Below are 283,671 nucleotides of genomic sequence, written 5' to 3'. Positions count from 1 at the left end.
AACTATCAGAGGCTGTGAGCGTGGCTCCTGGTGGGAGCAGCTGAGCACCACCCACACAGCATCCTGCAGAGACAGAATATGATACGCCGAAGAACACTGTGGCTTGCTTGCATCACACATCTTCAGGCTGCCATCCAGATGGTGGGTGCCTCCTGCCTGCGTCACTGGAAGTTTCGAGAGTGGTAGGTGCCCACGTCAAAGGATGTTGGCCAAAACAGGTTGGGGTGCGTGGGTTGGGGCGGATGTCAAGTTAGCCTAGAGCAGAATCTGGGAAAGCCCCAGGCGATAGCCATCCTTACCAGTTACCCTTGGGGCCCTTTGACTTTTAGTGGTAGAACCCTTAAATTACTAAGCTTTAAATGTCACACACCTTGTAAATCCTACCCTACAGACAGAGGGTGTGTAAAACACATTTGTTTAAAAGAGGATAGGGCTTTGGTTGGACTGAAGTTTGGCAGGCCACAGAGCTGGTGAAGAGGGCATATGTAATTATTGGGGTCCTCCACCCAGAATGTGGCCACACTGGCCAGGATGGTGAGCAGTGACTCTGCAAAGTGGTGGGATAGAGAAGGAGGGAACCAAGATGACTCTGGGTGGAGTCCTGCAGGGCGGGGCTCTGAGTGCTCCAGCCTGACCTGGCCCTCCCCTGCCCAGACCCCTAGCAAGACTCCCCATTGCCCCAAGATTGCCCTTGGAATAAATCAGGGCCCCTCAGTGACCTTTTCACACTCTAGCCTCAATCCACTTCTGACTCCAGACTCTAGTGGGCCTTAGCCTTCTTATGGTTAGGTATTTGCATGTTCCTGCTGCACCCAGGATTGTTCCTTTACGAATCCGTCTCTCCCCCATTCCACGACATTCAGGCCTCAATGATGCCAGTACTTCCCTCTTTTGTTTAAACTCCTTAGGTGTCTGGTTCTGATTATTAGGGACTAATAAATGTTGTATTAAAAAATAGTATCCCAGGAACCACCTCTGGTGCCATGTAAGCTTATCTACTGGCCTCGCTGCAAAGATTCATAAATAAATCTTGAAAGAGATCAACCAGTGACCCAAAATCCTTGGGACACCTGTGCATGTCTGAGAGACCCAGGGCACCCAGAGTGGTGTGGGCCCCAGGTTGGCCGGCTGGAACAGACCTCCGGCAGCCACTGGCTCCCACACTGCAAAACTGCTGCCACACCTCTGGCCAGATTCCACTGTCTGTCCAAACCCAGCCTCCCCCAAAAATTAACCTGCTGAAAATTCAGTTTATTTTACGCTTTTTTTTTTTTGCTTTTTGGGTCACACCTGGCGATGCACAGGGCTTACTCCTGGCTCTGCACTCAGGAATTACCCCTGGCCATGCTCAGGGGACCATATGGGATGCTGGGATTTGAACCCAGGTCGGCCACGTGCAAAGCAAATACCCTACCCACTGTGCTATCACTCCAGTCCCTGAAAATTCAGTTTAGCAGGTCTTTGTGACTGAAACCTCCAGGCTTTGTTGGAGTCGGGATGAGCTACTTTCCCACACCTCCCTCTACTTCTGGAAGCCCCAGCAGTCACATCTGTACCCCAAAGCCACGACCCAGTTAAAAATTTAACTCCAGCTGTACCATCCAGTTAAAAATTCTGGACTTCCTGGGGCTGGAGTGATAGCACAGTGGGTAGGGCGCTTGCCTTGCACTCGGCCGACCCAGATTTAATTCCCAGCATCCCATATGGTTCCCTGAGCACCGCCAGGAGTAATTCCTGGGTGCAAAGCCAGGAGTAACCCCTGCGCATAGCCAGGTGTGACCCAAAAAGAAAAAAAATTCTGGACTTCCTGTAGCACGGTCGCCTTCATAGTCAGGCAACTTTACCAAACTCTACAACACTGAAAATCCAGTAGTAGCACTCCAGAATGGGAGGTATGTAACATAGAAGGCAATCTCTGTTCACCAAACAGAAGCACAGAATTACTAGAATGACTGTAACAATATTTCAGTAATCCCTCCATGGTGAGACACAACAATTTACATTAATTTTCTTCTAAGGACATATTTTTTTTGTCATTCTGTTTGAAATTTATTGATAACAAGCTGTGAGTTTCCAAGAAAAGGTGTGAGCATGCATGACAGGAGTGTTTGGTGGCCAAGAGCCATTTCCAGTCAAACAAAGGACCAGGAAATGGTCTATTTCTCTCTCCTCCCCAGCATAGTCTGATCTCTCTTCTCACAGAGCAATATAAGATTAGTAGTGCGTAATGCAATTGTAGTCATCGTTTTGGCTGTAGTCTCAGTCATAATAGTTCCATCATCCTAGTCTCCTTGTAGACCTCAAAGTCCTCTACTTCATTATCTCCTTCTAGTCTCGTCATAGTCTCATAGTCCTCTACTTCCAGTCATCTAGTCATCTAGTCTTCCTTCTAGTTCCAAAGTCCCAAAGTCTCCAAAGTCTGTTTTTGTCCTCCTTCTAGTCTTCGACTTTCTAGTCCTCCACGTCTAGTCCTCAAAGACCTCAAAATCCCAAAGTCCCCGTTCTCCTCCTCTAGTCTTCCATGACTAGTCCCGACTTTCTAGTTTTCAGCATCTAGTCACCTCTTACCCCTTACAGTATAATTAGATAGAAATTATGAAGGGTGGGGATACACAAAAGTGGGGTTGAACATCATCATAACAACAAAGAGATGTAAAGGCATTCCTTTAGGAGATTAATGTAAGGAAAAAAATCTCATTCAGCACTCCAGGTTATTAGGAGATCTGCTCAAGGTGGGATTCCATAGAGGGTATATTACTTTCTCCTTTCCTCAACTAGTAATCCACTTAAACAATCATAGTAAATTTACTTCTTATATTTCTAACAATGTCATTTTGTATGAACACAATAAGAGATATATTAAACTTAAAGGTTGGCTCTTCCTGGGGACATCTCACTATATATTCCAGACCATAGTCCTCAGGCCAGTTTAATCTTTCCTAACCCCAGCAGGGTTCTTATTCAGTTACTTCTTTTTGGGTCATGACAGAGTTTGTCCATGACCATGCTCTTAACTTATAGTTAAGTGTTATGGCACTTGGCCTAGCCCATTTCTATGCCAGGGTAGCTCACAACTTGACCTGGGTCTACCTAGACCCTTGTCAGGACCCTGCTCTTGGGGTGCTAGGAACTAAGGACAACTGAGATTTGTCAAGTAAATATGGATGCCCAGAAGTAAATATTATTTTGTAGTCAATTAACTCCTATGTTACAAAGCATAGCATGAACTGTCTTTCTGTGTCTATACGAAAAGGACATTGTTAAATAAACCATGTGAATGACATAAAGGGAAGAAAAAGGCAATATAGGATTATTAGTGCTTGATGGAACTGGGTGTGCCTCAGGGGCACTGTTGTGGGAGTGACTCAATAAACCTTAAGCTCTCTGAAGAAGGAGCAAGGACAACCCAAAGTTATTCTAACAACAAGCAATATGAAATAAATTGCATTTATTTTATAATTTAAAAAATTGTATAATTTTAAGACTGCTATGAGAGGTGTGGCTGGCTCTCTCCTCTCATAGCCAAGGTGGCAGGGGGGAGGGGCATCAGCGGAAGATAGGGGAAGTGGCCCAGTGGTCCTCAGTGGGGGGTTGTGTGAACTGCATGTCAATGAGGGGACCCCGCGCCATGAGACTAGGGGGCACACCAGGAGGACGGGAGGGGGCACAGGAATGAACAAGGTCAGAAGGGAGTCACTCACTTATAAATAAGTCACACGCCAACTAAATAGAAGGTATATCTATTGGCAGTTTCTTCCCAAAGGTGTCTTCAAACAGAAACAGGAAGTAAATCCATGTACTCTGGTGGAGGAGAGAGCCTGTCTCAGCTCTCTGAGCAGGACCGTCCATAGGAACCTTAGACCAACCCAACTCCCCCTGCCCAGAAACACACGTGAACATACATAGACACTCAGACACACATGCACACACATAAACACAGATACTGAGACACACACAAACAAACACATACAAGCTTCCACACAAAGACGCTTACACATAAACATACACAGATACAGAGACACATACAAGCACACACAGAGAGACACATACACACATACAGATACACAGAGGCATCATCAAAATCTATGCAGTGGCAGTGGCAGAAAGAAAAGAGGGTGACAGGGCAGAGAAGTCAGCAGGGGCCGTGTCCCCAGGCCAGGGGACAGGGCCCAGGAGAAGCGGCTCTGCCCTCCTCCCTGGAGGACTTCCTCCTGCACCTGGTAGATGAGCCCGACTCCAGCACGATTATTCTGATCTGGCCCTTCTCACTCTGCCGTCTCCCAGAGAGAAAAGAATAAACACTGTGAATGCATTTTGCACTGTTCACCAGGTTGGCTCTGGAACATACATATGGACTCATTTACCCTCACAGCAGCCCAGACGCAGCGAGTGCGATTCGGTCCATCTTAGACATGAGACAACAGCACAGAGAGGTTCAGAACCTTCCAGGTTCACACAGAGACTCAGAAGTGGGGCCAGGATCTCCTCTTCCTCTCCCCTTCCTCTTCAGGGCCAGAATGCCCCTGCGTGTGCCTGACCATCTTTCACTCCGCATCAGTCCCCGGCTAGCAAAGAGTAGTGGTTTCACGCTGCCAGACTAGCCACTAAGAGGCCATTCCCAGACCCCCACGTCAGTTCCCTGTAGTACCTGAGCCCTGGGGGGCTCTCACCACTGGCTTTACTTCCACACGCCATGGGACATGACTTCTGCCTTGCTGCTTCCTGCTGTCCAGCAGCCTGGAATGCCCCTGCTCCAGCTGTCTGGAGGGCACTCCCGGTTCCTGCAGCCACGACAGGCAGCCGGGCATCCACGGGAAAGTGCCAGGGATGTCTCTATGTCCAGCATGAAGAAGTTCTTTCCTTCTTCTCTCTTCCTCTCTCTCTTCCTCTCTCTCTCTCTCTCTTTCTTTCTTTCTTTCTTTCTTTCTTTCTTTCTTTCTTTCTTTCTTTCTTTCTTTCTTTCTTCCATCCTCCCTCCCTCCCTCCCTCCCTCCCTCCCTCCCTCCCTTCCTTCCTCCCTCCCTTCCTTCCTTCCTTCCTTCCTTCCTTCCTTCCTTCCTTCCTTCCTTCCTTCCTTCCTTCCTTCCTTCCTTCCTTCTTTTCTTTTTTGCCTCTGCACTCAAAGATCACTCCTGGCAGGGATTGGGGGACCATATTGGGTGCAGGGGATTGAACCCACGTCAGCTTCATGTAGGGCAAGTGCTCTACCTACTATACCATCTCTCCAGTCCCAGGAAGAGATTTCCTGACTTGGTGGGAGTAAATACGCACATGAGAATGTGTCTGTTATTCCAAACACTGCTATAGAACACTGCTCGGGGTGCCCAGACGCAGCGCCCAGCCTATCTAGCCCCCTCGCTCTGTTCAACCTGCAAAGCCCCTCCCCATGCTGGAGGCTCCTTCTTCTTGCCTGTACAGATGCAGAGGTGAGGCTCAGAGGCATGGGTAGTGTCAGGTTTGGGCCTAATCTTCACTGCTCACACCCAGAACCTCTAAGTTCTGCTTAAAACCTAGAAATGTTCAAGAATATTACATTGCATGGACACCAGAGCAAGTGGCAAGTGATGTAGATGATATTATCTCATACTAATAGCTTCAAGTATGTTATCTAATACATGCACAGAAAAATAGTCAATACTTCAGTGTGCTTGGGGTTCATTTTTAGTCCTTTAAGGAATATAAAAGGGACGGAGGAGTATTGTTTGCTCCCAGGTTCTTCACAGCTAATAATACCATACCTTTCTCCTGATTTCATTTTATGTTGTTTCTGAATGATAGCTGGATCTGGGGTTATTTTTAAGTCCCTTTTTTTGTTTGTCTACTATTCGTCTTGTGCTGTTATATGAGACACCCACCTTTCTGCTTGTTCTAAATGAACTAGCTCTATTCAGTCACACACCTCCACAACTTTTCCTACCCTCTCTGGGGGAACAAAAGTAACACAGTCCCTATCCTGCCTGCCTCGGAGTCTCTACCACTCTGCCTCTGTGTGACCCCCAAGAAACCTCCCAATTTCTCTGAGCTGTGGCTTTGCCATCTGGAAAAGGGGCCTGGCCATGGCACACATAATCAGGCCATGAGAAAGATTCAAGAATATGATGGATTCTATGGGCCAGAGAAACAGCAGGGGTTACAGCACTTATCTTGTATGCGCCTGAACCAGTTTGATCTCTACAGCATGTGGTCCTCAGAGACTGCTGGGAGCACAGAGCTGGGAGTAGCCCCTGATCATGCTAGCTGTGGACCAACCTCTCTCCCAACCCCACCAAATAAATAATATGCTGTTTCAATGGGATATATTGTTTTCACTTTGTAAAAGTTGGAAACTATTAACATATCTCTATAGGTATGCACACATACAGACCAATTTTTGTACACCCGTGGGCGGGCTACACACAACAAGTTAAAAGTACATCTCTTGGGTTTCTTGCTTTTCTATTCCTTAGAAAATTGGGGGAACAAAAGGTGATTGGAGAAGAAAGGAGCATGTTTCCCTCACGACCACTCTGTGCAGTGGAGAGTGGACCCTGGCCAGACAGGAGAACCAGAACTTGAATCCAGCCCCACCCTGGCCAAGCCCAATGCTTCAACCTTCAACCTCTGGGCCATGTGTGGAAGGGTTGGAGCCGAGAATGACCCAGTGGATCAGAACATTCCAGAATGGAAATTGCTAAATGAGTGACGAAGTGTGAGGGATGTGAGGGATGAAGAAAGGGAGGGAGGAAGGAAAGAACAAACAAATGAATCTGGCTATAAGGTGGACAGGAAGGGAGAGTAACTGAGGGATGATAGGGCCACCTGAATGAGGGGAAAATGAGGCTTTGGGGAGGTAAATAACTGGGCCAAGGTCACTCTGCAGTCATTGTCATGATTTGAATCAAGGTCTGTTGGTTCCAAAGTAAATGAGCTGCTGATATCATTAACAACCAAAAAAAGTGATGTCCCCCAGAAGTTGCTTTGCAGGGAAAGGAAAGGACAAAGGCTCCGAGGTTGAGTCTGGCTGCCTTGAACGTGCAACTGAGCCGCAGGAATTTGGAGGTTGGATGGGTGAGATGTCCTTGATTTCTGGCATTCTCTGGCCCTCGGGGCTGTTGGCTCTGACTGCAGATCAAAAGACATGAAAACTGCTGTCCCCATGTGACCGGACACCCTGTTTTATTTCTAACGCAGGAAAGCCAAGTCCTCACAGTCCCTGCGGCTCCTGCAGCCTCTAATGGACTCATTGTCTGCCTTGCTTTGTGGTGCCCTGTTCAGGCCACCCTGCTTTGGCCCGCTGAGTGGCCTCTTTCAAAGGTGAGCGGACCTTTCTCTGCCTTTGACAATCGGTGCATTGACAGGCAGACATGCCCCCCTTTACCAGCAGGCCACTCTGTGACCCCGGGGAGCCCACAGCCAGTGAGTCGGGTACAGGCAAGTATCTGCACACTGGGACCCGGAGGCACACCTAGGCTAGAGACAGGGCTGGAGTGAGGAGAGAGCTGCAGGCGGGGGAGACCCTGCCTGGCCACTCTCCAGGCAGAAACTGCATCCCCTGGGCTGGGGAGACAGCTCCCAGGGCTAGGGTGCACTGCCGGCATGCGTGAGAACCCCAGTGCTGCCAGGATGGCCTGGTGGTCCCCCTCTGCGGGCTTGAGAGGCACCACGTTCCGGGGCTCAAGCATAGGCCTGAGCCTGAGCAGCAGGACGGAACATTGCCCTGGTGCGGCCCCCGGGCTCCCCAACACTGGGAGAGGATCCCCCCATTTCAGCACCTACAAACAAAAAACTGCAGCTCTATGAAAGATGCTCAGTCCTCAGTAAAGTGTGCAAGAAGACTAATTTTACCTTTCTTAAATGCTACATTAATGTGATGAAGGTCTTGAGAAGTTTGCGGTAAGAAAATGTGAGAAACTTTTAGCTGAGAATTTCCTTGTTTTTCTTTCCCTCTCTCCATCCCACCCTCCTTTCATACCTTCCACATTTCTCTGTGTGTGTGTGTGTGTATGTCTGTCTGTCTGTCTCCTCCTTCTATCAATCTTGCTCACTCCCCATATCCACAGGAGACACCCCAAGTATAGAGAATCCAGCAATGAACCAGAGAGTCACCTAACAATGAGGGACCCTTCCTGTGGACACACCCCGGTGGCCTCTGCTGGCAGCTGACTGGCTGGTGAGTGGTTTTTGACCCATTGCAGAAACGGCGCCGGCAAGCTTGAGTGAGGTCAAAGCCTACAGCTTCCAGCTGGTTCTTAGAATCCTCACTCTGAGAATAGCCTCTCTTGGAAACCAAGGAACATTCATTTCCTTTCTCTTCCATTCTTAACAGTCTTGACAGGTGTGCAGATTTCCCCTACACCAACCAATTCTCAGCGGTTACGACCTGGAAGTCCTATAGTTGAACTCAGCTCTGGTACTGACTTTGCTTCTCAGTGTCTGTAGACGCACAGGTGAGGGGCTCAGTCCCTGACGATCACCCCACGCCCAGACCTCAAGCTCCTCATAGTCACCTGCATGAGCCAACTACAAATCAGAGGTTCCCTTTACCTACACCAGTGTCATTTGCTAGAATGGTTCACAAAACTCAAGGGAATCCTGACTACCATGTGCAGTACTGTATTGTGAAGCATCTCACAAAGGACACTGATGAAGGCCAGATGAAGACATACAAGGTGTGAGGAAGGGGTACGGGGCCCCCAAGACCCATCCAGCTGTGCCCAGCACCTCTGCATGCTCATCAGCCTACACACTTTCCAAACCCTTCCAGTTAGAGTTTGGATCGCGGTTACATTATGTAGACAGGACAAATTAAACCATGAGCTACCAGCAGTCAAGTCAGGACCCAGCTCCTCTCCCCAGATGCCCCAGTTTAGAGGCTGAAGGGGACTTAGAATTCCTCTAATCACATTGTTCCCTGGCAATCAGCCCTATCCTTTGGGGCTTTCCCAAAGTCACCTCATTAATATGAACTCAGGGTTGGTGCTTTATGCACATACTTCTATTACTCTTATCACTCAAGAGATTACAAACTAGACTTTTGGATCTTTGCTCATGAGTCAGGGATGAAGATTAAAATACATGTCTCTGGGACTGGAGAGATAATGCAACAGGCTGAAGCACATACTTGATGTACAAGAGGACCATGCTGAACTCCTGGCAACACATGGTCCCCCAAGCAACACCAGAAATGACCCCCAAACCCTGAGCTGGGAGTAGCTCCTGAGCACCATTTGGTGTGGCCCAAAAGCAAACAACACACACACACACACACACACACACACACACACACAAACAGAGCCTATCTCTTCTCATACCATGATATCATAGAAACCCCCTGCCATGCACCATGGGGTAGGGATGGTAACAGGAAACACTTCATTTTTCAGCTCAGCCCAATGTAAAGCTAGCACCAGGCCCTCAGCTATGTGTATGCCACTGAGTGTCCCCGTCCAGGTTAGAACCCCTGGTTCTCACAGCAGCAGCAGCACCTCTTGGGGCAGAAGAATCACCAGCTAAGCCCAGGCAAGGCCGAGGGACTGAGCGATCATAGTCTACAACTGCCTGGGGCCCAAGGCGGTGGCTCAGTGCAGAGCCCAGGCCACACGAGCGAGCCCCCGACTTCCATCCCTGATACACACCTGCCAACTGTTTTAAACCATTACGCTGGGGGAGGGTTTGTCTATCGTGGAGACATAATTTGTTGATCCATGTCAGATTCTACCAGCTGTGGGTCCTGCCTTGGGAAAGTCCCATAAATGGAAATTCAAACACACTGGGGCACAGGGTGTGACAAGTCTGGGGTGTTGGAAAGAGCAACCAGGAAATGAGATACTTGGGTTCTGATTCTTCTCCCATGAGACTGTGTTCTTTTCCCATTGGACCTAACTCTTTGGGATACAAAGGTTCTCTTGGTATGGTGTGGTGTGGTGTGTGTGTATGTGTGTGTGGGGGGTATGTGTTGGGTTGTGTGTGTATGGGCGGGTGCTGGTTCCATGGTTCCCAGTTCTAACTCTGCCACCCTTGGCTCACTGGGCTCCTTGCTGATCTTGAGTCAGCCTTCGAATTCCTGTCCGGTGACCCACCCTGGAAAGACCCAATGTAGAATTCCAGGGGGCTCCTTGACAATACCACTCAATTGCCCAGGTCAGTAAAATGTCCAGGCTGGCAGCTCAGATAGAGAAGGGATCACTAAGTCAATGATGGTTGGAGGGATCCCTCGGGATGGGAGATGTGTGCTGAAAGTAGATAGAGGACCAAACATGATGGCCTCCCCATCTGTATTGCAAACCATAATGCCCAAAAGTAGAAAGAGAGTAAGAGGGAAACTGTCTGCCATAGAGGCAGGGGTAAGGTTGGGATGGGTGGGGAAGGGATACAGGGGACATAGATGATAGAAAATGAACACTGGTAGAGGGATAGGTGTTTGATCACTGTATGACTGAAACTCAAACATGAAACTTTGTTACTGCAGCTCATGGTGATTCAATTAAAAAAAAAAATTCTCAGCCTGGGATCTTTGGGGCTAGACCAATTTGTCTGCATATTTCAGCTCTCTAACTTCCCTATCTTAACCCTGATAGAAATCTCTTAACCTCTCTGGGCCTCGGTTTCCTCCAATAACAGAGAGAACATTTCTCATGGGAGTAATTGTGTGGACCTAATGAGATGGATCCCCTAAGACACAGCCCTGGACCAGCCACTGCTGTGCTTTCCTGGCATTTTCTGCCTCACACATTTGTGTCCCTGGAACATATTTCTTTTGACTCTTGACTCTTGGAGAAAACACAGAAGCAGAGCACAGAGCAAAAGAGAATCATCGAAGCCAGAAGCAGGGGAAAGAAAGAGCACAAAGCGAGTGAGAATCAGGGTCAGAGTCAGAGTCAGAAGTGAGAGTGAGTGGGGCTCCAGACACTGAAGCAGAAAGGCTCCAGAGAGAGAGATCAGAAGAAGAAAGATTAGGGGCTGGAGCATAGCACAGAGGGTAGGGCGTTTGCCTTGCACGCGGCCGACCCAGGTTCGATTCCCAGCATCCCATATGGTCCCCCGAGCACCGCCAGGGGTGATTTCTGAGTGCAGAGCCAGGAATAACCCCTGAGCATCGTCGGGTGTGACCCAAAAAGAAAAAAAAAAGAGAGATTAGAAGAGACCAGAGGAGAGATGACAGAGACAGAGTCAGAGATAGAGACAGACAGAAGAGAGCACAGCAGCACACACAGAAGCAGAGCACAAGGAGGAGCCATCCTGATCCCCTCCATACACAGCGGCTCGAGAGCACTGAATGCAAGCCGCGCGCGAGAGTCACCCCAAGAGCCCGAGAACACACACACATCACATCACCCTTTCTGCGCGTGCGCGTTTGTATTTTTTACAGTTCTCACTCATCTGAGATGATATAACATTGTCATTTTCATTTCTCTTTTTGGCATCTTCAAGTTCTAAGATGATTTTTGCATGCTAGCACAGCGGGTAAGGCATTTGCCTTGCACGCAGCTGACCCGGGTTTGATTCCTCCACCCCTCTCGGAAAGCCCGGCAAGCTACAGAGAGTATCTCACCCACACGGCAGAGCCTGGCAAGCTACCCATGACGTATTGGATATGCCAAAAACAGTAACAACAAGTCTCACAATGGAGACATTACTGGTGCCCGCTCGCGCAAATCGATGAGCAACAGGATGACAATGCTATAGTGCTTATCTCCTAACCTAACTATATTCTCTTTCTTTGTCTATATCTCTGTGTCTCTGTCTGTTTCTCGCAATTTTGATCTGTCCCTCTGTCTCTGTCTATCTCTGTCTCTCTTTCTCTCTGTGTCTCTTTCTGTCTTTGTCTCTGTCTCTGTCTCTCTCTTTCAAAAGGCTTCAGGCTTCCGGCCCAATACAGGTTAAAATCCAAACCACAAGAATTAGCACCGATGCGGAGAGCAGAGAGCACCCCGGCCACCACTGTCCTCATTCCTTCCACTGGTCGTGGGGTCTGACCCCATCACCTTGCTCTGCTTAGCCTCTGCTTCCTCATCAGCAAAGTGAGGCAACTGTCCCCCTCTGCCTCCTGCAGGGACCAGATGAGGATTGGCTGGAATCCTGTGTGTAAAACTCTATAAACCACCCTATGTTGGCCACATGGAAGGGACACAGTGTCCCAGGTCAGACCTGCAAAGAGAAAGAATTCATTCTCTTTCTGGCTATGTGACGTTGGGCATAAGACTGTCCTTTCTGAGCCTCAGTATCCCCAATGCAAAGCAACGTGGAGTAATCAGACCTGCCGATATGATCTAGCCTTTGTATTTTCCTTAAACAATTTGAGTCTGGGTCCCGAAGACTCCCCCAGCGGCTTATACTGCTTACTTGCAGTTAGTCACCCATTAGTCCCCATTGCTGTCACGTGTGCTGAGTCTGATCCTGGCATCTCCGAAGTCGGAGCCCAGCTGAGGTGACAACAGTGATCCCCCACACTACTGCAAGCAATTCCCCACCTCCCTGCACCCAGGTGTGTGTGAGCCACACAATTAAAGGGACACAACCCCCATCCCCCATGCACTTCACAGCTAAATTGAAAAACAAACCAAAAAAAATTAAGCATCAGGGTCAGGAAGTGCAACCCTGAGCACTGCAGTGATCCCCCAGCCCCCGCCCCTGCCCAGGGAGTACCACTAGAATATGCTCAGATGCCACAGCTAAAGAAACATGAAGCCCATCCAGCACGTGGGCAAGTGCAGAACCAAAGGAGCTGAACCTCGGTGAGCACGGGGGCCACGCAAGAGCTGCAGCACCGGCTTTGTGATCCCAGCAAGCCCTGTGACTGCAGTGCATGTGGACCAGAGCCAGGCCCCCTCATCACAAGGGCAACTAGGAAGGGAGGGATGTGAAGAAATTCTGGCTGATTTTGTTTGTTCCTATAGGAGCCAAACCTGGCAGTGCTAGGTCCAAAACCAGGGCCAGCAGTGCTCAGCCTGGGATACTGAGGGGGGCCCAAAGCTGGCAAGCAGGCCAGGACCCTCAATGCTTAACAATGCCCCGTGCCGAAGACGGATCTCAGGTCTTGCCCATGCCAGACTTAGGCTCGGCCACTTGGGCTCTTTCCCTGACCTGAAACTGCTTTTCTAAAAACCCTGAGGACCTCACACTAGATCAACTTCCGGGTTATCTCTGAAAACTTAGAAGACATGGTGGCAGGTTCCTGTTCTTCCATGGCAGGAGCTGAATGGTGGCTGTGCCCTTCAGGGACAGGGCTGTGTGCGCCCCCATGCTCCCTGCCTGGTCTCAAGCCCCTCTAGTGGTATCAGTGTCACCCACCAAGCCCTAAAAGCCACCCACATTTATTAGCCCTGGAAGAGGAGTTCACCCGCTGGACCAGCGTCCGAAGGACCTCACCAACAGTGAGACTGATGGTCAGCTTCCTGGTAGCCCGCTCGGCTGCCACAGCCCTGGGAATGCAGTGTCCACTCTAGGCAAACATTTGGTTCCTACCCTCTCTGGCTGCCTGGTGACCTCAGTTACCCCTCAGCCGGGAGCCCCATGTCCACTGTGGCTTGCACAATGCAACAGAAACCAGGACCTTGTTTTACGCTGGTGGGTCTCACGAAACCTCTAGGAATTCTGAAAGCTTCTTTCTGACCAGTTTCAACCTGGAAACCCTGGACTCTCCCCTCTTTTTTACTCCAAACAGCACAGAACTTCACATGTGGTTAGCAAATTTCCCTCACCCGATAGTAACAAACAACATGGACTTTCGTGTTATAGAAATTTAAATTGAAACCTAAACACCATGGTTTGGCAGCTATGACTGCAGCTGCATTAGCCATAGTTCTTCAGAGAAACAGCGCCAGTGGATAGCATATGAATGGAAAGAAGGAAGGAAGGATGGACAGAAGGAAGGAGGAAGGAAGGGAGGAAGGAAGGGAGGAAGGAAGGAAGGGAGGGAGGGAGGGAGGGAGGAAGGAAGGAAGGAAGGAAGGAAGGAAGGAAGGAAGGAAGGAAGGAAGGAAGGAAGGAAGGAAGGAAGGAAGGATGCATACATGGATAGATGGATCTAAAGGGCAGATTATTGATTAATAATGAATAGATAGGTAGATGAAGTATAGATATACAACAGATAGGCAAATGGATATATGTATGTATGATAGATGAAGAGATAGGTAGATGATGAATAGGTAGATAAATAGATAGCAGTTAGATAGATGTATAGGCAGGCAGTAGGTGGATAGATAAATGGATCTGTAGATGGATGGGTGATAGATGAATACATGGATAGTTGGATAAAAGAGAGGAGGAAGAATGGCAACTTAGATGGATAGAGATGGAAGAAAGAAAAGGAAGAAGAAAGAGTAGATTTTAGATAGTTAGATGATAGATGGATAGATGGATGATAGCTAGATAGCTGGATAGGAGCAGAGACTTACTGTAGGAATTGACTCACCTGATTCTAGCTGAGAACCCCTGCAAGCTGCCTTCTGCAAGCTGGAGACCCTAGGGAGGGAAGGCCGGTAATGAGATTGGGTCTGAGTTCAAAGACCCAAGTAGCAGAGCTGCATACAACAACAGGAGAAAATAGCTGCCCAGCTCACCTGGGGAGCAAGCTTGCCCTTTCTCTGCCATTTGTCCAATCTGGACTCTCCACAGATGGGATAATTTGGCCTGTTTAAGGCCCTTTTCTGTCTGTCATTCAAATGCTAATAATCTCTTGTGGAAACTCCCTCGGCCTCACGGAGAAATACTGTTTTACCAGCTCTCTTGGAATACCCTAGTCCAGGATGTTGACCTAAAAATATTAGCCCCAGCAGAAGCCTAAAGTCCTTGACTTCTCTGAGCCCAGATTCCTGGAATGTGCAATGTGTGCAGTGCTCCTCTGCCCTCTTCAGAGGGAGGGCTGCTGACAGCATCAACAGGCCACTCTGGACAGCTTTGGGCCAGCCACATAACGAAGGCCAGGGAGAGGTGGCGTTGGTAACATCAACCCCATCCCAGAAGGACATTACGGCCAGCCATATCCCAACAAGAGGGGCCACTTTCCTCCAATTCCATTGTGTAACCAAGAAGGAATCACTGTGCGTGTAAGAATCTGGCTCTGATCACCGCTTGAGTATATCTATGTGTGAGAGGGGGAGAGGCGATTGGGTTTCTATCCCGCCAAAACTTCTCCTAGACCTGCTGGTATCTCATAATCCAGCTCAGTCCTGCCTCTCCCCACAGAGGGATAACAGATCCCACAAGCTTAAGTGCTCTGTCCTACAAGACTGTTCCCCACACACACCACTTCTGACGCCACTCACGAGTCCAGAGTGTCCCCTGGCTTCTGATGACCAACCATAGAATGGAGGTGCCCACAGCCCCATCTTGCTTTCAGTTAATTTGCCAGAGCAGATTACAGATTCAGAGGAGCCTTTTTCACTACCAGGTTTCCCATTTACTCTAAGAGGCTGTAGCCCTGGCGTGGTCGGAGGGAAGACATACAGAGGGTGAAGTTGGGGAAAGGAATACTGAGCCCCAGGGTCTCCCCCAACAAGCCATGTTTCCCTATTTCCACTTGTTCAGACCAAACCCTGTTACTCTGAGTCTCTGTGGAGGCACAACATCAAAACATTCACCTTTGATGGTGACTTCAACCTCCAGCCCCTTCTTGCCCTTGTCCCCTCCCTGGAGATCAGGGCTTGCAAGTGGAGATGTCAATCCACTAATCCAGTGGTTTCCGACCTCTATTCACCTGTGGCCAGCACCAGTCCTTGAATTGATGATTGAAAACCACTACTCTACTGTATATGCCAAGACCCAAAACTTTCAACACTATTGTAAACACATAACATAAACTGTACTTCATGTTTGAAAAAATTCCCTCCTCAAAAAGGTCATTAAGAAATTCACACACCCACACATACACATCCACACATCCACACACACGCACATGCGCGCATACACAGAAAGCCACTACTCCAGTCACCTGGGTGGTTCTTCTGGCAAACTGCCCCCCACCTTAGGTGAGATCCAAAAGTCACCTCATTATCATACCAAAAGACTCCTTTGTCCTTTCAACACTTCAGAAACTCCAAGTGTCTTCAGAGCTCTATGCCAAAAAAATAAATGAGATAAAGACCATTTTCCTTTTCTATAATTATAAATCACATTAGCACAGTGTGCCCTGTGTTGAACAAGAACTACAATGAAGGGACAAAATACAGTGCAACCCTCTCATCCCTGTGCGTTTTTTGCCCACAGAGAATCCATTGTTTCTTTTTGTGATGGTACCCAGAGGTTTTTTTTGGGGGGGGGGTGTTGAATAGCTCTCCTGGTGCTGTTCTATGTGATTTGTGGGGATTGAAGTGATCAACCTGGAAGTGGGTGTGGACGGTAGCTCCGACTACTTCACTAGTTCAGTAGGCTGAGCTAGGAAGAGGCTCTGGGGGTTGTGCTACACTTTGGGGAAAGAGGAAATCTCCTTTCAACTGGAGAAGTTAAAACATTCAAGCCAGTAGCTGCCGGTGGGCAATCTGATGTCAAAGAGGAAAAATCCTCCAGAGTGAAGCCAGGACCACGAAAAGGAAGGAGAGCTGGTGGGAGCACGGAGAGTTCCTGAGGATGACATCTGAGAGCAGGGTCAGTCCTGACTGAAGCTGTAAACAGATACACGCATCCAGAAATCCCTTGCTCTGCTTACGCCCGCTGGACATGTGTTCCTGCCACATCGAATGAACGAGTTCTGAATATCACAATCCAGAAATAAAGTCTGCTGCGAACAGAAAGGCTGAGTGACAAAACGCACAAACTAGCCAACTCGGGTTCTATCTCTAGCACCCTGGGAGCCCCTCCAGGAGGGATCCCCGCAGCACTGCCAGCATGACCCAAAAATCAAAACAAACTAGCTGGGCTGAGTGAAGGAAAGAATGGGTGTGGGTCTGGGAGACTGCCCACTCTTGGTGTCTGCTTAGAAGCTAGTGTCCCCATTCCTAAAAGGCTGCTTGGTGGCTCCAGGGTTCAGAAGGAGCCAGTGGCTGGCCCCTTGCTAGGGAGCATTTGGCAATCGGAGAGAATGGCCCAGCCTCTCAGAAAAGTCACTTAGCCTTTGGGTGAGCCCAAATCTCCTCTGTGAAATGGACATAAAAGGGTCTCATCTCCGAGGCCATGATGGGTCGATGACATCATCCCGTAAAACACAGACCTGGCACCTGAGATTATTTGACAGGTCACAACAGTGACGATGCTTATCATTATTCTTCTTACTTGGGGGAGGGGCCTCCCAAGCAGAGCTCAGGGGTCCCGGGGACCACTCCCAGAAATACTTGCCCAGTGTTTGAACAACTCAAAACTAGGGCCAGAAGCTACAGTGCTGCTTGAGCCCTCGGGGGCTAGGCCATCATTGCCACCACCGTGTCCTGGGCCTGCAGACAGTCTCAGCCATTCCCAGGGGGCCCTGTGGCACTGGGGTTTGAACCAGGTCAACAAGGCAAGGATGCTCTCCTAGCCCCAGTGCCATCTCCCTGGCCCAAGGGATGATCACTAGTGCTTTTTTAGGTAGAGCTGGTTGCTATGTCCAAGAAAGCCCTTTTCCTTGGTAGCAGGTTTGCCAATAAGTGCCGTGCACTTGGTCTCCTCGGAAGAAGCTTTATCAAGCTCTGGGATAGCGAAGTCCTTAAGGAGGTGATACAAAATGCAAGTTCACATCTGAGGACCTTGGTCTAAAGGCGAATGGAAGGTCCTGGGAATCTGCATCAGGGTCCCAGGCTGCAAGATGATTCTGAAGCATGGGACCCTTGAAGAAGCACTCCTCTGCCATCTCATTTAAAGGGAAAACTGGGGTCCAGAGTGAGGCCTGGGTTGACTCAGAGACTTTGCATCACTGGCAGAGCCAGGCGAGACCCAGAACTTGTGGTATATGGACTGACACTGCCCCACCCAGCTTCACAGGGCTTCCTGCTCTGTAGCCCCAAGCTGCCCAGCCTTCGGCCAGCGCTTTCCACATCAGGTTCTCTGACCACCAGCTGCCTTCTCTCAGCAGGGAGCAGGTTTACTGTTGTTCAGACCATCACCAAGTGGGTGCTCAGCGCAAAGTGCTCTGGGGGCCATACTGGCTATCACAGGACCACCGCACAGAAGAGACCCTTCAGCAAGAATGGTGACGTGACTCTGGGGAGCGGTGGCACGAGACTCATCTCCCACAACCCACACTCTCCTCGACCACCTGCCACGGGTGCTCGGTAGGTGTTGAGGTGGAGCAGGAATGGAGCAGGGAGCCCAGCTTTCCATTCTAAGTTTATCTTTGTGACGAGGGCGTCTGATGGTGACAAAACAGCATCCTGTGCCCTTAATAGCTATGGGGGTGGGGGGCATGGAGGCCAAGGGAGGGCTGGTGGGGTAGAAGGTGGGTGGGAGGCTCCAAAGGAAATCCCTTCTGCATTGCCTGGGGGGTCAACACCCCAGTGCTCCCTGTCTCCGTGTCTCAGTGCCCAAGGGTTTCATTGATTCTCTGTCTGTGGGCTCATTGGATGCCTGCACTGAGCACCTGTGGAAGGCCTCCAGGGCCAAGAGAAGAGACTGGGGGAGCTGGGGGAGCCAGGGACCCTCATAATTGCAAGATTCAGGGTCTTCCCAGACCAGGACATCCCTTCCAACCCCACCCACAGCCAAGGACTCTGGTTTCTAGAATCCGTCTGAATCCTATTTCCCAGCAATGTTCAATTGAATGGGGAAGTCCACTTGAAAGTTCAGGCTCATCAAATGGGACAAGCCAGGGCCAAACAGTCCTGGGGGGTGGGGGTGGGGGGTGCGGGGGATAGGAGGGGAGACGCTGTGAGCGTGGTTCATCTGTTATTGATTGGGGAGGCTGTGAGCTGTGCCTCCAAAGTCTCCTATAAAATGAGCTTGGAGGAGAATTTCCTGGACCCCTGGGTAAGTGGATAAAGATGTTCTAGGAGTCCGGGTGATGCTGGTGGGGAAGCCCAAACCCGTGCCCAGTTGCTTTTCCTCTTTGTTGCTTAATGAAGACCAGAGAGTGGTCGACTCCCTCTCCCCGTCCAGAGGCAGCTCCTTTCTCCCTCTGGGTTAATTTCCCAATGGCAGCAGGGCCTTGCTCAGCCTGAGCCCATTGCAAAGCTTTTCTTCTTCTTGGTGGGCTGCTGAAGGGGGCTTCTTCCTCTGGTCCTCCCAAGGACAGGCTCTTGTCCCTGCAACTCATATCAGGAGGGTAAAAGATTCCAGGGGGAGCGGAGGACATTTAGGAAGCTGGTTCAGCTGTTAGAGGTGCCCAGTGTCCAGAGATATATCCAACTCTGAATTCTACCTTTTAGAGGACCTTACTGTTTGCAATCATTGTGATCTGAAACCAAGGATTTTGCCTTTTGGAGTCTCCCCTTCCTCATCTCAAGGAGTCCAGGAAGATGCTTATTTGTATCCACGCACCTCGCATGGTGCCCAGCACTCAACAAGCCCTCCAGAAGAAGAACTGAAGGTTCTCCCTTCCCCTGACTTTGGCATAAGGACTCTGCTATCTCGGGCCAGTCCCAGAGATACCCAGAGATGTGGCATCGCTCCTCCCTTGCACCTGAGTGCCCCTTACTCCTCCTGGACCATGGGCTTTTGGCTCATGGGTAGGAGGCTGAGGACAGGCCACTGGATTCAGAGTGCTTGAATTGGGGTGGGGAACATGGGCTGGGGTCTTCAAGTGAGGAGACCTCAGCCTGAGCCAGGGTGTGGCTGGAGAGGTCAGTTCTTTGCCTCCACATTTTTGGGGCAAAGAAAAGATGCTGGAACTTCCACTTCCAGATCTGTACATGCATCCAAGCTCCCTCAGCTGCCACAGCTCCAAGGAAGGAGCACCTGACTTGTGGGCTCTGCCTACGGTGACCTGTGTCGCCAGGACCCCTTTGTACCTTCTACCTAGGAAGGTGAGTTGTCGCCTCCCATGTCTTACTCTCTCATTAATCAGCTTAAATCAATTCAGGGCCTAGAGAACCAGAACGAGATCAAAGTTACCTGAATCAGCATGAACACTGAACAGACCCAAGCTGACACAGTAAAAACTGAGTTAAAAATTAAAGTTGGAGAACTGAGCTGAAAATTAAACCACCACCCTCAAAATCTGCAGTCTGTTTTGGGGATGTGGTTGAGCGGTAGCACATCTGCCAGGATGCGTGAGGTCAAGGGTTCAGACCTTGGCATCATCCCACATTGAGGACAATCCCAGCTCTGCCAATGTGGCACCACCAAGAGTGGAGTGCCACAATCAAGTGTGCAATCACTGCCGGCACAGCACAACCTGCAGCTAAGTGTATGACTCTTGGCATTTGACAACAAAGGGAAGGTGGGAAAGGCACCCTGAACCTGGCCAGGTTGCTATTCAAAGAAAAATCTCAGCATTCTTCCAGAGACAGGAGGGCTCCCAAATTGGCATAACAAAGTGTTTACAGTGTCCAGGGCACAATAGAAAATTATTCAACATACAAGCATCTCTGAAAGTGTGAAAGTATTACTTTATAAAGGGTTGGGGCTAGAGTGATAGCACAGCGGGTAGGGCATTTGCCTTACACGAGGCCGATCCGGGTTCGATTCCCAGCATCCCATACGGTCCCCCGAGCACCACCAGGGGTGCTTCCTGAGTGCAGAACCAGGAGTGACCCCTGTGCATCGCTGGGTGTGACCCAAAAAGCAAAAGGAAAAAAAAAGGGGCATCGATAAAAGTCTAGAGCTGTCTGCATACTTACCGGTGAGATTGGAGGCATTCTTCTCTTAGTTGTATCTTGAAACATGAAATGAAATAGTTCCTATACCTAATATAATGTAAAACTTTTTACATTACACATGTAAAAGTTCTAGAAGAAAACATAGCAGGAAATCTCTGTGGTCAAAGATTTATTGGATTCAGCACTTAAAACACTACCCATCAAGTAAGAAAGGGAACAAATTGGACTTTATCAAAATTAAGAACTTATGCTTTTAGAAAGACTATTTCTTAAAAATGAAAGATAAGGCACAGACTGAGAGAAATTATTTGCAAATCACATATCTGCTAAGAGACTGGCATCTGGAATATATAAAGAACTCTCAAAAACAATAAGAAAACAAGAAACCAGCATAAAATATGGATAAAACATCTTGGCAGATGTTTCACCAATGAAGGTCTATGGGTGGGGCTGGAATTCAGGGAGATCACTCAAGTGTTAGAGCTTGTGCAAACGCCCTGGGGTCAAGCTCCAGGATCACATGCCCTCACCCCACTACACACCCATCTGGGTGTAGCGCTAGTGGCGCCTGACCTCTTGGAGTGCTTCTGGGAGTAACATCTATATTTTAAAACACACATGGATGGGAATTGAACATGTGAAAAATGTTCAAATTAATTATCTGAGAACCATTCATTAAAAATCACAATGAGATGCCATTCACACCAGTTAGAGTGGCTGGATTAGAAAGTCTGACCATATCAAATACTGGTGAAGAAGAATGAAAAAAGTCCGTAATTGCTTTGGAAAATAGTTTGGCAGTCTTCAGTTTGCTAAGCATATACCTGCCACATGATCCCAGCCGTTCCAGTTCTGGTACTTATCTAAGAAAAAAAGAAGTGTGCATGCCTCAAACTCATCTGTGAATGTTTCTAGCAGCTTTGCTTGTAATTGCTATAAACTTGGGCCAGCCCAGATGTTCAGGAACAGAAGAATGGATAAATGTATCATGATATAGCCACATAAAAGATAACATCTCACCTATGAAAAGGGACAAGCCTCCGATGCATGCAACTACAGAAGATGAGTCTTGAAACAAAGAAGCTGACTGAACGACAAAACCAGAATATCTACTGGGTAATTCTATTGATATAAAACTCCTGGAATGCAGCTATGTATCGTCACAGATGCAAAGAATTGATGAGAATGTTCCTATTGTCATGATGGGTTCATGACCATGCACATGTGCCAGAACTGGCCAAATAGAACTTGAAAGATGTATAGGTCCCTGTGCTTCCCACTGACCTTAGTAGAATCAGGGTGAGAAAGCGTTCATCCTGCACTGCACTAACGGCCAGTCATTCCAGCACCTGCACCACCCAGGCCTGTCACCCCAGAAGCTCTTCTGGGTACCATGTCATTCCCACCATGACTAGCAACTCCCGCCAGCCACCAGCTGAGAGCAAACAGGTGTAAGGCACGGACATGCAGCGTAACCATGTGAGTAATGGGTATACTGTAGAGGGTGGGGTTAGTTCTCATTCACCCTGTCCTCCTCAGAATCCGGGTGAGTGACAGGCTCAGGTGGAGCCTGACGGGACCTTTGTTCACATTCTGCATTATATATATATATATATATATATATATATATATATATATATATATAATATACGTATGTATATACATATATACACACATAGATATGTATATATGTAAACTTTTTATCTGTCACTGTCACTGTCATCCTGTTGCTCATCGATTTGTTCGAGCGGGCACCAGTAACGTCTCTCATTGGGAGACTTATTGTTACTGTTTTTGGCATATCCAATACACCATGGGTAGCTTGCCAGGCTCTGCCGTGTGGGTGCGATACTCTCAGTAGCTTGCCGGGCTCTCCGAGAGGGGCGGCAAAATCGAACACGGGTCAGCCATGTGAAAGGTGAATGCCCTACTGATGTGCTATCACTCCAGCTTTTTATATATAAGTAATTTTTAAAAATTTATTTATTTTTTAATTGAATTACAATTTGCATTCTTTTTTGCTTTTTGGGTCACACCCAGCGATGCTCAGGGGTTACTCCTGGCTTTGCACTCAGGAATTACTCCTGGCGGTGCTTGGGGGACCATATGGGATGCCGGGGATCGAACCCGGGTCGGCCGCGTGCAAGGCAAATGCCCTACCCGCTGTGCTATCGCTCCGGCCCCACAATTTGCATTCTTAATGGCGCCTTCAACTGAAAAAAGTCAGACTGGCTTCCTGGTTCTAAAAAATTTTTGCTCCCCTTCCCTGAGAGGTAGAGTGCCACGGTCCTTATGATAGAAAACCTGCAAGGCAGCATGCCAGGGGCAGGAGGAGGGCAGCGGTCACAGCAGCTAACTAGATTATGGTGTCATTGTACTGTGGAATATTACTCAGCAGTGAAAAGGAACCAGCTTCTGAACTCATCGGAGATGCTCAAAAGCATTGTGCTAAGTGATAGGTGCCAGAAACAGAAGGTCACATGCTGTGGGAGTCCATGCATGAGAACCTCTAGTCAAGGCAAATCTATGCACTTGAGAAATAAAGGGATTAAAGGTTTGCCTGTGGCTGGGTGGAAGAGAAGAAAAACTGCAAAGGGAAAAAAGGAAGTGTGGAGGGTGTCAGAACTCTTCTCTGCTTTAGCTGTGGTGGCAATTACATAATTGTGGACCCCCGTCAGAAATGACCGCCTTGAGTCAAGGATATGGGCAAAGTGGTACATCACATGCCCAACATTTTGAAGGCTCTGGGTTTGATCCCTGACACTGCAGCATCTTCCAAACACCTGGTGTACCTCTGAGCACTGCCATGACTGAGTCCCAAACTATTTGACTTTACTGCCCAGCTGGAGGACCTCCTAGTTCCACAGGGTATAGCCCCCTACAAAATATGATTGCTTCTGCCCTTAAAATTGATGTGTTTTATTTCATGGATATAACCTGTTTATTGATCATATGGAATGCTTTACTATAGCTGACTTTATTTTTAGGGTCCCAGAGATAATGCAGACAGAGGTTATGGCACATGCCTAGCATGCATCCAACTTGGGCTCAATTCCTGACACCCCGTGGTCCTCCAAGCATTGTTGGGGGAAGACACAGAGGCTGTGGGCACCACTGAGTGTGATTCTGGAGGCCTCCAGCACTGTCTGGACACCCCAGGAGTCTGGCATCACAGGCCCCAACAAGCATTGCATCCTTGGGTCTTTGCATTGAACTGATCAACTGTATTGGCCCAGAATTGCCAGTAGGGCCCTTGGACCTCCAGAGTACCATTTGGGAGGCTCCTTCCAAAAAATTATTTGAGGACCAGATAACAAGTAAGTACAGGATAAGCACTTGCCTTGCATGCAACTGACCTAGTCCAATCCCCAGCACTGTAGGGACTGATCTCTAAGCTCAGAGTCAGAAGTAAACTTTGAACACCTCTGGGTATGGCCAAAAAATATAAAAATCTGTATTAGTCACCAGTTTTATTAAAATAGCAGCTTCAGTGCCTATCTAAATTGATATCTGATTTTCTGTTCCATGTTCCCTGTGTACTATAAATCAAATTTAAAATCTGTACTATGCCAGAGGCTGGAGAGGTAGCACAGCGGGTAGGGCATTTGCTTTGCATGCAGCTGACCTGGGTTCAATTCCTCCGCCCCTCTCAGAGAGCCCGGAAAGCTACTGAGAGTATCTCACCCACAGGGTAGAACCTGGCAAGCTACCCATGGTATTCGATATGCCAAAAACAGCAACAACAAGTCTCACAATAGAGACTTTACTGGTGCCCGCTCGAGCAAATCAATGAGCAATGGGATGACAGTGACAGTGACAGGGACTGTGGCCAGAGAAATAAGACAGTGGGTAGGACTCTTGTCTTGCATGCGTCTGACTCTGGTTTGATTCTCGGCATCCCACATGGTCTCCTGAGCACCACCAGGAATGATTCCCAAACGCAGAGCCAGGGGTAAGCCCTGAGCATCAGGCTAGGTATGACCCAAGAAACAAACCAACAAACAAAACCAAAACAACAACAATAAAATCTGCACTGTTCTCTCCCTTTCCTTCTGGATGAACTCAGTTATTGCAGATTCAGCATTAGCCTCACAGGTCCAAGTGGCCCTGGACCAACCTAGGACTGGGGTCCGGTCTCTGGTGCTAGGGCTCAGGTGCCCTCCAACTTTCCCTTTCATACTTGTGTGTGGCTGGTGATTTCTTGCTTCCTCCCCCGACCCCCCCAAGCCTGGTGTGTGAGGCTGGGCCCCGCACTCCGTGCAGCCACAGCGACGCTGGTTGAATGACCCCCTTCAGCTCTTTCGATGTCTGTGAATGGGTGACAGAGTGGGGTGTGACTTGGTCCCGTGTGCGTGGAGGGGCAGGTAGTGAGGAGAAGCCGAGTGGCATAGAGAGAACATCCCATGAGCAAGCTGAACCCTGATGGGCAGAGGAATTTAGCACAGAGAAGAGGCAAGTTAGGGATTCTTCTATGGCAACTATGTTCCCCAAACAACACTCAAAGTGAAAAACAATAAAAGAAAAAAGCTCCAAAGAAATTCTTTTTTGACAAAACCTTGTTCTTGGATTTGAGACCAGTCCCAACCCAGGTTCAGAACCGATGCAGCTCTCACGTGTCCACCCCTCCAGGCCCTGCCCGGAGTCTCCCCTGGTCAGTGCAGATTCGGTCTTGGGAGAGCCCAGTGGGCACAGACGCAGGCCGACTGCTCAGGGTCCCGCCTACTGCTGCCCATGTGACCCTAAGACCCCGGAGGGGGAGGTAGGGTCCCCGGGGGAAGGAGACGAGTATGCTGGTGCTTAGTTTGGTGTTGGAATTATGTCTGTGAGAAACCATTGTACTATAAGCCATAACAAATTAATTTAAAAATTTTTAATTTTTATAATCCAAAAGCACCAGTGTCCACTCCCAGTAGGGGGCCTGCCCGCTAAGCTCCAGTGGGAAAGGAGGGATGAAGCCCTGGACAAGCAGACCAGCAAGCCCTGAGGTCCCGCCTGTGTCCACCTCGGAGGAGGCAGACAAGAGTCACATCTCCAGCCACCATGCAGCGTCCCAAGATCCGCCAACCACAGAGCACATCCCATCCTTGGGCACTCAGCAATGCTGGCTGCCTTTCTTTGATCAGCATGTGGTACCTGCCCTGTGCTAGCAGAGGCCCCAAACTCCCATGAACATGCCCTCCCTGAACCCAGAGCAACCCATGTGAGGAAACCGAGGCAGAAAAATTTGCAGGGCCCTGCTGCAGGCACAGAGCGGGGTGGGGGAGACAGACACGTCAACGGTGGCTTCGTGCTCTGAGCTCCCGCCTTCCCACGGGGCTGCCAAACATGGGCGTCTGCGGACCTGCACTCCCCCACCCACCCAGCACTGAGCGAGCTCCTACCAGGCAGCAGAGGGCCTGTGGCAGGTCGGGGCGGCTGCAGGCCACCCTCCACTGACGCTTTGCAAACCAGCTATGCGCCACGCGGCACCCTCCGTCCTAGGAGTTCGCTGGACTCTAACAGCAAACTGAACGTGCAAGAATTGGAAAGAGGGGTGAACTTGGGGCCTGCGAGCTTGGATCCCCCCGCCCACCCCACCCCCCACCCACACGCACACACACACCCGGGAAGGGAATGTTTGGGAATGTTTTGACATGCTCATCCGTATTCAGGTATGTTATGTGTCCCAAGGGGCTTATGTGGAAAGAGTGGAACTGAGATAAGGCGGTAATAGCCTCCAAAAGAATGAAGTCTTCGTGGTGGAATTTCAGGCATCCACAAAGGAGATCGTTTGGGGGGTGGATGGCCCCTCCCCCCGTCACACTCCATCATTGATTGTCTTCTTGAGGGGCCTGGGAAGAGGACAGTCGGTAGGAGATGCCAAGAGCACTGCTGGGGCTGAGTCACTGCGGGTCTCACGGGAACCTGAAGGGGGCGCAAGAGAGCATGTTCATTCTGCAGACGAGCTGTGTTGGGGGAAGTGAGGGGGGTGGTGGGTTTTGTGGAAGCAGAGCGAGGTCTTGGATCCCCCAAAGCCCTCAAAGGAAGAAGCAGTAGCACCCCCGTGGTTACTGACTTGGGAGGGGCAGGTGGGAAGTGCTGAAGTCCGGGGTTAGGTATGGAGGACGCTGGCAGGGACAGGATCTGCACCACCTCTCACTGTCCAGGGCCACCTTTGGGGCCCTGTCCCTGGGCTCTGCAGCACATGGCAAGTAGCAGGACTAGAAGTGCCCCCTTACCCAGACAGGGCTCCTGTCCTGGAGAAAATGGCACCTTGTCTCACTGACCCTCACCAGCTCCCCCAGCAGGGGGCGCCTTCCTGTCCGAGGGGAGGCCTGAGCCCCAGAGAGCACTGCAGGAGCCGGGGCTGCTTCCGGGAGCCAGTGGGGAGAACCACAGCACAGAGACACCCCCAAGTCCTGGCTGCCCCTCCTGTCCTGCCGGGCCAGGACCTTGGCTCAGTGGCGGCCACCCACGTCACTCCATGGTTTAAACCATCATGTGTGGAACTAAAGTGCTAAGAACCCTCCTTGAGTCAGGATCTTTATGTACAACCTGGAACAGTCGCTTAACCTCCCCCACCACGCACACACACACACACTCACACACATTCACTCACACACATTCACTCACACTCACACACACTCACACACATTCACTCACACACATTCATTCACATACATTCACTCACACATTCACTCACTCACACATTCGCACACAAACGCATACCATACATACACACACTCACATACACACAAACACACAAACTCACACATGCAAACACATTCATTCATTCACACATTCATACACAAACACACACTCACACACAAACACACCATACTTACATACATACACACATCACATACACACACTCACATATACACATACAGACACACAAACACACAAACTCACACACGCAAGCACATTCATTCACTCACACATTCAAACACAAACACACACTCACACACAAACACACCATACTTACATACATACACACATCACATACACACACTCACATATACACATACAGACACACAAACACACAAACTCACACACGCAAACACATTCATTCACTCACACATTCATACACAAACACACACTCACACACAAACACACCATACTTACATACATACACACATCACATACACACACTCACATATACACATACAGACACACACAGACACACAAACTCACATACACATTCACACACACACTCGCACACACTCAGAGTGGACTCTACCCTCTCTAGCCGCAGCCCTCTCATAGCCTACTTCCTGGATCCCCACCCCACCCCTCCCCCAGTCCTCAGTGAGCTTCCCTGGGGCTCAGCGGCACCCACGGAATGACGCCCGCCATCAGCATTGTTCCATTTAGAGTCTCAGGCACATGGTCACTCCCCACCTTCCCGGCCCCTGCCCCCGCCTGAGCACCTCATGAAGACATGAGAACCCCAGGGGCAGTCTCTGCTGTCTGTTGTCAGGTAGTTCTCAGGCTGTGGGGGGGGAGGCCCCAAGGGGTCATTGTCACCAACTGCCTCACCAACCTAAGAGGAAACTGAAGCACAGTGAGGGTGGAAAACTCACCCCCAGTTCTACGAGGCCTGCTGTGACCTGACTGCCTTCTGTCATCCCAACCTCACCTCCTCTGTGTGGCTCCCCTGTCCCTCATTTCTTACAAACTCTCTGCACCTCCTCACACTTGCCAGACACACTCCTGCCCCAGGACATTTACACTTGCTCTTTGCTCATATTGTCTCAGGACTCAGACATCCTCTTAATTTACATCACTTTAAAATATCCTCTCCTGGGGCTGGAGATATGATAGTACAGGGTTTAGATATTTGCTTTACATGTGGGCAACCCTGGCTCAATCCCTGACATACACATGGTTCCCCTGGAACTTTCAGGAGTCATTCCTTAGCACAGAACCAGACGTGCATCCAAAACAAAACAAAAAAAAAAAAGAAGAGAAGAAGAAGAAGAGGAAAGAAAGAAACAGAATATTCCCCTCCTTAGAGAGCCCATCACTGTCTCATTTAAAACGGTGTCTGTCCTGCACCACCTCTCCACTCTATCTCCTCGCCCAGCTATATTGTTCTTCTGCACCAGCTCTCATTCCTCTGAATCAGTTTCTGACGTTAACACACACATTGACATCCTCTCCGGAATGTAAGTTCTCTCAGGTCAGGCCAGCTCTTCCTTAAGCTCAGCGTCCATGGTGCACGGTGTGGTCCCTGGCCGGTGGCCGGGGCTCAGCCTCTATTTGTCCAACAAATGCACAGTAGTTTCGTCTGGGCTGTGTTCTTCACACAGGTGGGTTTGACGGATGGTCCAAGCACTCACAGAGAAAGCCTTGCTGGTCCAACCATCGTGGTTGGGTCGGTGGCTGGTCCCACATCCTTGCTTGGATTCTGCCCTCATGCCCTCTGACATGCACTATTTATAGGCTGTGGCTAACCAGGCTTTTTCCCAAATGAGGATTAAAAAATCTTCAACGGGTGACATCTGTACCTTGGTGTTGGACCTTGACTCCTGTTGAGAAGTAGGAGGGGTGTCCGGGAGGTAGAGAAGGTTAGCGGTGCCCACGAGCCCCGTGATGGAACCAGCCTGATGGGATGAGAAGGAAACCTGAAGGAGTCTCCAGGAAGACGAGACAGCGAGAAGGCAGGCAGCTGCCTGCAAGCCAAAGAGGGGGCCCTCCCCTGAGCCCACATCTGCAGGCACCTGGAGCTCTCCAAATGCTGAGAAAGGAGTCAGGGGTCTCAGCGCCCCACCCTTGGGGGCTGGTTAGAGAGGCACTGAGGATGCCAGCAGGGGAGTGGCGGGAGGGACGCTCACAGGACAGCCTGGCCAGGGAGGTCTGGTGTTTCCTGTGAGATGACTCTCGGCTGGGAGAGGCCACAAGGTGAAGGGGGGCAGAAGACCTGGAGGGCAGCCCTGTCAAAATGGGCAAGAAGAGATCCAGCCAGATGCATGCTGTCCCTCCTCGAAGTTCCTGACATTCGGTCTAGAACACAGGGACAGGTTTACATCAGAACTGTTTCTCCTGACTTTATTTGTATTAGTGAAAAGTCAGCAATAGCATCATTTCCAAGAAGAGGATGTGCATTGAATCTTGGAGAACTGTTTCATAGACTCGCAGAGGGCAGAATTCTCAGCCACGCTGGGGACAGGGGGTTGGAGGGGCAGGCATTGGCGGGGCATGGGGAGGGGGGCAGCTCCTGTGCAGCACTGACTTTTTTTTTCTTTTTGGGTCATACCCAGCGATACACAGGGGTTACTCCTGGCTCTGGGCTCAGAAATTACTTCTGGTGGTGCTTGGGGGACCATATGGGATGCTGGAAATTGAACTTGGGTTGGCCGCATGCAAGGCAAACGCCCTACCCGCTGTACTATCACTCCAGCCCCAGCACTGACTCTTTAAAAGCCCACATTAATGCTTCCCACTCCCCTCAGTTGAGAGACACAACTGACACACCCTCTCTGCCCTGCCCCCCCTCCCCTCCCCCCACCATACACACCAGGGGACAAGTTGGACAAGAACTGCTCTATCCATTCAAAGAAAATTATATTTTGCAATACCACTGAAATGTTTGCGCCATTGTGCCTGGTTTAAAATGGGGAAAGATGTTTTCTACTATATTCATTCATAAAAATGGAAAAAAGTTTTGAAAGAAACATACCAAGATATCACAATGATCTCTGGGTGATAAAATGCCGAGAGCTTTTTCTCTCGTTTTCTCTAACAATTTGTCCATGCATTTCTTCAAGGGATCTCCACTGAGTGTCCCACACGGGCAGGCACTGTTTTAGGGCCTGACAATCAGGCAAAGATAGACACAGGCGTTGTCCAAAGTGCTGTGTTCATCCAGTTAAGTTCTGGGGTGCAAGTAGACAGGAAGCCTGGACTAGTCTGAGATGGTGATGGGAACCTCAAAGACTGTAGCACATAGTCCCCATGAGGGTCATGAATGAAGACCCCTCAAGGGGCCTTAAACAGGGAAGCTAAATTATCCAATGTTCTTTTAAAATTATTATCAAAAATAGATTCTGGAAATACAACTTTGTCTTATAAAGAATTGAAAGAGCACTGGCCCAGGGACCTGACCCAAATGAGCAAGTGTCCCTGCAGGTCCGAGGCCCTGGGGGACAGTGTCCAGCACCATAGGACCTTCCCAAACTCCAGACTATGGGGAGTGAAATTCAAAATACAAGGGAGAATATAAAAAGCACTCTGAGAGGGGCTGGAACGATAGCACAGTGGTAGGGAGTTTGCCTTGCATTCGGGTGACCTGGGTTTCCAATCCCAGCATCCCGTATGGTCCCCTGAGCACCACCAGGAGTAATTCCTGAGTGCAGAGCCAGGAGTAACCCCTGTGTATTGCCAGGTGTGACCCAAAAAGAAAAAAAAATGCACTCCAAGGGCTGGAGCGATAGCACAGCAGTAGAGCGTTTGCCTTGCACGTAGCCGACCCTAGTTCAATTCCCAGCATTCCATATGGTCTCAAGCACCACCAGGAGTAATTCCTGAGTGCAAAGCCCGGAGTAACCCCTGAGCATCGCCGGGTGTGACCCAAAAAGACTAAATAAATAAATAGAAAAAAAAATCACTCTGAATACAAACAGCTAGAGAACAGCTACACGAACATTCCAGAGAACACCATTTCAATATCTGCTCTCTCTCTCTCTCTTACTCTCCCTCCCTCACACTCTGTCTCCTGTTATAAATGTATGAAAGCATTTTATGCAAGTGGATTCATTCAAACCGTTCGTGCTGGTTTGTAACCGACTCTTTTCCTGCCCTTTGTAATTTTATGCTCATTGTAAACTTTCCACAGTGGGCATATAGTACTTTTATAATCCGGAACATTAAAAAAAAAAAAAGCCAAAGACCACAAGAAATAAAGTGAAGCCCGCAAGTAGAGGCTGAGGGACGCTGGCTGAGCCAGGAGATCGTGAAGAAAGGCCCTGGGGTTTGGCAGGCCACGAGCCTGCCTGAGCTGACGACATGATGCGGTTTCTAATTTCAGTCCTGCTCCTGTTATCAGACAATTCCCCCGGTCCTGCTCCGAGAGGCAGCGGGCGATGGAGCAGGCTGTGTGGGGGCTCGGCTCGGCCAAGTCAGACCGTGCCCTCTCCTGGAGCCTGGGCGGCACCTGCTTCGCCCGGAACACAGGGACACGAATGGTTGATAAGCATCAACAAGCACGTACTCTTGGGGCTGGGCATGTGGCAAGGTGGCAGAGCACTTGCCTTGCGCGGAGGAGGTCCTGGGTTCAATTCCCATTATCAAGGAAGAGGGGAGAGCTGGTGTTCATGATAAGCACTTTATGCTGTGCCGAACGCTATTCTAAGACTTAATGTGCCATGACTCATTTAATCCTCTTAGTTACCCAGTGGCAAGGAGACCAGGATTATTCGGATCTTACAGATGAAGGAACTTAAACCCAGAGAGGTTAAGTAACTTGCCTGAAGTCTCACAGCATAGGAAAGCTTTATAAGACGTGCAAGAGGAGCGGGTTATGGGTCTGCCTTCAAAGAGCTGATCGTCAAGAAATGCAAATTCATGGGGCTGGAGACATAGCTCAAAGGACCGGGCTGCTCGCAGCCCTGAGTTTGGTCCCCAGCACCCACAGTGTCTCCTGGTGACTGCAGCACTGCCAGGCCAGGTGCACTAGCGGGCCGAGTGTGGCCGAGAGTGACCCACCCCCACCCCAACCCCCAGCGTTCTGCGGAGGTTCCGCCAAGTTCACCACGACTGCACATTCGGTTTGTTCACCACTCAGCGCTGCAGAGGTCACCGCTCTCGGCCGCGCCTTGGCAGGTGTCCATTCATTTGGTCACTCCTCAGCTTTGGTTTGAGCTGAGTGCCAGGCGCTGTGCTTGGAAAATGGTGGCAGGCAGGGCAGGGCCACACAGTCGCTGTGATCGAGTACGAGAGGAGCCAGGCAGGTCATCTGAGGCCATCTGAGGTAGGAGAAAGTCCTGGGAAGAAAAACAAAGCCAAGTGAGCGTCGGTCTCCATAGGTGCGGGAGTCTGAGCGGAAGGTCAGCAGAGGTCATCTCGGGAAGTGGGTCAGGGGTGTCCCGAAACAAGAGAGGGAGCAGACGTGAGACTACTGACTGGAGTAGTGCAAAGGTCCTGGGGCATCAGCAAGTGGAGGGAGGTAAGCCCAGCCTAATGTGCCCAGGTCAGCCCAAGGGAATGTGAGAGGAGTTGGGTCTCACAAACGTATGGGAAGCATCTGTTGCCAGGAAGGAGGGCTGTGTTCCGGCTGGTCTGGGGAGCACTGGAGAGCTTCTAGCAAGGGGATGACCCGTCTGCTCTCCACTTGTAAAAGGTCACTGGCCTCAGGGTGGGGCCAGCAAGGAAGGGGAGGCCAGGAGACAGCATGAGCTTAGTTCAGCCACAGAGCAACTGGGACCGCACCCTCCCATCCCAGAGACCAGGGGCAGGAGTCCAAGCTCACGGTTCAATCGGTACTGACCCCCACGTGGACTGACCAGATGCAGGATTCAAGGGAGAGAGGGGGGTCAGGATGGCTGGAGGTGGCTGGGGGAGAGTAACCAGGGCAGGACGGAGGGGCGGGTTCTGGGGGCATCTGGTTAGAGAAGCGGAGCAAGTTCTGCAGCAGGAGACAGGGGGAGGAGCCGAGCTCCAGGGAAACCGCTCCGGGCCCCTGGGAGAAACACCATCATGCAGCCGGGTGAGCCTATGGGGGACAGCAGGACGCGCTGGGCAGCTCCAGGGACACGCAGCCCGGAGAGCAGAGAGGATGGCCAGGGACAGAGGACAAGTCCGCAGAGACACCTGAGTGGGACCAGGCTGACCGAGGAGGGAGGAAAGAGCTTTTGACAAGGCTGCGGAGTGATGTGGGAGAGAAAAGGGAGACTGCAGTCGCCCCCTTGGGTACCAGGGCCACCCCTTGGGAGCCGTCTCCTCTCCAGCAACCCACGCGAACCTCCCACTGCCCAACTCCAGTGAAAAGGGAACAAAAAGGAACTCAAAGGAATGAAAAGGAGCATCCTTTAAAAGCTCCGAAGTAGTCTGGAGAGAGAGCATAGGGAGTTAAGACACTTGCTTTGTGTGTGGCTAACCCCTGATTCAATCCCCCCGGCATCCCATACGGTCCCCGAGCCCTGCCAGGAGTGATCCCTGAGCCCAGAGCCAGGAGTAAGCCCTGAGCACAGCTGGGTGTTGCCAAACAACCCGAAAGAGCCCAAAGGCAGGCCAATCAGAGGGGAGTCCCCTAAATATGCCACCCTCACCCTCAGGGAGATGCTGATTGCTGTGCGGAGCTGGTGGGGCAGGTAAGTTGGCTCTGGGGCAAGAGAGTGGCAGATGGCTCCCTGGAGATGAGAAAGCAGAGCGGTAGCCAGACAGCGGCCAGGACCAGTTGGCGTGTTCTTGGGCAGAGCCTGGTGATCTGCATCCCTCTGCCACTGGGCTGGACCCCGCCCTCCTGCTGGATGGACAGACGGCAGCGTGGCATGGGGGAGGGGGCTCCCACCCCCAGCCGGTGCCCAGGGCAGCCCAGGGCTGTCATATTCTGCTTTGAATTAGACTCAGGCCTCTGCAGAACCTCCAGCTCATTAGTGGTTTTGTCGCCCAGCCTGGCGCCTGCAAGATGGTTACATTTTATTGTTTCCTTGCTTTTTCTTTTCTTTCTTACTTCTGTCTCTCCTTCTCCTGTTCTTTATTGTTTCAAGTTTCTACTTCATGCCACAAACATGCGAAAGCTCTGGGGGTGCCGTTCAGACAACTCCAGTCACCACCAGCCGCTCTGGTGCCTGGGATGCTCAGCGCCCCCTCACCCCCCAACCAGGGCATGGCTGGCAACGGCTTCCCTGATGCCCCGCCCACCAGGCCATCCATCTCACACTTGAACTTCTCGGGGAGTGTGGGTCTGCACATTTCCGGAGAGTGCCATTTCGGGATCTCGCTGCCTCTGTTCCCTGCCTGCTTGGGTGCTGTGGAATCTGTCTCCTACCGCTGATGTCAGGCTGAAGGGAGAGTAAGTCTAAAGGGCTGGTCCCAGAGGGACCACTAGGGCTGCCTTGTTTGGTTATTGACCCCCACCCAGTGGTGTTCAGGGCTTATTCTGGCCCAGAGGGCCCCACGGGGGGGCTGGGATCAAATCCGGGTCAGCCGTGTGCAAGGTCAGTGCTGCCCACTCTGATTTCAGACCAGGAGTTCAGAACCCAGATTCTTTTCTCATGGGTGGGAAGGGGACCTCCCAAACAACGCTCAGGGCTGGGTCCAGGTACCACTCCCAGTAAAACACGGCCGGCATTTGGATGATCAGCTGTTCTTGTGTTTTGACGACTGTTTTCTACTTTTCTTCCTTCCCAGTTATCCTGACCTTCAGGTACCTTGAGAGCAAGCAGGCTGGGGAGGGAACAAGCTGCATCTCAGCTCCACTGCTACTGATCTTGGACCCAGAATTAACCTCGCAAGCCTCTGTGTCCCTTCTTTAAAATGGAGTGGGGTGGCGGGGGGCGGGGTATGGGGATTAGTCTTTATTTCCTAACACTGTTTCCGTGATTAAAGGTGTTGATTCATTTAAAACATTTGGCACAGGTAAGCGCTCAGTGACTGGACTGCTCTGTCTACTTTGATGCATTTTATTGACGGAATGTTACTTATTAGTCAAGTATGGATCATTGCCAGGAAGTATGTGCTGGGCTGGAAACTAGAGAAGCAAGGCCCATCACGACAGGCAGATTTCTCTCTTTACAATGCTCCGGGTCCAGCAGGGCGGGAAACCAGCAAAGAGGTTATATACACTGTGATAACACAGGGCACGAAGAAATAGAATGTAACCTTGTCAGTCATAAGCAATCAGAGAAGACTTTCTGAAGGAGGTGTCAACACAGGTAGAACTGGAGGAATAAGCAGGCATTAGACAGTATGGAGGGGCTGGGTATTCCTGGAAGAGAAAGCAGGGTGTTTGAAGGCTCAGAGGCCATCAACACCAGGACGCTCTCAGAGAAATGCAGCCAGAGCGGACAGTGATGAGTGTGAGGGATAAGACAGCTGATGAGGCTGTGGAGGGGGCAGGGGAGAGATAAAAGGACCTTCCAAAGCTCCAGACACTGGGCTAAGGAGCTTGAAAGTGTTTCTGAAGCTGATCGGAACCTTATTTTTAGCCCCGACCTCCTTGTCTACAAAGCTGGGGTATCTCACAGTGCTGTTAGGATGAACTGCAAAGGATGGCGGTTCTGTGCTTTGTAGGGGATCAGCCACAGAGCAGAAGCCCCACGCCTGGAGCCATGATCAATGATCTGGCAGGGCCGTGACCAGGGAGGTGGCCACGCCAGCAGGAACTCCCAGGGCCAACAGAGCTTGATGGGTTTGGGCTCTAGGGGCCGGGGAACGGCTCAGAGGGCTGGAGCATATGTCTTGCATGCATAAGGCCCCAAGTTTTATCCCCAGCACTGCATGGCGCCCTCACACCCCCGGGGGGGGGGGCGCCTGCTGTGTATCATCGCTCCAACACAAGCATCACTGCATCACTGGGCCTGACCAGTGAACATCTGGCCCAGCTGGCCGTGTTTTACTGGGAGTGGTACCTGGACCCAGCCCTGAGCATTGCTTGGGAGGACCCCTTCCCTCCCATAAGAAAGGAATCTGGGTTCTGAACTCCTGGTGTAGGGCCCCTGTCCTGGATCTGCCCCCCAAGAGGGAATAGCAGGGCCAGACAAACAGAGTGGGCAGCGCTGACCTTGCACAGGGCTGGCCCTGATTCGATCACCACCCCCCACCCCCCATAGGGTCCTCTGAGCCAGGATTAAGCTCTGAGCACCACTGGGTGTGGTTCAATAACCAACAAAAAGAAAAAGAATAGACATGCACTGCATCTTTCTGGACTTCAATTTCCTTGTCAGTGAAATGGGGTCATTTCTCCCATGGTATTGTAAGGATGGAGAATTCCTGCATGTGACCCAGTAGTGGCTGGATGACCACAAACACTCAACAAAATGAAAATGCGGGCAACAATCAGTGCCCACTCCTAACTCTCCTCTGTAGCCTCAGCCTGCCTGTCCAGCTTCAACCTGATTGCACATGAGCCTTTGTGAATGAGCTGTTTACCGGCTGCCAGATTTTAGTTTTCAAGATGTGGAATAAATCAACTTTGGATTCCACTGCTCTTTCAAGTTGGGTGAGCAGCGCCAGCTCCCACGGGTTCCCACGGGGTTCCGAGGCGGCCAGGAAGACGGCTGCCTCCTGGGAGCCTCTCACTGGCAGGAAATAGTGTCCCCCAGTAACCAGGAGCCCTGCAGCCCACAGTGGGTGGGGCAGCACCCCCTTTCCATGCCCCCCTCCATGCCAGTGTCTTTGCCCTCACTGTGTTCTCTGGTGTGGCCGCCGCTGCAGACCTCTGCACAGGAAGCTCCCAGTTCTCAGGGCTTCAAAGAACCACAGCCTGTCCTCCGAGTCTCTGGGGAGCCGCCCTCCAGGGTGGACACGCCCATGTTCCTGCTGAACTGCCATGTCCTGCAGGCAATGAAGCTGGACCACAAAGCATCTGCCACAGATCTAGGGGCTCCTATGCACCCCAGTCCACTGAGAATATTCTTCCCTCTGGGAGATGGCAGCTGGGGCTCCCAGTCACGGGGAGAGAAAGGGAAGCGTCACCCCAGGCTCAGCTCCCAGCCCCTCACCACACCCGTCCCCCACCCCAGAGGGGTTATGTGTAGACCACCTTTGAGCATCTGTTTCCCCTCTGGGAGGTGGGGGCACAAATGTGTGCCCCGTCTTCCCTGCAGGACAGCTGGGAGGACTGCATGAGATTCTTTGTGATCAACCTCAAAGATCCACAGGCTGCAAGTCCCCAGCATCACGTCTGACACAGGTAGCAGAGGTGTCCACTTGGAGAGACAAAGGCACAGATGGCTTTCGTGCCTAGGGCGGAAACTGCCAGTTCTTCCCCAATCTGCCACCTGAGGCCCCCACTCCATTGTCTCTGTTTGGTTGGAAGTGCCCAAGATGGAGGGGGAGGGGAGCTGGGAGAAGTGGAAGAGAGAGAGGGAGATAATGACTCAGAGAGAGAATGCTACAGATAGGGAGGGAGGAGGCAGAGAGCCGGACTCAAGACTGTGACGGGTTTAAAAATGCCCCCAAGCCAAAGCCCAAAGTGGGAGATGGCTCAAAGGACTGGCGCGTGTGCTCCTTCTGCATACAGGAGGGCTGGGTTCCATTCTCAGTGCTGCACAGCCCTAGAGCACTGCTGGGAATGACCCTCACGTATTGAGCCAGGAGTAGCCCCCATGTACTATGGATATGTCCCCCCCACCCCCAATCTCCCCCCTCACACAAAGGAGCGAAGACAGCAGAAGAAAAAGTCAAAGCTGGAGGCTGTGGGGAAGACTAGGATGGAGGCGGGACCAGCAGATGCAGGAGGCAGGAAGCCTGGGTGGAGGGCGGAGTGGCCCAGGCTCCCAGATACCACCTGAAGTCCACAGAGAGGAGAGTGGCCCCAGAGGGGGAGTGACGTGACTCCTGCCGCCAAAGGACTCCAGCTTGACCTGAGGAGAGAGCCTGTGCTCTGACGCGGCAGAGAATGCCCAGTTGGTTCTAGATGCCAGGGCCTCCCTCCACTCCCCACCCATGCCTAGTTGGCACCATCTAGCATGGACTCACCGTGGAGACAGTGAACTCTGGACGCAGACTGGTGACCTTGGCATGTAGAAACTTAAAAGGCCAGGCTGTCCAATCCACCCTGTCGTCTCCCACTCTGTGATGCTTACTCAGACCCAGGGGGAGGGGACTGCCCCAGTGACAGAGGGGACAGCTCTGACCGGAAGCATCTCTGAGCTGCCAGGCTCTGCAAGAGAATAGCTAATGGGCTGCAAGTACGTGGGGTGGGGTAGATCTCAAAGCTGTCAGGGGGGTAAGGGGGAGGCAGTGGGGGTGAGGGGAGGTGGGACTGGAAAGGAGTCATGGGGTAGGAGGGAGGCTGAGGAGGGAAGGAGATAGGATGGGGTGGACAGAGTTAGCTGGGGAGGAAGCAGCTGGGGGAAGAACGTCCCCCCACTGCCCAAGGCAATGTGCATGCTCCAGATGTGTCCCAGCCCCGGCAAAGCTGGCACACAGTCCAAATTTCATAAATATTTGTTGAAGTTGTTGAAAGAAGGGTTTCCAGACCTCGAGGCCAGGGAACGCCATCTGGAGATCCTTCTGCCCTGGACCAGAGCAGACCCAGGGCGAGCTGCGGCCAAGGTTAGAACCAGGGCAAGCGGAGTCAAGGGCAGGGGTGAGGGTCTGCGTGAGGGATGGGTCTGCGTCCAGCCTGCAGCCTCAGTGGGTCTGAGGTCACGCCTGGGCGTGGCTGAGCTCCTGTGGGGCTTGGGGGAGGGCTGGCGTCTGGTTGGGATGCTGAAGGGCTGGCCTGAGGGAGGCTGCGGATGGTGCTTGCAGCTGGTGCTGATGCTGTAAGGTCTGGAGCTTTGGAGATGGATGCTGACAGGGCTGGGAATGGGATTTAGATCTGAGGTTGGGGCTAAGACTCTTCTGGGCCTGTCGAAGGAGCTAGGCTTGGACCCTTCTTCCTTCTGTCACCTGAGACCCCCTGCCTTCCACTGTCAATCCCAGATGTAGTGGGTCCTGCCCAGAAGGCAAATGCTACCTCCTGACCTGGCACTGGGACCCACGGGGCAGAGGCAGGGAGATGCCTGCCAAGAGCCAGGCAGGCCCCAGCTTCAGCTCAGACGGCTTCACAGCTCCGCTCGCCGCCTTCTCAGCATCACAGTACCAGGAGAGGCTGTTCTGAGGCAGCAGCCAGTACTCATTAGTGTTGAGGCCTTTCGGGGCCTCTGATTTATAGGGGGATGGAGCAGATTTCCTCCCACGGTTGCCCCAGTCCCTGAACTGGTGTGCTAATGGTCTCAGTCCAGGGCTTGGCAGTTAGGCACTGACAGAGCCAAGGGCAGAGGTCAGAGCTCTATCAACTGCAGGCCAATGATGTCATCTTCTGGAAGCCCAGTTTTTATATCTCCAGGACTGTGTGGACAAACTCTCCCCCACAGAGCCATTGAGAGAATTTGGGGTTCAGCGAAACTTTTTTATTTTTAGAGGTGGACAGATTGAACTTTGAACTCAGGCAGACCTGGATTTCGATTTTTGAGGGGGGCGTGCTGGGGGTCACACCCAGTGATGCACAGGGGTTACTCCTGGCTTTGCACTCAGGAATTACTCCTGGCAGTACTCGGGGGACGATATGGGATCTTGGGGATCGAACTCAGGTTGGCTGCATGCAAGGCAAATACCCTACTCGCTGTGCTATCACTCCAGACCCCTGGATTTATATCCTGACTTTGCCATTCCTTATCTTTGAGCCTCTAGACAAGTTATTTTACCTTTTCAAGCCTCAGTTTCCTCATCCATAAAGTGGGCATAAGGTCAGGGTGAACAGCCGCAAGCAACAGAGCCTGACTCTCAGGAACACAAAAGAGAACTTACTGAAAGGATATAGGGGCCCCACGAAATCTACAGGAAGCTGCAAAGCCAGGCCCAGAGGACCGGTAGGGAACAAGGCTTGGGGAGGGGCCAGCAGCCCTGGAGCTCAGTGGCCTGCTCTCCCGCATGCCAGGCCTTCATCACGGGCTCAGCCTGAATGCTAAGGTCACTCCCTGCACATCCCTTGGCTCTCTGAGGTGATGGTGGGGGACCTCCCTCTGGCCTGTGTTCACTGTGGAGACCCCAGGAGACCTCGGGGTGCTAGTGAGGAGAGGGGCGGGGGCCAGCAGCAAAGGTTCCTGACGGGGGTCTTGCAGGGAATATGACAACAGCCCCGAACCCCATTCTGGGGCATGGAGTGAGGCTACTTACCCAGCAGCCTCTCTGAGAGTGGTCCCTGCACAAATTATGGTAATGTGGGCAGAACTGGGGCTTTGGGACACGACTCCTGAGCCACCGTCTTCTCCTCAGGCAGCCTAACAGGAGGGACAGAGCCTTGCCCAGTGCTCAGATCCTGCCACTGGTTAGCAATATTGTAGAAGGCTGGGGCGGGGTGGGGGGGCAGAGGAGACCTGGGGCCACACCGGACCATGCTCAGGGCTTACGAGATCTGTGGATCTTACACCACGGACCACTCCTGGCGGCACTCAGGGGACCATTTGTGGGCCCAGGGATTGAACCGGGGTTGGTCACGTGCAAGGCCATTGCTTTAACCCCTGCACTGTCTCTCCAAATGAATACAGTCTTTTTAAAAATATTTTTTCATTGCCCGTCAGCTGGAAGTTCTCGGAGAGCCGTGCCATGCTGGGGATTGAACTCAGGGTCCTGCCCAGGGGTTCCACCCTCTGAACCTCTCCCCTAACCCGGCAACACGGTTGTGGCCGTCTTCTCCCTCTCTGATGCCCCAGCTTTCACAGCTGAAAATAGTGCCTCTGGGGCTAAGAGATAGCACTGAGGGAGGGGCGTTTGTTTGCCTTGCAAGCTGCTGACCCAGGTTCTATCCCCACAACCCTATAAGAGCCCCCGAGCCTCACCAGGAATAATTCTTCAGCACAAATCCAGGAGTAGGCCCTGAGCCCCACTGGGTGTGGCCCAAGAAAACAGAAAACAGAAAGCAAAAGCAAACAATGTCCTTGACTCCTGCCCTGGCGGTCTCACCAAAAATTCAGAAGAGCGTATGTGATAGATAGCACAGGGGAATACTGTTTTTAAACGTTTGTCATGTTTTCTAATAGCGTTTTAGTCTCCCTTATTAACTGACAGCATAAAGTTCACCCAGTTAAAATACTCAATGCGTTGGTTATTATTTTCACAAGATTGCATGGGATTACTATCTGACTCGAGAACATTTCATCACCCTCCAAAAGCAACTCCGCACGCAGTAGCTCTCACACTCCTCCCTCTGCTCCTCGACCATAATTTCTGGCGGTGATGAGTACAGTTCCTGTCTCTGTGGACTTGCCGATTCTGGACATTTCTTAGAAACGGAATCAGGCAAGAGATGTGATCCTTTATATTTGGCTTTCCACGGCCTTTTCAAGGCTCATCTTTGTGATAGTCTGTGTCAAAACTTGACACCTTTCCATGACTGAGTGCCAGTCTGAGGAAAAGTATATCATCTTTTGTTTGCCCATTTACACAGGACTCATTTTGGTTAACACAGTTGTGAGGCTGCAGCCTCAGATCTCCTCTGAGGGAGGGAGGAAGCGTTTCTGTGGGGCCATGGAAGCAGCCCGAGCAGATCAGTCCCTGACCTTAGCCAACCTCAGAGTGCCCCCAAACAGTCCCAACTCTCCCTGAGCTCTGAGCGTGCATGGTCCTCGGGCACAGAGTCTGAGCTGGCTCTATTCTGCCTTAACCTCCAGCTCTCTGCAGACAGTGGTGAGGATTTCCCGCAGGCCAGGCAGGGGATGGAGTGGTGATAAATCACCTAACAAATACTTAGATGGGAAAATGGATGGATAAAGATATCCCAGCAGATGAATAAAGATATCCCGAATATTGTCTGGAAAAAGATAGACACTTGTGAATAGACAAGGCCAGATGGATTGATGAGTGGATTGGTGGGTAGAATTGACTCCACATTCTTTTTTTTTTTTTCTTTTTTGGTCACACCCGGCAATGCACAGGGGTTACTCCTGACTGTACACTCTGGAATTACTCCTGGTAGTGCTCAGGGGACCATATGGGATGCTGGGAATCGAACCCGGGTTGGCTGCATGCAAGGCAAATGCCCTACCCACTGTGCTATTGCTCCAGCCCCTTGACTCCACATTCTTGCCAAGACCTGCTTTAGGTGGGACTGGGATCAACATTTTAGCCAGAGAGAAACTCCAGCCCAAGGCATCCTTGAACCTGTTATTTAGGTACCGATATCAGCAGTGAGAAGGAAAAGAATCTCATCTGCTTGACACACAATAGACGTGACTATGGTGGAGTAAATGGATGAATGAATTAATGAGTGACCGAATGAATAAACCTAACTGCCACCCATTTGGGGGAGGGGGCTCGAAAAATGATACTTATTTATAAAAAGAGACAAGACACCTTAGTCATCCAGCAGCCCAGGGGCAGAGTGCAGCGTGGAATCTAGGCCAACCGGAAGGCCAGCATTCCCTGTACCCCCGCCCCCCGCCCCAGCAGGCGCTCCGGGTGCCCCGCTCTCTGGGGCACTTCTCATGTCAACCAGATGAGCCACTTCCAGGCCCTGGAGTTTGTGTTCTTCTACCTGCCATGAGGAGGTCACTGGACAGATCACATGTCTGCCTGGTGTTTGTTTGGGCGTGGGGTGTGAATGTGTGTGTGCACGCGTGCTGTGTGTGCATACTCAAGAGTGAAAAGACAAATATGTCTTGTCAGCGGGCTTCACCTTCCTGTTGTCCAGCTGTAACCTGTCAGGTGTGGGGAACCCTCCAGATAAGCTGGTTTTGACACACCACAGATGCCTTTCTACCTCCCACGGAGGTTATGACAGCCCCAAGTGACAGGGATGGTGACATTCAACATCTGGGGACAGCTTCGAGGAATTCACGAGTTAGCCAGGCGCGTGTCACATGCTGGGTGAGTGATAGCTGCCTGTATCGAACAGTCGTCATCATCCTCAGGGGCCCAGGCATTCCTAAGAAGCTCCACACTTCTCTGGAGCATGGGACAGGGAGTCGGGAGGTCTGGTTCTACTCTCCGTTTTGCCAGGCACTGCCCTTGTGACTCTGATGTCCAAGTCACCCTGGCCTCAGTATTCTCATCTGCATAATAGAGAAGATCACGCCCTCCTCACAGGGCCGCTGCAGAGATAAGAGAAACAGGCTGTGAGGGCACTCTGCATGATGTGGACTAAGGAAGGGGCAGCCAAAACCAGTGGACCAGATGTGGCCCACCACTTGCTTTTGTAAATAAAGTTTTATTGGAACACAGACCTGTGTGTGTCTCGCCCAAGGTTGTTTTTGCAGTGTGATGACAGACCTAAGCACTAGTTCTAATAGAGCCTTTAAGGCCTGCCAAGTTGAAACATTTATCATCTATAGAAAAACTTGTCTGACTCCTGCCTTTGAACAACTGCTGTCGAGTCTTGGTGGTATAGACTCCCGCTCCCACCCCAACAACACTCCACACTTCCCCCAACTTCCAACTCAGCAGATAAGGAATGAAACCAGAATATCTCCTTTTCCTTTTGACAAGTGGTTGTGGCAAGGGAGCTCCCCCGCCCCCCCATCCCTCCCCCCCTCCCCCCACCCCTGGCTTAGATGTTGAACCAGGTGAGAGTAACCAGTCCAGGGAAACAAATCCCAGCTCCTCTGTTTTCCATGTGACTGTGGGCAGGGGACTGAACCTCTCTGAGTCGCAGCAAACTCACCTACAAAGTGGGGACAATACCCATCCTTAGGGCGAGTGGAAGGATGAATGAGGATCTCCACAAAGTGCTGGCGCACAGGAGCAGGCAGCTCGCCTTCCTTCTGTCGCCCTAAGCATCCTCCCCCAGCCCCTGGACCGGCGCTGCCCCCTCTCTCTGCCCAGCCCCCAGCAGCTTCTCTTCCCCCAGCAGCTAGAAAGAGGCCGTGCGGGCGGGGCGGCCTGTTTCCGACCCTGAGGCTGCTGCCAGCTCCCTGTTGACACATTTACTCTCATAATATTTGCTTTCCACGGGCATTCTTTGCCCAGGGCCGACGGCAGACGGGGACAATCGACTCCCCAGCAGAGCTTTCAGGGGGCGAAGGCAGCGCTCCTCGTCCCCTCCTCTGTCCCATCCCTCCTGGCCTGGCCTGGCCTGAGTTCTCTAAGTGAACCATACTCTGGGCAGCAGATGACTTAGCAAAATGCACTGGCAGGAGGTCCCACGAGCCGGCGTCTCCTGGTCCTAACCTGTCCCAGACCTTGGGTGACCTTGGGCAGATCTGGTCCTCTCCTGAGACCCCCGTGGCTTCTCTGCCAGCGAGCCCTGCTGGCCTAGTCCCAGGACTCTGTGACTGCCAAATTCCCAGGACCCTCAGACTGGAAGATTCTGGAGTTTGCTGGACTGTTTCCTGTGTCCTGCGCACTGTAGTGGGTGGAAGGGTGGAGAGACGGCAACAGAGATTGAGCGGAGAAAGCCACACTTCTTTTTTTTCTTTTTAATTTAATTTATTTTATTTTCTGTTGTTAGTGAATCACCGTGAGATAAAGTTACAGACTTACAAGTTTTCATGCTTACATTTCAGTCATACAATGATCGAGTACTCATCCCTCCACCAGTGCCCATTTTCCACTACCAATGGTCCCAGCATCCTTCCCACCACCCCCACCCTGTCCCCTTCACCCCACTCTGTGGCAGGGCATTCCCATTTGTTCGCTCTCTCTTTTTGGGTGTTGTGGTTTGTTACAGAGCTATTAAGTAGGCATCTTGTTCGGTCTATAGTCTATTTTCAGTCCGTATCTCCCATCCCTAGTGGGCCCGCCTAGCACCCTTTGCTTGGTGATCCCTTCTCTATCAGAGCTGCTTCTTCACCTAGAAGCCACACTTCTAAGGGCACTAGCAGGTGGGGCGCTTGCCTTGCAACGCAGCCAACCCAGGTCCAGTCCTTGGCATCCCATATGGTCCCCTGAGCCCCACCAGGAGTGGTCCCTGAGTGCAGAGCCATGAGTCAGCCCTGAGCACTGTTGACTGTGCCTGCCCCCCCAAAATAATTAAAAATGAAAGAAAGCTACACTTATTTTTATCTAAGAGGCTTGACACGTCTGAAGTTGTGTCCCTGTCTGTTTGTAGGGCTGGGGATGTTTATAGGATGGCACAGAGTTGCTGGCTTTGGAATAAAGTATCCAGCTGGGATCGGAAATGGGAACAACAATCCAAATCACAAAAATGACAGCCGTTCTCCTACCGCAGTCAGTCCTCTGCACCCCAATCACTGAGGGGAGCCTGAGGATAGGCTATAGTTCGAGTCCCAGCCTCTCGCCTGCCCGGGCACAGTCGGGAGCCTTGGGCAGGTGCTGGGGGGGGCCGTCCACAGTCACTCCCCGGGGTGGAGAGAGGGAAAGTGGCAAAGTCACTCGAGGAAGCCCCAGGGCCCACTAACATGTACTTGCACCTCCAGGACGTCCTGTCTGGGGGTGAGTCGCTGGGTGGGGGGCCCACACCCCCCAGAGGGCCCCCTAAAGGACTCTCACTGGAGCCTCTGCTGGGAAACTTCAGGCAGCAGCCCCAAAGCCCTCCTGCCCTGCGGGGGACACAGAGGGGGCGTGTGGTGGTGGAGGCAGGTCCTGTGGAGCAGACAGGCCCGTGCTTCGGTTCCATTAAGGCCACCCCGTGGCCTCAGCCTCTCCCCTTGCGAGGTCCGGAATGTGTCAGCTGTGGAATCGAGGTGACAGTGCTCTGGGCCCCAGGGGCCCAGACCGACTGGAAGGAGTCTGAGTTCTGGGTCCGGAGTTCCCAGCGGCCCTTCCCCGAGGTCCTACCCCTCCCTGGAACTGAGTTTCTGGGGGAGGGGCGCAGCGCTGGCTCCAAAGGCAAGGGTGCAGGCCCGGTTCAGGCCCCAGCACTGCCCGCTGTCCCGAGCACCACTGCAACACCCCAACACCCCAGGCCCCTGAGCACTGCTTGGGAGAATCCCCTTCCCCTCTATCCCCCTCCCCCTACCCAGAAAAGGTCGCTGACAGCGTCCCGGAGGAAAGTAACTGCAAAGGCGGCTTTGCCCTGCTGCTGGGACGGGCTGGACTCTCTTCGCTGAGCTGTTCTTGCCACCGGCCCCTAAGCAGACTCCGAGTGCCCATTTCACAGCTGCTGAAATGGAGGATCCAGGAGGGGAAGCTGCGGACACCAGCTCCGAAGTCAGATGCACAGGAGCGGTCCGTGCTCTGGGCTCTGGCACAGCGGCCACCGCTCGGGGCTCAGGGCTCAGGGTTCAGGGCTCAGGGTTCAGGGCCCGCTGACCCGGTGCAAACTCGCCTCGCGCAGTCTGTGCCCGGCTCCGGCTCCGCCAGAACCGTGGGGGCGCAGCGCCCTCCAGTGGCCGGCGCGCCGCGGCCGGGGAAACCGGCCGTCAGCAGGCCCGCAGAGCGCCGGGGCCCCGGGTTCCTGGACGCCCCCATCTGCCCAACGTTCTTAGACACATCCTGTCATTCGAGGAAAAACTGGAAGCACCGGCTGAATGAACGCGCTCTGCTCAGAGCTGGGGGAGCTGGAGGGGTCCGGAGCTGCTGGGGTCCCCCTGCCTCTCCTTCAAACCCAGCAGCAGACCGGGACAGGCTTCAGGGGGACAGGGGACAGAGAGACCCTGGTGGAGGGAAGGTGACAGTGGTGGGAGATGGCTGTTGGAATGTGAATACCTGTAACAAATCATCCTGAACAAATTTGTAAATAAAGTGTGTGTGTGTGGGGGGGGATTTTAAAAATCAAACAATCCCTAACAACTGAAAAATAAATGAGCCCAACAGCAAGGTCAGGGGAGCAGGACCCCCACCCTCCCCCTGCCCACCTGCCATTTCCCTCCTGCATCCCCTGGATACCGCCAGTAGGAGGGTGGAAAAGGTAACGGGCCGGTGCCCCTTCCCGTCCCCTGGCAAGTGAGGACAACAACCCTGTCAGTGCCCGGAGGGACGGGGAGGCGTGTGGGGTGCAGAGGCTGGGTGCACCCCTCCAGGAAGGCAGTGCTGGCCTCTGACATCCTAACGCTTGTGAAGTGTTTGTCACATCCGGGGTCCCTGACTCAGCTCACTTCTGAGGGTCACGAGGGCCCTGGGCATGTGTCACCTCCTTCCCCTGCTCCTCACTAGGGCCCACAGGGGCCAGGCAAGCTGGGCTGGGGAGTGGACACTTCCCCTTGCCTTGCCACCACTGTGCTCCGGCCCAGAGTGGGGGCTGGGAGTTGTGGGAGGGGCTGAAGCCCCCAAGGGCAAGAGGGTGAGGGTGTGACCAAGTATCTTCGCAGGCTCCTGAATGGCCAGCACTAATAGTTGGGCACACTGTCAGGCTCCAGGTTTGTGACGAAACCTTGAAAATTGTTCCTCAGTTTTCCCTTGGAGGAAGGTTCAAGCCACCCCCCCTCCTGCTGCTCTTCCCAAACAGTGCTCTCTTGACATATCTGAACCTCAGTTTCCTGATCTGCAAAGTGGGGGTGAAGGTCAGAGTTGTGCTGAGCTGTAGACTTTGGAACACGGGGTCCAGCCAGGACCACAGTGCTTTCACCTGCTTTCTGAACAACAGTCAAATGCACTCTCTTCTCTCCCAACCCCGGTTCTGCACTCACGGGTCCTACGCAAGACACCACTTTCCCTGCCGGCTGTTTCTCTGCAGCCTTTGGGGGCAGCACTTTCAGTTGTAAGGCAAGTTGTGACAAGCTCCTCCTGACAGCTTTCTCCTCACCACCTCCCTCCACAGCCCCTCCCTCCCTCATGTCACCCTCCCCAGTGGCACTCCCAGCACCAAAAACCACCACCCTACGCAGTGGCATACAGCCACCAGCAGTGCCCAGAGCTGCCCTTGCCCCAAAAGCAATGGGTCTCCTGGGAACACCAGGCCTCCCCTGGCCTCCATGCAGCCCCTGGCTGTCCCTCTGGAGTGGAGCTGTCCTTCCTCTGGGCCCCCAATCTCAGGACAGCCCCCCACACTTGCCTTGACATGCACACTTGATCTGTGGGTCCCCGACACTCACAGTTCTGTTACCTGCTCCTGGAGTGACCATTCACAGAACGATCAGCCCTGCTCAGACGCCCTCACTGAATGCAAGTGGCTCTTTGGGTGACTTTTCGAGAAGCCCTAGAGGAAAGCTTCATGGCATCTATGTTTACATCTCTAGTGTGATGCATGGGATCCTGCCCATTGTCAAAGTGTCTTTCGACAATAGCCCCAACCCCACTCCCAACATTTTTTTTTTGCTGTTATTGTGATAACTGGGGGGTCACATGCTCGAGTTGTGGTGCTGGTGCACACCTGGATGTGTGCTGAGGACCCCTTCTGTCTCAGCATCTGGGGTCCCAGACAACAGAGCTGCAGTCACAGGACTCTGCACACGTGGACAGTGTCAGGGTTCAATTCATGGCCCCACACTTGCACTACAGCTGCTTTCACCCTGAGTCATTCCCCTGAGCCTATACATGCTTATGAATTTTCATGGTCACACCTAGTGTACTGAGGTGTGAGCTTGCTCTGGGCAGCATTCAAAGGAATACAGCATGTGGTGCCAGGGCTCAAATCCTCCCACATGAAAAGCATGACTCTGTTCCAGTGATCTGTCTCTCAGGCCCCTGATAGATGCTTTCCAATTGCTGATATGTGGATGGATAGATGGATGGATGGATGGATGGATGGATGGATGGATGGATGGATGGATGGATGGATGGATGGATGGATGGATGAGTGAGCAGATGGACAGATGTATGGATGGGTAGGTGGATGAATGGACAAATGGATGAATGGATGGGTTGGTGGGTGAATGGATTGGATGGATGGATGGATGGATGGATGGATGGATGGATGGATGGATGGATGGATGGATGGATGGATGGATGGATGATGGATGGATGATGGATGGATGGATGGATGATGGATGGATGATGGATGGATAGATGGATGGGTGGATGGATGGGTGGGTGGATGGATAGATGTGTGGATGGGTGGGTGGATGGATGGGTGGATGGATAGATGTGTGGATGGGTGGGTGGATGAATGAATGAATGGATGGGTGGGCAGGTGGATGGATGGATGAATGGATGAAAGGGTGAGTGGATGGATGGGTGGGTAGTTGAATTAATGGATGGGAGTGTGTGTGGGTGGGTAGATAGTTGGATGTGTGGGTAGATGGTGGATAAATGGATGGATGGGTGGGTGGGTGGGTGGGTGGGTGGAGGGATAATGGATGGGAGTGTGGGTGAATGGATGGGTGGTTGGGTAGGTGAATGTATTAATGGATGGACTGCACCAGTGGGTGGGAGACTGGCTGGCTGGAAAGGTGGACGGGTGGATGGGTGGCAGGACAAATGTCATTGGAGAGGAGAAGCAATTGGTGGAAGGACAAACGTCATTGGAGAAGAGAAGCAATTGGTGGAAGCTGTCCTTTACCTGGTGATCAGGGAGAGACTGAAGTATGCAGCACATTAGACAGAGCAAAGTCATTTCCTCCCAGCCCTGGACAGATTCGCTTTCCATCCCCTTTTTACGGTGGGGGGATCACTTCAGAGAGCTGAAAACACTTGCCTGAGCCCCAGAGTGGTGACATTGGTGGCAGCCACTTTTCAAACTCATGTATGTGTGGCCACAGCCTCTGTGCCACCCATCTCTCCACCTGGCATGGCCAGAGAACTGGGGCTCTGAGCATCAGCTGGCACCCAAGAGAGAACATAGCATTAATCTAAAGTTTGTTCACGTTGTCAGATGCCTTGGGCTTACCTCATGGGGAAAGTGTGCCACAGCACCAGGTGGGGGATGTCAGCCCCTCTTGATCATCCCCACCTAAATCTATGAGTGAGAAAAAGAGCAGGGACCACGGAGCGTATGTGGGCTTGTTACTGCCACTGGAGCCCCCTTCCTCCCTCCAGCTGGGGGCGGGGGCACTCCACTGCTCAGAAGGTTGGGCTGCAGGGCTGCACCCAAACTGGAAGCCCTGGGCAAATCAGCTTTTGGGGGACAGAGCTGTCTCTGGGCATTCATGTTTCAGAGTCAGGGTGCTGGGATGGCCAGGCCGTGTCACCATGGTGACTGTGAGTAACATCCCTAATCCCATAGATGCTGGGTATGGATAAGCTGTCCAGTGAATGGCAGTGCCATGGCCCTGGCTAGATTTCAGAGCACTTCTGCAGATGCAGCCTTAAAGTCCTTTCGAATATGCAAGGCTGAGTTTGTATCTCAGCCTTATAAGCAAATTCAGTTCCACAAATGTTGTCATAGAGGGGTTACCCACTCACCCCGAGAGTGGGTACTTTCCCTAAACTCCCACCCAGGATTTTCTTTTTTTTGGGGGGGGAGGGTGGGGGGCGGGCACACCCAGTGATGCTCCTGGTGTTACTCCTGGCTCTGCACTCAGGAATCACTCCTGGAGATGCTTGGGAGACCATATGGGGTGCGGGGGAACAAATCCAGGTCAACTGCATGCAGGGCAAGCTCCCTACCCACTGTACGATCTCTCCGGTCCCACTTTTCAAACTCTTGATCCCACAGTGTAGCTCATGCACCTACAGCCTCTCCAAGAAACTCCACATTCAGTGCTCAGTAGCCTATGAACATGGATGGAGAGAGGAAGATGGCATCGGGTGCCAGGAGAATCGAGCAGGACCCTGAGGGAACCAGGAACAAGAGCCTGGAGGCTGGAGCCGCAGAGACAGTTCAGGACTCTCCGGAGTCACACACATGGCTGGCACTCCAGCTGTGGGCACAAGATGGCGCCCTTGGATGGGGAACCAGCAGGGAGCTCCAGGAAAAGCTGGAGTGGCTGTGGCAGAGGGCATGTGCCCTGCCAGCCTGGTGGGGAGGGGCAGCTCTGCCCTGGCTGGTGTTTTAGAGAGACCCTTATGCCTCTTCTACAGAAACCCTGGGTCCAGGCACTCAATGCACAGATAATGCAGTGCATGGTTAATCGGGGGTTTGGTTTTCAACGGTGTCCAAACAGGAGAGGATGAGGGTTTGAGCTGCTGTCCACTGCCTCCCGCTCAAGAAATGCAAAGCACTGGGTCCAGATAGGAAGGCCAGACAACACAAAGCACAGCCACCAACAATGCCCTGCTGTCCTGTACATGGCCACAGTGAGCACCGGGTTCTCTCTGGGGGAACCAAACACATTCCAAAAGACCCCTCGCCTGGGCAAGGCAGCAAGTTCTGTGGGTGACTGTCTATGAGGTTAAGTAGCCACACCAGACTCAGAGTGAGAGCGCAGGATTTAGGCACTTGTCGTGAACATGGCCCATTTGAGTTTGATTCCCAAGCTCCACATATGATTCCCTGAGCCCCGCCAGGAGTGATCCCTGAGCACAGAGCCAGGAATAAGCCCTGAGTATTGCTGTATGTGGGAAAGAAAGAAAGAAAGAAAGAAAGAAAGAAAGAAAGAAAGAAAGAAAGAAAGAAAGAAAGAAAGAAAGAAAGAAAGAAAGAAAGAAAGAAAGAAAGAAAGAAAGAAAGAAAGAAAGAAAGAAAGAAGAAAGAAAGAAAGAAGAAAGAAGAAAGAAAGAAAGAAGGAAGGAAGGAAGGAAGGAAGGAAGGAAGGAAGGAAGGAAGGAAGGAAGGAAGGAAGGAAGGAAAGAAAGAAAGAAAGAAAGAAGAGAGAGAGAGAAGAGAGGGGAAGGAAGGAAGAGTAAGGAAGGAGGAAGGAAGGGAGGGAGGGAGAAAATGAGGGAGGGAGGGAGGAAGTGAGGGAGGAAGGAAGAGAGGGAGGAAGAAAGAGAGGGAAAGAGAGAGGGAAGGAGGGACGGAGGGAGGAAGGATGGAGAGAGGGAGGAAGGAAGGAAGGAAGGAAGGAAGGAAGGAAGGAAGGAAGGAAGGAAGGAAGGAAGGAAGGAAGGAAGGGAGGGAGGGAGGGAGGGAGGGAGGAAGGAAGGAAGGAAGGGAGGAAGGAAGGAAGGAAGGAAGGAAGGAAGGGAGGAAGGAAGGAAGGGAGGAAGGAAGGAAGGAAGGAAGGAAGGAAGGGAGGGAGGGAGGGAGGGAGGGAGGAAGGAAGGAAGGAAGGGAGGAAGGAAGGAAGGAAGGAAGGAAGGAAGGAAGGGAGGAAGGAAGGAAGGGAGGAAGGAAGGAAGGAAGGGAGGAAGGAAGGAAGGAAGGAAGGAAGGAAGGAAGGAAGGAAGGAAGGAAGGAAGGAAGAGAGGAAGGAAGGGAGGGAGGAAGGAAGGAAGGAAGGAAGGAAGGAAGGAAGGAAGGAAGGAAGGAAGGAAGGAAGGAAGGAAGGAAGGAAGGAAGGAAGGAAGGAAGGAAGGAAGGAAGTCAGTTTGCACCAGAGATTGAACTGGAGTCAGCTATATACAGATCAAGCACCACTGCTTGCCTGAAGTGCCAGACCACACCTGACTCGGGGCCCTTTAAGAGGAGACTGCCTGAAGATGGCCTGAGCTGGGCCTTTGTGCTGCCGTGACTGTGTATTCATCCATCCAGCTTTGGCTCCTGGACGTGGGATGGAGGGGGGCAGGCCTCTTATTATACCCTGAGAGTCTCCGGAATAGAAACTGGGGTGCTGGCTGAAGCCAGTTTTTTCGCTAATGTCCACCTGCTCCATCTTGAGAGGCCGAACGCAGAATTCTAATTGCGGCCGGGCTAGAGAGACGGGCTGTTCTGCCCTTTGAAGCCAATGGGCCACAGCCCCCGGGTTGGAGCGTCTCCTCCAAGGGCTGGTGCTCGCTTGGATCTGCCTCTGAATGTCATTACCACCAAGGTCACTGGCAGCGCTATGTCTCTGGGAAGCTGAGGGTATTTGCTGGTTATTGGATGATATTTCTTCCGGGGTCCTGGGGGAGCCTCACTTGTGTGCCTGCCAGGAAGACGGAACTGCCTGCTTAGCTGAAACTGTTGACGTGGTCTCAGCCCAGCCGCCCGCTGCACGGCAGGTGCACTGCCCCATCTCCCCAAGACAGGCCCTCGTGCTCCCCCACAGCAGATGGAGAGGGAGGTGCTCGAGGGATCCTGGGTCTTCAGTGGGATCTTCGAGAGGCCTCCTGAAGCCCCAACATCATTCTCACGGGCTGGAGACTCCACCTAGCCTGTAAGAATGGAAGTCTCAGCCACATGCTGTGAATGATGCCTAATCAGCCATCTGGTCATATCCAGACGCAGGGGACTTTGTCCCTCATCCCTTTGGTATCAAGTCCTCTCCTCGTCCTTTCTCCACTGGCCCGGCCCTCCAGATCTTCCTGAGCAAGGCCACTGCCATCTCCATGCTGGGCACATATTAGCCTCCAGCTAAGCTCTTAGCCCAACAGCCTGCACTGGGCTCACCGTGAGCGCTCTGCCCCTCAGTAGCGGGAGGGATCTTTCCAAACTTAGGGTATGATCTCTCTGCTCCAAGCCCTCCCAGTCACTGCTTCCTCACACCTTCATTCATGCATTTGTTCACTCAGTCACTCCAATAAATCACGTTCGGCGACCTGTCACCTCATGGGGATGAAGTTCCAGCACGCATAGCATTGACCACCCCCAGCCCAAGTCTCTGGAGATACACAAACACACAAGAAATGTCAGATAGTGCTCAGAGCTCGAGGGAAAGCAGGAGAGGATACAGAGTAGAGGGAACCATTGCTGCCTGTCAAGTGGGCAGAAGCCTCTTCTGAAAGGTTGAAGAGAGACTTCGATGAAGCACAGGCCAAACCAGGCAAAGCTGTAGAGTCTGAGAGGAGAGCAAGTGCTAATGCTCACTTCACGGCATATCGGGGTTATTCAGAAAACCTCACACTAGCAGGGCAGAAACCGTGGGCATGACTGTAGACAAGGAGAAATACCGAATCGAATAGAACACGCAGAACAGATGCACTCCCCTGTCTGCAGATTAGTGTCACCACCGACGGAGAGCACAGAGGTCTACTTGATAAACTATTTGGGGGAAAACTGAGTATCCATGTGTAATAAAATGTCTATTATTCCCCCAACCGCCAACCCACAGAATCCAAGTAGACTAGAACTCCATGTGAAAGGCTTCTGTAGAAAAATTTCTAGATCATGTAAGAAAATATTCTCATGACTTCATGCTAGAAACACACTTCAATGCCCAGCCTACCTTGCAACTGTGTGAACCCGGAGCTGTTTTGTAGCTTCTCCAATCCTTGGTTTCCTTCTCTGGAAAATGAGCCAGCATTCCCTAGCTCTGGTTTTTGCCCAGTTTAAACATAGCCAATAGGGTAATATACACAAAGCTCAAGGCAGAATAAGGAAAATTTCCCTTCCACTTCCCTGCTAGCCAGGACTCACTTTTTATACCCACACCCTCTCTCTAAAGGTTTGCCCAGGACCAGGGAGTCAGTTAGAGGGGTTTGCATTGGGAACCTTCCCTTCTCCATGCCTCTTTTATAAAAGGGGTGTGTGTGTGTGTGTGTGTGTGTGTGTGTGTGTGTGTGTGTGTGTGTGTCCGTGTCCGTGACAGCACTCAAAGATGGCCTGTGGTTTCCCAGGCCCTCCAAAGTGAAGTCTGCAGAGAGCCAGCAGAAGGCAAGAACACTTAGGAAGAGATCAAGTGGGACTGCCCAGGGCAAATCAGAGCTATATGAGATGTGTCCTTGCCAAGGCCAGCTTGAAAAGTGCCCTCACTTGAGTGAAGAACATCATAGTTAATGGAAAACAATATCCCACAGGAGGTAATACAACATTCTCCAAGTATATAAAACTCAACCGAGCAGGACCCAGGAGATGGCTGAGCACGTGCTTTGCATGCAGGAGGCCCAGGCTTGTGGCCTGGCCTTGGGAGCACCACCAGAAGTAACCCCTCAAAAGCTGGGAGTTGCCCATAGTACCACCATTTGTGACCCCCAAAAACCAAAAATCTTAAGCTGACAGCGAGCCCAGACTTCCTTAGAAAAGACATGCTGAAACATTTGTTTCAGCCACAGATTGAACTGACTTTGTCCCTCCTTTCTCATCTCTTAAATGGAGATTCTGAGTCCAGATAGATAGTTCTGGAGTCTAGACACTCACCTTGCACACAGCCAACTGCTGTTTAATCCCTGAGATCTCATTCCCAAGTACCACCACTAGTGATCATTTAGCACAGAGCCAAGAGTAAGCCCTGAGCACAGCTGGGTGTGACCCAAAATATGCCCCACCCTCATCCCAACTATAATAAGTTAAGATAAAATAGAGGTTCCTCACTGCCATCTGTTCATCATGTTGGTTAAGGATGAAATGAAGTTGGGGCTGGAGTGATAGCACAGTGGGTAGGGCGTTTGCCTTGCACGCGGCCGACCCGGGTTCAAATCCCAGCATCCCATATGGTCCCCTGAGCACCGCCAGGGGTGATTCCTGAGTACATGAGCCAGGAGTGACCCCTGTGCATTGCTGGGTGTGACCCAAAAAGCAAAAAAAAAAAAAACAAGGACGAAATGAAGTCATGTGTATAAAGGGCTTGAGCATGTCAGCTCGAGTCAATACATCCCCACCATCACCACCCTAACCAGATCGCAGGCCCTTTGTGGCAGACGGACCATGTGTTCATGCACACACGAGTCAGCACATAACTCTGAAGGCTCGTCGACTACCCAAAACCAGTTCATGACTCCTCCCTGTGGACCGAGCCAGACACTCTCATCTTGGTTCCACGGGAGCAGCTCCACTTCCACCTATTCACAAAGCTGCATGCTGGACTTCCAGATGTGAGTTCCTCTAGACAAGAAAGGGGTCCATCCTTTCAAATGTGAGAAGTGTTCAACTCCCCCCTCTTATTTTGCAGATGAAGACCTGGAAGGACAGAGGTGGGAAGACCCTTCAGTAAATAAGGCAGCAGAGGCAGGTCTGGAGCCCAGATTTCTTGTCTCCCAAGGTCTTGTGACCCTGTCGCAGAGAGAGGGGTGGAGGGAAATTAGTGGAGTCTTCCAAGGGTGAAATGGTCACCTCAGAGAAGGCCAGGCTCAGTGACAAGAGTGGGAACTGGGAGACTGGACTGGGTTGGAGTCCTAAATTCTCCTCCTCCACTCACCCTCCTCCTCTCTTCCTCTTCCTCTTTTCCGCCTTCTTCTCCTCCTTCTCCTGATGCTTCTTGGCCAATCATACAGGCAGTTCAATGCAAAGGCCAGAGAATGCAGTGCTGCTTGGACCCTGCAGTATTGGACATCCCCTGAGCCGCCTGTGGGATGCTCAGAAGCTTCAGGGATTGTACCTGGAGATGCTTGGGGGACCGTGTGATATTGGGGGTGGAACTGGGACCGGCCATATGCATATGCCTTTGGCCCTGTCCTGTATCTCAGGTCCCCCAGTGTAATTGTCTTAACTTCTCTATCAAGATTTCTATCTCTAAAATGATGTAAAAAAATTAAGCTTTCTCAATGGCCTGTTTTCATGGAGGGGCAGTGCGGAGTGTGCAGACAATGAGCTGGTTGTTTATTAGCATGCTTGATATCTCATTCAAATATGTCTGAAAGCCCCCAGAGCCCTGTGTGCTTGTGCATCTTCTGGATAGAAACCTTGATAATGGAATGATGTATCCATGGGAAGTATAATTAACTGCGAATCCCAGTACCTCCGCAACAAATTTATTTTTTTTTAAGAAAAGAATGAAAGAAACCTTGAGTGATAAGACAGTTGCTAGCCAAATCTGTTGAGGACAAAGGTGCGTTTGGTGTGAAATGAATTCTAAGGACTCCAGGAACAGGTGGGAGCTGAGAGGGGGATCTAACACTTGTTAGCTCTGCCCTGTGTGCCACGCCGTGGCACTCTCTCTTCAGCTGGAACAATTTAATCCTGTTGTTCTATTCATTGCACACAAACTGCTTGCTTCTGGGGAAGAAATTTTGAGATGCTCTGATGGTGTCAACTTCATGGGATTATTGTGAGGTTTGAAAAAGATAATGGAGGTTATGAGATTCACTCTGTGCTGGGTCTGGACCAAACTTTTAATAACGCTTGTGAGTTTCGGAAATGGAAAGTGAGTGTCATCCCTGAAAGCAAACAAGAATGATGAGGCCTGGTCTATCAGAGAGGCCAGGCCTCATTAGCCAGAATTCCCCAGTACCATGCACTGTGCCTGATAAATAGAAGCTTGATAAATATTGGATGAATACATTTATATAGAGAGGGTGTAAAGATGAACAGCCAAGAGGAGAAATGCTTATTGGTTCACTACATGCAATATCAGAACCGAATAGGAATGTGATGGGCTTTCACTGCGCTCTCCAGAAGAATTCCCTCTCTGTAGTCAATGTGCGTTTTGTAAGCGCTTTCATGCTACAAAGCACTCACCCGATGTGGGGACAGAGCAGCGAAGGAAGGCGAGCAGATCTCCCTTCTCACGGAGCTCACATTCTAGCACGAGAAACCAAATAGATGAGTCAACATATAATAGGATGTAATAACAAGGCCTTGAAGAAAGAAGTTAAGCAGAATGGGGAATCGAGGGAGTAATGGAGAATCCGTTCCAAACGGTTTTGAAAACCTCTTCGAAAAATGACATCTGAACACACATGTGAGTGAAGCCATGTGGATATCTAAGGGAAGAGATTTCCACACTTGGAAACAGTTGAAAAGAGAACAAATGCATTTCATCTAGGATTGGGGCCTCATTTTCAATCGACTGAAACAAAATAAGGACTCTTTGCAGTACTTTGGCAGAAAGTTGAGCAGAAATATGCTCTACATGAAAGGCAAACCTTTAGTTAATCTGTTTTTGTTGTTATTGCGATCTTAAGTGCCTCTTTTATCACAGATGGCTCAAAACCTGCGGGGAAAGAGATGCTTTGGAAACACAATTCCAAATGAAAAACAAAACAATAACCAAAAATATTCCCAGCAAAGATAATAGCCTCACAAGAAATAACTTGAAATTGTGAGTGCGCTGCTTGATGAGATTAAACAGTTGGAGGCAAATGATGCGAGCCCCAAAGAGGAAAATATTCATATGAATCATTACACAAATCCCATGCGGTAGCACATCAGACTCTAGGACTTTCTGTTTGGGGAACAGTCATCTATTCATTCAAGAAACATTAGGCGTACCCAGTTATTTGCAAATCTGGGTGTTTGTGGCTTGAAAGAGGAGTTGAGTGCAGATCTGTGCTTAAGGAGTTTTGACCTTGCGCCAGATTGGCACATGCTTATTATTTCTTTCATTTTATTTTTAGTTTAATTTTGTTCTGCTGATCTTCCATTTTGAGTATATTGCCTCTGGTTCTCTGCCCCTTGATATGCACTGATGAAGGAATTTATATTTAAATGAATATGAACAACTTACACAAATAATTTCTGGCATTATAATAAGTATGTATTTATACATAAAGATATAGATGAGCAGTATGTGGCTATATATTCTGCTTCTAGAGGGCTATTCATGTTGATTGATTTAGAGATCGTTCTTTTAACTTTTGAATTATCATTTATATATTTTAGGTTTCCTTTAATAAATCTTTATTGAACATCTAAAGTTATTTCCAACTCTGCTATTATAAACAAATTAAAAAACATCATTGAACACATATCTGTGTCTGTAAGCAAGAATTTCTCTGAATTTTATACATAACAGAATTTGCAGTACAGTGCATTTTATCCATTTCCCTAAAGGCCTTCAGGTTGTCCTCCTAAATACCTTTCCTGTTTTCCCTACCCCTAGAGTTCATAAAAGCTACTTTCCCACTCCCCCATTTTGGCAGTTTGATGCTGTCCCCTATTTTTATCAATGGAGAGCTAAAGCAGCATCCATTTCTTCCTTTATTTTGAACTTCTCTGGTGATTAATAAGGTTAAACACTTCTTCATATATTTAATAACCATTCTGGTTTTTGGTTTGCTCTGCTGTAACTTGTTGGTCTTTATAATTTCCTTTATAGATTTTACATAGAATTCTCCCTCTCCTTTTATTCCTTTAATTTTCTGTGCACTTCACAGATCAAGCAGACCCTTATGTTGAAAGTAAATATACCCCATCTACCAATTACCAGTTAACTCTGTCGATGGTATTTTTTATTGTGTCCTCATCTCAATAACTGTTTTCTTTTACGTTCTTAACTAAAAACTAGTGATTAACGCTCGTTATACACTGAAAATAAAGCTTCCTGGCACAAAGATGACATTTCCTAGCACGCCTTGCTGGTGTGGTCATATGTCAAAGTTCCCACCAATAGGATACAGGAGAAAGCATTATGGGAAATTTGCAGGAGATGTTCTTTACGAGAAAGAGCTCCCTTCTTCCTTCTCTAATCCTCCTCACTGGCTGGAGTATTGGGCCAGGAGATGAGAGCCAGGTAGGAAACACAGTGGTATGAGTGGTTGCCGGATGCCAGTCTGGCATGTCTGGGATGCAATGCTCTCAGGGTTAAACTTAAACCCAGCCAGGAAGAAAACATCTTTCATTCTGAAGTAGTCAAATGCATCTATTTTCTTCTTTAAGAAATTCTTACCGATCTCAGTGTCACAACATTTGCCTTCATTTTTCTTCTAATAGTTTTATAGCTGAGCTTCTTCACATTCGGCCTTTAATCCATCTTAAGCCATTTCAATCTTTTTTAAAAGTATAAGAGGCATATCCTCCTTTCTCTACATTATGAGTCAATTCTTCCAACACTTATTAATAATTTATTCTTTGCTCATTAAATTGTGGCGCTGCCATTATATCCCAGGCTCCCAGAACTGCATTTAACATTAGTGGTACTGGGAAATATACAAATATACTTATTTGGTTCTCATATGAATATGAAATATATGGTTTTAAAAATTAAATATTATGTCTGCTATAGGCTTTTCATCAGGAACTTTCATTAGGTTCAGAAAGCTATTTTAATCATGAATAGGGTTTTTTCCTATATCTATTAAAATAACTGAATTTTTCAATCAAACACCTTCATAGATTTATCTGATAATAAATCATCTGTACATCCATAAACTAAATCCTACATGGGGTTTTTTTAATTAGAAATTTTACATCTATAATTATAAGTAAAACTGGCTTATAATTATCTTTTCTCATACTGCTCATGTATGGTTATAATATTAAGGTTTAACTAGCTTCGTAAATTGGTTGGGCAGCTTTCCTCCCCTCTTCTTTTAGAAAACTTGAATCACATAGGAACTAGGCAATCTCTGAAAGTTTGGTTGAATTTACTGACATCATCTCACACTGTGTTTATTTAATTGATGGGGTGAGGCAGTAGGGAATCATGGAGGTCTTATTGATTTTTTTTTTTAATAGAGGATTACACTTCATAGAGAGTCCGATGTTTCTTGAGTGAATAAGTATTTTATTCTAATGTATTTCCTCATTTGCAAATGTGGGCATGACAAGCTTTTACAAAAACTTCTATTGGCTTAGGTTATACGGTCGTTCGAAACAATAAGAGGCACCATAGACTCCTCCCCAGTAATTGGTCCCTTATTCCTCCCCTTGTCTCCATTCACTCTGTGCTTTAGCAGAGAATAGCCCATCTAGTCCTGGAAGGGAATGTGGAGAATAACCTGCATTTGAACTAAACTATCACCTTTTCCTAGTTACTGATTAGCTTAGCCTCGAGAGTATGTGATGCACGGGGCCAGATGAGCTTGTGGGAAATGATGAAGGGCTTTGGGGAGCGATACTTTTTCCTTGAACATATTGAGAAGCACAGAAAGAGATTTTGTCTATGCATATAGTTGTGTGGTAATGTGGAGCTTAGACTTGCGATGTCCAGGCAATGACGAGTTATTCTTCGGATGAATCTAATGCACGAAGGATGGAGAAGTTAAAATGGAGAAAACTTGACTTTGATGACTTAATGAAGATTCTTGAATTAATGTATGGTTGGCTTCTAGTTATATAAGATTTAAAAATTTTCTTCTAATTTCCTCTATTACTTGCAGCCCCCTGATACAGTAAAACTTTTATAGTTTTTAGTTTTAATGACTTTAAAATTAAATCATAGTTCTACTGTAATTATGCTCATTTATTCCTGTTTTTAAAAGTTGGGAGGCCCTTCCCCATTGGTGCTCGGATGGTCCAAGGACTGCACTGGTGATTCTCTGCCTACAGCCCATTGGTTCAATGCAAGGGCCCCAAGATGCAATGCTCTGGTATTGGGAGTTCCCAGGCTACCCTCGAAGTCCCTCCGGGACCTGGAAGGCTGCACAGTGATGCCCAAGGGACCATGTGGTGCTGGGAATTGAGCTTGGGTCTGGCTCATGCTAGGTATGTGCTCTAACCACTGCACTATCTCCTGGCCCTAATTATTTCTTTATATTATACACATATATTTTTAGTTTGTGCTATCTTTACCAGGAGTTTATAGATTATCTTAGTAGGGCATTCGCCTTTCATGCGACCGACCCATGTTCGATTCCTCTGCCCCTCTCGGAGAGCCAGGCAAGCTACCAGGAGTATCGAATCTGCACAGCAGAGCCTGGCAAGCTACCCGTGGCGTATTGGATATGCCAAAAACAGTAACAATAAGTCTCCCAATGAGAGACGTTACTGGTGCCCACTCGAACAAATTGATGAGCAACGGGATGACAGTGACAATAGTTTTCTTCAAAAAATAAACTAGATTTGTTCATTTCTTCCTTCCTCCCCACTCCGTTTTATTTAGATAGCCCACATATATACATACGCAAACACACACACACACACATGCATATCCATATTCTTTCTTTAGGGAGATTTACTCTTAAGTTTTCTTTAATTTAAAATTTTTTAATTTAAATTTTAAAATGTAATTAGACTTTCAAATTAAATTTAATGTTTAATTTAAAAGCTTTCATATAGACATCGTGATTTGCAATACTGTTAATGATAGAGTTTCAGGCATACAACATTTTAACTCCAATCGCATCATCAGAGTCGGCTTCCCTCCACCTATATCCCAAAGTTTTCTCCCACCACCTCATAAATGTAATTCTTTGTTGGGGGCAGGTTTGGAGCACACCCAGCTGTGCTAAGGATTTACTCCTAGATCTATGCTCAGAGCTCAGTCTTGGCAATGCCTGGGGGACCATACATGAGACCAAACCCAGATCGGCCACATTGCAATGCAAGCAACTTACCCATTATACTATCTCTCCAGCCCAGATTTGTTTAATTTTGAGCTGAGCTTGTAGATGAATGTATATGTGTGTGTGTGTGTTAATACTCATTTTTAAGTTTTCAAGTATCCTCTCCTTGTCTGTTTGCTTTTTCTTTTTTCATTTTTTGGGTGACAACCTGCAGTGTTCAGGGGTCACTCCTGGCCTGTCTCTGAACTCAGGAATCACTCTTGACAGGTTCAGGGGACCATATGGGATGCGGGGATTGAACCTGGGTTGGTTGCATGCAAGGCAAGTGCCCTATCTACTGTACTATCTCTCTGGCCTCATCATACCCAGGGTTTTGTTGTTGTTTTTAACCATTTCTGAGAGGTAAATGCTAATATCTTCAACTACCATTGTAAATTCATATACTTTGTAAATATATCATTAGTTTATATATTTTTCAAAAAAATATACTAAAATATAGTTTAGTATATTTTTCAGTTATATTCTTAGGTGCATGTATGTTGATAATTGTTACAGCTCCTTAGTACAGAATCCTTTTTAAACTAATCTATATGATTCTTTTTATTTATATCAGTTTTTTGTTTTGTTTTGTTTTGTTTTATTTTGCTTTGCTTTGCTTTGCTTTTTAGGTCACACCCAGTGATGCTCAGAGGTTATTCCTGGCTCTTCACTCAGGAATTACTCCTGGTGGTGCTTGGGGAGACCATATGGGATACCAGGGATATAACCCAAGTTTGCCGAGTGCAAGGCAAACACCCTACCCGCTTACTGTCGCTCCGGCCCCTTTATTCATGTGAATGCTTTACAGTCTTACCTTTCTTTGTATCTGCAAGGTTTGAATTTTCCATTTTATTCTTTTAATATGTCAAGAACTATGTTTCGAGGACTCAACTCAAAGTAATATTTAAAGGTCTACAATGAAAGGTTTTGGTCCCACCTAGTTTCCATCTATCCTGAGCCAATCGTCAGATGATCACATTTCAGCTCTAAATGAACTCTTTAAGCTACTTTGTGATACTGGAGCCGACCTTGTGATCATTTCTCCTTTGGTATGTGTCATGAGCATGCAGGAAACCCAGTGGTAGACACCCTCTACTATCATGAACCACAGCTACCTGCTCTCCCAAGAGTTCTGGGGAGTTTGGAGACATCTCTGCTTCGTGGGTTAAGGGACTTCACCATGTTTACTCCTTCCTTGGGTACTATCCCTCAGCTTTACAGCTAGCAACTTCAACCTATGTCTTTACATCCAATGTGGTAGCCATTACCAAAAAAGATGGTCTATATATATATATTTTTGCTTTTTGGGTCACACCTGGCGATGCACAGGGGTTACTCCTGGCTCTGCACTCAGGAATTACCCCTGACCGTGCTCAGGGGACCATATGGGATGCTGGGATTTGAACCCGGGTCGGCCGCGTGCAAGGCAAACGCCCTACCCACTGTGCTATCTCTCCAGCCCCAAAGATGGTCTATATTTAAACATTGTTTGTGTTCATACTAGCCTATTATTTGTGGTGCTATTGACTAAGAGTGCCTGGGGTACCCATTAGGTCCATACTCCTTGTGGTATGCCCCCCATCCTCTCATACCCTTTTCTACCCTGAGCCTATGCTATGGCTAAACACTACCTTTATGGTCTTTATGATGACTGCGAGCCACACTTCAACAACAACCATCAGTGAACATTGAAGATCAAAGTTTGTTGGGGCCAGAGTGATAGTGTAGCGGATACGGCATTTGCCTTGCACATAGCCGACCCACATTTAATTCCCGGCATTCCATAAGATCCCCAGAGCACCAACAGGAGTAATTTCTGAGTGCAGAGCCAAGAGTAACCCCTGAACATCACCAAGTGTGACCCCATCCCCTGCAAGAAAAGAGCCAAAGTTTATTATTCACTCAGTTCTGGAGGAAACACTATCCACGAGGACTGCACAGCAATGCCGAGAGGAAAGACAAGAGAGCATGAATGAGAGTGTCCACCTGGGGTCTCACCTAGGGTTTCACAAGCTTACTCACTGGTGAACTTAAAACACAAGAGCAGGAATAAAAACTCAGGAAGAGAAAATCAGGATTACTCAAATAGTTTCCCAGGTCAGTCTTCCTAAAATGGGGATGTATGGAGGTGTACAAAGAGGATGTATTTAAAAGGATGGAAGGAGACGCCTGGCTCTTCGTTTAGTCCATTGTGTAGCCAGTGAAGTGTTTATTCCATGTCTTTAGGCTGGATGCCTCCGAATCAAAAATTAATGACAGATACTGACACTAAAAATATATGTATATTAAATTAAGGATTCAGTTCCTCCATTACACTTGCTGCCTATCCATGATATAATAGCCACATATGGCTAATGGACCATACAGATATAGAATACGTCCCTCACCACAGAACATTTTATTGAGCAGCTTTCCTTTAGCAGGCAGCCCAGTCCTCTGAGGAGCTAATCTCCTTTGCTCATGTATAATTCTTTGTATTGTACTTGCCAAGAATGTACCAGTCAATAATGCACTAGTTGTATTACCAGTTAATAATGATATATGTTAATGTTTCCTGCTTAGCTGTTTCCCCTGTTTTTCTCTTTTGATTAGCCCCTAACTGATACACACTCCATTTCTTCATTTGTCGCTTTCAAATGCTTTTACGAAGCAGATATAAAATACATGTTCTTATTTCCAGTTTTCCTCCCCCTGCCCCACTTGTTTACATAAAAATAGAAAGCTGTGTCTACAGGGCAGAGGACTGACAAAGCACAGCAGCAGGTCAAGTTCAGCCCAACTGGCAGCATCCGTTTAAGGATTGCCCGAGACTGCTTTCCTGCTGCAAAGTCAAGTCAGCAAATCATGACACTGCAACAGAGATTTAAGAAACATAAGGCTGAAAATTTTACCATCTACCCTTCACAGAAAGGCTTGTTGATTATTATTTACCTTTATGTTTTTTACATATACATATTAATATGCACTAGAGTTCTTTCCTCCCAAGTGTATCAGGACTTCCTCATCTTTCAGATGCGTGCTACTCCATTGAATGGATATATCACAATATACTTATCTAGTCCTTTGTGTTGGACTGGAGCAATAGCACAGTGGGTAGGGTGTTTGCCTTGCATGTGGCCGACCCGGATTCGATTCCTCCATCCCTCTGGGAGAGCCCGGCAAGCTACCGAGTATCCCACCCACATGGCAGAGCCTGACAAGCTACCCATGGCATATTCGATATGCCAAAAACAGTAACAACAAGTCTCACAATGGAGACACTACTGGTCGAGCAAATAGATGAACAATGGGATAACAGTGCTACAGTGCTACAGTCCTTTGTGTTAAATCCCATTTCATTTCCATGTTAATTATTTCAGTGAATAACCTTGTGTATACACATTTTGTACACATGCAGGTATATGCCCAGGAATGAAATCGTTCTCCGCTTCCCTTCCCTTGTCTCTGTCGGTGTGTTGGTGTCCTCCCTGATTGCAGTGACTGGGGGTTGCAAACATGCTTAGTGGTGGCACTAGCAGCATTTGGATCATGTTTTCGAGAGTTGCCCAGTAGGTTGCACCACATGCACACTCACCACAGCACTCCCCCTTTTGTGTGGTGCTTATGTACACGGTCACTCGTGGCTCACATCGCTTCTGCAGTGATGTTCACACAGCTTTTTAGTAATCATTGGAGGTCTTACCCTTTAGTTCCAGTGCTTGCACCCACTTGGCTGTGATGCAGTCAGAGATGCTTTATGATGCTGGAGACAACAGAGCTGCCAGGATAATGCTTAGCGTAGTCAGAAAGCCCAGGGGTCCAGTTCACAACCTCACATCTGCAAAACAGTGTCTTAGCCACTGTGCTCTCTCCTGACCTTGGAAGTAAAACTATTCAATAAAGGGAAACTTCATGTTAAAATTTTGATAAATATTATTTATTTATATAGGTAATGAACTGGTTTACAGTCCAATCTGCTTACTGCCACATTATCGAGTATCAAGAATTTTCTTTAATTTAATAGATAAATTATATAACTATATAGTTTTAATTTGCATGGCTCAAATATGAGATTAGAATGTTTTGGTAAATTTATGAACTGATTTTCATGGGTTTTTAAAAAAAATTTTTTGTTTGAGACACCATGATTTACAATGCTGCCAGTGATGTGGTTTCATGCAAACAATGTTCCAACACTGCACCAGAGTATTTGCTTCCCTCCACTATTACCTTCGTGTCTTTTTATGTGTGTATAAACTACACTTTATGTCTATATTTGTTCATATTTCTAAGACTTCCAAAGACTTTTTTTAGTACATGCTTATGAATTTCTAGAAGGCTTTTGTGTACTGAGGAAATTAATCCTCATTTATATGCATGGAAAAATATTTTTCCAGATTGTCACTTGCATTCAGACTTTCTTTATGTTTTGTAACATGGTTACATTGATTAATCTTTCCTTTTTCCTTATTTGTATCTTGGGTCAGTTAGAAAAAAATCTCCCACCTCAAGGTTATAAGAAACTTTTCCATTTCCTCCTAGTTCTTTAAAGTCCACACATTTTTAGCTTTAAATATTTGATCTATTTATAGCTTATTCTAACATAGGATGTGAGGTACAGAGAAAATTTCTTTTTCAAATGAGTATCTGGTTATCCCTTCAAACTATTCATTGTAAAGTTTATCTTTCCTCTCATATCTTTATCATACACTAAATTTTTAATATTAGTTTAGACCATTGCTGAATTTATATCATTGTATTCATTTGCTTATCAACTAATGTGTTAATCAGTCACTATTTGAATTGTTGGAGTTTTAGAATAGAGCTCAATATCTGGTAGGGCTGGTTTTCTATATTCTTTGTTGTTTATTTTTCCATCTGAGCTTTAATCAACTTCTCTAGTTACAGGGAAAAACACCTGTTGGAGTTTTTACTGAAAGGAAACATTTAATTATATTCAGTCTTTTTGCGATTTAAAAAAATCCTTAAGAATCCATCACAGACATTTTAAATTTACAAAATGGTATTTTATCTTTTGTTGCTATTGCACATATAATCTTGGCAGGGGTGAGATGTTGTGCCACATCTGGTTTTGCTCAGGGCTTGCTTCTCCTCTGTGCTCAGGGATCCTGTCGGTACTTGGGGGAACCATATGTGGAGCCAGAGATCAAAGTGGAGTGAGTCACCTATAAGGCAAGCACCTCTACCCATGTATCATCTCTCTGGCCCAGGGGCTGGAGTGATAGCACAGCGGGTAGGGCGTTTACCTTGCACGCGGCCAACCCGGGTTCGAATCCCAGCATCCCATATGGTCCTTTGAGCACGGCCAGAGGTAATTCCTGAGTGCAGAGCCAGGAGTAACCCCTGTGCATTCCCAGGTGTGACCCAAAAAGCAAAAAAAATACATCTCTCTGGCCCCCCACATATATATAGTCTTTTCCATGATCACGTACACATAGTTAATGTCATTTATACATAGGTATGTCAGTCAATATAAAACCAAGCTCCCAGAAGCACGCAGCAACATCTTATAGCCTACTTCTCCCTCTGGGAGAACCTGGCAAGCTACTGAGAGTTTCCTGCCCACATGGAAGAGCCTCGCAAACTCCCCATAGTGTATTCATATGCCAAAACCAGTAACAATGCTGAGTCTCATTCCCCTGACCCTGAAAGAGCCTCCAATGGGGCATCGTTGGGAAGGATGAGTAAAGAGAGGCTTCTAAAATCCCAGGGCTAGGACGAATGGAGACATTATTGAGACCGCTCGAGAAATTTGATGATCAATGGGATGATGATGATGATGATGATGATGATGATGATGATGATGGTGATGATGGTGATGATGATGTCAATCAAGGTTCTTTCCAGGAAGAATATTGGGGGTGGCCCCCAAGCAAAAACAAAGTAAAGAATACCAAAAGTGGTCACAATGGGAGGATGTTAGTTGACAAGGAAAGGCTATTCGGATTCCAGTCCAAAAAAGGGAGAAAGTATAATTATTTATTAATTATTTTGAGCTGTGTTCAAGAGGCCTAGGGACCACTTCTGACAGTTCTCAGCCAGCTGGGCTGTGGTTGCATATGGTGCTGTGTAGGCTCTTTGCTTCCGGGGACCACCACAGCCTCACCCAGAATGCTCAGGGCCCTCCGGGCTTACTCTTGGCTTCTGAGGTGCCCAAGAGTGCTGGGGAAGGGACTTGGGTCGGAGCCTGCCTTCCGTGTGTGCCTTAACCCTTGCACTAACTCCCTAACCTGTGAATGGTGTATTTAGATGTAAAATCAACAGGGCTTAGTGACTGGTTGAGGGGAGCAACCGAAGCTTCAAGGGCGTCTTCCAGGCTCTCACACTGAGCAATGCGGCAGAGGATGGCAGGTGAGCTGTCCTCTCTGAGCTGTCCTCTCTGAGCTGGGAGCTGGCAGGGAGAAGCTGCTTGGTTGAAAAAGCATAGCTTCTGTGGATTTTCCATCATTCTAAATGTTTGTAGGAAACCAAGGCAAGAGATTCATTCACAATCTAAGACGATGGTAGAGCCAGAAGCTCCAGGCTCCCAGATGCCTGCTGCAGCCAGGTCATACTTCTCTCCATCTTTGGCCATCCAAGATGGATAAGCAGGCAGCCAACCTTTCTGAGTCCGTCTGGCAAATTCCAACAGCTTCCTCGTCCGAGACTCTCTGGGCTCCGCTGAGCAAGATCTGAAGACCAAGCTTCATTTGGATGAGAAAAATAATAGTGAAGTTCTAACATGTAGAGAGCCAGGAAAAAGAATGCTGAGGCCCGGATACCTACTCTAACAAATAAAAGGCATATGTCAAGCCTCTAGCAAACCTCACTTCTACAAATAACACCACTGCCTGGGGGAACAGCAGAGACATTTGACCGACCAGCAGCTGTGCAGAGGTGCTATTTAAAGACTCCATTTTTTTGCAGCCCAAGGATGCTGGGCTTAGGGTTTGATTGGAAGGTGGAGAGAAGACAGCAAAGATGAAGGAAATAACTAGATCTGGGGACAAATATTACCAGGTGGTTGGCTGCTGATATGAACCTGAATGTTAGATGAGCTTGTTTTAATAAAATTATGTTTATCCTTCTCTTTCTGAGTAAATTAAATGTGTTAATTCATAGAAAGCATTTGGAACGACATTCAGCAAAAAGAGCAGACTAGAGGGAAACTTATCATTATTGTGATTATCTCACCATCTATCCTGCCTATGTACCCAGAGAATGAAACATGCTCTTCTATAATGATACGGTACTGCAAAGTGGTAGGATTTATAGTGATTCTGTTTTTAACTCCTCTTTCTATTTTTCCGTAATCCTTTAATTCTTTATAATGAGCCCAAGATTTTGTTAAAACCACATATAATTATTTGGGGGGGAGAATGTGAAGGCTCTGAAATGAGACTTCGAAGTTTGATCCCCCACTCTGTTGTGTAGTGGCTCCTGACCTTCAACATATTATTTACCTTTGCTGAATTGGTTTTTTTCTGTACTAAAGTGGTTTTTGAGAATGAAGTGAGATAATTTTGTCAGGTGAACTTTTACTTATCTTATGTTAAAAATTAAAAGTCATTACTTAGGTAACACAATGTATCTAGTGTTAAAGTTCCTGGTGATTTGCTGTACAAAGTTATTACATACCACAACCACCAACATGCCCAAGACCCTCAACCATTGTTCCTATGTCACTTGAGCCCAGTCTAATTTCTAGTTTCGTGCCCTGCTCCTATCCCCAACTTGGTAGTCTGAGCTTTGTTTAATCTGTTCCCTTGTTTTGTCTCTCTAGAGTATATCTATTTTATATACATACATATGTATATAGAGAGTGTATATGTATGAGTCTATATTGAGTATATACTGATACTCAATTGTCATGAGTATATAAATGAATATATGTACTCATTTGCTTATAAATGAGTACATAAATGAATATATGTACTCATTTATTTATGAGTACATATATTCATTTATTTATGTACTCATTTATTTATGAGTACATATATTCATTTATGTACTCATGACAATTGAGTACATATATTCATTTATACGTCAGATGAGTAAAATCTTTCCGCATTTGTCCTTCTCATTCTGGTTTGTCTTCATGCCCTCCATCAAGTTGCAGCAAACATTATGATTTCATTTTTTTTTCTCGTAACTGCCTTGTATTCCATTGTGTATATATACTAAAACTTCTTTATCGACTCATTTTGTTGTTGGACATTTGTGCCATTTTCATATGTTGACTGTTGTCCTAAGCACTGTAATGAATATAGTTGTGCATGTATCATTTTTAGCATATGTTTTTATGTTTTGAGCCCCCAAAGAAGAGGAATTGAAGTGGAATTTCTGGGTCAAGCAGAATCTTACTTTTTGAGGAATCCCCAGACTGTTTTCTATAGAGACTAAGGCAGATGACAGTGCCAGAAACAAAAACAATGAAGTTTGTTTTTTCACTGCATCCCTGTGAACACTGTTTGTTTCTGTTGTGGTTTTGTTGTTGTTAGATGATATTCTCAATGGTGTAAGATGATTTCATTGTTTCTTTGATTTGCATTTCCCTGATAAAAAGTGACAATAAGAAAAGTAGGCATTTCTCATATGTCTACTGGCTGTCCATATGTCTCCTTTGGGGAAGTGTTCATTCATCTCCTCTCCCCAGTTTTTGATGTTCTATTGGTTTTCTTGGTTGTTGAGCTTTGTATGTACTTTGTATATCATGGACATTTGCCCTTTATCTGATTATTGTGCACAATATTTTTCCCATTCTGTAGGGTGTCTTTTAATTGACTCTAAATTTATTTTGCCATAGTAAAACTTTTAAATTTGACTTTGTCCAAGCTGTTTGTTTTTCTTATTGATTTATTTGCCAGTGGAGTCAAATAATTGAAGACCTTCCTGAGGTCCATATCCTGGAGAGTCATGCCTCTGTTCACCTCAATGTATTTTATAGATTCTGGTATAAACTCAAGGTCTTTAATCCACCTCAGATTCACTTTTGTGAGTGGTTATGCTGAGATGCAGTTTAGTTCTTTTTTTCCTTCCTTTTTCCTTTTATGTAAATAGTTATACTGAAACACAGTTTTGTTTTCCTTTTTTTTTGCATGTGGCTATCCAGTTTTCCCAACACCATTTCTTAAAGAGGCTTTTCTTGATCCACTTCATACACCCAACTTCTTTGTCAGAGATTAACTTTCCATAAATCTGAGGACTTATCAGTGGGTTCTTAATTCTATACCATTAGCCTGAGAGTATCTTCTGTCTAGTACTAAACAGTTTGGCTTACTATAGTTTTATAGCATAATTTAGAGTCAGAAAATGTAATGCATCTCATTTTCTCCTCTCAAAATAGTCTTGGCTATTCAGGAAATTCTATGTCTTCATAAAAATTTTAATTTAGTTTGTGTTTTTGTGCTGCACCGGTTATGTTCAGGTCTGCTCCTAGCTCTGCACTCAAGGATCACTCCTGACAGGACTCAGGAGACCAGACGCATATCAAAGATCAACCCAGATCCACCTGTGTAAGATAAGTATCCTACCCACTGCACTATCACTCCAACCCCACTATTCAAATTTAAATACAATTTGTTCTAAGTCTTTGAAAACTGTCATCAGAATATAAAAGGAAACTGTAGACTCTGTATAATGCTTTCAGTAGGATGGTCATTTTGGCCATCTTGAGGTATGTTAATTTCAATCAGTGACCTTGTAATATTTTAATATTTTTTCATTTTATCGTATATTCTTCTATTTCTTTTAATAGTGAGTTACAGGTCTTTTTTTAAACATATATAAGTCTTTCTTATATGTTGCTAGGTTGATTACTAGGTATTCGATATTTGAGGACACTATTTTTAAATTTCTTTCTCTTCTAGTTTATTATTTATAAATAGAATGTAACAGATGTTTGTATTGACTTTGTAGACTGTTACTTTACTGCATTGGTTTATTCTTTTAATAAACTTAAATTTAAAAATTCTAAGAATTTTTAGTGGAATCTTAGGGTTTTCTATAAAAATCATGCTACCTGCTACCAATGATATCTTTACTTCTTTTCCAATTTGGATCCCTTTGATTTCTTTTTTTGCCTAATTTCTATGGCAGGACTTCCAAACTATATTAAGTATTAGTGGAGAAAGTTGACATTATTGCCTGTGCCTATCTCATAAGGAGACTTTAAGCTTTTTGCGACTGAGTATAATGTAAATGTGAGTGTACTGTAAACTGGCTGTTACAATCTAGAGGTATGTTTCTTCTATACCTATTTTGTTGAAGGTTTTTATCATAGCCAGCTATTGAAACTTGTCAACAATTTTCTCAGCATCTAGTGACATGATCATATTATTTCTGTATTTCTTTTTGTTAACAAGTGTGTTAAATTAATAGATATTCACATATCAAACCATCCTTGAATCACTGAAATGAATCCCACTTGATCATGTATATGATCCATTTGATATATTGTTTGATTCAGTATGATAAAACTTTGTTGAAGGACTTTTTATTGATATTCATCAAAAATACCAGTCTGTAATTTTATCTTTTGATTGTATATGTCTGCTCTGTAGTCTTATATTAATGTTGACCTTCTGAAGGACTCCTGCTTTTTCAATAATTTGGAAGAGGTTGAGGAGTACAGGTAGTAAGTCTTCTTTGAAGGTTTGGTAGAACTAACTAGTAAATCCACCTAGACTAGAGATTTTTATTCTTGGGGATATTTTAAATTACTGCTTGAATTTGAATTTCCTTACTCATGATTTTTCTGCTCAGGTTTGCTACTTCCTCCTTGAGAAAGTGCATAATTCTAGAACTCATTCATTTTTATGTTCTTTAGCTTAGTGGCATATAATTGTTCATAGTAACCTCTTGTGATATTTTGTATTTCCACGGTGTCTATTGTGAGTCTTTTAAAAAGATATACGTTATATCCCATTAACATATATTTTCTCTTTTTTTCCCTGGTTAATCTATAAGTTTTCCTAATATTGTTTATTTTTTTAAGGAAAACAATGACAAAAACAAAACAGCTCTGTTTCATTTACTCTTTGTAACTCTTTCCTGATTTTCATGTCATTGATTTTGTTCTAAAGTTTTATTATTTTTTTCTTTCTACCAACTTAAGGATTTACTTGTTCTTTTTATAGTTTCTCACGCTGTGAAGTTAGGCTATTGATTTGAATCTTTTTTTCTTCCCTGTATTGCTATGAGCTCCCCTCTTAGTACTGTTTGGCTGTATCCCATAGGTTCTGATAACATACATTTTCATTTTTGTTCATTTTGAAGAGTATTTTTTAAAATTTATTTTTATTAAGTGCCATTATTTACATAACTTCTCATAATAAAGTTGTTTCAGGCTTACATATTCCAACACAAGCAAAATCTTCCCTCTAACAATGCCCCCTGGCTCCCTACCACCCCCTAAACTGCCCCTTTGGCATGCTCATAAAAAATTTATTTCAGGACCTGAGCAATAGTACAGCAGGTAGGGTGTTTGCCTTGCACGTGCCCAACCTGGGTTCGATGCCCGGCATCCCAAATGATCCCCTGAGCACCTCCAATAGTAATTCCTAAGTGCAGAGCCTGAAGTAACCCCTAAACATGACAATCCCCCCCAAAATGTATTTAATATAGCTTGCTCCAACAAAACTTAAAGGAATGAAAAATGGAATTATCATAAAAATAAACAAAAATTAATTTGTTACGATTGATTGCTATATGACTTTAATATATCAAATTAAAGAAATTAAAATCATGTAATGTAATATAATAACTATTCCAATTCACAGAAATAAGTTTTTTTAAACTCTGGCATCTTAAAGAACTTGCATTAGATTTTATTTTATTTTTTTTCCTTTTTTTTGCGGGGGGTCACACTTGGTGATGCACAGGGGTTATTCCTGGCTCTGCACTCAGGAATTACTCCTGGTGGTCATTACTCCTGGTGGTCCTCCCGTAGGGGACCATATGGGATGCTGGGAATCGAACCCGGGTCAGCCGTGTGCAAGGCAAACACCCTACCTGCTGTGCTATCACTCCAGCCCCAGATTTTACTTTTGTATTGGATCTTATTGTTGTAATTATCATGTTTTTTCCTGTCATTAATAAAACTTCCTTTAATTTTGTGCTAATATAGTTTATAGTTTGCATGAAGTAGGTAAAACCTGCAAATGTAAAATTAATTAGAATAAAGAGAGTTAAGAACATCTAAGGGAGAAAATCGGAATAGGCCTATAAACGTACCTAATATTTTATCCTACGAAAGGAAATGTTGGGTTTATATTAGAAAATGTTATAGATTCTACTAAGTATCTGCATTAATAAATAAAAGTTTGACATAAAAATCCCTGTGGGTTTAAAAAACTGTTTAGACATAGAACTTTTCCTATAAGACGTTAATTTACTATTGGAAATGTGTGAAATCCCTTAGCAATATAGGAAAAAAATATACCATTTTTACCGTAGTAGAGGATAACAAGCACCAGGAATACATGCCATATTCAGTGCCAAGTGCTAAAGAGTTTGTCTTGCCGTTTCTGTTTGTTTTTATGGGCCACACCTGGCAATGCTCAGGGGTTACTGCTGTCTCTGCACTCAGGAACCATTCCTGGGGGCTTGGGAATCAAACCCTGGTTGGCCCTGTGCAAGGCAAGTGCCCTACCCACTGTACAATTGCTCTGGCCCTGTTTTGTCCTTTAAAGAAGTTCCTTTAATGCTTCTGGCAAGATGGTTTCAAAGGCTATGAATTCCCTAAGCTGCTGCCTGTCATGAAGCTCTGTATCATTCTTTGAAATCTAAATGATAATCTTGCTGGATAGAGTAATCTTGGTGATGTGTTCTTTTCACTGGGTTTTTGTACTATGTACCGCCATTTTCTCTGGCTCAGAGAATCTTTTTATTATAGGTGTGCTGAGATTCTTGTGGGGTTTCCTTTGTATGTAAGCTACTTTTTGATGATGCTACTTTCAACATTCTCTATCTTTGGATTTTGTCATTCTGAGTACAATGTGTTTTGGAGTTTTTCTGTTTGACTCTATTTTAGCTGGGAGCCTTTGGACCTCTTTACAGTTCTGTATTCCTTACCTCTGGGAAGTTCTTTTCTATTATTTCTTTAACTATTGTTTCTACATTAGATTTGCCTTCCTGTTCTTCACGGACACTAATGCTTCTTATATTGCTCCTCTTTAACTCATCTCATAATTCTGTGGTATGTTGTTCATTTCTTTTCAGTTTTTATTCATCTGTAATTTTCTAGAAGTTTCCTCCATTTCATATTTCAGTGCACATCTTTCTCTCAGTTGCTATTATTTTGCTGCTCAGAATTTCTATTGGAATGTATGTGTGTATACACACATATATACACGTATGCATAACACTGTAGCACTGTCATCCTGTTGTTCATCGATTTGTTCAATCGGGCACCAGTAACATCCCCTTTGTGATACTTGTTGTTAATGGTTTTGGCGTATTGAATACGCCACGGGGAGCTTGCCAGGCTCTGCCATGCAAGCGGGATACTCTTGGTAGCTTGCTGGGCTCTCCGAGAGGGACAGAGGAAACAAACCCGGTCGGCCACGTGCAAGGCAAACACCCTACCCACTGTGCTACTGCTCCAGTCTACACATATGCATAAATATACTTCACTATCACTATCACTATCACTATCACTATCACTATCACTATCACTATCACTATCATCCTGTTGATCGTCTATTTGCTCGAGCAGGCCCAGTAATGTCTCCATTTGTCCCAGCCCTGAGATTTTAGCAGCCTCTCTTTACTCATCCTTCCCAAGGATGCTGCAGTAGAGGCTCTTTCAGGGTCAGGAGACCAAGACCCATCATTGTTACTGTATTTGGCACATGAATACACCATGGAGAGCTTGCCAGGCTCTCCCATGCAGGCAGGAAGCTCTCAGTAGCTTGCCAGGCTTTTTGAGGAATAGAAGGATACAATCGAACCCAGGTAGGCCGAGTGCAAGGCAAACACCCTACCCGCTGTGCTACCGCTCAGTCCATTCTCACCACGGAGTCATTAAAGTCATTGAGGATTTACTGAGCTGATTGGTGTTGGCTGAGACTTCTGTGTTAATATTTTTTGCTCATTGGACTCATTTTAACATGTCTTTTACATGTCTTCCTCATTGGGTTTGCAATGGTCCTGCTGTGCTGAGGGTGAACTTTTGTAATTATACCATCCTGGGACTCTGCGGATTTAGGCTAGAAATTGTTCTTTTCCTTCCCTGCCCATCTTCATGCAGTGATAGAAGCATAAGCTGTGTAAAAATTTTATAAGGATCTGTTTAGTGGTCTCATATGTGGCTGTTTGCTGCAGAAGCTGTGGATTGAGCTGGTTGAAATGGCAGAGGTTAGGTCTGGGGGCTGGAGAGTCGTCTCACCTGTTAGGGTATGGCAGCGAGCAGAACTTTTCGAGGAATGTTTTGAACTCTTCTTTGATTTCCATATAATAAATATATATATATGTCTTTTTGTTATTTAATGGTATGTTGTTGATTTTCCAAATGCTGGAGCTTTTCCTAACTTTCTTTTCAGGATTAAGTTCCAATTTCCTGGTGTTATGCTCTAAAAAGACACTCGATATAATATTTATTCTCATGGATTTTTGTACTCTCATATGTCCCAGAACATGTTGTATCCTTGGGAACAACCTATGTACACTAGAGATGAGGGCATTTTTGTGTCTTTAGAGGTAGAATGTTCTGTATATGTTTATTAACCCTCGTTCCCCCAATTCCTAAATGATAAAGGCTCGGTATGGCACCTGGAAAGGGAGTAGAGGTAAGATAAAAGATGAATACAGTTCTAACAAAAGTGGTGGGACCAGATTTTATTCATCTCTGCTCTTGGCATGTGGTAGTCATTCTAGAAATAGATGGTGGCAAGAGTCATCTCAGGCATCAGCCTGGAAGTATTCTCTGTCAATGTTGAAAACAGATCGAAAAGTCCTCAAGGAGCTTCCCTCAAGGCCAAGAATTGGGTATTTCTGCTGAATAGGGAGCATAATAGATTTTTCTAAGCCCCCTGAAGTTTTCCATATATAGAAAGTCCTTAGCAGGCTCAGCTAGTATTTTTTCACACTCCTCCCACCTTCCTGCCCCATATTATGCTCAACCAGCCATTGTTCTCCATTTTCCTATGCTGATTCTTCCTAAACTGTAGGTAAGTCAATCACACACAGATTTCCACAAATACAAAACCTTGAGTTCAAAATTACAAAGAAACTGTGGTCATTGATTGTTTTGTGTGTGTGTGTGTGTGTGTGTGTAATTCTTTGTTGAAAACAATCCTTCATAAGGAAAACCTATGCTATAGTTTCTAAATGCGCTAGAGAATATGAAGCCTTCTAAAAATTAAATATAGAAAACTAACCAAAACCCTCCCCTCAGATTTTTGTAACAATGTTTCAAGGAATTTAGTGTATGTGGTAGCCAAATTCTGATGCTTTCTCCATCTAGTTCCTATAGAATGCTACATCTGTTAAGATGGAATAGGAAGATTATATAGGAACTACTGACTTATTACTATTATTTAAGACTAAATTTTCAAGCCATGCATATTCACATACAGTGTGTTGGAAAACTTACTTTTATTTGTTTCTGGACTAATACCTCTCATTGCTCAGGGTTGCTTGTTTAGAGGTTACTACTAGCAGTGCTTAGGGATGGAATCATTCTATTGATATATCTTTCCATCCCAGGAAAACATACTTAATTTTTTTAAATTAGGGCAGGAGTGATAATACAGCAAGAAGGATGCTTTCCTAGCATGTGGCTGTCTTGGAGTCAATCCCTGGCACCCCATATTGTCTCTTGAGTCCTACTAGGAGTGATCCCTGAGTGCAGAGTCAAAACGGGAGAAAAATTGTTTTTTATTAGATTGGTCAGGGATAAGGCTCAATGGTAAAAATCAAGCATGCTTGGGATCCTGGTTTAGATTTCCACTGCCCTACCCCATCCAACCACAGTCCCATACATCAGACACAACCCACAGCACACAGCAACCAAGCACATTCCATGACTGAACACGTAACACCTGCAATAAAGAAGGAAAAATAATGAATCCTGTAACTATTTCTTGAGCACCAACTGTGTACTAAGCACTATTATGGATGGTTGATCATTGTCTAAACTCTGGCTACCTTATACTGTAGGAATCCCCACCTAAGGGGATAGTGGAATGTGACTAGGAGACCCGGTAGGTGTAGATGTGACACTAGTCACTACAAAAGTGACACTCAGCTACCATAAATCTGACCCCGAATGCGGCAGTGACAAGTGTGCATGTGAAGGTGACTAATTGATGGGGTAGTAAGAGGGGCAGCTGTGCACCTTGGGGTGGCCTGCTGAATACTGACTCTGTGGCAGTGAAACTAGTTGACAGCGACAGTGAAAACTGAAAGGGTGACAGCTGACCACACAGTCGAAGCACTTACTTTGTCCAAAACTGCTTGGACCGTGTGGTCATTGGCAGAGGTAGGGTGCCGGGTATCGACAATAAAGTCGATGGACAGGATGACAGCACATGCCGATAGCCCGGTCCACTGGCTGTGAGTATAAACACGGATGCGGTTGGAGTCGGCGTGACAATGACAGATCTCCGAATGACTGAATATTTATACAGCGCATGTTAACAGCGGGTAACTCGACATTGTACCGAGACAACTGGATTTGGCGGCATGACTGGCAGTGACAGAAAAATTAGCGGCGCGTCAATGATAAGAGTGACAACGTGCCTTTCAGTAGGCCAGCGCTGTTGTGACTTAATTAGTCTGATACTGTCTGTATCTGACTCCCCTGCTCGGCAGTGAGAGGCGGGTAAGAGGAGCCGCAACGCTCCCAACGTGCAACCGAGTGTGATGGAAACGGAGCCGACAGAAAAGCTACGTTCCCCTCCCTAGTCCCCAGCCCCGTTAACTCCTAAAATTGGGAGCGGAGAGGCGGGATCGAAATGCCTTGTTTGGGGGAGGCCCCGGCGCCCCGGTGTGTCTTAACTTGAGCACCGAATGAGAGTAAGTCTGGAGACACGGCTCAGAGTCCCCGCCTTGCACGAGATCGTGCTTTGGAAAAAGTGCAGAGAAGACCTTTAGGTCTACTTCTCCGCCATTCTTTGAAATAAGATCCTGACGCTAGCCCAGCTCCTGCTAGAGCCCCCCCGGAGCCCGCCGAAGGGGTTCTGCACCGGAGCAGGGGAGGAGGGGAAGGGCGAGGGTCAGGGGTCAGAGCCCCGAGAAACGAGCCGAGGCTCAGGAGCGCCGCCATTGGCCAGAACGCGCACGTGACCACGGCACCGCCCCCGGCACGTGACCGGCGCCCCGCGCCGCCGGGCCGCCCCCTCCCGCGGTAGAGTGCTTCTGCGCTGGTCTCAAGATGGCCGCCTCCTGGCGTCCCCGGCGCTGTTGAATGGAGAAAGCTTTATTGTTCCCTTCGGGCAGGAGTGTTCGTGTCCTCCATGGCGCTGTCAATAAAGAACGGCAGTTTGAATCGGTGCTGAACAGGTAACCATAGAAACGGGGCTGGGACTCCGCGTGGAGACCCCTTTTGCAGCCGAGGCCCGAGAGTTCTCCGAGACGACGAGCTTGCGGCGCAGAGAGACCCTCGCCCTCCCTTCCCCCCCCCCCCCGTCCCTTCCGCGCGGCGCCCTCGGGGGGCCCCGCCGGATCCCCGCGTCCCCTCCCCGCCGCGGGGTGCGGACTGCGGGGCCTCGGCCGCGCCCCCCGCCCCCCGAACTGGCCGGGTGGTGCACATTTTAACCGAGGGGGATAGAGGTCGGGGGTGCTGCGGCGCGACCGTCATTCGTTTGCTTGGTGAATCCGTGCCGTGGGATCCGCTCGCGGCGTCCACCGTCCAAGTTTTATTTGAACGCGGCCAAGTTCCCTTCTGCAGGTGTCTGTGGTCGCGTTCCCGCCCGGGGCCAACGCTGCGGGCTTGCGACAGAGGTCTCAGGGCTTGTGCTCCCTTTGACTCGCGGAGCTGAACATGTTTTCACCCTGGCGCCGTGCCCAGCAGGTGTGCCAGCCCCTGCCCCGGTCGCAGGTGGCCCTTGAGTTGACAAAACATCCTGGCTTTCCTGGGCGCTTCTGGCGGTGCAGACTGATTGTATTATTCTGAGCGGGACTCGCTTTCCCCACTTGGGAGTTAACAGTTCCCCGCCACCAGCTCCTCCGAAGAGCCCGGTGCGTGCTTTAGGTTCGTGCACGGGACCTCGGCGCCAGGGAACCTGGATGTGTTGCATCCTTTTCCCCGCTCCTGTACCGGAGTGTACAGGGGTCCTGGGTCTGTGGAACAAGAGCCCCCTGCCCAGTGACCCGCGTCATCCTGTTGGCAGCATGTTCTTTGCAAATCTCTAAACGGGAACCGCTGTTTCTTCCTAGCGGGGTTTAACGGAGGTTTCATTACAACCTCAGAGTGCAGCTTTCATCCACTGCGCTAAATCAGGGACGATTCTATCATTTTCTCACTTTCGGCTCTTTCTTCTGTGGCAATATTTCCTGAACCTGTCCATCTTTGGCTAATTGTTAGCTCTGGTTTCTGCAAACTTCGTTCTTGCACGCGTGTATGCACCCGGCACCCGGTATCTCTCTGCCCGCCCGTGTACCATACATAGGTCTGATTCAGATCCCTGGATGTACCGTGCTGAACACCTGCAATACGAAATCCACCTTTCCACTGCATTTTAATTCTAGTGATGTGGACAGATGGTGTACAGGTAAACAATACAAGTCTCAGGTACAGGTGTTCCTGCTGCATGGAAATAAATTGGTAGTTAATATTTTAAATTGGTGGTTAATATTTATGGACACATTCCTGTGTGCGAAGGACTCTACTATGCGCTTTATTCCATTCTCATTTAGAATCATCACTCCAATGGCAGTGTTAATATTCACATTTTGTTATTTATTTATTTGATTCTGGTTTCCCAAGTAGTGCTCAGGGGGCCCCTCCCAGGGTGCTTGGGATTACCTGGGTCATCCCCGCGGTGCTGGGCTGCTAGTCAGGGACTCCAGGGCTACACCGGGAATGCAGTACCCTGCTGGACCTTGTAGAAGGCATGTGCCCTAATACCAGCCCCCCAGCCTCAGTCCCCCCATCTCTCAGGCCCTACTGGGTCCTTCTGTTGTTTGTTTCTGGGCCACACCCATGTTCAGAGGTTACTCCCGGCTCTGTGCTCAGGGATTACTCCCTGGGTGCTAGGAATGGAAACTGGGTTGACTGCGTGCAAGGAAAGTGCCTACCTACTGTACTGTCACTCCGGTCCCCAATAGTCTCATTTTAAAAACGAGGAAATAACCTCCGAGAGGAAAGATGTCCAAAGCGTTGGGGCTGGGATCTGAAACCGCTGGTGATGCTCACCGCCCTGTGCTGTTCCATCTATTATCCTCTTTTTTTTTTTTTTTTATCAGGGTGGGAAATTTCAGGGGCTGGGACCACACCTCACCTATTTCTGTGGCAACTGCTTGCCAGTGCCCATAACCTATCTGTTAAATATTTAAAATTCTAGGCCTTTTGTAGAGCAAATACTTGAGTGCCTGCTAGGCACCAAGCACGATGCTATATTTGCGAGATGGACCTAAACTCAAGGGTCAGAGACAATATGGAAATAGGCAAGTTATTCTAAATTGCTGTAGCAATGGCTAAAAAGGAAAAAACAAACAGGGTATCCCTGGCAGAGCCCCTTTTTTATTGGGATAGCTGGGGAAAGGCCTCTCTGGAGAAAGGTGCCGCTTGTAACTGCTGACACTTGTTGGATGACATGGAGCCCACCCACCCGTGAGGAACTGGGTGGGGGGAGGGGACTTAGTTAGTGAATGAAGTCCCAACCCTGAGCCCAGCCTGCTGCTCCTACTGTTGCATGCTCTGGGAGGTGGAACACTGAGTTACGTGCCATAAGGACGTTCAGACCTCCTCAAAGGGCATTGTGTGGATTAAATAAGAGAAACTGTAATAATAGATTTTGTGGTTTTTTCCCTTCCTGTTACACATTCATGGAAACTCTTAAGTATTGAATAATAAAAAATTTAGACAAAATTGTAGAATATATACAAGTGACTCTTTTGAGGGAAAGATGAGCAAATTTAAAGAAAAAAGAAGTTAAGAGAGGAACTTTTCTGATTTGAATTTTATTTTATTTTTAACCAACTTATGCAACTGTATATGAAGAGAATTTTTTGTTGTTTCAGTGTTTTAAGTTTGAAACCATTTGCGTTGTGTTCATCCACTGGCATATTCTAAGGTATTCTCAGAAAATGGTGGCAGTTAAATCATTCACGTGCAAATGATTTTGGGTTTCCTCTCAAAAGTTTTCAAAATGGTGTTGCATGTTTTAAGTAGATCATTGCCTGCTTTTAAGCAAGTAGCAAAGTTTTTGAATAAAGAGTAAGTTGATGTTTGGGCTCATGAACTTGAAAAATTACAGACAGTAATAAATCAAGCGAACTGTGTCAAGTTTTGCATTACACTGTATCCAGCAACCATATTGCACATGTCATCAGAAGATGGAGCCCAGCCCAGCAAATGGAGCAGGAGCTGGACAGAGAGTGGCATGTTAATGCAATGTTAAACAACAGCCCTGAATTAAATGGCTATTTTAGGTTTGGGTGGGACCTTCACTTTAAAGTATTGCCATTTTACTCTGTGATTTGGGTCTGCTGGGTTCCAGGAAAGAGGAGGTGGTAACACTAGCTTTGAAGGATAATATAAAACCTGCAGGAAGAGCCAGGGCATACCAATTTGTTTTCCAATCTATTTTATTTCAGTTCAAAGCATCATTGCAGACAGGCAGCACAGGAAAACGAACCACACTTTGGCAATATTCAGCTGCGTCTGAAGATTGAGAAAGACCGAGCATAACCAAAGTGTGGCTTGTTTTCTTGGACTATCTGTCTGCAAAGATGCTTTGAACTGAAATAAAATAGATTGAAAAACAAATTGCTCTGCCCTGTTGCCTCATACTGAGTATTTACATTGCCCTTCTCCAGGGCTGTCTGTGCCAGCACCCTGGGGGAAGCCAGTGACCCCTCAGCCTCTTTCAACTCTTCAAGAGAGTGAGCGCTTTGATTTCCACAAGGAAATTGAATTGGGAGATATGGTTTTCGGGATCTCCAATAGCCTGCCTCCAAAGCCATCATCTTGATAATGTGGAGGAAGCAAGCTGTAACTACATGGGGGAGAGAATTAAATATTAAGGGCATTTACATTCAAAGATGAGATTGTCACTGTCTTTAAGTCACACCGAGGGTGCGGGTGCGAGGGTGAGGGTGCGGGTGCGAGGGTGCGTTGTTTTCCTTTGCAGAAAGCATGCGGTATTCAGATTCTTGCAGCCACCCAGGGAGGGAAGGGCCAGGAAAGGAAGCTAGCTTTCCTTACATTCCCCTAACGCTGGGGGAATGTCATCCTCAAAAGCATGACAATAGGCATTACCTTTCCTTGTGTGAGATAAATACACTAGAGCCAATGATTGGCTTAAATGGGAATTGTTCATCTGGGATACAGGGTTCAGTTGTAAGGGATTCACAGAGCCTTTAAATTGGTCAGCAATTTTGTATTTAAAAAAAAAGTTTCATTTTCAGGGAAGAGAGCTCATTACTTTAATCAGATCTCACAAGAGTCTGTTGGTGGTGGGATGCATTGGCACAGAGGGGCACGGGTGAGGAAGGGTGCAGATAGTAGCCACAGTATAAAGAGCGTGAGTGCTCTTTTGTTTGACCCACTGGACCTTGCAGGTAAGGCCCCCGGAGGGTTTTAGAACTGATTAAAGTCTGCCGTAAGTTCCCACATGGCATAGACACTTAGGTTCTACCAGCCCTATGAGGCAGCTGCCAGGCTGTGTAGTGTGGAAACTTGTCACTGAGAGCATTTAAGGAGCCTAGATCTTGGAGTGAGGGTTGCCCAGATCTGTCGTCTATTCTTATGTGTAGGGAAAAAAAAAAAAAATGAAGGGACAAATAGTGATGTAAAGAAATGTCGTGGAAAGGGAAGGGAGAGAAAGAAACATGTTCAAGGGAGAATGTGGGCTTCCCCAGCGAGAAGAGAGTCCCCCAAAGAGAGCACACAACCAAATTGGGATGTGGGTGACTCCAGAATGTACCAATGCGCTGCTTGCTTTTACAGAGTTGGTTTGAGGGTGTTTCCGGATTGCCCCAGGTAAGGCCTGGCACAGGGAAAGGATTTTGAATTTTTGCCTGGTGGGCTTTCATATTCTTATTAGCCCTTTTTTGGCTGCTCCAGCTCCTCTCCTGAGGGGTCTGCTGTTCTCTGGGCTGGCATCACTGCGTCTCCTCAATCATCAGTGGCTGCCTGTCCAAAAGGACTTCGATCTCACATTAGGGCTAGCCACAGAGCAACTCCTTTTTTTCCCCAGCTTATGTCTTGGTTTTATTACTTCACAAAACTCATTGCCAAGGGCCCCCTAGCTGGCGCTCAAAAGGAGCAGAGGCAACAGTGAAATAACACACATTAGAAAGCAGCCGTGAGAATCCCCTTGAAACCAGCACTTTGTACTCACTGGGGCCGTGACCTCAAAGCTTTGAAAGTATCTTTCAGGCTTTGTTTCCTGCCCGAACTGGTCAAGCATAGCTGCACGTTAGTGTAAAACAGCAATATCTACCCAATGAGAGGCTTGAGAGATGCCTTCGAGATGGTGGCTTGTCCTTATTTCACTGGAAACTGCTGAAATGGGGGCTTTCCAGCAACAAGGGCCATCCGCCGTCTTGTTAGTAGATGGCATGCTTGTTTCCTCTGAAGAGCAGAGGAAGCCTAATAACCCTTTGTTGCCAGGCGTCAGCTTCTTGCAGATGGAGACGATGGCTCCGATTTAGTGATGCCGGATAAAAAGGAGAGGAGGAAAGGGGGGATGGATTCAAAGAGGCAGAAACTGGAGCAAAGGGAGAGGTGACGCTGCCTTATCTCAGAACTGTCTCCTACCAGGACCTCTGAACAAGGCGATTCATAGGTGTAATTCTGCTTTTATTAGTACGCAAAAGGAAATGAAAGGAAAGAGATACTTTTTAGAGCGTTGTCTTAGGGTATCTTGTGAAACTCGGACCTCAGTAGAACCCTGCTATAGAACAGAAGTGTTTGTAGTTTTTAAGTTCGTTGCTTGTGAACATTAGAGATTGTCCATCTGGCTGATTCCTAGAGGCTTTTGGCTAAATGACCTCTGCTGTAGGCCTTAGGGTTTGGTTCTGGGCCAAACGTGGAAGGGTACGGAAGATGAGAAACAAAAGACTGGGTCAGGATGACAGGACAGTGGTTAGGGGGCTATGTGCCTTGCACGCAGCCAACTCGGGCTCAATCCCTGGCAGCACCACCATATATGGTCTTCTGAGCACAGAGCCAGGAGTATGCCTTGATGACAGCTGAGTATACCCCTCGCCCCACCAAAACAAAGCCAAAAACAAAGGATTGTAAGCATAAATGATAGCTTTTGAGGTTGCAAATATTGATCACTTGAATGATTTTTTAAAAAAATATAAAAGCAAAAATAAACAATGTATGGTTCTGTTTACACTGTTGAGGCAATATTTGCCAGCGATCTGATGCACTAGTTTGTTCAATTTTCTAGGACAAAGGCCTGACCACTGGGTCTTCCTTCTAATGCAGTAGTTCCCTGTCCCCACCTGAATGACTGTCAGGGGCACGGGTAGACTCTGTGGATGGTACCACAGAGACGTCAGTCACAGTAAACAATGAGATTTCTCCCCCACCCCCACCCCTGGCCCTGGTCCTCACTCCCCGTGTTCTTACCCCTTTCCTGATCTGTTTCCTCCCTTCCACACCTCCACCACCAATGGTTCCAGGCCCCATGATGTCCCTTTCTCCTTTTTTAGTCAAAACTACCATCATCTCTTGTCATGGATCACTGCCACAGCCTGGAGCTGGTCAGCCGGCTTCCAGCTCTGCTTTTTTCCTATCTGTTTTGTACACTGTTGCCAGTGATTGTTATAAAGCACAAAGCAAACATGCTGAAACAAGGCTTGACATTAGACAAGGACTGCTGTCCTTGCCCCAAAACTTAGAGATAAGGAAGGACAGTTGTCCTTGGTTAGCCCTCCCCTCCAAAGCACAGCCCTTAATTTGTTTGGGTTTGCAGATAAGACTGCATGTCTCAGGGGGCCATCCCATAAGGGGACTTTATTGCTCATTTCTGGATCCACTGGCATGGAACCCAACCTTCTCAAAAAGGTGCTTCCCTGGTGTCTTTCTCTAATAAAAGCCCCTTCTTGCAGCTGTGAAGACAAGATGGTTGCCCCTCATCTTTTGGGAGAGGACTTTGTGTCACACCTAGCTGTGTGCAGGACATATTCTTTTTTTTTTTTTTTTTGGTTTTTGGGTCACACCCGGCGATGCACAGGGGTTACTCCTGGCTCTTCACTCAGGAATTACCCCTGGCGGTGCTCAGGGGACCATATGGGATGCTGGGATTAGAACCGGGGTCGGCCGCGTGCAAGGCAAACGCCCTACCCGCTGTGCTATCGCTCCAGCCCCAGGACATATTCTTGGCTCCACTCAGAAATCACTTCTGGTAATGCTCACTGGGACATAGGTGGTGCCATGATCAAACTGAGGTTGGCCATGTGCAAGGCAAGCGCCTTAACTCCTGTACCTGAGATGGTTGTTAAGATTTTTTTTTTTCCTTCTGACACAGTGTCTCTCACGTAGCCGCAGAACTGAACCTTTCTGGTTAGTCTCACTCTCTTATTTGAAATGCCTAGATGGCAGCTGAGCGCTAGCTCCCTGGGCTGAGTAGGGGCTCTGCATGCAGAAGGCTCAGGTTGGAGCTGTGGCACTGTGTGGTCCCCTGAGCACTACTGGGGGGTATCCCCAAAACAAAATTTGGTGGATGGTTTGTTCCTTGTTCCAACAGAGTACAGTTCCTTGACTTGGCAGGTGAAGCCTTCCTTGAGTTGACATCTCTGTAGCTCTCCATCCTTATCTGTTCATCCTCTCTCCACCTCCCTCTCACTCTGCCCGAGCGATAGTCAGCACCATTCAGGGGTCCTCTGACTTCCTCATCCCGGAACTAGCAGCCCTCACGCTGGGACTTGTAGGCTCACCGTGGCAGTGGATTTTTCTGGCCCTGTAAGTAACTAAGCAGGCCATTATCGGCAGATCTCTTTTGTCCACCTCACACATGCACCAGAGATGGAGAGTCAGACACTGCCCCCAACTCACTAGGTGTAGTGTTTTTTTCTCTGTGGTTTGCCACCTGCTTGGAAACTTGGCAAAGAGTCCCACTTGTCTTAAACTTTAAGAGTTGCTTCTAAGAATCGAATCTTATTTCTTAATCATGTAAATCATCTACTTGGTTCCCAAATCAAGACTCTTATGAAATATGTTCAGAGCAGTTTTGATTCCTGCCCTGACCCCACTCTTTGACTCTTGCTAACTAAGTACGCTGTTCAAGTTTTGGGAGTTTGGCAGTCTATTAGGTCAGAAAGAATATTTCATTGTTTTTCTCCTTTTGTGAAATGAAGGCTCTCTGCCTAATGTCTACAGTAAAGGTTGCAAAATTATTTTTACCAATTTTTCAAATACCTGACTTTGCATATGCTGTTTTCATTGTCCAAAAGTAACTTATCTAGTCATCTCATTTAGTCTTACAATATTGCTTAGGTTTTGAGTCATAATGAGGAAGTTTCCCTCAACTTATGAGGAATTCTTTAATGTTTTCTTCCAATACATTTGATTTTTTTTTAATTTGTTTTTTTGTGCATGCTGCACACACCCAGCAGTGCTTGGGGGCTACTTGGTGCTAGGGATCAAACCCACAGCTCCTGTCTGCATGTCCTCCTGCCCATTGAGCTCTCTTGCTGGACCCTGCTTTTAATAGAAAAACAAACAAACAACAACAACAACAAAACCCTCTTTGGTCCTTTTGGAATTAAGAAGGATCCAGTTTTGTCATTTTCCCCAGTGGTCAACCACTCTGGGCAGTCCCAATACTCCTTATTCAAAGCACTTATCTTTCTCTGGGATTTGAGTTGTTTCTTTATTGGATAATAAACTCGAATGTGCTTTCTGTTTCTCACTGACTTTTCTATTTTGTTCCCTTGACTTTATTCTCAATTCATCTGCCATTATGAAACCAGCTTATTTTGGAGGCTTTATCATTTGTTTTATTATCTGGAAGGGTGGGTTTTATCATTGCTTCTTTCCCCTGGTTTTCCTGGTTGTTTTTGGTTGTTTACTCTGTCATAGAAACTTTGATGTATCTTGCTTTAGGAGAAAACAATTTGATGGTCTTTCTATTGAGGTGATGTTGGTTTGTGAGTTGGTTTAGGAAGACTGGGTCTTTGTGATGTTGTGTCTCTTAGCCAAGTTTAGTCTTGTCTGTCCGCCAGCTCAAGGCTATTTTGATGATTATTGAGGAGTGTTTATGTTTTTCCTGGTAGAACTTTTATGTGCTTCTTGTTCAGTTTATTAGCCTTCCGTTTTTAAAAAAAATTTTATTTTATTGAATCACCGTGACAAAAAGTTGCAAATCTTTCAGGTTTAAGTCTCAGTCATATAATGATCAAACCCCCATCCCTTTACCAGTGCACCTGTTCCCCCACGAAGAACTCCAATATACCCCCCTCCCATACCCAGCCCCCCTCCTGAGTGGCTAATGATCTTCACTTTGTTCTCTCTATACTTTGAATACATTCAATATTTCAACAGAGAACTCGCTATTATTATTTGGAATTTTCCCCCAACAATCAAACCTGCTGAAAAGGCATCATATGATAATTTGTTTTCCATTGCTGAGAATGAAGATTATATGAGCTTGCACGGCTGCAACAGTGGCCGTGCAGTTTTAGATTTCTGTTATTTTAGCTCAGTTCTCAGTCTAGATGCATTCCTATCAGAAGCCAAAATGGGTTAGTAGACCTCCCAGATCATAGTCTTTAAGGAGCAGAGGGGCCATGCGTGCACGGCTGCTTCGGATCTTATCTGGGCGGAGAGCGTACCGGTAACACCCCCACCCCATCCATCCCATGATCTCCTGTGCGCCACGTCACTGCAAACTCATACTTCTGGGTTGTGAGTTCTAGAAGATGGCAGACGCCATGTGGGCGCCGCTGCCACTGCTGCCATCTCCCCCGAAGAAAGAAAGGGTTGAGAGAGAAAATCCTTCCCCCTCCCCAGGCGGCATGGGGTTGTAGCTCAGTTCACAGTCTAGATGCATTTCTATAAGAAGCCGATGGGTGCCAAAATGGGTTAGTAGACCTCACGGATCATAGTCTTTAAGGAGCAGAGGGCCGTGTCATGCACGGTTGCTCTGGATCTCATCTGGGCTTAGCCTTCCATTCTTAATTTTGACCCAAAAAATGTAATAATTTATTTTAGGATACCTCTAGAACTTCTCAGAGAAGTTGCACATACCCACATGCCCACAAGCTCAAAACTTTCTGTATAAATCTTTTGCCTAGTTTCAGATGGTACATTCACACCAGCCAGTGCCCCTCCTGCTGTTGTATCCCCTCACACCCATTCTGTCACCTGTGTTCTCCCCGCCTTCTGTCAGTACCTGGCTCTATGTTCTGTGTGTGTGGACCATCAGTGCAGGTATGTGGAAAGGTTGTATGACTCTGCAGTGGTGGGAGAGCAAGAGCCCAGCGAGCTCAATACTTGGAAAGATCCTTTGTCCTTGTGCCCAGGCTGAGGTAGTCCTGGGCCTGCATCCTTTTGTTCTCGGATGCAGGGTATTTTGTCCTACTCCTTACCCCTCCCAGAGCCCTATAAAAAATAGCATCTTGATAACAACGACTATTGACTGGACAGCCACAAAATACCAGCCTGATACTTAGTGTTTCACATCATTATTTCTCACACTTCTCATAGTGGTCAAGCACTCAGACTGTGATACGATGGAAATTTACACAATTACGATGGAAATTTCGAACAGATACATGAGAATAGCACCATGAGCCGCCCCTGTACCTGTTCATTCCACTTGAGACATCAGAATCGGAAAGTTTAAGTAGTTCAAGTGTGCAAAGCTCTAGGTTTGGAAGCCAATTTTTAATTTTGTTATTAAGGGATTTCAAAATGTGAACTATCTCTGACCGGGGCAGAGAAGAAGAAAAGGGCGAGACACGCCTCTTTGGCCCTCACTAGTTCCCTTCTCATGCACGATTCCTGCTGTGTCTCTCCTTTCTGGTGTTGACAGATAGTAGCCCCTCGGGTCCCTCCCTCTTCATGGCTCCCGTGAGGTGCTCTGCTCACACTTGTCTTCTCTTCGACCACTTTCGTCAATATGTTCTGATATTAATGGATCAATGCGTTCTGATACTAATGGGTCAACGTGTTCTGATATTAATGATTTTCAGTGGCTTGCTGCTAAGCAGTGCCAAGTCCCAGGCTCTTAGCGTGGGGATGTTCCAGATGTCGTGAAACATTGACACTTTGAAATCTCCTTTGGGTGTGGGACTCGTAACTTGCATGTTGTCCGGCAGTCCTTAAGTTTGACCGCTGCTAGGCACGGCATGCTCAGCTAACGGGGACTCTGCTGTCAGCTGCCCTCCATTTTAGTCAGATTTACAGCAGAGGGAGATTTTCTCGGGTCAGAGGCCAAAGCAGCAGAATAATTGGCCCCCTGAGTTCTGGACTTTTTTTTTTCCCCAGGCAGCAAAATGTTAAGGATGAAATTTTCCATGTCTTTCTTTGAACATTTTTGAGCAAATACTATGGAATCCCATAGGCTCTTTCCTGAAGTTAAAGCAATAGAGAAGTTCTGCTCCTTTGCTTTTTGCTTTTTTTTTTTTTTTTTTGGTTAACTCCTTAAGTTAGTCCTCTTGTCATACTCCCTAGTGATGCACTAGAGAAAGATTGAGATGAAAATAAGTCCCACTCCTTCAAAGACAAAAGAAAAAGCTTACAGCACTCAGAACAGAGGAGAGGGGGATTCATCTATAAAATGTACACAGAGGTGTTCTGAAGGTTGGGGCGCCGAGTAGTGTAATAGAACAATACAGCAGGAAGGTGGGGGTCCGTAGTCTTCTGTGCTTCTACGGCTTAACTGCACAGGTATAAGAAGGATTTTAAGCAGAAAGTGGTCTCTTCTTCCCAGCTGTGGCATAAGCTCCTTAGGAGCAGGGATTATGCCGTTTCTTCCCTGCATAGTGCCAGGCTCAGTTCAGGGCATTTGGCTAAGCTCAGTACAGATCTGCCGGGTGGAGACGCACACAGTGCCCGCTGATGAGTCTGAAATGGGGTCTTAGAGACGCGCGGTGCAGTATGGGCTCCTCCTGCCCCAGCTGTGCTCATACCAGCTGCCTGGCCTTGGGCGAGCCTCGGGGAAGGCTTGAGGAATGTGTGCCTCAAATAGCACAGAATAAGTAGGCTCGAAATAAATGTCTCCGGCGCTCACTCAATAGCTACTTTATTAACTCCGTGTCTTTGCGCTGCTTCTGAGCAGAGAAGGTGCCAGAAGGGTGGAAGAAAAGACTGGGATCAAGAGCTAGACTGCTTTGTAAATTCTCGAGCTCGGGCAGTGACCACTGGTCATGGTTCCGGCTCTGGAGTCTAGCGGCATGGGCTCATTGACTGACTCGGCCACTCACCGGCTTTGTGATTTGGGGCCATCATTTCATCTCTCTGGGTCTCCACTTTCTCAGTTGAAAGTAGAGTTAATAATAGTAACCCCCTTGTACCTTTCGCCAAATTATATAAGGCCACCCATGCAAAGTGGTTGGCATAGTGCCTGGGAGGGGATAAATCTCAAGCATTCACCCTGTTGTTAGGTATCCGCCTGAACTTCCCCTTTCTGAGTGTCTCCCACGTTGCATTCCACTTAGAATCCATATCTAGGACACGGGCTACAGAAAGAGCCTTGTTCCTCTCCAGTGAATCGGAAGATCTGAAAGCCCTTGACTTCTCAGACTCAGTTTCCTCTTGTGAAAAAAACATCAGGGGTGGAGGGGAGGATTGGGTTGAATGATTTTTTGAAAGTTGTGATATCTGCTAATTTCTCTTGAGTTCAAGGCTTTGTGTGGAGTCTCTCAGGTTACAGCCCTACACTGCCTTGATAGGCCTGACCTTCCCCATCTTTCCTCCCTTTCTTAACAGATTCCTGTCTGGACCAGCTGTGTGAAGCTAGGTTGGTGGTTATCTTAGAATTTTTTTTTTTTTTTGATGGAGGTCATAGCCAGCAATGCTCAGGGCTTACTCCTGGCTCTGTGCTCAGGAATTACTCCTGACGGTGCTTGGGGGACCGTATGGGATGCCAGGGATCGAATGCAGGTCAGTTGCATGCAAGACAGATGCCCTACCTGCTGTACTATTGCTCTGGCTCCTGAAATTCTTTTTGTGAGCTACATGATCTTTGACATGTAGAGAAGATACATATGTAAATATAGAAGTTAAGATAAACAAGTTTTTAATATGAAACACTTTGCTGAACCTCATCTCAGGAGTACCTTAAAAAGAGTTTCACTAAAAGTGGAGAGAATCTGGAGAAAGAAATTAGTTGAATGCAGTGGTGAATTCAAGTGAATTCAAGAATAGAATACAGTCAGGTACTAGCACTGTACTGTAGCACTGTTGTCCCATTGTTCATTGATTTGCTCGAGCGGGCACCAGTAATGTCTTCATTGTGAGACTTATTGTTACTGTTTTTGGCATATTGAATATGCCATGGGTAGCTTGCCAGACTCTGCCGTGCAGGTGAGATACTCTTGGTAGCTTGCTAGGCTCTCTGAGAGGGATGGAGAAATCAAACCTGGGTCGGCCGCATGCAAGGCAAACGCCCTACCTGCTGTGCTATCACTGTGTTGAAATAGTCTTTCTAGGGGACCTCAGTCTTTTGTGTCTCTGCCTTCTTGAGACGCTAGTGGTGGGTGGTGGTAGCAAAGATAAAAGCAGCAGTGGCCAGCAACTCATTCATTTTTTGTGCACTCATTGTGTCCCCAGCATCTCATGCTAGTGTGTTAACGTGTTCATCTTCCACCAACTCAAAGGAGAAATTGTTTTCTGCAGATGAGGAAACTGCACCCCAAATTAGGCACCTTGTCCAAGAACACATGGCCTTCACAGCCAGGTAGCCCGGCTCCAGCCAGCTGGAACCACTGAGCTGCACTGCTGCACTGACAGCCGCAGGCGCTGTCCCGAGGACATGTGCCCTTAGCACTCTTGGGTCTGGAAGGACACACTCTTCTCCTCCCGGGCCGGGGACTTGACTTCAGGCTCACCCTGCAGATAGATTATCTCCTGTCCACCTGCTGGAGCACGCCCAGGGCGTCTGTATGTGCCTGTGCTCAGGGCTTCATACACATGTGCTCTACCACTGCCCCAGCCCCTAAATGTTGAATGAGTGACTAATAATACACAGGACTTGATACTTGCTTTGAAGCCAGACAAATCTATCAGGGCTTCTGTTTTTAAAATTTCTGATGATCAAAATAATTCATGTTTACTATAGAAAAATTGAAAATGTACAAAGAGGAAAGTAAGTCCCCACCCCTAATAAGGACACTATGTAGGAGAACTACTGTTAAAGCATCTTGTTATATTTTTCTGTGTTATTTTTGAAATGGAAATGTGTATCTGCATATACATATTTTGAAATCAAATTGAAATTATATATAGTTACATGCTTTTTTTTCTTTTAGCATACTGAGAGCACTTCTCCACATTATTAAAAGTTTTCAAGAGCCTAATTAAAAAAAATTATTCAGATATAACCCACATACCATGCAATTTACTGTTTCAAAATATATAATTTTAAAGTCTGTGTAACCATCATTACTTTCTAATTCTAGAACATTTTCATTTCTCCATCTTACCCTTTACCTTATCCTCCACCAGCCTCTTTCAGCCTCTGATAATCAAGAATCCACTCCTGTGAATTTGCTCATTTCAAGAGTCTCCCATGTTGGAGCATCTACCACTGTTGTATTTCTTATGGTTGGATAATATTCCATTGACTTGACAATATCTGCTCCCACCCTGTGCATTGTGCCTTTGATATACAAAAGTTTTAAAATTTGTTCTTTGGTTACTGAACCTTAAGTGTTATATGATAATATTATTCCATAATGTGACAATATACTCTGTGTTCTTAAAAACTTCACAGTACACCTGCCTTTCCTAAATTTTTACTGCCAATGCTGTTGCTCCTAACACAGTATATATGAAAACTTTTATGTTCAAATATTTTATTAATCCATGCTTTTTGTTCATTTCTAAAAGTAGATCTAAAGACATAAACATTAAAAGAACACCTCCTAAGCTATGATCACAGATTATAACTGATATTAAATATTTTGTTAAAACATGTGTATGTAAATTATAATTTCTCTCACTTCCCAACTTCTTGTGTCTTTGACCAAGGACATTTTTAAGCTCTGAATGAGAAAAATTACTGGAATCCTTTCTTGAAATATTTTGCCAGTTTATACTTTCATCCCATTGTGTGGATAACTTATTACTCTTTCCTGTATTATTAATGAAGTAATGTTTTGCTATCAAAACATCTGGTATTTATCACACATTACTTAACCAACTCAGTTGTATTATCTGATTTGGTTTCACACCCAAACTGTGAAGAGTCCAGTGATGGGAGTGACTCACACCAGGGCCTCTGGGTAGGCGTTCAGATGGCTTCACACAGAAATAAACCACATCACAGCCCCTGGTCTAAATCACTGCTTTCTCATTAAATATTATCCTTGCAGAAGAGAAACGTATAATCATTGCAAAATGTTCCCAGTGTGATCCAGAACTAGTGTTTTCATTTACATAGCGAAACTATTTTCGAGGGTGAACATTCTAATTTGTTCTTAATATTTTCTTTATTTTGTGAATTACCTGTTTTTCCTTGGCCATATAAAAATGTTAATGTTTTCCCGGGGGTTGGAGTGATAGTACAGTGAGTAGGGTTCTTGCCTTGCAAGGGGCCAGCTTGGATTTGACCCCTGGCATCCCATATGATACCACCAAGAATGATCCTTGAGCACAGAGCCAGGCGTAGGCCCTGAGCACCACTGAGTGTGCCTCCCTCCCTTCCTCCCTCCTTTCCTCCCTCCCTCCCTCCTCCCTCCCTCCAAAAAGAATCAGCTACTGCTGCCTCCCAGAACCACAAGAGAGGGTGGTGCTGCAGTTCCTACTGATGGCCACTTTCCCCAGCCATAAGGCCAAAAAACCTTAAGTGCAACTGTCCTAAGTTGAGGACCACATATCAAAAGAGAGACCGGGGTCACAGGGTCATCCAGGAACCTGGTTATGGAAAGGACACGGGGCCTATAATTTGGTCTTGGCCAGAGAGTGAATGTTGATCCACAGGCTTTAACTGTCCAGCCTGGGGCCAGCATGTACTTTGAGACAAGGAATGTTGCACCAGGCTTCCACTGAACACTAGTAACTGTGTTGTCTGTAATTCCTCGAAGATCTCATACTTCACCTCTGCCACTTAGTTTTCTCAGATAATTGCAAGGAGGCAGATTTCACTTGGTGAATGAATGACTTGACTTTTCAGCTTAATTTTCTCTCTTCCATGTGTGGGCAGTGTCATCCAACCCCCCACCCCAAAGTCTGACGAAGTGGAAGATTTTTCCAGGATAGGGTTGGTATCCACAAGGCCGACCTCCAAATTGGACCTTTTGGTAAATTAAATTTAAGCCATTGGGGGAAGTCTCCTGGCAGCCAGCCAGGCAGCCTGTTCCAAGAACATTCCTTCCCAGATCTGCATCTCCACCTCTCCGCAGAGACCAGCAGAACAAATGGGGAGCCTCGAGGGCGGGTGCTCAGACCAGACCTGGGAGGCTTTCCTCTCGGTGCCAGGGGAAGGCTGAGAGAGCCACAAGCCTAGGGATGCTTTCAAGAGTGAGAGTACGAACAGGGAACAGGCAGACCAGCATTGAGCTCTGCTCACACTAATTAGCTGTGTGTCTTAGACAGTGTGATGGGCATTAGTCGGAACATTAGTTAGACATTAGGTTCCTCATCTCTAAGTTAGGGATAATAATGACGTTTACCTTTTAGGAGTGTTAAGGGAATTGAATGGGAAAGAATATGGATGTTGCTAACGTTACTGCCATCCTGGAGCAGCTGATGGCCTTACCAACAGCATTTGAGAGACTCAAGGTATGAAGGGCAGGGAGCGGTGGATTGCCTGTTCTCCGCCATTCTCTCCCTTTGTCTTCTCTCTCGGGGCGGGGATTCCTACGCATGGCTGTCGGGATGGCTGAACACACACAGTGGACACTGGACAGAGGGGCTTGACGGCAGTTGATTAGTCACAGAGGAGGATGTGGTTTGCCCTGTAGGATTGGACGGCAGTCTGGATCAGTGATTATAGGCAGGGATGGGGGGGTGGGGTGGGAGAGAGAGGGGGGGTGTGGGGGTGTGGGATGCAGAGGCAGCCTTGCACTATCAGGAGGGAATCTTGGTTGGCTGGCTTTTCAGGGCTGGCAGGGAACCTGGTCTCTTTGTTAAGGATCTCTGTTTGGCCAGGGCACCTTGTCCAGTGGAGCAGGGTGGCTTTATTCCCAGAGCTAATCTGGAAGCTATTTTCATGAGTAGAGACAAAGGCAAGTGCAGGAGGGAAGGATTTGAGGAGGCCCTGTGACTTTTGAGAGGTGAAAGGCTGTTTCAAACATTTGGTAAATGCATAAAGAACAGGCCGTAATAGTGCTCAGCTACTTGGGGGCTTCCTTGAACCTACAGGGTCTCTCACCTGGAGCTTGCTAGAAAAGCAGGGAAGGCCCATCCCAGATCTTCTGGATCCGAATCTTTTCTTTGACACAAGCCTCAGGTGACTGACTATTCCCCATGGTATAAACAGTGAGGAATCATCCTAGTGGATAGAAGTGCATGAGTTTCAGACTGAGGCTGACTAAAATCTCAGTCCCCATACTGATTTATTGTGTGATTATAAACCTGTTTCTTAACCTCCCCATAATTTTATTATTGTTATTATTATTATCATCATCATCATTTTGTAAATCGAATTTAACTGTTTTTGCTGGTAATTAAAGGAGCAGAGGTGTTTTTTTTTTGTGTGTGTGTGTGTGTGTGTGTGTGTGTGTGTGTCCTTAGAAACAAACCAGGGAACTTAATTATTAGTAGCTGTTATTGGTTGTTTGATAAATGGTATTTTGTAGAATTAGGAGGGTTCTGTAAAAAGAGAGCAGGCCATCATTAGAACTCACTGTGAGGGGACATGAATTGGTAATTGGGAAACATATGGTCTCCTGAGTGTATAGGGCAGTGGATGTGGTCGGCTCACTAGCCAGTTCCCTCAGGGTGAGACTGTAAGCACACTTGTTTGGGAACCAAGAGTTGACAGGTGTACTTCCTAATGACTGCTGAACCCCTGGAAAAGAGAATAACTTACTGGAGTGGTCGCTAAGCTTTGGACTCTTGTGAAGGGTTTGCATTATAGAGGAAAGAACCATTGACAGTTGAGGCCTAGACTCAAGGTATGCACCCTGCTAGCTCTGTGGCCCTTCTCAAGGCACTCACCATCTCTGACGCCTTCGTCTGCATCTGTAAAATGAGGGTGAGTGAGATGATCAGGGGCAAGTCTGTTTACATAGCACGGTAGCACCTTAGTGTCATCCCAGCCTCGGAGACTGTTGGACAGCTACCCCAGTCCCCAGTAGCAACTTCTACGTGTCAGTCTGGTGCTGTAGAATATCCAGTACTGCTGTTGTTTGTTAATCTTTTGCCACCAGAATCTTCCAGTGACCTGAAGGAACCTTAAGAAAGCACATGGGCCATAGAGATGTAGCTGTATCTCAGGGATTGGGATGGAAGTAGATTTAGCATTTGGGATAGGTTGATAATTATAGTGATGATAATAACATAATTTGAAACAGTAATTGGAGACAATAATGGCAGTAGGTATGAAAGATACTATCATGAAATGAACACTCTACTGTTAAATGAGAGGGGAAAAAAATCCTTCCTATAAGCATCCATTGCTGCTTTTCAGTCTTTCGGAGTAAAAGACCAAATGACAGCTGCTTTTGAACTTGAGAAATCTGGGCCTGCTAAAAGCTATAGTCACCCTTTTCTAACCTCACCAATCCTCCTTGAGTTCTCAGAAATAATTGCTAGTGATTCTCTTTTAACTTAGCTGATTCCTTAGATACCTTACATTTTAAATAATCTTTTGGTGTGGAACAAATGCCCCATTTCTTGTCTCTGAATGTGTGATCTTTGCTCTAATTATGTTAGAGTGCCTGTTATTTCACCTGACTCTGGTTGTTTGTGAGATACTAAATAGCCATGGGGTTAAAGCTGACTCAGATCAAAGAGCAACTAAGCCTCTCAGGACCTCAGTTTCCTCCCTTAAAAAAGGAAAGAGATTGGGCTAAGGTCATCTGGTCATGCGACAAGAGTACGTGACAGATAAAGTAATGAACTTCTGTTTGCTGAAAGCAATGAATAGGACTCTTCAAGGTCCCTCCCAGCTGTCTATTTCCAGCAGAGCCAGGCATTAAGACTGAAGTAAAGATTTTATTCAGGAGATGGGACTATGGGTAGCACCAGAAATACGAAAGTACTCGGTGCTGCCCCGGTTGCATTGAACCAGCCCTTAGAGAGCTGTCTCAGACCCTGAGCTAGATGTGCCCAAAGGAAAGCATAGAATCGTGAGGGGAACCAGAACAGAGGGCCTTTGATCGAATACTAGGATGGTTTTCCTCTTTGGGCCACTGGAGTACAGAAGCCCAGGCAGAGGTAGGTCCAAGTTTCTCGCCACAGAACTCCAGGTGTGTATTGGTAGACATTTCATGTAGGATACTTTTCTTTTTCCCACTGCTAGCCACTTTTCCTTACTAGCTCATCCCTCCCACCACTGGAAAAACTGTTGTCATGGTGCTATTCTCTTGCAGACCCGCCTCCTCAAAGGGGTCGATTCTGTTTACCTTCTGACCTCCCTCACGTCGGCAGCCTTGCCCTCCATCTTTTATCGTTACGTCGCCTGATCACTGTGTCCTCACAGTGGTGGCAGCCACGTGTTGGATGCCTTTCCAGAGCCTGGTGCAGCCCCTTCCCTTTCCTCGTCCCTCACGGGGACCGATCTGGTTTTTTCCCTCCTGTGCTTTTCTTCATTTCTCTCTTACCCCTTATGAATTAGACCTTTTCAAGAGTTTTGATCATACCGTTGTTGAATTTGCTTTTTTTGGGTAAATTCCCAGGAGAATGGGATCTTGTTTTCTATTTCACTTGGCACCCACCCAGTACCTCACAGTGTGCTGAGTAAATAACGTGCAGTTGACCCATAAATAGTTGCCGGTTGACACATCTGCATTGCTGGTTGTAGACTTGTGGGAAAAGAATCAGTTGGGGAATGGTTGGTGCAGTTCCCAAGGCCCAGAAAAGGACCTCCTGGCCCTCAGGAGTGGCAGCAGAGGACTGTGTGTGAGTGCCTTGCTGATGACATTGCCAACAGTTGTAGGTTTCAGAACATCTACTTTAATTAATCAGTGTATAGCGAGACTATCCCAAGTGTTGTATTCCTTCTTGTTCATTAAAGGGAGCCCATGTTTCAACTATGGCTTAGTATTCTCTCTCTCTCTCTCTCTCTCTTTCCGCGCCCCCTCTCTCCCTCTCCTCTCCCTCACTCCCTTGCCTTCTCCTTCTCCCTTTCCTATGTGTTTCATTGTAACAGTCCTCAAACTTTCGAATTCTTTTAGGAAGTAGACAGAATAAAAATTTAAATAAATAAATAAATATTCTTTGTGCTCCTTTTAGAAAGCTGGCCTAGTTTCCACTTTGTGTTGAATTCCCATTTGTGTTTTGGGTCATTATGCAGCACTTGGTTCAGCCAATTAAGTTTTTTCTTTCTATCTTTATTCTGTATCAGTATAGTCTTTTCTTGAGGCTTTAATATTGTTCCTTTGAGAAGCATCCATCTTTCTGGTACTCTTTTGTTGCTTAAATGTTCTTCCCTTGGGATCTTTGACAATTTTCCCAAGCCTTGCAATTTTAGTAAATGCTTAATAACATAATTTAGGTTGCCTCTATACAGGAATCTACAGGACTTCACTTAGAGATTCTAACGCGCAGTGCTACACTATAGTTTCTTTAGTCTGAAAGCACATTTTCACGGCATCATGTCCAGTGTTACACTCTCTCCTCTGTTTGACTTCCTTGCACAGGGAATTGGGGGGAAACAAAATATATGTTAGAGGCTTTTACTTTTAGTTGTGAGATCAGCAAACTATCATTTAGCCTCATTCAAGAGTATATTTCAGCAGCCCTCAAAATTATATATTGGATTTATTTAATAACAGTATTCTGTACCTGAAAATGATCTACAAAGATTATGCCGTTTAATTGTTTGCAGATAGATGTTTAAGCTGTCATGTCAGATGACTTGTTTGAACACTAATGAGGATGATTCATAGCCTCTTTCAGTAACAACAATAAGGACTAATACATGTAATATTTACTACTTGCTAAGCACTGTTTTCAATGTAAGCATACCCACACACTGATTCTCTTAGAAGTATTGTGTAGTGTGTGTGTGTGTGTGTGTGTGTGTGTGTGTGTGTGTAAATAAAAAACAAACCCAGTCTTTACAAAGCTGAGATTACCGAGCAGTGGGGGAAGTTAGTGCAGAGAGAAGGAGGATGTGAACTAGAAGTAATGTGGCAGAACTGGTGAAGGGTCCTGGGCATTTTGGTGGTGAGGAAGGTGTGGTGACTGTGTATATCCAAGCCCTAAATGCTAACACTATTGTAACCATGTTACTTAAAATATAATAAAAATTTTTAAAATATATATATATAAAGTAAAACATTTAAATCCTGTAGTCTCTGGTTAGTATGCCTCTTTATTGCGGTAACTAATGCATCTGGCCTTATTTCTACCATCTTGCTTTCTATGAACTGCATGTTTTTTTTCACCTTCCTTTTTCCCTTTTCCCATTGCAATTAGATGAATCATACCTTCTTTATTATTGTGTGTGCACACGTGCTGGGGATAGATCCATGGCCTCATGCAGCAGAGCATGTGCTCGACGGCGGAGCTGCATCTCTAGCCTCGTTATTGTTTTCTGTACTTATTATTTGCAAATATTAATTTAGTTTCTATTCCCTGATGTACACCCCTCTTGGTTTACATACTTCACTTAACAAAAGCTAAAGTTAATCATATATTTTGTCACACTCTTGAGTATTGGCATACCCTAACTCCCGCCTTCACTCATCTTCCATGTCATTGATTTTTAATTTCAGAGAGACAGAGGAGTTTTCAGAATATACACCGCAGAACCAGGCTGAGCTTGGGTCTCCTCTCCGCCCACATTTGTGACCCTGGGTAAGTTACATAACTTCGCTGTGCCACAGTTTGCTTACCTGTGAAGTGAGGTTGATAAAAAATGCGTTCATAGGATTGTTTGACAATGAGTTGACATAGGATTGTCAACTCATTGTCAAACATGAGTTGACACATGCAAAGCTTATAGTGCCTGGCACGTAGTAACATTCAGTAAGTTGTGGCTATTATAGTTGTCGTTATTCTACCTTGCTTTTAATTTTTTTCCTGTACCCATTTGCAAACAAGTCATTTCAGCATACCAAAACATTTATTAATCTCATGCATGTGTGTGGTGGTGGGCATGGGAGGGGTGACCAACGGTACTCAGGGCTTACTCCTAGTGGTAGCCCTCTGGCCCCTCTTGATTTCTTTTTTGTTGAGGTATAATTAACATACAGTGCAATATTAGAAATTCTATTTGAAGAATGTTTTTTAAAGTATTTACTTTTGAAACACCACTCCAGATTAGATTTAGATTGTGTCCAGTCTCCATAAAGTTCCTTGTACATATTTCTGTTTAACCTGCACATCCAGAGTCTGGTTCTTCCCGCTTGTATATTAGTTTTGTGTGTTTATAGAAAATTACTATTCCTGTCAACTGTTTCATTTATTATATATTTATGTAGTATGCATACATTTGTGCCTGTTTATTTTGGCTCCGCACTCAGGAATCACTCCTGGTGGGGTTTGGGGGACCAGATGCGATGCTGGGGATCAAACCCAGGTCGGCCACATGCACGGCAAATGTCCCCTCCCCTCCCCTGCCGCCCCCTATGTGCTAGTGTGCTAGCCCCTTGTGCCTGGTTTTGATGTCACTTTTTTAAGATTTATCTATGTAGTTGCATGTTTCATTTTTAATTATAAGAAATCCCTACACAGTTCTCCCATGTTGTTCTGATCACTCCACATCCTCATGACAACTAGTGTTATCAGTCTTTCTAAATTTAATGATTTTGCTTTGTTTTGGTCTTTTGGGCCACACACAGCAGTGCTCAGGACTTACTCCTGGCTCTGTGCTCAGGGATTATTCCTTGCAGGGTTTGTGGGGGGACCCTATATGGGGCCAGTGACTGAGCCCCGGATTGGCCACGTGCAAGGCAGGCGCCCTGCCTGCTGTGCTGTCTGTCACTCCAGCCCCAAGTGTAACAACTTCAAGTTTTTTCTGATGGACATATTTAGCTATTTCTTTGCTTGCTTCTTGCTGGTCCCCCCCCCCCCCAATCTTACATTCTATTCCTTCTCTCTGAATCAATTTCCTTCTCATGATTAATATTTTTGTGACGGTCTCTGCGTCTTTTGTTTGAAGATTAACCCGGAAATAGATATCGTTGTTTATTATGTTCCCTAGTATCTGAGACCTGCTGTCCCATTTTTTTCCCAAGCCTTCTTGTTATTAATCAGAAGTCTCTATCAACCCAATTGTCATTTTCCTGGGAGTGATGTTTATTTTATTAGTTTGTTTACAATTTTTTTTCTTTCTTTGTTGACACTTTGAGGTTTTAATTTACAGACTCATGTTTATCTATAATGCTAGGTAATTTTTAGAAAATTTACCTTGAATCTGCTTCTCCCACATGATCAGTTTTCTCTGTTGGGAGAGCCTGTTAGAGCAGCTTCCTCATTCTCTCTTCCATGCTTTTAGCCTCTGTCTAGGAGTTCTCTGTGTTGCTATTCTTGTTTTCACTCTGCCATCTTCTCTGGAACTTTCCCAGCTTTCTCTTTGTAGCACTAATTTTCTCTTTACCTGTATCTATCTTATTATCATGAGTTTGAATTTACATTACAAATTCATTACAAATGTATGAATTTACATTAGGTAATACATCCTGGTGGGTCTTTTAAATTTTGGCTTTTGTCTTTTGGCATGGTGTAGGGAGCCTTTTTATCTGTGACATTCTAGGTTTTATCTTTCTGGGGGTTTTTTTGTTTGTTTGTTTTTTGGTGGTTTTTTTTTTTTTTCTTTGCTTTTTGGGTCACACCTGGCGATGCACAGGGCTTACTCCTGGCTCTGCACTCAGGAATTATCCCTGGCGGTGCTCAGGGGACTATATGGGATGCTGGGAATCGAACCTGGGTCGGTCACGTGCAAGGCAAATGCCCTACCTTCTGTGCTATCACTCCAGCCCCGGTTTTATCTTTCTGGCCAGCTCCTCTTGCTTTTCCTTATTTTCATTTTTTACTGCCAGCCCCTTCCCCCAGTTCCTTCCCTGTCATAGATACTCACTCCAATGTCTTAAATGTATTTGTTTAATGATCTTCCTAACATAAGTCAGTACTTTTGGTTATGTGTCCTTATATATATCTGATCTCATCCTGGTTTTTATGTTTCTACTTAACATTGGGTTTTTAAGATCTACCCATGTTAATGTCTATATAACTAATAACTTCTCTTCAAAGCAGTGTGTTCTGTAGTACCCTGCCACACCTTTCCTTACATTCTTTTAGTGGTGGGCATCTGAATGACCTCTCTTATCTCCCTGCTACCAAGAATAGTGCCCTAGAGATCTTTCTAGTTATGTTTCTACTTATGGACCTAAGTGAGAATTTTTCTAGCATATGCGCTCAGGAGGCAGAGTCTCCTGCCCCCACGCCTGGCTGTCTTCACCAGGGCCCCTTGGTGGGGCTGCATTGAGTTTCTCTCCCCACCCTGAGCGGAGCCCCAGCAGCCAGAGACCTCCGGGACCCAGCCACAGCCATGCTCAAGGCCACTCTCCACACGTTCAGATGAACCTCACTCATGAAGGAACAGGCAGAGGAACCCAGGTGTGCGGGACTGGGGCTGAGATCTCCAAGCCTGCTGGAATCGGGACTGGGCCTTCTCCACCCAGATCCCCCATTTTCCAGTAGCTTGGCAGCCACACCCACAAACTGCCCCCAGCGCCATGTAATCCCCTCAACAGCCAAGATCCAGAGACTATAAAACAAAACCCCCGGACCTCATGTAGCCTAGTTCTCCCTCTCAGAGAACCTGGCAAGGTACTGAGAGCATCCTGCCCGCATGGCAGAGCCTGGTAAGCTCTCCATGGTATATTCGATATGCTGAATACAGTAACAATGATGGATCTCATTCCCCTTACCCTGAAAGAGCCTCCAATGCAGCACTGCTGGGAAGAACGAGTAAGGAGAGGCTGCTAAAATCTCAGGGCTAGGATGATTGGAGACGTTACTGGCACCTACTCAAGCAAATCGATGATCAATGGGATGACAGTGATACAGTGATGTGCTCAGGAGAATAATTCCTAAATTATAGGGGATTATATGCACACAACATTTTAATATTACCTGAGTGTTCTTCTAGAAAAGCAAAATCAGTTTCTGTACCCACCCATGATGCCCTCGATTCAAATCTACGTTCTGCCATATTACTGTTGAGACCTAGGAGAAATTATTTTACCTATTTAAGTCTTAATCTCTCTCTCTCTTTTTCTTTCTCTTGCTCTCTCATTTTCTCTCTGTCTCTCTCTCTCTCTCCATTAGTAAAAGGGATAATAACGGCACCTAGTGACCATTATTGCCACCTGTGAGCCAATTAACTTAGCTTCTCCTTCAAATTGCTGATTATATCGTTTGCCCTTTTCCCCTTTTGAAATTCAGATTCTTTTCCCCATAAGATTTGCAGAAGTTTCTTACATATTCTGATATCAAATCCGTGTTGCCTCTTAACTTTGCTAATATTACCACGACCATTTTGTCTGCTAATCATGTCTATAAGGTTTCTTTGACAAGAACCTTTCATATCTGTGTAGACAAGAACTTTTCATATCTGTGTAGACAAGCTCATTCCTTTTTGGTTTGTGGTTTTGGTTTTAGGGGCATCGTTTAAGAAGTTTCCCTACTTCTGCTTCAAACATGCCCTCTGACATTGCTACTGTCAGCTTATATAGATTTGCCTTTCACTTTCAGGTCTTCCTCATATGCTTTGTAACAGTGAACTCTTTATATGTTTTACTTCCCCCCCCCACCCCATGTGACATTCTGTGCCTTGGGTTATGAAAATATTATAGTTTCTGCTATATGTCAAGGAGTAGTTATGTTAATTGCTCAGCTCAGGATTGCCTAGTATGGCCTGGAAATTTGGACCCTATACCTCTATACAGCATAGGACTACATTTTAGATTTCTTGTGGCTGCCTTTTACCCTTCTGCAGACTCAGATAATTAGCAGCTTTCATTGCAGTTTTAGGCAGCATATCAAGGAAGGATGGTGTTTGAGGCTCCGGGCTTTGTGAAAGGGTCTCTGTTCCAACTCCCCCACCTTCTACCTGCCTCAAGCTATCTCTCCCGCCTCCATAAGAGCATTAATGGTTCTTCTCCAAGCCCAGGGCCTATACTGGAGTTTGAAACCCCTCTGGGCTCCCACGGTCTCAACTCCCTCTTACAAGAGGTTCTGGCTTTGATTTTGACATCTTTCATTTTAGGTACCTGGGGAGTCCCCTCCCCCCAACACACACACACACACACACACACACACACACACACACACACCACTCCCTCACCCCACAGAGGGACTATATATTTTAAAAGCATTTTTATTATATTTTATCCAGCATACTTTTCCTCTGTGTAGTCGGGGGGTGGGGGGGAAGACCCGTTTACACCAGCTTGTTCAGTGTGTCTTTGTGGAAAAGTCTGTTCTTTAATTTCACTTCCTATTGATCTCAGTATAATTTCGACTTTTAACATCACCGGTTTGAATTCATTAAGTAGCCCTTGATTACCCTTGAACATTTTATGCCTCAGTGTGCCAGTGTTTGGCCCGAAGGTAGGGTGGTATTCAGTCCCTGGGGCTTCTTACTCTAATCTGAGGAAACATGGTTCTTTCTGCAGAAATGTGACCCCATAGCTACATTTTAAGCAAGTGTCAGTTTGTCCTGACAATAATGATCCTAGTCATTAGCTTCTTTTAAGATGGTTTTTAGGGTCACTTGATGGATTGAACACACATGATTTGTATACAAGCTGGGGTTTGATCTCTGGCACCACGTGGTACCCAGGAGCAGCCCCTGAGCACTGCTAGGTAGGGCCTAGAAACACCCCCAAAAGAGAATGTTTTTAAAGATCTCACATAGCCAGATAGGCCTTTTGATTCACTGCAATTTACTAAACTTATGTTTTAGGTGAAACCTCATGGTTCCTTGATTTCATTTCGTCTTCAGAAAAATCACATCAACTCCTGTTGAATAGCATTTTGTGTTATTTGAAAATTGAATTCTTGTTCTGATTTTTTCCCTTCATTTTAAAATAAACTGAATTACAAAATTTTAGAATTATCCTCTGCTTTTTTAAAAATCTGGTAGGATTTCCCCCTGTTTTCTACAAGTACCAGAAAATACAGATCCCAGTCCTTTTCCTTCTGCTACTTCTGATATAGCAATTTTCAAAGCCTTAGCAGTATGGCATTTTTTTAAATACAGATTTTTTTTCTTAAGTGTAGGATTTTTTAAAAAATTTATTTATTTTTAATTAGAGAATCACCATGAGGGTACAGTTACAGATTTATACACTTTTGTGCTTATACTTCCCTCATACAAAGTTCGGGAACCCATCCCTTCACCAGTGCCCATTCTCCACCACCCGTAAACCCAGCGTCCCTCCCACCCTCCCCAATCCCATCTCCCCCCCACCCCACCCTGCCACTGTGGCAGGGCATTCCCTTCTGTTCTCTCTCTCTAATTAGCTGTTGTGGTTTGCAATAAAGGTGTTGAGTGGCCGCTGTGCTCAGTCTCTAGCCCTCATTCAGCCCGCAACTCCCTTCCCCCACATGGCCTTCGACTACAATGTAGTTGGTGATCGCTTCTCTGAGTTGCCCTTTCCCCAGAACGTGAGGCCAGCCTCGAAGCCATGGAGTCAACCTCCTGGTACTTATTTAAGTGTAGGATTTTTTTTAAAAATGAATTTATTTATGGAATTACCTCGAGAGCAGTTACAAAGCTTTCGGGTTTAAGTCTCAGTCATACAATGATGAAACACCCGTCCCTTCACCATTGCACATTTTCCACCACCAAAACCCCAGTATATCAGTATATCCCCCATCCCACCTGTGTGGCAGATGATTTCCACATTGCTCTCTCTCTACTTTGATTACATTCAATATTTTGACACCAGAACCACCATCATTATTTGGGATTTTACCCCAACACTCAGATCTGCCAAAAAGGCAACATTAGACAATTTGTTTTCTATTGCTGATTATGAATAGCGTATGATGTCGCATGACCACACCATTTTGGAATTGTGAAATTTTAGTAATTAAATCTGGAGGGATTTCTGCCAAAAGCCGCTGGGTTCCGAGATTTGTTTCTGAGTCTCTGGGATCATGACATAAGCAGCCTGATCAGTAGCCAGAGGGGCCGTTCGTGGGTGGCAACTTGGGGTGCCGTTGGGATGGGGGAGGAAAGGGCCGGCTCCACCCCCATCCCGTGAGGCTCCGAGTGTCTTTGTCACTGCTGACCCATATCTGACTGTCCATTGGCCTCTGGACGATGGCGGCCACTGAGCTGCCAGGGGGAATAGGCGATGGGACGGCACCTTTCGGGGGTGGCCTAATGCGAGGTGTGGATGCATTTCTGCCAAAAGCTGTTGGGTTCCAAGATTTGTTTCTGAGTCTCTGGGATCATGGCCTCAGTGTAACATTTTTTATAATACAGATATTAAGACTTAAACAGAGCAGAGGTAGGGCTCAATGTCCTTAAATATGTATTTTGAGCAAACTGAAAAAAAATCACATGAATTCATAGATGCCCTGCTATGTTAGATATTATGGGAAAGCTTGGGGGTCATTATAACTGAACATTTGACATTCATTTTAGGAATCCTTTTTTTTTCCCCCCCAGTTTTTTGGCCATGCCCAGTGGTGCATGAAGTCCGCTTCCGGTTCTATGCCCCAGGGTCCCTCCCAGCAGCGTTTGGAGAATAGTGAGGTACCAGGCATCAAACCCAGGCCTCCCGCATGCTTTGCATGTAGTCAGCGCATTGGGCTGTCTCTCCAGCCACTCACTTTTTGAAAAAAATTCTAAAAAAGCAATGAAACTGTTTTAGAGCAGTTTCAGGTTTACAGCAAAGTTGAAAGTGGGAGATCCGGTGTAACAGGCCATCAGCCAGCACAGCCTCCCTCTTGCCTTCCCACACCTCAGTGATACATTTGTTGCAACCAGCGAGGCTACAGTGACACCGTTTTTTCACCCAAAGCTTTCATTAGGATACATTTTTGGTTTGAAATAGTCTTTGGATTTTTGCAACAGTACAATAGCCTCAATTCATCATTGTAACATCAGACAAAGTAGTTTCCCTGCCCTGAAAACTCTCTACTTCACCCATTCAGCCCTCCCCCTTTTGGTTGTCTCTGTAACCTTGCCTTTCCACCCATGGTACTATAAGTTTCATATAGCTTCATGTAGCTTTCTTGGATTAGTTTAGTAGCTTTTTAGTAGCTTTCTTGGATTAGTTTCTTTCATTTAGATTTCCTCCTTTTCGTGATTTGGCAATGTATTTTGTGACGTATGTGTGAGTAATTATTCACATGTCACAGTTTAATCATTCACCTATTGAAGGATGTATCTTGGTGTGGGAACTTTTGGCAATTATGGATAAAGCTGCTTTAAACATGATATGGGTATGTAAAGTTTTGTAAGAAACTGCCCAGCTGTCTTCCAGAATGAGTGTCATTTGCATTTCTGCCAACAGCAAGAGTTCCTATTTGTTTCATATCCTTATCAGCATTTGCTGTGGTCAGTATTTTAGATGTTGGCCATTCTAATAAGTGTGTGGTAATATCTCATATAGCTTTAATTTGTAATTTTCTTATGAAATTGCGATGTTAACACTTATTTATCTATATATTTTTTGTGGGATATCTATTAAGATTTTTGGCACATTTTTTAATCAGGCTGTTTGATATTTCACTATTGAGTTTTAAGAATTCTTTATGTAACTTGAATAATAGTACTTTATCCTATGTCTTTTGGAAAAATTTTCTTCCAGACTGTGACTTATCTTCTCATTTTCTTGCCAGTATCTTTTACAGAGCACAAGTTTTTTTAATTTTAATGAAGTCAGCTTATCTTTTTATTTCCTTTTTTTTCAGGGATCATGCCTTTTTTACTATATCTAAATTGTCCCTCTCCCCAAGTTCTAAATTTTCTCCTCTGATATTTTGTAGGAGGTGTATAGTTCCTTGCTTTACATTCATGTCTGTGAGTCATTCTAAGTTAATTTTGCAAACACTGAGGTGTCTGTGTCGACTTCGGTGGTGGAACAAGCAGAGTGCTGCAGAAGCCTCGGGGTCCCAGCTGGCACTTCTCAGCCTGCACGTGGATGGTTTGATGCCAGCACCCAAGGATGCATTGCCTTGTAGGTCCTGTGGTTTCAGAGATTGCCAGTGTTTGGGGGCCCCCAGGACTGTACCTGGAAATATTTAGGGACCATGTGGTGCCGGGGATCAAACCAGGGCTGGCTGCACGCAAAGCATAAGCCTTCACCCCCTACTATCTCTCTGGTCCCTTTGTCCTGACCTTTTTGTTTGTCATTTGCATATTGATGTCCTTCTGTTCCAGCACCATATGTTGAAAGTGCTGCCTTTGTTCTGCTGTGCTATCCTGGCTTCTTTGTCAAAGATAATATTCACTTCATTTGTGTGGGTCTGTTCATCTTTTCTCTCATCAATCCCACACCGTCTAGGTTATTGTAGCTTTGTAGTAACTGTTCATTCAAGTTTATCAGAGCATCAGGTTCTATTTTTTAAGTTTTTTAGGTACCTCCATACATTTTTCTGTAGTTGCTTCGCCATTTTACATCCCACCAACAGAACATAGGGTTCTCTTTTTTGCACATCCTTACTGACACTATTTTAGTAATAGCTGTTCTAATAGGTTTGAGGTAATAGCTCCTCCAGGTTTTAATTTTCATTTTCCTGACTGTTAGTGATAGTGAGTCTTCATATATCTGTTGGCCATCTATATTGTCTTCTTTGAAAAAATATCTATTCAGATTCCCTGCCTATTTTTGAATCAGATTGAATTTGTTGCTATTGCTATGTGATTTCTTTCTGTTTGTTTATCCCCCTATTTAGACATATGAATTGCATATTTCCCCCATTTATTAGATTCCTTTTTCACTTCATTAATTTTTCTCTTAGTTATGTAAAAGCATTTTTGTTTGATAGAGATTTGGGGGGTTTGAGTGATTTTTTTTTTCCTCTGTCACCTTAGCTTTAGGTATTATGTCCAAAAAATTCATCTCCAGGTATGATGTCAATGAGCTTATCAGCAGCCTATGTTTTCTAGGAGTTCTGTGGTTTCAGAACTCATATTCAAGTATTATGTTTAATGTCTATTCTGTATATGTTTGTTTTGGGGACCACACCTAGTGGTGCCCAGAGGCTATTCCTGGCTTTGTGTAGGGACTTGCTCCTGGCAATGCTTTCTGGACCACATGGTGCTGGGGCTGAAACCCAGACCTCTCTTGCTGAGTATGTACTCAATCCACTGAGCTCTCTCCACCCAAGTTAATTTTTCTGTGTGTTATTAGGTAATGGTTCATTTTCATTCTTTGCAAGTGGCAGTCTGGTTTTTCCAGTGCTGTTTATTGAAGAGACTGTTCTATTTCCACTTTATGCTCATAACTCTTTTGTTGTCAATGGAATGTCCATATATGTGGGTTGCATCTCTGGTCTCTCGATTCTGTTCCATGCATTTGTTTTTATGCCAGTACCACACTGTTTTGATAACTGAAGCTCTGAAATGATGTTGGAAGTCAGAAAGTGTCAGGAAGTGTGATGCTTCCTGCTTTGTTCTTTTTCAGAATTGTCTTCACAAACTTCAAGTTTGTTTACTTCTGTAAAAAATTGTCATGGAATTTTGATAGGGCTTTATGTAAATTGCTTTGGGTGTGGGACAATATTCATCCTCCCAGTCCTTACCCCAGTTGGTTAGACTTTGCTAAGACCCCCGTAGGTTATATCCTGGAAAATAGCTTCTCCTAAGGGCAGGCCTTGTTGTGAACAAAATATTCCGGCATATTTTAAAGTAGTTTATTTCTTCTCTCCTGCCAGAAGCTGGAAGAATATTTATTTACTGGTAGAATTTCTGGAAGTAAACTCACAAAATTGTGGCTTGGTCCGTCCCTGTGGACCGCTCTCAGACTTGTCCACACTGTGCCTCTAGCAGTTCATCAGTTTCTGTTGTATTTCCTGTTTCTCTGCAGGTTTCTCGATAGTAAATTTCACCTGCTCCTGTATATCTTTGTCTGTCCTGTGTCTTTCTCCTCTATCTCTGTCTCTGTCCACCTTCCACCTGTTTCTTCAGTTTGGGGTCATGCAGAGACCTTAATGTCTCTCGTTCATGTACATAAGAAGAGGTGTTGATTTTCCCATTTATTCAGTTAATTTTTTGAGAGGGGCTGCAATTGAGAGACCCTGCCTGGCAGTGCTCAGGGGCTACTCCTGGCTCAGTGCACAGGGTCACTGCAGGGAGGGTCCAGGGAACAGGAGGCGCCGGGGATTGACCCAAGGCTCCCGCACACAGAGCAGGCACGCCAGCCCTGTGCTATCTCTCTCAGGTCCTCTGAACTCTTTGTAATCCCATCTCCTAATCCTCCCTCCAGTTTTTAATATTTTCTTCTCTGTGTGCCTCCTTTTGGCGTCTCTGCTTGGAGAACATTTTCCTCCACTATCACCTCAGCAGTATTTGCTCATTTCATACAGATAGGACAACTGTTAGCTGCTCCTCAAAGCCGACCTGTAGGTTCAGGACATTGCCAAACAGGGTTTTCATATGCAAATTTCCATCTTAACGTTTCTCCCTATTCATTTATTCATTCCACCAACTGACTGGCAATGTTTGTGACAGGCAGAATTCTAAGCACTGAGCTCCAACCTAGGGTTTTCTTTTTTAAGTCCCTTCCTGAGTAGAGCTTCCATTCTAGTGAGGGTAAATATAGTCGCAACAAGTAGAAATGTCACCTTTCAGTGGGTGTTAAATGCTATGATGAAGAATAAAATGGAATTTTTTTTTTCTTTTTGGGTCACACCCGGCGATGCACAGGGGTTACTCCTGGCTCTGCACTTAGGAATCACCCCTGGTGGTGCTCAGGGGACTATATGGGATGCTGGGAATCAAACCCGGGTCGACCATGTGCAAGGCAAACGCCCTACCCGCTGTGCTATCGCTCCAACCCCAAATAAAATGGATTTTTAAAAGGAAGAGGGACGGAGGTTCTGAAGCTGGAGAGGAAGTAGCCAGTGCAGACACAGTCAGGGAAGGGCTCTGACACTGCAGCGGGCACAGAACAGGGGCCAGGCACCCGGAGACCAGTCCTAAGGAGCACAGAATGCGTGCCTGGTGTACTGTAGGATCAGACCGGAAGGTGGTGTGCTGGGAGAGAGTGGGTGAGGGCAGTGGCCCCTGAGGCTGGAGCTAGCAGCAGCCAGGTCAGGAAGGAGTCAGGGCCCTTTTTAAGAACTTTGCTGTTGGCGTCTACTCTGAGAGTAGAAACCCTGGTGGCCTCTGTGCAGAGATCTGGCGGGCTGCTGTCTCCTATTAGGGAGGCAGCTCAGAGGAATAGTGTGCGTGCCTTGATCCCTAGCGCCGCATGACCATGGTGAGTGGTCCTGGTGTCCCCTGGCACCATGGGGCTGAGCAGCACAGCAGCTTACAAGGCCCGAGCACCAAACTCATGAATTGGAACGTCCTAGGAATGAACCCCCAGCACCCCCAACACGGCAGGGAGGCTCCAGAACAAGACGCAGGAAGGGCCCTTGACTCCTGGGATAGGGTAGGGGGTAGTGCGGGGGGGTGGGGGGGAGGTGTTAGGAGGGAGCAGTTAGGAGGGAGCCGTGCAGGGCAGTGTCCTCCCTGCTCTGAGATCCACAGGCGGGTTGCAGACATGCTCAGTGGCTGCTTCCTTTCCTTGGTGCTCAGCCTCAAAGAGCTTTCGACCCTCCTGTAAAGGGGGCGGACTTATTCTCTAACCCTTCCCGTTCCCCTCCTCTTTGTTGGCGCGGGTGCTGTTGTCGCCATAGTTGCATGCGTGTTGCTGTGGTGCTCGCCGGGGACATTTCTCAGGTCAACGGTGCTCACACACTCGGCCACACTGCTCGCTGAGGTTCACTGGCCTCGCGCTTGGCGAGGGGTCAGGGGGCCAAGGAGGCTGTCACTCGAGACACACCAGTCACAGTGCTGATGCTTGCTGGAGTTCTGCGGCGCTTACATCTGCTCGCCCGGGGTCACGCTTCTTGGCCAGAGCAACTGTGCATCTCTTCAGTCGCGTTGCTCAGTGGGGTGGTCACCCCTCTCTTGTGGTACTCATACATGCCTGGCTGCAGCACAGATGGAAATTGCCCACTGTTCCAGGAACTGGAGACAGCAGAACTGCCGGGCACAAACAGTAGAGTTGCTCTGATTGTGCTTAGCGCACGTGGCCACCAAGATTTGTACTCAAGACCAAACACTTGCAAGGCAGGTGCTGTAAGTCACTGTACTATTATTCCTCTGGGCCAGGGTGCAGTATCCTTTCTGTTTAGTTGCTGTAAGGCTCAAGTGAGAACTTCCAGAGGAAGCCCTAAGCTTGGCCCCATCCGTGTAATCAAACACGTGGTAGTTTCATAATGATCGTCATTATTAATTTAGGATGCCTGGCACAGCACCCTTCCTTAGTGAGTGGCATTTGTCAGGTGACTGAGTGAACTGCCCTTTTGTTTGTTGGTTTGCTTTGGTATTTCAGTCAAGGCGTTTCCCTGGTGCCTGTGGAATAGTAACACGCTATTTCTCTTGTTTCCCTTGCATCCAGTGCTCTGGAAGGAGAGAAGGAAAGAGGTCCTCAGGGCAGAGCGGAATGCAATGGAGCTCCCCAATTACAGTCGGCAGCTGCTGCAGCAGCTGTACACCCTGTGCAAGGAGCAGCAGTTCTGTGACTGCACCATCTCCATTGGCACCATCTACTTCCGGGCCCACAAGCTGGTCCTGGCGGCTGCCAGCCTCCTCTTCAAAACGCTGCTGGACAATACCGACACCATCTCCATCGATGCCTCGGTGGTGAGCCCAGAGGAGTTTGCCCTCCTGCTGGAAATGATGTACACCGGCAAACTCCCAGTGGGCAAGCACAACTTCTCCAAAATCATCTCTTTGGCTGACAGCCTGCAGATGTTTGATGTGGCTGTTAGTTGTAAAAACCTCCTGACCAGCCTGGTGAACTGCTCCGTACAGGGGCAGGTGGTGCGGGATGACCCTGTGCCATCCTCAGACTCGTTCCAGAAAGAGACAGAGAGACCGGAAGGAGAGAGCCTCTGCTCGGAGGGCGCTGGAGAGCCTCGTGCGTCTCTGGAGCTCTGCCCTCCTCCACCGGCCCCGGGGTCAGCAGGGCCTCAGGAAGCAGGGCCTCCGGCTGCGCAGGAGATGAGCGTGGATCCTGCCACCACCCAGGAGCTCCAGGGCAACGTGGACACCCCAGTGGAGGCTCCTCCGACCACTGGCCTTTGTCCCGCCTCCCCCGTTGCAGCAACGTGTAAGGAGGCAAAGGAGGCAAGGCTGGCACCAGGTACCCATCATTGGATGGTTGGTTGTCACCTGTCCCCTTGGCACTTAGGAGATTTAATGCTCTTTATGAATTTTTTTTCTTTTTTTTTTGGCCTCACAGATAAATCTGCCCAAGTCTACTTTAGATAGCACAGCAAAACACAGTGTAGCATCAGCCGGGCATTCCTCCAGAAGCTTCCGTGGCACTGGGTTGCTGGAAGGCCAAGGATGTGTGAAAGAGCAGAAAGGCAGTGTTGCAAGAATGAGGCCCCATGTTCAATAGCTACTCATTCTTCTAGCCAGGATGAGGCTGGTCCCCAAGACTAGACTGTTGAGACACTGTATAGTCATTACTGGCCACCGATGTGGTAGATGGCAGTTAAATGCAGGATATGACCTGCAGCTTCTTGAGCAGCTTGAACTTTAAAAAAGAAAATCTCTTCACGGGATGAATCACTGTTTTTGTTGTTTTGTTTATGTTCAGAGCATGAGGGGAAACAGTACCCACTGACTTTTCTTCTGGAAAATGCAACTGTCTTCTCAGATGCACTCTCTGTCACTCAGGACGTCTTGAAAAAACTGGACTGTTCTGAAATCAAAGGTGCCCAGAAGGAGGTAGGTGCCTGGGTTTGATGTGTTGGCTAGTTTCGTGTGCCCAGGGTACCATGTCAGCTTCCCGTATTGGGAAGAGAGAGGAAAATGAAAAATACCCCAGGCTCTCAGGTTTTTTTTTTTTTCAGACTTTAATTTTGTTTTATGTTTGACATTTATTCCCTAAAGGGCAGTTTTGTAGAAACACTTGCATTGCAAGATACTTTCAAAAGGAAGTTATGTGTTGATCCCAGGTAAATCCAAACTTACAGGCAGTTTTCTATTCAGGGTAATCGACCGTGCCATACCTTTCTGATTCATCAGGGATCAAATGATTTGGAAAGCTCCAGATCAATTAAATAATAACAACCACAACATATACTCAGAACAGGGGGCAAAGGCTAATACAAACTTGCTGAGTAAACTTCAGCTGGTGATTGGCTTCACCGTGGTTGTCTTCAGACGTAAGAGCAAGGGTGAGCACTGATTGAGCACGCCTCGTGCAAGGCTTCTTCTCAGTGCTATCCATTTGACCCTCATACACGTCAAGGTGAAAACTCGTTCCCTAGTCTTTAGCCCCGTTTTCTGGGTGAGAAAGTGCTCCAAGAGTACCTTAGCCCAGGGCACAGAGCTCATCTACTCCAAATAAGATTTCAAATGCCAGCATCCTGACTGTAGGGCTAGTGTTAAGCATGTGAGTTATGCTACATCCCAATTAGATAAACCTGGCACACGGGTGCCCTGTATGCCTCAGTGTTTAGGAGTCGCCTGACACACAGCTGCCTGAGGGTTTCTGTGGCCTTTTCTTTTTCCCCCTCTCTGAGTGAGACACAGCCCCACCCATGGGCTCCCTCCAGCCCGGGCCTCACACCTGACTCTGCAGAGCTGATGCCAGGGCCACGTTAGGACCCTTCTTGCTTTCCCCTTCCTCCGTGCTCCGAGAGCCTGCTGGCCTACTGTGCGCCCGCCTGCCGCCTGGCTCTTCCGGTCTGAGGTGGAGCGCGTGCTGCTCTCCCATGTTGCTCAAGGCAGTCCGGTGTCTGTTAGTCGCTGTTAACCCAAGCAGTGAAGGCCTCCTGAAATGGAAACGAACATTTCCCTTGCTCCTAGCAAGATACTTTTATAGAAGACAAATTCAGGGTCAAATACTTTTTTTTTTGGATGGGCTCTGCTGTGAGAGGACGCTGGGGCTGGAAGGCAGGGCCTCATGCTGGCAAGGCATCACACTGCCCCTTCAGCTACCTCCCGCGCCCCCGTTCTTAAGTCAGTCATAGTTCATTGCAGTTGCCTGTACAGTACTTTTTTCTTTTGGGTTTTGGACCATGCCTGGCTCTGCTCGGTGCCTGCTCCTGGCTCTGTGTTCAGAATCATTCCTGGGAGTCCTTACGGGATCATATGTTGTGCTGGGGACCAAACCCCAGCAGACCAGTTACCTCCTGTGCTACCTCTTGGCCCCATAATAATTTTCTTCCTGCTGACTCTTAGGGAGGTTTCGGGTTGACCCTCAGCACCACATGGCCTCTGAGCACCACTGGGAGTGACCCCCAGCCAAGAAGGAAATCTGTGGAATGCTAAGTCCTCACTTAACTGTTGTCATTGAGAGTTTCTTGAAAACTGTGACAAAATGAAGATTGGATAGCAGAAGCCACTTTGCCATAGACTAAATGATTGAAATAAGCATCAAGTTCCCACAGCACTTTGCTGGTCATTGAAACATCACACAGCTGGGGCCAGAGCAATAGACTAGCAGGTGGGCGTTTGCCTTGCACATGGCCGACCCATATTCAATCCCTGGCATCCCATATGGTCCCCCAGGCACCACCAGGAGTAATTCCTGAGTGCAGAGCTAGGGGTAACCCCTGAGCATCTCTGGGTGTGGCCCAAAAAGCAAATACATAAGTAAATAAAAGAAACATAGCTTCTCAGTAAAAACACCCCTCCACAGCATCGCTACTATGAAACAATTTGTATTCATTCATTCCCTTCCTAACCCACCTCTTCCGTTCAGTGTTGCACGTGCCCTAGTCTACCCTCGCAGCTCGGGTGCGAGGCGGGAGCTGGCTCTGAGCAGGACACCTGTCAGTACAGGCCATGCCTAGACAACCAGGCTCACTCGGACCAGGTCAGCATGGGCCTAGGCAGTGGAACCTTGTGTCCACGGATTTGGGATGAGGGAGGAAGCAGGAGTACCCCGAGCAAACCCTTTCAGACCTCGGGAGAATAGGCAGACTCCGCAGAGAGTGCCCCTGGCCGAGGCTAGGGTTTGCTTTGGTCCTTGATGATAAAACAACCCCGTGTTCCTCACAGGCCTGCCACACTCTTTACACAGACATTGTGTTTTCCCGTTTCTGCAAGTCGATGTTCTCTTAGCTGCTTGATCTGCTGTTTCTGTGGCTAGCTAGTTATCTTGATGGCCAGTTAGACACGCCTCTTCACTTTCTCTTGGCACTTCTTTTCTGCCCGACTGTTGTTTCAGCAGCATTCGTTGCCTAGATCAGCAAAGTTATCAGTGGCACCTCTGTACTTCCTTGAACCATGTTTTCGGCATTTCTTTGTTTTTTATATCCTGGCTCTTAAAAATGTCTGGCATATAACTGGTGCTCAAGAAAATATTGCTGGGCATGGTTTCACTCAGCGTTTATTTTCCTTGATTCTTATCCTAATCTTCTGACAGCAGTAACATTACTAATACTTGCAAAGAACACGGATTCGCTGTTGGTGATCATTATAGGCTTATGTTATTTCTTCCTGTTTTAGAGGTCATAGTAAGAGCACTACAAATTACCTGGTGACTGTATTTAAAACTGATTCTCTTATATTCCATAATAAATCTTTTCAGCTCTAGACCATAAAGGGGAAAGCGATACTTTAAGAATGTAAGATTCCGTTAAATAAAATCAGCTTGAGAAATACTGTGGTGTACTTCAGTCCTACACTACTCTCTCCCTTTCTCTCTACTTTCTTTTAGACAGATTTCATTGAGGTATGATTGACATGAACTGTACATACTTAAAATGCACAGTCTGATAAGTTTTGAAACTTAGAATTGTCACCACATTAAAGATGGTGAACTCACCCATCCATCATTTCTAACTTTTTTCATGTCCCTTGGGAATCCCTTCATCATGCCCTATTCCGTCCCCTACCCCTAGTTAATACTGATAGGATTCCTGTCTCTGCAGATCAATTTGCACTTTCTAGGGCCTTCCAGAAATGGAGTCACAAGTGTATTCTTTTTGGTTTGGTTCTTTCATTCAGCCTGATTCTTTTGAAGTTCACACTCATTGTTGCATGATCATTCCTCGTTGTTGCCGCTAAGCAGTGTGCTGTTGTATGATATATAATACATTTATTTAGCGTGAGCAATGTAATCTCTGTAAGTGTTTATGTCTGCATCTGAAAATTGGGAATGTGATCACCCACATTATAGGATCATTGTAAATCTTAATTTGATTTACACAAAGCTCCACAATAAGAAGGGCCAAAAAGATAGTACAGTGTGTAGGACACTTGACTTGCACATGTCAGACCTGGGTTCGATCCCCAACACCCTGGTATCCTCCAAGCCTTGCCAGCAGTGATCCCTGAGCACAGAGCCAGGAGTAGGCCCGGAACACGGACAGATGGGGCCCCAAAACCAAACAAACAAAAAATGCTCGGGTACAATGCCAGGTACATAGAAGGAGCTCAATATGTGTAACTGCTATTATTTACACATTGGCTCATTGTCTGTAGACTTGGCCTTAAAACTCCATTTCCTCTTACCGGTTTCTTGTAGCCCAGTGTCATGATCATTTACCCAAACGTGAATGGTTTGCTGTTAACATTAGGTTTAGTTTGCAAGTCCCACATTCATATAGTGCCCTATTGGCATAGCTTTCTGCACGTGCAGCTCTTGTGTCCAGTACGAAACCATCAGTTTCTAGAGCAGCTTAGTGTACATTCAAGGTGCCTGTTAAAAACTTATACCTCCAGCCACATGGTTACAGATCTGTTTTAGATTATGCTAGAGCTTGGGCGTCTCCATCTTTAACTAGATCCCCATTGACTTCTCTTTTGGTATCTATGGCTCATAGTTGAAAAATCATTGCCGGAGAAGTAAGTTGTTTACAGAGTTAGTGTCTGATGGGCAGATATCTCAGCGTGTGTGCTGACAGCTCTCAGTGTTTGGAAGGACCACCGAATATCCGTATTTCTAAGTGTTAGTCTGCTTACCCCTTGATTCTGCAAATACTTGCTGAGCAACTGGTTTGTGCCAGGCACTGAGATGGTGAATAGGAAAATAAAAGTAAATATAACTGGGTCCATGTCCTTTTGGAAAGTTGTGAATGCGAAGGAATTCTGCCACGTGCGTAATTATTAAGGGGAAGTGTGCACAGCAGGCCCTAAAGTATAGCAGCTGTTAGAGTCCACATGGCAAGTACATTTAAGAACTCTTCGCGTGGAATCTTCTTCTCCCTTTCAGCTACAGTTGTAAAGTCTTCGATTTTTATTGTTTCTAATGCTTATTTATTTGTTTCTTTTTTATTTATAGCAACCCAAAAGTTTTGAATGTGTTTTTTCAGTTGGTGGTGATTGTGATTTGGTTAATCATGACATAGCTTGAGGCAGCATTGAAAATAATCTACTCTGGGCCAGAGAAATAGTACTTAGAGTGGACCCAGGTTCCATCCCCAGCACCACATTTATGGTACCCTGAGCCCTGTCAGGAGTGATCCCTGAGCATAGAGGCAGGAGTAAGCCCTGAGCACCTGCAGGGTTAGCCCCAAAAATCAACAAACAAAAATAGTCTACCCTTCGATGTCTCATTTTCAGATTTGTGAGGGATGTTCTGGCTGAGTTGGACCAGCCTGTTCCTTTTCTGAATCACAGATGTGGGGTGCACAGTGGGCCTGGGTTACAGAGGACACCATGACTCAGTATCCTAGTGAGTATTTTATTTTTTTAAGCTAAAAGATGAAAGTTGACAAAGCCATTCCATCGAGCGACGTGAGGAGAGACTGGGTGGCTGGAATTGTGTGAAAGGAAAACCAAAATAGGTTAAGGAGAACTCTCTGGCTGCTGGGATGGGAGTGTGTCCTGCTTGCCTGTCACTGAGTAATGCCCCCTCCCCATAGAAAGGGAAACTGCCCAGGAGGCCTCCTGGTCAAACCTTTGTTTCAGGGTCGGCTTCTGCTTGTTTCCCCCCAGCTTTGATGCTAGAACAGTCTTTACCCAAAGTCAGTGAGAGTTGTCCCGGGTGGGGTGGGGGGGAGGGCCTGGAATGGTCTGGGGAAACAGTGGTAGCCACCAGTGCAACTGGGGGCGGGATGGGGGCCACTTTCTGTTAGTTCGTGCTAGGAAGGTGGGTTTCCAGGGCCACTGAGTACTTCTGTTCTGTAAAGGGGGCGGTTGCCAAGTGAGTCTGGAATCCTCTCTGTTCAGCCCTGACTTCATCCAGTCCATATTCCTGCTCTTAATGATATGTCTAACAAGCAAGTCCTTGACTAGAATAAGGAGGTCATTTTTTTCCTTTTACTGTTAATTATCCAGTCCATTTTTTTTTTCACCTAAAGTTCTAAAAATGCCCCTAACATTGGAGTGTCAGTGCTGTTTTCTCCCCTTTTTGAACTTTATTTCAAGGGTAAATAAGACTCTTCTCTGTGAATCTAATGTTTTCAATTGTGTGATGTCTTGAAGGTTTGTCAAGAAATACAGCACTAGGGAACTGTGTTTGCTGAGAGTCTAGGTACTCTTCTAGAGAAGTGATTTCATAGGATTCGCTTTATAGGTTTATGAGAGACGAAAACAAGTTTTTCCAAATCTCTGCTGCTTCCCATGAAGTCTAAGATAGGCATCTGTAGATAGAAGAGCCAGTGGTTTTATGGCAGGGGAATTTCACTTAAACATTCTCTTACCTTGTTTTTGGGTTTTGTGCCTCACCACAGTGATGCTGAGGCGACACACAGCCTGGTGGTGCCAGGAGCAAACCAGGCTTTTTCTTTTGTTGGTCCTGGGGCCACATCTGGTGGTGCTCAGGGCTCACTCCTGGCTCTGTGCTGAGGGATTACTCCCAGTGCTCAGGGATCACTCTCAGCTGGGCTTGCGGGACTGTGGGGTGGCGTCAGGGGTCAAATCTGAGTTGGCTGCATGAAGGACAACAACTGTACCCCCTGTTGTCCCCGACCTAGGGTTCTTGAATGCAACGCGTACACTCTAGGCCTTTCAGCCATCTCCCTGACCTACAGTTAAACATTTATTAAGTGCCCACTGTGTACCAGTTTGTACTAGTCCTGGAGACCAAGAGATACAGATTACCTATAACCAGTGTTCAAAGCTGGTTTTGGAAAATCTAGTTTCCACTGATTGGGTTACACTTGAACTGTGGGAAGTGGAGCTGGTGCAGCAGGTTAAGCTGATCTGCGTATTTAAATGTCACCTCCAGCAAGTTGTTGCACCTCTCAGGCCTCAGCTCAGCTCGCATGGCAATGCCTCGGAGGGCGGACAGGAGGAGCAAAGCAGGCCGCATGCACACGGCAGTGTCTGGGACAGTCCTGAGCTCTGTGTCATCCTTGTCATCATCTTGCTCTCTGCACAGAGTGGAGGCGTGAGCAAGCAAAAACAGATAGAACCCCAGACAGCTCTGAAGGCAGTAGGCAAACACACAGGAGAATAAATTCACTCAAAAGATCTGAGTATGAGGGAAGGACGCAAAGGGCATTTTACATGTAATAAAGAGAGAAAGGAACGGTCCCATCTTTAAATATATTCACCTATATTTTATTTGGAGGTCTCAAAAAAATATATATAGGAGACTTCCAAGCCTGCTCGGATCGGGACTGGGCCTCTTCTGCCCTAATATCCTATTTTCCAGTAGCTAGGCTGTCACACCCAGGGACTGCCCCAGTGCCGTGTAATCCCACCAACGGCCAACATCCAGTGACTATAAAACCAAACTCCCGGAAGACATCTTATAGCCTACTTCTCCTTCTGGGAGAACCTGGCAAGCTACTGAGAGTTTCCTGCCCACATGGGAGAGCCTTGCAAACTCCCCATGGTGTATTCATATGCCAAAACCAGTAACAATGCTGGGTCTCATTCCCCTGACCCTGAAAGAGCCTCCAATGCGGCATCGTTGGGAAGGATGAGTAAAGAGAGGCTTCTAAAATCTCAGGGCTAGGACAAATGGAGACGTTACTGAGACCGCTTGAGAAATTTGATGATCAACGGGATGATGATGATGATGATGATGATGATGATGATGATGATGATGATATTTTATTTACTGAGAAAAGTACTGTGATTACTTGTTCAACCATGACGTGGTAGTTTATTGGAGGAGCCTTAACTCAAAGAAGCAAAGACATTCCTAATGGGTGGTTCAAGAACAGAATTCTGTTTGGGTTCATCTCTTCCAGTTCTGATACACGGCAGCAGTCAGACTCCAGCATGCCCACCTCTGGGCCACCCTTCCTTCTGCTACCTGATTTCAGGAAGAGCCCCCTGCCACGTGGTGCCCCAGGCAGCTGAGAGGACTGGTGGGGGCAGTAGTTCCAGTACTGGCGCCAGTGCCATTGCCTGGGAGGTGCTGGGAGAAGGAGCAGAGATCAAGGCTCCCGGCCTGCGGAGCAGCCTACCCCGGCTTCTCTTCCCAGATGGTCACCGTAGCATCACTGCTGAGCAATGAAGTTAACAAATGTTTTAATTTCACTGCTGAGCAGTTCTGCAGAGAGGATAATGAGAAACGCATCAGATGCCACCATTGATGAAAGCTCCTCTTCCCCACCGGCTCTGATGATAATGCCAGACAAATTGGATACGGCGAGAGGTAGATTGGGGCTATTCGGAGAGTTTCCTTCAGGTGAACAAAAAGCAGCCAAGGATAGTATGGGAGAGCCATGTAGGAGAGGAAGGAGGAAAGAAGCTCGTCTGCTCAGCCGGCATAGCAAGAATGGGTCTCGAGTAGTTTACTGCTGTGTAGCAATTCATTCTAAACTTGACCAGCTCCAAAGACACCCGCATTACCTGCAGGCATGGAGTGGCAGCAGCGGGGACATGTGGCTCCACCGAGCTCCCGGGGCAGGTGGGCTTCTCAGCTCACTCGCGTGGCTCTGACAGGCTTCAGGAGGTCCCTTTCCAAGCACACTCACTGAGGGCTGGCCAAAGCATCAGTTCCTTGCCAAGAGGGCAGTTTGGAGGGTGTTTCAAAATGTAGCAGCTTGCATCTGGCCCAGAGCGAAAAGAGTGAGAGAAGCGGGCACAGTCACGTGGAAGCCACAGCAGCACCCACAGAAGTGACAGCCCATCCCTTGGGCCCTGTTCTCATCCTTCGAAGCAAGCGCTAGGTCCAGCCCAAAGGCACAGATACTTAGAGGCAGAATATTGGAGGCCAGTGTAGAGGCTGCCCATCAAGGCACTCACTTTTGTTGGAGCTTTTGTTGGAGGCTGACTCGGGAAGGCAGAGGGGTTGTGTAATGGTGACGAAAGGGGGCGCGCTTTCACCTGGTATCTGATAGGCTCTTGGACGGTCCTCACTCCAGTACAGTCTTACTGGGGTTACAGTTGTCTTCTCTAAATTTCTTTTTTGGAGATACTCAAAATATAGGAACTTTAAAAAAAATTAATTTAGCTTTCTACAGCCCTTCTGTCATCAGGAAGCAAACTAAATCAAAGAAGATATGCAAGGTCTAATGCATTTAAAATTCCTCTTTGGGCAGGTGGTGGAGAGATAGTCCAGCAGTAGGGTACTTGGCTGCCTTGCATGCGGCTAACTTGGGTTCTATCCCTGGCACCCTGTTTGTTCCCCCGAACCATACCTGGAGTGATCCCTGAACACAGAGCCAGGAGTAAGCCCCAAGGGCCAATGAGTGTGGGCCCCCCCTTTTTTTAAATTTCTGTTTAGAACCAGAGATATAGTACCTTGCCTTTTATGCAATTGGCCCATTTCCATCCTCGGCATCACATAAGTTTCCCTGAACACCACCAGGAGTGATCCCTGAGCACAGAGCCAGGAGTAAGCCCTGAGCACCACCAGGTGTGGCCTAAAAATAAAAATAAAGCAAAACAAAAAATCCTGTTTATCTGGGAGGAGAGGAAAAAGATAAAAATGTGTCTAATCAATCTTTTTTTCCTTTCCTGTGTTGTTGCTGCTAGTAGGGTCACATACTGGTAGCTCATATCCTTTTGTGAACATATAATTTTAATATATACTTATTACCATACCATACTTGAGCATTATATCTAAGAAATCTGTGCCACTTCTAAGGCTGCAAAGATTTTCTCTGCTATTTTATTCTAGAAGTTTTACAGTTTTAGCTCTTAAACTTGTAAGTCTCAGTGTCTGTTCTGAGTTCATGTTTTGGCGTGGTATGAGATAAGCATCTGGTTAACTTGGGGGCGGTTGACCATCTAGTTGTCCAAGCACCTTTATTGAAAAAGGTGCTTTTAATTAACTCTTTTAATTCAAAAGTGCCTTGATACTCTAGTACAAAAAAGATTTCTTTCTGGAGTCTCTGTTTCATTTATTGATTTGTATGTTTTTTCTTAAACTGGAGCGATAGCACAGTGGGTAGGGCGTTTGCCTTGCACACAGCCGACTGGATTCAATTCTTTGCCCCTCTTAGAGAACCCGGCAAGCTACCGAGAGTATCCCGCTCACACTGCAGAGCCTGGCAAGCTACCTGTGGTGTATTCGATATGCCAAAAACAGTAACAACAAGTCTCACAATGGAGATGTTACTGGTGCCCACTCGAGCAAATCGATGAACAATGGGATGACAATGCTACAGTGCTACCATAATTTACAGTGACTTCCTAGCTGAAATTTGTAAGTGTAGACATTTGTGAGAACCCTTCATGGAGCACGCGCGCACATATATGTAGAGCCTTAAAGTTTTGAAGTGTTGATAATAAAAAACAGATATATTAGGGCCTAGAGCAATAGTACAGGGGATAAGGTGCTTGTTTTGCATATGGTTGACCCCAGTTAGATCCCCAGCCCATACACGATCCCTTGAACACTGCCAGAAGTGATTCCTGTGCACAGAACCAGGAGGAAGCCCTGAGCACACCAGATGTGGCCCCAAACATAAAAACTATAAATATTGGTTGTAGCTTTGCCAGTGATAATATAAAGTTTGTGTGTATGTGTATATATGTGGGTGTGTGTATACATAGACAGATAGATAGATATAATAGAAATATTAATCCTTCCAGCTAGTTGGCTTTCCTTCTGTTTATTTATGGGAGAAATTGTAAACGTCCAACCAAAGAAAGGGGTGTCAGTGTTGGGGAGGGAGCTCAGTAGTAGAGTGCCTGCCTTGTGCATGCAAGAACCTGGGTTGCATCCCCAGAACCACCAGGTAAAAGAAAATGTTAATTTAACTTTGCCTCAAGGGTTGCTAGTGAGTAGTATTCTAGGTTTATTAATGTCAGGATGACGAGTTTGGGGTTAGCTGTGTCATGCTGGGGATCTTTGAAGGGTTTGACACAAAAGGTAAAAAACTGGGTCTAGATTCAAACAATATAGCCAGGAGCTTAAGGGTTATTTTCATAAAAGTTACTGGAGGAGAGGGGATGTTATAGGGCTTAGGGTGATGGCCCGACTCATTTTGATCCCTGGCATGAGATGGCCCATGCAAGCATCTCTGGATTTATCCCCGGTGACATGAGCACCACAGGACCTGAGCAGCAGCTTGTCCTTGGTTTTTGTGTTGAACCTTAAGCCTGGTTGGCTGGAAAATGCTGGGAGTAGTTCCTGGGCCCCCTGAGCACTGCTTGGGAGACTGCTCAAAGTTGCGGGGGGCGGGGATGTATTTCTTTTTTAGGTTATAGGGAAAGTTACATATTAGAGCTTTTCAAAAGGGAAGAAAATTAAGAATTGAGAGCAGGGGCTGGAGCAATAGCACAGTAGGTAGGGCATTTGCCTTACACGCGACTAACCTGGGTTCGATTCCCAGCATCCCATATGGTCCCCTGAGCATGGCCAGGGGTGGTTCCTGAGTGCAGAGCCAGGAGTAACCCCTGTGCATTGCCAGGTGTGACCCCAAAAGAAAGCAAAAAAAAAAAAAGAATTGAGAGCAGTCTTAGATATTGCTTAGGTGGTGGTTTTTGAAAGGAAAACCAACGAGGAAGGCTAAAAAGGGGGTCAGAAAGACAAGTTTTTGCCCAGAGCCCTTCCGTGTTCTGAAGTCAGAGAAGATCGTGATCCAGCTCAGAGGTAATGGCCAGTGCTGCTAGGGGGCGGGGGGAGGGTCAGGTGAGGAGGTACCAAGTTGTAGGGGCCGTAGCTGCTAACGCCAGGAAACCTGGGGTCCTTGTGGTGGACTAATTTCTCTGGGGCTGCTTTTGTTCCACAGGGCATAATGGCGTGTCTTGAGGGCAAAGACGGACATTCCACTTTCCAGAGACTTCTGGATCAAGTGCAAGATGAGAGCCTGGATGCTGAGGCCCTAGTGTCCCTGCTGAGGCTGTACCAGGACTCTAATCCTGCAGTGAAGAAGGCATTTTCAGACAGAAAACCAGAAAACGTAGCAGTGCAGTCCAAAGGTAGGAAAAGTTCTCCCTCTCTCTCCAACCCCGAATGACTGATTCTGTTTGGGTAGGTGCCCTTGAGTCTGCCTCAGGGATGCATTTCTGCTCTAGCTTCGTTACTGGTAAGTGGTTTTCAGTAAGTCCTTCAGGTAACTGTAGCAGCTGCCTGTCAGAGAGACAGGCTCGAAACGGAGGGCCCTGTTTCTAGCCCCGGGCTCACTGGTCTGCACCTGGAGGATGGAGAATGCCATCTGTGTCCCCCGCCCTCCAGAAAGCCACATGTCCCGGTCACTCCCCCCACTGCTGGCACAGCCAGGCAGGCTGCGGATGCTCTTGTCTGGGTCAGGTACAAAGCAGTGGCCTTGCCAACCGGAAGTTAACCTCGAGCTGGCTCTGCAGTTTTGGGTTTCGACAGATAAATGAAACATTTTCCTTTCATAGAGTTTAAACAGAATAATAAAGTGTTTTCCTCCCCGAGAAGAGATTCTGCGTTCAGGGGCTCAGAATAGGCTGAGAATCACTTTACAATTCTGTTAGATCTCTCTCTTTCTCTCCACAAACCCTCTTCCTGTCCTGCTCTTCAAACCAACTCGTTTCCCTCGCGTGTCTCTGACTCGTTTTCCCCCAGGGGGCACCGAGGAGGGGAAGACCTTGTCGGCCCTGTTACTCCTGCACAAAGAGGACCTGATCCAGTGTGTGACGCAGCTGAGGCCGATTGTGGAGTGCCTGGAAACCGCCAAGGAGGGCTTCCTGACCGCCACTGAGAAGCAGGTAACTGTTGAGCACCTCTTGCTCCTTTCTGAACCCACAGCACTTAAACAAACAAACAAGAAAACAGCTCTGCGTGGCACATGCTGCTTTTTCCCAGAAGTGTCGATTCTTGTTTTGTGCTGTTTGCTCCCCTTGCTGCAGCTTGTGGGACCCTTTTCGCCGGGCAGCTATACCTGTGAAGTACGGGTGTGTGGACTGGCGGGCTGGTGAACATACAGTGGTCCAGCTCCGACCCAATGAGATTTTCCCATCAAACAGTTTCCCCATATCTAAGAATGTTGTCATGTTTCTAATTAGGCCACCTGTCCCCTTTCCAAAATGGACATGCTTTTAGCTGCAGAAAAATCAAGAAACACACCAGTAGAAAAGTATTGGATCTCCTGTCATCCTATCATCCCACCCTACAGGTGGATCGCTGCTGACAGTTTGGAGTGTGGACTCCTCTTTGTCCAGTCCAGATCATTCTGGGAGGGGGTGATTCAGTGCATACAATTTGCTAATGTTACTTTCCTCTTTAACGTATATGTATACGTGCGCGCGTACACACACACACACACACACACACACACATTTATATATAGTGGCTGTATTTCCATATCCAAATTATTCTTATCGGATGACATAACTATAGTTCAGTCACTCTGTATTGAGTATTCATTGCTATTACAAATGATACAGCAGAGAACATCCTTTTAACCTATAGTTTAACTGCTAACATTTATAGTTTTGATGTACAAAGTTCCTTCACTCTGGACAGAGAGATAGCACAGTGGGTAAGGCGCTTGCCTTGCATGCAGCCAACCTAGATTCAATCCCCGGCATCCCATATGGTTCTCTGAGCATCACCAGGAGTGTTTCTTGAGTACAGAGCCAGGAGTAACCTCTGAACATTATAAGATGTGGCCCAAAAACAAAAAACAACCAAAACAGTCCAGTTGCTGCCCCTTCACACCACTACAGTGACCCAAATCCTCTACCACGGTCCTCGTGTCACTTCTGAACTGACTCTTCCTTTCCTTTCCCTTCTCTGCAGCTCAGTATCTCACTTTTGTAATTCAAAGCCAAGGACTTTCATTGTTTGATACTGTCTGTTCCTCAGTTTTGTATCAGAAACCATTTTTGTACACAAATCTTTGCATCTTTTCAATCTTTTTTTCTTTTGAATAATTGCTAGGAAGTGAGGTAATGTAACAGAGTATGAAATGTCTCAGGTGTTTGATATATAATATATAGAGCCAAGTCGCCCTTCAGGAAGGTTGTACCAATTTACTCTCCCACCAGCTCACTGCTAAAATCCTCATAAAAGTGCTGGCATGACTTCTCCAGTCCACTAGATAACTGTATTTGTTGGTGTTATTGATTTCAACTTTGTGCTAAAAATATTTTTATATCTAGGAAGGAAGGAATAGAGCCAGCACACTTTGGGGCATCAATTCTTAAAACTGTGGGACGTGGCTTACATGTTTGGGAGTGAAAATGTGTAGAAACCACTCAGGTGTAGTAGCGAGTGCTGATTTTGGTGATCCTATCCCTTTGGTTTTCTTTAATCTTAGAATTGTCTTTCTGCAAATTAGCTCCAAGTTTTTTTTTTTTTTTCCTGTATCTAGAGTCACACCTAGTGGCAGAGAGTCACTTCTGGAAGCTTCCCCAGGGACTGTGCAGTGCTTGGTATCAAACCTGGGCTTCTTGCAGGCAGAGCATGTGCCCAGCCTGTTCTGCTCTTTGGCCACTGCTTTTAAGATTTTTTTTTTAATTTTTTAATTCCTTTCAACTTACAGAGAAGAGATAGAAGGTAAAATCAAATCAAATCACTGTTTTTCTCCTTAGAGTTCGGAGTCAGTATAATTTCAGGTAATTGGTTCGAGTAAGTTACTTATAGAAGTATCTGATCCACTATTTAGTGATTTCATCCAATTACCCACTCAGCCTTTCCTTATTTTCTAGATCAAATGTGTCCTTTGACCTGCTTCATTATATTGGTAAAACAGCATTTATAAGTAGAGCCCAAACTCGGCCCCATTCTCTGCAGCAAGACAGACCACACCGTCATTTTCTTCTGTCGCTTTCAGTTTACTTGACAGAGAGGACTGAAGCAGAAGAACTTAAATTAGTTATAAATCACACACGGGAAAAAAGACCTTCTTTGGATTGGGGTGTCAGCAGTGCTTCATTAAGCCACTCCTCATGAAAATGAAAGCGCAGTGATAAAGCTGGGCTGTGGGGTGGATGTGGATGCAGAACCGCCAAGTTTGGACCTTGTCTGGAACAGGCACTCGGGCGTTTTATTTTAATTTTTGCTTCTTGCACTGAAATCCCATCAGATGCCCTGGCTGTGTGTTTCTAGGGATACAGCTTCATATGTCTTCACAGCGAGTGTTTGCATACCACACCTGGGCAGTGCCCTCCCCTTCAGGGTCCACTGCACCTCTTTGGTCTGAGACCATGGGTTCATTTCATCTGGTTTCTGCCCATGCTATTATTCCGTGTGTTTTTGTTAGGATAGGGTGGGGTCTGAGGGTGGGGAGGGCACCCCAGCACTGCTCAGGGCTTACTCCAGGGGCTGCATTCAGGGATCACCCTGGCGGTGCTTAGAGCTGGGGCTTGAAGTGCAGCTGGCCGTGTTTAAGGCAAGCCCTTACCCCCAGTCCTGTCTCCCCAGCCCTACCCTCATTTTAAAGACACTTTAGGTTCAGCATTTCCTCTAAAGCTACCGCTCTTTGGAATGCAGACTTGGAATTTAACAAAACACACTCTATTGATCACTGTACATACTGCTTCCTGAATGTGTCGATAATTACAGTCAGTTGGTAAAGGTTGCTATGGTTCTAGGCTCTAAAAGAGTTTTATAGAATTCTTGTCTAAGGACTGAAATTTTATTTATTTATTTATTTATTTTTATTGACTCACCGTTAGATGCACAGTTACAAAGTTGTTCATGATTAAGTTTTAGCCATACAGTGTTCCAACCCATGCCTTTACCAGGACTGAAATTTTTATATTATTTATTTATTTATTTATTTATTGCTTTTTGGGTCACACCTGTCGATGCACAGGAGTTACTCCTGGCTCTGCACTCAGGAATTACTCCTGGCGGTGCTCAGGGGACCATATGGGATGCTGGGAATCGAACCCGGGTCGACCACGTGCAAGGCAAACACCCTACCCGCTGTATTGTCGCTCAAGCCCCAATTTTTTTTTTTTAGAAAAGGGAAATAACATTAAAAGAATTATGTAACTTGTACTTGCTCTTCAGACCCGTATTTTCTCTTAAGCACGTGTCTTGCTTGACTGTTTCAGCTCTGGAGAAACCTGTGTTCTCTGTCGAGAACACGTACTTCTCTCTCTCTCTCTCTCTCCCCTTGTTTCTTTCTAAGTAAGTTTCAGTAAAAACGATCTTGCTTCACCAGGATTTTTAAAAAGAGCTAACTTACCCAAGGACACACGGCTTCTAGAATTGGGGTTCAAACTGGATCTGAGTGACCTTAAAGCCTGTGCCCAAACTCTGGATCGTATTTGCCTCATTGTGGATCAGGCCACTGCCTGGGAATTAAGATGTGCTGCTGAAATCAGAATGGTTTTTAGACATAAGCTGGGGAAAATTTAAATTGCAATTCACGTCGTAGAACTCTTGATATATATTAGACCTTAAGCAAAGAGAGTAGCTGTACTCTCTACTCTCTACTGACCAGGAATAGGACAGCTTGATTTATAATATATACATTCCTTTCACATCTATAATATAGATATTCTTTTCATCTATATAAAACTAATTTGGTTTTATAGCTAAATTCATTATTTTCAATTGGGAGTTAATTTGCTGATGGTGTCCTCTGGCACACCACCGTGACTGATCTCACTGCCCCTCCCGAGAGCTGGCGTCATCCCAGAAGGAAGCTCAGAAGCTGCGAATCGATAGATTACACATATTGCAATAATCCTCTACATTATCAGTTCCTGAAGTTCTGCATAGTGAGTTACAGTCCCTGAGGGAATTGCTCCCATTATGCTGGGACAGTATCTGTAAAACAGCTCCAATTATCCCCCAGAACAGGGGAGGGGAACTGGGAAATGATCCCTGGGACTGATGCGAGTGTCGTGGAGGATGGCACACTACTAGCAGCGAGAAGCAGTCAGTAGTCTGCAAGAAAAGTCACACAGAAATGCACGTCATTTGTTTACTTCAGAGGCTACTTGACTAATGTATAAATTATCTGGGTATTTAAATGGCTGTGCACATAGAATGAAAGGAAGCAAAGATACTAAAATTGTTCTGAATGGGCTGGAGTGATAGCACAGCAGATAGGGCGTTTGCCTTGCACATGGCTAACCCAGGTTCAATTCCCAGCATCCCATCTGGTCCCCTGAGCACCGCCAGGAGTAATTCCTGAGTGCAAAGCCAGGAGTAACAGGGGTTACCCTGTGCATCACCAGGTGTGACCCAAAAAGCAAAAAATAAAATAAAAATAAATAAAATTGTTCTGAATGACAGCCTGTACCATTGTTGTATAGTTTTTTTTTTTGCACAGGAGTTGAAAACCACTGTATTAATCGATTGCAGGTCTGTTTCTCCATCTTTGTGTCTGAACAAACTAAATCTGCCGGGCCAGGGGGATGTCAGTGCCAGCTCTGTCATTTAGGCCTGGCGGCAGGATACGTACGAAGGGTGTTTACAGAACTATTTATTTGGGCTTTTGGAAACAATATCATGAAGGAACTATGAAAGGAAGTAGCGCCGGAGCCCAGCAGAGGCATTCACGGGGACCATCTGTGCTGTCGCACCATCTAGTCAGGTTTCCCAGGGCTGGGTCAAACGCTTTCAGCACTCTCATAACTGGTGTGTGGTGATTGCTTGCCACTGCAGGTGATTCTGAATTGCTGCGAGGGCAGAACACCCAAGGAGACCATAGAAAATTTGTTGCACAGAATGTCTGAAGACAAGACCCTGACTGCTGAGAGTTTGGTAAAGCTCCTTCAAGCTGTGAAGATGGCATTCCCAAAGTTGGGCCTTCTGCTGGAAAATTTGCAGAAATTCGCCACTTTGCCGAGCAGCACCGCAGGTATTAGTTACTTGTTGGCCCTCTGGACCACTGCTACAGAAGCTTAAAACTTAAAGCAGCCTTTCGGCTCCATGCTGGGGGCGGGGGTGAGGTAATGTTCTCAAATGCCACTGCAAAAAGGGAGCTCATGGCCACAGAGCAGTGATCTCAAGGTTCCCGTTGCTAAGGTCTTTGGTCCAACATTGTGTCTTCGCCCTCAGGCTCCCCAGGGAGGCTCCTATGACTCGGCGGCTTGTGAATGTGTGGCTTCTCCTGGGCTGTCAATGCCGAAAGAGAAAAGAGGCTCACAAAGTTCACAGTTTTGGCAGATACGAACAGAAACTCAGACTTGATTTTGCGACCATTCCCCACATGAGTACGCTTCAGTTCCGTGCCCCAGAATGAACACTCCCTTATGTCCGTTCTCCTTGGGAAATGAGTCCATGTCCCTCTTCTTAGAGAAACAGCAGGACTTTAGCCAATTCCACCCTATACCAGGGCCTTCCGAACTGAGATGGCATTCGGAAAAAGGGCACTTGAGAAACCAGTGAACTTTTTTCTAACTGTTAATCACAATGTTTTCTTACACAAAAAATGAATTAGTAAAACAATGAGACAACCTACACCCTGCCACTCATAATGTCAATATTGACATATTTTATACATAACTCTTATGACGTTAAGATACTCTACCATGTTTTACTGTTATTTTCTCTGAGTATAACAACATTCTCCCCCCATATTAAAACCGAACAAAACAAAAAGCATCATCCTGTGTCTGGCAGGCTCTGTGGGTTTCCAGCATAAGCTGTAGGTGACGTTTACTTCTGGCTCTGCTATGGGAACACATGTAGCATGGTGAGAAGACTCTCCAGACTTACCTGGGTTTGCGTCCTCACTCGCTTTGTGGCTGTCAACCCTGAGCAGGCGGCCAAGTCCTGTTGCACCCCAGTTTGTCCTCTGTGGGATAGGGGTAAGAACGGTGCCTGTCGCATCCCCGAGTATGACTGCTGTGAGATTTCCACTGCACCTAGCACATTATGGGCACTCGGGAATTATCAATTATCAACATTGTCATCACAAATCCTGCAGTGACAGATGTCTTTAGAATAGGGATCTCTTTGTGTTCAGTTAAAGATAGGATCCTGGAAGTAGAGTCACCCGAGCAAAGCGAAGATTTCAGGTTTAAATCCTGCAAGATGAAGAGAAATGCTGGAGAGTTTTGACTCCTCCTTACAAATAGCATGTTCAAAGAGAGCAAGGGCCCGGGGATGGAGAATCTCCAGGGGTCGAATTCAGTTCCCATGCCACAGAGTCCCTGAGGCTCCTCTGCACTGCCAGGTGTCAACCTAGCTATAAGGTGACAGATTGACCTAGTGGCCACCTAAACAGAAGGGTGGGCCCGTCACACCCATGGCCTGGATGCATGCTTGTATTTTGGGGCATCCCCAGCAGCCTGCACCTCAGGGTTGACAGCGCCCCTGTTCATCCACCTCTCACAGGGCAGCCTTCTACTTACCCCCGTGTCGGGCTGCTACAGGCTTCCTCCGCCGTGTGCTAGTGGTCTTGTGACCCCAAACACGCTGAGTGAGGAAGCATAGACAAAAGGAGTTCCGAACATGTGTGTAGGAGACCACAGAATGAGCCGTTTCCCCTCTCAGAGGTGGCAGAGGCTCTGGGCTGGGACTGCGGTAGGCTCTGCCATTCCGACTGTTACCGCCTGTCACTGTCCTTACAGCGCACACCAGCCCCGAGGACTATGGGACCGAGCTCCTGAGACGGTACCAGGAAAACCTCTCTGAGATTTTCACGGACAGCCAGATGCTACTCAACAGGATCTCACAGGCGAAGAATTTAACCCCTGGGGAGAAGGAGGTCAGAGGCCAAAGGGAAAGAGGGGGAAGGAGGGAGAAGGAAAGGAGGGGAACCCTGGGGGTAAGCCGCCATCTCCATTTCCTATCAACAGGCACAGGGGCCAGTCAAGGGGGCCGGTCCTCCAGGGGCCAGTGAGGTGGAGGGTAGTTGTGCTTCCCGCCTTAGTGAGGGGGGTGGCGGCGGGGGCGTGCCGAAGGAAGACGGCAGAGCTCCATCGGGGTGCGAGATACTTAGGGCACCCAGCTGTGGCCCCCTGACGGCGTGCCCGGCCACCCTTGCAGGTCATGGAGGCACTGGTGAGGCGTGACCCCGGCTCAGGGGCCTTCAGTGCTCTGGTGTCCGAGGCTGCGGAGAAGCAGACCCTACCCGCGACCGCCGTGTGGCAGCTGCTGCTGGCCACTCAGGAGCCCGCGCCCTGCCCGTGGGGCCTGCTCCTGGAGGAAATCCAGAGGGAGCCCGGCGCCAAGGCTTTCTTCCGGGCAGGTAGGAGACCCGGCCTCCACCGTGGCACGGCGCGCACCAGACACCCAGCACCTTTGCCTGCCTTGCCAGAGCTCCGCAGTGGGAGTCAGTCATCCCTATCCCCATGGTTTTGGCCCCTCAGCCAGGGACACAGGAGTTTGTAGTCCTGGTTCTAAACGACTGTGGGGGGCGGGTGGGGTAGGGGGCAATCATTCTGCTCTCATCCCTGCCACCTGCCACCTTCCTCGCTCCCAGCCCCAGGTGGGAGACAGAGCAAGGTGTATTCTGATTGTGAAGAGCGGAGCTGAGAATCAGACCAGGGGAAAAAGGTACCCGTGCGGTACTTAGTTTTACTAAAGAGCTTTCCAGCACAATCCCCCCCTCCCCACTTTCTTTCAGTGATGACCCCCGAAAGCGCTGCCTTAGAAATCATCCTGAGGCACCGCGCGCTGATCCTGGCGGCTCTCCGGGAAAGGGCCGAGCTGAAGCAGAGCACCCCCGAGGAGGAGCGGCTGGTGCAGGCGGTGACTGAGGTGTGGGGGGAGCCGTGTGGGGAGGGTTTCACCCAGCACTCCCTGGGGCCTGTGTGGACTCCAAAGGGAAGAATCAGCCCTGCAGACTGAGCTGAGCCCCCGCTGAGCCAACACATTGTAACCAGTTTGTTCCTTTTAATCCTCCCACCTGTGTGTGGCAGGTGAGAGCGGGAGGGAGCACTGAGCGTTTTTTGCAGATAAGGGAAGCGGCTCCCTCCCCGGGAGAGGGGTCGCTCCGTGAGAGATGTAAGGGAACAGGGGTCCCTTGTGGGGGATGCTCCCCCTGATGGGAGAGGAGGCCAGGATTTCTAGGCAGATTCTGATTGGCTTGGAGTGACCCCGTTTGTCCAGACCTAGGCAGATGGATCTCAGAGGGACTGTGGTGATACGGGTCCCCCCAGCGTGTTCTAAGGAGGAAGTTCTTTCAGAGGGAGAAAAGCAAACCGCCTTCTCGCATACGCTATTCTGGTTTCTAGGAACAGCCAAGATAAACATAGCTAGAACAAAGCCTTTGCCCATATGGGGTGGCAAACACTGCCAACTCATTTACTGGGAGGCTTCTCGCAGTGTGGCCGGCATCCCAGAAAAGGCAGGTGGGGACTGGGAGGCGAGCCACCGGGCGTCCAGCTCAGGGTGCCGTGTGTCTGCGGGGGGCGGGAGTGTAGGGGGGCAGGGGCAGCGTGGAGGAATGGGGCATCCGATCACACGTCCACACCTTCACCTGCTTTTGGTACAGGGAGTCTGGGAGGTATGCAGGAGGGCGGGTTTCTCAGGGGCCCACAGGCGCACCCCATTTTTGTTCCCCCCCAACCCTGGGGACTCTCGATGGTGGAGGGATGGGGCAAAACCCATTTCCGAGGTCTTCCCAGGGGTGGCCTCACCCCTGCACCATACCAGGTACTTCAGAGACTGCGCTTCTGCGGTTCCTCGGGGTTAGCCTCACTAATTAGTCTCCTGCCTGCTTCCAGGAACATCAGGTTTATTTAGCTCGCCTTGAAAAGAGCAGAAATAAAATGTCTTCCAAAACCAGGATCCCACTTGGCCATCTGTGGATGGTGGAGCTTTATTTTCTCGGTGTACTGACTTTCTGCCGGTGACTCGGACATTCTGAGAGAGGACAGCTTTGAAATAAAACTCGTGGCCTCTTTCAAGCCCCTATTTGAACCTAATTTAAAAAAGCTGCCTTTCTTTATGAAAGAAAATGTTTAAAAGGACACATCTAAGTATCTAAAAATGTGAAGTCACTGATCGTGTGGAATTACTTCCAGACATGGAGACAATTATATATTATAAAAAGTTATCTTGATCTTCCAGACAGATACACCAACAGCCGAGTCCCGGCGCTCCGTAAGCTTTGAATACCGAGATCTAGAAAAGTTCTTTGAGAGGCTCCTTGTGTCTGAGAAGGTCCTTCTTTGAGAAGATGTTGAATGGGTTTTTGTTTGTATTTGCATTCTCATCCCCGTTTCTTCGCTTTTACCCATTTGTCTTGACAATGCCCCCTGTAGTTTTTGTTCTGTTAATTTTCCTGTTTGGGGGAAGCGGGACCCTTGCTAGTTTCCACGTGATATGCAGTGGTAGAGGGAGCAGTGCCTTCTTGAAATTAGCAGTTTTCCTCTTTGAAGTAGAAAACGGTGGAGAAAAATCCGCTGACAGGAACTGCAAACCGTTGTCTCCTGGTGCTCATTTAGATCCTGAGCAGTTCCTCAGAGACAGCCGGCCCTGATGCTTCCCAGAGAGCAGAGCCGAGCAGCGCCTCGGAGAAAGCCGTCTCCGCCATTGAAATGTGTCACCTCCTGTGCATCACCCACCCGTCTGTCCCAGGCCTGCAGCCTGTCCTGCAGGAGTTGGCATCCACTGGTAAGGAGGGGGGCGGTGGCTGGGGGACATTGCCGGGCAAGGCGCCGCACTGTTGCCTTTCTCAAGGGGGGAGTAGAACCGTTCGGAGAAGACTTGATCCAGTGTTCCCAGTGCCTCAGAAGGTCAGAGGCATCCAGGTAAAATGCTGCTGATTGTATCTCAGGACCGTGAGGGCAGGTGATAGTACCACAGGGTTTCATGAGGGTCCCCAGGAATCCCCGGTCTCTCCGAGAAGGAACGTCAGGAAGTAAAGTGGAGCCCTGCAGCCTCTCTCCCGCGCAGGTTTCCTGACCCAGGAGAACGGGGAGCAGCGGTGGAAGGTCAGGACTAGATTTCGCCCCGACGCCAACAACAAAGTGGATGGAAAGGCAGCCGGGCCCGCCGACGCGGCCTGCCAGGCCGGGAGCCAGAATGCCCAGGCGGAGCCCGCTTGCTCGCCAGGACAGCAGGAGAAGGACACGTCTGCCTCCCCCGACGCTGCCAAGAAGAGCTTCATCTGCAAGGCCTGTGACAAAAGCTTCCACTTCTACTGCCGCCTCAAGGTGCACATGAAGCGCTGCCGGGCGGCCAAGAGCAAGCAGGTCCAGTGTGGGGAGTGCAGGGAGACCAAGGAGTCTAAGAAGGAGCTGGAGAAGCACCAGCTGGAGGCCCATGGCACAGGCGGGGAGCCGGAAGCGCCCAAGAAGAAGAAGAAGAGGCTCCCGGTGACCTGTGACCTCTGCGGCAGGGAGTTTGCTCATGCCTCAGGTGCGTTCCGGAAGGCTCCGGAGCCGGGGAGGGTGGGCTGGGGGCGAGCAGGCCTCCCCTTAGCTGTGTGCAGGAACGCTGGGGGCGGCCTTAGAGAACGCAGCTGGTTCCTGCCACGGCAGGCAGTGTGTGGAGAAGAGCGTGAGCTTCAGAACCATCTCGCTGAGCTTTCAGTTCCTCCGCCGTTAAGTGGGTGCCCTGAGACCACCCGCGTGCTTTTCTGGCTAGTTGTGAAGATTTAAGATGACTGAGCGGAACCCTCGCACGGTGCCTTCCCTGCTCCGTGGACTGTGGTGGTGGTTCGCAGTCATAGCCAGCTGCGGAGCACCTGAGGCTGGGTTGCCACGTATCACTTGTTCCTTGATTATAAACAGGAGCCCCGGAACACCGGGAGGTGTATAGTCAGGATTGTTTTCTCTTGTCCCAAATGTCAGCCAAGCCCGAGGGAACATAAAAATGAATTGTCTCTTGCTCTTTCTTGCTCTTTCTGAGCGGCTGGGTTCTAGTTAAGAGAGAAGTACCTGGTATCAGTGCAGAGGGGATTGGCGGGTCGGGGGGGGGAGGGGCGGAAAAGGGAGTCCCAGGATGCTTTATGCTTTATCCCCTCCCTCCTCTCTCCCACCCCTCCCCTCTCCCACCCCTCCCCACACACACCCTCTCCTACTCTCTCCCCGCCCTAGGCATGCAGTATCATAAACTGACAGAGCACTTTGACGAGAAGCCTTTCTCCTGTGAAGAATGTGGCGCCAAGTTTGCAGCTAACTCAACCCTGAAGAACCACCTCCGCCTTCACACCGGGGACCGGCCCTTCATGTGCAAGCACTGCCTCATGACCTTCACCCAGGCCTCGGCTCTGGCCTACCACACGAAGAAAAAGCACTCGGAAGGTAAGGCGGGCCGAGGGCTTTGTCCCAGCAGGCTCCTGCCATGCCAGCTGCCCACACCACACATACCCGTAGAGAGAAATCCAAGTGGGGAGAGGTAGCATTGATTCAAAAGGGAATCAAAGCCCAGAACACCCGGACGCACTGATGACCCCGCACAGGCCCGGCACGAGATTATGGGAGGAGAGTTTCTACAGGGAGCCCGGGCGCAGCCTGACCACGGTGTCTCTGTAGAAGGTACAGAAAGCCAGGCCCTCCTTGGGCTTCGCTGTCAGGCTTAAGAATGAGAAGAGGGGCCGGAAAGATAGTACAGTGGGCAGGGCACTTGTCTTACATGCTGCCTTCCCAGATTTGATCCCCGTCTCCCCACGTAGCCCCCCCTCGAGTATTGCCAGGAGTGATCCCTGAACACAGAGCCAGGAGTAAGCCCTGAGCATCGCCAGGTGTGCCCCACCCCCCCGAACAAAAGAACTAGAAGAGCTTGTGCAGAGAACCTGCTGGGCTTGGCAGGTGCTGGGTGACCACACTGGTCTCGTCTCACCCACGGAGCTGCTGGTCTAGAGCAGAGGAGGGCCATCAGGGCAGGCCCCAGTGTCCTGCCCGATGGGATGGAGCATCAGCCCAGTGGGAGGGGAGGAGACCTGCATCAGGGAAGGCTGCTCGGAGGAGTCTCCATCTCCTCTGGGGAGTCCTCTTTAAGGACAGCCCCTCGTTTCACCTGGCTAGTGTGGTATCCTTCTTACTGGACCCCACCCCTTCCGCTGTTCCATGTACTCAGCCCCGGGATCCAACTGCTCTGTTTACATGTCAGCGTTGTGGGGGCCCCTCTGTGTCGGAAGCCCCGCCGTGGCTCCACGTCTCTCTGTGGACACTCACTGAGCTCCCCGGGCTGCCTGTCGGGAGCTGGGGGACACAGAGCGTGTCCTCACTGGCGCCAGGCGTCCAGACTTGGGCTCTCCCTGCCTTTCCGTGCAGTCTGGCCGTTAGATCCTCATGACATACATGAGAACATAGAGGGGGGAAAGCGACGGGTGTCACGCTTCCGTGAGGTGCTGGGAGGAGGCTCCCGTCTCAGCTCTGCACTGTGTGGGCTGTGCCTCTGGGCCCAGGAGACCCCTGCTTCCTGGGAGTGGGGTCGGTGCTGGCTAGCAGATGAGTAACCCCGGGGGACTGAGAGCATCAGCGCCTGCTGACCCCGCGGCATGTGACCAGCTGTGTTTGTGAGGTGCCGTTGGAGTGCACGGCTCCCAGCTCCTGCCCAGTACTTCACTCGAGCTGTCATTGAATATTCCTTCTCCCTCTCCCTCTCCCTCTCCCTCTCCCTCTCCCTCTCCCTCTCCCCCTCCCCCTCCCCCTCCCCCTCCCCCTCCCCCTCCCCCTCCCCCTCCCCCTCCCCCTCCCCCTCCCTCTCCCTCTCTGCCTGCCTTGGGGTGTGACTTTGTTCCTGGCTGTTTCCAGGGAAGATGTATGCGTGCCAGTACTGCGACGCTGTGTTTGCCCAGTCCATTGAGCTCTCCCGCCACGTGAGGACACACACCGGAGACAAGCCCTACGTCTGCAGGGACTGTGGCAAGGGCTTCCGGCAAGCCAATGGCCTCTCCATCCATCTGCACACCTTCCACAGTAGGTGCTGAGATTGTGGAGGTTGGGTCCTGGGTGCCAGGCCTGGCCCCGACAGTCCTCAGAGGCTCTGTCACCTGCCGGGACTGTGGCATGACCAGTCCTTTCCCTCTCCCACTTTCATGCAAGACCCTGAGTTCCTGGGTTTTGTTTCTGGAAAAAAGTCCCCATTTGAACAGGCTCGATTGTGGGATGCCATTTCTCTGCCCAGGCTGTTCCCTTGTCTTCCTGTTTAGTCGGCTTGGTTCAGCTTGGCCTGTAGAGATACATTAAGGTGACAAGGGAGAACTTCTGTAGCAGACGGGCCCTGGAGCATTCCCGTCAGTCCTCTGAGCACCTCTTCCTTCCCCTTACCCTCTGCCTCTCTCCCGCATAGAGTCACACCTGCCTCCCCCTTCAGAGCAGCCCGACGCTTTCAGAGTTTCCGTACCCCAGCCTCGGTGGTCCCCGCCACAGTCCCCTCACAACTTCTGCCCCCACATCCCTTTGCAAATGCCCTTTAACAGGGACTGCCCCCTCCTCCCTCCTCTCCCTGGGGGAATGCCGACACAGGCAGGTGACAACCCTGCGCTCCTGTCACCATTGCATCCTCCAGAGGTGCCGGGGAGGCACCTGCCACTGGGTGCTGCCTCTGACCCTCTTGCTGCAGCAGGACCATGCTCAGCGCCCCCACAGGGTCCTGGGCTGCGCCCTACCCTGTGCTGGCACCAAAGAGAGTTCATTAGCTTCCTGCATCTCTCACACCCCCTCTGTAAACCAGGGGAAAGGGTGCTCCCCGCCGGGCTGCTGGGAGAGGAGAGGGGCTGCTCCTAGGAAGCATGACGCTCCCAGCCCAGCCTGCAGAAAAGGCCCACATCAGGCCAGGTACTCTGGTGGCAAGGGCAACATGGCCTCTCTCCCATCAAAGCCTGCACCCCCATCCCCCAACGCCCCCTGTTCTTATGTGTAGTTGCCTCACAACCACAGGCTCTGTGTCCACAGTCAGTCTATCCAGGGACTTAGCCACAGCCCCTCTGCGCTGTGTTTGTAGCTGGACACCGGGCAGTCTAGGGAAGAATTAAAAGGCCACCCACCCCTCTCCCCCGAGGAATTCGTATGACTGCCCAGACTGCAGTGGGCTGCCCCCCGGCCCCAGAGCCACAGTATGATGGCCTCTCCATCTCTTTTAAGTGGCTTTCTGCGTTTAGTCTCCCCTTCCCGGTGACAGTGCGTGGCAGAACGGAGAGGACCCAGAATGCTTTGCGTGTCTCAGCCATGTCTTCGGCAACAGGCCCTACTTGCATTGCCTGTTCCCCGCCTGTTTCATGCAGCCACATCATTGCTCAGAGAGAGCAGCTTCAAAGTGTCTTAAATGACAGCGTAAAACTGAGATTGCAGGAGCTCATGTCCACAGGGAAACCAGTTAATGATACCAAGTGCTGCTTCATGTCAGAATTCTGGAATTAATCGGAATCACTGCACGCGTAAGACTGGCTTGCGAGCTGGCCCTTTCTTATGAGCAAAGGATTTTTATTATTAAAATATTTTGCTTTCAGAGAAAGACTGATGCTTCCTGCCACGGGGATGGCAAATGTATTCATGATCTGTGTTTGTTCTTATTTTTTGAGGCCTCACTAAAGAGTTGGCATGTCCAATTAAGGATGTCGCTCAGAGCTTGGCCTTAGGATTCAAGCTGAGATCTGTGACCCTTGTTCTCTCATTTCCCACCTATGCCACCGGACACCCAAAATCTTGATTTCCCTGACCCGTAAGCTAGGACTGAGGGTGGGAGCTAGTCACAGGGATCCTGGAAGTATTCGTGAGCTAATATTTGCAAGGCAGTTAGAGTGTGCTGGCCACGTGGTCCTCGCCAAATATCACCGATGTTTTTATTGAAATGTTCTCACTGTGGAGTCTCGCCTGGGGTGCAGTCATTCTGCTGAGAGCAGAGGGCGTATAAATGATCTGGGAGGGTGTTGGAGATCTTCACAGAGAATCAGAAGCCCCCGCCACTCGGAGGGGAAGGGCAGTGGCTGTATTCCCTGGGAAGCCGGGATGGGCCTGGACTCGGGGGCTGTGCTAAGAGGTGACAGGGCCTTTATCTTGGTGCTGCAGAGGTGGCTGGTCCTGCAGCCAAGGGCGGGGGTGTGAGCTTCCTGCCCACATGTGTGAGACCCCGCTGGCCCGGTCCCGCGTCTCACCCCCGGCACCCCTGCCCCTTCCTCTCGCGGCACCAGATATAGAAGACCCCTATGACTGTAAGAAGTGCAGGATGAGCTTCCCCACGCTGCAGGACCACCGCAAGCACATCCACGAGGTGCATTCCAAGGAGTACCACCCCTGCCTGACGTGCGGGAAGATCTTCAGCGCCCCCTCCATGCTGGAGCGGCACATGGTCACCCACGTCGGGGGGAAGCCCTTCAGCTGCGGGATCTGTAACAAGGCCTACCAGGTGAGCCGCCGCCTGCCCCGCCCCCGATGTGACACGACAGTGTGATTCCCACAAAGGGTACCGACTCGTGATGACTCCTCATGGGTCTGGAGCAGCGTCCAGGGGGGCACGGGAACAGTCCACAGGTCAGGGGTACCCCCAGGTGCAATGCCGGGAAGTTCACTGCAAGTGCTTGTTCATTTAAAGGTAGATTTCTAAGAGGGCCCAGTGGGTTTGGGACCATGGTGGGGCTTCTGCAGGCATGGAGCGTCTGTGGGTGCCCCTGTCACCAGCCACGTGCAGTGCTCAGAGTCCAGAGGACCCACTGCCCTGTGCACCCGGGGACCAGGGCTTGGCCACACTGCTGGATTCGCCTTGTTTGGGGGTTGCCTCTTAAATGCCAAGGTAGGACTCTGCTGCTTCACCTGAGAATTCAGTATGTGCTTAGAGTGAAGCCCCAGGTGGAGGGAAAAGGCAGCCGCCACCACATGAGAACCACAGAGCCACAGAGCGAACCCGCCCCCTGCCGGCTGCTGTAGACGTGGCCCCGTGGCGACAAGCACAGCCTCCAGCATCACCAGCAGAGCGCTGAGCCCGGCACAGTGACTGGGCATCGCAGAGCTGCGTCTCAGGCTCGGGGAAGTCACAGGACAGTCAGGGGTGTCCCCACACTGCTCTGGAGCCCGGGAAGGAGGGACATTTGGTCACGCTGGGTCCCGCAGAAGCAGGCGCTGGCTTCTCTGCAGTGCCTGGGCCTCCGGGGAGAGGGACAGACAGGAGGGCCGGGATGTGCCTCCTGGTCTGCTGTTGACGGCCTCATGGCTCTGTGCAAGGCAGTGTCACTCATCTTACAGACCGGACAGCTGTCCGTCTGTGTCACCTGTGTGCCCACACACTCACTGTGAGGACAGAGAGGCCCCTGCCTGGGGGATCATTGCAGCAGTGGGGGCCTGGGTCCCTTCCCCTGCCCAACAGCATCGGGGGTGGGCAGGAGATCCAGGCCCTGAGCCTCCCCTGGGATGTTTCCCCCTCTCGTGAGCACTCTGTAGCTGGCTGGAACTTTCTGGGACTAACACTTGCCCGGCCCCCTGCAGCAATTGTCTGGCCTGTGGTACCACAATCGGACCCACCATCCTGACGTCTTTGCGGCTCAGAACCACCGCTCCTCCCGGTTTTCCTCGCTGCAGTGCAGCTCCTGCGACAAGACCTTCTCCAACACCATGGAGCACAAGCGGCACATCAAAACAGAGCATGCAGGTGCCGCCAGGGTGCCGCCCCGGGGAGCTGACAAGAGGCTTGGTGATGCAGCAGCCATGCCTCTTGCCCACTTCCTGCCCGAGTCAGGGGCTGAGGGGAACCCTAAGGATGCCACTCGGCTCCTCTCCAGCTGAGGGTCTCGAGCCTGGAGGCCTGGAGCAGTGCCCCCTCCTCTCAGGCCCCTGGGAATGCTCCATCTGAGCCCACAGGCAGGCTGGAGACTGGGGGGCCTCCCCGGCCAGGGTGGGCACCTGCCTTGGCACTAACAGCCTCGTGAGCTTGGCAGGGGCGGCTTTCCTCCTTGAGAAAAGGAGCAGCCCACTCCCGCCACAGGCAGCGCCCGCCAGTGGGCGGCCAGCGAGTGTCCCCTGAGTGCGGGCGCTCGGCCAGGCTGTGGGGTTTCCTCACCGGGTCCTCACAATACCCCTGCATGTGTCCAGGTCTCGGGGACCAGGGCAGGGGCTCCTCACCATCAGGGTGGGAGGTCCTAAGCCCGTCGAGTGTTAACCACCGCTGTGCCGCCCTTCCCCCCTCGCCCTGCCTCCCCGCGTGCTGTGCAGATGTGAAGTTCCACGAGTGTGACCAGTGCAAGGAGCTCTTCCCCACGCCCGCCCTGCTGCAGGTCCACATCAAGTGCCAGCACTCAGGTCAGTGCCCTCTCCACCCACGGCCCCTGTGAGACAGGGCCAGTTCGGGTAGCCCCTCGCAGGCTGGCCGAGACCCGGGTCTGTCGGCCCATGGATGGTACCGCAAGGCCGAGCGCCACGGGCTGCCCCTTCGCCGTGGCGCCTGCAGTACATCAGACTGAAAGTGCCTCCAGTTCCGATGCGCGTTTTTAATGAGCCATTAAAAAAGAAAAACTGCTGGCAATTAAACCCTGCTTTCCTATCATTTAGAATTTATAGGTTATACTAAGTGCGGCGTTGGTCTTAATTTGACATAGATTTTTATGCTCTCTTGTGTCCGTACATAAAAAGGAGAACATAAATAAATGGATTAGGTTGCGGATCCGGCCTCTCAGCTTTGGTCAGACTGCCCGTGTGCCTCCTCTCCCCTGGGGTGGGGCCCGGAGCCACGCAGGAAGAGCACCGGCCTCATCTCTCGCACCCTAGATACAGCCAGCCTGCTCCGGGCATGAGGCTAGCTGTCCAGCCAGTCCTCAGCGCCTGGAACTTCACCTCCCAGCAGGGACCCAGGCTGAGGCCCTTGTCCCTTGGGAGGGACCTCCTAGGGTGCCTGTCCCTCACAGAGAAATTGGGGTTCTGGGCCTGACTCTGCAGGGACCCATCACATCTGCCCAGTCCTCCCCCTCACACCACTGCCCCAGTCCCTGGCCATCATAGAAGTCACGGCCCAAACTTCTTAGCCATGGACCCAGGGCTGAGTAGTGCCAGCATCGCCCTCTGTGGGGGACAGGGGGTGGACTTGGTGACACGGAGTGGCCTGACATGGATGCTAAGAGCCGTGGCTTCCAGAACTCTGCCCATCGTTCTGTTCTGGTGCACGGCAGTGCTTGCCACTGAGCCAGCCCCGCCCCCAACCCTTTTTCTCTTTCTTTTCTTTTTTTTTTTTTTGGTAACTGAATGGTTCCCCTAAGGATGAACCCCAAGCTACAGCTGAAGCCAGAGCTTCAAGGGCCACAAAACCCATCTGCCTCTGTGCTCCGCTGTGCTTCTAGGGCCTCCTCTTGGCCCCGCCACCCACCGCCGCCCCTCCCCTCATGTCCCCCCTACAGGCTCCCAGCATTTCCGCTGCCTGTACTGTGGGGCCACCTTCCGCTTCCCCGGGGCGCTACAGCACCACGTGACCACGGAGCACTTCAAGCAGTCAGAGAGCACCTTCCCCTGTGAGCTCTGCGGGGAGCTGTTCACCGCCCAGGCCCAGCTGCACGCACACCTGGACTCCGAGCACCCCAGGGCCGCAGGCACGGAGGCGCCGGCCACCGCCCCCCAGATGGTGCAGGTGACTCTGGGGGCTGTGGACGGGAGGGCGGGTGCCCCCCGCAGGGTACCCAGGGCCACGGGGGAGGCGCTGTCACACAGCCAGCCTTTCTCTCTGGGGCTTCACTGGGCCCACGAGGAGCCCGTCCAGACCAGGGCCTCTTGTTTGGGTCGCTAATGAGAGCAGGAAGTGCAGGTACCTGGGCGAGAGCCTGGAGGAAGGAGTTCCAGAAGTGGTCCAGGGAGCTGGCACAGTGCACCCAGTGCACGCCTGGCCGAGGCCTGCTCAGGCTGACTCCTGTGAGCACCCCAGGAGTGACACCGCAGCACCAAGCCAGGAGTAGTCGGGACTGGCCCAACATGCCCTGCCCGGGGTCTCTCCTCCCACCTTGCACGCTTGTGCCAGCTCCGGGAAGCACCGAGGAACGTGCAGGCCTCCGGGAAAGGAGAAGGGCGACCCTCCCAGGCGCCAAGGCTGTCAGCTCCTGCCCCCATCTCCAGGCAGGTGGGCAGGGACAAAGGGAAACTCAGTTCTTTCAGTCAGCCACAGCCGGGGGCGGGGCTGACGAGGAAGGACTTGCCTCCCTGCCCAGTCCCATAGAGCCACCAAGAGGAGCCCGGTTCTCCCCAGCCAGAGCTGCCCAGCTCTTATTCTCTTGTCAGAATTCTTGGGAATGCAGCGTTTGAGGGGAACAGTAAACAGGCTCCACTGCCAAAAGGAAGGGGGAGAGAAACAGTTGGGGAACTGCTGGCAGTGACGACGATGGGCCCCTGTCCCCGCCCACTCCGGCCGGCCGGCTCTCAGCAGATTTAGGCAGCACCTGGGTGAGAGCCCCAGGCAGTGCCCTGGACCTGGGCGGGCAGTCTCGGACCCCGGAGGCAGGTATAGAAAGGGGGTGTGGCCTGTGAAGATAAGGACCGGGTGCTGGCCGGGCAGGCCAAAGAAGGGCGCCGACACAAGTCACATTCCACCGAGGGATAGTTCAGGGGTATATGGTACACGGCAGAGCCGGGTTTGATCCCCGTGGCCCATAAGGTCCCCTGAGCACTGCCATGGAGTTCCTGAGCTCTGCCAGGTGTGAACCCAAAACAAAACAAACACAGAAATCACAGTCCCCCCCCCGCCTCATCTTCATCTGCGGCCGCGTGGGCTCCCGTAGATCCCCGAGGACTCGGCCTGACGTGCCACCGTGGCGAGGCGGAGGCTGTCGGTAACTGGCTCCGGGTCCGTGTGCCAAGCGGGAGACCCGCCGCCCTCAGTAGCATTCCTTTCACATGGCACTTGCCTCCAGAGTGTCATCTCGGCGACAGGGAAACCCAGTGAGAGGAACGGAGCCAGCGTTCTCCGGCGCATAATCACAGAGCCCGGCGCCCCGGCCGGCCGGCGCGCTGGGCTCGATGATAGCAATTTGGCGCCCAGAGTTATTTAAATTGTTCGCCTGCCTCCTCTTTTGCATCGCTGCCGCGTGAGACTCGCCTCTTCCCATTAGGCACATGTAATTGCTCTCCTCAGGTGAAAACATAAAGATCATCATTACGGCCGAGCCGGGCGCCGCGGAGCTGCCCCCGCAGCCTCACCCACTCTCCCTTTCAGGTGGTCCAGAGCGCGGAGCCGGAGGCCCCCGCGGAGCAGGTGATCACGCTGGAGGAGACCCAGCTGGCCGGCTCGCAGGTGTTTGTCACCTTGCCAGACTCGCAGGCGCCTCAGAGCAGCTCCGAGCTGGTGGCCGTGACCGTGGAGGAGCTGCTGGACGGCACCGTGACCCTGATCTGTGGGGAGGCCAAGTGAGCGGCCCCACGGCCGGTGGACTCGGATGCATGCAGTGGGGAGGAAAGTGCCTCCGCCTGCCCTCGGCACCCCCGCCCAGGCTGCCTTTTAGCCCAGCGACAACCAAAATGGCCTCACCCGGAAACTCAGGAAGCATCGTTTTCCTCTGAGTTCTTGGCGCTGTCAGCCTGCCTCCCTCTGCCTGGCTGCCGTGGCCTCAACAACGCTGACCACCCCCAGGGAATAGCCCAACCAGCAGGAGGTGGAGCAGGGGGCACAGGGGGATGGTGAGCCCCCCCAACGCACGCGCGCGAGCGCGCACGCGCGCACACACACACACACACACACACACACACACGGCTGAAAGCTGTCAGTGCCTTCTGGCTGTTTAAATAAGAGAAAGATGAGAAAAGCACCCTCAGACCATCCAGGGACCCCGACCTTCAGCCTGTGGCCCTTTCCTCACTGCCCTCCCTCTCCCATCTGCCTGGGGTCCCCCACATCACCCAGGACAGCCCCAAGTCCTTGCTGCACCCCCACCTTGTCAGGAGGGCCAGCCCTTCCCTTAAAGACGCAGCTCTAGGGGGGTTCTGTGGAGAGAGCTGGTGTAAGTCACTCCACTGAGGGCATTCTCCCCAGGGCTCTGCCCCTCAGGGGTCTCTCTGCCGCCTTCCCCATCCGGGATTGGCGGGCGGGGCCAGGGAGCTGTCGTCCCTGCCTGCCTGCCTGGGCAGCCTGCTGGGGCCCTACAGGTCAGTGGCCCTTTGGAGTCTGGATTTCACAAGGATTTTATCTTCGGTTCCCAAAATATCATCTTGTAATTAATGGTTTGTGAGATCCATTATGAAGTGCAATTAGATGGATTCAGTGCGGCCACTGGGAGGGACTGACAGGCATTTTTGATTCCTTGATGCCCCCCGAGGTCAGCGTGAGCCTCGGCCCCCTGCGCGGGCTTGCTGAGGATGCGCCCTTCCTTCCTCTCACATGTCAGGCACAGGGGCGGTGAGTCAATTGGAGTCATGGCCTGGACCACACAGTGCTGGAAGGGCAGCAGGTGGGGCCTTAACAGTGCCCAGTATCCTCTGGCCGGGCCTCGGGCAGCTTCCTACCACCAGCCAGCCCCCGTCTCCAGCCCCCCAGTTCCTCCTTTGCCCGTCGTGCCCTTCGTTCTGGTTGGCGACTGCCCAAGCTGACCCCATCTGGGCCTGACCGCCAGAGAGATCTTCAAAGGAACGTTGGTCTCAGAAGCCAAGGACTGGCCAGAAGATGGTGCTCAAACCCTGACGACTTCGTCTCCGTGGGCAGCCCTCACTCCTCCGGCCCGGGCCTCCTCGTCCTCTCACAGTGCGTCCTGTCCCGGGAGCTGTCAGCCCAGGAGAATCCTGGACCTGCAAGTGACTGACAGCCCTGGGCTGTCCCCATGGCCCCAGACAGAGCCCAGGCAGAGAGTGGAGTGGCCTGTGCTGCAGTGGCCACAGGGGCAGCCGTGGCCACCGCTGGAACTCCAGCCCCAGAGCAAACTAAGAGACCCAAATTGCAAAGGGCCTGAGGGGAAGGGGATCTCTCCTGGCAGTTTCCTGACTAGGACGGAGAGGGCTGGGTGCGCGCCTGCTTGCCTGCTGCAGGCCTGGGCTCTGGCCCCAGTATTGCATGGTCTCCTGAGCACTGCCAGGTGTGACCCCCGACCACCACCAAACCAAAAAAAAAACAAAAATCTGACTAGAGAACAGCTCTTAAGTGCTCAGTCCCAGGTTCAACTTCCTCCGGAGCCGCGGGAGTCTTCCTCAGGCTTCTGACAGACCCTGGGCCATGGGGCGCACAGCGGCCGCCATGCAGCTGTGCCCCCACCCCTGGGGCTCTAATGGCGGGTGGAGGCGGCCACCCCGGTGCCAACCGCTGCACCGACAGCGGCTTTCTTGGCTGCTCCCCACCCCGGTGGGTGCAGGCGGAACTTTCCTAGCTCTGCCTGGCCGCCTTGCCTTTGCCCCCACTTCTGCCATCCTCTTCTCGGTGCACGCCACCGGCTCTCCTGGGTGTTCTCAGCCCCGTTGCCATGAGCATGACTTGGGCCCCAGGACTTGTTCACCGGAACCCTCAGTCGTCTCCTGTCCAGAGCTCTGGGTGCAGCTGGGGCAGTAGGGGGCTGGTCAGGCAGATTTCCTGTCCGTCTCAGCTTGTAGGCATGATGGGGGCACCCTTGAACCAGTATGTCCCCAACCCTAGTCCCCAGGAGACAGAGCCCAAGTCAGCAAGTGGGACCTGAGCGCCGCAACGGAAGTGGACACGTGTGTTCTGCCCAGCTGTCCCTCACTGTCCCCAGCGCCGTTCAGCCCTGCCACTCAGGACCTGCCAAGGAAACAGCTCTTTCCTCACGGACCCCAGAAACAATTAGCCTCACCCCCAAGGAAGAAACCACAGCAGGGGCTGAGGCTTGAAAGGGGCCTGATCAGAGGGGCTAGGGGGACCCCAGAGACCTGCACCGGGCTTCAGATCTGAGAGATGAGACAGGGCCCTCGAGTTTCTCAGCCAGTGTTGATACAGGAGGGTGGTGCCTTTAAGACATGCGTGTGCCTGAGCTGTGTGGATGGGCTGAGGGGTGGCAGAAACTGCTGGCCACCCATGGAATGGGGGCGCATGGCATTTTTATTAAGTTGGGCGTGGGGGGGGCGAGAGAGCGTGTTCAGTGGGCTGAGCACGTGCTTTGCCAGCAGGAGGCCCAGGTGTGATCCCTGACACTGTGTGTCCCCCAAGCACTGTGGAGTGTGTCCCCCCACCCCCCGAATGAATGAATTGGGGTGTAGAGTGAAGTGCTGAGACACTTGGATCAGTTGCCCTGGCCCTGTTCTGAGTCCAGAGCATCCCAAGGGGACTTGGCGAGACAGCAGGACAGGCAGTGGTGAGGGGTGCAGGAGGAGAGCTGAGGCGGGGTTGGTCTGGTCTGGTTGCCATAGAGAGCGGTGGGGCTGGGCGTACTCAGACCAGAAGCACGGAAGCACAACCCAAACACAAACCTGTGCATACGTGTGTGTGTGTGCGTGTGTGTGTGTGTGTGTGCGTGTGTGTGCGTGTGTGTGTGCGCGCGCGTGTGTGTGTGTGTGTGTGTGTGTGTGTGTGTGGACTTGGGGGCTGAGGGGGGGATGGCCCGCTGCGAGGCTGGGGCTGGGGCTTGGTGTGTGTGCGGGGCCCTGGTTCTGCGCTCCACCCCACCGGCAGAAACTGGTAGCCCTTGTGACCTTAACGCACTCCCTGATCACGGCCACCACACCTGCTGCCACCTGCCGTTGGGACAGCTCGCCAGCCCGTGGGGCCGTGGACGTTGGACTACAAACCACTCTCCGGGCTCGGTGTGCACTGCTCCCTATAAATAAAACATGGACTTGGGAAACTCAAGACTGCACGCGTTTTGCTCGGGCCATGATGATGCGTGCCTGTGTGTCCTTTGTCCCAGGCGGCTGTGGGACAGGCCAGGGCTGGGCGGCCAGCTCTCCAGGGCCGCTGTGCCTGCAGCCACATCAGCGCAGGTGAGGCCAGCTGGCATTCTTCTCTGGCCTGCGGGTGGGGTGTGGGGCTCGATATCCCGGTGTGGGGGGGGCACAGGCTCCCTTCCCCTCTTACTGTTGAGGTGCTGGCTCTGAGCTCCCTCCGCCAGTTCCCCTCTACCAGTGAGGGGAGGGAGTGTGTTTGCCCCACCCCCACGGAATGGGAGTGCAAATTAAAAGCCTGGATTGAGTGGATTTGGTGTTGATGTTTTAGCTGCCAGGAGCAAAGTCCCGTGCACGCAGGTCGGCCATCCCCTGCCGTGCCTGGCACCGAGGGGGCTCTCCATTCCCGCAGCCGCCTGTCTCTCCTTCCCCTCGGAGTTCTTAGGGATTCTCAGAACACCCACCACTTTTCATTTATCTCCTGAATCCCCACTGCCCCCAAAGCATGAAGTGCTGAGCAGATAACTGTAAAATAAGCAGAATCCTTTCCCGGTGAACAGCTGAAAATGTCACGTTGCTGGCAGCCGACAAGGAAAACAGGAGAGGCAGCCCCAGATAGGATGTTTGTTTCCGCAGCACCGCGCCCCAGGTAGGGCTCCAGGCTGTGGCTCAGGGAGGACGTGCGGGAGTCACTAGTTCAATTCCCAGCAGCACCGCCCTGCCAAGCAAGTGCAAAAATCCCAGGGGCGCTGATGTGTGGGATCCCCAGCATCTCCGGGACTCTGCAACCCAGTGCATGGCCGCTCCCCACCCTCCACCCCTGCATCTCCATGCTGAAGGGAAAGAAGGGGAGAGAGAGAACACCGTGTGCGAGAGAAGAGCCTGCAGCCCGGAAACCGGGGAAAGCAGGCGGGGACCAGACTGGGGGGCTCTCGGCTACCTCCTGGGGCAATTCCTGCAGTAGCACCAATGGGCAGTTGAGCTGGAGCTGTGTGTCGGCTTGAGAACCTATGTCCAGGCAGCGAGGGCCCGTTGTCACCGGGGATTGGAGTCCCGCCACGCAGGTGGCGTGTGTACGGAGGTGGCGTGCTGGAGCGGGGCTGGAAATGGGCAGAGCAGGTGCCCAGGGGCCTGGCTGTCGGACAGGCAGGAGAACTGGCCGTGGAGGGGCTGAGCTGCAGGGGGAGGGCGACTCTAGAGCCTGCCAGCCCGCCAGGGTGTCTGACCTGGGGCTGCTCATTCCTAGCAGTGGCTGCCTGCCCGTGAAGTGCTGGCCAAGGGAAGGGCTGCGTGAGTGACATCTGTGCATGTTTATGGCCCTTTCAGGAAGCCTGGAGCCAGAAAGCCGAGGCGGAGAGAAGATAACCTGATGTGGCCTAAGACGAGGGATTTAGCTTCTGGACATGGGCGCATCTGTCCCAGAGTTGGGAGGATGGTGACAAGGTGGGGGGGCCCACCCAGGAGGGAGCCAGGGGCTCACGTGCCCCTTGACACAGCAGCAGAGGCGGGGTCAGGCGGGACCCTCTCCCAGGAGAGCAGAGGAGACAGCCAAATAGGGAGGATGATCGATCTGCTCCCACTCATGCCTCCTCCTGCCCTCCGTAGCCCACGCCGGGGCTGAGTTTAGAGTGAAAGCAGAACAGAAGCTCTCTCTGGGCTTATCTTGAGGGAGGAGGGCTCCCCAATAGCTGGGGTGGCTTCCCTCGCACACGGACCTGGGCAGAGGAGAGATGCTTCCAGGAAATGTCCTTCGGGCTTTTCCTGGTGCCATCGCCCAGTGTGACGCCGTGTCCAGCTCCCAACTGCTGAGACACGTCTCTGCCGCACGCCTGCCCCGGGGCAGCTGGTTGGTGCTTGGAAGGTGCTGCCCACGCTCGCCCTTGGGGCCACGCGAGAGCCAGCTTCTGCACCTCATGGCTGCTGTGAGGCTGTTCCCCGGCCCCCTGTGGGCTGGCCTGTCAGAACCCCCTTCCTTTGTCCTCCAAGGAGGCGTCCGCGGCAGGCCAAGGGCAGCTCCGGGCCCGGCACTCCCGGCTGCTCTCACGCGGGTCCTGCCGCTCCTCACGGGCTCCCCCAGCACGGGCCAGAAACAGCTGATCAAATAGGCCCAGACAAGGTCAGCCCAGGGACCCACAGCCCCCTCCAGGGGACATTTCACAGGCCCATCATAAGAGTGTCTGATAAGAACAGGCAGGGGTTGTGGAGGGGGCTGCGGGGCCGGCCCAGAAGCAAACAACTTCTCTTTCCCGTGGAGGTGAAAGACTCCGTGCTCCATGCAGGGGCCAACCAATGCCAGCCAGAGCCACGTGTGAGCCCAGGGACCAGGACGGCTGATGGCGTGAGCACCAGCCTTCGAGAGATGTCAGGTGTGTAAGAGCACTGTGGGCTGGGAGCCCAGGAAGAGCCATGTCACGGGATGACTGCAGAGCCTCCTTGCTAAACGGTGACCCTTCAAGGACAAGACCTGTGCATGAGCCTCTGCACATACACACACACACACACACACACATGCATGCCTGTGTGTGCACACAGATGCAGGCACATGCACAGGTTGGATTGCACGGGTCTCCTGGACTCTGAAGGTTCTGGAACCCCTGAGAGCAGCGTGGTCCCTGAAGGGTGCTGTAGGGGGAGGGGATGTACGCGCCATCCTTTGAAATGGTGTATAGTGCCAGCACCCGGGGCACTCACCTGGTTGGCCGGGCAAAGATTTGTGTATGAGAAGCCAGAGCTCCACACAGCCTGAGGCAGCCCAGCCAGGCTGAGACTGCTCTGATCTGCTGGAAATGTGCTCCTTAGTCACCAGAAGCAGGTCCTTTGCCTTGCTTGGGAACGAGATTGTTAGTGGCCATTGCTATCACGTTTGAGGGTGGCAGGGAAAGGTGACACTTTGCAGTGTTCAGGGTTATTCCCAGCAGTGCTCTCGGGACCAGATGTGGCACCAGGGATTTGAACCGTAGTCAGCAGGGTGCAAGACCAGCACCTTAATCCCTGTACTATCTCTCCAGCCCTGCCGTCACTTTGGGGGGGCCCTGTCACCCCTCTGCTTCACCGGTTCTCAAGTCAGGCTCTCCTTGAGATGTAAGTTGGCTTCAGAGCCTGCCTGAGTGCCCACTGGCCTAAGCCTGGTGCCAGGCACATGTGAGGGGCTAGGAAGCTTCCAGAACATGGCAACCAGGGTTCAATACCCAACATCCCATACGGTCCTCTGAGCACTGCCAGAAGAAATTCCTGAGTACGGAGCCAGGTGTAACCCCTGAGCATCTCCGGGTGTGGCCATAAAACAAAAAAAAAAAGAAAAAGAAATGCGGGGCTGGTTTCTTGGCCCGACCTGTTCTGGAAAGCGTCCAGCTTTCCCCTCCCACCAGTCCTGAGGAGACTAGATTTCCTAAAGGATAAAACATTTCCTCGAACAGCAGGCATCTTACCAGTAAGAACTGGATCAGAAAAGAACGTGAAGTGCATGAAGTGCCGTGACCCCCGGTTCCATTTCAACTACGGGCTCACGTGCCTACTCTGACCCTTGCCACTCCCTTCTCTGCGGTCCCTGCATTTCCAAGCCTTTGCCATGGCTTTCTCACTGGACTCTGGCGGCAGTGCTCCCAGGCTGGAGGGGCATGCCTCACTGTTTTGCAAATGGAAAACTAGAAACATTCCGGGGAAAGGGGGAGCAGAACCCCAACATCAGGGTCCAAGGGGTGGGGAGCAGAGCAGCTGGACCCAGCATGGCCTCTGCTTTGCAAAGCAAAGAACCACGAGGGCTGCTGGGCGAGGCCTCACACCAGGGACGGCTACGTGCTCCTGTTCTGTCCTGCCCGGGGTCGACGGCCCTGTGCGTGTCAGCCCCCAGGCAGGCGGCACATCCATATCCCGGTGCCTGAATGAGCACCGAGCAGTAAGAGTCTCCAGCAAGATGGAAGCAGTCTTGTCCTTGCTCTCATCAGGGAGCCCCTGGCCAGACATGGCTCTGAGCTCCTGAAACGTGGCTGGCGTGAGTGGGAAACAGAACTGAAGAGTTTCCCCTGACCTAGCCACATGGGGCGTGGGACAGCATGGGACTAAGAGAGGCTCTGGGGGAGGGTTGGACAGGAAGGGACCGAGCCCAAATTCAAACCCAGGTGTGCTCAGCCTCCAAGCCCGTGACTGTTCTGCCAGCTCCCAGTGCCAACACGGGGCTCATTCAGGCGCTCTGGGCTTAGGAGAACTGTCCATGGTCCAGGCACCTCCACTGGCCTCTTCTGCGTCCCCATCCAAAGCCTTCATGGTTCTCGTCCCCCTAGTGGTGGAGCCCAGCATCCACTACAGCGCTGCTGCCCTCAGTCCATTCTACAGATGAGTAGAGCAAGCTCCGGGGCGGCGAAGTTTGTCCAAGTTCACCCAGCTTTTGCAGGAAGGACCAATTACACAGCGCCCCTTCCTCACTCCTGGCCCTCCAGCTCCCCCGCCCCCGATGACGCAGTCTGGCGCCTCCTGCCCCCTCCCTCCACCCCTCAAGTCTGTGGGCCACATGGAGGGGGGCGGTTCGTGGGCACTCAGGGGAGCCTCTGGCCCTGGTGCCTGTGGCTCTCCGAGTCGCTGTGGAGAGCTAGCACTGTCTCATTAAACATGCTTTGTGGGAAGCACAGCGCAGTCGTAATTGCCAGATTTGTTTCTCTTGGAACTAGATTTGGGGCAACACGCCAGCATGTTTATAATGGAAGCTGTGGGGAAAGGAGCTGTGTGGCCGCTCACGAGCTGGGTGACGTGCGAGCGGGATCCCCGCGCCCCCCTCAGACCTGGCAGCAGGGATGCAGGCTGACCTCCTATGGTGCCTGTCCCTCACAGAGAAATTGGGTTTCTGGGCCTGACTGCCACACCCCTGCTCCTGGCCTCAGGTCCCACACCGGTCACAGGGCCACCCACCTGGTACGGTGGGACCGAGCCCAGCACGGGCTGCCCCGTGGCCAGGGTGCCCCAGAGGCCCAGTTGACTCACAATGCCCAGGGGTCCCTCAAAACCCTGCCCTCCGGGATGAGCACTGGAGGACTCTCCGGGCTCCACGCAGAGGGAAATGCACCCCTTGAGGCTGAGCTGGGCCAGAGCAGGCCTCGGGGGGCTGTGGCCTCCCTATGACAGGGCTGGAGCCTTGGACTGTGCCCCCTCCGTGCAGCTGGAAGGAACGGGGAGGGGCAAGGACACTGCTGGGGAGGGGGAAAGAGGCTGCCTCAGGAGGAGCCCGGGCCCACAGACGGTCGGGCTGCCGAGGGCAGCCCTGGGTCAGCTCTCAGCCCTGCCACTGCCCGTGCTCAGTTCTCTTTCCCTCAGCGCTGAGATGGGCGAATGCACGTGCATGCCACCTCGGGCTGTCAGAATAGCAACGCAGCGCAGAGACACCGGGGTATTATTAATAACCACGTATCGTGGAGTATGGAGCTATTAGTAATAAAATAACTGCCAACCCGTTTTTAATGGAAGGCCTTTGTGCAATGGCAGATGGAAAAGGGGCACCACAGAGGCTGTGCCGGCTTCCCTGGTCCCTCTCAAGCCCTCATCCCTGCAGACCACAGCTGTCCTGCACACTGTCCATGCACCAGCCATTATAACTGAGACCATCGCCCAGTGGTCTTCGGCCTTTCTACCCCTGTGAAAGGCACCGGTCCAGGGCCCTGAGGCTGAGAACATGGTGCTAGACAGTGCTGGGCACAACGCTAGCCCCTGAGTGGGCAAGGAGTGGTGGGGAGTTCAGGGCTGTGCCGCATTTTAGCTGGGGTAGCCAGGCCAGGCCGGGCTTACGTGGCTTGAGTTGAGACTAGACAGCCCTGAGAGAGATGAGCATATTCCCTGCAGAGAGAACAGCCAGGGCCGGAGCCCTGTGTGAGGAACACGGAGCAGAAAGGAAGCAGGTAGAGTGGAGCGGTGCAAGCAAGAGGAAGGGTAGTGGAAGGTAAACTTGGAGAACCCAGGGGCCAGAGCGATAGTACAGCAGATAGGGAGGTTGCCCTGCACACAGCCAACCCGAGCACCCCACAGGGTGATCCCGGAGCACAGATCCAGGAGCAAACCCAACTCTGGGTTGGCCAACGCTGCACAGTGGCCCCCAAAACAACACAAAACAAAATTGGAGAATTCGGTGCTGCACGGGCCCTCTGGGTTATTGCAAGGACGGGGCCAAGAGAGGGTCGACAACGTGTGCCACGGCTCTGTGTGGAGGATAAATATAGGGCGAAGGCGAGTGCTGAGTGGTAATGCAGGGCCCATGGCGGCATCTCATCACAGCAGGATTTTCAGCAAAAAAAAAAGAAGAAGAAGAAGAAAATGAGGCTAGAACTAAAATCTAAACCCCCAGAGTGGCTCGCTGGTTGGCAGAACTGGGGAAATGATGGTCTGGCCTCAGGGGGTAGGAGCCAATCAGCCCCTGAAAGGGAAGCTCACAGGATGTGCTGATGACTGGACATGGGGTCAGGGGAAAAAGAGAACCGAGGAGTGTCCCCAGGACTTGGGGGCTGAAAGTGGGGAAGAAGGCAGGTCTGGGCAGAGGGAAGGAGCTCGCCCTGGCGCTCTGAGGGTCGGAAGAGCCAGGTTAACGCCCAGGCAGGGTTGCTCTGGAGCAGGCCGTGGACGCAAGATCACCAGCCCAGAATCCTGGTCTTGTTTACTGAGGCCCAGCTGGCACCCCCAGAGCCCCCCGGAGATCTGGCCGCTGCTCAGGGCTCACCTTCTCCCGGGACGGTACTGGGCCAACACGGCGAACTCACTCAGACATGGAGGGAGATTGAGTGAGACACAGCACCCCACCCCAGCAGACTCAGAGCCTGCTTTCAATTCCCTAAACGCCCCCTGCCCACAGACCTCCTGGGCTTCTTGATGCCTCCACTGGGGATCCCTTGACCCCTCACAGACCTCAGGCAATGGGGCTGTCACTTGTTGCTTGCAGCAGCCCCAGGACTCGACTCACTCATGGCCTCACCCTGGTGCCGGCTGCTTTGAAGCCGTAGAGCCATTTTTGATCAGTGACTTGATTTTTTGTTTTTGGTGGGAGCAACTACTCCCACCTGTGCTCATGGCTGCATAGGGGGCCCACCTGGACCCAGGGACTCACACATGCAAACATGCATTCTGCCACATTCTTGGGATCACATCTGCAGCGCATCGACCAACCTTGAGGGCTCCATCCACAAAGACCTCCCCAAGCCTCTCTGAGACCAACTGGCCCTTGTCCCCCTTTAAGCTGTCCCCCCACAAGCCAGGCAGAGCTGGGAGAAGGATTCAAGTCAGCTTCCTGTCCCCAATCACACCCTCCTGACCAGTAAATGGGCACTGACATCGATTTCACCATCTCCGTGTTCCACCCAGCAGCAATTAATGGTGGGGAAGCAATTAAGTGAACCTTGCAAGACTGATTTGCAGCCTGTAGTGCTAGGGTTAAGACTTGCATTCTCAAGAGGGGGGGATAATTGGCTATCGGAGGGTGAAAACTTCTGGCTCCTATGCACAGCAGCGCAGATGCATGGACAGCACACACACAGAGTGACAGTATGTCCGTGGTATTAGACTTGTGTGGGGCTAGAGATGAGAGGAGGTGATGCTTCAAAGACCCCTTGGGAGTAGCCGTAACGCTGCAATAAGGGACAGAGCCGGGTGGGGGCCAGGAGCCACACCCTCACAGAGGGCTCGGGCCTGGAGCTGGGGACACAGGCCGGAAAGCAGAGCATGATACTCACAGACACACCCGCCCTGCCAGGTTAGGGGTTAGGAGCAGCTGGCTTCTGGAAGGTTCCAGAGGTACCAAGCAGAGCTGTGGCAGGTGAACAGACCTGGGTGAGGTCCCCTCCCAGCCTCCCGCCCCGTGTCCAGGGGTTGTGTGAGCAGAAACCTGCAGAATGTCTGCGAGTGCCAGGGAGGCTGAGGATTCCCGTCTTTCGTGTCGTCTACGGGACACAGCATCCCCATGCAAGAAGGTTCCAGGTGAGAGCTTCATCCCTCAGCTTGAGATGCTGTTCTCGCTGCCAGAAGCTGTTAGACCAGGCGCTGCCACTCCAGGATCCCGGGCCCAGCCGTGTTCCTGGCCAGGTGCCTCCTCCTCAGGATCAACTTGCCCATTCCTGAAATAAAAAGTGAGAAATTTCCTCTCCCGCCTCCTGCACAGAAGGGCTACTTTGGGGCAGCACCTCCAGGCCATCGTCATGGGCTATAGACTTGACACACACATACACATACACATACTTGCACACGTACAGGCGCGCGCATGCACACAGACACATACATATAGGGACCCGTGTACACATGCACACTCACACACACACGTGGTGAGATGGCTTTCCAGAGACTGAGGCGCAGAAAAGCAGGGACTTGACCAGGGTCCAGGGAGTGAGGGGGAGGGGAGGGCCGGGATTGGAACCCAGTGGTTGAAAGCAGGCAGGCAGGGGAAGAGACCCTAGCGGATGTGGGACTGGGGAGGCAGCTGCCCCGCGCCCTCCTGCTCGGCGCCCCCGTGGGTGGCCCTGGACCGTCTCCCTCTGCGGGGGACCCGCTTACAAGCAGAGATGTGCTGAGGAGATGGCTCGGGAGGCCCTGGGGGCCCTGAGCCGGGAAGGGGAGGCCCGAGGGGCCCCGGAGCTGTCTTCGCAGAACTCTCAACTGTCAGCGGATCTGCTGAGGACTCCGCTCCGCCACATCGTGGCCTGGCTCCAAGCCTCCCCCCACGGCGCCTGAGCCGCAGTCCTGGCGGCTCGAGCAGCCAGACAGGGCCCTCGGAGATGTGACCCCTGCCAGCCCCCAGCCCCATCACTCACGGCTCCCGCCTCACATGTCACTCTGCAGGTCCGCCGGCTGCCGGAGTGCTCCCACCCTCTCCTCGTCCCGCTGCCTGCCTGCCTGCCTGCTCCCAGCCTCGGTGGGCTGGCCCCGGCCCGGACCCCACCCGAGCTCCCCGAACCCGGCCTGCCTGTGCTTACAGATGCCTGCAGCTGAGACTCTGCTCCCCAGGGCCTTCTCCTGGGCCTGGTCTTGGTTAACTCTGGCTGTGTTGGCCTCGCCAGCATGGATGGGGCCAGGCCGCTCTGGGTTTGGGGATGCAGCCACCCTGGCCGGCCCAGTCTCGTGAGGGGATGTTACCCCCATTATACAGGTAAGGAGATGGAGACCTGGAAAAGGAAAGGCCAGGATACCCCCGCTTCCCAGCCAAGAGAAGGAGATGGTTTGGAGCCCTGAAGCCCATTGTCAGGACCTCTCGGCTGGGCAGGGCGGGCAGGCCTGTGAGATAGAACCCAGGCTCTGAGGTTCTGATGGTATGAAGAGTCAGCTGTCTTGGCCCGGATTCCCTGGCCTCACCATGGGAGCAGCCCTGGGCCTCTGCTGTACCGTCCCCTCTGTGCTTTCTCCTGAGCTGAGCAGGGTCTCCTCTGCAGATGCCGCTGCAGTCAGTCTGCCCCCCCCTCACACCCTCCAGGAAAGGCTGCGGGTGGGGGTGGGGGTGGGGACTGGCCTCTGTGTCCCAGCACCGTGGCTCAGCCTGACAGGTGTCCAGGTAGTGCTTCTGAGTGGCGTGTCCCTGCCAGGGGCTCACGCCTCACGGCTCACCACGCCCAGCAGGGATGAAGGTCAGACGCAGACCCCGCTGGAGGGAGTGGGGTCCAAGTGAGCTCTTGTCACTGGCTCAGGGTCCCTGGCAAGTCTTCAGAGCAGATGACCCTGCATGTGGGACTCGGAGCTGAGGCCGGCAAGGTTGCCCTCCAGCCTGGGCTGCAGAAAGCTCTGGCCTGTGTCCCACTGGCCTCTGCGGGCCCCTCCGGAAGCACCGCAGCCTGCCCCCCAGCCCCATCCTAGTGAGGGCCCCTGGCCTGCGGTCAGAGTCCTTCCTTGTGGGGACCCTCCTCGCTCCCGATAGGAGCGTCTCAACCAACCCCACCTTGCAGAGTTCGAGAGTCTGGCCCTGGGCCTCCCTCCGCAGCCTCCAGACGGTGGCCCAGGAGGACCACAGCTTAGTGCCTACCCGCCAGCTGTGTCCCCAAGAGTGAGCTTGATGAAACCCCCAGACTGTCCCAGACGTGGTGGCAGGTGCCTCCAGGCTGTGTGACCTGCAGTCCTCGCCCCAGGCCTGTCTCCCACCCGCACCCACAGCTACTAAGACTCACAGAGCTGCATGAGCCACGCCAGAGGCGAAGGGAGGGCGGGAAGGGGCAGCAGCATGCTCCTCCAGGCCCAGTCCCACCCCGGCACCTGGGCCCCGGGCACCGCCAGGAGGAGCTCTGATGGCTCCCAAGCACCAGGGCTTGTCCCTGAAAAAAGGGCGGTCAAAAGAAGCAGGTGAAATTTATACATTTTATTGAACCCAATAGAGTTATCTTGCTTTTAATATGTGATCAATATTAAATAATTCATAGTTTACATTTTTCTATATAGCCATCTTAATTCAAACGACCTACATTTCAGGGGTGGGGAGTGGCTCCCCTTGGACTGTGCTGTGCCCACATCTCCCCCCTGTCCCGCCCCTGCCTTTATTTTTATGGCCCCAGGGACCCGGGGCTGTCTCGTCTCTCCCAGCCCCTCCCCTCCTGGCCCAGTGCCACAGGGCCCTGCGCAGAGGCGGCTGGAGACCAGTGTGGCCTTGAAGGCCCAGCCGGCCTCCTCCCACCCTGCTGGGCTTGGAGGACTCAGCCTTCTCTGTGTGCACACTCCCTGCTCAGATGCACAAGCTGGCTGGGACTACAGGCCAGGGTTCAGCTCACTGACCCTCCGGGACCGTGAGAGGCTCTGCTCCTGCCTGGGGCCTGGGAGGAAACGGGCAGCAGAGGTCTCTGCTGTGCTCCTCGGACCCACTCACCATCCCTCCCTTGCCTCGTGTGTGTGTGTGTGTGTGTGTGTGTGTGTGTGCGTGTGTACGTGTGTATATGTATGAGTATATATATATGTGTATGTATGCATTTGTGTATGTGTGTACGTTGGGTGTATACATATTTGTGTATGTGTGTATATGTAAATGTATGCATTCTATATATGTATGTGTATGTGCTTGCATGTCTATGTGTAGTACGCAAGTTGAGTACGTGTGTGCATGCATGCACTCTGTGTGTATGTACATGTGTATTTATGCATGTGTGTACATATGTGTGTATATGAGTATGTAGGTATGTGTATGAGTACATGTGAATGTGTATATGTGTGAGTATGTATATGTGTATATGTGTGTATTAATGAGTACATTGTGTATAAGGATTATATGTATTGTATATATGTGTGTATGTGTTGGGATGCATTTGTGTGTATGTATGTGAGTATTGCAAGTGTGTGTATGTATGTGTGTGAGTGTATATGTATGTGTGACTGTGTGCATAGGGTATGTACACATGGGGATGTATGTGTGTGAGTGTGTGTACCGTGCATACATGTGTACATACAAATAAATCCTTTCTGCACAGCTTCTGTGTTGGGCGTTTGTGTTCCTGTTTGCCGACTGCCTTGCTGGTAGGCATGGAGGCTGTGGGACGGGTTCAGAGGGGTCCCTGTGGGTGGCTGATGGGGACTTCACCTGATTCCCCGGGGACAGCTGCACCAGCTAAGGCCCAGATGGAGGCCTGTTCTCCCCCCAACCCAACCCAGTGCCCGAGTCAAGCCCCTCCCCGCCTCTGGAGCCTGCCTGACCTGTGCCCCCAGCCCCATGCTCACTGTCCTGGCCCTGACGGGTGCTGGGGGTCTCCCACTCGCCCTCCCAGCATCCTCTGCCTGTCTCTCTGCACCCTCCCCCCACCCTACATCCCGCTGTCTGCACCCGAGTCCTCTTTGTGACTCTTTGTGGCTCCTGCCTGCCTGCCTGTCCCCTCTAGCCTTCTCCCTCAGCCTGGCCTCTGGCCCATCAGTCTGTGTACGTGTCAGTCTGTCTTGCTCTCTTTTCCACCTTCTCTAGTCCTTTTCCTTTGAGGGTCTCCTTACCTCCCCCTTCCTCTGCTGTTCCCTGCGCCCCGCCTCTCCCCGACCGCTACCCTCACCACTTTCTCTCATCTCTTTCCCAGGCTCCTTCTCTGTCTCTGCCAGCCTCCGTCTCTGCTGTGTCCCCTCCCTCTGCCTGTCACTGGTTTGTGCCTCCCCCGCCCTCCCCCTGGCTTCAATGGGGCCCGAGCCTCGCCGCCTCCCGCCTTTCCTCCCTGGGAAGGCAGCGGTGGTGGCGGCAGAGTCCCCCCTGGATGACAGCCGAGCCCAAGCATCCCTCGGAGCTGTCACCGAGGAAATCACACACCAGCGCCTGAAATTCAAATTAGAGTTTTGCTGAAGCTGCTAAAACTCATCAAACACTATCTTTGAAGTCCCTCGGCGAGCTGGTCATTGCTCTTAAAGGGGCCCCTGTTGGAAGCGAGATGGTGGGCGGAGGGTTGAGGTAGAGAGACCCTCCCCAGACCATGATGGAGATCCCCCGGCTACCACCCCAGTGACCCCATGTCCCAGGGGCGCCCCACTTCTCCAGGTCCTGGACCCTGGACCTGGCCAGCAGCCTGTGTCCCTGAAGCAGCGGCCTGAACGTGACCCCACGCACTCAGCTGGGGATCCCCTCTCCGCTCCCTGGCTGGCACCCAGGTCTGTGCTCATCCTCCAGGCTGTCTCTCTCTGTGAACATGAAACTGCCTGGGCATGGGAGCAAGAGTTGAAGAAGTCGGAACATGCATCGCACCAGCTCCACGGATGCTCGTTGCTGCTGCGATACCAGGCACGAAGGAGCATGGCAGCCTGTGATGGGCTTGGTTCTGAGGACCCCAGATCACTCATCCTCCTCAGCACCTCCCCCCCGCAGGAAACCCTTCCCCCCATCACCAACCCTCTTGGCAGATGAGAAAAGGTGCAGAGGGGAAGTGGCTGGCTCGCTCCTCTTCCCCGTCTCTCCTCATGCACCCCCCACAGCTCTCAGGGTCCCCAGACCCGGCTCTGGGCTGTGCCCTGAGCCTGCCCCGTGCCAGCTGCCTATACTCTCCTTTTCCCGGCCACCTCCCTCTGCCCTGCCAGTATCTCTGACAGAGGAGTTTGAGACGAGAACCTGTGCCTGCTTCTCTCTCTGCCTGGAGTCTTGGCCCTTTGGCCTTTCTAACCTGGCCTGTGTCCCCTTCCCGGCCACCAGCCAGGCGAGGCACCTTGGCTTGTTTGTTTGGGCACCACACTTGGCTGTACTCAGGGGTTACTCCTGGCTCTGCACTTAAGAATTACTCCTGGCGGTGCTCAGGGGACCGTATGGGATGCCGGGGATCGCACCCAGGTCAGCCACATGCAGGGCAAATGCCCTTCCCGCTGTGTCATCTCTCCGGCCCTCGGGCCAGGCACCTTTCTACCCAGGAACTGGAACAGTCCTTGGACTTGCTTCCCCTCACTGATGACACCCCCTCCACCCCACAAAGGCTAACTTGCTGCATTGGGGTGGGGGCAGGAGGGCAGGGGGGCCAGGGGCGTGCGAGAAGGGCCCTCCGTGTCTGGGGGTGGTGTGCTGGGCTGGGCTGGCACATGGAAGGATGCCCACTGCCACGGGGCTGTGCCCAGTGGTTGGAAGCTGCACCTGCGGCACGAGCAGGTGTCCTGGGCTCTCGTGTGGAGCCAGGGGGGTGCTGGCATCCAGGGGGGCCACAGCAGCATGCTCACGTTAGGCCAGTGCGTGCCAGGCGCTGCCTTGTGCGTGTCGGGGAGGGGGAGAGGCGGCAGCCCTGGCAGGGTGAGGGGACCATGTGGGGCTCGGGACTGAACCGGGGTGTGGGGGGGCAGGGTCCTGCATACAAGGCCTGTGCTCCAGCAACCCACCCAGGCTCTGCCTCGGAGAAGGTTCCAGAACATCGGGTCACTGTGTCAGCTCAGCGCCAGGGCGTGTTTCAAGCACACACATGGCCGGAGGGCACACCAGGCAGGTGTGGGGAGACAGGGGCGCTTCCGGAAGGCGAGTGGGGCTGTGGTTCAGAGCTTACCGGGAAGAGGGTAGGGCAAGGGAGGGAGGACTGTCCGCCAAGGGCCGGCGAAGGGCAGCCGGAGCGAGCACTTACTGCTCTGGTGCAGAGTCCCAGGCAGAAGCTGGCACCCATGAGTTCAGGCTGACGGTCCTCCCCGGTGACCCACCTGTGCCCCGCTGCAGACACAGCTGCCCCCCACCCCGAGGCCACCCAGAGTCCCCGCAGCAGCCGGCTGCAGGGACCATGGGAGGGGAGCCCTCCCCTCATAGACACGTGACTCACCCCCTCATCCCAGAATGTGGTGACAACCGGGCAAACCAGGAGATCGACACATGGCATGGGGAGGTCCTGGTGACAGAGGACTCAGCGGTCCGGCCAGCACTTATGGCTCAGGCTGTCCATCTGGGGCTCTTAGCTGCCCTCGTGGGTCTCTGATGAAGTTGGAGATGCCGCTGAAGGCCACGGAACAGCGCCGGGCTCCGGTGCGCCTGGCCCAGGCTGTTTAGAGCCGGCGTGTGAAGGGCGGATATTAAGTAGCATCTGACCCACATCAAAGCCGATTGGGAAAGATGAAGGGGCTGAGAGAAGCGATGTATAAACCAAGTGCCACTGAAGGGGGGAGGCCACCAGGCATGCAGATGTGGCGGGCTTGCCACCCCCACCCCAGCCTGGCTCTCTGCATCCTTAGGCGGGGGGCGGGGGCTGCCAGAGCCTTCTTCCAGAGCCCCCACCCCTTCGGCATGTCCCCTGTGCCGGTGTGCGAGCCGGCGTCTGCACGTGTGTGCGGCCTGCCCGTGCACGTGTGACAAGCAGGAGCTGCTGACAAGTGCCCCAGGTGTATTTCGGGGGCCGCTAAAGCTCCGTGTTTAATGGCTGGAGCCACAGTGGTCACGGCTGTCACCAAGGATTTCACGGGCTCGTTTACATCTTTAGCTTCCTCCTTGGGAGATGGCTTCATTCTTCCCAGCCCCCAGCCCCGCAGCCGCTGGGGGGTGAGGAGGGGGTGGGGCCGGGGGTTCAAATCTCTGATGGGGGCGGAGACTGGTGGGCCAGAGCAGGGTCCAAGGATCCCAGCCACAGCACCGTGCCCAGGCGAGCAGAGCCGGAGGCAGAGGCAGGCAAGACCTGGTTTTGCAAGCAGCATGGATTAGGATGGGGACAAGCAGGAGGTGAGATTGGAGCTGAAAGGTCAGGAGCTCTAGGAAGGGACAGGGGAGGGGAGAGGAGGGGAGGGAAGGGGAGGGGAAGGGAAAGGAGAAGAGGGGAAGAAGAGAAGGGGAGAGGAGAGGGAGGAGGAGGGTAGTGAAGAGAAGGGAGGGGAGAGAGAGGGGAGGGGAGAAGAGGGGGAGGAGAGGGGAGAAGAGAGGGAGAGGGGAGGGGAGAGAAAGGGTAGGGGAGAGAGAGGGGGGAGAGAGAGACAGGGAAGGGGAGAATGAGAGGGGAGGGGAGAGAGAGGGGAAGGGAGGGGAGAGGGAGAGAGGAGGGGAGAGAGGGGGAGGGGAGGGAAGGGAAGAGAGAGGGGAGAGAGAGGGAAGAGAGAGGGGAGAGAGAGGGGAGAGGAGGGGAGAGGGAGAGGGGAAGGGAGGGGAGAAGAGGGAGAGGGGAGGGGAAAGAGAGGGGAGGGGAGGGAAGAGAGGGGGGAGGGGAGAGAGAGGGGGAGGGGAGAGGGGAGAGTGAGAGGGGAGGAGAGAATGAGAGGGGAGGAGAGAATGAGAGGGGAGGAGAGAATGAGAGGGGAGGAGAGAATGAGAGGGGAGGAGAGAATGAGAGGGGAGGAGAGAATGAGAGGGGAGGAGAGAATGAGAGAGGGGAAGGGAATGGGGGAAAGGGTAGAGTAGGGCAGAGAGCAGCCCCTCCGTGCCCCATGCAGAGCTGAAGCTGCCCAGCCTGCCTAGGGCCCTGGCAGGAAGGGGAGGGGGTCCCTGGCATGTGTGGGAGCCAACACTCATGCACAGCCCCTAGCAGCTACACCGCAAGCCTGAGAGGTGATTTTCAACCTTCCCCACCCCTGGAGGCCTCTGTCCCCCTCCACCTCCCCCGCACCCCATCACAGACAGCGGTTTTGCGTACAGCACGGGTCTGTGGACGTATCAGTGGGAGTGCAGGTATTGAGTCGGGACCCTTGGGCTCTGGGTTCCAATCCCCCACTTCCCTGGTGAGGAGGTGGCATGTGACACAGCCTCCCCTCGGAGTCCACACTTCCCCCTCAGCCCCAGACCCACAGTGGGGTGGGCCTGTGGCGGTGCTGGACAAACAACCCGTTTACTCGAGTCTGGGCCCAGATGGGCTGAGGCACCGTAGGACCAGAACCCAGCATGGTCCTGCCCTGAGCCAGCAGTGAGCTGCTAGGGTGATGAGGATGGGTGGGGAGGTGGGGGCGGTAAGTGCCGAGGTGGGTGTGGGGGCACCGGCTGACCCAAGCTGGAGACCCCAGAGAAATAGAAGTCGGTGGTCGGCAGCGTGTCGACGTGGCAGGCAGTCTCCAGGGAAGACTCGGGTCTGACCGTGGGCCCAGCGCGGGGAGGACCAACCACGCCGCCCCGGACGCTCAAGTCCGGCCAAGCCAGGCCCTGTGCTAGGCCAAGGAGCGGGGGGCCTCCGTCCCAGGACTCGGCATCCCCACAGGAGCCTTCTGCTTCGGGAGCGTCCCCAGAAGCTGGCTGGAGGTGGGCTGTGGCCAGAAAAGAGGGAAGGGCTGGGCAAAAGAGGGGGGCATGGGGCGGAATGGGGGTCCGAAGGGTCTGGCTGCGAGGAGAGAGCACAGAGGTCACCACCGCCGAGCAGGCGGTCTCAGGTGCCCGGCTAGGCTGTCTCCACCTTGTCAGCACAGCCGCCACAACCCGGGGCTGTCACCAGCAGCCTCAGGAAACATCCCGGTGGAGGGCCCGTCCCCACCTCCTCCCCTGGACATCCCCCCCCCCCCAGCCTGCCGCAGCCCTCTGGAGCTGAGGAGGGTGGGCGGGGGGCTGGGAAGCCTTGCTCATCGCTTCCCCCTCACTGGCCTCCGCCAGCAAGTGACCTTGGGCCACCGATCGGCCTGGACAACATTCAGTAGCTCGGGCCCGCCGCCCTGAGCGCTCACCCGCTCTTCCCTCGCATGCCAGAGAGGAATGTGGGGTCGGGGGGATGCCACGCTCTGCCTCTGTCTCCTCCCAGGACACACACGGGGGTGCTGCCTGCTAAAGGGGCCTGCACCGGGGGAGAGGCAGGAGTCCATGGCAGTTCAGGGGCTCCAGGTGAGCTGACGACTGACCCCCAGGGAACCCCTGCAGTCTTGGCAGGGGGCTTCTGGGCGGGGCACTGAGAGATGGCCTCGTCCAGCTGCCTGGTCCCCTCAGTGGTCTACCCTCCCCCTGCTCACCCCGTCCCCAGGGTGAGCAGAAGCTCCTGGTGTCTTCCCAGGCACCCCCCCCCCGCCTCTCATCCCACACCCCTCCCCACCTCTCTGTGGTTCAGGCTGCTCCCCTTGAGAGGGCCTTGCCTTGCCTCGGGCCCAAGGCTCAGAGAAGGGACCCGCAGTGTGGCCACACCCTGCCTTGACACCATCACGCACAGCTCTCGGCTCTCGGTCCTCTGGATGCTCCCATCGCCCACCAGAGCTCCCAGCCACTGCCACCACACGCCCTGTCCCAGCTCTCTCACACCACTGTCCCGGAGGGCGTGGGGAACAGCTCAGGGGCCACACACCCCGTCAGAGCTCAGCCCGCAGCCCCTGCTGCAGTGCTCTGGGGTTCCAGGAAACGGCTGGGTGGGCCGAAGGAAGGGAGGGGCTGCCTCGCCTTTGCCCAAAGGACAGGCGTGAACGGACCCTGGGGCGGGGTGGGGGGACTGGCCCGAGTGGAGCCTTGGGCTGGGCCCCCTCCGTTTGCAGCAGCGATGGAGGCTGCTCGGTGGCCAGCCCAGCCCAGCCCAGCCCTCCCGGGGTCCGCGCTGAGTGGTGAGGACAACAGTGCCATGGGGCAGGGGGCTGGTGCTGGCTCCGCTCCAGGACTCAGACCTTTCGGTGGGGCCGCAGCCAAGCTGGCTCCCTCCTGGCGGCCGCGGCAGCACCGTGAGAATCCGACAGAGCTTCAGAGCCGCTCAGCATTTCCGTGCACTCAGCACTGGGTCGTACCCAGCCTCCCTCCTGGCTCTATTCCCTGGCTCCGCAGAGGTGAGGTGCGAGCACCACCCACTCCCCACCCCCACCCCGCACTCACATACACCGCCCCCGAGCCGCTGTCTCCTGCGCACCCTCTCGCTGCACACTTACTCTCACACACTCACACGCTCACCCTCACACACTCACATGGACCCTCACACACTCTCACACACCCCTCCCCACACACAAGCCCACACTCTTTTTTTTTATTTTGGGCCACACCTGGCGATGCACAGGGGTTACTCCTGGCTCTGCACTCAGGAATTACTCCTGGCGCTGCTCAGGGGACCATATGGGATGCTGGGAATCGAACCCAGGTCGGCCGAGTGCAAGGCCAACACCCTACCCGCTGTGCTATTGTTCCAGCCCCAAGCCCAAACTCTCTTACACACACTCACATGCACTCTCAGACACTCGCACACACACTATCACACCACTCACACCCACTCTCACACATTAACACTCACTTACCCACTTGTTCACACACATGCATTCACACACTCTCAATCTCACACATGCACACACACACAACTCTCTCTCTCTCTTTCTCTCCTCTCCATTCTATCTTCCTCTTTTCCCTTTAATCTCTGTCTCTCCTGCTCCCCCTCTTTCATTCTCTCTCTCCTGCTCCCCCTCTCATTCTGTCTGTCTCTCCCTTCTCTGTGTATCTGTCTGTCTCTCTCTCCTGTTCTTCATTCTCTGTCTGTCTGTCTCTCTCCAAGCACAGAGCTGCTCCCATCTGTCAGAATGCTGATGTGGGCTCATCTCCTCCCGACAAGGCAGAATGATGATAAGGTTATTTTTTAATATCAGGGATATTAATGCTCCTCTTTCTGATAATGAGCCACCGCCAGCTCCCTGCGGGTGGTCTGGGGGCGGGGCAGGGAGAGGCAAGCAGGGGGTAGAAGATGGACCTACTGTGTGCCGGGCCTTTCTCAGCCTGAAGGCAGGTGGGGAGCTAAGATGCAGAGAAGCGAAGTGACCTCCCCGCCCCCCAAGCCACAGAGCACACAGGAAGGGCACCCAGGATTTGAGCAAATCTGGAGACGATGCCCATCTGTGCCTGGGAGCCTCATGGGCCTATGCTGGCAGGGAGAGCCCTTGGTTGCACCCCATGTCCGGCACCCTAAACTGAGTGGACCCCTCTGCCCTGGTTCCCCACAGTGGCCCCTCTCCTTGGGGTCATGAGCTCCTCTGGCCCCACCCACCAGCCCATCCCTCGGTGCTGACCAAACCCCAAGTCCTGGACTTCCCCTGCCCCCCTTCTCCAGCGCGCCCCCCGCCCCGCCACTGAGAACACAGCCCCGGCACCCGCAGAGCTGACTTGGGATCCAAGTGCCCCAAAGAGCAGCAGCATCTCAGACAAATCCTGCGGCCCTCCACCCGCGTCTCCTCCTCTGTGAAACGGAGATAATAATAGCATTGACTTCCAAGGGCTGCTATTAAGATTAATAAGAGCAGTGACGCTGCGCCGTCTTCCCGAATCGTCGAGCCGGGAGAGGCCCTCCCCCACCAGCGGGTCCAGGAGGAAAGTGATTTGCCTCCAGTCACACAGGCCAGGCGTGGGCACACTTTGAGTTCCCAGGCTGGGCCAAGAGGGAGTCCGGGCCAAAGAGGGTGTGGGCTGGGAGCGGCGAGGTCTGCTGCAGGGCAGGTGGCCAGCCAGGGCCCAGGCGGGCATGGAGGACCCGCTTGTGCATGGAGCCGGGTGTCAGGATCTTTCTGAGAGAGCTGGGCTGCGGCTGGGGTCCGAGGGGGCCTTTTGAGGAAGGACAGAGAGGGTGCAGGAGGTGGGGACTGCTGAGGTGAGAGCTGTGAGTGGCAGGAAGCCACGTTCAAGAAAGTGCAGTATGGGGGCGGGGTTCAGAACTCCAGGACTCCTGATGGTTCTAACCAGGAGAGGGAATGCAGGTGGTCTTCCTGGCTGCAGAGGCCAGAGCATGGCCACACGCTGCCCTGGTGACAGTGAATGTGTCGTGCAGGCACAGGAGGGATGGAGAGATGGAGAGAGATGCTGAGGAGCGGGTGGAATCATGGTCCATTGTTGTTTTTTTTTTCTTTTTGGGTCACACCTGGCAATGCACAGGGGTTACTCCTGGCTCTGCACTCAGGAATTACTCCTGGCGCTGCTCAGGGGACCATATGGGATGCTGGGAATCGAACCTGAGTTGGCTGCGTGCAAGGCAAATGCCCTACCTGCTGTGCTATTGCCCCACCCCCGGAATCTAGGTCTGTTCTGGGGGTAGAAGCTAAGACTTGGGATGTGCCGAGGGAGCAGGAGGCCCCGGGACTATGTGAAGTTCTGGAATGCATCGCCAGGTCCATGGCAGGAGAGGTAGGTGGGGGTAGAAGGTGGGCAGTGAATCCTCATTGCCCTGGGGCTGCTGGGGTGCTGGGGTGCAGGGGTGCAGTGAAGCCCTTGGGAGGAGGAGAGACTGGGCGGGAAAGAAATGGAGACGGCGAGAACCTTGACTTCACAGAAGAGCTGGCGGGGGGGGGGGGACTCGAGAGGGAGCGCAGGTAGGCGGCACGGGACCGGGGGGTGAAGGGAAGGCTCGGGGTTTGTTTTTCTAAGACAGGAAAGACTTGAGCAAGAAGGATGGAGCCTCGACCTCCGAGGCCCACCCCGAAGGCTCCTCTCCCACTCCGTGCTGCTGCTTGCCCGGGGGTTCGAGCCGTGGAGGTGATTGATTATATGTAAACAGGAGGAAGCAATTAATGTGTGCATGCCCGGCCATTAATAAGCCTCTTATGTATTTATAACAACACCTCCTTTACCCTCCAACCTGGAGCACACAGCCCGAGAAGAGGCAGGAATTCGCCGAGGAGACCCGAGCAGGCCCGGGCCCGGGCGCCGGACCCTTGCTCCCTGCTGCCACGGCACCTCCCTGCACCCTGCGTGTCCACAGGCGCGCACTTCTCAGAAGAGGCTAAGCAAGCCATTCTCGGGCTCCTTTAAGCTGCCCTTTCTTCCAGACACGTATGATCCCCGACACGTATGATCAAGCCATTTTGGAGGTATTTGGAAGCCATCAGAGGCAGGAGCATGGTGGAGAGTGAGAAGACATGGAGTCCCCCCTAACGCTGAGACACCTGGGGTCACTGAGGCTAAAGGGCCCCCAGGGCCCCCTGGAGCACAGCACCTTTGCGTCCCCGGTGTGGACACGGAGGCCTCTCCAGGTTTCTCCACATCACCACCGACGAGTCTTTGTTCAAAGCGATGACGCTGAGCCAGAGGGAAAGGGCTAAATTACATTCAGTATTTTCTGCTTAAAGAAGACGTAAAAAAAAAATAGTTTAAATTGTAAATTTCAAGTTTTGGTGCCTCACATTTTCTGAAATATTCCCTTCTGTGGAAAGGGATTTTGTAATTGCCTGTTTAATGACCAGTTTCCCCTCAGCGTGGAGCTCTGTGAAAACAAGGCGCGTCTGGGCGGCCCCACCAGCTCACTCCCAGCCCCGCACGGGCGCCACAGGAGGGGCCCGATCCAGAGTTGTTGAATTAGTGAATTGAGGAATAAATCGCTGCTCCACGCCAGGCGGCATTCACTCACAATTACGGCACAGCGTTCAGTTTCGCCTGCTTCTTGTTACGTGTTGAAAGTGGCTGCTGGACAGACACGGAGTGACGCGCGTGGGGCTGTGTGACAGGTTGGCCGTAGTTTGGACTCCTTCCCCACGGTCCGGCCGAGTCCTCTGTGAAGCCTGCTGCCTCCTTGCTTCCCCTCCAGTCTGGAAGCGCTTTGTCACTGGAGCTTGTCCTTCTTGCAAGCCCCGGGTACTGAGAGGATCTCCACAGGCTCCACCCTCCCTCCAGAGGAGAGGTTTAGATGCAGGTGGTGAAGATGGGATCCCTCCAGTGCCCTCCCAGAGGGACCCGGGTGCAGGCACGAGCAGGCAAGAGAGGGGTCCTCTGCAAGAGTCAAGGCTGAGAGCCGGGTGGGGGCTGGGGCAACTCAAGGCTGGGGGTAGGTAACCTCGAGCCACCCCCCCCACACACTCGAGCACTCCCGTCTCCTGCCTGAACATCTCCTCTTCCTGTGTTGGAGCAGCTCCCCGCCCCCCAACCCGGTACAGACCATCTCTTGGGGCGCATCGCTGCTCAGCCCCAACCCCTCCTCCCCTTCCTCCCCGAGCGCTTCCCACACAGGCTTGCAGCTAGGAACGCACACGTCTCCCCGCAGCTCTTTGAGCTGGCAGCGCCTTGTTCTGAGTTGGGGAGACTGAGGCTCCTAAAGGAGATGTGAGAAGAAATCCTCCCAGGAGGTTCGCCTCTCACTGGGGGCCGAGGTGACCTTCCCTCCGACACCCCATCCCACTGCCAGAGGGAAAGAGCTGGGGCAGGGCGGGGCCCCTGAGCTTCCTCGCCTGCCCCCACCTTGCCTGTAGAACAAGGGCCCGGCGTGCCAATGTGCCGCTGGCAGAGGGGGAAGGTGAGGGTCACCCCCAGAGGGCCGGAGAAGCCTGCAGTGCGGCTGGTGCGGCTGCCCGGCATCCAGAGACCCAGTGACCTCTAACCCAGAAGTGCCTTCAGTGATGGCATCTTCAAGTATTTGGCCAGCGGGGTGCAGGCTTTTGGACCTTCTGGGGGAGACTCTCCGAGCACCTCCTGTGGACCAGAGTGACCCAGCTGGGGCCTTGCCATGGCCCTTACCCCCCAGGGACTCTGGCTGCAGTCAGAGAGAGGAGCAAATAAAGCACGACCATCACAGCACAGACCTTCCTGCTCCCCAAGTCTCTGCTCAGGAGTCCCCCACTGGGGACAGTGACTAAGGGCCCTGGACAGGGGCTGTGTGAGAGAAGGAACAGAGTGGCCCCTGGTGAGGGCTGAGCACGAAGCGGGGAACTCTTCCTCTGTCTCCCTCCCCCAGGCCTGCCACCACGCAGCCGCCAGGAGCGGGGGCCAGATACCCTGTCTCGCCCAAAGTCCTTCTCTAAGCGAGATGCCCCTTCTCTGGTGACTTCCTCCTCCCCTTGGCAGGATGGCAAGTTGGCCCGCGTAAGCCCGGGACAGGTGCTGAGTAGAATGGGAGAGGAGGTTCTGAAGAGAGGACAGAGGAGTTTGAGACGAGAACCTGTGCCTGCTTGGCAGGCCCTTTTAGGCCCCCTCACCTCCAGACTTTGCCCACCCCCCCCAAAATGGGGAGATGCCAAACTTGGATTGCTCTATCTCGACGTGAGGGTTCAGAGCTCCAGTCCCCCTCCCAAGCTGACTCCCACCCACAAGTATTTCTGGAAGGCCCAGCAGGCTTTGAGGACGTCCACTGGTGCCCAAAGGCATTCTGACGACGTTGTTCTGCCCCTGCCTTGCCCGCCCTCCAACGGGCCCAGGGACAAGGTGCCAGCCAGGAGCTTTAATCAGAGAAACACTGAGAGATAACCCCGAGGTCAGAGGGTGGTGGCCACTTCAATACAGAGGTCTGTCCCCATGGCGGGCTGATGAACCTGCTTGCATGAGCTGCCAACTGGAACTCTCCGGAGACACCACATAAAAATTCCGGATACATAACTTCACTTGAAAACGCAGAAAATTGGGCTGACATCCCCAAGGCGGCGTTGGCTGGAGCTGGGGAAGCTTCCGCTCACAGGCATCCGCTGGAGGCTGCCTGCCTGCCTCATGTGGACATCTGAGTTTGCCACTTTGGATCTCATCCCATCTGCAGCTCCCCCTGCCCCCCTGCCCCGCCACCCCTCCCCAGCCCTGTCACAGCCTCCCTGGGCCATCTCTAACCAGCAGTTGCTTGAATGCCTCGGGTAACTAGGGGCTCGCTCCAGCCTCGAGACAGTGCATCCCAGCAGTTTGAAAGCTTTCTAAATGGGATGATCTCTCCTCTCTCCCCCGCCCCACTGGTCCCCCCAGTTTTTCTAACAAAGCAAGCTGTGCTGGAAAAAGAAATGGGTTTTGGAGTCCAGTGGCTCTGGAGCTAACCCCCCTGAGCATTTAATGACAGTCTTTCTGCTCTGTGTTTTCCTCCGAGGCTCCTCCCCTGCAGGGCTAGGAGCAGTTTAAACTACAGCAAGTTTATGAAGCGCCCAAATCAGGGCCTGGCACCCGGCACACACTCCCTAAGTCGCTCTTCTTATTGGATCCAACTCCTCTGCAGTGGCCACAGGAGTTGGCTGGGAGTGCAGGTGGGGGCTGTTGAGCGGGTTTGTGTCCTTCGGGGACTTGCCTGCCAGGGCCATGGACTCTGGAGGACCAGCCCTCAGTAAGCCTGGGTCACCAGGTACTCACAGAGGACTTGAGGATGTCCGGTGAGAAGGGGGTCTGCCTCTCTTGGGCCTCGCCCACTGCCTACAGCCTGCCTGCCTAGAAGGGGCCATCCCCCTCCTGCCAATGCAACTGGAGGTGGGGGAGGTCAAGACCGGAAAGAAGCCGGGAATCTCCCAGCCGGGAAGCAGCAGCAGCGCGCTGGCAGAAGCTGGGAGATTCCCTTGGGTTCTCCAGTGGAATTTTTACTGCCACCTCAGGGCAGACACTGCATCTCTCTTCTACAATCATGGAAGTTGGGGTCCAGAGAGGTTAAGAAATTTACCCAAGTCACACAGCCAGCTCTCAAAGTCTCCTCTGGCTGGTCACTCTCAGGCCCCTCGAAACTCAAGGTGTCCCAATCGCTGGAGTGAAAGAGGGGAGATGATTATTACCTAAAAGTGCATATTGAGTTTGCCTCTGCGCCTCTGTCCCCTGCAAAATGCGCAAAATGTTCCGTGAACGCGTCTGGGCATGTCGCCCGCCACGCGGGGCACTCCGATCCGAGGGCCTGGCGGGGGCAGAGCGTGCGGGTGCACCTGGCCGCCCTCCCCCCCCCCCCCCCGGTGTGTCCGTGCGTCCCGGGGTCGCAAGGCCGTCCGGGGTCGCAGGGCCGTCCGGACTCGGGCTCCGTCCGCAGTGGCTGGGGGTCCACGTGCGGGCGCGGGGCACCGGGCGCGGGGCGCGGGGCGCGGGGCGCGCGCCGCCCCCCGAGGTGCGGGCGGGCGAGTGCGAGCGTGCGCACGTGCGCGGCGGGGTCCGGGTCGGGCGTCCGCGGGGCGGGCTGCGCCCCCCAGCCCCGGCCTCGGTGCTGATTGGCTCGGCGCCGTGACGGGCCGGCCCCCGCCCGGGGCGGCGGCGGCGGCGGCGGCGGGCGCGGGTGCCCGCGTGTGCGCTGTGTGCCGGCGTGTGCGCCGGGGTGTGCGCCCGCCGCCGGCTGTGCGGGAGAAGCAGCGAGCGAGCAGCGCGCCGACGCGCGGGCCGCCGCGGCCGAGCCGGAGGGTGCGCGGCGCCCCCGCCCGCCCGGCCGGGCCATGGCCCCCGCCCGGGGCCGCCTGCCCCCCGCGCTCTGGGTCGTCACGGCCGCGGCGGCGGCGGCCACCTGCGTGTCCGCGGCGCGCGGCGAAGGTGAGCGGCGGCGGCGGCGGCGGCGCGGGGCGGGGGCGGCGAGGGGCCGGGGGCGCGGCGCGCTGCCAGCGGCTCAACTTCCTTCCTCGACCCTGAGCGCCCACGGCCTGGGCGGGCAGGGGGTGGCACCCGCGCGGGGAGAGAACGGCTGGGTCAAGGGACGGAGCGGTGGCGAGAGAGACAGGACTGGGGACCGAGGTTTGACGATGAGGGATGGAGGGAGGCTCGGAGACCGGGTGATGGGACCCAGGGATGCAGAGCTGGGGACCGAGAACTGAGAATCGGATCCCGAGACACTCGGAACAGGGGCCGAGGGAAGATGGATCGAGGCGAGAGGGGCAGAGATGTGACATGGGGACAGGCCAGGGGACGGGGAGCACGGAGGACAAGGAGAGTGGCACTGAGGGGCACAGAGGTGGGGGAATGAATGAGGTTAAGGGCTGGGGGAGGGGGGAGGAGGTGCACTGGATGGCGTTGCGAGACAGGGACCCAGAGCTGAGAAAGGACAGATGGGGAAGGGGCTCCGGAGGGCCGTGGGGGACGAGCACATGGGGGAGGCGTTTTGGTGCAGGACAGGAGGCCTGGGAGGAAGAGCCAGTGAGAGGGTTGAGGGGGCCCAGCGGGACTGAGGCAAGCAAGGCCCTGAGAACAGAGTCTTGTCCAGGGGCAGTGCCAGGTGGTCCCGTCACCCAGGGGACCAGGAGGAGGCGGGAGAGCAGGAGGGTGGGGGAGTGGGAGCGGGTGGTCATAACCGAAAGGGGCTGGAACTTGGACTTTCTGGTGGTGGGAAGGGACAAGGAAAGCTGGGAGGCGGGCGCTGGTCAGGTCCCCCACCCCCAGGGCCTCATGCCTGTACGCGCCCCTACAGCGCACCCCTGCACACCCAGACACATCCCTACACATCCCTGCATACCCCTACACATTCCTGCACACCCCTACACATTCTACATCCCCCTACATAACCCTGCGCACCCCTACAGCACAACCCCCCACACACCTGCATACCCATACAGCACACCCCTGCACGCCCCACCCATCCTACAGCAACCCTACACACTCCTGCACACCACTACACATCCCTGTACACCCCTGCACATTCCTACACACCCTACAGCACACCCCTACATACCCCTGCACACCCCTACAGCATACCCCTACACACCCTACAGTACACCCCTACATACTTCTATAGCACAGTCCCCTACACACCTGCATACCCATACAGCACACCCTACACACACCCCTATACACCCCTACATATTCTTACATATCCTAAAGCACAACCCTACACACCCCTGCACACCCCTATGACATACCCCTACACACCCTACAGTATACCTGTACACATCCCTACAGCGCACCCCATATCACACCCTCACACCCCTACACCACACCCCTACACACCTCTCTACATACCACTATAGCCTACCCCTACACACCCTACTTTAACACCTCTACACACACCCCTACACACCCCTCCATATACCCCTACAAACACCTTAACACACACCTACATAATACTCTTATACATAACTCCCCCCACACACACACCTGCACACATACTACCCCCACAAACAGCTACACACACACACACACACACACACACACACACACAGACACCAGCTCCTGTCCAGGATTCTGTCCTGGGTTCTGCTCTGGGCCTCCACCCTGGCGCCCCTCTGCTCCTACACTCCACCCGGGGAGGCCCAGCTGTGTGCTCGTGCAGTCCCATTGCTGATGACCTGTGTTTGGAGCCACCACCTCCCCACCTCCTCCTGCGGGCAAACTGGCAGAGACTAGAAGCTCCAGAGCCGTGTTCCACGCTTTGCACTAGACCCCAGAGAAACCCACCCCTCGCACGAGCAGCTCACAGGGACACAGCACACCGTCTGCACACTTGGCATTCACACACGTAGAACAGGCCCTGAAGAGACTCACATGCGTGACAGCCCCCCACAGCTCGATGCACAGAAATGCACCAGTCACACATGCACACTCGTGTCCCCGCCAATGCAGGCACGTGAGAGCCCTGCATCTCCCCCGGCAGACTCCACAGACTTGCATTCGTGCCCGCAGATGGGAATGTGCACAGAATAAAGGCACCGGGGGTACACTTGGCCCCTGGCGAGATCAGGGCCATGCAGGAGCAGAGCTGTGGGGCAGTGGGCAGGGGGGGATGTGCAGGGCGAGAAGGCAGGTGAGACTCGAGAGGCCCGGAGGGAAAGGAACGGGGTGGGGGGGGGGTTGCTCCCAGAGCTGTGATCTGAGAAGGCAGTTTCCCCAGGACGGGGTGGGCGTAGGAAGCCATTCAGTAGCAGGATTGGGGGGGCCCATATGGAGGCTCTGGGTCTAGGGTACTGTACCCCAGCTCCCTGTTTCGACTCAACTCTCCAGGAAGACAGCTGCAGCCTCCAGTGTTGCAGACAAACCCCCAAGCCACGTGGGGAAGGACCTGGACAGTCTTGCGCAGAGAGGACAGACCATCAGTCTGGGCAAGAGGACAGGTCTGGGGAGGACTCCTTGGGAGGCAGGCAGAGAGTAGCTGCCCCGGGCAGAGGGAGCACTCTCCAAGAGCCAGAGCCCAGGGCTGTCTGCTCAGGGCAGCAGGGTCCCCTTGCACAGGCTGTGTGGCAGGACGGGGATTCCCCGGGGGTGGGACAGTCCCTCTCAGCCTCACCTCTGGGCTGGTGCCACGAGGACCAACTAGTCAGGGAGGGGCTTTGTCCCCAGCTGGTCCTGTGAAGGTGACAGCGCCTCACACAGGGTCCTGGGCTGGGCCGGGGGAGGACCCTGCAGCCACAGATGCCCCCCGAGCCCCACTGTGTTTGAGGCCCGGTATCTGCCACTTTGGGGTGAGCTTCGAGGCATCTATATCCTTGCTGACATCTCCTGGCCACCCTGAATTCTCCAGCCTCACCACCATGCGCTGCGTCCTCAGGGAATGTAAATCAATTTAAGTATTAGTCTCAGCGAAATGGAATGGGGGAAGGTGACGGTGCTGGAGAAAAAAAAAAAAGAAATCGCATAATGCCTTCCCAAGTCGAACAGGAAAGGCTTAGGAATTATCTGTGCTTCTCCGAGCTGGAAAGGGGCCCATTTGATCCCACAGAACAGCTCAGGCAGGTAGGCCAGGAGAGGGCCCCCAGACATTTTGCTGATGAGGAAACTGAGGCTCGGCTGGGGAAGGTAGCTGCTTCCTGGAAGGCCCTGAGAGAGAGCCCAGCCCTGGGGAAGTCCCAAGGCGGCTGGAATTCTCCGTAGCTCTCATGGACCCTGCCAAGGATCTGGTGAGTCCCTCGAGAGGCTGTGCCTGCCCAACGGGAAGTGGACTTGAAGTCCGAAAAGAGGGAACAGAGGGCAGAGGGCCAGGGAGGGGTAGAGAAGAGTCTGGAAGGAATTGAAACAAACAGCCCCGGAATCCTATAGCTCTTCCTGAATCCAATAGAATCGACTTTTGACTTATCTTTGGATTATCTGAGCCCCCTGGCTGGCTGATCAGAAATCCGAGGCAGATGTGGTGGGGGCCCCCTAGGAGAGGGCAGGGCCTGGGAAGTGGACGCTGCCCTTCCCCCTCTGCCAAGTCAGGGCAGTGGGCGGTGCTGGGGGGCGTCCTTGGGCATTCCTTGGGGTTGCCCCTGGGCTGAATTATAAAGGACGGAAGCTGTGAGATCCACGGCTAGGAGGTGGGCTGGGTGGGGTGAGGGAGCTCCTTGGGACCCCACCCCTCACCCTCTCCCCCAACCAGGCCCCCGCTGGTCTGGGGGTGGGGGGACTGCAGTGCGGGCCCCTCCCCCCGCCAGCGGGAGGAGAGAGCTGCCTGACCCAGTTTCTCTCCGTTGCTGAGAGGAAGGAGGCAGGCGGCAAGGCTTCTCTGCCCGTGCCCCTGGCGTGGGGCCGGCTCCAGGAGGGGAGAGCCCCGTGCGGACACGGGCCCCACGTCCTGCTCCCTCCTGGCCCCGGGGACCGGGAGAGCAGTTCCGAGGCTCCCCACCCCTGGTTCTGCAAGCCTCTCTCCAGCTGGCCCCCGGGGCCCTCTGTAACGGGGTGGGGGTGTGAGCTGAGGAAGAAAATCAGCCGAGAGCTTCCCCACTCCAGCATTTCCTGAGGACACTCGTCCCCGTCTCCGAGGGGCAGGCTCCGGGGCTGTGTGGTGACAGAAGGAGCAACCCAGCACCCCCCTCCCACCCCCCGCTAGAGAGCCCGGAGCCCTCGGTGGCCAGCCCAGGCCCCTCCTGTAGCTAAGCTGCAGGCCCAGGGGCACAGAGGCTGGGTGTGGGAGCGGGGGCTTCTCGCCAGAGACAGTGCAGTGACAGCTGGCACTCGAGAGCTAAGAGCTTCTCCTTCCCTGCCTTACTGCATCGCTCAAAAGCAGGTAGCCCAGAGAGGTGGAAGGACTGAGCAGAGGACACACAGCTTAGAGACGCCGCGGGGAGACGGATGTCTCCCTGTGGGTGTCCCTTGAGCACCACCCTGCGTGCAGGCAGGTCCGTGACGCATGGGGAGAGACCTGGTGTTATTCCCCTTAGACAGGGGAGGAAACGGAGGCTCAGCAGAAATCACTAAGTAACGGAGGCCCATCGGGGCATCTGGCCCCACGGGGGACTCGGGGTCCTCTTAGAGGGGCTGGCTGGGGACTGCCCGGCCTCTGGCCAGCCTTCCCACCCCTTCCCCAGCGTGGGCACTGCCCAGAGACGCAGCTTGTTGGGCTTGGGCTCTGGTGCTGGTGGCATTGTCTGGGACTCTGCGTGCGTGCGTGGGAGCTCGGGGCTGCACCCTGGGGAGGGGCGAGGGTCGGGGCTCTGGGCTTCCTGGGCTTCCCGGGTTCAGTGCTGCCATGCTGACTTGGAGCAGATAGCTCCCGTCCCCAGGAGGGCCACACCCCCCGCTCTGCACACGGCGGGTGCTCATGGGGGACCCACCAGCCGCAGGAGCCTGCTGGGGAGCCAGGGCAGGCCCCTGGAGAGAGGGGCAGCCTCACAGCCCCCTCAGCCACACAGCCTGGTGGCACAGGAGCCACGAGAGATCCCCTTCGCAGGGAGCCGACCCACTGAGCGTCAGGACACGTGGCCGGGCTGTGGCCCTGACCCAGGCCTCCTGACCTCCGGCCCATCTCCGGGCCACCCCAGTGTCACAGGCCACCCCAGTGTCACAGCCCCCCTGTCGGCTGGAACAGCCGGCTTCTGGGAACTCAGCAGGAAGGGGGACGTGGGCTGAGGTGGTGGAGGGACATTTCAGCGAGGACCTGGGCGGCGTCTTGGAGGACACGCAGCCCGGAGCCCGTAGGCTGGGCTCAGAGCCGACCCGCGTGGACGAGCGCAGCGGTGGGACCGGGACAGCAGAGCTGGCTCCCACAGCCTCTTGTCTCCTGTCTTGCAGTGAACCTGCTGGACACGTCCACCATCCACGGGGACTGGGGCTGGCTCACGTATCCGGCTCATGGGGTAAGTGGCGACCAGTGGGGCCAGCATTGCCCCCCTGTGAGCAAAGACAGGCTATAGCTCCCACCTTATTGGGGAGCTGGAAAGGTGGCAGAGGCCCAGAGAGGTGAAGGGACTCACTCAGGGATGCACAGCACTTAGAGACTGAGCGGATGTTTTCTTGGCAGTCTGGCACATGCAGGTGCTGGGGCCAGTCTCTCCATGCCAGCATCCCAGATATATATGGGATTCTCCTGTCTTGTACCCCAGGCCGCTCCTGAGGGCCACAACCATGCCCAGTGTCGAGGAAGAGCACTGGGACCCTCCTCAGCGTTTCCTCCCCACCCTCGTGGCTGCCCTGCCTCCCGAGTTGCCGTCCAGGCCCTGGAGGTGCTCCACTTTCTTCCTTCCCTCAGAAACGCCTGCTGGCCTGCCTGCCCCTGGTGGACGAGCCCAGGCCAGCCCTGGGAGCTGCCTATCAGGTCGCTGTGGCCATGTACTTGCAGGTGGTACTTCTGCCCTCCTAAGAGATGGGCCTGCCAGCCCCCAGTACCCAGGGCACAGCTGCCCAGCCGGGTGCCCTGTAGCCAAGCCCCAGGGGTCTGCAGCAGGTATGTGAGCCTCTGGGGGTGGCTCTGCCCTGCAGGAGCCAGCGTAGGTGGCAGTTCACGTCTCTCCCAGTTGCCCGTGTGTGGGGAGGGAGGGTGGCAGTTGCCAGGAGGGGAGAGCAGAGGTCATGACCAGTGCAGGGAGATGCAGGGCCTCCCTTATCACAGAGTTTTATCATCCCTCACAGACATGAGCAGAATCCCATGCATGTACACACACTCGTGCACACGTGCATGTACACACGTGCATACGTGCATGCATACACTCATGCACACATGCATGTACACACTCATGCACACATGCATGTACACACATTCGTGCACACACTCGTGCACACATGCATATACACACTCATGCACACGTGCATGTACACACCTCCACCATGGCACAAGCATGCTGCACCCACACAGCCGCTCTCCAGCACACACAGGCTTCCTTGGCTCTGGGGCAGAGCCATAGTATGCTAGTGACAGAGGTGACTCCGTGTCCCTTTACTTGGTGGGGCAGGGTTTGGGCCACATCCAGTGATGCTTGGGGGGCACCTTTTCTGTACTAAGGGGACACTCCTGGGGGTGCTCAGGAGACCCTCTGTGGGGCCAGGGATCGCGCCAGGAACAAGCTGGGATGGGCTGAGCACGGCGATCACCTTCTTGCCTGTGCAATCTCTCTGGCCCAGGGCTGGGGTTTTCATTGACACTTGGTGGCCACTGATGGGAGCCAGAGTCCACTCTGTTCTCAGTGTGGGTATCTCTGCTCTTACCCACTGCCCGAGAGCACACACACACATGCATGGACACACGCATGCACACTCACATGCATGTGCATGTACACATACACATGTGTGCATACACACATACACATACGCTGGGCTTCAGGGGGCTTCAGAGCAGGCCCTGGGGGGCCTTGGCCACAGAATCCTGCAGGCCGAGCAGGCCAGCCCAGGGATGTCATGGCCGGACTCTGGACCAGGCTCTCCCTCCCCCGGCTGTGTCTCCCCAGGAAGGCTGGCACTGTCCTGGAGTGCCGGGGGTGGAAGGGTTTGGCTGTGCGCGCTCCGGTGCTGACTATCTGGGGCCGGTCCATGGGGACGTCCAGGCTGTGGGCACTCACTCACCAAGATGGAGCGTCCCGGCGTCCTGTCCTGTGAGCCCCTGGGGCTTCAGACTCGTGTTCTAGGGCAAGAGGGGTGATGCATGTTTCTGAGCAGGTGCAGAACGTGGCCTGTGCTGGGGAGTCGTGCTGGTCCTGGCGGGCCTTGTGGGCAGGGCTGTGCTCAGCCCAGGGTCACCGGCGTCCCCTGGTGAGCAGTGACAGTGTTCACAAAAGGCTTCCCAGTCTTCTCCGCTATCTCATTTCACCCCCATGTCCCTAGTCCTGGCGGCGGGCAGCCCCTGACGTCTGCCCCAGGGCCACCAAGGGTGAGGGCTTAGCTTGTGTGACATCAGTCTGGTTGCAGGTGGCGGATGAAGCTGGGCTCGCCCTGGACTCTGCTCATGTTGCCTTGTGTGTGGCCCCACATACTCTGCGTCCTCGTGGGAGCAGTGTTGTGCCATCTGTGGAGCCAGGGACCCCCACCCACCTCCGCGGGGCTGGGAAAGGGGCTTGGCTGGAGAGGAAGGTGGGCAAGATGAGTTCCCTCGCTCCCGAGCACTGGGCCTTGAGCCTGGGCCAGGCAGCCAGGGGAACATGCCAATAAGGCATCCAGGGGCCTGGGGAGGCACCTGGGAGCCTCGGGGTTAATGAGCTGTGGAGGCAACCTGTCTGCCCAGGGCAGTGGGGAAGCTGGGGCTGTGGAGGGGGTCCTGGTGTCTGTTAAACAACAGGGGAGGCCACCCCCAGGGCCTCCAGCCTGATCAAAGGCATCAGAGGGTCTCGCATTAGCCGCCTGAGTTAGCGAAGCCTCCTGATTGGCTAAGTCACGCGCCCGCCCCCTGCATCCCCCACCTGGCCTCCAGCATGCCGGAGACCTCAGAGCCTGCTCCCTGCAGTTGTCACCGGGGTAGGGTCCCCAGAAGGACAGTCGTGCCACAGCAGCTGGTGTCTCTGAGAAGTTAAAGGCCGCCGTCAGGGCCCAGATCCCCGGCCTGAGTGGACGCGCCCCTCCCTCCCCGGGCTGGCCACGTTCCCACTCCTCTGCAGCATCCGGAGGACACGTGGGCTCCCAGACCCCCACCCAGGTTCAGATAGGACCTGCCGACCCTGTCCCACAGGGCCGTTTGGCCACCTGGAGTCCAGGGGGAGGCCTGTGTGGCAGCCTGCTGTGGGGTCAGGGAGGAGAGCGTCCAGGTGACAGGCACGTGGGGGGGCGGCCTGGGCAAAGCAGGGCTGATTCTACCCCCGCACCAGCTTCCGGCGGCCGCCCCTCCCTGGCAGGGCCAGGCCAAGCCACTGGGCTGCTGGGGCGGCTGCAGCCGGCTTAGATTGAGCTGATTAATTTATCCGGGTCCCTGGCAGGAAACAGACAGGGAGCAGCTGGCTGATTCTTTGGTGCTCCATTAATTGTGACAATGACTTTAACCCCAGATGTGATGCAGCACTGCCCGGAGGCCTGGCTGCAGCGTGGGGTGCGGGGCGGGGGGGGGGGGACCTTCTTCTCAGACCACGGGTGCTGCCACTCTCTGGCCATCTCCTCCAGAGGCCCCTGGGCACAGGCTGGGGCGATGTTGCCAGTTCAGCCTTATGCCCGTCCATGCCAGGTCCAAGCTAAGCCCCTCCGCAGACTTCTCCTGTCCCGTCTCCCTGCATATCTCTGCACCCTGCTTTACAGAAGCAAAGCCGAGGGGCAGGACCACACAGCGGGCGGGAAAGAGGCCAGACGGTTGAGCTGCTGTCGGGGAGGGGGGACTTGAGGTATCTGTGGTCCCCACTGGGGTCAGCTCGGAAGCCCAGAGAAGCAGAGCCCAAGGCATGACCGGCCTCTGCGCCTGTAGGCCGTGGGATCTCTAGCCAGGTCAGCTCTTCACAGAGGCCCAGGGAGAAGGTCTGGGCATTGCAGGCCTGGCGGGGCTGGGATGGGCCCCTGGAGCCCTCCTCCCGCTGTCATACACCCCTCGCCTGGAAGGGCCCCCAAGAGCCCATGGGACTCGGCTTCGCCATCTAGTGGCGGGCAGCAGGTGAGGGGCTGAGGCCCAGAGGCCTTGTCACGGTCGCTTGCCGGGTGGGTTACAGAGGGAGTCGCGCCCGGTGGTCTCTTGGCTCTTTCCTGCACATGGGACAGGAAGGGGTCTGGCTGCTTGGTGCTTGTTGAGCCGAAGTAGACCCCAGGTCCGGGCCTTTTCCCTCCACTCCTGTGACACACCCCTGCTTCGGCCACCTGGCTGTGCCATGGTTCCATCCTTTTTCACAGGGGTAAAGCTTGGCAGTGGCGTGTCTCTGCCGGGGCGGTGTGTGCCGCTCAGTGGCAGCCCCGCTTCCGTTCGCATGTTTTCCCAAGCAGGGACCTTCACCCCCATGCACACTGCCCACACCCCTGGCGGAGGCCAGCCTACTTTCCTGTTCTTGATGAAGCTGACTGTGTGTGTGTGTGTGTGTGTGTGTGTGTGTGTGTGTGTGTGTGTGTTTCATGTTTTCATTATTGGGCACGATGCCCAGCGGGGCACATGGGACCATGTGCATTGGTGAGGGGGATCGAGCCCTCCCTGGACCTTGAACACGCAAGGCACATGCTCTGCCACTGAACCCTGACTGCATACCTCAGTGGAACTACCAGCATTTTCCCTTTGTGTCTGTCTTATTTTGTTTCTGTATAATGTTGGTTTGAACTCATCATAACATCTCTTGGAATTAAATTCCTCCTTTTTTTTTTTTTTTTTTTGTGGTGCCTGGGATGGAACACAGGTCTCATGCAGCAAGCCATGTGCCCAGAGACTGAGCTGCATACTCAGTCCTCTTCATTTTTTTGTTTTGGTGTGGATAACCCTCCCAGTCAGTGCTCAGACAGACTGGGGTCCCTCCTAATTATTCTTGGCTAACCTGGCAGGCAGTTCAGTGCAAAGGCAGGCCATCCCAGTGGTGTTCAGGGGTCCCCAGAGCTGCACCTGGCAATGCTTAGGGGACCATGTGTTGCCAGGGCTCATGTCAAAATCAGTTGCATGCAAGACCACTGCCTTAAGCCCTGTATCATTCTGCCTCCACCTTGATTCCTTTTTGTTTGTTTGGGAACCCTACCAAGCTGTGCTCAGGGCTTACTCCTAGTTCTGCGTTCAGGGATCACTCCTGGCAGGCTTGGGGAATCACATGGGATGTGGGGATAGAAACCCTGTCAGTCACGTACAAGGTAAGCACTGTGCTATCTCTCCAGTCCCCGTTTTCATCCCCTTTTAAGGCCAGATAATGTCCCTTCAGTTCCCTGGGGGTCCTATGTCTTGTTAATCCATTCACCCCTTGGGGGAAGTCTATCTGCCCTCCCTGCTGTGAGCAAGGGCTGCAGAAATCTGGTTGAGTCTGTCTTCGGTTCTCTGGGACTGGTCCCCGGAAGTGGAATTGCTGGACCAGATGGTAATTCTATGTATAATCTCAGAGGAGCCACCAAACTGCCTTCCACCGTGATTGCACCATTTTCCTTTCTCACCAGCAGCATATGCGGTTCCAGTCCCTGTACCTTCTCGCCAACACTTCTTATTTTGGGTTGACTTTGACGATCGCCAGCCTAGTGGATGCAAGGTGGTCTGGTTGTGGTTTCGACGTGCACGTCCCTCCTGACTCGGCCTTGAGCCTGTTTCCATGTTCTTTTCGGCCGTCTGTAGACCTAAGGAAACTGCCCGCTCGAGTCCTTATCCTTCAACAGGGCTGTTGAGTTCTAGTCGCAGAATGTAATCAATTTTTTGTCATTACGATTCACTTCTCATCAGAGAGATGATTTGCCGATATGTTTCTTCCCTTCTGCAGGGTATCTGTTTGTCCTGTCAGTGGGTCTGGCTGCTTTTGAGTCTCCCATGCCTGGCTAGCGGCCCTGTCTCCTGCTGCTCCCTGAGGGCAACCCTGGGGCCCCGCTGGGGGAGGATAGAGGGAACATCGGGAACACAGGCCAGGGGAGTCCCTCTGTCAGCCCGGGGGCGCCCGCCAAGGTGTCGGAGGTCACTTCCAGCTGGGATCAACCTCGCCCTCACTGGCTTCGGAGAGGGAAAGTTGCCGAGGTGGGGGCGGGGGATTGGCTCACAGCCTTCCCGGTGCAGCCCCCCACTCCAGTGATGGACAGAGCAAACAGGGTCCGAACTTGGTTACTTTGGAATCATTCCAGTGCGGGATCCGTCCCTCTCTCACTGTGTGACCTCAGATATGCAGCTCGGATGGTCCATGCCTGAGAGTTTGGCAGATGCCCCTTCTCCAGGAGCATCTGGCAGGAGCCGGGGGCCGCTGGAGGCTGGGGCATGCCCGTGGCGGGTGGGGAGGGCAGGGGGCAGCGTGGGGGCGGGTGCTGACCCTTGTCAGGGCTGTGCTCTGTCTGCCGCAGTGGGACTCCATCAACGAGGTGGACGAGTCCTTCCGGCCCATCCACACCTACCAGGTGTGCAACGTCATGAGCCCCAACCAGAACAACTGGCTGCGCACCAGCTGGGTGCCCCGGGACGGCGCGCGGCGCGTCTACGCGGAGATCAAGTTCACCCTGCGTGACTGTAACAGCATGCCCGGCGTGCTGGGCACCTGCAAGGAGACCTTCAACCTCTACTACCTGGAGTCCGACCGCGACCTGGGCGCCAGCACCCAGGAGAGCCAGTTCCGCAAGATCGACACCATTGCAGCCGACGAGAGCTTCACGGGCGCCGACCTGGGCGTGCGGCGCCTCAAGCTCAACACGGAGGTCCGCGGCGTGGGCCCCCTCAGCAAGCGCGGCTTCTACCTGGCCTTCCAGGACATCGGCGCCTGCCTCGCCATCCTGTCCCTCCGCATCTACTACAAGAAGTGCCCCACCATGGTGCGGAACCTGGCGGCCTTCTCGGAGGCGGTGACGGGCGCCGACTCCTCCTCGCTGGTGGAGGTGCGGGGCCAGTGCGTGAGGCACTCGGAGGAGCGGGACACGCCCAAGATGTACTGCAGCGCCGAGGGCGAGTGGCTGGTGCCCATTGGCAAGTGCGTGTGCAGCGCGGGCTACGAGGAGCGGCGGGATGCCTGTGTGGGTGAGTGTGCCCGGGCCGGGTGGTGGGCGTTGGCGGGGGAGGGGAGAGGGAGAGGGGGCAGAGGCAGGTACACAGCCCTGAGAGACAGCTGCGCCGCCCCCACTGTGCCTGGTGTGTGTGCGTGGGAGGGCGGGTGGGGCCCTCGGTCAGGGCGCCTCGGCGGGGACCCCAGGGCTGCATGCTCAGCGTCCTCAGGCGTTAAGACATTTCATGCCCACGGAGGCTCTGTGATTAGCCCCCTGGGTTTCACTGGTTTGGGGGCCACACCTGATGGTGCACAGATGGTACTCCCAGCGCACTCTGGGGGTCGTGCCCCCTGTGATTCCGAGGGAACCCAACCCAGGCTTCCTGCACGCAAAGTTTGCACTTCTACCCTTTGAGCTATCTCCCCAGCCCTGTCCTGGCTTTATTGAGGAGGGACTTGTGGCACAAAGAGGCAAAGCAACTTGCCTAAGATCACACAGCTAGAGAAGCAGGGCTGGGATTTCAAGCCAGCCAGGAGCCACCTCTATGGTCTGTGCTCAAGATTGCCAAACTCATGACCAAGGCAGTCGGTAGAGGTGGCCCCAGGGCCCTGGGTGAGGAGCGTAGAACAGGCCGTGAGGGCACACCGGCAGGAGCCGGCAGTGGACACTGTCTGGGCCCTGATGTCGCTCGGGCACCTCTGCCTGCATTCAGGGCACCTTATCCCGGGGTCTGTGGGTGAGGACAGCTGCGTGGACAGGCTTGAGAAGCTGGCACATGCCCCTGCTCACGCCAGCGAGCTGACACACAGCCCAGAGTCCTGCCTGGGTGCATGTGTGGTCAGCAGACACACGCACCCGTGGGCGCCCTGCCTCCAGGCCTCCCCGGGGAAGTGGACAGACAGACTTGTCCTGCCTGTTTCTGGTCTCCGCCTGGCTGCCCTTCCCACCCCCGCCCCTCCCACTGGGGCAAGCACATGGCAGGGCAGCCACGGGACGGGCACAGGACATGCACTGGGCCTGGCGCCCCTGTGCCCGCTGATGTGCTGCCAGGTGGCCTCCATAAAGGTGGGGACAGTATGTGCCACTCTGAGTATTGCCCTACCCTTCCCGCAGTCCTGCGCCCCTGAAGCCAGGGGAGAGGGGCCTCAGGCCCTCGGCGCTGTCCCTCTTTTGGGACCTACAGGAAGGAGCAGACAACAGCCGTTGATCTGGTGTGGTGCCGGGCAGTCGTCTGCATTGCCACTCCAGCCCCTGGCCTTTGTGCCCACTCTGAGACTCTCTGGGGTGCGTAAGGAAGGGCTGGTGGGCAGTGATTAGGGCATACGCTTGACAAGTGCCTGGCAAGGGTTCGATTCCCAGCACTACACGGTCCCCTGAGCATTGTCGGCTGCAGCCCTGGAGGCCCCCAGTGAGGCAGCCTGAGCAGCCCCATGGCTTCAGGCCCTCACATTGAACCACTGGCCCAGTGGGACGCCCCCCAGGCCTTTTGAGCACCACCAGGGAGGCCCCCCAAAAGGACTAGATATGTGCCTTGCATGTGGCAGCCCTGGCTTAGACCTCTAGCACCACTGTGAAGTGCTGCTATGTGGAGATGAAATTCTTAAAAGAAACCTTTTTGCACTCCGTCTTCACCTCCTGGACCTCTGCCTTCCCCAGTCGCCCCCAAACCCCGGAGCCCCTCTGTGACAGCAGCCTGTCTCGGGCGTGCTTCCACTCCCTGTGCCTTTGTTGGCCTGGCTCTGAGGCCACCAGCATCCCCTGAGTGCCCTCACAGACAACCTATACTTGGCAATACCCCACCAGAGGCCGTGGACAGCTGGCAGGGGTCTCCACTCACCTTCGTGCGTCTGTTCCTCGGACAGCAAGGCAGGTCACCCTCTTTACAGATGGGAAAACTGAGGCTCGGGAAAGCATGTCACCACCCTCATGGGTCTCACGGTAGTGAGAGAAGTGCTGAGTCTGACTTCGAGTCCAGCTGTGAACTTTCAGCCCATCCCTGGCCTTCTGCCCTCCTGCTTTCCCTGGCCCTGGGCCTCCAACAGACCCTGGTTTTATTGGGAAATGAAAAGTCCTTCTGGGGCCATCTTTTGACTGTTTGCCAGGCCCTTTGCTCAGTGCCGCTCACAAACTCGTGCACCAGAGATGTCAGTCTAGGGTCCCTGCCTCGCCGGCCAGTGACCGTCCATGCTAGACCCTGTATCCTCAGACGACAGGTGAAGTGCTGAGGTCTTACTGCTGAAGTAAAGGTGAGACCAGGTTGGCACAACCTGACCGGCTCCCTTTGCCCCCCCCCCCCCGAGTCCCACCTCTCCTCACTTAGTGGGGGACACTCTAGCCCTGACCTCATGCCAGCTCTGGACTTCACCGGGGATGCAACAGCGTGCCCAGCCAGTGTTGCTCTGTGGGTGGACAGCGTCCTGCAAGGAAGCGTGTTGGGAGGCAGGACTCGGGGGACCCCATGGGCCTGCGCAGAGGCTTTCAGAGCCCAGCAAGGCCAAGGCCTTCGTTGCTTCCCCCTCCCGGGGCTGCAGATTCTTTCATGACAGCCACAGGAGTGTTCCACTCCAGGGAGGGACCGGCCATGTGTTTCGGATTCTCCGTTTGAAGAATAACACAGCATCATCATGCCAGTTGCAGGATAATTACAGGTTTTATCTTTAAAAGCATTAATTCCTAGTCTCTGAGGGCGGGCAGGTCTGGAGACCAAATGCCAGTTGGAAGTGGCTCGAGGAAAGGTTGATAGGGCCTTGGTGGTGAGCTGCCAGTGACACTGGTGAGCTCATGTGGGAAGAGGCACTGGAGACCCTGCTCCGGCCCAGCCAGCACGCTCCTGGGGCCGGCCCTGCCCCTGCAGCGGGGTAGGAACCAGCAGGAGCTGGGGATTGTGAGTGTGTGTGAGTGTGTATATGTGTGAGTCTGTTTATACATGTGTGTGTATATCATCACAGTCATCACTGTCATCCCCTTGCTCATCAATTTGCTTGAGCAGGCACCAGTAACATTTCCATTGTGAGACTTGTTGTTACTGTTTTTGACATCGAATATGCCACGAGTAGCTTGCCAGGCTCTGCCATGCAGGCAGGATACTCTAGGTAGCTTGCCAGGCTCTCCGAGAGGGACGGAGGAATCGAACCCGGGTGGGTCTCGTGCAAGGCAAATGCCCTACCCACTGCACTATTGCTCCAGCCCCCAAAATCTACCATAAAGGCAAAAAAGGTACCTAGCAAGTAAGAAGTGTTTGTATTATCATATGTAATATATAACAAGGAGTTAATAATAAAAATGTAGAATTTTTACATTTATCACCAAAAGAAGTGAGAAACCTAACAAAAAATGAGTGAAAGACTAAATACATACCACAAGGCCCAGCCATAAGAAAAAAATGCACCACATCAAAATATTAGGGAACTACAAATCAAACCACAATGAGATCATCACCTCACACTACTAAGAATGGCCTCTGTCAAAAAAAAAATGGGATCAGTATTGGTTGGGGTTGTGTAGGAAAATGCATTTAGGCATACTAATGGTGGAATGCCTTTCTATAGAAAATGGTCTGGGGAGTCCTATTAAAAAATGGAAATTCCATATGATTCAGCAGCAGCACTGCTAGGGATGTATTTGAAGGTTTTAAAAACAATGAAAAAGAAGGGGTTTGCAAGAGCCCTACAGCAGGGAGGGCACTTGCCTTGCACATGGCTGACCCAGATTTGATCCCTGGCATCCCATATGGTCCCCCTATTCTGCCAGGAGTAATCCTCGAGCACATTGATGAACAGGATGACAGTGCTACATACACACACACACACACACACACACACATATATATACATATATATATGCATGTGGGTATATGTGTGTGGGTGGATGCATATCTGTGAGTGTGTGTTCATGTATGAGTATATATATATGTGTGTGTGTATGTGCGTATGTGTGTGAATATGTGATTGTATGTGTGTGAGTGTAAGGGTGTGTGACTATGAGCATGAGAATACATGTGTAAGTATGTGAGTATATGAGTGTGTGTATGTGTGTATGCATGTGACAGGGCAATGTGTATGAATAGATGTGTATATGTGAATGTGAATGTGTGTATGAGTATATGTGTGTAATTGTATGTGAGTGTGTTTATGATTGGGAACATATATGTGTATATATTTGTGAGTGTATGTGTGTGAGAGTGTGTGTGTATATGAGTGTGAGTGTGTGGTGCCTTTACTAGACTTCTTCTGGTGTCCTCTCGAAACTATATCTCCCACCCCAACCTGAATAGGAAGAGGTTTGAGGGACCCCAGAACCTTCCCTGTTGAGGGGTTCTCTGTGGGCCCACCCTTGAGAGGAAGGGCTGAGTAAGTAGCCCAGAGTGCCCCCTCTTTCCAGAGAAAAGAGAGGGGGGACCCAGCATGTGAGACCCACCACAGGCCCAGCCTCCAGCTCACCACACAAGTTGGTTGCAAGGTAGCTGGAAAGTTTTGGAGGTGGGCAGGAAGCCCAAGAAGAGGCAGGAGGGCCGACTCAGCCCTCAGAGGCAGGGGGAAGCCGCCCTGGGTCCTCACAGCCCCAGCGTGTCTAGCCTGCAGGGGTGAGGAGGGTAGAGAGGTAGGTTGAACCTGAAGCCTCCCCATGGCTCCCCCACCAGAAAGCAGCCATGGCCCTGTCCTCCACACCAGGCTGTACCCCACATTCCCGAGCTGGGGGGACTCAGCCTCCCCCAGGGGCGTGGCAACCCCAGTCAGCCCTTGCCGGGTTTCTGTGGCTGGTCATCATCTGCTATAAACACTGGCGGCTCCCTGCAGAGGGGCGCGGGAACCACGCAGCCCTCTGCCTACCTGACTGTGTTTAAAATCTGATTTAGAATTAATTTCCTGTGCTCGTCCGCCGCGGACACCTTATTTGTCAAATCTCAAGCTCTTGGTGGGGAGAGGAGGGAGGTGGCCGGAGCTGCGGGCAGCTGTCGGCCTGACAGGTGTCCCGCTCAAGGCGCCCTCGGCCAGGGTGGGAGCGCCCTCCTGGCCCAGCGCCCACCGCCACCGGCACACCAGGCTCCGGATGCGCCCTGGGTGGACAGCAAGGGCCGGACCCCGGCCCAGAATGGCTCCATCTGTCTCGGCCATTAATTCCCAGCTCTGCCTCCAGGTCTCTGGGCTCCCTGAGGCCTAGTGATTAGTATTCTTATTAAAGATTATTTTATTCTCGCTGCTTGGATTAATCTGGCCTTGACCATGAGAGCCATATGGGTATTAGTGGAGCGTGTAAGAACTGCTCCCCCGTGAGGCGCAGAATGCCCGAGCCAGAGCAACGCTTAGCCCTGGAAGGGTTTTGGGGGTGGGGGGGCAAAGACCTGGCCCTGGAGGCTCTGCCACCTGAGTTCCGTCATGGTTGACCGGGAAGTCCAGGCCTTCGAGCTCTCCAGAGTCTGTCTCAGCTGTGTTTGCACCAGCCTCCTAGCTCGGCCCCACACCCTGTGCCCGCAGGAATCCATCTGTGTCTGCTGGCATAATCTTTGCAGCCAGCCCCGGGTCCCATTTCATTTCATTCATTTATTTATTTGGGGATTTGGGAGTCATACCCCCCAGCGATACTGTTGGCTCTGCATTCAGGGATCACTCCTGGCAGTGCTCGGGGGTCCATATGGGATGTTGGAAGTCAGTTGAACCTGGGTCAGCTGCGCACAAGGCACGTGCCCTACCCACTGTACTATCTCTCCAGCTCCCATTCCCATCTTATAGATGAGGAAACAGGTTCAGTGCCCGCTCCCTCGGCCCAGGTGAGGGGGTGAGACGGGAAAGGGCAGCCAGGCTGCCGGCTCCTGCTTTTCTGCCCTTCACTGGGCAGTACCTCAGCAGTCGGAGGCTCTGCAACGCAGACTGGGCTGGGTGCTCCCTCTCCCCCACGCCGCACTCCCTGGGTGTGAGGTCAGCTCTCCTCAGCTGCAGTCTCCAGCCGAAGTTCATAAGCGGGCGAGGGAGTCTGAGCAGCAGGAGTAAGCAAACAGCCCCAAGATGCTAATCGATGTGCATCCGATAATCCCGCCTATCATCCAGTTCAACAACCTATTAAACAAATATTTGCTGGCAAGAGCACAGCCAGCCCCGACCCCCCCATCTCAGGAGCACGTGGTCAGGCCGGGCCTCCCAGAGAGAAGAGATCAGAGTGCACCAGCAAGGACCTCCCCTAACTCCAGGGCAGGGGGGCTTCTCTGTCAGCCCCGGCGTCAAGGAGTGGCGGGGGGTCGCACCTCAGAACTGGACTGTCTTCACCAACTCCCCGTCCACAAGCCCCCTCTGGCTCCGTGGCCTCAGGCAGTGAAGCAGCTTACAGTCATTATCATTGGTCCCGATTTCAGGCTTTCTCTCAATTACAGAATTTCACAACTTCACCTGATTTTTAGCTAAGATAGGAAAGTGATACATCCCCATGCAGAAAGGAAATGACAGGATGGCCTTTCCAGTGAAGCCACTTCCGGCACTGGGCTTCAGGGTGGGGTTCAGTGGGAAGAGAACCCAGGGAGTGCCTTGTTGGCCCGTGACTGCTGCAAAGGACTTTGGTCCAGGGCATGAGCGGGGGGAGGGACTCCTGGCTGCTGGTTTGGCCCCTTTGGGCCCTGGGGTCTGCACCCGCCCAGAGCTGATGCCACAGCACTGATAGCTTCTGAGCTGGGCATGCCCTGGGCGCTGGGCGAGAGAACTCTGACCTTATCCTGCGGGTCTGCCTGTGTTTGGGTCTTATGTTTCGTTTGGGGGTCACCCAGGTAGTGTGAGTGTGGGTTGTTGGGGGGGGTTACTCCCGGTTCAGTTTCAGAGGTGGCTCCGGGGGTGCTCCAGGGAGCACGCAGTGGCAGGCAGGACTCGGGAGCTCACGCACGTTTGACATGTGCTTTTCCCCTGATCCCTGGGGTTAGAGCCCTTTAGACTCTCAGCCCTCAGGTGGCCCCCCTGAGGCTGGCGTCTCGCTCAGGGACCGGTGTACCATGAGGGACTGAATCTGAGCCTGGACCCGGGGCCAGGGAGGGACAAGGCTCTGGAGGACAGGTGAGGGGGGTTTGGAGGGGCTCGGGGCACGCCTTTGGGTCTGGGCCATGGACATGAGAGTCCCAACCTCAGCGTGCCCCGATGTACTCTGGGTAAGCCACGGCCCCGTCCTAGTTCCTCCACCTGCAGGAGAGGGCAGGGTGCTGCGGGGCCACACCGGGCTCCCTGGGGCACCCGTGCGTTGCAGCGGGAGCTGCCTGCAGGCTGTCCAGTGACCTGCTGGTCACCCACCGTCGTGCTCTCCCCCGCAGCCTGCGAGCTGGGTTTCTACAAGTCGGCCCCGGGGGACCAGCTCTGCGCCCGCTGTCCGCCCCACAGCCACTCCGCAGCGCCCGCCGCCCAGACCTGCCACTGCGACCTCAGCTACTACCGTGCAGCACTGGACCCGCCGTCTGCCGCCTGCACCCGTGAGTGCCCCCACCCACCGCACCCGGCCCCGAGTCTGGACACAGGACCAGGCCAGGCTCCAGCCGCCACCCTCTGCCTCTGGGAGTGGGCTCAGACGGGGGTGGGCGGGAGCGTCTCTCTCCTCCTGGGGGCCTTGACCCCCCTGTTCTCGTCTCGAGTCCCGCAGCTGCCTGCCTTCCCTCCCCGCCTCTGCTCCACCCCGGGGCAGGTGAGGGCCCCATGGCCTGGGGGCCGTGGTGGGCAAGCAAAGGGGCTTTGCCGGTGAGTTGAGAGGTTCTAGAGAGGCCTCGTCACCCTAAGCCTTGCTGAACTGGCAAGAGCCTGTGTGTGTGTGTGTATTTGTTGTTTGTGTATGTTTGTGTTTGTGTGTTTGTGTATTTGTGTGTTTGTATGTGTTCATGTGTGTTTGTGTGTATTTGTGTGCTTGTGTGTGCTTGTGTGTGTATTTGTGTTTGTGTGTGTTTGTGTGTGTTTGTGTATATTTGTATTTGTGTTTGTGTGTATGTTTGTGTGTGTGTGTGTGTGGTTCTGAGCACCCCAGAAGAGGGCCAGAGATGTCCCCCTGGGATGGCACCATGGAGCCCTGGGGGGCGCTCTTGCCCCTGTCCCCAGCAGAGCACGGGTGGATGCGCCCCATGAGTGCGGTGTACACAAGCTCCCCCGCAAGGGAGGTGGTGTCTGGTGTGCTGGGTACAACACCAGCCTTCAAGGGACCTGCTCCACGCCTGCAGGGCTGCGTGACTGTCCTGCATTCTGCTGACACAGCTGCTCTGCTGACGTCTCTCCCGGCCCGGAGGGACCCGAGTCCAGCTGGGGGGGTTCCACCTGCTCAGTCAGCCTCATCCAGCCGCCCGCTGCCCTGTGTGGGGAGGGGGACAGGCGTCTTGACTCAGGTCGGGCTGGTTTTGCCAGGAAGGACCACAGCCTCAATGCCCACCTTCCCCTCTTCTTCCTCCTCCCTCTCCTCCTCCTCCCCCTCCTCCCTTCTCTCTCTCCACCCAGCCCCACAGTCCCTGTGCATGGTAGATGGGGGCCCGGGCATAATCAACACACACACACACACACAGAGGCACACCCACAGGTCCTCACACACACACACACACAACACACACGTCCACATTCATGCACTCACACACACGTCCACCAACACCCACATACACATCCTGTGTCCACTGTCCAGGTCTGTGTACTATCCCCGTGGGCCAGAAGGGATGGCCACTCCTCAGACCATGGTGAGCCCAGATCAAGGCCAAGAGCAGAGTCCATGTCCAGTCCAGCTGGCTTCTGCTTTGTTGCCAGATGTATGGTTTAGCATGAAGATTCTAGAAACCCCAGGTTGTCACTCTGGCGTCTGGGCTCTGGGCCCCCACAGGCCCTCAGCTTCGGGGGGCTGAATCTCCAAGTTCTGTCCGTCTCAGGCCTTCACAGCCTTTTGGCTCGTGACTGCACCCCCAAGTCCTCACACTAGCAGGGCTGCTCCCTGGACTGAGAGGGTGCGGCTCAGTGCACACACGGGGTGCCCTGGGGTTGCCTTTGCCTCACTTTAACTCCAGCAAGAGGCAGGGGTGAGGGGTCAGGAGTGGAGTCTGCTCAGAAATGACCTGACCAGGCCTCCCACATCTAGGGTGGCCGCTGTGGCCCCAGGGGTCCCCAGGCTTCCGATTCTAGGCCCTGCACACACCCCTCTGTCCAGAGAGTGGAGTCCTGTGGCCTTGCCTTCGCACCCCAGATGCCACAGGTGCCCCCTTCCTTCCCTGGTCAGTGTGTGGGGGGACCCTGTGCCCCACTGTGCCCCTCTGCTCCCTAGGGCCACCCTCGGCGCCGGTGAACCTCATCTCTAGCGTGAACGGCACCTCTGTCACCCTGGAGTGGGCACCTCCCCTGGACCCGGGCGGCCGCAGCGACATCACCTACAACGCCGTGTGCCGCCGCTGCCCCTGGGCCCTGGGCCGCTGCGAGGCCTGCGGGGCCGGGACCCGCTTTGTGCCGCAGCAGGCGAGCCTGGCGCAGGCCAGCCTGCTGGTGGCCAACCTGCTGGCCCACATGAACTACTCCTTCTGGATCGAGGCTGTCAACGGTGTGTCCGACCTGAGCCCCGAGCCCCGCCGGGCAGCCGTGGTCAACATCACCACGAACCAGGCAGGTAGGCGGAGATGCTCCGTCCCCCAGCCCCTGCCCGCGCCCCGCCCCTCCCGGGAGGTGAAGGACCCTGTCGTGGCCTGGGGGGCGCACGCCTGCCCACCCTGGCCCTGCCTCCCGCAGGCTTTTCATGCCTTTAGACAACTAGAGCCCGTCCTGTGAGCGAGAGGAAGCCGAGGGCCCAGAGCAGGCCAGGATGCCCGTCCTCAGCCTGGATTCTGGAATGTTCCCTCTCTGCCTCTGTTTCCTGTCTGGTGCAATGGCGAGGATAGTGCCTGCCTCCAGCACAGCCATGGAGCTTAAGCAGGAGAGAGGAACACGCTTCACCCAGCTCCTGGCCACGGTGCAGGCTCAATAAATGTCATTTAAAACCTGAAATCAACTCTGATGATCATTTTCTGGAGCAGCTGCCACTGCAGCCCCTGGGACAGATTTGGTCACACCGGTTTGGACAGTGGCCATGGATCTTCTTCAGCCCCCAGAACCTCTTAACAAATCCGGGTGTGTTGGGGCTGGAGTGACAGATAGCACAGCGGGGAGGGCGTTTGCCTCGCACGCGGCTGACCTGGGTTCGATCTCCGGCATCCCATATGGTCCCCCAAGCACCGCCAGGAGTGATTCCTGAGTGCAGAGCCAGGAGTAACACCTGAGCACTGCTGGGTGTGACCAAAAAAAAAAAAAAACCGGGGCCAGAGCAATAGCACAGCGGGTAGGGCGTTTGCCTTGCACATGGCCAACCCGGGTTCGATTCCCAGCATCCCATATGGTCCCCTGAGCACCACCAGGAGTGATTCCTGAGTACAGAGCCAGGAGTAACCCCTGTGCATCGCCGGGTGTGACCCAAAAAGCAAAAAAACAAAAAAAAACCCACAAAAATTTGGGTGTGTCCTTCCTGTCAGATGACAGATAAGCTGATCCCAAACCACCCCATCAGCCACCACGTGTGCCCTGGACCTCCGCCCCGGCTCCTCCACACACCCCACAGTCCTCAGACTCTGTGCCCACCGTGTCACCGTGGAGGAAACAGGCACAGAGAGCCGCCTAGGTTCCACGTCTAGGAAGTGGCAGAGGCAGGATTCGAACCCAGGCCCGTTTGCTCCCCAGGAAGCAGGTGTCCTGGCCTCCAGGGCCCAGCCAGTGCAGAGACTGTGCATGGGTGGGCATCCGGGGAGCACCCCTTCCTCTTGGCCCTGCATTTGGTCACTTGCTGCTGGCCACAGCATAGGGGGGCAGTGGCCAGCGATTCTGGGGTTGAGGGCAAGCTGGAAAGGCCAGGAGCTTCTGATGCCATGGAGCGTGCTCCGTCCGCCAAGGCAGGCCTCCCTCGAGCCCGTGCCCGGGCAGCAGCTGTCCATCTCTTGCTGAGTGGCTCTGTCTGCGTCCTCCTCCCGGGCCTTCTCAGACCTGCGACTTGGCTTCCTTCCTCATCTGCCCAAAGCCTGTAATTCCCTCCAGAGGCCAGTGCAATGGGCCCTTTCCTCCTGCCTTTTCCTCCTCGGGACAGTGCTCTGGCCTTCCCTGCCCCAGACACCCCCGCCCCCACAACCCACCCTTTTGCTCATCCACCTGTCTGGCCTGTCTTCCCCCATCTTTGCACCCCCGAAGGCTCGGGTCTGTCCAGAAGCCTCTCTGCCTACCCTCCTGCAAAGTGACCTTCTCTCAGCTCGCAACTTTTATGCTGGTGCCCCCAAATGTGTGTCACCAGCACAGACCTGTCCCCTGAGCTCCAGCTGCCCTCTCCGTCTCTGCTCAGTGTCAGACAAACAACCAACCCCAATCCTGCCCCTCTCACAGCCCCTCCCCCCAGATAGGCCACGGCAGCACCATTCCCTGGGTCACTCAAGTCCAAATCCACGTCGTCACCTTCGTGTTTCTTTTGGCACCACCGCCGGGGGTGACCATCCCACATGCCCACCTCACCCCTCAGTCTCCCCCTCTTCCACCTGCCAGAACAGAACTTCATAGATTGGGGGTATCAGGCATGGAACTTTCTACCTCGGGGTGCTAGGCGCCAGGAATCCAAGACCGCTGAACCCCAGCCCGGCTGCTGCCCCCCAGTACATTCTCACAGCGAGGTGGGAGGAGGGTGGATGTGAACTTGCTGGTGTCCCTTCCTGAAGGGACATGCGTCCTACCCTCCTGAGGACCCATGCTCGTGACACCTAAACCCGACTCCCTCCCCAAGGGCCCCACCCCCTCCACGCCACCCCCACCCCTGTTTTAGTCACTAAAGCATGGAAACCAGGGTTTCAATGCCGGGGCACACCCAGGGCCCTGCCTGGACAGCCGTGAAGATGACGCCCTCCTCCCTGATTCGCCCTCTGTGCCACATCCTGAGCACGCCAGGAAACCAGCCCAAGACCAGGCATGGGGGAGCCACACGCAGTGTGTGCTTGAGCTCAGAGACCGTTCGGCGCCTCTCGGGCCCCTCGACCCACGTGCCCGTCACTGCTGCCCACTGTTCTCCCTGTGACCCCCCCAGGCTCCTCTGTCTTCAGCTCAGCCAGCATCCACGTCCCGGGGGACAGTGAAGGGGCCCTCACCATCGGGCCAACGTGGCCCCTTTCTCCCCATACCATGTTTTCCTGGGTCCAGTGGCATTTCAGCGACCTGCCCTGCCCCCTGGTGCTGGTTTGTGTTGCAGTTTCTTTGGGTCCCCACGAGCTCCGTGGGGTCTGTCTGGATTTCTGCAGCACCCCCGATCCCCCGATCCTTACCCACCACTAACCATGAAGGAGCCTCGGGGAGGTAATGGCGAGGATGACCCGCTCCCCCTTCTCCCCTGCAGCAGCACCCCAACTTGTCTGGGGGGACTCTGGCTCATACATGGTGCCCCCGCATTCCAGGCCGCCTATGTGTGCCCGCCATGATGTGAACCCACACCCCATCCCGGCTGAAGTCCAGGAAGGCCTGTCAGAGCAGGCCGCCTTCATGAGCCCTGGCGCGAGAGGTCGGGCTGCCCCTGGACAGGATCCCCAGATGGGGCGTGAGGGCAGGCTGTGGGGGCAGGGAGGGGCCCAGTGAGGGAGAGGCAGAGCAGAGAGGGAGGAGGGAGCCTGGGGCGGAAGAGACAGCGCAGAGCTGACAGCTCTCTTACCCACTGCCATGGCCAGAGCACGGCAGAGGCGGGGACTGCGCTGGCGGAGGGAATGGGTGGGTTGATGGGACTGACAGAGAACACGTCAGCCCCGGAGATCTCCGGGCCACTCCTGTCCCCGCTCTGTCAGCTGCTGAGGTCCCCAGGCCAGCTCCTGTCCCCACCGTGTCAGCTCCTATGGTCCCTGGTCAGCTCTGGTCCTTCTCCAGAAGTGCAGAGGTCCCAACATGCCACCAAACCAGGCAGTGAGAACCCTGCTCCTCCCCTGCCTGCCCCCCACCCCTGCCCTCACCCCACCTCAGGGCCCCCTGAGCATCTGTTCAGTCCCAGACCCCTGTGACCAAGCTCCCAGCTCTGTATGGGGACGGGAGGAAGGGTTTAGCATGCTCCCCCAGACCGGTCAGGCCAGGGAGGAGGAGGGGGAGGAGGAGGTCGAGGGTCCTCTGGCCTTGTCTGGGCCCCCATCCCAGTGCCCCAGGCCGGGGCAGGCCGTGGTATCCCTGGTGACTGACCAGGCCGGCAACCCCTGCTCTGCTCGGGCGGGGACCTGGGTCCAGCTGGATGAATGGGGCTCAGCCAGGATTTGATATGCGGGTGGGGTCTGGGAAGGGGTTGTGCCGCCTGCCCCTGTCTGACCGAGGTCGCCCCCTCCCAGCCCCGTCCCAGGTGGTGGTCATCCGGCAGGAGCGGGCCGGGCAGACCAGCGTGTCGCTGCTGTGGCAGGAGCCGGAGCAGCCCAATGGCATCATCCTGGAGTATGAGATCAAGTACTACGAGAAGGTAGGGGGGGCTGGGGGGAGGGGCGGGGGGCTGGGCCGGCTGGAAGGGCGGGCGCCCCTCACAGAGCCCCTCCCCCACCAGGACAAGGAGATGCAGAGCTACTCCACCCTCAAGGCCCTCACCACCAGGGCCACCGTCTCTGGACTCAAGCCAGGCACCCGCTATGTGTTCCAGGTGCGCGCCCGCACCTCGGCGGGCTGCGGCCGCTTCAGCCAGGCCGTGGAGGTGGAGACTGGGAAGCCCCGTGAGTGCAGGGAGGGGCGGGCACAGGGCCCTGGGGGTCAGCAGACAGAGCAGAGGCCCCAGGTCTGGGGTGAGGGTTCCCTGGGGGGTCAGAAGAGCAGGACCCTCAGGTCTGGGGACCCAGGTCCCCAGGGGTCCGCAGAGCAGGTCTGGGCGTGGGTCGCCATGCTGGATCAGGTGAAAGGGGGCCGAGCCTGTGGCCGGCCTGGTGAGCACTGGGCTCTGTCCCTGGCACTGGCCACGCCAGGCTCAGTCCCAGCTCCACGGCATCAGCAACAAGAAGCTGAGCAGCCGAGGCTCAGAGGAGGCAGCCATGTGAGTGGCCGGGCTGGCTGCTGCCCCCCTACCCCCCTTGAGCAAGGTGCTCTGCAGGGCAGCCCCCCTGCTCGCTGCCTGGAGACTGACCCCCAGGCTCCCGAGAACCTCAGGCCCTGGCCACGTCCACCTCTGATGGGGGAAACGGCTGTCTGAGCTGTGCCACCAACATCCTGGCACTGCCCTGCCAGGCAGGACTTGAGCCGGGCCCAGTGGGGACAGACCCGTGCCCCTCCCCCAGTGTCACTCTGCCGGCAGCCTCTGGGACGTGACTGCGAGCAGGGCTGGGGACTCGTAGTAACAGCACCACCACTCTCAGCCAGAGGGCGGTGGGAAATGCTGGTTCTCAGGCCCCACCCCAGACCTCCCGCATCAGAAATCTGGGTGGTGGGCAGGGAGGGGGCACCTTTGGATTTGAACAGGCCCTCAGGGGCGTCTGCGGCCCGGCCTGGAAGTTCCCCCGCCCTCCCATCTCCTGCCAGCTGGGCTCTTCTCCTGACCCAGGGACAGTGTGGGGCGGGTGCAGGCTAGAAGGGTTCACGGTGAACCAGCCCTTCTGCCTGAGTCAGCACCTGCACTTCTGCAGCCTGTGCTGGTGTGGGGGCCGCCCGCAGGACCTGCTCTGCTCTGTGCCCGGGGCGGCAGGGCCTGGGCCCCTGCCAGAGCCCTCTGGGCCTCCGCAATCCCCCCTGAGAGCTGAAGGTCACACGGCACCCCTGGAGGGCGGGCGGGAGGGCCAGCGCAGCGGGCACCTCCATCACTGCTAGCGTGACCGGCAGGAGGCTCACCCTGGGCTGCGTTTTCCTGCAGGGGAGGAGCAGGGGAGGAGCAGGGGAGGGTCCGGGAAGTCACGTGACTCCCGGGGTCCCAGCAGCATGTGGTGGTCCCAGGCGGGAAGCCAAGGAGCCTGGCCGAGGGGAGGGGAGGGGAGGCCAGCAAGGGCTGCACCCTGGCTCCCCGCTGGCTCAGGGCCCGGGCCGGGGCTGAGAGGCTGCCCCGTGCCACCTCCTCCCGCAGGGCCTCGCTACGACACCCGGACCATCGTCTGGATCTGCCTGACTCTCATCACCGGCCTGGTCGTCCTGCTGCTGCTGCTCATCTGCAAGAAGAGGTGTGTGGTGCGGGGTCCCGAGCGCCCGAGGAGGGGCTGGACACACCAACATAACTACACGTTCTTCCTGGGGACACTGCTCTGGCCTTCCCTGGCCCAGACTCCCCCTTTTCCCGTTCACCTGTCTGGCCTCACCTCCATTATTTGCCAATTTCTACTTTCCCAACAGCCCGCCCCCACCCCCAAGGCCCCCAAGAGCTCAGGACCCCAGGCCTGTCCCAGACCTTTCTCTCTATTCACCCTCCTGCCCGAGTGAGCATCTCTCAGCCCATGGTTTCATGCTGATGCCCCCAAATCTTCGTCACCAGCACGGACCTGTCTTTAAGTGCCAGCTGCCCGCTGCGTCTCTGCTCAGTGTTAGACAGACAACCGTCCCCGATCTGGTCCCTCCACAGCCGCAACCGTCCCCCTCCCCCAATAGGCCACGGCACCACCATTCCCTGGTCACTCAAGCCCAAATCCACACTGTCACCTGTGAGTCTCTCTCACACCCCCTCCATCTCATTGACTCCCAGCAACACTCCAGGGAGGAAGATTCTGATTTCCCTTTGCAGGTGAGTACCTGGGCGCGCAGCGGGGCTCGGCCACTCTCCAGGCAGACACCAGAAGAGGAATGGGAACTAGTCCCGTGGATCCATGGTGCTCCTGGCCGTGGCGCCCTCACTCCCTGCTGCTGTCCAGGGAAGGAGAAAGGCTGGACTCCAATGGGGACAGGGTCTGGAATGCAGAAGCTGAGGGCCCCCCTTCAGCACAGTTGGCCCCACAAGCCTCATGTGCCAGCCTCTAAGGTGGTTTCCAGTGGACTGGCACTAGTATCACTGTGGGCTTTGCTGCCAGGCCCATGTGGCTTGGACTCAGTAGAACTCTGTCAAGGTGGGAAGCCGCTGTTCGGCGGGGCTGAGCGCGTGTGGGTGGGCTCAGCCAGCATCGAGAGGGGCCGGGTGGCAGGAGCTGAGGGGTCGAGGGCAGGGGAGAGGGCTGGGCTGGGCACTGGCGGGGCTGGGCACGGGCTGGGCTCAGGCAGGGCTGCCCCTCACAGGCACTGCGGCTACAGCAAGGCCTTCCAGGACTCGGAGGAGGAGAAGATGCACTATCAGAACGGGGAGGGTGAGTGCTGGGGCGCAGGGGCGGGGCGAGTCCGTTCAAGGTGGAGAAGCACGGGTCTAGGGGTGGGGGCACAGGTGGGAAGGGAAATGCAGTCCGCAGAGAAGCCAAGAGGCAGACAGACAGACGGACATCGGGCGACAGAGAGGCACGGAGCTGCTCCCCCTTCCCGGGTCCCCAGCCCCCCTCTCCCCAGGGAGAGGCAGACACAGACTCCCATGTGCCTCTGCATGCAGTATCAGGGTTGTCGCAGACTCCTGGAAGGAGCCCCTGCCACAGCGAGCTTCTCCAGAATCCCGCCGAGGCCCTGGAAGCAGGCATAGGTGGGGCTGCCTGCCTTCACCCCCACTAGTGTGCCCATGGGAGACAGTATATTAGTCAGTGAGGGTGCTGTTTCCCACGGAGCCGTCGGAACTTGGCTGTCTAGCTCCTGGCTTCTTCAGCTGCGGGTCAGGACCCCATACAGGGCCGAGAACGTGGGGGTCACCGAAGATCTGGCAATAGTGAAAGGTTTCTCAGCAGGCGACTTCCAATGCAAACCCCACGCACAATGGCCCCGGCGTGTTGCTGCAAGCGCTGGCCAAGGTTGCATTTCTCAGGGGAGCGGGTGGGGGTTCAGGCCAGAGGCTGCGGGTGGGAGAGTTTAAGGACTGACTCCCGTTCTAGAGAGCCACACCCAGCAATTAAGTTGGCATTTGGTCACATGTTGGTCACCTCAGAACAGCTCAAAAGCTCTTTTGGTTGGTTTTTGTTTGGGGGGCCACCCTGGGTGGTGCTTAGGACTTACTCCTGGCTCTGTGCTCAGGGGACCACATACAGTGGATCAAAACCCACCTGCACTGTACCTACTGTTCTATCTCTCTGGCCCCTAGAAAGATCTTAAGGCTTCTAGAAGTGACCCTAGAAAGCAGAATTAGAACTTTCTGGAGCCTTCTGAGCCCTCAGTTTCATGTTGCAAGCACTCAGTGCCCACCCTCAGGGTCCCAGACACACTCCACACCCCACCCCAGTCCCCCCAGACTCCCCAGGCCCAGGGTCTCTGGAGAGAAGCCTTGCTGCACCCACTGGACAAGCCTCCTCTCTGGCCCCTCAGCGCCTCCTCCTGTCTTCCTGCCCCTGCACCACCCCCCGGGAAAGATTCCGGAGCCCCAGTTCTACGCGGAGCCCCACACCTATGAGGAGCCGGGCCGGGCTGGCCGCAGTCTGACCCGAGAGATCGAAGCCTCCAGAATCCACATCGAGAAAATCATTGGCTCTGGTGAGCCTGGAATGCGTGTATGTGTGTGTGTGAGTGCATGTGTGTGCTTGTATGCATACACATGTGCTTACATGCAGGCCAGTGTATATATGCATGCATGTGTGCATGCTCGTGTGTGCATACGTGTGTGTATACATATGTGTGTATGACTGCGTGTGTGCATGCGTATGTGTGAATGCGTGTGCATTGTATGTGTGCATACATATATGTGTGTGTGCATGCAGGAGTCATAGCAAGGGCCGGGACAGTGGGTGCCAGGACAGAGGAAGAGGGGTGTGGCCAGCCCCTGGGGCTCGTGGCTGCATGAGACTGGGGGCTTGCAGGTTTCTGAGCAAAGGCCGAGGGTCTCATCGCCCTCCCCCCACCCGCCCCTCTGGACCTCAGGGGAGTCGGGAGAGGTCTGCTACGGGCGGCTGCGGGTGCCAGGCCAGCGGGACGTGCCTGTGGCCATCAAGGCCCTGAAAGCCGGCTACACGGAGAGGCAGCGGCGTGACTTCCTGAGCGAGGCATCCATCATGGGTCAGTTCGACCACCCCAACATCATCCGCCTGGAGGGCGTGGTCACCCGCGGTAAGTGCTGGGGGACAGCCTCATCCTTAGGGTCCCTCCACGTCCCCTCTGTCATTCTCCCAGGCCCTGCCCCACTGCTGTCTCTGGGCCCCAGATGACTTTGTGCAGAAGGAGCCCGGAGCTGGGACCACATGGGGGGCCGGGTCCCCCAAGTTCCTGAGTGCTGCCCAGCACTGGCGGCTCCTGGAGTGGGTGTGACTCAGCCGCTCGGGTCTCCCTGCCCCGCCCCGCAGGCCGCCTGGCGATGATTGTGACCGAGTACATGGAGAACGGCTCCCTGGACGCCTTCCTGCGGGTGCGTAGCCCTCCCCCACCCCAGCCCGGCCATCCTGGGGTCACGTGCCGTGGAGCGAGGCCTTCAGCTAGGAGCTCAGACGCAGTGACCCGGGGGCAGAGGGAGCCTGAAGTGTGTGTGTGGGGGGTACTTGTGGGTCAACCAGTAAAGCTACTTTCCAAGCCCCCACCCCACGTGAGAGTCCCCACCCCAGGCTGGGGCCGAGCCTCCTGCAGACCGTGGGGACGGCTCCGTTCCCAGCCCCCTCGCCCCGCCCCCACCACCACTCTTACACGCAGCCTCTCTGGCTCTCCCTCCTCTGCAAAACAAACGCAAAGCCACTGGGAGGGTCTGAGTGCAAAGGAGAGGGGGGCACCCTGGGAGGCCACAGTGTGCCCCCTAGATGGGGAGTGCTCTGGCAAAGGCCTGGGGCCCCACCCTGATGCACAGGCGTGTCCTCGGCAGACGCACGACGGCCAGTTCACCATCATGCAGCTGGCCGGCATGCTCCGAGGCGTGGGTGCCGGCATGCGCTACCTCTCCGACCTGGGCTATATCCACCGCGACCTGGCCGCCCGCAACGTCCTGGTGGACGGCAACCTCGTGTGCAAGGTGTCGGACTTCGGGCTCTCGCGGGTGCTGGAGGATGACCCCGACGCCGCGTATACCACCACGGTGCGTGGCCTGCACCCCCATGCCCCCACGCCGAGTTCTATGGGGGGGGCGGGAGGGCAGGGCCAGCGGTGCTGGGGGAGGAGTCGAGGCCCTGAGCAGGCCACCGGGCTCTGACTCCCACCGTCCTTGTTGGCAGAGCAGGGAGGGGGGGAGGGGCCCAGGCAGAGGTGAAGTCTCAGGGTGCCTTCCACCAGGCAGGCCCCGCTGCTCTGCCCTGCAGTTTTCCTCTCTGGGAAATGACCTTGTCCACTTTTCCTACCACTGGGTGGCTTGGGGGGCCCTGGGGGGCTGCTCCACACCCTGCCCCACTTCCCATCCCTCCCTCACTTCGAGATGCTGGGAGTCACCGATGACCCCGCATCTGTTTCTAAAGCTCAGCTGAAACCCAGCTGTTTCCGGAAGGTGTTCCCCCCCCCATCCGGGGGAGGGGCATCCTTCTCTGGGGGTGAATTCAGGTGCCACCCTCTGAGCCTCGAAATGCTCCCTTGGAGAAAGGAAGTGGGCAGACACCAAGAGGAGAGTGGGGGAGAGAAGCATGGGGGTCCAGACACGGGTCCCTGGGGACTCTCACCGCAGCTGGGTGCTACCCCCCACCCACATGGCAGCACCAGGGCTCAGCTCCCGGCAGCTCTGCTGGGGCCTCAGCGCTGCGCGTCCCTTGCAGGGGGGGAAGATCCCCATTCGCTGGACGGCACCCGAGGCCATCGCCTTCCGGACCTTCTCGTCAGCCAGCGACGTGTGGAGTTTCGGGGTGGTCATGTGGGAGGTGCTGGCCTACGGGGAGCGGCCCTACTGGAACATGACCAACCGGGACGTGAGTACAGCGCCCCAGTGGGCCACGAGGGGTACGGGTGGGGGGGTGGGCAGGCCTCCAGCCAGCCCTGCGCTCCTGCCCCCAGGTCATCAGCTCTGTGGAGGAGGGGTACCGCCTGCCCGCCCCCATGGGCTGCCCCCGCGCCCTGCACCAGCTCATGCTCGACTGTTGGCACAAGGACCGTGCCCAGCGGCCACGCTTCGCCCAGATCGTCAGCGTCCTCGATGCGCTCATCCGCAGCCCTGAGAGTCTCAGGGCTACGGCCACGGTCAGCAGGTGTCTGCACATCCCGGCACCCCGTTACCCCAGACAGGACTAGACTTAGACCAGGCCTTGGGCCTGCCCCGCCTGGGCTCTGACCTCTGCCCCCTCCTGGGCCCTGACCTCTGCCCCCACCTGGGCCCTGACCTCTGCCCAGCCTGACCCTGGCCCTGCCCAGTTGGGCCATCCTTAAGCCTGTCCACGAGGCCTGGGATCTTGCTCCTCAGACCCTGTCCACTCCTGAGCCTGGAGGGAGGCCGGCGCTGGCTGGTGCCAGGGCCCCCAAAGGACTTACATTCCTGTCTCAGGTGCCCGCCGCCTGCCTTTGCCCGGAGCTGCTTTGACCTCCGAGGGGGCGGGGGCGGCGGGGGTCTCACCGTGGGGGACTGGCTGGACTCCATCCGCATGGGGCGCTACCGGGACCACTTTGCTGCAGGCGGCTACTCCTCTCTGGGCATGGTGCTTCGGATGAACGCTCAGTGAGTGAGGGCCAGGCTGGACCGGGGAGGGCAGGGGGCCAGAGGAGGCTGGCACCCCGGGGCTGGGCATGGTCCAGTTTTCATGCCAGCCTGCTCAGCACCACCTTCCCCACCAGGGATGTTCGGGCCCTGGGTATCACCCTCATGGGCCATCAGAAGAAGATCCTGGGCAGCATCCAGACTATGAGGGCCCAGCTGACCAGCACCCAGGGGCCCCGCCGGCACCTCTGACTTCTGCGCCAGCCTCGGCTCCAGTGAGGACCTGCAGGGCTGGCCAGCGGCTGGGCCGCCCCAGTCCAAGGGACCCCGCCGTGGGGCCTGGAATGATCAGGGTCAGGAAGCCCGGGAAGGGTCAGTTGCCCCCCAGCCCAGGGCAGAGGGACTGTTCCCCACGCCCCCCTTGCTGCTGTGTCCAGCAGGAATACCACGCTCACGTGTGTGTGTGTATATGTGTGTGTGTGTGTGTGTGCGTGTGTGCGCGCGCGTGCATGTGCCAGCATGTGCTGTGGGCTCTCGTGGGAGGTCATGGGAGTCTGCAAGGTCACATGTGATCACTCACACTTGTGTACGTGTGTGTGTGTGTGCACATATGTGGGCATGTGTGTGAGTGTGTGTGTGCATGCATGTGTGTACCTGTGTGTGCGTGTGTGTCCCTAGTGGGCCAGCATGGACAGATGCGAGTCAGTGTGCCTGCTGTCCCTTGCAAGGTGGGGCCCACGTGCGGGAACAGGGACAGCCGGTCCCGAGTGCGGCTGCGCCAGAGCCTGGGAGCGGGTCTCCGTGGGCCGCCCTCAGCGCACCAGCACGAGGCACCCTCGCCGCCCCGGTGAGCCCAGCCCCGGCGCTCTCTCAGGTCTGAGCCTTCCCTCGAGCAGGTGAGGGGCCACCTGCAGCTTCTACCTGGCTCCCATCACTGCTTCAACAGGAAAACAGGGTTCCCAGCCCACCCCTCAGGCCCCCTCTGCCTGGGCATCACTGCAAAGTACACAACATGCCCTCAGCTGGACTCGCCGCCTGGCCTGGGGCCAGGGGCCTCCCACACCCCTCCAGTCTCTGCCGTGCCCCCCACCCCACGCAGGGGCGCCTCACTGGGGAGTCCCATGCCCCCCCTCACTGCCTGGCCCCGGCCTGCCCTCCCCCCAGCCCCTGCCTCGGATTGAGGATAGGAAGGTCCCAGCTTCTCATTCCCAAGTCCCCCCAGGGAGGGCACAGCTGAGGCCAGAGGGTGGGCCTTGCCCAAGGTCCCGCAATGACCAAGTTTCAGTGCTACGGGCTCCTGCCTTCTAGCCCCTGATTCTGCCCCTCACCCCCAAGTCTCAGTGGGATGACTGGGGAGGAGAGACTTGGGAACCCCTCCCCCGACTCCCAGAGACTGGTCCACCCCCTTACGGCCCACCAGGGTATGTAAATATCTTTTTCTACCATGTCAGAATATTTTTCCTCACTCCTGACAATGCAAAAATGGTCTTCAAAGCACATAAAAAGCACCCAGGATGAGAAAGCCCCATCCCAGGGGAGATTCGCCAGGCAGGGCCCCAGGAGCCCCACCAGGGAGGGGTGAGCCCGGCCCCCACCCCCTGCCAGCCCTTCCCGTAGCCAGCACAGCTGTTCCGCGAGCCACCAGCACTGAGCCCCCTCTTCCCCCCTGCAATAATTCGGGGAGTCTCAGCCCCGCCCAGGTGCCGCGGCCAGCTCTCTACACCTCTATATATTATATTACTATATAGCCGAGCTGTTCTTCCTTCCTATGGAAGTCGGAAACATGGTCAGCACACGGGCCGGGGAGGACCCTGTCTTCCCCGCCCCTCCTCGCCCCCTTCCTGGGCCCCAGAGCCTCCTCGGCAGGGGCCACAGTGGGCCTGGCACTGGCAAAAGTGTGGCCCCTGCCCCCCCGCATGAGGTGCCCCCTGGGGCCCCCGGGACCTGCCTCTCTGTGCTCTCCATCCTGAGTCTTGAACTTGCCCATAATGAGAATAAATTCTGCCTCATCTTTGCCTGTGTTCCTGTTTGGTTCCCCCTGTCCCCCGCCCGGCTCCGGATAACCTTCACGTGCTCTGTGGAGGAAGAAGCAGCGTTATGTCAGAGCCCGCTGCGTGCATCTCACCCTCGTGTCTCTGGTTGCTCCATCTGTCCCAGGAGGTGGGATCCCAGTGCTCATTTTATACAGGGGGGTGGGTCTTCAGGGCATTAAGGACTTGCCTGAGTGAGGTTGGGGTGCGGGGAGGGGTGCTGAATTGGGCCCCTGCTTTGCCCAAGACCAGTGCCCGAGCTTCCCTTAGAAGCACCAGCAGCTCCACGTTCTCTTTCACCAGCCTTTCCTGCTGGACTCTGTGGTGGCTCATCTCTGTGGCTCGTGTGCTCAGGAGAACAGAGATTGCTCCCGAGGCAGAGTGCGCCCAGGTGCCTTTCATGGAACCCACTGACCGGCCGGGAGTTCCTGGGGAGAGGTGGGTGAGAGGGGCAGGGAAAGGGAACCGGTGCGAGCGTCTTCAACAGACATGGGGTGGGGTGCTGAGGCCGAGTGCTGCTCCAGCAGAGAAGGGACAGTAGCAGGAGCGGGGGCCAAGACCCGAGATGGCAGAGCTCACCCGTGCCCACCTGAGTTAGTGTCTCTACATTGCCCTGAGCTGCATCTGAGCTCAGGGGCCCCCTCGGGGCACACACCATCCGGGTGCCAGCTCTGTCTCACGTGTAACCCAGACAGCCCCCGGGCACTCACACCACCTCCGCCTGTGGGAACCGCCACGGAGAGCTCAATGGGCTGATGTCAAGCCCCAGTTTTTCCTGAAACTCTCAGATCCTCTCCCTCTCATCCTCCCTGCCGTGGGAGCACTCTTCCCTTGGAGGAGCCTGTTACCCCACACTTGCTTCCCTATGGACCAAGTATCAGAACCTGTTATGGCTGCTACCAGGGACCCCAAGATGAAAGGGATGCAGCCCCTCCTCTTTTGAAGCTGAGACTGGGTGGGCACCAGGCACACAGCTCCTGCAATCACATCCTGCAATCACTCCAGGCAATCGGAGAATGGGCAAATGACATGAACTGACAAATAATCGGAAAATGAGATATATGAAAGGGCAGAGGAGGTCAGAGGAAAGAGGGAGCACCTAGAGAATCCGGGTGATCACCAAGGACTTCCTGGAGGAGGAAGCATTCAGCTGGGCAGTAAAGATGTAGCGAGGCTCATTTCTAGATGTCCTCCCACCACATGAGGGCGCAATGCAGAGCCTATGAGAACAGCCAGAGGAGAAACAAATAATATTCTTAAGAGGAAGCCTCACTAGCATCTAGCTGGCTAGTCCCCATCCCAATTTAATCTATATATTTATTGCAAAATAAATTTGCAACAGGGTTCTCTCTGCAACCTGACAAGGTCATCTCAAAATGTAGATGGAATAATAAAGGCCTCAGAACCGCCAAGAAAACTTTAAAGAAGGAGCTGGAAGAGGAAAGAAACCTCATTGTACTCTACATCAGTGGCTATTAAAACACTAATAATTAAATCCATTTTATATGGTCCTAGGACTAGAGATACACATATATTAAAAAAACATAGAAATTCTATAATGTTGAGTAACAGATCCAAACATATGTGAGAGTTTCAAGCATGACAAGTTTGTAAAGGATGGACTAGATAATGGGTAATATGAGAACAATTAAATACCCCTTTGAGAAAAAAAGATAAAATTAGATACTTGTTCAGATCATTCACAAAATAAGTTTTAGGTTGGCAGTGTCCTACATGACATATCAGACATTAAAATTTTACAGGACTACAGAGATGATTAAGTCTAGGGCATTAGAGTTTCTAGAACATAAGCACAAAATGTAATTGTTTAGGGAGAACAATAATAAATCTTACTTCTTTTTAAAAAAAAAAGGAAATAGATTTGTTAAAACCATGACTGGAAGAAGATATTTGCATCCCGCAAACCCAGTCAAGAGAATGATTCCATTTCGAAAGTGAAAAAATTTTTAATTTCAAAAAGCCAGCTTGCCAAACTTTTATTTCCAGGCAATCGGAGAATGGGCAAATGACATGAGCTGACAAATAACCGGGAAGCAATGTAATGACCAATGCCAATCTTATAAAGGTCTGAACACTTCACTAGTAAACATGGAAATGCAAATTAAAGCGTGAGTGAGATGTATATTGCACCAATCTGATTGGCAAAATTAGTCTTGAATAGTAGTATTGATGAAATGCAGGGGGAATAGCAATGTTTATACATGGCAGGTGGGAATGTCAATTGGTGCAATGACTTTGGAGAGCAATTTGGAAACACAGCATACATTTTCAAGAAGAGAAGGTCTAAGACACAGCAGATCCACCACATTTCTGTGCCTGTTGTAGATAAGGTTCCCCCAGCTAAGAATTGGGTTTCACTCAGGAAGAGTTCTCAGGGAGAAGAGAGGTAGGAGGAAGTGGTAAATGGTGACGTGTCCTCAATTGGAGGTTAGTTTTCGTCTATTCCCATAAGGCGTTTGGAGCATTAGCAACATCGCAAAGTCAATCCACCTTGAAGCAAGGAAGGGGCTGAATTTCTTGCACCCCCATGTCAGTCAGTGTGTCTGGAGGCTCCTCCATGGGAGGGGGTTTGTGCATGGGACAGGAACGGGAATGATGGGAGCAGCTCTGAGCCAGTAGGGGCCAACACTCACAGCATCAGGGGCTGAGAACAGCTTCAGATCACAGGAATCGCAAGAGCCACCCACAGCGGGATTCTCCAGGCATCCCAGAGAAGCTCTTAACTCCTGCAGGAGGGTGTTTGTCCAAGGATTCTCGTTGCATCTGTTAGAACAACAAGGAAGAGTATAACTGCCTCTCAGCAGGGGAACCCAATCTCAGCTCCCTTATTAGTACAATGAAATCATCTTTCAAGCTCAAATGAACCATCTAGGTCAACATGTATCAATATGGATAAGTCTTCAGAATACAGTATGGAGTGAAAAAAAATAAGCAGCAAAGAAAAATGTGTACATCTGTACCACTTAGGTAACCTTGACAAACATGGAACAACACAGTGACAGGGTTTGATGTATGAGTAGATAAAGACAGTGCTAAAACATGCCTGGGACCGATGGAGGCCAGCTTGCTCCATGCAAGCCCTGGGGAAAGAGTAGGAGGGGAAGGCCCTGGAGCTGTAGCATCAGTTTCCTTTTTGAGAAGAGGGTTCTGAGACAAACTGGGCAAAATGTTCACACCCATTCCACCTGGATGCAAGTCCTCGAATGCTACAGAAATCCCTGATTTTTCTGTACCTGGGATTATTTTATACATAAAATGCCTTATCCATGAAATCAGTGTTTAAAGACCATGAGGAAGTGTTGGGGGGCGGGGGGGGTCGCCGAGGGGGGGCTGCCCTTAAGAAGCTGCATGTTTCAAAGATCCTTCCTGCTTCTCTGGAGCTATTGTGCTGTCCGAGGTCCTGAACCCAAAGCCCCCGTGCCTGCCACCAATCATCAAGTCCTGTGGACTCTAAATCCCGCCCACCTGCCCCAGGTGAGAGTACTGGGGAGGACCCATGTCTGCCTGCAGGCCCCTCCTTCCTCGCCCATCACTCTCCCAGTGTGTGCTCCACAAGCAGCCAAAGGGGCTGGAGCGATAGCACAGCGGTTGGGCGTTTGCCTTTCACGAGAGCCCGGCAAGCTACCAAGAGTATTGAGCCTGCGCAGCAGAGCCTGGCAAGCTACCCATGCGATATGCCAAAAACAGTAACCATAAGTCTCTTAATGAGAGATGTTACTGTTGCCCGCTTGAACAAATCTATTAGCAACGGGATGACAGTGACTCATACAAACAAGCTGTATCAAACCAGGACCCTAAGGACAACCCTCATGAAACTTCCTGCTGAGGTAATAATCACATTTGAACCTTCATCTCACATTCCACTTGAGCTTCTCCTGTCTGTCTTGGTCTCTCTAACTTCCTTCCAACCATTCCCCTCCCCTTTCTTTTTCTCTTGAGCATTCCAGCCCTTGGCATTGGTCTTCACTCCACCCGGCCTGTATTTCACTTCTGCAAAATGTTCTGCCCAGGGGTGATCCCCTCAGAGAGGACCCCTCTGCGCCTCCACCCTAGCTCGAAGCCACTTTCTATTCTTACCCTACGTGATTGTGTTCATAGCAAGGTGGCTGCATTCATTATTTATTGCCTTTGGGGGGGGTTATGCCCCCCTTCTTTAGCATTTGCTCACGATTCAGTGTGCTTCCATTCCAGCCCAGCACAGAGACAGTCCTCATTTGTGCATGATAGATATTTGTGGAACGAGTGAATGTGTATTCACAGAGCACCTCCTCTGTAACAGGACCTGTGCTCTGAATTCTGGAAAATAAAGAAAATCCTTGCCTTCAAGATGATCACAAGTGAGAGATAAAAGAGAACCTAAACCACAGTATCACAGAGCATTGGAATAATCCCCCCTGGCTCTTATTCTAGAATTAGAGGACTTTAAGGGAACCAAATTCTTCACTCTCTAACTCCATGTTGATCAGTTCAGCCTTCCCCAGCCAGAGGGCCTTCACTCAAGATGTAACAGCACGGGAGACACAGTCCAAGTTCATACCTGGTCACCCGACTCTTCATAATTTTCACTTGAAGGAACTCCCACCTGCCTCTTGCACCCACACTGAAGGTTTGGACCCTCTTCCACTTCCTAGTTCTCGAGTGTCCTTTCAGACACCATCCACTGAAGGGACACAAATCCACCCTCGAGGGTGGCTTGAGGAGTAAAAGGAAACCCTCAAGCAGAGGGTGCCCTCCCCTCTCCTCAGACTCCATGTCCACAACCCACCACTAGGACCTCATCTCTTTGGAACGATCTCTTTGGCATGAGCCTTATCCTATCTGTACCTCCCTAAGCAAGTGCAGAAGCCCGCCCTGCAAGCCCCAGAAGGGTGGTTCTCTGCCTCTCTTCCCCAGGACAGGCCATGCTGCCAAACTCTTGATGAGGCCTGGTGCAGGAGCTGATGTGAGGGAGCAGTGGACAAAATGATGGGGGGATGGGGGAGGCATGGACTGGGCAATCCAAAGAGCCTGGTCAACCTGTCCACTCTGACTCCACCTCAGCTTGTCCCTCAGCCCTGCCCTTTCTCCTCACAAGGAACCTTAGGCCACAAGAAACCTTTAGCACACTAACACTCCTCTCCCAGGGCTGGTCCTACTTGCTTTCCACCAGAGAAATGTTCCTTTCCCTCCCCATGTGCAGCACCCCTCAACCTCTGCTCCCCCTCACCCAAACAGAATTGGGGGCCTCACTTAACATCCCCCTCAAAGAACTTGTATTGCTTTCTGAAATATTGTGCATATTTGTGTGGACGGGTTAAGGCCAGAATTTTCTTTCCTTGGTTAGAAACCCCCGAGCCTGGTCCAGGCCTGGGTCCTAGAATGAAGTCAGTGAGTGGGACCACTGGGAGGGCCTAAGGCTATGGGGCAGATTCTTTGCATGTGTGGGGCCCAAGTTTGCTCTCTCGCACCACATATAATCCCCATTACGTTCAGCAGACTTGCACTGGGAGTGGCTCTCCCAGTGTATCTGGGGATGTTCCCCTCAATTCTCCTCACTTTGGAGGAGGCTAAGGGCTCTGAGACTGGCTGTTTCTAGGGTGTTGGTTACCTGCCCGGTCTTGGGTTGATTTCTCCACCCTTCTCTTAGTCCATTGATGTTCTTCAAGCCTCATTTCAATGCCTCTACCTTGGGGGTCAATATTTGCACATTTCATCGAGACTTGCCATTAGGGTCAAAGAACCATGTGGGGGGAAGGAAGAGGACAATGGTTGTGTTGGTTTGGAGGGGAGTAGCTGGGGGTTTCTGGGGGTGATAGGAAGGCAAAGCTATTGCAGATTGGGGTGAAGAAATTTTGGAAGCAGAAAGGGGGACTGTCCCAACTCATCCAGAAGTCCAGACTCCCAGTGATCATTGTGGAGGTGGTTATTCCTCTGTCTCAGTCCTCCTGAGGGAGCAAGGTACTCCCACCTTTACACTTTACCCCCAGGCACCTCACTCAGACCCTCCACCTCCCCACCCTCAATGGCCAGGGAAGGGTCAGCTGCTGGTGTGAAATTCACAGTCCTTGGAGGGTTTGCATTTCCACATCTCCTGTGTTGGGGCTGGTGGAAGGTGATGAATAAAAGATGGGAAGGGGGGAGCTCCTGTGGCTTTAAGAGAAATGTGATGAGCATTTAGAGTGGGGAGATTAGCGCAAGAGCTTCTCTCTGAATACAAAAAATGAGGGGCCAGCATCAAATATAAAACAAACCAAAATAAGCCACAAGACCAGATGCCTGCTCCACAGGGGCAGGTGCCCAGGGGAATAAGGGGGCCTGGGGACGGGGCCTTGGCCCAAGTCAGGTGAAGGAAGCCAAGGGTCCTGCAGAGAGAAGTGACATGAGGCCGAACCAAGGTGACCCAGGGGACCACGACTGCGAGGGGTGGGTAGAGTTGGGTGCAGCCCCTCCTTCCCCATGCTGCCTCCCATTTGGATGCACACACACACACACACACACACACACACACACACCCCTCCATGAAGAATGCACTGTCTGATGGCAGCTGAGGCACCACACGGGTGACACTTTTTACTAGTAATAATGAGTCACTGTTTCCCCCCACCTTCTACAAGCTCTAGACACTGTGACAAGAGCTTCCCTTGGGGCCCCGCCAGCATGAAAGTGCTCTTCAGGGAAGGAAAGTGAGGCTCTGGGCATGAGGCACCTTGTCCACAATCAGGATTCTGACCCTGGTCAGCCTGGCTTGGTGGAGAGAGGTTGGGGCAGTTGTAGGGGCTAGGCCCTGTCGTAAACTCAGGCCTACATCAGTGCAACAGCCACTTCTCAGGGGGACGCATCCTTGGCCCACTGGCCGGAGCAGATGGGTGAGGGGGCAGCGGTGGCCTCAGATGCATATTCTGTGAGGAGCCTTGTGGACATGGTCACACCTGTGGTGGCACAGGACTGTAGAAGTTTCCACAGGACACTTCTCCAATGGTAAGCACATATCTACATGACTGTAAGGGTAGATGAGGGCAGTGGATACATGTTTGTAGAGCCCAGTGAGTGAAAATTATCCTACACGCCCAGGTGGGCATGTGGTCAGTGCTGCTGTGTGGGATAGATCCGGGGGCTTCAGCACAGAGATTAAAGACCCATGGTCTGCCACCATGGTGTAATTGCCAGTCTGTGGACAGCCACGCAGACAGAGGTTGGTCTGCGGGTGCAGGAAGGTTGAAGAATGAGGGCCTATATGATTGCATTTGTATAATCATATATTTATGCATTTGCTTGTTTGTTTGGGTCACACCCAGCAGTACTCAAGGCTTACTCCTGCCTCTGTGCTGTGCTCAGGAATCATTCCTGATGGTGCTTGGGGAACCATATGTTGTTCCAGGGACTAAACTTGGGTCAGCTACACATTAGACAAGTGCCTCTCCCACTGTGCTGCTGCTCCAGTATGTATTTATTTATATATTTATAAATATGCTTATATATGTCTATGACCGTGGCCTGGGCTGGTATATGTTTGACTGTATGAGTGGTGTGGGGACAAATACCAAAAGTGTGTGTGTGTGCTCACATGCATGTGTGTGCGTGTATACACATATGTGTGTATGTACAAGGCTAAGCCTAGCCAACCATATCTTCTCTTCCCTTCTGCAAGTCTCTCCCCAGTGAGGGAATCAGGGAGAGGATACTTTCAGGGACATCCTGAACAGGGAGGCTCAGAAGGGCCCCCCAGATCTCCAAGTGATGCTAAGGATGTGTATTTGACCCCTCCTCTGAAACCACCCTATGTTCCTGCCAGTCAGGCACATTCAACCGGCTTCATCCTCCAGCAATGTCAAGCCTCAGAGTCAGAGAGATCATACAGGGTTAAAAGTATTTACCCTGCATGCAGGAATAAAGGTGTTTACTCTGCATGTAGCCAACTCAAGTTTGATCCCTGAGCACCTCCAGGAATAACTTCCCCGCCCCTGCCACAGTACTGTTAGATATGTCCCCCCCCCCAGACCTAAAACAAACAGAAAAACCTTCAAATTTCAGAAAGACCCTATCTGTGATCCTTTATAAAATTCATCTATCTATCTATCCATTCCTATCTCCAAGATTTTATAGCTGTAAAAACTGAGGCTCAGACAAGCTAACACTAGTTTCCACAGTTCCCTTTTCTATGCTTTGGCTCCATGATTTTGCCTAATACTCCAGCAGTCAGGAGCTGTCCGCGGTGCTGAATCCACGTCTTCCTGCACCTGGGCTAGACTCACCACACGCTGAACTTCAGGGGGAACAAAGGATGGATTATATGAGGCAAGAGCTCAAAGTCAGGGGAGGGAAGGGAGCCATGCCATGTTCCACAATCACTGTCACTGTCACTGTCATCCCGTTGCTCATCAATTTGTTCGAGCGGGCACCAGAAACGTCTCTCATTGAGCGACTTATTGTTACTGTTTTTGGCATATCCAATACGCACGAGTAGCTTGTGAGGCTCTGCAGTGGGGGCTCCATATTCTCGGTAGCTTGCCATGGCTGGGGAAATGTAAGAATATTGCCTCTCTTCTGCCTGCATAGTCCTTATGGAGCGTCTTGGGAGCTAGCGAGTCTGAAGCAGCTTAGGTCCTGCAGTCGGTAATATTTGTTGGACTCAGCTGGAGGAGAAGAATAGGTTCTGAGTGTGTTCAGAGGAGGGTGCCAAGCTTGCCTGGAAGCCAAGGCAGAGGGAGACAGTGGTAAAACCCGGCTGAAGCTTGTAGAGATTCTCCAGTCATAGTCCAGATCTTGGAGTTGCTGTGCAGGGAAAAGCACTCTAGCCATTTCTTTTAGAAACAGGTGGTGGAAGCTTCTGGAAACATATTTCATCTCAACTTAAGAGCTCTCCCCACCCCACTTATCTGTGGGGGAACTCACAGAGATCCCCCGGCGAGGGGCCACTTTTCCTCCAGGAAAGACAAGTCTCTCAACACTGAAAAATAAAAAACGTTTCATGTTCTTAGGGTCTCGTGAAAGTTGACCAGCCATGGGACTGGAGAGACAGTACAGGGGTTAGAACACATGTCTTGCATGTGGCCGAGTGGGGCTCAAATCCTGACATCCCATCTGGTCTCTAGGCACTGCTGGGAGTGATCCCTGAGTGCAGAGCCAGGAAGGATCCCTGAGAACTGCCTCTGGGTCTGACCTCCCAATCCACAGAAAAAGAACAGAGCAGCCCTTGGGCAAAACAGCTACCAGCAGTTGAATGCTTATTGTATCCTTGCCAAAACCCAAGGACATACATCTTACCAGTTCAGTGATGCAGGTGAGAAACTGAGGCTCCGAGAAGGGAAGTGAACCCATAGTGGAGTAAGTATTGGATCCAAACCTGTGCCATTTGCTCCTATGAACCAACCCAGAAAGTGCAAAATTCCTACCATAGCCCACTCCCCTCGGTCTTTTCCTGGCTTCCTCCTTCATCCTCTTCTATGGGTTGAGTTTTAAGGAAGAAATAAATTAAACATGGATGTGAGGCCCAGCCCAGGGTGAGGGGCCGGAGCTTATTAGCACTGATGTTTCTTTCATGAGGGATGGGATGGTGCTTCCCACCTGCAGTCACTGAGGGTAGTGGAGGGGCTGCCTCTAAGTCACCAATGCCACCTGCCTCCCAGCTCAGAGCCTTTCTGTCCCCTCCCCACCATCTGCCTGCACTTTCCCCCATCCAGGGTTCCCCACGGCCTGGCCTCAGCTTTCAGAAGCTCCATCAAGCTCTGGCTGCATTTCCACGACAGCCTGGGACAGAAGAATGAGCCCAGACTTTACGTCAGATCCCACTCTGCATCTCAGCTCTTCCTTTACTGTCAGACTTTGGAGAAATCACAGAAGCTCTTGCTTTCCCCCCACCCCAAGCCCTCTCCAGGGAAAAGGCAAGGAAGCTGGTCTGGAAGCATCCCTGTGAGAAATGGGCTGAAATCAGACCCAAGAATGTGATTCCAAACTTAGGCTGTTCGTTCTTGTGATCCAAAGTCTCCTTGAACCAACCCCGCGTGTAGGATTCCTGCCTCAGCCTGTTCCCGGCTCCCTGCCTCTGCTCCTCTCCAAGGGGTGATGGGTCTGTCTATCGGGGGCTCAGAGTGTGGCGGGTCTTCTCTGGCTTTACACTCAATGCATCTTAGGTGTTAGTAGGAGCGTCGCTCTGCTATGACTGTCAGCGTATCGATGGATGGATGCGTTTCTTGCGCAGAGCACTCATGACCGATGAAAGAGAAGTAAGTGGATGAAAATAAGCATGGTGGGAGCTGAGCCCCCATTCGCAGAGGATCAGAGAGTGCATCAGTTTCTCCCCGTGGGGAGGATGCCCTGCTCTGGGGGATGGGCACAAGCAGCAGGGAAGCTGCCAGAGCCCTGACTGCTGGCTTCTGTCCCACCTTTGTTTGCATCTGAGATGGGTGGGAGGCCCTCAGCGGGGGCAAAGGCATATCCATCACAGGAAGAAACAGATCCTAGATCATATAGCCTCCACTAAGGGCCTGTGGGTCTCCCATGGTGACCCCAAGGTCCAACAGGCTCACTGCGCAGCCACACTGGACCTGATAGCTGCTTCCCCAGCAGAGAGGCTGGGCACAGGGGGCTTCCCAGGGACAGACTAGCTCTCAGAGGGAAGAGACCACCCCTTCATCTGAGAGCATTTAGCCAGGGTGATTCCCCGAGCCCATTGGCTTCTCGGGATATAGGTGGAATGACAGCACCCAGAGTGAGGCTGGGGTGGGGGGCGGGGGTGAGTGAGATGGGGGCGGCATCCTGACAGTCCCTCTGGGTCTCTCGACCCTAGTACTTTCCTGGCACAGTCCCCTCCCCCAGGCACCTGGACCCAGGTGACCCACAGAGCCAGGCAGCGGCTGCCCCACCCCCAGCCTGGCACAGACCTCTGCATCTGCTCAGGCTTTCTCGCCTTGCGTGTCAGGCAAGTGCATGCGGCCGTGAGGAGGGAAAGGCGGGGACGAGGGGATGAGTCCAGGAAGCTGGGGCCCAGGGGAACACCCACACACCAGCACCCTCATGCACGCAAAGGGCTTGCACGCGATGTGAGGTCCCTGGCCCTGGGAGCACTTCCTGGAAAGAGGGTCAGCACTCCAGCCTCTGACTCCGCTGCTCTCTGTCTGTCTGTCCTCTCGAGGGTCAGACTGGTTGCCCGCCTCACCCCGACCTGCTTCTCTGATGTCCGCTATGCCCGGTGTGCTGGCACCTGGCATTCTGTGTTTTGCTTATCAGGCTCCCTGTGAGTTAGATTGTCAGTCAGTCTGTCTCCTCTGGTCTCCCTCTCTGTTTTCCCTGGACATCCAGTCTGTCTGGCTTCCCTGCAGCCATCCTGGCGTCCCACATGTGGGTCCATGCACAGTCAGTGGCTGGTCACAACCCTCTGTCCACCCACTAACTCTCCCCTTTCCGGTCAGGCTAACCTTCATCTGTCTTCCCATTTGTGTGTTTTTCTCTGTGGCAGGGAAGCCAGTCCGTTCTGATGGCCAGCCGGTCTGGCCACCCCTTTGCCCACTCTCTTACCCCCTTGCTAATGCCCTCCTTTCTCTTGGCATGCAGAGCTGGGTTTGTTCCTCAGCAAAACCTCCTCTCTCTGTGGACCAGGCTGGCTACTCAGCCCCCATCCCGAAGAAACAGAGCTGACCCACCAGCAAGCCCAGGACCCCCCTCAGCTCCTGCCCCATCCCAGTTTTCCCCTCAACTAGCCTTCACAGTACCATCCCTCCCTCCCTCAGCTCACCCGCCCCTCTCTCCAACCCCTGAGTATTACGGAAAGATTTAGCTGAAGATATTTGGGGAAGACTGGGCTCAAATTAATGGGAAAAATAAGGTTTTATTATTCCATTTTGGCTTTATTCCTCGACTGATTTCCTCCATTACCACTGAGCAGCGATTGAGAAGGGTTGTTCTCTGCAGTATTTATGGTAATGTGGGTTAATGTCTGAATTCCAGGAGCTCAATTAGCAAATTCATAGACAAGGGGGTCTGCTGGAGCTTCTCTTGTGAAGCCAATGATTCATTAGCCACAGGGAGACTCTGGGCCTCCTGTCCGCATACAGAATGTGGGCCTCCCTTCTCCCGGGCGCGTGCGGCCTGGCGGAGCCCTGCGCTTTTGTCCCCGCTATCTGCCGCAGTGCTGGGTACAGAGCAGGGCCTCTGTAGTTCGGGAACTCAGCACGGGGTCATGGCAGCTGTCTCCAAACAGGGATGAAACCAAAAAAATCCCTTCGTCCACAGTGCCAGAAACGTACAGCCAGGGCCAGAGGAGGTGTGTAATACTTGCTGGAGAAATGGACACCCCTGATTCCTTGCGCTTAACACTGCTGGTTGGGTAGTGGGTGTTTGGTGATTGGCCAACTGCTGGGTGAAGAATGAATGAAGGGGTGGTGCCAGTGTGACCCAGTGGGCAGGCTTCCTGCGTTACCAGAATCCTACCCCAAGGGTGACCGGGGAGTGAGGGAGTGTGTGTGTGTGGGGGAAACACACACACACACACACACACACAGATAGACACACAAACACACACACACCAGGCTTTCAAGGCTAGGTCTACTCTGAAGGGACTAGGGAACAGGCAGAGTTCTTCCCCCCACCCTCGAGGCCAACATTCAGGTATGTGCAGGGCTGGGGTGTCCAGGCTGAGAAGTATTCCAGGTAGCACCCTTCAATCAGGTAGGTGCCCTGTCCTGATTCTCGGGGGAACTGGGCAGAGAGAGGCACTCATTTCCTCTAGGGCCTTCCCAAGACTGTCCTCCTTGGAGACTGACCATTTGATTAGACAGGACCGAGTGATTACTCCCTTGCTGCAAATGTGGAAACTAACTCACAGAGAGGGAAAGTGCTCTGTCCAAGGTCACACAGCAAATTCGTCGTGGAGCCAGGATTTGGATGCAGGTCTTTGTTGGTCTTTCTTTCTCTTCCTGCTCCTGTCCAGTTCCATCCTGAGTCCTCTCTGGTTCCCTGATATCTGGGCCCCTTTCCCAGGGGTCCCTCACCCCTAGCCCACTTGCATATTGTCTCCGTGAGGGTGGGGACCCTTCCTGTGTTCGCTGCCTGGGACAAGGCTGTGCGCAGCAAAGCCTCGTTAAATGTGGACGAGTGAACCTGAGAGCAAGAGGCTGCAAGTCGCAGCATCTCCCACTCAGCGTGCTCCCGTGCAGAGAGCGTGTGGAGGCTAGCCCTGCCCGCGTATCCCCCACTGTGTGTGGAAAACATGAACCCTGCCACCAGCGTGAGCTAAAGAATGGGCTTTGGAGTGGCCACACGGCCCGGGCGCACGGCCAGCGGTGGCAGAGTCCAAGTCCAGGATTCTGACCCCGTGCGTTCAGAACTCACGCTCGGGCCCACCTCCACCGGGGACCTGCCTCCTGCACACAGCACCGGACACGCCAGCTCCACGGAGGGACAGCTGCCCTGCTCCAGGCAACCTGCAGGGCCCCTTCCCCGGGCTGAGCCACAGCTGTGACAGGGAGCTCGGGAAAGGCGGGGCAGGGAGGGGGATTCAGGGTCAGGCCCGGGCTCCACCAGCCCATCCGCCCGCTGGGGGGCTCGTCAGTGTCAGCAGAGGTTGGCATTTCCAGCAGGGCCTGCCACGGGCCGCCTCTCTCTCTCCCCGGAAGAGGGGAGTGTGAGCAACAGACGTGACAGCCAGGCCCGGGAGACAGGCCCCACGCGCCCCCCTGCATCCTGAAGAAGGAAACAGATGTGGCGCCAGCCCCATGCTGAAGGCTCTCAAAAGCAGCTGTGAGCATTTGGGCCGTGTGCCAAGGCACTGTACCGAGCATTTCCCGGGGTCCCAGCCTTTGCCATCCTAGTTGTGCAGGAAGGATACTAGAATGGACCCATTTTATAGTTAGGGAAACTGAGGTTCAGAGAGGGGAGGACAGCTGTCTATGGTCACACAAGCAGAGGGAGAGTGGAGGCAAGACTGAGTCCTCTTTTGACCCCGGAGCCCTCCTCCTGGAATTCCATTCTCAAGATCCTCGGGTGAAAACTGTGAGTGACATCAAGGCAGCCTTGATCTCTTCCCCTAGCAGCTTAACGCAGTAGGAGGGCCCGGGCCCAGGTGGCAGAGCTGGAAGACACAGATGCAGTTGCCCCAGCAAGTCACTGGTCCCCATTTGCAACATCTGCAAAGTGGAGAGTTTGGTTTGGGGGCCACACGTAGTGGTACTCCTGGCTCAGGGCCCCGAGGCCTTGCCCTCTGGTGCTCAGGGGACAGTGCATGCCAAGTACAGAGCCCAGGCCTCCTGCGTGCAGACCACGTGCTCCAGCCCACTGAGCTTTTCCCCTTTCTTTCCTTTTCTTTCATTTCTTTTCTTTTCCCTTTTCTTTTCTTTTCTTTTCTTTTCTTTTCTTTTCTTTTCTTTTCTTTTCTTTTCTTTTCTTTTCTTTTCTTTTCTTTTCTTTTCTTTTCTTTTCTTTCCTTTCCTTTTGTCTCTTTGGTTTTCTTTTTGGGTCACATCTGGCAATGCTCAGGGGTTACTCCTGGCTCTGCACTCAGGAATTACTCCTGGCAGTGCTTGGGGGACCACCTGGAATGCCAGGGTTGGCTGTGTGCAAGGCAAAAATGCCCTACCTATCTGCTGTACTATTGCTCTGGCCCCAGCCCACTGAGCATTCTTTACGGCCCCACATTTGGCTTTCCTCTTTGGGTTATAGTGAGTGCTCCAAGCTCAGTGCTCAGGGTGGCTCCTACAATGCTCAGGGGGCCATGAAGTGCTGGAGATGAACCTGGGCCTTCGACATGTGAAGTGAGCGCTCAACAGGAACGCCCCACTCTGGCTTCCTGCCCTGTGCAGGAGGAGGTGACTTACGGCAGTGAGTCTTTAGGGGACAAGTAGCACATGAGGTCCCCAAATGCGGAGAGGGGCAGAATGCCCTGGACCTGACACCCAGAGAGAAGTGACTTGCCCGTGGCCACAAACACGTTAGCATCTATGAAAGCTTCCCCTGCCCGCCTCCAGCACGGCAGCAACACTCAAAGAAACGGAAAGCTTTACCTTTGGCCTGTGTTTTTGTGAATCTTTAGTTTCCTTTTCTTTGAAGAAAATAGCATATTAGGGTGCTTGAAAACTTGCTTTTTCCTGTTCCTTTCAAGAAAAAATAACCTGACTCGGCCTAGAAGACCCTGAAAACAGAAACAGCCTCTTGGCTTCCTCCTCTCTCCCCCGGAGACCTGGGGACTGTCCCCCCCAGGTCCCTGGTGGCTGGCACCGTCATCGTGGAAGGCCCAGCGGGGGGACTTGCTGGACCAGCTGCTGCATAAACAGTGAGCAACTTCAGACAGACTGAAGAATCAGGCGCCACTTCAAAGGTGCGGTGACAGGAGGCACGGATGGCGGGAGCGGGGAGTGGATCCCCCGTGGGCCGCCACAGAGAGAGGAGGCTGGACAGTAGCTCTCCCTGGTACCTGCCAGCAGGACACATAATGCCTGTGCCCCCCAGGGAGGGACTGTCATGATGTTTGCCAACCCCTGAGCTCCAGGGGCATGGGTGAGCCTGCTGGTGGGGGTCAGGAGAAGCGTGGGGGGGGCTTGGGGGAGTAGAGCATGGGCCTGGGTGCCTGCAGAGCTGGGGGCCTTGGGCACAGGGCTGTGCGCCCTGGAGCTCTATGGCCCTGTCTAGCTGAGATGGAGGAGGAAGGGCAGGGCCCACTGACCGAGTTCCCTCTGTGGGAGTGACATCGCCATGAACCTCCAGGTTCACCCTCCAGCACCCCCTTTACAGATGCAGGAAAGTGGGGCTCACTGGTCCCAGAGATGCAGCAGGGAGACCCTCTAGAATGGTTGGAGCAGAACAAAAGTACTGGGGGGGGGGTGTACGTCTGTGTGTGTCTGTGTGTGCATATTTGAATGTGCATGTCTGTGTGTATGTCTGTACCTGTATGTACATCTGGGTGTGTCTGAGTGGGGGTATCTGTTTGTGCTTGTGTGTCTGTGTGTGCATGTATGTATCTATATGTGTCTCTGTGTGTCTATGCATTCTGTGTACATATGTGTTCATGTCTGTATGTCTGAGTGTGCATATCTGTGTATCTGTGTGTGCATGTTTGTGTCTGCATATCTGTGTGTTTATCCATGTATGTCTGTGTGTGCATATCTGTGTATGTCTGTGTGCATGACTGTGTATCTGTGTGCATATATGTGAGTGTGTGTCTATGTATGGATAGCTTTCTGAGTGCATATTTGTACATGCATGCATGCCCATGTGTGCAAACCTGCTCATGTGTTTATCCATGTGTCTATATTTGTGTGTGCATATTGTGAATGTCTGCACATGTCTCTACATGTGTGTGCATTTCTGTGTGGGTGTGCATGTTTCCACATGTGTGTCGTTAGCACCTCCCATTTCATGCCTTCCCCTTCCTAGCATTCCCAGCCTGCTCATCCTTATGTCTTTACCTTATACTCATCTCTTCTCTGTTCTGCCCCTCCCCTCACCACCCACCCTCATCTTCCATCCCCCGCTCTGAGAGACTTTGGAATAAGACAATCAGATTCTATACCTAGTCCCTCACACCCAGCTCATGCTCTCTGAGCCTCAGTTAGTCTGTCTGTACAATGGGGTGTGTCACCACATCCCATTGTTGGAAACATGGCAGACTCCAAGCTCATGCCTGCTACCTAAGCTATCATGGAATGTGGGTCCTTCCCTCCCACTCCACCTGCTTCTCCTTCCTCCTTTCCTGGTTTCTTTCCCAGATATCTGTGCCTCTGTTTCCCCAGTTCTGTGGGAAGATCAGGAAATCTACGTGTGAACAGGACCCGTGGTCCATTGCTCACTGCTCATGTTCTTCGCCATCCGGAGGCCTCAGTGCTCCATGCAAAAACAGTCGTTATCACTGATGGGGACGAGGCATTGGTCTCTGTGTGCATCGAATTCTCCACACTAACTGGAGCATACAAAGAAGTGCCTTATCTCAGATGCCCACAAAACCACCATCCAAATAAACACCCACCGCTTCCCTGCATCGCAGGATGCTCCCTGCTCCGCTGGCCATGCCCCGGCCCCCAGCATAGCCCCGGTTCTGACCCCTGCTGTGCCCCAGCCCCCGCCTTCAAGGGCTACTGGGCAAGAGGAGGAGAAGAAGAAAGGGTTCTATAGCCACGAGCCAGGAAAGGGATTTCACCCAGATCCACCGCCATCTGGGCAGAGAGATGCCAAGACTGCACACGGGTGGGGGAGCAGAAAAAGATTGAGCCCGGGGTCTCGGGGGACCCCTGCCCAGGAACTCCCCCCCCCGCCGCCCCCACCACTGAAGGAGAAACAGGAAGCACTCGCACCCCGTGGCTATGGTCACGTGCCTCTGGGAGCTCCAGTCTGGGCCAGCCCAGCAGAGACAGAAACGTGGGCAGCTGCTGCCCTGGCCCTTTGATGTGACAAAGATGGAGACACACACACGCCCGACAATTAATTAATTGTGACTTTCACCATGCAGTGGCCGCTTCCTATTGATCTCCCAGAGTCTGGAGTGAGAGAGACAATTAGGAGGGAGCGCCACGGCGGCAGCTAATTACCCACAGAATGAAAACCGTGCCTTTCAATGTATTAAACTTTTATCACAAAAATAACCTGCCTGGCCCCTCCTGCTGAGAAGCAAAGGGGGAGCGCTAGCGTGGCATTCCCAGTTAGCCCTTCACAGGTGCCAGAAGCCCTCGGAGGCCTCGGAGGAGCCCCTGCCCACCTGGCCTCGAAAGACAGCTGGAGGCATGAGGGACCCTCTTGTCACCCAAACCAGAAACTCCCTGCCAGGACCCAAGTGGGTTCCCAAGGCAGGAGCAAATGAAATCCGGCAGAGGATTTCCCAGAATCTCAAGGCTTCCAGGGAAGCCTGGGCCAGCAGAACCTTGGGTGGCAGAACCTGGATTTCAAAGGCCAACTCAGGATCATGCAACCCCCGAGATTCCAGCTCAGCCCCTTGGAATCCTCCAGCCTGCATGTCTGCGTGGAAGTCCCTGCATCTGACAGACGAGGAAGCTGCTCAGAGTAGCAATGGGGTTACGAGGGCCACCCAGTGACCTTTGCAGCAGCCCTGTCCGAAGCTTGGTTCTCCTACTCTTTCCATGCATGGGTCATGATGTGTTGCGTCCCCTCTCAAAGCCCCATTTTCTTATCTGTAAGTGAAACAACTTCTCTATCGTGCAGGGAAATTGTAAACACTGAGATATAATAATAAAGAAATGTAATGGCGGGGGGAGTGTTGGAGCCATAGTACAGTGAGTAGGGCACTGTAGTCCTATATGGTCTCCTGAGCACTGCCAGGAGTGGTCCTTGAGTGCAGAACCAGGAGTAACCCCTGAGCACTGCTGGGTGTGGCCCAAAAACCAAGAGAGAGAAGGAAAGAGAGAAAGAAAGAAAGAAAGAAAGAAAGAAAGAAAGAAAGAAAGAAAGAAAGAAAGAAAGAAAGAAAGAAAGAAAGGAAGGAAGGAAGAAAGAAAAAAAGAAAGGATGAAAGGAAGGAAGGAAGAAAGGAAGAAAGAAAGAAAGAAAGAAAGAAAGAAAGAAAGAAAGAAAGAAAGAAAGAAAGAAAGAAAGAAAGGAAGGAAGGAAGAAAGAAAAAAAGAAAGGATGAAAGGAAGGAAGGAAGAAAGAAAGAAAGAAAGAAAGAAAGAAAGAAAGAAAGAAAGAAAGAAAGAAAGAAAGAAAGAAAGAAAGAAAGAAAGAAAGAAAGGAAGGAAGAAAGAAAAAAGAAAGGATGAAAGGAAGGAAGAGAAAGAAAGAAAGAAAGAAAGAAAGAAAGAAAGAAAGAAAGAAAGAAAGAAAGAAAGAAAGAAAGAAAGAAAGAAAGGAAGGAAGGAAGGAAGGAAGGAAGGAAGGAAGGAAAGAGGGAGGGAGGGAGGGAGGGAGGGAGGGAGGGAGGGAGGGAGGGAGGGAGGAAGAACGGAAGGAAGGAAGGACGGAAAGAGTAAAAGAGAAAGGAAGGAAGGAAGAAGGAAAGAAAGAAAGAAAAAAGAAAGAAGGAAAGGAAAGAAGAGAAAGAAAAAGTGCCACCTCTGCAGCATGACTGCTATTGCCACAGAAATGGGGAAACTGAGGCTCTGAGACAGGTAGCTGAGCCCCAGCACTCAGGGGAGACACGGAGCAACAGGAAATTCCCTCCCAGCCTCCTTCCACCCTGTGAGCCTCCCCCAGACCTGTCTCTCTCTGACAGGGCTTTGGGGTCCTTAGTTCTACCTGCCTGGTAGCTGGGCTACTTCTTGCTGATAAGTTAACCCCATAGGGTCCCCCACAGCCCCCCAAAGGCAGGTGGCATGGATCAAGTGAGAGACAAAGACAGTGTCTCAGCCTGAAAGAACAGGGTGGAGGCAGCTTAAGCAGCCCAGTCTAGTCCCGCGGTCTCTGAGCTCCCGAGACAGGATCCTCCCAAGGATCCTCGACCCTGGCTCTAGTGGCAGCTTAGAATCCACCCCCAGGCCAGCTCTAGAACCCAGATCATGGGCTTTTGCTTCCTCGCCTCCACGCTAGGGCCAGCCAGCCTCTGGTTTCTGTAAGAGAGGATGGGATGAGGGGAGGGATACTTACCCACCAACCCCACCTCTAGGCATTCACCCCATCCCCCACCTGCTTCTCCCAGCGACAGTCTGACTGTGAGAGCCCAAAGGCCAGAGATGTTATGTGTGGGCCCCAAGCAGGGTTACTCTGAAAAACCCTTTCTGCAGAGAGAACTGAGCAAGCACCGTGGGTTGTTTCCTGAGCCTTAGCCTGAGATTAGCCTGCGCGCCCCCTTCAGGAGCACGACAGCCTTGCAGGTGGGTGTCCTGCCCCTCTGGGTTCTCCCAGAGGCTCCATGCACTCCCAGGCACCACTGCTTCCCTCTCTGGGCTTATCCTTCCCGTTAATTTAGCCACAATACCCTGAGAAGACTCTGTTTCTTTCTTTTTAAAAAATTGTACTTATTTATTGGAGCAGGGAACAAGCCACACCCCGTGGTACTCAGGGCCTATTCCTGGCCTTGTGCACAGGAGTGAATCCCGGCAGTATCTGCTGGCGGGTATGTAGAGACACAATAGCAGCCTCTGTACCATGGGGCACTACTGGGCCTGATGAAAGGAGGAGCTTCTGACCTGTGGGGAGCACGCATGAGCCCAGGGGACCAAACAGGGCAGTCTTGGGGGATCCCACTTAGGCGGGCACTTCGGAGAGTCAATTCCTAGAGCAGAAGAGGAGTGGGCTTCATAGGGGCTGTGGGATGAAGGTGAGGAGCGGTGGGCATTCCTGGCTACAGGGTTTCCCTGTGGACTGTGACAAGATTCTGAAGATGATGGTGGTGACGGTGCCCCATAAAGTGGGTGAGTGAACTGAATGCCACAAACCCGGGAACTGGAGAATGGAGAAAAGATGGATGCTTTTCCTCTGCAGCTCCTTATCCTCCCTCCGCCTCTGAAGACGGCTACCTCTCCTCTGTGCCTCTTTGTCCACCACCTCCCAAGTTTTCTGTGCTGGAGTCCCAGCCTAGTTTCTAGGCTTCTCTGGCCTGCACACTTTCGGGGATAGCTCTGTGTTGGGATTTTTCACACGAGAATCACGACAACATAGAACGGAGGGAAGTCTGAGTGGGGCGAGGAGCTACGGCAGAGGGCAGGACCCTGGACAGCTCCAAGGGAGGCGAGGGTGCCCACACAGGATCCTTTGAGGGTGTCACCAATGACCAGGACAGCCCTGGAGATGAAGGGAAAGGAGCAGGGTGGAGACGTTAAATTCAACAACACTATCAGTGCCATCTGCTCTCTGTGCAGTGCTCATGCTCAGGCTCACCCAGTCAGAGAGATCACAGAGGCTGTGGGAACGTCACATGCTTGAGCAGCGGGACCCACGAGGCTGTGCGGGAACCCAGGCTCTCCACCCCTATCCCCTGCCACAGTTCTGCCATTCTCTGCAGACTCTCGGTGAGTCAGGCCACTTGGGTCCCCACTGCAGAGGGGGACCCCCCCCCCCCCGCAATGGCAGCAGTAGGGCAGGAGCCAGTGGGAGGGTGGCACACACGCCCGTGTAGGTGACACTCAGAACCACTGGGCTGGGGCGGGGTGCCGGGTGCTGCTCTTCTTTGTCTCCAAAGGACCAGGTGCGGTTCCTGTCCCTGCCATGTAGGACCAACATTCCCCCATCACATGTCATCCATCCCTCACAACACTTCCTGGGCACACGTGTGCAAGTGCGGAGTAGAGGCCAAGACTTGGTCACATCTGGGTTCAGTCCGCAGTTCTACCAGCACCAGGTGATGTGCTGTTTGTGTGGGTAGGAAGAGCCCCGTCTTAGGAGCCACACACGCAGAGGCTGGCTGGCTGCTTTGGTCATCGTCATCACTGTACATTAACTGTGCTGGTTTCCAGGAGATAGTTATGTCCTGTTTTACTTTTAAATTATGTTTCAGTGGTTCTGGGGTGATAGTACAGCAGGGAGGGCATTTGCCTTGCACGCAGCCGACCTGGGTTCCATCCCTGGCATTTCATCTGATCCCCCAAGCACTACCAGGAGTGATCCCTGAGTTCAGAGCCAGGAGGAACCCCTGAACATCACTGGGTGTGACCCAAAAAGAAAAAAATATATGTTTTATGGGTGTAGAGTTAGTCCACAGCAAGCTGCCCATTAATGGACCAGGAGTTCTAAAACTGCAAAGATTAATGTCACCCTACAATAAAATCTTTTCATCACTCCAAAAATGTTCTCACTTCCCTCCCCATTCCTGCACTTTACCTGGACCTTTGAGCCACACCGAGCACAACAGGGACTGAGCCTGGGCCTCCTGCCCGCAAAGGCCTTGGGGCTCCCTCCTTGCCTCCCGCACCCCAGCTCTTGAAGCAACAAAGCTCTGGGCTGGAGAAATAGTACAAGAGTGAAGGCATCGCTCCCTTGGGGCCCTCACTCTCCTTTCTCTAGTGCCAGTGCAGAATTTTAGACGAGGCAGGAGAGAAAATTCTGCACCCTAAGCCCATGGCTCCTGGGAAGGGCAGACTGGGGTGAGGGGAGTCTCAGAGCGGGTGGGCAGCCTGTGGCCCACCTGGCGGTCAGGGCACAGCCGAGGCATCGTAATAACCGTCTTTGTTTCTGAGCGTCTCTACAAACCCGCCAGACTCTCGGCGCTGTCTCACACACAGCACGAGTCAGAACAGCGTGTAAATATTGCTCGTTACCGTTACCATCCCTCAACAGCGAAGGGCAGGCAGTGCCCAGGTCACAGGACGGGGGATGGCTCAGACTCAAAGCCAGTTCACTAAGCCAGTTTCCTCCTCTCCCCAGTGCTCCCGAAACAGACCAGCATGTGCTCTAGGCACCCCTGAGGTGAACTCCCCAGTCCACCCCTACCTCTCCAGCACCCGAGAGCCCAGAACCCCCCGCCGCCAGGCCCCCATCCCCAGAGGCCATCCCCCTCAGCAGCCAGGGCCTGGTGCCGGGAGGTTGGGGTGCAGACGCCATGTCATTTGCATCCTACTTAGGGAAGCCTGTGCTTCCCCACCTGCAGCAAACTCCAGGCTGATTAGTTCCCCCCACACTGGAGAGTTAATTACTCTCCTGCGTAGACCGGGTGTTTATTTGTAATCAGCCAGCCCTGGGGAGGGGGGAAGAAATGCAGCCTCGGCAGCTGTCACTAGCCTGAATTCCTGAGCAGCCCCAGGGGTGGAAAATGAGTGCGAGCTGTGGCGAGACCCGTGCCCCACACCCAATGTGTGCCCCCCCACTCTGAGCCCATATGCTGTGTGCCCCCGGGCATGGCCCCACTGAGGGAAAGAAGAGGGACAGGGCTGAGGAGACAGCTCAAAGAGCTGAGTGCATATTCCGCATAGGGAGGCCTGGATTCCAGCCCCAGCACCACATGGTCCTCTGAGCTCTGCCAGGAGCAACCTCGGAGAGTAGCTCCTGAGCACTGTTGGGTATTGCATCCCCACCCCCAAAATGAGACAAAGAACTGGATCAAAGGTAAGGGGGACTGCAGGACTCAGAGAGATGCTGGGGGTTGGGGGTGTTGGCCCCAACAGTCACAATAAAGGAAAAGGAGCCCCCAAAGCAGGAAGCTGGGCAGGGAACAAGTCATGACAAGCTCCTACAGGTCCAAGTCTCTGTCCCTGGCACCTCCTAGGGCCACCCTGAGGCAGGCTGGGGGTGGAGCCCATGCCCCCCGGAGGAAGATGGCACTAGCTTTGCTGGCCCAATGCCCTGACTCTGGAAGCCTCTATTTCCCTCCGTTCACTGGAGACAACTGTGGCCTCACTGGTTCCCCAGTCAGGGAATCACTGAGCCAGGAGGCAGGGGCTGCTGAAATACAAAAATCTTCATTGACCTGGAAGAAACGATTCTGGATTCCCAGGGGAATAGGAACCTGGCAGGGTCTCCACTGGTTGGAAGCGGTCCCCATCCCAGGGAGAGCGAGGGACCGGCCTTCCTTCCACCCCCACCTGACAAACCTGGACCACTTACTCCCTCTCCTCCTCCATCACGGGCTTCAGACCTCTCAGCTCCTGCTTCCTGCTTGTCAGACGCTGAAAGGTCACCCCCAAAGGCCCAGCCAACATGTCAGGGCTGGAAAGGCGCCGAGTTGCTGTCAGGGCTCCAGAAAGGTGCAGCCTGCAGAAAGCAAACACTGGAGCCAGCCCGGAGATTCTACAGTGGCGGTGGCACCAGCTGTGCAACGGTGCACATCAGCAGCTCCTGCAGCTGACTCTGGCCTCAGGAACCCAACCGCTCCCTTGGTTCAACTCCCTACTTTGCCAGATGGGGAAATGGAGGCCCAGAGCAGCGACTCGTCCAAGACCACCCAGTCGGGCTGGGACTAGAACAGTGTCTCCTTCCTCCCTGCTACATTGACAACTTCAAGTGAGATTCTGGGATAGGGAATGATGCTCCAGAGGCACAGGGATCAGAGTGGGGGGACCCAGCGGGGTCAACGCAGAGAGATCCAGAGGGGTCATGGTGGGGGACCCAATAGGGTTATGATGGGGGACCCAGCAGGGGTCAGAGTGGGGGAACTTTGCTGGAAGGCTTGGATAGCCCATGAGAACCATGATCTTGACCCTCAGTGGGGCTAGGGGGTGCTTATTCCCCTGGGAATCTCATTGGAGCACCCTCTTCAGCTCCCCCTCCCCAGCAAGCTGGAGAGATGGAGCTGGTAACCCGTGTGAAATGTCAGATAGATTTAGGCAGGGCAGTGCCGGGGTCAAATCCAGAGCCTTACACATGCCAGGCAAGTGCTCTGCCCATTGTACTATCTCTTCGGCCCCTTGAATTACTATTTACAATGCAACTATATCCCACCCCCTCTTAATGATTTGATACCAAATGACTTCACCTCCCTACGTAGGTTTCTGGGTCTCGGAGATGAACCAAAGTACTAGCACGCTAGGTTGCTGCAGGGATGAAGTAAGATGAGGCCTGTAAAGTGCCGAGCCAGGGAAAGAGCCCCAGGGGAACACCCAGATCTTGCCTTCAGAGTTCTCACACCCATTCCTGGAACCTCCTCCCTTTTCCTCTCCCTTTCAGACATCCTGTTCTGGACCCCTCTCTATTGGGTCCTGATGTTCCCTTCCAAGGTTTCGGGCGCTGGAGCAATAGTACTGCCAGTAAGGTTTGCCTTGTACATAGCCGACCTGGGCTGGATCCCTGGCATCCTATATGATCCCCCTCGCATCACCAGGAGTAATTCCTGAGTTAAGAGCCAGGAGGAAACCCAGAGCACTGCTGGGTGTGAACCAAACTCCCCTCCAGGAAGAAAAAAAATTCTAATAATCCCTCACACTTGCTGTAGGATTTGATGCAAGGTGCTGCCCCTTGCTGAACCCTGGTGACCTCATCCTGGCACTTTCTGCCTAGCACTGTGATGGAGCAGGAAGCCCCATACTTGGTCACGAACACCCTGGAGAGGGCAAGGCCACTCCACAGAAGGAACAGGCAGAGGTGGGGCGCCATGCCCGGTGAGGGCAAAGGAGAAATATTTCCTGCATGTGGTGCATGTGGCGCTCTCCCCAGGCACTCTCTTGCCATGGCACCTCTCCTGAGCTCCCAGGAAGCCGGCACTACCAAAACCTTAAAGGTGCCCAGTTCATGGGCTGGGGATTACCGGCCCACGGGATCCAGGGCCTACCCCACCAGGCAGAGGCCCTGGTCCCGGCTGACTCCCGCACCATCCCCTAACCCTCTTCATCTTTTCCCATCTCGCCGGCCTGCCTGCCTGGTGGTGGTGCAGGTGGTGCAGGAGATGCCGGAGCCGCAGCCGTGGGTCTCTGTTCATTCACAATTCCCAGGTTCTTCAAGATTTTCAAGAGTGAAAACATTGAATGATAAAGATGCTCAGACTCAGAGTTAGAAGATAGAAAAGCTTTTTAGAAAGTAGAAGAGAGAAGAAAAGGTGCTCCCCAAATGGGGAGGAACTTCGTACAGGAAAAAGTTACAGGAGAGTTTTTTATCTTTTTAATTTTATTTTTTATTGAATCACTGTGAGATACAGTTACAAAGTTTTCATATTTGATCCACCACCAAACCCCTGCAATACCCCCCTCCCACTCCCCCTCTGCCTGTGTGGCAGACATTTTTCACTTTACTCTTTCCTTACTTTGATTACATTCAATTTTCAACAGGGATCTCACTATCATTATTTGGAGGTTTTCCTCCAACAGTCAGACATGTTGGATGGCATCAAAAGATTATATGTTTTCATTTTTCAGAAAAGGTCGTGTGGCTGCATTAGTGGTTGCGCGGTTTGGAGCTGTCCCAGTACCGCATCCCGGAGCCATGTTAGTTGCTGCTCATTGTCACCGGGGCTCCATCTGAAGAAGGTGTACCGGCCATACCTCCTCCATCTGGATCCCCGGTGTTGCTGGCCCGGTCTCGGGTTCGAAGCATTCTCCGGACGTGTTGCTCACCAGAATGCCCAGCTTCTTCTCTGTTGAATGTGGCAAGATGGCGCTGAGGTACACGAGAGTTTTGTGTGTGCCCTTTGAAAGGCTCCTTGCCTTCCTCATCGGTTGACAAGGGTTTACGGAAGATGCCAGAGAACCACAGGGCTGTCTAGCTGGTCTAAATCTCTCCAGGCCTCATTGCCCGGTATCTCAGTTTCCCTATCAGCCTAGGCTCCAGTGCAGAGTTTTACATTCCTAGGAACCCCGGGGAACGCTGAGACAGACCCTGCGGGTAGAACGTGTGTCAGGTTGACAGGGGAGAGATGGAACATTTAGAGAGAGAAAACTGTGGCTTCCTCTCTCACTGGCTAGGGGAAACTGAGGCTTTTTCTTTCAGTGACTTCCACGAGCTCCCTTCCAGCTAGATGGGCCCGGGGGACCCTTCCAGGAGCAGCTGTTCCCGTATTTTCAGGCTTACTCCTGCCCTGTAGGCATGGGTGATGGAGGAGGGAGGGAGGAGGGGTTGGTTGATTTCCTATTCATTTTGCCCTTCCCCAGATAAATCTCTTTTGTTCAATAGGTCTCCATGCTGGGGAGGAGGGGAGGGGTGAGTGATGGGGGTCACTGAGTGCAGGTGTGGGAGAAGGAGGAGGGGGAGACTGCTTCCAAGTACTTATTGTGGTACCTGGGAGAAGCTGATGGTCTGAAGCCTCCCCAGACGCAGGAACTTGCTCGGATCTGAGCACACAGCGAAAGGCAGGCAGGAGTTGGATTTGAACCCACATTGACACCATCTCCTCCACAACTCCTTCTGGGGGTAGGAAGGCTCAACTGGTGGTGCTCAGGTCTTATTCCTGGCTCTGTGCTCAGGGGTCATTCCCAGCAGGCTCAGGGGACCATATGGAACATGAGATTGAACCTGGGCTGGTTTGTGTGCAAGCCAACTTCCCTACAGGGGGCACCGACTCTCTGACCTCTCCACAACTTCTTTGTTGTTTATGATCCTCTCCACTTCCCACGAAACAATCCCAAACACTCTTTCATCCTCCGAAAGAGACAAAGAACAGAGGCTGTTATTGAAGACACGAGGCATACCCTGCAGTTCCTCACTGATGCCCAAACCCTGCCCTGCAGCTAGAAAAACCCTGGTCTTGAGCCTGACAGTCTCTGATTCTGGGTGTCATGGACAGGTCTCTGGGTCAGGATTTTCTAAGCCTCGGACAGGACTCACTCGCTCTCGCCTCTTTGTCTCCTGCTCCTCCCAGAGCCTGAGATCTGGGGAAATGGAAGAAGACAGCCATGCCCTCTGGCTGGAGGTGTCCCCTGCTTTCAGAGCTACCACTGACCCCTTTACACAAATGATCGTTCATTACTATTGATGCCTTTGATTGCTCAGGAAGTGTGCAGACTCTTGCAACCGCCTGATAAGTAAAATCATCCAACCCTTGGAAATAAGGCAAACAGATAGCTGGTGTCCTTTCAAATTCAAATGAGAACATTGTCTCCTGAGCCCTCCTGAGGCTCAGCTGACCCTCTAGGGGAGAGTGACTTTGCTGGACTTATTATTTACCATTGATCAGGGCCAGCTCTATAAAGATAGCTGTGAGCTGGTGGAAAACTGGGAAGTTGAGAATTATTTTGACTGCTAGAGATGCAAATGATTTCTTTCCAATATACGGGATAATTCCAATTTTTTTGTCCTCTAGAATGTCAGCCAGTTTTGTCTAATTTAGCAATTTTATGAATATTTCCAAATTCATGTTAGTTTTTTTTGGGGTGGGTTATTTTTGTGTGTGTGTGTGTCTCCTCGCTCTCCACGTAAAGGTCTATGTAATTTCCCTCCTCCTATTCTACACTGACTGACCTTGATCATCCTACAATCGCCCTTAATGATAAACTACCAAAAATAAAAGTTTGCTAGGGCCCAGGGCTGACTGAGTGGCAAAGCGCCTGCCTTGCAGCTAAGAGACTTCAAGTTTGGTCCCCAGGGTCGCCCACATCTGAGGAGCACATCTGTTTGGCTCTGCCGCCTGGGACCCCAGAATCGCAACAGAGTGTGAGATCTCTGCACGCTGCAGCTGGGGATATAGAAGCCTTGGGGGTCTCAAGGGTGCAACCCCGCCAGGAGAACTGCAACTGGAGATGTGCAGGTACCCCGCTCAGGCGTCTCACCCCTGCAAGTCACACAAGTGTGTGTGTGTGTGTGTGTGTGTGTGTGTGTGTGTGTGTGTGTGTATGAGCATGATATCTCTGGTCAACATAACAACAGCGACAAAAGGAAGGGAGAGGGAATTGATGCATGACGACTATTTATTTCTCTAAGAAATATGTACCGAGTATTTTGAAAAACTACGCGTTGAGAAGCCTTTCACAATATTTGACTTTTTCTCATGCCAACTCTGCCAGTTTCTCCAGGGAGAGAGCTCAAAACAGCTGGAGCACATGCGTTGCCTGAGGGAGGCCTTCCTGTGATCTGCCCAGTTCCCCAAACTGCTGGGAGCACCCCCCAGGTATAGGGTTGAAGCCAGGGCCACCAAGTAGGGCCCTGAATTCAAAAAGAAAACTGGTTTCAATCCCCAGCATCCCATGTGGTCCCCCAAGTGCCTCCTGGAGTAAGTTCTGAGCACCACCCTGTGTGACCCAAAAGCCAAAAAAAGAAGTAAGTTCAAGTTTTGTTTTGGGGTCACAGCCAGCAGTGCTCAAAAATCAGTCCTAGCTCTGTGCTCAGGGATCACTCTTGGCAGGCCCAGGGGACCACATGGGTGCTGGGGATCAGACCCGGGTTGGCCACATGTAAAGCAAGAGCCCCACCCGCTGTATTATCCCTCCCCCCCCAATTAAATAAACTTTAAAAAATAAACTCTTTGACACTTCTGGGAGGCCATGGGTAAGTGTTCTGGGCCAGGATTCATCTAAGAGGAATGATGCAGTCAACCGTGCTGGCCAGCAGGGAGATGTGGTATTTCCAGCACCTCTTACAGGGATGAAAAGAACCCAGGTGATCCTCAAAGGTGGGTGCTGGTGCTAGAAGGGCGTCAAGAAACACTTCCTGACTCTCCCCTACTCCTTCATCACGCCAGAGGAGCAAGGGAGGCTCAGAGAGGTCAGGGAAGCCGCCGCAGGTCTCACAGCTTGTACGGGCCATGAGGACCTATTTTAATGAGCCATTCGATGACAGAAACTTCCTCCCACATTTCCATAATCCTTAGCAACCAGCCAGGAAGCTGCACCAGCCCCATTTTGCAAAGATACTGAAGAAGTTCTGAGTGATGGATTTTGCCCGTGGTCACTGTGAGTTGGGTCTGGTTAAACTGGAGAAATTCCAGCTCTCCTAATCGCCTGGTTCCAGGGGAGTCGGGGAGGGGCTGGCGGAGGAGCCCTGCCCCCCTTCAGGCTCCCTGTGTGGATCTGTCGTATGCCAGTCAGAATGGCAGATGAAGAAGCAGCCCTGAAAGACTGAAACCCCTGCTCTCAGACCCTCTCCTCCTCCCTTGGCAGGATTCTCAGGATCAAAACATGGTCCTGGGGAGAGGCAAAGTGGCACGGCTCATGGCTCATGTGTCATCAGCGGGCTTCAGTCCGGCAGAGGCAGAGTTCTTAGGGACAAATTGGGCCAGGCTGACAGGTAATGAACTCTCGTCAGTTGGAGGGAGCAAGGCCAGTTGGGTCCAACCAAAGGGCAACTGCAATTCTCTAGTGATGGAATTCATGGGGCTTGACTGTTGTGTGTCTGTGGCAGGGGTCTAGGGGGTACTGGGGATCTTACTCAGGAGACTCGCATATGCAAGGCAAGGGTTGTATGGCTGAGCTACCACCCCTTGGCCTTTTAAAAGTGGATCATTATTGGGGCTGGAGCAATAGTCCAGCTGGTAGGACACTAGCCTTGCATGGGGCCAACCCAGGTTCAATCCCCGGCATCACTTATGGTTCCCTGAGCCTGCCAGAAGTGATCTCTGAATTGCAGAGCCAGGAGGAAACCCTGAGCGTTGCCAGGTGAGGCTCCAAAACAAAAGCAAAACAAATAAAAGATCACTATTAATCTTTGGGACAAAATATTTCATGACACAATATAATCCAATGAAGATTTTCTCATAATCAAATGAGGAAGAATCTATTCTCTCGAGTTCACCAACAAGAAAACTGGGCCAGGAAAGTGGTTCGTGGTAGGGTCCTTGCCTTGAATATCTGAGGTCTTGCATCTGATTCTGGCAATACACACATACACACACACACACATACTACACACACACACCCCACGCCACACACACACACCACACACCCCACATACACCCCCACACCCCCCGCATACACACACACTCCACGCACACACACACACCACATACACACACCACATACACACACACCACACACACACATATACCCCACACCACACACACACACACACACACACACAATTTCTTTCATATCTATTGAAGAGAGCAAGGCAGAGGAGGCCCCAGGAGTTGAATCCCTCCCCAGGCCACTTAGCTTGGACACAGCCTGTCTAGAAGGTTCCTGAGTGTCTAGTCCCGCCAGCACTGACCTCTCTCTGTACTAGTCCTTGTTCTACGCCCTGGGTCTAAGCACATGTTTCATCATCAGGAACGGGGCTTATGAATCCCCAAAGACGCCTTCCACCCACAGAGCCTCTGCTTCCCTCTTCCCAGCCCCGCCCGGGCCCCACACCCACCCAGCTGTCCCTGCCCCCACCCCGCTGTGGCTGGGATGGAGCACCCAATGTTCTGGTCCTGCTGAGCTCTGCTCAAAATGTCCCTGGCGTGCCTGTGGCCACCGGGGACAGGCCAGGGTCCGGTCAGCAGAAGGGGAAGAGGAAGTGGGGAGGGATGTGAAACCTGCCCACCAGCTGGTTCCGCCCCTCTAAGTGTCCGGCAGGGTCCCTGGGCAGAGGGCAGGCACAGCCAGTAGGGGCTGGCCAACCGAGACAGGTGAGGTGGCATCTGCGGGGGATGAGGGGAGGCTGTGAAGTGGGCACCAGGCAGCTGACCTTGAAGGCTAGGTTTGGCCCAGAGGCAGGCAGGGAGGGAGGGTCCAGTGAGCTTCTGTGGCAGGAGAGGAATGGAGGCGGGGAGGAGGGGGGCATTGATCCAGGACCCAGAATGGGAGAGAACCTTGGGTTAGAGCTTGGAGGAGGCCAGAGGTTCCGGTGGTCCAGACCACCAGTTCCTGGCCCCCGGTCCCTCCCAGGACACCAGAAGCTGGGGGAAGCCAGCAGCAGAGCCCCGGGAGAGGGCAGAGGAGCCGAGAGAGGCGAGTGAGTGTGCAGAGAGCAGAAGTGCGGTGCTGGGGGGTTGTGAATGTCTGTGTCTGTCCAGTTCTGCCTCTGGGCAAGAGAGTGTCATCCAATGCCGAGCAGGTACTCGATAAATATTTGCTTAATGGAATTGGTCCTCTACAGGAGCGTACGAATGTGTGTGTCCAGGTGAACGGGGTCAGTGTGTGTGTGTGTGTGTGTGTGTGTGTGTGGTGTCTGGTGGAGTGGGCTTTTGAGCCAGCTTGTTCTGTGGTGCAATTGTATGGAGAGGAGGCACGCAATAGTGTGTGTGTGTGTGTGTGTGTGTGTGTGTGTGTGCTGCAAGTGGGATGGGATGGGGTGGGGTGTGTGGGAGACCATGGTGTCCAGCTGCCTGGGGCCTGCCCTGCTCTCCTCAGGGACACCATGGTGGCTGCCCGGGACTGGCTGTTGGTGGCTGTGCTGGCCGCCTCCCTGAGCCCCACAGTGCCCCAGGACGTGTGCCGAGCCCCGGATGGCAAAGATGGCGTTGCAGGAGTACCCGGCCGGCCGGGACGTCCGGGCCTCAAAGGGGAGAGAGGGGAACCGGGTAAGTGTCTGCCCGCACCCCTCAGCCTCTGCCGGCCTCGAGGGGCTCCGGGTGGGAGGCGTGGGGTGGCACTGGGGAGTACCTGGGCTCCTCACGAGGACTCTAAGGCCCGCTGAACCCCGGGGGCTGAAGGGGGCACCTAGCCTTCTTCCTGTGCCACACCCTCAGCCCACCAAGCACCCCACATCCCTGCTTCCTGGTTCTCCGTTTGGTCTTCCCTTCCTCCACCAGAGGAGAAACTGCAGCTAGATTTCAGTGATTCTGAAAGTCCCCAGGCAGCCCAGACACAGGCCCGTCTGTTACTGGAACCCTGAAGGCCTTGGGGCTAGACTCAGGAGCTCCTGACATGCTGTGTGATTTCAAACCAGTTACTGACCCTCTCTGAGCCTGTTTCCTCAGCTGTCCAATCACCTCTCCAAGCAGAGATGGGTCATCACGGCAATGGCCTGCTGGCTCCTCCCAGGGCCCCAGCTCTTCCGGGTTTCAGGAACACCCTAGAGAAAAAGGCTGGGGGAGGGACAAGGGAGGAGGACGGGACTGAGTGAGGAAGCAAACAGTCTTGTGGAAACCCCCCCGGGGCTCCCTGCCCATGGTAAACCCAAAGATCGTGGGTATTTGCCAAATCGTGTACTCAGGGAACCCGCAAGTAGCCCCCAAACCCGAGGAAGCTGGGCTTAGTGGCCCAAAAGGAAGGGTTGCAGCGTGCATGGGAAGAGCAGAGGCCGGAGCAAGAGTGCCCTGCTTTCCCCGGAACCTGACACTTTCCCGGGGGCCTCTACACACTTGTCCTCATTTTGTAAAGACGAGGCTCAGAGAGGGTGAGATATTTGTCCAGGACCACACAGTGTGTAAGAGTCCCCTTCTTAAAGAAGCCAGCACCCGCTGCCCTCTCTCCCACCACAGACCGAGGTCTCCATCTTCTCCCCAAGGACCAGTGGATGCTAGACTCTTCCTTGTGACCTGGCCTTTCTCCCTCCAGGGGCTGCTGGCGTCTGGACAGGCATCCAAGGCCTCAAAGGAGACCAGGGAGAGCCTGGCTCCCCCGGGTTCCCTGGGCTCATGGGCTCCCCAGGGGCCAGTGGCCTCCCAGGGGTTCCTGGGAACCCAGGCGTGAAGGGCATCAAGGGAAACCCGGGCAACATCAAGGACCAGCCACGACCCGCCTTCTCGGCCGTGCGCCGGAACCCCCCTATGGGCGGCAACGTGGTCATCTTCGACAAGGTCATCACCAACCAGGAAGAGCCCTACCAGAACCACTCGGGCCGCTTCGTCTGTGCCGTGCCCGGCTTCTACTACTTCACCTTCCAGGTGGTGTCCAAGTGGGACATCTGCCTGTCCATCGTGTCCTTGAGCCGGGGCCAGCGGCAGCGCTCCCTGGGCTTCTGCGATGCCAATAGCCGGGGAATCTTCCAGGTGGTCTCGGGGGGGTCGGTGCTCCAGCTCCAGCAGGGAGACCAGGTCTGGATCGAGAAAGACCCCACGAAGGGCCGCATCTACCAGGGATCCGAGGCCGATAGTGTCTTCAGTGGCTTCCTCATCTTCCCGTCGGCGGCGGCCTGAGCTGGGGCGGGGGGCCAGGCATGGCGGATGGGGGGGAGGACCCCAGCCTTCAGCTGCTCTCTGCAGGGGACCCTGGCTCACGCATGCCCCCCGAGGTGGTGTCCATGCTCGGCTCTGTAAAAATGTGGGTGCTGCTGCTGTCGCTATCGGGAGGGGTCGTTTCTTAGGACTTTTCCTGGAATAAATGTTGAGTCTCTATCCTCTGAGCCTGACGTCCAGGGGCTGCCCGGGCACGGGCAGGGAGAGGAAGGGGTGTGATCATTGCATGTTCACAAGGCAGCCCTGCATTTAGTCCTTTCCCACTCGCACTGAGCAGGTCTGGAGAGCTACAGTGACCTGGTTCAAATCCCAGAACCACCACCACCACCACGTTAGATCACTTCAGAGAAGAGCCATCTGCAAAGTGGGCCTAGAGGTGATTCCTCCTGGGGGCTGGAGAGATAGCACAGTGGGTAGGGCACTTGCCTGGCATGCGCTCAATCTGGGTTCAATCTCTGACATCCCATGTGGTCCCCCCAAGCCCTGCTGAGAATGATTCCTGAGCGCAGAGCCAGGAGTAAGCCCTGAGCATCGCCGGTGTGCCCCCCCCCTCAAACAAACAAGACAAAGCCCGAAAGATGGTCTCTCTAGGGCTGGGAGATGGGACAGTGGTTGGGGCCACATCTGGCAGGCACCCAACCCGGGTTCTCTGGTGAAATTGGGTATAGCCCTGAAGGGCGCTGAGCACTGCTAGGGTGGCCTGTGTCTCCCCAGTACGACAGCATCTGAGCAGGATTGCACCTCGCAGTGTTGGGGACCTGGAGCAGAGACCTTGGTGGTGGAGAAGCACCAGTGGGACCCCCTAGAACTTCCTGAGCACCCTCCTAGAAGCCCCTCACCATAAAGACAACGGCCCAATTGTTTGGGGGGTCGGGGAGAGGGTTCCCAGAGGCCCAGGCATGTGCTGAGAATGTCTGAGACCCTGAGCTCCCTCCCGGCACTGCATGCTCCACCCGCCCCACCCCTGCCAGGCACCTTGCTATGGAGCCCTGGTGCTAGCACTGGGGAAAACTCAATAGATGTGTTGGGAGGGTTTGCTGACAAGGGGGATTTGGGAACATTGCTGAGAGCCTGGGGCGTGGTAAGGGCGCTGTCAGTTTGAGTGCAGAGGTACGGTTTCATCCGCGTGGACAAGCTCTGAGGAGGGCAGTGACCCTATTTCATGGATAACGAAACTGAGACTGAGGAACTTCGAGAAGTCCAAGGTCAGTGTTTTAGCAGGAGGAGTTGGGACTTGCAGCCAAGTCTCCGAGCTGTCCCGGCCTCGGGGCTAGGGTCCTACCAGCCCCCATGTCCACAGGCCTGGTGACTCTTCCGGACTCTCAAGCAGAAAAGCAAGGGGGGCTCATGGCTCACCCACCCCCAGGCTGCAGCTTTCCCCAGCCCCCCAAAGTCACGAATTAGCCCTGGGCTTCCAGCTGCCTCGGGGCATTGCGTGGGGAGGGGGGGGGGCAGGCGGCCTAAAATGCCCCGGGTGAGGTGCGTCTGGAGCTCACCTTTTGTCCTTTGTCGGTGAGGGAAAGGAGACCCGGAGCTCAGCCCTGAAATATCCGATGCCTTGGATGTTCTGCCGGAAGAGCTGGGTCCACCTCTGCGCCCTGCACTTGTGCAGAATCAAGCTCACGTCCACCCTCCCCGGCCCTGCCCCCGCTTCCCCACACACACCAGGTATACCTACACTCCTGCATGCATGCCATTACAGCCCCAGGGCTGAGGGTCCCCCCAAACCATCAGAAGCCCCCTCTCTCTTACACACCCTCCTCCAGGCGCCGGAGACTCCCGTCGGGAATAAGGCGTCGGCCCCGGGTGCCGACACACAGACATACATACAGGCTGCCTCCGACGGACGGACATCAGAGCCCTTCTCCCGGGGCATCCTCCTCAGGAAGCACTGACCCCCTCCTTCTCCCTCTGCCCACTTCGGCCCTCCCCTCTCCCAGACGCACACTCCTGGGGCAGAAGAAGGCCTCTGTGCGGCATGAAGCACGGCCCCAGCATCGTCCCCGCAGGAGGGGAGGCTCAGAGAGCGACACAAGTGTCCTGCATCACGCGGCTGGCAGGAGCCTCCATACAAGGAGCCTCGGTCTGCGGCAGCTCTGCCTGCCCCAATGCCTCTCACTGCAGTGAAGACCCCACAGAGTGCAGGGTTCAGAGTGTGCTCCTGACCCTCGATGCCACCATGAGCCCCCTGCTGAGGCCCCTCGCTGAGCACTCTGCAGTGAGGACCCAGTCTGAGCGGATCTGCAGAGTCGGGCGGGGCAGGGGAGTGCTGAGCACGGGCCGAGGCTGCCACCTGCTGGCCAAGAGGGCGCTAGGCGCAAAGGAGGCGCGGCGGAAGAGAAGCAGGGGGTGGCGGCAGGCCCCTGAAGCTGTGCCTGCCCTCTCTGCGCTCCCCGACCCTCCTCGGGCCAGGGACCCCCAGGGTCCAGCGCCTTTGTGTGCCTGGCCTTGTCCCACTGGGCGCAGGGCCAGGAGGGCACGGAGCCCCTGAGTGTGGTTTGGAGGGGCAGCCACCAGGCTCGGGGCTCACGCAGTGAGCAGCCATGCTCACAGCAGGCGGAGTCCTCGCCCGCGCTCTGCCCTGGAGCTCGGGAGTCCCCGTTCACAGAGGAGGGACCTCCCTGCTCAGAGAGAAAGCCCACCTTCACCCGAGAGACCGGTGGGAGGTGTGGGGAGAGGTTCTCCACTCTGCCCCGCCCCCGCCTGGCAGCCCCCCACCCTTCCCGGTAGAAAGCCAGGGCAGGTGCCAAGGTCAGAATCAGACGTGCAGGGGTGGAGCGGTGGGGGCAGGGGTGAGAAAAGCCAGCCCAGAGAGCGGGATCAGCAAGGGAAGCCGGGGCTCCGGACAAGGCAGAGACACCAGCGGGCGCGGCCTGGGCCCATCCACTCCCGCAGTCAGATGGGGACAGAGGCCGAGGCTGGGGGTGAGGAGTGGCCAGGCCTGGGATGAAGGAGACGGAGGACTCTGCCCACAGTAGTCTGTGCCCCCGCAGCAAGCCCCCTGCTGCCTGGTGTCTGCCTCCGTGGACAGAGCATGGGGGTCTCTAGGATAAGACTGACCCTGAGAAATCACGCCCTACGTCAGGACTTCTTAAACTGTTTTCTACTCATTAGGGGCAGGGGTGGTAGTACAGTGGGCAGCGCGTTTGCCTTACGTGTGCAAGCTGGGGTTCGATCCCTGACACCCCTCATGATCCCCCAAGCACTGCCTGAAGTAATTCCTGAGTGCAGAGCCAGGAGCAAGTCCTGAGCACTGCCAGTGTGTCCCCCAAACAGACAAAACCCAAACCAAAACTTTTCCCACTCAGGACATCTTTTCACTCGAGAAAAGTAACACTCAGTGAGCATGGCCAGAAAATCAGGACACGGTTGGCTTTGAACAGATGTTTCGCCATTGTGTGTTCAGAACACTGCCACATTTTTACAACCCCTGTATTCAGTTATATGACCCCATAATGTGACACCCCCCCATAAGAAGAGGCCCGTGTGACACTGAGCAAGGCCTTACAGCTCCTTGAGCCTCAGTTTCTTTATCTGCACAAGGGATTGTAGCCTGCTCTCAGTAAATGCCCACCCCAGGGCCAGACGTGGACGGGTTGGGAGGGGAAGTCTGCCCAGATGGTTGCTTCTCTCTCCTCTCTCTCTCTCTCTCTCTCTCTCTCTCTCTCTCTCTCTCTCCATCTCTCTCTATCTCCCCCCTCACTCTCTGCTCTCTCTCTCCTCTCTCTCTCTCTCTCTCTCTCTCTCTCCGTCCCTCTCACCCTCTCTCTGACTCTCCCTCCTCTCTCCCTTTATCCCTCTCTCTTCCCCTCTCTCTGTCTCTCCCCCCTCTCTCTCCCTTTCTCCTTCCCCCTCTCTTTCTCTCCCTCTCTCTCTCCCCCTCTATCCCCCCTCTCTCAAACACACATACATACACATTTAGACACACATACTCACATATGACCACTCACAGAGATATACAGTCTTGTACACACACACTCATATAGTCACTAATAACTATACAAATAACTATACACACTGACACACACTGACACATTTATATGCTCATACTCACCATACAGTCACACATGCACACATTCACACACTCACATTTACACACACACATTCACACATGCATTCACACACACACACTCACACTCACACACAAACACACTCACACCCACTCACAGCCTCACCCAATAGGGGAAAGTGGACATTTCCTCTTCCCAGACTCTCGGGAACCGGGGGTGGGGCCCACACAGTGTCACTGTGGTCATTCTGGCCCAGCACCCAGGAGAAAGTGTTGACTCAGGAGAACAGGGGAAAGGGGATGTGGGCCGCGGGGGAGGGGGTTTGAGAGGGAAGGGGCCGCCGCCTGCTCTTGGCTTCCCCGCTGTTTCCGGGCCTGCCCGCGCAAGAGGGAAGCTGCTCTGAGGGCATCTCTGCGAGCGGAGCGGCAGCCACCCGCCCAGGTGAGACCGGGCCCCTGCCACTGTCCCCAGCCGCACTGCACCTTCCTGAACCACGGCCCGGGGAGGGGGCCAGGGTCCTGCCCCTCTGAAGGGCAGCGGCCGGGGAAGGGACACTACAGGCCACCCACTCTCTCCCCACAGCGCCTGCCCCGGGATGGACTTGGACTCCGGCTCCCGGGCCCGCCTGTGTCTGAAGCTGCTGCTGCTCCTGCTGGCACTGCCGCTGGGGGGCCAGGCTGGCACAAGCTGCTACGGGATCCCCGGCATGCCAGGGCTGCCGGGGTCGCCAGGGAAGGACGGGCACGACGGACTCCAGGGGCCCAAGGGTGAACCGGGTGAGTGTCCTGGGCTGGGCGAGGTGGTGGTGGGAGCCTGGGGCAGGCCAGGGGGCGCTGTGGGAAGGGCAGGTGTCTGGTGAGAATGGTAGAAATATCAACTCCAACGAAGGCTCCAGAAGGGGTTGCACGAGCTCGCGGTACCTGATGCTCAGTCTCGTGCGTTTCCCGTGAAAGGTGCATCCAGGCCGTCTTTCATGCTTTGTGAAAAAAACTGAAAGCCTAGACTCCGCGTCAGGTGCAAATCTGTTATGATTTGGGGGCTCTAAAGAGAAAGGTGACAGCATGGGAGCCAGACAGGGCTACCAAAGGCCACGCACAGCCATTGGCTGGCACTTGTGACCCCTGACCTCTCCCTAAGACTCCTCTCTGCTCCACACCTCTTCTGGTTGGTCCAACCCTCTCCAGCACACATGGAGAAACTGAGGCCAAGAGACAGATGTGTGCTCAGCCAGGGGCAGAAGACAGACAAGGATGTGAGTCAGGTTTCCCCCCCTTTCGGCTGCTTATAGAGAAGCTTCTCCCCCAGAGGTGCCCGGGGTGTGCCTGTGTCCAGGGCCCCCTTCCCCAGCCCCCCGTCTCATCACGTGCCACCTGCTCTCTCCCCAGGAGCTCCTGCTATTCCTGGGCCCCAGGGACTCAAGGGGCAGAAGGGAGAACCTGGCAAGCCTGGCCATCCTGGAAAACATGGCCCCATGGGGCCCCTGGGGAGCCTCGGGGATCCTGGCATCCCGGGCCCCCCCGGGCTGCCTGGCGAGGAGGGCAGGTACAAGCAGAAGTACCAGTCGGTGTTCACCGTCACTCGGGAGACCAGCCAGTTTCCAGAGCCCAACAGCCCGGTCAGGTTCAACACGGTGGTCACCAACCCGCAGGGCGACTACGACACCAGCACGGGCAAGTTCACCTGCAAAGTCCCCGGCTTCTACTACTTTGTCCACCACACGTCCCAGACGGCCAACCTGTGCGTGCAGCTGTTCCGTGACGACGACCGAGTGACCAGCTTCTGCGACCACAAAACCAATAGCAAACAGGTCAGCTCGGGCGGCGTGCTGCTGCGGCTGCAGAAGGGCCAGCAGGTGTGGCTGGCCGTCAACGACTACAACGGCATGGTGGGCACCGCCGGCTCCGACAGCGTCTTCTCCGGCTTCCTGCTCTTCCCGGATTAGGGCGGTTTGGTCTGCTCCAGCACCCCCCAGGCCACCCCACTTCCCTTCCGTCCTGTCTGTCTCTGCACCTGTTTGTCCCACCTGATACCCACCTCCACCCAGACTCCCCACCCCACACGTTCTCTCCTTCCTTCTCGGCCGTTTCTGTTCTGACACATCCCCAGCACCTTCGGGGGCTGCCTTGGGTTTCTGCCCAGTCTCAGGAGAGACCAGGCGATGTATAAATAAAGAGTTAAATCAATGAGTCGGCCTGGCCCCGCGTCCTCACCGCCCTTCCCTTTAACTGCCTGCTTCTTTGCCCGCACCTGGCATGACTGGGTATCTGTGTGATCTGGATTCTGACGGGCGTCAAGCTCGGGAAAGGGGGGTATCAGTGTGGAGACATGCAGAGCCCTTTGGTCATTTGGAGAAAAGCTGCCTGAGTGTTGGGGAAGGCTGTGAGGTGCCCCCAGAGGTGCCAGGTATCCGCACCGGCTGTCACAGGTAAAAGGGAACGCGTTCCCATTTCCACACGTGTTTGCTTGGTTTTGGCAGCACCTGTCTCCCGAGGGAGGGATTCAACTGCAGGTGAGCCCCAGCGCAGAGACCAGCCGTGCCGTGAATTTGTGTCCAGCTAATGAGTGGATTGGGGGTGAATTAATGAATAAATAAGTGGGTAAATGAATGACTAGAAGTGGAGTAAATGAATGAGTGAATAAAAATGTCATCCTAGTGAACATTTATTGAGCACTTACAATGAATGCACCAGGCATTATGATAGCCCATTTATGAATCATTTAATATTCATAAGCATGCACTGAGATGGGCATGAAAGTATGTGTGTGTGTGTGTGTGTGTGAGAGAGAGAGAGAGGGAGAGAGAGAGAGAGAGGGAGGGAGAGAGAGGGAGCGAGGATGAGAAGAGGAGGGAGAATGTGCCCAGATATCCATTTTGAGTATTTCACACCTTCTGGGAGGCCCCAGGAAACCATCTAAAGCCAATTCTGCCATAAGCTGCCAGGACTCTGTGAGGTTGGGGGGTCTGGACCCCACTCCCCATCCCAGCCACTGTGGTGCCATGAGGAAGGGGTGGCCATTCATTCATAATGGCTGAAGGGCTCAAGTTTGGCCTGTGCTGACTTCAGGCCCAAGAGGTGGAGTTTGGGAGGACAGGGATGCGCTCAAACTTGGGAGAAGCCACCCCACCTGTCAGGGACCTCAGCGGGGTTTTGGGGCCCCTCTTTGCTCACAGACTCCTCTGCCCACCAAGGGTCAGTGAAGGCAATGCCCACGCCAAGCTCTGAGACCACCCCTTCCACCTTAGCCTTTTTGTTCTGCACATCCAGGCTCTCGCTGATGGCGTTTCCTCATCCTACCCCCCCACATTCACTCATACACACAGCTCCCCTCCGCCCCCCCCACCGCCATTCCACCGGGACAATGCCCACCGGGTGGGCAGGATTTAGCACAAACATCTCTTTGCAGCCTTCCCACTATGCACTGGACCGCGTCCTCTACAATGGAACCACAGACACGGACCCGTGTCCTGGTTTCTGCACACGGGAAATAAATGACCTTGCTGTATAGAATAAACCTGTGGACATGTTGCAAATATTCAAAGAGCACAGGTCAGGGGTGAGTGGTCAGCTGTGGGGGGATAAGTGGACACACGTGGTCCCTCCAATGGAGCCTCATGCTGGCCAGTTCCTTGACCCACCTCCCAGCATTTCTGTGACTGGGGCCTCTTTGCTATGTGCTGGCACATGGCAGGGCAGGGGGCTGTGTGTGGTGGGAAGAAGGGAGTGATAAAGACACACAGAGAGCGGGAAAAAGAACAGCGTGGAGCCCAGGAGCCTGCATGGGGCCACGGTCACTATTCACCCCCTCCCTCTCCCTGCCGACCACTTAGCAGCCCTCCCGGCAGGACCCCGGGTGGTGCTTCTTATCATTTCTCTTTTGTTTAAAAAAAAAAAAATCAATGCCCTGTGTATGTAGGCCACAGTGTCAGATCAGAAGCCCGGACTCGTGGAAGCAACACTCGGCTGCCGCTTTTACTTCCCGTAATTGTTTGCTTGTTGTTCTCTTGGTCGGGAGTGATGCCTTTGAAAATGCCAGCATGTCTGTGGTGCCGAGGGGAGCCTGGAAGGGGTTTTCCGAGGGCGGGAGAGCAGCAGGGCTAGACCTGAGGCAGGAGCCAGAGCGAGAGACGCCCCCTCCCCCAGCACCTGGTAGCTCCCGGACAAGGCATGATTTGGGGGTCCGGATCACTTCCCTCCCCTGTTCGGGAGCCAGCAAGTCTGTGGGACTCTCAAGCAGGGTGCTAAGTTCTCAAATTTCATGGACGTGAAGACCTGTGGCTCCATGGGCCTGGCTGCCCATCCTGGGACGCTGGAACCCAGAGCCCCCCAGCTTCTGATCTCTACTCTGGGGCTCCCTTCATCCACACACAGGTGCGCCACACCTAGTATCCATGAATCCTGTTTGCTCTGCATAGAAATAGCACCGCTATTAGTGTAGCACGAAAAGCACTGGCCTTGCACGTGGCTGGCACCCCATGTGGACCCCCGAGTCCCTCCAGGAGTTATCTCTGAGCAGAGCACAGCCGGCGTGGCCTTCAGACAAAACAAGCCAAAAAGAAATAACACCATCCCCAGAGTTCCCTGGACCCCCGTCCCCCACCCCCAAGGCCTGGGCCTGCCCAGACAGGTGGGCTGCCTCTCTGGCACCCACGACAGTGGTGCCTATATCCCTAAGTGACGTGGCACGAGGTCCCAAAAGGTGCCCGCAGACAGAGCGGAGAGAGCTGGGATTCAAATGAGGCAGATTCCGAGGCCCTTCCTCCTCCTTCCTGCCCCCCGGGTCTCAGTCTCTTCAGCCACCACCTCACGTTCAAGCCCATCAGCCGGCAAAGCACCAGAGACTCCAGCCCAAGAGTCCCAACTGGGCAGTCCCCAGCCCTCAAATCATCCCTGAAGGTAACCAACCAGGCCTCCTCAGGCCCACTCCCCACCCGCACCCCCCCAGCCTGGGTCTCTTTGGCACCACAGCTGGTAGAGCCCAGAGCCCTTTAGTTTATGAAACAGCCTCCCCCATTGCAACTATTGCCCCAAGCAGCACCCCCGGCCCAGACTTCCCTCTCGAACCCAGACGCCCAGTGGGCCCTGCTCCTAGGACCACCTGGTGCATGTCTGGAGCTGACCCTGAGTGGAGCATCGCAGGGTCTTCCCGCTGCAGCGGCGGTTAGGGGCTGTTTCCCGGTGCCCAGTGTCTCATCCTCCGCCTGCAGGAGAGGTGGGCTCCAGCATCACCTCTTCTCTCCATTTATATGAAGCCACTTGGGTGGTTCATGGCCCCGGGAGAATCCCACCCTGGAGTGGCAGGGTTGCTCATGGCTCTGTCTCCAGGGCCTGGCCACAGTGCAACCCTGTCCTCCCCGGCTCCACTGTGGAGTGATGACCCTCCCCCTTCCCGGTTTCTGGGCCTCAGTTTCTCCCTATATAAAATGACCAGGATGGGCGGGTGCCCTCCCAGCCGCTGCCCAGCAACAGGCCCCCGCCTGCGCCCGTTATTGTCGTCGGCTTCGAGCCCCGCTGGAGGCAGAGACGGGGCATAAATAAATAATGATCACATTTAAAATTCATTATTAGATTATCTTCTGAGAACAGGGACAGAGCAGGGGTGCGGAATGGGCAGAGAGGAGAGAAGATGAGGCCAGAAAGAGGCAGCCTGGGAGGGGGGGTGGGTGGTCGTGACAGGGAGCACTGCACTTTGCAGTTAACAATTGCTCAGGTACCCCCCACGGCCGGCAGGGCAGGTGCCTCTATCCCATTACACAGCAGGGAAATCGGGGTTCTCTTGAAGTTTCTTGGCCAAGAACGTTGAATACCGGCGGCAGAGTTGGAATGCGAGTCGTGGCTTTCTGCTGCAAATCCAGAGCTCAGGCCTGGACCGTTCCCGTATCATGGTGGAACCCTTCCCCGCCGGTCACGAGCTCAGGGACTTGAGACTACCCCCCAGTGGTGTCCCTTCACCCCAGATGCTGAGCCAGCGAAACCAAACCTGCATTTACGGTCAGCCCATCCAGATTGCAGAAACGGAACCTGAAACTGCAAGCGGGCAGCGGCCGGGACGAGCGTGGGGCGGTGGGAAGGGCTGGAGGGCCGTGGCCAGGGCAGGCCCTTCCGGCCCTGGAATGGAACTTCTGCTTGGGGCTGAATGCATCAGGCTCCCGGCTCCTGCCCTGCTTGGCCGTGCAGCCCCAGCCCCCGGCGTCAGGGAGCCCAGGTTCCCAGGTAAGAAGTGGGAGGGGGCTCAGAGCTGGGGGGTGCTGGCCAGCAGGACAAATGTGGAGGGGGGTGATTCCAGTGGGTCCCAGTGCCAAGTCTCTTCAGCTCTATGGGGGGCAGGTTGGGAAGAAGGAGCAGCTTGAAATGGAGCCCAAGGAGTTCAGGATGATGGAGACCAGTGATCTAAGTCCCTGAGAATGAATGATTGACCTTGGGCAAGTCACCTAATCTCAGCTAAGCCCCTCTCGGGGCTCACAGGGCCTCTGAGGTGTGGGAGCCCTCAGGCCTAGCTTCTTAAACTGTGAGTCGTTACCTCACATGGGCTCACCTAACTTTTAAAAACCATGTTTTAAAATAAATTTACTACCAGTAGATGTTTGGTCTGGGTACACCCATTTTATTTATTTATTATTTGCTTGGGGGCCACACCCCACAGTGCTCAGTGCTTACTCCTCAGAGCTCTGTGCTCAGGGATCACTCCTGGCTGTGCTCGGGGGACCACATGGTGTCCCAGGAATCAAACCATGTGCAAAGCAAGCCCTACCCTCTGGGGTATCTCTCCAGCCCCCCTATTTTATAGGCCTCTAGGTCCAGTCATGTAACAATTTCTTAGAGAAAAGGGGTCACGAGTGGAATAAATCTAAGAGGGCAGCCCTGCAGGACACCAAGTCGACCTCAGGTTTAGATCCAGTTAGACCGGGTTAGACCTGGTTACTCTGGGATCCCGGCCCCTCAGCCTTTCTCCAGCACCTGCTTCTCTTTCTACCAAAAAACCCCCAGCATGGCCTCTCCAGGGAACCACCGACCCTGCAGGGGGGATTGGGATCCAGGAACCAGGAACTTGGGCCTGTTTGTCAGAGAGTGGGCAGGGCCGTGGGGTGTGGGGAGGGATTCACTTTGCCACAGAGACACTTGCCTGGGGTCATGTCGTGAGGAACAGCAGAGTTCATGGGACATTCACGGGAAAGAGGAAGGAAAAAGGAGGATTCAGGGGGTGTGGGTTGGCCAAGGGGGGGCGGCAAGAAGGGGTTGGGGGTTAAGTCCACTCCCGGGGGCTTGAGACTCAGTGTGCCTAATGGGAACCAGGATCTGGGTTTTCCCCCACCCCATCAACTGGTGGGAGCTCCCCACTTCGATGTAGCCCCCAGAGAGAGCCCCACGCTCCAAACCCCATCTTCAAAGAAACCTGGGCCTTTGATTTATTTTTTAAGTTTTTTAATGAATCACCATGAGATAGAGTTACGAATTTACAAACTTTCGTGATTACATCTCAGTCAGACAATGATCGAGCACCCATCCCTCCACCAGTGCCCATTCCCCACCGCCCGTGTTCCCAGTATCCTTCCCGCCACCCCACCCCTCCCCGGCCTCTGTGGCAGGCACATTCCTTCTCACTCTCTCTTCTTTCGGGAGTTACGGTTAGCAATGCAGGTACTAAGTGGCCATCATGTCTGGTCCATAGCCTACTTTCAGCACGCATCTCCCATCCTGAGCGAGCCCTCCAGCCACCGTTTACTTGGTGCTGGGCCTTTGGTTTTTTCCAACCATCTGGTGTCAGGTGCCCAAATGTGAAGATTCTTGGACCATGGTGAGAATCAATCTCGACAGCCGATATTCATTTAGCCCCTAACTCAGGTCCTCCCCTGGCCCTGCAAGGTCAGAGGTGCAGCTCCCCACTTTTTTTTTGTGGAAAAGGAAGTGTGGCCAGACAGGAGAAGGGACTTCTCTGGGTCCTGAGTGAGGAGCAGCAGAGACCCGGTTTGGCCCCGGGTCTCTTATTCCTGCTTGGGAGTCACCTGCAGCCGCGGTCAGCAGGGAGAAGCCCAGGGCCACACCACAGGCTCCTTTCCTCGGTACAAGGCTCAGCCTCTGGGCAACAAACTAGCTTGACCTGACTGAGAGGCTGGAGCTGGTTTCCTGAGAATTTGAAGCAGAAACCAGCAGGATTTTCCTATGCCAAGAACAACAGTGTGGACCAGGATGTGTGAGGCAGAGAGAGCAGGGTCCGACCGAAGCCGGACTGTGTCCGTCTGCTGTGTTTCTAATGGGAACACCTCCGCCACCTCACCTGCAGGGTGGGGAATCACATCCACAGCCTCAGTGCTCTGTAAGGACCCGACCATGGCAGCCACAAGTCTGCACAGAGACCAGGAACACCGTGATTCCTAGTCTGTTCTCCTCCTGGGCTCCCCCACATTACCCAGGGAGGTGGGCAGGCACCTCTCTGCTCCCCCAGCTTAACAGCAAAAATTAGCCTTTGTGGGCTGAGAGGGAATCAGGGCAGGCTGCCTGGAGAAGGAGGGCTTGCAACCGAGCCTTAGAATGAGGAGAACTGGCATCTGGGCAAAGGTATAATGACTTGGTGATGACATGCAAATCATGGACGAGATCCCTGGGCAGAGGTGGACATAGGAGACTTAGCAGAAGGCTGAGAGTTCCTCAAAACAGTTAAACTCAGGGTGGGGAGATGGCTCAGAGGGCAAGGCTGGGAGCAGGCTTTGTACTCTGGAGCACTGGGTACCCTGCCACCAAAAGGTCCTCCAAGCACCACCAGGAGTGAGCCCTTAAGCACTGCCAGGTGTGGCCTGAAAACAAACAAATATTTTAAATATAGACTAGCATCAAATTGAGCACTCTGCCCTGAAACATAACCCCCAAATAATTAAAAACAGGCCCTCAAGCAGGCCCTGATATGGGGGTGTTTACATTATCTCAACAGCCCAATGGTGCAAACTTCCCACACTCGCATTATGGTGTCTGAGCATCTGCTGATGTATCCATACGATGGAATATTCTGCCATATTCTGGCTGCCAGCCCTGACTACAGCCCTTAGCGCGTGCCCCCGATCAAGTGTCACAGCCACCTCCAGTGTCGGTGCCTCTGGAGTGTTCCGACAGCAGCTTTTTCCACAGAGGCCCAGAGGGCTGAGGGGGTGCTGGTCACGGCAGAGCCCGTCTCCTCAGCAGTCACCCACTGCACCCCAAGGTCTCAACACCCTCAGGTCTGGGCTCCATCCTGCCTCTGTACCTTTGCCCCAGGGTTCTTTCCTGTCTTCTCTGACATTCTTTTATTAATTAGGAATTGTAAGTGGGGGATAGAGGGAGAGATGGAGGAAGGGAGGGAGAGAGAGAGAGAGAGAGAGGAGAAAGTGTTTCATTAATAAAATGGGTTTCTTCAGATTAAAAAAAGCCAAGACTCCCCACAAGGAAAACTAAAGGGGGACTAGAGTGATAGTGCAGCAGATACTTGTGCACGACCAACCTGGATTTGATCTCCAGGGCCACATATGGTCCCTCAAGCCCTGCAGGAGTATTCACCGAGCACAGAGCCAGCAGTAAGCCCTGAGCACTGCCAGCTGTGGCCCCAAAACAAGACACAACAAAAACACCCAATAAGCTACAGCCAAAAAAAAAAAATAAATCAAGAAAAAGAAAAGCATTAAAAAAAAAAAAAGACCTAAGGAAGGGTCGGAGCAATCGTACACCTGGTAGAGCACTTGCCTTTACTAGGCTAACCCAGGTTTGATCCTCAGCATCCCATATGATGCCCCGGAGCACCACCAGGAGTAATTCCTGAGTGCAAAGCCAGGATAACTCCTGAGTATCCCTGAGTGTGACCCAACACCAACACAGGTGTGGGGCGGGGGGCAGGGGGAAGGATTTACACATCCCCAGCTGAGGCGCAGGTGAGCCCAGACGTGGTTGTGTGCTGCTTCCTCAGGAACATTCCTGCCTGGGCCCTTTCTAAACCATCCATTCTCAGCATCACAGAGCTGCGACCCCATCTAGCAAACCTTGCTGGCGGGAGGGCCTCACTCACCCCCCACTCTCCAGTCCCCTAACCCCCCGCAGTGGGTCCCATCCTTCCCTGTCCACCTTTCATCTGTGCTGGCTCAGACAGCGCCCTGGGCTTGTCGTTCTCCCCAGGAGGCAGGCAGCATCCTGCTGTGATCGCCCTGTGTCCCCAGCCCCCTGTGGTCCTGGGTACCAGACCCGTCTCTGTGTCCCCAGCCCCTGTGCCAGGCCCATGTAGATCAGACATACCCACTTAACACAGGATCAAATGAATGAACGCACACACGAGCCGGGAGTCCCAGCCGAGGGGAGCTGCTGACACCTCTTCTTGCACCCCCCAGGAAGCAGCCGAGATGGTGATGAAGACCCTCAGGGGCTGTGTCCTGGCGCTGCTGCCGCTGCTGCTCCTGCTTGGTGCCTGCCAGGCCCAGGGCACCTGCACCGGGCCCGCCGCCATCCCTGGCATCCCAGGCATCCCTGGCATCCCTGGTGCCGACGGCAAACCTGGAACCCCAGGGATAAAGGGAGAGCAAGGTACTTTGGGGGCACACGAACCGAGACCCCAGCCTCTACCTGCCAAGTGACACCTTAGAGATGGCAAAGCTGGTGGCTTGCGCCTGCCGCTCACTAAGTCCTGGCGATAACCCAGCAAGGTGGGAATTCTGCTTCCCATCGTACAGGCAGGAAAATTGATCACCAGGGAGGCTATCCCATGCCCATTGCAGGCTGGTGGACATTGAGACAGATCAAGGCTCTATTATCACTGACCTCAGCTAGAAAGCACAGCTCTGTCCCACTTCAGCCGTCCAGAGAATGGGCCTCCACCTCCCTGAATTCCTTCCTCCTCCCTGTGGAATGTGGGCAATGATGCTTCAGTGAGGTGGTCGCAGGGTTCAAATGGCATTTCCTACCTTTATTCCACACCTCCTGCCCCCACGGTCATCGTTAATTCATTTGTCGAAGCTGTGGTTCTAGCCAAGCACACCCTTCACGTAATCTCATTTCACCCGCACGATCCCACTGAATATCACCAGCCTCAGTCCTGACGAGAAGGCTGGGAGTTTCAGAGCAGGTGACTCAGTCTGGAGACACAACTAAGAAAATGTGACATGACAGAGAGATAGTACAGTGGATAGGGCATTTGCCTTGCACACAACCAACCCAGGTTCTATCCCCAGCATCCCCTATGGTCCCCTGAGCATCTCCAGAAGTAAGCCCTGAACATCACTGGGTGTGGCCAACAAACAAACAAAAGAAATAAAGAAAATCTGACATGATATGCCTGGAGCTTCATCATGAATGACTTTATAACTTAGTAATTCATGGTGGATCAATTTTTTTTCTTTTGGGGCCAAAACCTGGTGATGCACAGGGGTTACTCCTGGCTCTACACTCAGGAATTACTCCTGGTGATGCTCAGGGGACCATATGGGATGCTGGGAATCAAACCCGGGTTGGCCATGTGCAAGGCAAACGCCCTGCCCACTGTACTATCGTTCCAGCCCCGTGGTTCAATTTTTAAAAATTGATTAAAAGGAAATGTGGTGTGAGAAACACAGCTCCCAGCCCCCAGGGCCCTTGGTCTCCCCATCGTACTCTGTCGGGCTGCTGGAATGAAGCTCTGCTAGAGCGGAGTGTCGGGCCAGACCAAGGGGCAGGAGCAGCCTGGAGAGGTGGAATGAGAAGGATCCTTCCAGGCCTAGCAGACAAGATGGCCACTGAATTTCAGGACATCTGCCAGGCGGGACGGCTGCTCAGACTTCAGTCCCTGCCATTTCTGGGGGAACTGCTCTCAGAAGGTCCCCGTCTGGCAAAGCCTGGGCAGAGGGAGAGTGGGAGGTGATGATCCACCCAAACCAGCCCTGTCCTTTCTCACAGATGGGAAGCTGTGGCCCAGAGAGGTTCAGGGACCCAGCCCAGATCACATAGCCAGGCCCACAGGCCTCCTGATGCTCGTTCTCAGTGATCTCTGGATCCCCATTTCTCTCACCTCTGCTTTTTCAGGGCTTCCGGGAATAGCTGGTGACCGTGGCAAGTTTGGAGAGAAGGGGGACCCAGGGCTTCCGGGGAATCCAGGAAAAGTTGGCCCTAAGGGCCCGGTCGGCCCCAAAGGTTCCCCGGGGCCCCCTGGACCCCCAGGGCCCAAGGGTGAATCGGGAGACTACAAGGCCACACAGAAAATCGCCTTCTCGGCCATGCGGACCATCAACGCCATGCTACGCCGGGAACAGGTCATCCGCTTTGACCAAGTGATCACCAATGAGAACCGCAACTACGAGCCCCGCAGCGGCAAGTTCACCTGCACCGTGCCCGGCCTCTACTACTTCACCTACCATGCCAGCTCGCGGGGGAACCTGTGCGTGAACCTCCTCCGTGGCTACAATCCCATGCAGAAGGTGGTCACCTTCTGTGACTACGTCCAAGGCAGCTTCCAGGTCACCACGGGGGGCGTGGTCCTCAAGCTGGGCCGCCAGGAGCAGGTGTATCTGCAAGCCACTGAGAAGAACTCCCTAGTGGCTATGGAAGGGGCCAACAGCATCTTCTCTGGCTTCCTGCTCTTCCCCGATGCAGATGCGTGACCTTCGGGCCCCATTTGACCTGCAATGCTCACCTTTATCCCCCAAGGCCACCCCAACCCCGTTGCCTCCCTAAAGCCTGAAGTGGGGCTCCAGGTGTGTAAGTGAATGAAAAAAAAAGGAAATAAACTCTAAAAGGTCAAAGAGTAGGGGTCTGTCTCAACTCTGTCCCCCACCTGGCACGTCGCAGGTGCTCAGAAATGCAGTGCAGGTGCCAGGTGAATGAATGCAAGAGGGGAGGAATGAAATGACGCCTGAAGGCAGGGGCTCCCGCTGGTTGGAGGCGACTGGGAGACCCGTGGCTGGGCCTGAGTGCCCGCACACAGGGAGATGGGGAGGGAGCACTTTCCCTTGAGCACCTACAATGCTCTAAGCCCTGGGCTGGTCCTTCCCTCATCCTCTCATTCACCTCCCACTTGCCTTGGAGACAGAGTCCAACGTGCCCAGTTTATAGAAGAGAAAACGGAGGGGAAGCAGGATCAAGGATGTCCTGACGCCTGTGTCAGCCGGCGTTGCAGTCTGTGCTCTGAGGAGCTAAGACCTCTTTCAGGGCAGCGTATGTAGCCCAACCCCTGTGGGAGTTTTCTTCTCGTGATGCCACATACCCTTCACCTAGGGGATCAAGGGGTCCTCCCAAGGCTTAACTGGCCTTGGAACTCAGACCCTTCCCCTTTCGGGTTGCCCCCACACGCTCCTACTATCTTCCCAGCCCTGCTCAAGCTCATCCAGTCAGAATGAATGCTGCTCTCACCGAGAGCCTTTGCTGGCTCCCCCCTGCCAACTGGCCGCCTTCTCTGCCCAGAGCTCCTGGCACTCCAGGCTTCCTGTGGGTGGCTGTAATCCTCTCTCTCCCTTCCCTCCTGGGCAGAGAAAGTCCTCGCTCCAGCCCAGCGCACCTCTGTCTTCTCAGCAGGCTCACCCCTTCCTGCCTCAGAGCTCATCTCTCCAGTGCTCCCCCAGCTAGAGGTCGCCATTCTGTCCGACCCTCCTTTAACACTCACTCGGCAGCATCTTCCACCAGCATCTCCAGTCAGACTTGCTCCTCTCACCATCGGATCCCGGTCTCCCACATTCAGTTCTCCTCAGTCAGAGCCTGCTCTGGCTTTGGGCTCATGCCCAATGCCCCGGCACCCTCGGGTCTCCCCTGCAGGCTGGCAGAGCTCGAGCAACACCAGGCTACTCCACACAGACGGTCTCTGGCGAGATCACAGGCTGAGAGCAGTTCCCACACCTGGTCCTGTACTGCTCTCTATAGTGCCACCGACTGACTGGCTTCGACCAATCCCAGCCTGAAGTAGGATTCTCAGTTCTTTGGCCTATCCCATAGGGCCACAGTTCCAATCTAGCCTCCTTTCTTTTTCCTTTTTTTTTTTTTTTTTTTGCTTTTGGGTCACACTTGGCAATGCACAGGGGTTACTCCTGGATCTGTACTCAGGAATTACTCCTGGCGGTGCTCGGATGGGATGCTGGGAATCGAACCCAGGTTAGCCGCATGCAAGGCAAACACCCTACCCGCTGTACTATTGCTCCAGCCCCTCTAGCCTCCTTTCTGAATGTCCTGTTTCTCGGGAGTCCATTCAATGGGCGCAGCTTCTACCCCTTCTCTTGCACCCCAGGTCCAACCTTCTTGACCTGCTCCAACCTCAAAATCTCCAACAAGGACTTGGGTCCTTCTCTCCAAGGACTGGGTCTTCTTTGTGGGGTGCAGGGGTACTTACCACGTGGTGTTCAGGGCTGTTCCTGGCTCTGTAAGGAGGTCACTCCAGGTGGTGCTGGGGCATGCATGCAGTACTAGGGACAAATTGAGGAATCAGCTGTAAGAACTTAACCCCTTTTGTGTCTCTGCCCCTTAAGTCTTATTTCTACTACTTAGCCCTGACAGTGAAAACTAGCAGCCTGGTTTAATAAAAATAGCTGTTACAGTAATAATAGCACAGCAATCAGTTACCATGCACCCAATGCTCTAGGTACATCAGTACATTCAAATTCACCACAAATCCTAGGAAGTACCTAGTAACCCCCATTTACACAAAAGAATTCAAGGCTCAGAGAAGTAAGCATCTTCTCGGGGGGCACACGACAGGGGCACAGCCAGGATCAGAACCTGCTCCTGGTCCTGTAGAAGCTCTTGCTAGCCCACAGGCATGCTTCACCTTGCCACCTACTCCTGTTGGAAGCCCCTTCCCCAGCCCCCTCTGCAGTCCCCCCGTCTCTCATCAGAACCCATCAGCCTCAGGGTTCACATTCTTGAGGCTCTGCAGGGGGTCTGTTCATGCAGGGCTATTCACACCCCTAGGGAAGATCTGGCTCCTGGGGTTGAGCACCAATGAACAAGTTCAAATCTTGTCTGAGCTCCTCGCCTGCTCTGGGCCACAGCAAGTGGCCAGCCAGACTCCTATTTTTGTCATCTAACAAACCATCAGTGAGGCATTGAGTAACTTATTCTGCATGCTTGATTTTCTCTTAAATGTCTAGAAGTTTAGTTCACTTCTAGAAATTACTAGGATTACTAGGACTCCCTATGAGGAAAAGAATTACAAACTTTGGGGGTTCTTAACTGACTCTTTCTTTGTCCCTTTGTCTTTCTCTCCCTCTCTCTCCATCCTTTCTTTTCTCCTTCTCTTTCTTTGTTTTCTCTTCCTTCCTTCCTTCCTTCCTTCCTTCCTTCCTTCCTTCCTTCCTTCCTTCCTTCCTTTTTTCTTTCTTTCTTCCTTTGTTTCTTTTTTCTTTCTTTCCTTCTTTCTTCCTTCCAGATTAAACCCAGGGCCTCATACATTCAAGGTCAATGCTCTAAAGTGACCCACACCCCAGTTGTACCTTCTCTCTGAACAGGATGGCTCCTCAGGCTAACAGGCCAGGCCAGTGCCAGTCTGGCTGCTGCCAGGGGGTGGGGAGCCCAAGCAGGGGGTGGGCAGGAGCAGGGGTAAGAGCCCAGGTAAGAGCTCTGTCCTCCTCCTGCCCCTCAAGCCCATACCACTCCCTGGGGACCGAGAGCATCCAGGGTGGGACTGAGGGTCAGCTGTGAAGACCACCGGGACCTCACATTTGGTTTCAGCATCAGACTCACCTGGGGCATATTAGAGATGCAGATTCCCAGGCTCCCCACTAGACTGGTTCAGTCGGAAACTCTGGCGATGGGATGCACAGCCAGGAACTAATAAGGCCCCCGGGTCAGGGCATGAGAACCGCAGTTCTAGTCCAGGGGGGTTTCCCCAAGAGCCTCCCGGGAAATATTGTCAGCTGTGCAGGCTGAATGGGCCCTGTGGTCACTGCTCAGCCCTGCATCTGTGCCCAACCACAGAGAGAGGCGGGTGTGGCTGAGGCCTGGGAAGCCTTTGTCGCCATTGATATCGAAGCCTCCCCTGATGTTCAAATCCCATAAAACTTGTTTCCTTCCCTCCTGACTAGTCAGAAATGCGCAGACCATGCCAGGGAGCCAGCCACAGGCTCTCTGTGCTCTGGACTGGCCCTTCTGCTCCGGGCCCACGCGCATCTTCAGGCCTGGAAGGAGGGAGTAGGCACGGCTCCCGGAACTGCCGACTCTCAGGCCAGAGCACTTGTCCCGTGGTGAACCCTTCGGCACCGCACCCGCTGTGAGGGACAGGGCACGGAAACCACTGATCTCGTCCTGGACAATGAAGTGGGCCCTGCCACTCCCTTCCTGTGGGGACCACTGGAGGAATTGGGTGGGCATCAGTTTGGGGGCCCCAGAATTCTCTGGAAACTTGCTGCTGCCTAGGCTGTCCCTGATTCTTCAGACCTGCACCCTTTTCCTCCTCACACACCCTGCCCCAGGGAGAGAACTGAGCTCAGGGATTGTGACAGTAGTGGCCCTGCATGGGTCCTGGGTATGGGGGTGGCCCTGGGTATAGAGAGTGGAAGGGAGAAGGGGGAAATGACCTCTCTCAGAAAAACCAACCAAGATGAAAAAAAAATTCAGCCTGGGGGAGCAAAGACTGGGGGCTCAAGAACTAGAAAGGCAGGCTGTGTGTGCTCAGGCTAGCTACTTAACCTCTCTGGAATACAGTTTCCTCACGGTAACACAGAGGCAAGGGCTGGGGAGACAGTGCAGGAGTTGGGGGCATATGCTGTGCCTGCACAGGACCCTGTTTCGATTCTCAGATTGTGTGACTCCTCCAAGCATCACTGGGGGCAACTCCGGAGGCTCCTGAGAACAGCTGGGGTGACCCTGGTGTTCCCCAGCACTGCAGGGTCCCATCAGCACCACATTCTGGGGCCTTATGTTTGAGCCCTCTGACCCCCCAGAGCTCCTGAATACTACTTGGGACGCCCCCAAAACCAAGAAGCTTAAAATACACGGAGGCACGGAGGTGATAACCATCCATGTTTTCTCCTCGGGAAAGCTGGTGAGGGTTAAATCTGAGTGCCAAGCTCACCCCGTCCCCTCACCCACAGAGAACATTTCCACATCTTTTAGCTGTGGTTACCAACGGAGGGTGGCCCCAGGATCGGGATGTGATGCCACAATGGGCAATGGGCGCAAAACCCTTGTGAGAGTTGGCAAGGTGAGCAGTGCTGTTAAATAACTCCTCTCTCGTCCACAGAATGAAAGGATTCAGTTCTGTGGGATGCACGGGGTGGAGAATGATCTCTTTTGAGACACTCCCGGGCATCTTGGTGTGACTGAGTGGGGACCGTGCTTCAGGGTTTAGAGCAGAGTTCTGCTGCTGTGAGCTGGGCTTCTCTCTGGCACAAGTGGGAGTCCAGAGCCTGGCAGACAGCCGGCCTGGGAGGTGGACCTTACTGCTGCCATTGTGGGCAGCACAATGGTGATGAAGAAGGAGTTCCTGGGCCGACCAAGGGGAGGGTGAAAAGGAGTTCATTTCCCCACACATGTGGCACCCCTGGCTCTGAGCACTAAGGATCTCACTCCCCTCTCTCCTCCATGTCCTACCTTCCTGGTCTCCCACTAACACGGAGGCACCAGGCACCCTGCCTTAACCACCCTCCACCCCAACACACACATACACACCACACACAACACACACGCGAACACGTGCATACACACACACACACACACATACACACACACACACACACACACACACACTGCAGAGCAAGCTCCAAGCTACATTTATTTTTGCCCCTAGTCAGGAGACATTCTTCTAGACAATGCTGTTGGCCAGATGCAGCAGAAAGGAGGGGGTTTGTTCAAGAGCTCCAGAAGGGCCCACCCAGGGAGGGACACCCACAGCGAGGGGTCCTGGCAGAGCAGAAGGGAACTCGGGAGCTCCTGGTTCTAAACTCATCGTTGAGCCTGACTTCCTGTGTGACCACTGATGAATTTGAGGACCCTCTCAGGACCACAGGCTGCCCCCAGAAAGAGGGGGCTGAACGATATCCGCTGCCGGAGACCTGCTCTGATGGAAATAGGTTCTCAGGCCTGCCCTGAATCTACTGATTAGGAACCTGGTATACAGCCAGATCCACCAATTAGGAGTTGGCTGCCTGGGTGACCCACAGGAAAAGAGAGAGGGCCCAGATCATGTGGCTGCCAGGCAGGAAGCGTGGCCCTGTCCCCACGCACCTCACTTGTTCAGCATCCTCTCTTAGGAACATAGCCAGGACCCAGGAGGAAACCAAAGAGACAGGAAATGGGCATTCCTCAGGCCAGGGAGCCCAGAAGATGCATGATTATCAGGAGAAGGGAGCATGGGGAGTTCGTTAATTAACAGGGTGAGGAATCTTCCTTACTCCTGAGTACAGGGCCTGGGAAAGATACACATCATAGCTGCTCGGTAAGTAGCTGTTGACTAGAAGGAAAAAAAGGCAAGAGGGAAGGAATGTCAACAAGATGTCCTGTCCAGAGAGGGGCTGTGATAATGAGTCCCAGGCTTTGGGACAATGGCCACAGGAAGGCTCAGCATTTCCAGGGGAGATAAAGGCAGGGGAGGCAGGAGGCAGGGCCTGTGAATGAGCCAGTCCCCAATCCATCCATCTTCCAGGCAACATTCAATGTGGACATGCTCACCCTATTCAGAGCAAGGCCACCAGGAACAACCCGGAGAAGTGATACCTGAGAATTGTTTATCCCCTCCCTGACCTAAAACCCCCCAAAAGGAGGCTCTTGGGATGACCTCAGGGCAGGAGTGGTGCTGGAGATTAACTTCATGGCCTCACACTTGTCCCAAGGTACTTGTTAAGCCAAGCAGCCATCCTCTGGGACCCTTATCCTCATCTGAGAATCTGGGGGATCCCCCTCCCATCCATCTATAGCAGCGACCGTGTAGGTCTGTGTGGAGCATTTGCTAGGTAGCCTCCATCCTGACTTCTGGGGTGCATAGCAGACTCACAATCAGGAATCAGGGAATCATACCTGACCCAAATGTTAGCATCTCCGTGTGAAAATGAGACAGTGGGTGTTGGGCAGCCCAATGACAAGAAGAGAAACATAAATGAAGGCTTTGCAGGGTTCGGAGAGATCGAACTGTGGGTAGGGTGCTTGCCTGGCCTGCGGGTGACCCGGGTTCATGCCTGGCATCCAACATAATCCCCTGAGACCTGCCAGGAAGTGATCCCTGAGTTCAGAGCCAGGAGTAAGCCCTGATAACTGCCAGATAGGGTCCAAACACTAAAAAGAGGTTTCTGCAAATGGAAGGTTCCAGGCCTAATTTCTCATTTTCCTCCATAGTCTAGGCTTGTGTGGGTGCATGGAGGGTGCATGGAGGCCTCAGGGCAGGAATGTCTGAGCATCTCTGGGGCAGCTGTCCCCGCAGGCACAGACACCAGGGGAGAGACAGCAGGAGCCTTGTTTAAAGGTATCTGCAGGCCTTGCTTAGAATGTCAGCCGATGTGATTAAGGAGCACGGAAATGTCAGTCTTGCTGGGACCCATCCAGCTGGTTTCCAGGCAGACAGACCTCCCAGGTGTGCCGTGGTTCCTCCGTCCTGAGGCTTCGGCCCTGGTGTCTGGCCTGCTGGAAGCCTGCGCAGGGCTGAGCAGGGCTGGACATCACTGGTACCAGAGACCCACACGGGGCTATTTCCTCCTGTACAATGGGGATCAGGGACACAACCCATAAGCTGTAGGGAAGATGGGGATAACGTGTGCCCGTTCCCAGGACATGGGGAGAGAGGGAGAGAGAGGGCTTCCTGCAGGCAGGGGGTGGGGGCCGGACACTGCCTGGGCACTGGGCGCTTTGGGCTCCAGGGACTTCCCTCAAGCAGGCCCCACATTATGAAGGGGAGACGGGGCAGGGTGGTGCAGGGCTGGTTCATGCTTACTGGGAGAACTGGGGAATGACTCTAGAATTTGGCTTCCTCTCCCAGAAAATTGGGGACAGAACTGATGCTGGTTTCCCTGCTGGAGCACCGTGACAAGGCCAGACCCCTGTACCTCACTGGTATTGGGAGATTGGGGACAAAGACTACTCAGGTGCGGAGGTTCCCCAAGCCTACCAGGAACCCCACATCCCCTCAGGTCTCCCCAGCCCCGCCATTAGTGGTGGGCCTATGGGCCAGTCTCCCACATCTCCTGTCCTTCACTAGCTCAAAGGATTGGCCTCAGTTCCTGGGTGCCAGGACCCCAGAGGCTGCAGGTGGAGAAAGCACAGGTTGAAGTTTGAGTTCCAGCCTGAACATCTCCTAATATACCAACCATGCTTGATCAAAACCACCCTACCCTCCTGAGTCTCAGTTTCTCTATCTGTAACATGAAGAGGCTAGGCCAGATCATTTCTTGGGCACTTGAGCTCAGACACAGAGAATTTACTTATTATTTTATTTCATTGGGGGAGGGGGGCTTGAGAGCCACATCCTGTGGTGTTCAGAGCTTACTCCTGGTTCTGTGCTCAGGGACCACCTTTGGTTATACTACAGGATTATATGCAGTGTCAGAGATTAAACTTGGGGTTAGCCACATGCAAGGCAAGCACCTCAACCCCTGTGCTAGCTCTCCAGCCCTTTGGACACATCGAATTTCTTCCAAGAAGTGAGGGGTGGCAGAGACTGGGCTGTGGGGAAAAGCCAGTGTAGTAATTGGCAAAAATGGGGCAGAAGGGGACATCACCATGACTTGCAGGAGTGTGGCAAGACCCTCCAGGTTCCACTGAAGGGCCAGAGAGGAGGGTCTGGGGCACAGCTACATGGTGGGGACATCCCCAGGAAGGATGTTTGGAGACTTCAAGAGCCCCCAGGAGATGCACACGGCACCAGAGGCAGGAGGAGCTGGAGAGAAATGCCCTCTCAGGAGCCTGAGTAGAATCTTTGCTGTCAGGAGGCCTGGGTTCAATCTCAGCAGCCCCTGGTCTTCTGAGCATGGCCGGGACTGACTCTTAAGCACTGAGCCGGGAGTGACTCAGTGACTCAAACAAAAATATCTCAAGTCAGGGATGCCTTCCTTTGAACATGCACTGTGTCATGAACACACATTAGTTTTTAGATCTATTGTCCCCGAAAGGTTCTTTTTCACTTTTTTGCAGTGTTGGGATTGAAACCCGGGGCCTCACACATGCTGGGCATGTCCACCTTGCCATCTCGTAGTCCTGTCCCCATTTCTTACCTGTGATAGAGACTGCTTCCCCCGTACTCTCCTTCCTTCCCTTCTTCCATTTCTTCCCTTCTTCTCTTTTTTATTCTTCTCTTTTTTGGTGGGGGCGAAGGGTCCACCCAGAAGTGCTCAGGGCTTACTCCTGGCTCTGTGCTCAGGGATCACACCTGGTGGTGCTCAGGGGACCATTTGTGGTGCTGAGGCTGGCGCTTGGGTTAGCTGTATGAAAGGCAAGTGTCCTTCCCTGTCCTGTCTCTGTGACTGCAAGCATCGTGCTGCCTTTTCCCAGCTCAGTGATGAGGAACTGAGGCTCGTTCAGGTGAAGTCAGTGCCCCAGGGTCCCAGACTAGCTAAGCAGGAGCAGAAACCTCAGTGTGTCAAAGCCGGTGCCTTCCCACAGGCCTGCCCCTCCCTCCCGGTGCAAGGATGCAGCCTGTAGGGGCCCAACAGAGCCTCCCCACATATCAGTGGGAGCCTGCCTGGTGCTCCTCAAAGGGTTAAATTGACCCAGGCCTCCGCTGGTCTGGCTGCTCCTCCGGCCTCTCCCCACAGCGTGAGGACCAGACAGGGCAGCAGGCGCATTCTCTGCTCAGTGATTCACACTCCAGATATTAAATTACTCAGAAAATATTTGGCCTGTCCCCAGAGTGGCTGCGGCCACTCCTCAGCCCCACGCCTGCCGCTCATCTCCCACCTAATCCAGAGATGAGGTGGGGTGCTCAGCGCACCTGCAACGTACCAATGTGGGGGACCCCGGAGGGGGGGTGCATGAAGAAGGGTCCAGGGGGTTGGCTCTTCCAGGGGAGAGGATCCTTTCTTTGAATTCCATTCTGGGGTTCCCCATATCTGACCTCAGTGCCGGACCTATTCCCCCAATCCCAACATGGTGGGGTATGAAACACCCCAAATTCCTGCCACCCCAGGCCACCCTGGACAAGGCCAAAGGTGACTTATAGTAGGTTCTAATTTTCCCAGGGGCAAGTGGTCTCCGCTCCTCCTCCCGCCCCAGTGTGGTTGCTATGGCAACCACGGTGGAGGTGGGAGGCTGGACCAGTCCTGGCCAGGCTTCCCAGCATGCCCTGCTTTCACCCACTTTTCCCTCTCACTGCCCTTCTGCAGGTGGGGGTGTGCCGAGGGGGTGCTGACCGACGCTGCCGGGCTCATCTGCCGAGGTCACCACCTCAGCCCTCTGCCCTCAGACAGGAGGCTTTCCAGCACGGCCCTCTGAAACGGGACTTTTATGAGTGTGGCTTGGCAGAGAATGATTTTGAGAGAGGGAGGTCTCTCTCAAGCCCCCTGGAGTTAATGAAGTCAGTTAAGCCCCAGGATTAGAGGGTCGGGGTCATGGGTATAGCCCATGTTTGCAGAGTAACACTCCACCCCACCCCTGGCTCCCCCCAACCCAGCTGTTCCATAAATGCCTAATGCTGGTCGTCTAGGGAACTGGGGAAGGCCGTGGGTGGGGGCCTGGCAACCAACCTGGGGACCCACCATCACAGGCCCTTCGTGCACATAGCCTGAAGAATGACCATCGAGAGCCTGGCCTCCTTGCTATCTGAGAGAGAACACGCTTCCCAAAAAATGGGCCTGGATTCATAGGCGCTCATCACCCTAGCCTGGGGCTCAATACTTTCGACACTCAGATCTGAGTGTGGCCTTCATCGTGGTCCTGCCTCTCGGGGTCCACTGCCAAGGGACCTGGTCTCCCTGAGATTCCAGCAAGGGATTTCCCAACTTCCACCCCTGCATCGTGACCTAAAGGAGCACCGTGCCATTGCTTCTCTTCCACTTTTATATTCAGGTTATGGGACTTCATCAATAGCTGAAGTTAATCGGTTTTAAATAGACTCAACATTCTGTCAGTAGAACAGAAGTTTCCACCTGCTTCAAATCCTGTCCCAGCCACTTGCTGCTGTCTGACCTGCGACAAGTCACTGATTCGGTGGCCCAGTTTCTTTCTCTGCGAAATGGAGATAATGAATAAATAAATAAGTAAATAAATAAATAAATAAAAGTGTCTCCCTCATTGGGCTCCTGTGAGGACCTAATGAGTTAATGCACACGAAGTTCTTAGAATAGCGCCTGGCATAGAATTAAGCGCTTAAAATCGTCAGTGATTAATATTTAAAGATGATGCATGAGAGCGACGCTTCCAGCATTAATTTGTATTCTGAGATTCACAGGAGCATCTTTCTCTCCTTGGTCTTTCTGCTCGGTCGTTTCCAGGCTGACTACCAGGTGCCTCCTCTAGGCCCTGCACCCCCTTCCACTTTTTTGGTTTTGTTTCGGGATTACACCCAGCAGTGCTCAGGGCTTACTCCTGGTAAGGGCTCGGGGGTACCAGTAGAGGTGTCAGTGATTGAACTCAGGGTGGCGGTATGCAAGGTGAGTGCCCCAACTGCTGTACTGTAGCGCTGACTCTGCACCCCGACATACAAGCTCAGCGCCTAAAGGTCTCCCATCAGAGCTGTGAGACCTGCTTTTGCCTCTGCAGGGTCACTGCCACCGTGATCTTACCCTGGAGCCCCTGGAGCTGTCCCGTGACCCTGGTCCTGTCCCCTTTAGACTTTACCCTCTCAAGTGCCCTCCGTGGCTCCCCAGGGCTCCTGGAGAAGGCTCAGGATCCCTTTTAGTGCGTCTCCTCCACAGGGCCCAGAAAGATAGTGGGGAGCTGGCCTTGCACGTGGCTGGCCCGGTTCAATCCCAGGTACCCCACATAGTCCCCGGAACCCCATCAGGAGTTATCCCTGAGCACAGAACCAGGGGTAAGCTCTGATCATAGCCAAGGATGGGCTCCCCAAAACTAAATAAGTTCCCTCACATCAGACTTCTCACGTTCTTTGCCCTGCAGCCCCATCCCACCCCCAAAGCCTCCCACTCTCCAGGGCCCTGCATTCAGGTAGGGCTATTCCTTCTGCTCTGTCCCCTTCCTCCTTCGTCTGTCTGCTGAGCTTCTTCCACTCAGCCCCAATATTTGGTCCTGGACAGCTCTCCCCCCAGCCAAGGCAGAGAACTTTCTTTGCAGGAGCGACCCAGTGCCTGGCAGGGCCCATCTTTGTCCCCAGAGACACCCTGTAGACTGCAGTGGGACTCCAGGCCTGCCATCACTTCCATGGCTGTTCCCATTTTATTCTGCCCAAGTGCTCCTTTCCCTGTTTCTCTGTCCCGGTTACTCCTTCTCATCCTTCCCCTTCTCCAGGATCCTTTCGGAAAGCCCAGTCCCTCACTCACCCCTGCAGGGAGTAGCTCTCTCCTCCCAGAGGCAAACGCGCAGAGCAGGAACAGAACTCCCGCGGCCTCGAGGCTGGGCCCCCCAGGTCTCAGGCCAGGGTGCAGTTTGTGGGCAGTTCCAGAAAGGTTGAGGACTGGGGCGGTCGCTCAGAGGTCAAGGGCACATATCTTGCAGGCACAAGACCCCGAGTTTTGATCTCTGGCACCCCGGGTATAGCCCCGGAGGCCTACAGGCTTCCCCAGGGTGGCCTCCAGCCAGGGCAGAGAGCTTTCCTTGCAGGCATGACCCAGCACCACACGGCTGCATCCTAGCACCGAACCCTCCAACTTGGTTGGCCGTATTGGCAGGAGTGGCCCCTGCCCCACGCACTGCTTGGGAAGAATGCCCCCTCCCCAGGAAATAAGTTAGAAATGGGCAGTGACTGGGCAGAGGACCACCAGGGCCGTTCGCCGTACCTAAGCTTCTCAGCCTTAATCCAACTAGAGCCCCCTTCCGGCTTTGTTCTGTTCTTCCGACTGGTCCCCTAGTCTCACGTCATGCCGCCCCTTTGCACGTTGTCCTCCAGTGGCCCCATGGACTATCCTGGGATGAGAGGGGACCATGTGTCCCAGATGGAGAAGAGCCTCTCCAGCCCCAAGTTCCTCATGGGACGGTCCCCTCCCGCAGGGGCTGGTGTCGCCTGCTGTGAGCGCAGCTGGTCACTGCTGTGAGGGTCACTGAGCCTACATAGGGAGAGACCGGGCGGGCTGCTCCACCGCTCCAAGGCACAGGCAGCCCCCCACAAGGAGTTACTTGGCCCAGATGTCAGTGTGGGCATTGAGGACCCCCGGGCTGGTGCTTAGTACGCAGCAGCCGGTGTCCACCGGGACCCTGAGCCCCCTCCAGAGGCCCTAGTTCTGCATCTGAAACATCCTCCCCAGGTCAATACTTAATCAGCAATCTCTGTCATCAGCTCACAGAGACAGTCTCTCCTCAGCCCTGCAAATGGCCTCAAACAATGGGCTCCCAGGTCCCTCCTGGGGCTCCTCCTGGGGCCTGAAGCTCCCATCAGCTTACCAAGACCATTTGCAGGGCTGAGGAGAGACTGTCTCTGTGAGCTGCTTTGCTCAGAAACCAGGCTTACTCCTGCTTCTGTGTTCAGGACTAACTCCTGGCAAGGGCTCGGGGGACCAGGAGGGATGTCGGGGGTTGAACTCAGGGTGGCTGTGTGCAAGGCAAGTGCTCTCCCTGCTGTACTATCCTTTGCCTGCCCTCCATTGCTCAGAGTCAGGGGTATTGACCTGGCCCCGTCGGAGCCTCCCCAGACTGCTTGGAGCTTTGCAGCATGAGGGAACCTGGGGGCCCGGGAGCCCGTCCTGGCTGGCCACAGACCTCCTATGTGGCGTGGCGGAGTCCCACCCCGCATGCTCTCTGTGAGAAGACAGGCGGGAAGGTGGGGTTTCAGGCCGTGGCCGGGCTGTCCCCCCGACAGACCGCCCAGACATCCCCACTGCCTCCCGCCACTGCCTGCACTGAGCTCCTCCTACAGACAAAAGTGCTTCCTGCAAATCCCCGCGTCCTCCTGGACTTCCAGGCCTCCCTCCAGGGCCTGGGTGCTCGGCTCCAGTCGCACAGGGGCCACCGTCTCCAAGGGCGCTGCCGTCAGCTGTGACCCCTGCGCCCCCAGAGGCGGCCCAACAAGCGGCCTTTGTGGTCTGGGCCCAGGCTGAGCGGCACAAAAGGTGGGAAGAAAGGCCCCAATCCTCTTAGGGCCGCCGCGCTTTCCCACTGCGGCCCATCTGCTCGCGGGGCGCCAGGCACAAGCGAGGCGGAGAGCAAGCAAAGGCTAGCCCGGAATGAAAGCCGGCCCGGACAGCCCAGATTCTCACGGCAAACACAGGCCTGGCTCGGGGCCTGGGAGGGGGCAGGGCTGATCCCAGGGGAGAATATGGTTAAAAGCGCCGCCCCAGGAGGGGGACCCGGGGCTAATCCCCCTCGGCCTGTGCCTCCCCTTCCCACACCCCTGCACCGGGCTGGGGGAGGGGTGGGATCCACGGTCCTTCTCCCAGACTCCCCGTCCTCCTCAGAGGACTTTTACCTGCATCCCTCAACTGATCTTGCAGCCTCTCGTTCTGCAAATGGGCTCAGCGAGACCGAGCTAATCTCATCTCCAGGATGGGTCTAGGACTCACTCATCTGAGAAATTGAGACTCGCTGAACCAGGGATCCACTCTCGGTTTCTCACTGCCACCCTTTGACAGATGTGGAAACTGAGAGCCCGGAGCAGCTGACCTGCCCCACGTGACGGTGGGCCAACGTCCTGGCTCTGCCGGGTGCACGCCCGTGTGCAAGCAAGCATATGTCCAGGAACCTCAGAGGACTCCCCATTAATGTGTTAAAAAAAAAAAAAAAAACAGGATAAGATGAATCGCCTCAGGGGCTGAGAGATTGTTCAACAGACTGGAGCACATGCTTTGCATGCAGGAAGCCAGATTCCATCCTGGGCAGGTGGTCCCCTGAGCACCTCCAGGAAAATCCTGAACAAAGCCAGGAGTAGCCCCTGAGCACTGCTGGTGTGGCCCCAAACATCCCCGCCACCAAAGAAACCCCAACATTAACTGTCTTGGAACCGTTGTTGTTGATTACAGACAACAGGAAGGTCATTTCGTGGTAGAGAAAGCATTTACCCTGCCTGTGCGAGGAGGCCCTGGGTCTGATCCCCAGCACCGCACACACGAAAACAAACTAATCATCCAAGTGCCTGAGAATGGTGCCTCGTTGGTGATTAAGACCCTAAAATGTTAACTAACGAGTGATGGCTGGGAGAGGCTCAAAGGGCTGGAGCGCAGGTTTTGCATGTTCAAGGCTCTAGGTTCAATCACTGGCACTAAATATTCCCCTAAGCACTGCTGAGAGTGGGGTGCTTCAAGCAGCACGGGGTGTCAGATCCCTAGAAAAGAGTATGTTGGCTATTATTATGTTAAGTAGCAGTCTGGGGGAGTGGAAAGATCCTGCCAATGAATCTGAGGCTTTGTAGAGGGAGCTTCCCCCTAGTACACACACACACACACACACACACACACACACACACACACACACACACACACACACGAGGGCAGGAGCAGAGCCAGGGTCTATACTGGCCCTCCGGACACTTGCTCAGTTCCCCAGAGGGCCTGGGGTCTTTGCGGTGCTGAGGGGCTATGGGGACAATGGTGCTCTGGCTCTGTCATCTGATTGGCTAGGCTGGCCCCACACCATGGGACCCCACCCGAGGAAAAGGCCACCAGTGAAGAATGCCATGTGGGGTTGGGGACAACCGCTGGCACAAGGTCAGTGCCCACTAATGCAGGTGCCGGTGGGCTCTAACGCCTCGGAGGAGGGCGAGTCCGACAGAAGAGGAAGAAGTACTGAGTTTCCGCCCACGAAGGCTGAACCCACAGCCTCAGTTTCCCAGGGTTGGTCTGTCTGAAGTGCAGAAGAAGCCAGAGAAGGGGAGGGAGACTCTGGGGTGGGCAGGGAGCAGAGTGCACCCAGCTGACTGCTGCCAGGGGTGATCCCAGACCTGCTGCCCTCTCCCCCGAGAGGTGACCCAGAGCCCAGAATATCACTGTTCAGACACTGCTCCCCCCACACACCACACACACACCACACACACCACACACACCACACATGCAGAGAAGCACACACATGCTTACTTTGGGCCATTCTCCTGCTGCCTGAACAGAGGCTGCAGAAGGATCATCATGTCATTGTGTCTCTGGGAACTGACTACTGAGGTTGCCAGATGAGCACCAGGGTGGTGTGGGGGTCAGTCGTGGCCTGGAGATCCACGGGCCCTGGGGCACAGCCCTCACCCTGCCCTTGCTGGGGGCTCTGCGTCTGAATCCCAACACCGCCCCCCCCCCCCCATGCATTGTCTCCAAGAAAACACACAGGAGGGCACTGACAGTGCGTTGATGCTCTTGTCAAATCTGGTGGGGGAAGCCACGGCCGTTGGGCTCCCAGATGTGTGAATCATCCTACTAGGAAAGTGGGTGGGAAGTACACCCCATCCTGCAGCCCTCTGTCACCCCACTTCTCGCTTTGCTCTCCTTTCCCCTCTCCTGCAGGGGCCCCGACTCCTGAGCCCAGGATACTCCCCTGGGGTGCCAGGCTGGGCCCCTCTGCAGGTGCCACGGGTTGTCTGGGCACTTCCCCCTCTGCCTCTGGTCCGGTCTGAGGTGTGGGGGGTGTGCAGTCAGTGCAGGATCATGGGCGACCCACCACCTAGCCCAGGAAGCAGTCATGTGCAGGGTTAAGCAGAGCTCTAGGGGCCCAGAGAGATAGTACAGTGGGTAGGACAGTAGCCTGGCATGTAGCCAACCTGGGTTTAATCCCCAGTATCCCATTCGGTCTCGCGAGCACCACCAGGAGTAATGACTGAGTGCAGAGCTAGGAGTAACCCCTGAGCATCACTGGGTATAACTCAAAAATATTAAAAAAAAAAGAAGCAGCTCTATTCGCCTTTGAAAAGGTTCCTCCATTCCTGGGCTCTCCCCCCGCCACCCCCTAAACCTTCCTGTTCCCTGGGCTCCCAGCCACCCCCTTCCCAGTGACCCTCCTGATCTCATGGTCCAGCCTCCACAGCTGCCCCTCGCAGAGCAGAGTGAGCTTGAGGGGGCCTCACAGGGACTCTCCAGGGTTACCAGCTGGCCAGGGCGCCCACAGTGCCCATGGCGGGGGTTGGGGGGAGGTGTCTCGGGAACCTGGGTCTGAATGCCCTCGGGCACTGGGTTCCTTGCTGGCCATCTTCTTACGACCGAGACTCCTGACCGAACACACGGCTTGGGTGGGTAATTTACATACAACAGCCTGTCTGCTCTGCCTGGGGAAACTGAGGCTGGGAGCAGGGATGCTGCCTGCCAGGGTTCGGTTGAGAATGGCAGCAGGGCCAGGACTTGAATTCCAGCCTGACTCCCAGCAGTTTCTCTGCTCAGACTATCAAAGACTGCCGATCCCGGGAGGGAGATCAAAGGCCTGCTTCAGGATTCGCAGAGAGAATCCTCATTAAGACAAGGCCGAGGGCTGAGGCGGCCAGGGAGACTGGCCATGGAGGCACAGAAAAAGTCTTGATGATCCCAGGCCGACTGTGCCGGGTGGTAAGGGAGACATGGGTAAGCTGTGCTGGGCCGGACAGGGGCAGGGTAGGGGTGGTCAGGGAGGGCTTCCTGGTGGAGGAAGAGACTCTGATCACTTCAAAGGGAAGACAGCTTGTTTGAGGGGAGTAACTATGAGCTACCATTTAGTGAGCACCTGCTGTGTTATAGGGGCCAAGGCGACAGGGATCCCAGAGCAGAAAACAGAGGGCTCAGGGTCTCTTTGTATCAGGTCACGGGGCAGACCGAGGCCAGAATTAGGGTCCCTATGCCTCCTGGCTGGTCCCCAGCAGGCTGTGCTGTCCCCGGGGGAGGTCTCTGTGTCTGAGACATGGACCTGCTGTCCCAGTGTGTCCAGTTCTGGGGAATGGATGAAGGGCTTGGATTGGGCGGTCTGGGAGCAGGGGCTGGTGCAGGCATCCGTCCCCAGATCCTACAGCTGTCCTGTGAGCATCTATGATGAACAGAGACTGTTCCAAACACGGGGGACACCGAGCAACAGAAGCCAGAGGGTCCCTAGCCTCCTGGAGCTGATTGCTTGGGGAGAAGCCGGGAGAATAAACACATCAACAAAAACCCATCTCGGATGGTGCTCGGCCCCCAGGGCCACAGCAGAGTGACGCATGCTGGCTCACAGCGACAGAGATTGGGAATCCCAGCAGGTGGCCGCCACTCTTTGGAGAACCAGCGGGAGGTCCTTCCTGCATCCCCTCGCCCTGGGCTCACAGGCCTCTTTCCCAGCCTTCCTCTTCTTAGCAAGCTTCCCTCCTTCTGACAAGTGGAAACTGGCACAGAGCAGAGAAATGACAAATCCAGGTCACTCGGTGGGATGGGGAGGGGGCCAAACAGGACACCAAGCCCAACTGTCCCCCAAGTGCACTGTGGGTGCTGCCTGCCCCACGCCTGCCTGGCCTGCTGCCTGCCAGGGCACCCGGGCACACAGCAGCAGGGGCAGGTCTGAGCGAGTCCATGGGCACTGGCCACCCTGGGCAGGGACTGGCACCCACCTGCTGGCCAGCCCTGACAGCAGCAGGCGGCTGCCCTTTGAGGACTCCTGCACCGCTGGCCTCGTGTCTGGGCCGTGTGAGAGGAGCTGGCAAGCCGGCCCTTGCCCAGTCCAGCCTCCAAAGTGGGCAGACATACATCGCTGGCTAAGTCGCACGCCTCATCCCCGCTGGTGACAGCTCAGCGACAGACACAGACTCGCACCAGGCCCATGAGTCTGTCCAGGGCTCGGTACACTGGGGGTCTTGAGGAGGGAGCCCCCCCACCCCTCGCCCCTTTGACTAGGTTCACGCTGCAGGAAGCCGTTTCCAGTGTGCTGGGGGCAAGGTCTGGAGAGAGACAGAGAGACATCTCTGTGAGGCTGAGACTCAGCCACCACGGGCACCTGCCCTGCCTGAGCCTGGCCTCCCACAGACCCCCAAATCAGCCACTGGACCCTTGCACCCAGCGTCAGAGCAGCGGTTTCGAGGACCCAAGGGCGCAAAGATGAGGAGCAGCCTCCCAGCCCCTTTCCCACAGAGAACTCACTCCCCTCCCCCGCCTCTCGCTGGCTACCTCATGCACCCCCCAGCTGGCCCGCTTTCCACTCCCCGCTTGGTTCTGCCTTGGCCACGTCTCTCCCTGGCAGCTCCTTGGAGGTCCCTTGGGTCACGCTGCTGAACACTGGTTGGGTGTATCCCCTGCAAAAGGCTAAAAATATGTTGTTGGCTCAGTGAGGCTGGATGGGGGGGGGTCCCCGCTCACTCCAGCCCCACCCTCAGCTTCCCCCATTGGTGAGCAACCCCGGGTCTGTGCCTTTGCCCTCCCCCTGAGGGGTCTCACGGCAGCAGCAAGGCCTCCATGCTTGGGGCCTCTCTCCTGCATGGCCCACCCCCTCTGTGGCCCAGGCTCCCTGTCTCTGGGAGTGGGGGTACACTGTCTGTGGGGGCACACTCCCACTAGGTACAGACGCACTGAAAGGAGAGAATTCACCATCTCCCCAAATGTACTCTCAGTCAGCGGCCAGTATCCCGGAGCCTTAATCTAGCCCTGCACGGGACCTTGAACCCCAGTCCCACCGAAGGCCTCGCCCCTGCCCCTCCCTGGGCACCAGCCCCCCACCCCCGCCCCGCCTCAGCTCTCATGCAGGGCTGGAGCCCTGAGTCCCATCCCCAGGACTCTGCAGTTCTGAGCCCCAGCCAGGTGTGGCCCCCAGACAAAAGCGAAAGCACATAAAGCCCCCCATGCTCTCTCCGACTCATCACCCTCAGAGCCTGCTGGGGGGACCCGGCCCCTCTGGAAGCCGGCTGGCACGGCTTTCACTGGATAATCGGCCAGGCGTCAGAGAGGTGCTACAGAGGTGCAGGACACAGGTGTGGCACTCCAGCCCGGGACCCCTGTTCAGCACCGCCACGGATGGACTCTGAGCAGCCGTAGCACCACCTGATCCAGGTGGGAAACACAGTTCTTGAGTAGTGAGGCTTCTTTTTGGCATGCAGTAGGTTCACTGTTATTACTTTGTAGCAAGTTTATAAATACATTTTCTCTGCCTACTGCATTGGTGCCATGTCCAGGAGCCCTTTTTGCTCGCTTGCTTTTCTTCTCTTTCTTTATTCCCTGTTTTTTTTTTTGGGGGGGGGTGGACTGGAGTGATAGCACAGCAGGTAGGGCATTTGCCTTGCATGAGGCCGACCTGGGTTCAATTCCTCTGTCCCTCTCGGAGAGCCCAGCAAGTTACCGAGAGTATCCTGCCCACATGGCAGAGCCTGGCAAGCTACCTGTGGCGTATTTGATATGCCAAAAACAATAACAACAAGTCTCACAGTGGAGACCTTACTGATGCCTGCTCTAGCTAATCGATGAACAACGGGAAGACAGTGACAGTGACAGTTTTTTGGGTCATATCCAGTGCTCAGGATTTACTCCTGGCTCTGTGCTCAGGAATTGCAATCCAATCAGGGGTTCAGGTGCTTGCCTTGCACAAAGTCAATCGTGATTGGATTGCTCTCTCTCCATCCCCCAAAAGAGTTTTTTAAAAAACATTCCTGGAGCTGGAGCAATAGTACGGCGGGTAGGGCGTTTGCCTTGCATGGAGCTGACCCGGGTTCAATTCCCAGCATCCCATATGGTCCTCTGAGCACCACCAGGGGTGATTCCTGAGTGCAGAGCCAGGAGTAATCCCTGTGCATTGCCAGATGTGACCCAAAAAGAAAAAAAAGCTTTAAAAAATAATAAATAAAACATTCCTAAAGATACTGTTCCCTCTTTGATCTCCAGATTTGTTCCTCATCCTTCTTCACTTGCTGCTCACCTACTCCCTCTGCAAGATAACAGCCAGGCATCACCTCCTCCAGGAAGCCTGCCCTGATGTCTCTCCTTTGACTCAGCCCCCACTCCTCTCGATGCTGACTGCATTTAGAGTACCTGTCATCATCTAATGAGATGCTCTCTCTAGGGTGTCTCCCATGAGAGCCCCTTGCACATGGCTGCTTCCCCTGAGCCTAGCACAGAGACAGATGCTCCATGAATTTGTCGAGTGACGCAGCTATGCCGGGTGGATGGATCTGGATGGATGCCGTGTTTCATACGTGTGGAGCTTTGAGGAAGTGTTCTCTTTAGAAGGTATCTTGGAGGATGGTGAGGGGATTTGTCCAAGTGGTAGTGACTCTTACAGGTTAAATCATTTGAACCTTCTGAGCCTCCGTTTGCTTTTCCAGTAAGGTGGCACAAATGATGACACCTCTGGGGAATGTCTCTCCACCATACAGCGCTGTGCACGTGCAAGATTCTGGGAAGGTTCCAGAGAGGACAGAAAGCCTCTCTTAGAACTGAGAAAGCGCTGGGCAAAGGACAGTCTTGATTTCATGGGACACCAAGGTGGCTGATGTCACACAGCAGTGCTTGACACAGGAGGGGCACTTTTTTATTCAGTTCTAGACTCATAACCTTTTCTCTCCCTCTGCCAATTCCGGGGCTTCCCGAATCATGGGAAATGTTGACATCAAAACAACCTGCTTCCCTTGACCACATATCTCACTACTGGTCTCTCTGGCTCAGCGATTGCTTTCTCCACTCTGGAGATGCCTGTGCTATCTCTTGAATATGTGCTCCCTCTCTTTCTTTCCCCTCACGTCTTTCTGAATGAGTTTTATTCAATAAAAACGATCTTGCTTAACACAAAAAAGAAAGAAAAATAAGAGAAGAGAAAAAAAAAGGAAATTTCTTCAGGGTTGGGCATGACATTCAGTGGTATAGAATTGTGCATGTATGATGTCCTGGGTTCAAACTTTTGCACTTAAAAAAAAAACAGAAGGAAGGTCTATTTCTTTTTTCTTATTTTTTCTTTTTGGGTCACACCCGGCCATGCACAGGGGTTACTCCTGGCTTTGCACTCAGGAATCACTCCTGGAGGTGCTCAGGGAACCATATGGGATGCGGGGGATTGAACCTGGGCCAGCCAGTCGCAAGGCAAACGCCCTACCCGCTGTGCTATCGCTCCAGCCCCAGGAAGGTCCATTTCTAACCTGATCTTTGTCTAACTTGCTTGAGAAGAAACTCCTCACCTAAAAGCATGGGCCCACTCAATTCCTCTATTGCAAACTACAACATCCAACAGGAGAGAGAACAAAAGGGAATGCCCTGCTGCAGAGGCAGGATGGGGTGGTAGGGGTTGGGTGGATACTGGGATACTGGGAACATTGGTGGAGGAGAATGGGCGCTGGTGGAGGGATGTAAATGAAATGCAAACATGAATGTTCATAAGTTTGTAACTGTACCTCATGGTGATTCACTAATAAAAATTAAAAAAATAATAAAAGCACAGACCTGATTTTATGGCTGTCAAAATATTGGCCCTGGATGGGTAAGTTCAAAGTACATTCCAGTAGAATTAATCAATAAGCAAAAGAAAAGCATGTGGAACACCCTCCAAAGAAATACAAAGGAAAATAATAATGAACTAAAAAGTGATAATATCCAGTGTTGGCAAGCATGAGCTGAAATCAACACTCTTCATAGTTTAGATGACAGAGTTAGTCAATATTGTCAAATCCTATAGCCAAAGGATTTTTTTAATGGTATCAATCTCCTTTCACCTAGAAACTCCATTTCTACAATTGTATTCTAAGGAAGTAAGTTAAAAGTACCTTCAAGAGTGTTGCTTATTCTTTATAATAGCAAGGGAACCTAGAGTGAAAATAGTTTTCAATCAAAGGACACTGGTTCTATTATTTTCCAGAACACAACGGGAGACTCAGTAGCCACTCGAATTGATGATAAAACAGCACAGACAGAGGTGGGAGGGGTGGGCCAAGAGGGAGAG

General features: G+C 52.9%; 5 protein-coding genes across 11 annotated transcripts; all 5 read left to right on the top strand.

Moving 5' to 3' along the window:
* Positions 1-79,490: 79,490 nt before the first annotated feature.
* On the top strand, positions 79,491-151,749 carry ZBTB40 (zinc finger and BTB domain containing 40). The gene is made up of 19 exons (XM_004603413.2): positions 79,491-79,628; positions 101,301-101,382; positions 114,165-114,911; positions 115,374-115,504; positions 126,817-127,006; positions 127,620-127,762; positions 132,624-132,819; positions 134,537-134,673; positions 134,955-135,156; positions 135,535-135,668; positions 137,360-137,528; positions 137,811-138,275; positions 138,956-139,162; positions 140,618-140,782; positions 142,996-143,210; positions 144,284-144,446; positions 145,007-145,093; positions 146,182-146,408; positions 147,981-151,749. Exons 3-19 carry the CDS (start codon positions 114,215-114,217, stop codon positions 148,173-148,175), a joined length of 3,723 nt encoding a protein of 1,240 aa, XP_004603470.2. The 5' UTR covers positions 79,491-79,628; positions 101,301-101,382; positions 114,165-114,214; the 3' UTR covers positions 148,176-151,749.
* Positions 151,750-176,726: 24,977 nt separating this feature from the next.
* On the top strand, positions 176,727-211,633 carry EPHA8 (EPH receptor A8). Of its 5 annotated transcripts, none has more exons than XM_055139606.1 (17): positions 176,727-176,987; positions 182,364-182,428; positions 188,466-189,129; positions 196,378-196,533; positions 198,342-198,677; positions 202,426-202,550; positions 202,632-202,794; positions 204,126-204,219; positions 205,259-205,326; positions 206,417-206,581; positions 206,966-207,151; positions 207,385-207,446; positions 207,891-208,100; positions 208,765-208,914; positions 209,000-209,190; positions 209,484-209,654; positions 209,771-211,633. In XM_055139606.1, exons 1-17 carry the CDS (start codon positions 176,894-176,896, stop codon positions 209,883-209,885), a joined length of 3,015 nt encoding a protein of 1,004 aa, XP_054995581.1. In that variant the 5' UTR covers positions 176,727-176,893; the 3' UTR covers positions 209,886-211,633. The 5 variants fall into 5 exon arrangements, with proteins under 5 accessions (XP_054995581.1, XP_054995585.1, XP_054995584.1 ...); XM_055139607.1 differs by lacking the exon at positions 176,727-176,987 and adding an exon at positions 179,312-180,274 and having other exon boundaries at positions 188,444-189,129; XM_055139608.1 differs by lacking the exon at positions 176,727-176,987 and adding an exon at positions 180,256-180,274.
* Positions 211,634-242,351: 30,718 nt separating this feature from the next.
* Positions 242,352-245,081, top strand: C1QA (complement C1q A chain). 3 transcript variants are annotated; one of them, XM_004603690.2, is made up of 3 exons: positions 242,352-242,429; positions 243,154-243,323; positions 244,303-245,081. In XM_004603690.2, the coding sequence occupies exons 2-3, from the start codon at positions 243,161-243,163 to the stop codon at positions 244,881-244,883; spliced, it is 744 nt and encodes a 247-aa protein (XP_004603747.2). In that variant the 5' UTR covers positions 242,352-242,429; positions 243,154-243,160; the 3' UTR covers positions 244,884-245,081. The 3 variants fall into 3 exon arrangements, with proteins under 3 accessions (XP_004603747.2, XP_054995579.1, XP_054995580.1); XM_055139604.1 differs by lacking the exon at positions 242,352-242,429 and adding an exon at positions 242,588-242,755; XM_055139605.1 differs by lacking the exon at positions 242,352-242,429 and adding an exon at positions 242,832-242,857.
* A 4,153-nt stretch (positions 245,082-249,234) lies between these two features.
* Positions 249,235-251,428, top strand: C1QC (complement C1q C chain). Its single transcript, XM_004603691.2, has 3 exons — positions 249,235-249,373; positions 249,515-249,708; positions 250,318-251,428. The coding sequence occupies exons 2-3, from the start codon at positions 249,528-249,530 to the stop codon at positions 250,872-250,874; spliced, it is 738 nt and encodes a 245-aa protein (XP_004603748.2). The 5' UTR covers positions 249,235-249,373; positions 249,515-249,527; the 3' UTR covers positions 250,875-251,428.
* Positions 251,429-254,994: 3,566 nt separating this feature from the next.
* On the top strand, positions 254,995-261,655 carry C1QB (complement C1q B chain). Its single transcript, XM_004603414.2, has 3 exons — positions 254,995-255,144; positions 259,275-259,467; positions 260,938-261,655. The coding sequence occupies exons 2-3, from the start codon at positions 259,287-259,289 to the stop codon at positions 261,510-261,512; spliced, it is 756 nt and encodes a 251-aa protein (XP_004603471.2). The 5' UTR covers positions 254,995-255,144; positions 259,275-259,286; the 3' UTR covers positions 261,513-261,655.
* Positions 261,656-283,671: the final 22,016 nt, after the last annotated feature.

The sequence above is a fragment of the Sorex araneus genome, chromosome 5, assembly GCF_027595985.1.
Source record: "Sorex araneus isolate mSorAra2 chromosome 5, mSorAra2.pri, whole genome shotgun sequence".
NCBI lineage: Eukaryota > Metazoa > Chordata > Mammalia > Eulipotyphla > Soricidae > Sorex > Sorex araneus.
The sequence above is the reverse complement of the archived record's forward strand: the minus strand, read 5'-3'. Positions and strand labels throughout refer to the sequence as shown.

Bases quoted from the DNA above. Each gene is read 5' to 3' on its own strand.
- ZBTB40 (XM_004603413.2), top strand. From the start codon at position 114,215: ATGGAGCTCCCCAATTACAGTCGGCAGCTGCTGCAGCAGCTGTACACC. The intron at 138,276-138,955 runs GTGCGTTCCGGA...TCCCCGCCCTAG, and splicing joins GGAGTTTGCTCATGCCTCAG to GCATGCAGTATCATAAACTG. The intron at 146,409-147,980 runs GTGACTCTGGGG...TCTCCCTTTCAG, and splicing joins CCGCCCCCCAGATGGTGCAG to GTGGTCCAGAGCGCGGAGCC.
- EPHA8 (XM_055139606.1), top strand. From the start codon at position 176,894: ATGGCCCCCGCCCGGGGCCGCCTGCCCCCCGCGCTCTGGGTCGTCACG. The intron at 202,795-204,125 runs GTGAGTGCAGGG...CTCCTCCCGCAG, and splicing joins GGTGGAGACTGGGAAGCCCC to GGCCTCGCTACGACACCCGG. The intron at 209,655-209,770 runs GTGAGTGAGGGC...CTTCCCCACCAG, and splicing joins GTGCTTCGGATGAACGCTCA to GGATGTTCGGGCCCTGGGTA.
- C1QA (XM_055139604.1), top strand. From the start codon at position 242,601: ATGGGAGAGAACCTTGGGTTAGAGCTTGGAGGAGGCCAGAGGTTCCGG. The intron at 242,756-243,153 runs GTGAGTGTGCAG...TGCTCTCCTCAG, and splicing joins AGAGGAGCCGAGAGAGGCGA to GGACACCATGGTGGCTGCCC. The intron at 243,324-244,302 runs GTAAGTGTCTGC...TTCTCCCTCCAG, and splicing joins AGGGGAGAGAGGGGAACCGG to GGGCTGCTGGCGTCTGGACA.
- C1QB (XM_004603414.2), top strand. From the start codon at position 259,287: ATGGTGATGAAGACCCTCAGGGGCTGTGTCCTGGCGCTGCTGCCGCTG. The intron at 259,468-260,937 runs GTACTTTGGGGG...CTGCTTTTTCAG, and splicing joins AGGGATAAAGGGAGAGCAAG to GGCTTCCGGGAATAGCTGGT.
- C1QC (XM_004603691.2), top strand. From the start codon at position 249,528: ATGGACTTGGACTCCGGCTCCCGGGCCCGCCTGTGTCTGAAGCTGCTG. The intron at 249,709-250,317 runs GTGAGTGTCCTG...CTCTCTCCCCAG, and splicing joins GGGGCCCAAGGGTGAACCGG to GAGCTCCTGCTATTCCTGGG.